At 34.1% G+C, this 228,101-nt stretch overlaps 1 protein-coding gene, 1 long non-coding RNA gene and 1 pseudogene across 10 annotated transcripts; 1 reads left to right on the plus strand and 2 right to left on the minus strand.

Moving 5' to 3' along the window:
- Positions 1 to 25,508: 25,508 nt before the first annotated feature.
- Positions 25,509 to 39,016, minus strand: LOC107514611. Of its 2 annotated transcripts, XR_001597815.2 has the most exons (3): positions 37,409 to 39,016; positions 33,904 to 34,016; positions 25,509 to 27,480 (listed from the first exon to the last, which is right to left on the minus strand). It is a non-coding gene; the product is annotated as an uncharacterized LOC107514611 (long non-coding RNA). The 2 variants fall into 2 exon arrangements; XR_004955698.1 differs by having other exon boundaries at positions 25,509 to 34,016.
- Positions 39,017 to 44,597: 5,581 nt separating this feature from the next.
- On the plus strand, positions 44,598 to 194,671 carry COBLL1 (cordon-bleu WH2 repeat protein like 1). Of its 8 annotated transcripts, none has more exons than XM_016152472.2 (16): positions 44,598 to 44,828; positions 45,506 to 45,623; positions 128,913 to 129,101; positions 140,677 to 140,878; positions 142,510 to 142,738; positions 143,535 to 143,573; positions 147,674 to 147,771; positions 147,864 to 148,100; positions 161,537 to 161,690; positions 162,234 to 162,308; positions 163,497 to 163,616; positions 167,310 to 167,544; positions 168,547 to 168,641; positions 172,587 to 174,157; positions 176,080 to 176,250; positions 187,694 to 194,671. In XM_016152472.2, exons 1-16 carry the CDS (start codon positions 44,819 to 44,821, stop codon positions 187,697 to 187,699), a joined length of 3,549 nt encoding a protein of 1,182 aa, XP_016007958.2. In that variant the 5' UTR covers positions 44,598 to 44,818; the 3' UTR covers positions 187,700 to 194,671. The 8 variants fall into 8 exon arrangements, with proteins under 8 accessions (XP_016007958.2, XP_016007955.2, XP_016007960.2 ...); XM_016152469.2 differs by lacking the exon at positions 187,694 to 194,671 and adding an exon at positions 181,831 to 183,111; XM_016152474.2 differs by lacking the exons at positions 163,497 to 163,616; positions 187,694 to 194,671 and adding an exon at positions 181,831 to 183,111.
- LOC118614721 lies at positions 152,218 to 152,336 on the minus strand (annotated as a pseudogene).
- Positions 194,672 to 228,101: the final 33,430 nt, after the last annotated feature.

Here is a 228,101-nt window from a genome sequence, read left to right on the forward strand (position 1 = left end):
AATGTTGCCTCTTGTTTTTTCTAAAAGGACTCTGAAATCCAGGTTTCCCAACCAAGAAAAATCCAATCAGTCCTCTGCTGGAGTCATACTGCACATAGCTACTCAGTTAAAGATTAATTTTTAGGGCAGGAGCAGGCCTCCTTCTGGTTTATCTGCTGCAGTCTTCTCAGAAAAGCAATGCTAGTCTGTTTTTTAGTGGAACTGGCCACTGACAAGACCCAGTATTCTGTGGTATGTCAAGAGTGGCTCAAATATGGACCAGTGACCATGAGGTAGGGTACCCAGAAATGCTTTACTGACTGTGGTGGGGGGTAATAATTAACTACACCAATTAGATAAGCTTCTTTAAGAATTTATAGTTCTTCTAAAAAGTATATAAAGGATTTTCCAGGATAACAGCAAACATGCAGAGTGAATTAGAGACACCATGAGCTAGAGAACACATACACTGGGAGAGAAAGACATGAGTATAGACATTCTCTAGTGTTTTTCAAACTTCAGCATGTGTCAGACTCATCTGGAAGCCTTGTTAAAACTCACACTGCTGGGACCCACCTTCAGAGTTTCTGGTGTAATACTCTGGGGTGAGGCCTGAGAATTTTCATTTCTGGAAAATCCCCAGGTGATGCCGCCACTGTTGGTTCAAAGACCACATTTGAGTAAGGTGAGAGGCAGGATGTAAGAGATGCTAGCTGGGCCATCTGTTTAGAGGCCAGGCAGAATAGAAGCAAGATGCAGAAATACCATGCTGAAGCTCAGGAAGGAACTGAGGCTCCAGGCAGGAGGGAGTGCTGTTGGCACATGTTAATGTACTTACCTTTTGTCTCTCTGAAAAATCACTTGGAGCTGCTTACAGAGGGGAGAGGAGAAACCAACTTGGTAAGATTAATGAGGAATAAAAGGGGAGAGAGTTAACAACAAAGGAGAAAACAGAGATTATGGCAAAGTCAACACAGCTGCAGTGGTTAAACTGGAAGCTTGGTTTGGGACCTACAGGCACTCAGGGAAGATTGCCTGCACTTCCTAGGTCTTAATTATGAAGAAGAAAATATACTGGTTCCTCAAAAGTACACCAACATTTCCTAGCACTAAACTCCCAATGAAATGTCTTACTTAGAAAATTACATAGGGAACATAAGTAAAACTGTGTTACACTCATCATTTGGATAAAAATTTCACATAGCTGGCTTTTATAGGACACTTTAATAGTCATTCCACAAATGGTCATCAACAATGAAGATTATCAATGAATTTAGCTTTGGAATTTTTATTATATTATTCATTCGTGGCAATATGCTGCATGTTCCATTTTAATAAATTAAAAAGCACATACAGATTTAGTCTGTCCTTCGTTTCTAACTCCCACCTGATTCTTTGGTCCTTACCAACTCACACCTAGACTAATGCCATGATGTTTTACCTGAACCTTCTGCCCTCATGCTCTTCTCCCTTAAAGACGGTTTGTGCTTCACTCCTAGAATCATCTGATTAAACGGGTGCTTTGATAACCCCACTGGGTTGCTCAAAAGCTTAATGGGTAAAGTACAAACTCCATAGCGTGTATTCAAAGCTTTTCCTACATGGCCTCAGCATGTCATTCTGCCCTTATCCCATGACTGCAGGAAAGAACCCCTTATTTTAACATAACTAAAGCATTACTTTATACTAAAATTGCCCTATGCCCCTTTTGCCTCTGTCCCTGAATTCTTGCCATTCTCTCCTCTGAAATGTCCAAACCCCCACCCCACCCACATCAAAATTCTGCCAATCCTTTAATCTCTCTTAGCCATTCTTGACAACTCTAAGCTGCAAGTTAGACCTTCCTCTGGAATTCTCTAATTTTTGTAAGTATGTTATATGAAGAGAATTTGTCTAGCTAAGGAGACTAAAAGTTCCTTGAGGACAGACTGTGTGGTTTAAAGTCTCTTTTCATTCTTCATAACCCATGACATGGTGCCTTGAATGTAGTAAACACTTAAGTATTTGAAGTGAGATTGATAGTATAAAAGGCAAAATAGTTAATTGTGCCAATAGCCATACATATTATTTTATTGGATTTTCCAGCTATAATAATTGTCATTCAATAAAGCAGCAATTTCATATGATGCACTTATTTAAACAAGCTGGTTTAGATAATTAAGTTGGGTTTCTAGTTTTGCTTTATCATGCATAAAACCTTCAGAGAAATTATTTGGAATATTCTTAAAAGGACTCCTCAAGTAAATAGCAATCAGCACATATCTTTTCACTTGTTTGCTAAATATTTACTCATATCTTTCTTAATTATAAGCTCCTTGAGACCTGAGATGATGTCATATTTAGTTTGTTGTTGTTGTTGTTGTTGTTGTTGTTTTTGCCAGTGGGTGCTCCGTTATCTTACTCATTCAGGATGCTTGATGATCATTTAACTTATTAGATTGAACCTATCTAATTTAGATGTATTTAACTCAAATTTATAACCCACCAAGAAAATTTATATTGAGCCCTTCATTTAATATTATTTCTAAAGAAACGAAGAGTCAAAACTTTAAACTGAAATGTGTTTATGATTTAGGTACAATTATCACCTTGCTTAATCTCAGCAGACAGCTTAGTAATTTGATAGAACACTGAAAACAAGAGGTAGTTCAGGAGCACGCAGGCAACAACATAAAAAAAAAAATCTCAGGCAACATATCAGTTTGCAGTTTAAAACTCAACAGACTTTGGAAATTTTTATTTCCAAGTAACAGTGGCAGCTATGTATCATTTTCAAATTTTGTCTTGCTGGAGGACAGCAGGCCAGTTTTAGAAAAGTAAATCCAGTCCAGGCTTCTCATAGTCAGGTTCCATCACATAACAGCATTGTTCTTTTATTCTTTCGGTACTGAGAGAGAGGATAGTAAAGACTCTTCTAAGAAACAAAGAAACAAAGAAAATCCATTTTACCCCAGAACAGCAGCCCTTGGATGACTTTTGACTTTTCTTACACAACTTTGCATTCTTGTAAAGTCTTCATTTTGTTTCTAAGTTACACCTTTTAATTATTGTTCTTCCATCTGCAAGATTTAGACAAACTGGAAGTTGAATAACATGACCTTGGATTTTATGTGCTCTTTGTTTCAAAGCATTTCAAAATGAATTTATATTTGTTTAAAAAGCTGTAAGAATAGATGAGGGAAAGTAATTGACTTTAAATATTTTTAAAAATAGGGGTTAGAAAGCCTCAGGTTTTGGAGAAGGGCTACTCTATTGTACAAACACAGTGGGAGTTGCTCTCTATTCTAGAAGACAATCTGACATTTCAAACTAGACATTTTAAACAAGAGAATAAGAAATTAAAAATATTAGCTTCAGGTGGAAAATGTCCTTGAACAAATGATTTCATATGTGTAATCTAGATGCCATGTCCCCAAGTGATCTGGTTAAACTTGATCTTAAACCCCATTCCACAGTCAGCAGCTTACTCTATAATTTCAGCAAATTCTTCTGGCTTACTTTCTCATGCTTCTGTATGCCACCATAAAGATTTTGATAAAGTAAAAGGATCTTTATCTTTGAAGGTAAAGATGCTCTGTATTGTAAAACTCCATGATACTCCAGGATGCAAAACACAGTCCTTTCATCAGTTACCATAAAAATCCACTTGCATCATGTATTGTGTAAAGTTTTTGTTGATACGTCTTTTGAAGATTTAGAGTCACTACAGGAAGGGTCACATTCTGGAATATAGCCTTTAATCAACCTTCAGGCTTCACCATCTAAACTCCTCCTTACTCCTCTCATTTACCATCTCCTCCAGATTGACAAGGAAATATTTCCCACTGACTTCCTCAATGGCATCCCAGCACCTCCAGGCTTCTAGAAGACCCCTCACCTACTTTACCCTACACCTTATCATTGTATTTTTCTGATACAAATATTATTATTTTCCTAAGAAGAATTCAGATGGAAGCTATCAACACATTTATATTTTTTCATATTCTTACTCATTTTACCCTTTCATTTACATTCTGAATTGCTTTTCTGGTGACTTTGCTCTCAATAAAAAGAGAAGGCCAGAAGACTTCTGCTGCATATAAAATTAAAACTTGGGTTCATGGCTTTAAATAAGAGCTGTTCTATCCAAATGGGTAACAGTTCCGACTGTAGTTTCCTAACACAGAGAACTTACATAATTTAAAGCTGTGTTTCTACAAGTCCCTATTTTACATCTACAGCCATTATAACTTTTCACCTCAACACTTGTACTATTCTCCAAACACCATCTGTATAACTGCCTATTTCCTTTGCACTCTGGATAGACCTGGCCTTTCAGAATTAGAATTGGACAGACTCAGCTGTCATCTGCTTTATAGGTGACTCTTAAAAGTCTCTCTACTGATTTTCTCAGATAGAGTCTATGAATATTATAGCATCCGACATATTGTTGATTGCTTTCAGCGTTTAAAACAAAGACATCCCTTAACACTGGAGCATAAATTAGAAGATCCAGATTAACAATTAGGAAGTGTAACTAAGAATATGACAATGTTGCCGCCCCCCATTTCTTTCCACCTTCCTAAATTCTAGCAGAATGCAATATTTTACCCCAATGCCTCCTCATCTGAACCAATTCCCCAGCCTTCTCCACCAGACCATAACTTTTCTTCTTCTTCCAGACGACAATATGACAGTTAATAGAAGGAACAATCCAGTTTAAATAAGAACTTTCTAACAATTAGAGCTGACTGATGTTGGCATGGGCTACTCCGGGACTTAGTAATCCTTCTGTGCCTGGAACAACTAAGAGGTTGGACAGACAAGAGGTTGGGGCAGTTCATATGCTACATACAAACTTAACTTGGTGATCTTCAAGGTCTTCCCTAAGAGTGTCTAGGTACCTCCTTCTATTTGATGAAATAAAATATGGAGCTGTTATGGAACTTCTTCATAATTTAATTTTTAAAAAGACATGAAGGAGTTCATATCTTTTAATTTTTTTCTAAATAAATATTAAACAGTGCAAGAACAGTGGTCATTCATTTCTTTTCAATGCTTAGACCATCTTATATAAAATAAGTGTTCAAAAAAATGTATGGCTTGAACCATGACAGCCTGTTTTGAAGGGAAGTTAAGAAAGAAAAGGGAGGACAACCTGGAGACCATAAAGTAGATATGGAGCAACATCACGAAGCGTTGGATTTCTAGGGCTTAGGTCACACAGAAAGATGAGAGCTCACAGGGAGTTAGAGGAATTCTTCCACAACTGTACTTATTCTACTGTGAGAATTAGTATAAACAGAACCAACACAAAATGGAGTTGGAGCTGTCATCCCAGAGGAACTTTCTTGCACATCTTACTCCTCAGAACTAAGGAATGTTTAAACTGGGCAAAATAACCTTTGGACTGGGCCAAACCAACATTGCATTCCAAACAACTATTTGCAAAGCTAACAGTAAAGCAGACATCCTGGTTACCAGACTGAAAATTAAAGACATTCTTTAGGATTAGCAACACCACATACAGCTAAAGAATAACTTAGCTTATTTGCACCTATAGGAATTCCTTCCTTGACTTAACACAACAGAAATTTCTTTCTTCTAGTCATGTAATTAGTCCCCTTCTCTTTCTCATAAAAGCTATCCCCTTATCGAACGCTATTTGGGTATCTGCCTGAATCAGTGTTTCCTGAATAGCTGAATAGCGCTCGCTCTCTCTCTCTCTCTCTCTCTCTCTCTCTCTCTCTCTCTCTCTCTCTCTCAAATAAACGCTTGTAGCCTCTCATTTTGGCCTTTTATTTTTAGGTTAACACTACCATTGGGCGTATGCAATGGATACAAAATCAATGTTCAAAAATCCATATTGTTCCTATACTCTAATAATGAAGTGTCTGAAAAAGAAGTGGAAAAACTAATTACTTTTGCAATTGCAACAACAACAAAAATTACCTAGGAACAAATCTAATGAAACATGTGAAGGACCTAGATAATGAAAACTATAAGACCCTATTAAAAGAAACTGAAGAAGAATCAAAGAAATAGAAAGATATTCTGTGTTCTTGGATGGGAAGAATCAGCATAGTTAAAATGACCGTATTACCTATTACTCAGCCATAAGAAGAGATGAAATACTGCCATTTGCAAGAACATGAATGGACCTTGAGATAATCATATTAAGCAAAATAAGTCAAACAGAAAATGTTGAAAATCACATGTTACCACATATGTGGGATATAAATGTAAAAGCAACAAATGAACAGGATAAACAAACAGAGACTCATGAATATGGACAATGGACTAGTGAGTGGAGAGGGGAGAGGAAAATTTTTTTAAAAAGTTAAATAAAGAGATAGATAGATAGATGGATGGATGGATGGATGGATGGATGGATGGATAGATAGATAGATAGATAGATAGATAGATAGATCGATCGATAGATCGATAGATAGATCGCCTTCCAGGCCTACAGAGAAGAAGTTGCATTGTTTGAACCTTTGGGGAACTTTCTTTTCTTTCTCTCTCTCTCTCTCTCTCTCTCTCTCTCTCTCTCTCTCTCTCTCTCTCTCCCTTCCTTTTCTTTCCTTTCCTTTCCTTTCCTTTCCTTTCCTTTCCTTTCCTTTCCTTTCCTTTCCTTTCCTTTCTTTTCTTTTCTTTTCTTCTCTTTTCTTTTCTTTTTTAGGATTAAATGATGTGAGCTAAGAATATTCTGGTTCTTGTGAAAGAAATGAAATCCTTGAACTAACTAGCATCTATATCCAACTTAAAGTACAAAATAATGGAGATAGCTCTTGGACCTCAAATAACACATTTCAATGATGCCTATTTTCTTGGGTGCAAAAATGCAACGAAAGTGAAAATACCATTATCAAGTATTCTCCTTTCTTAGCTTTCTATTTTTTATTTTTTAATGTTTAAAAGTGTAGTTTGCTAGAATATAGATGAAGCAAGCTTATCCTCTGTGTTGAAGATTTATAATTATTATCTGCTGTGAATTTTTTTCTATAAATAGTTTGCCACTATCCAAATGCAACATACAATTTCTAAATGGGGCACTCAAAATTGAGGCATGAATAAGAAATTCTCCTTCATGGCTTCTATCCCCCGCCCCTCAGCACTTGCTACAGACAGTTTCTGGGTAATCACAAGGCAGGATAGCTTCCCCCAAGACCACATAGGGAGGATCACTGTCTTTTTTTCACTTTTCTCCCAACAATACCTGACTGTTGTGCTGTGGACAGGAACAGCACCTTCAGCATGTATTAACATACACAAGTCACTTAGGATAGCAGAATCACAGACTAAAACCTTTGAAAAGGCTCAGAATCTATTACAGTATGAAAAAATTTCAGAATACAAATTATATAGTGTTGAGGTAATTTGCAAGTACACATTTTCACATTCCTAAATAAACTTGGCATAGGTTTACAGCCTTCAAGAATCTGTTCTTCCATGGCTTCACTTTTATTTCCTTTGGAGGCAGCTAGCCCCTCCTTTGGCCTTGACCTACGGTCACTGTCCTTTCTTGCTAGGCCTATTATCCCAGGCCTCCTCTGAGTTTTACTCCTAACAGATTTCCTAGGTCTCTAGAGAACCAGGCCCTTTTCCAGCCTGGGGCCTGAGTCAAGTTCTCCTCACTCACATGCAAAGTGTTCTGTTAGTGCCAAATATGAGCTGATAATTTTCTGACCAACCTTCCTCTGGAATCTGGGCAATGACACAGTTTACCTATGCTGAGCATCCTCCCATAATGAATATGCTCTGGTTTCTCTTAATTATTTTAATTTTCTACTCTCTCTTTCCAATGCCTCAAATTTTTAAAGAACTTGTATTATCCTCTTGTTTTCACTCCCAGTCATATACACCAAAGGATTCCCAACCACCACCCTCCACTCCAAATTCCAATTACAGTTTCTATGAATATGGCCAAGCTCTAAATGTACCCATGGGCTTGTAAATTTTGCCTGACAGTTGAACCCTTATCACAGATACTTTGGCCCAACAAAACATGGAGAATCACATTTCCCAACTTAAATGCAGATTTATGGCAGATTTATGACAGCTATGTGTAACAAACATCCCTGGAGATCACCCAGATTCCCTTGGGATCCTCTCTTCAGAGGACTGACCTTGAGCTGCTGCAGCCACTTCTGTCCCTAATCTTTATACAGAACCAGAAGTGCCTGAGAGGCAATACATTCCTGGGAAAGCTCATAGCAAGTACTGACTTGTGTGAGACTTTGACAGCCCATTATTTGCCTCAGAGTAAAACAAACCTGAGATGTAATTTATGTTCCAGAGTACTCTGTGGGATCAGTCTAAGGCTGAGAAGTCACCTGATAGTTCTTGCTTATTTTCTCCATTTCAGTCCTGCTTCTTCCACTCCCTTACCTGCTTCTCCGGGAGCACTTCCTTAATAAATCTCAAATATTTATACATGAATTCTCATCTCTGGGTCAGCTTCTTGAGAATTTAACTGAAGGGTTCATGTCATAAACATGTCAATATTTAATTACAATCAATCCTCTGAATTCTACAAAATTAATCATCCCAGATTGACCAAAATTTAGGGAGGAGAAAGTTTATACCTCCTTTCTAGCCCTAAAAATCTAAGATAAAATTCTCCCCTGCTAATTTCTTAGATTGTATTATCTTCTTAGGTGATAGCTTCTTTTAAAACTTGGATCCAATTACATATTTTTAAGAATCAAAACTTACTTTTGTGTGTTTTATTTTTTTAGTATAAATTGCCAAGGAAAAGGAAGGATTTAATTTATGCATATGGTAACCTGAATACAATCTTTTGACCTGAATCATTACTCCCAAATATTTGAGATTATTTTCCTTTATACCACGTTGTTCAGAAGCATGATCAGTTTTAGAAGCCATTTCAAACAATTAGTTTTGGTTTAAGTCAAATTCTTACATGTTTCCAAGTTTATTGTAGAATATTTAAGTATAACTATTTGTATAAAATTTCATAATTTGGTTTTTTCAATTAATAGTATATCCTTAAGGTTTTTTTATGTTACAAACACTTTTTCAAATACATCAAAATTATATCAATTGACATTTCTTATGGTAAAAAAATTCACTTTAATTTAATTTTTTTCCAATTTTTCTGAACTATGAATATAATACATTCTAAACATTTTTAAAACTATGTATAAAAATCTGAAAGAAAATCCACCAAAATATTATATGTTATATTTTATGTTAAAACGTTTTTTTCTTTTTCTACTTGTCTATATTTTTGAGATTATTATTATGAGAATATTCTGTTTTCATAATGATAAATTTTCAATACAATATAGACAAAAAATAAAAAATAGAATGTGTAAAAAACAAAGTTTCCTAAAACATGTAAGCTTGCATAATTTTATAGCTTTTTCAAGGCAACTCCTACATTAGCCCATAAAGAAAAAATTCTTGATTATGGTAGTTTATGTTGAAAATCACAAACTATGCTTCCTCTACGTAGTAGGTTGTCTAATACTGGAGCACACTTTATATATGCTAAATAAGTGATATTTTATGGGAAAGCATATAGGTATTATTTAGCTTTGTGTTCATTAACTGATTAAGCAAGATATTTCACACAGCATCACTAGGATACTCATATCACTAGGATATGAGGAAGGCTTTTTTGGTATTTATGTGTAGAAATTCGAAATTCATCTCACATGTAAAACCCCCAATCAAAAAAAGAATATCTACTTACATAAGCATATTGAACATTAAACAGAAGATACAAGAATTTACTATTTGCTTTTCTTAAATGCAAACATCAATATAGGAATGATTTATGTTTGAGATTTATACATATTATCATAAGCTGGCTATCATTTTACATATTTAGTCACTGCTTTTTGTTCCTAAAGAAAAGCCTTTAGAAAGTGCTTTACATACTATTGAGCACATTTGATGTCAATTCCAGACTCCTCATACTTCAAATGAGAACATGTCTTAATCCACTGGAAAGAACGTAGAGACTTATGGAGCTAATTTAAGAAATAGAGCACTTCTACTGAGAAAAGAGTTTTGTTCTCATTCAACACTAGATAAATAATGACTTTGTGTTGATGTAAGAATTTTAGTTATTTGTAGGAAAGTTTTCATAATTACTCTTCACTTAAATTTCTTTTTCAAATAAACATGTGACATCTCTATATCAACACTCAAAAAACACTAAAATAGAAAAATATCACCAAACTTTAGCTCCCACTCTTTTTAGTTCAGTAATCACTGTTACGGCATTTCTTTTGTCCAGCTGTTCTGTCTTTCAAGAGCAAAACCATAGCAAGAATGGGCATAATTATTAGTAATGGAAATTAGACACCAGCTAAAGCTCACAGGACAAACAACAACAACAAATGGATGATTTAACATGAGACTGGCTACCATAGAAAGAGGTTCTGAATAGTCTGTCTTAGAGGTTCTGAACCATAAAATAACTGTGAGTGTATGGCGGACCCATTTGGATTCAGGCTGAACTGTGTCATTGCTTGAAGGTCATTCCAATTGCATGAGCTTGTGATTATTCATTGAGGAAAATCTTTTGTATTATCTACAAAATTTGACCTCTCCAAATTTAGCTTTATGGAAAAAGTGAGACAAACTTATTTCTCAGGCAATGATTTAAGAAAGAAAAATATTTATGAGGTTATGAGGTACTACTAGATTGTGATGTCTTACAATGCAAGGTACAATAAAACAAATGAGTTTTTCTTCACCTAAGAGGTATTTTTTCATTGATTCAGATTAAAATATATACAAATATATATAGTTAAATATGTACATTAATGAGGTATTTAAAGGGAGAGTTAATGTTTTAATAGTACATGTGATTACAGTTTTGTATAAAGTCAAAGCAAGAAAAGTCAGTGTGAATGACCCTTTCACTGAAAAAAAAGGCAGGCCAAAATGTCTTCAGTAATTATTCTGGCTACATTAAACCTGGAGCAATAAAAGATGTTTCATAGTTCTTTTACAGAACCCAAAGCACTCAATATTAATTTGTAAGCAATGAAATTTTAGGAAGAGTTATGGCAACTTATTTATACCAAATATGACAACAAGTAATAACATATTCTAGTTGTAGTCATTATGCACAGGCCACCTTTGCCAACTTTGTGAAGCAATTAAAAATAAAACCAAAGTCTTTTTCTTGAGTTATTCTAGTAATTTTGATCAGCTATAATTAGTCTATGAAAACATGAATTTTTTTCTAAAATATTTTTTCATGCCCTTTATTTATCAGCCAGTAAATATTCCTTATATTTACATACAATTTAACCTTTCCTATTTCTCAGGAATATGAAAGCAATTAGATGGGCCAAAGAGACAGCCAAGCTTTTTCACACTCTCTCATATTTATTAATCACATATATGAAACACCTAAGATATTTTGCTAGTTAAGAGCAGCATTTAGGATGACATCCTGGAGTAGTTCTATGCCACAGGGACGGATGAAATGTAGAGCACCCTGGGGACCACATATTTCTCCCAGCATGTTAAGGCTCGTTCTAGCATTCTTTTAGCTTTTGCTATTTGTTCAAATATAAAAACGTAAGTTGTGACTTTTAGCTCATATATGTCCTTGGCCAATTTCCTTTGCCCTACACCCTTCTCTAATACTTAAGGATTCAGCCCAGCTGCCTCTCCCGCTCTAATCTGAGGAGTGCCCTTTGTTGCTCTGGCTCCCCACCAAATTTACTCAAGAAAAGCCAAAATAAATAGCACCATTGACAGACATTACAAAATGGTTGTCACTTTGCCAGAAGCTCCTGCTGGGGGTCTCTAGGGGTGAGTTTAGTCTACTATACAAGGCTTTCTGAAGGTCTCCACTGCCTAAGAGTCAATGTTCTTCTCATAAGCAGGAGGGGAGAATAATTTCAGGAAGACTTTTCTGACTCATTAATAGAGCTTGCCCACAGCCCCTGAATGTAAGAGAGGTAAAGACAATGTTTCTTTGAGAGGAGACCTGTAAGTTAATAGATGTCGGCCCAGTTACACCAAGAAAGGAACAGCACTCCAAATGCACTGAGTTATGCCTGTTTACTAAAAACCCATGGTTCAATATTTTTCAGTAATGTAGGAATTTATTAACAGTGGAAAGCCACTGAAGGGGTTTGAGACGTGAAGCTGTGTTTTTATAAGGTTATTCTGATAGCTCTGTAGAATATAGACTAAGGAGGACAAGAATGGGAGTGAGGAGATGAGTCTAGAGTTCATTGTAGTGGTACAGGTAAGACAGGATGGCAGCTTGGTTTAAGGTTCTGGCATGTGACAATGGCTCTAAGAAAACAGTGTTCCATTTTAGAAGAGTTTATCTGAGGACCTTCTCTGTGGCAAAAACCATGTAGCAAAGCTGATTATAAAGGCCGTTTCTAGTACCCCACAATGCACCTGTGCCATCTATATGTAACTGTGCCTATTAGCTGAACTCTCTGTGCTTCAACTTTGTCTTCTATAAAATGGGCTAACAGTAGTAACTACCTCATGAAGTTGTTTTTTGAGAATTAAAACCATTAATACATGTAAAGCTCTTATTATTAACTTCTTATTTTCTGTTACAGAGTGAAAAATGGAAAGGCGTAAATCACAGTCTTTCAGAATTTACATCTAATCATTACATTTTACATTATAATGTAAAAAGAAGGTAAAAAGATGACCCCACTTCACTTTATCTGACCTATGATGATCCAGTCCTTCTACTTACTGACTCTGGTTTTATGGCACCATGAATATCTCTATTAAACAAAATGTAGGTTAGCTCATGGCTGATTCCTACCCTCAGAATCAAAACACAGAAAGAGTCTTTGAAAGACTTTGAAAAGCAAGATTGTGTTATCCTAATGGAGTTTTCCTTACAGGGAGAAGTTAGCATACTTTTTCTTTGTCTTCTTGCATCCTAGAGAATTTCTGACAGTACCCATGTCTCCTCCATGGCTCCAGCTCCTGCTCAATAGCACTCCCATCCCAACTCCTTGCCTCCAGCAATCACCTCTCATCATGGTGCTAGGTCCAACCTGAGTCCAGCTTCTGGTTTCTGGTCACCACATATTCATCTGTTGTCCTTCCAGTCTGAGGGTGTTTAGAGCTTCTCTGGGTTGGCTTCATCAATCCTTATTTAGCTTTTCAGTTTTCCATCACTTGAGTGATCAATTCTCTGTACTAATTCCCTCTATTTGAAAGATTGAAAGTGGTGTCTGTTTTCCTCACTAGATGCTGATGACAGAATATTCATGGAGTTGATGAAATGGAACACATTGGCAAAGATCAGAGCCCAACATTTGGAGGCTGGAAATATGGGAAAGCACTTTATCTACCATGAGTTTTCAAAATAATTTTAAATAATGCTTAAATTTTTGTTCTAAAAATAATAACTTCCTGATTTAGAAAAAAAACACGCATGTCAAAATAAAACCTTTTATATTAGGTACTGTTAATAAACCTCTCCTATATTGCACTTGGTACTTTATGGTAATGTTTGGAGGATGAGGAGAAGCAGCATATACATTTAACTAACTAAATTTCAGCTGGTAGGATTTGAGCCGTTTGAGAGAGCATAGATACCTTTAGCATTAATTCTATAATAGCAGAGCTTGAGAGAGATGGGAAGGAAAGGAATGAGAATCTATTAATCAAGACTCATTTGAACCCCCTTCTGCTAAATAAAGAGCCAGCAGAAAGCAGTGACAGTTACTAGGGAGGAACAAGCAGGCTTTGTAATCCAAGGCTGTCTGCTAGCACGGAACAAAAAAACACAAAGGGAAGAGATAAGATAGTTCCTTTCAGGGGCAAAATGGGGTATATTCCTTCAATATACACTGAGACATCCAACTACATATTCCACCTTAATTCCCAAATAATTTCTTTTCAAAGACATATCTCTTGAGCTTTTTCTTTTTATCCATGAACACAGAACATAGTTTGTACACTGTGTTTAAGAATACCAGGATGTGCTCACATAACTTTAATTAAAATTTACACATCAGTTATATTTAGTCCTGGTAATTGATAACAGTCCAAAGACCTCAAAAACATAAATATTTAAGAGTCCCTCAATTTGAAATAACTTACTTCCAATAATATAAGATATTCTATATTTGAAAGAATGTAAAGAGTTTATCACATCTATCATTTAGCCAATCGAGTCTGCATGTCAACCAACAATCATTATGATTTCATCTATAAAAATCATTAAAATGTATTACTCAATTTCTCCTCATTATTTGCTTTCTTGTTAGTCAGTGTCTATTTTATCTCTTAAGATTTCAGGAAGGGATCAAAAATTAAATGATGATCATGTTCTCAAAAGGAAGAACTACTTTAAGTTTTACAGAGGCTACAAGACAGCCTGCCTTCTGTCTTGGAGGCCAGAGACTAGCACAGCAAACACTCTCCTGTTGGTTAGGCAGAGTTGGCAGCGCTCTTTACATGACTGAATCCCAAGGCTGAATAGCTCTGCAACTTCTTATTGCATCAGCCTCAGTCCTGTGGTGTCCCATTTTTAACAAGATTTAAAATAATAATATATTTTACAACTTTCTTCTATAGTAGTTTAAAATTGGAATATGTTATTAAAGACTGTCTTAGTTTGATGATAAAGCATCATAAAGCATTACAAAATTATAAACAAACTGACCAACAAATTATTGGGAAAATATATGGTATACAGTACTGGCCATGTTTATAAGAACCTAGTTTAATTATATTGCTTTTGTGCTTGAAAAGATACTTAATTTTAAATGCTTTCTAACTTAATTCCTAAATAATTTATCTTCAAAGACATATCTCTTAAACTTTCTCTTCCTTGTTATGAGCACAGAGCACTGTTTGTACACTGCATAGGAGAATACCAGGATATCACACACATGACTTTTATTAAACTTTGCCCAAAGTCAATTATACTTAATATTTTCTACTGGAAATGTCTTTCTCTTTTTATCGTCCTCTTTTCTTCCCTTTTTTGTCTCCTCTTCTTTCTCCCTTTTATTCTACTTCTCTTCCATTCCATTCTCCTCTTTCTACTTCTTCGTATTTATTTAGCAAAAACCTGGTCCCTCATAGTCCCTCAAGTTCCAGCTCTGGTCCCGATAGCTATTCCTTTTCTTATCTACAAAATACGTTAAAAATTTATTCATACTTACTTCCTAGCTCCTTAAACTACTTGAGATCATGACTTTATCACCACATTTAAAAATTTCAATTCTTATTCGTGGAAATTAGGGACACTATCGCAGTGTCACCTATAAGTGACAAAATTGACAATAGCAATGTTAGAGTATTATTGAGAAAATTCAACAGCTACTGGAAACCAATTGTAATGTATAATATCCAAAATGTAATCTATCCACTATAATCAGACGATGATCAGGTTTGTATTCACATAACAAAGTTTCTGCAGATTATCAGAATAACTCAAAACAAATTTGAATTATTTTGTGACAGCCAGACACAGCCTCACTATGGGTAAGCTTCAGTGTCCCTTAAAAGAAATGATTGTCTCCACTGTTAATCCTGGAAATGAGGAAAAGAAGCCTGGGGAAAGGAGGCTTCATGATGGGGGTGAGGAAAAAATGTTTGTTTTTTTTCTGGGGCTGGTGGTCTGTTTGGACTCTCAGCCTTAGAGGGCTCTGGGCATTTGGGTGGGGAATGGGTGTGGGGGTGAACTGCTTGGTCATGTGTAAGCCAAGACAGAAAATGCTAGAAGCCAATATGTCTGGGTCTAGAATAGTTGTATATATTCTGTTTTCCTTCAATGATATCCTTCTCTACTCTTTTGCATTTTCTCTACAAGTTATAGCCTGAACTCAGTTGTGCCACAAGTAATTAGAAAAAGATCTGTGCCTCAGTATGGAGTAAAGCATTTCCTCCCCCAAGTCTGGAATGGGCAGAGTGGCAGTCTCAGCAGCATCAGAGATAGCAGCTCAGGGGGGCCTTGTTTCTAAGCATCCCTCACACAATAAACTAAGAAACACTCAGACCTGAGGGAGCTAGTTTCTGGCAGACTTAATGAGAGCTCAAGCCACTGTGGCTTGGGTCACATTTATGTTCATAAAAAATTTAAAGAAGATTAAAAATAATTCATAGATGACACAGATAATGGAGAACTATAAGTGAATTTTATGAAATTTAATTCAATGCAGTAAATATTCATTCAATTTATTTACCTATAAGGAAGAAAAAATTTATAGATGCTGTTCTTATGGAATTTACCGCCTACAATAAAAATTCCAAATGTAAAGAGAAAATCATAAAGGCTTTAAAAGTATCCCTTAAAAGTACCCCAGAATTTTATGGGCATACAGAAGAAAGAAAAATTTATTTCCAAGGTGATAATTCAGGAGAAGTTTAAGCTGCTTCATGAAGAAGGCAGTGATGATGTAGTCTAAAGAAGAATCCAAATGACACAGATCTAGGTATCAAACCCATTTCCATCATGTACCAGTTAGGAATTGTGTTCAGCTATGAGCAACAGAAAACCCAATGTATTAGTTAACTAAATTAAACTTGAGTTTCTTTATCCAACAAGAATTTCTTGACGGGTGACAATGTAGTAGCTCCCAGTACCATCCGTATCTCAGGCTCTTTTCATCTTTTTGTTCTACCTTCCTTAGTGTTCATCTCTCAGCCTGACAGTCTCAAGATGGTTCCTGCTTTATCAGATAGCTCAGCCCTGCTACCTAAAGAATAAGGAGGAAGGAAGAGACTTGGTAGAGATATAACCCCTGCAAAAAAAAAAAAAAAAAAAAAAAAGTTGTCAAAATCTCTAGCAGACTGTACTTAACTCTTTTTTGACTAGAACTATGTCAAAAGACACTCCTTGCTATAAGAGGTTGGGATATATGCAACTTTTGTTTTCTTTTTGGTTTAGCTGGTCACACTGTTACTCCCACTCCCCCAAAAAATATTAAAGAAAAAAAAGGAAGAAAAAAAGAATATTAGGTTGGTAACTACCAGAATGTTTCATATACCATTTATTAGCTGTGCAGCCTAGGGTAAAAATCACTAACATTTCCAAATGTCAGTTTCTTCCCCCGTGATATAATTATAATAATAATATCTTCCTAGTAGGCATTGGGTAGGGATTAGAGATTATGTGTTTAGGATGTTCAGTATGGTCCTGACATGTTAGGATTGCACAGTAAACTATAATTGTTTTAGTTTGGTTGGTTGGCTAGTTGGTTGATTAAGAATTGAAGGGGAATTCAGATTTCAATAGGTAAATATTAGAAGAATAAAATTTCAGAATGAAGAGAACAAGATTGCAAAGACATGGGCTTAAGAAAAATATGTTTAAAACATTAGCATATTCAAGAAATTTTGTGTAGTTTAGAACACTGTCATCCATGTGAAAGAGAAAGAGTGGATGGTAAAGCTAAAAAGTTAAGCTGGAACTGGGTGATGAGATGAGTGTTGGTGGTGGGGGTAGAGAATGGTGTAAGAACCAGGTCAAGGATTTTGAACTCCTCAGCAGATAGTACGAAACCATTGAAGGTTTTGATGCAGGATTAAGTCTGTGCTTGATGATAACACTTTGGCAGCAGTGCATAAGAGATACTTGGGAGCTAAAGAGAAAACAGCAAGAAGAGTAGGGGGACTAATTTATATCGAAGCAAAACAAAATAAAAAATGGAAGTAATATAGTAGCAACAGGATGGAAAAGAGACTGATTCTGGAGTCATTTTTTGAAGCAATAATTACAGAATTTGGCATCCAATGGAATATCAAAGGTCAGGGGAAAGATTATGTCAAGGTAGTGAGCTAAACTTTGAGGTTAGCCAAGAAGGAAGATGACTGTATAAAAAAGAGAAAGGAAACAATGGAAAGAGAAGTTGAAGGGGATGGGAGAGGAGATGGAAAAATACTAACAGGAAATGTTTCTTCATGTAAGATGTATAAAAACGGCTATATTCTAAGGAGTTGTTTAATCCGTGAAAGGAATTTTCTCAGGCAAATTAATGGATCTGTAACAGCTAGATGCCTAATCCCAGTCATGCGCTGCTACTCCAGCTGTGCCCATGAGATACCACCACCCTCATACACTAACTGCATTAACATAGAAATAGTTCAAAGGTATGTAAGCTAGTTTCTGAAGGAAATTCCCACTCCTTAGTTTTTCACTCTCATTAGGATGCAGAATTATTCCTCTGGAAATATTTGGGCACAGTTTGCCCTTCCTGGAGGCAGAAAGATGAGTTAACTTCCCTCTTCGGTATCTCTTGCAATGTTCAGATCATGTGCTCATGGGCTCTGGGCTCAGTTTCAGCAGTTAACGTTCACAGTGGAAACCTAATGCCAAAACAGACCAGGGAATCGCTGCTGGAATCAAGGCACTTTGTTACTTTGAGAAGAATGAAGTAAGGAACATAAGCAGTCTATTGACAGAATTGTTGCTTATCATATTTAGCACCAGGCATTTAAAACTGGTCAGGAAACACCTCCAAAAAATGATAATCCCAAGAAGTTTAGAATTAGTAGAGTGTTTTCATCTCCATTTCTGAGGTTTTCAGTCATTTAGATGTCACCATTGTACATAGCCTCAATTACCTAAATACATTCTTAAGGAGGTAGAAAGGGATAATTAGATTTTAGAAACATATTTTTGAAGAATTATTCTGAAAATAATTTTAGTGAATTTTTTATACAGTCATAATTCTTTTCAGTAAATATTAGTACAACATCAAGTAAAATATTTCAGTAAAATGTTAGTTCATTTTAAGTTTCAGAAATCCCTTTTAAAAGTCATATGTGTTTACTTTCAGTATTTTGGTTTACCTTAGAGATTATCATTTCTCTCTAAATGAAGCCACAGGAATTTACTAGAGTATTTAATTTGGTACCTACTCTGCCTCAGGCACTTAATTAGCATTGATGTAAAAAGGCACAATTTTGTTATGCTAAATTATTTCACTTGTAATGTGAGATTAGGGCTAAAGTTTCAGGAGTCAAAGTGGTTGTAGATAAATTCATATTAGAGGGCCAAATGATTGGAAATCATGTTTTCCTTATCTTTTCAATTCTATTATATGTGAGGTTACAGATCCCATGAGCCCTTGGAACTTAACCTGGAAGCAGTAAAAGTGCTAAGCTGAGTATATAACAATATCCATAAATCACTTTATAATAGCAAGACTATGTGCGACCCATCCTCAAGTTGGCAGCTGTCTGGAATAAAACTAACTAGTCCTCGTTCCTCCTTCATACACATGGAAGTACTGCATTAGTCTGACTCTCTGAGGTTCCCAGCTGATCAAGTAATAATGTCTTGAATGTATACAGGACCTTCCTTGCAGCGTTTTTTTTTTTTTTTTGGCATAAATACCAAAGAGGAAATAGAAGATATCTGTTATAATCTCCTTCTACATTCCCTAATCGCATATTTTATAGACTTAAAAGTGAGCTTAAAATCAAGGTCATTCGGTTAGAGATTAATTTTATCACAAATTCTAGTGTTCCATTTATTACTTTATCTTTATTACCTTAAAAATCACGCTTAGCATGTATTAAAGTTTAAACTTTGTAAAACACAGGTTAGTCTTTGAATCAGGGTGTCATCATGCCTTACAAGCAGCTTGCTTAATAAACTTATTTGCTCAGTACATAGCACCAAATTAAAAGAATTCAAAGAACTCAGATTAGGTTGCTTTTAGTAATTCTCATTATGACCCACTAAATTAAATTACAAATTAAAATGCAGCTGAAATAACTCTGTAACTGGTGCTTTTATGGCTAATGAAAAAGTTTCAATATCTAACATCCATCTCTTGAACATTTATTTTCATGAAAGTGAGTTTCATTTGCCAAGTACTAATGAGACATGTATAAGGTTAAAACGTTGTGTTTAAATTCTTGAGAAAAATCACAGCACCAAGTTCAGAGAAGTGAGGGATATGGATGGGATTTCAATTAGTGCTATTCCAATTAGCACTGATTTCAATTAATGCTATTGATTTTCAACTACGTGGGAGAGAGCCTGTGCTAGGCCCCTTCCTGATCATTCAGACATTTAATTCTCCCTTGAACACAGTGGGGTAGGTAGGCATGGCAATCCCCACATCACACACGATGAGATTTCAGGATTCTGAAACTTAGTTTGATGTTTTGTCCACAAGCTTAAGAGTAGCAAAATAAGTTGATGTGTTGTCTGCACCTTGCACTGGGGCCCAAGGATAAGTTAAGAAATGATGCTGTTTTAATATTTCTCATTAACTGATTAACATATTTACAAATGAGGCTGGCATTATTAGCAAAAAAATGAACTCATACATGAAAAAAATTAGACTTTACCTGGAAAGGGGCAATGGAACGGATTGTGGAACATATGTATTTCTATATTGTTTAAATGTTTATTAGAATAAATGTTAACTGTAAATAAAAACATTTAAAATAAAAGAAAATTATGGGATATTTTTGGTCAGATTACTTTAAATTCAGGCAATGTCCACTTATTTTAATTTGATGCTGGGTCTCCAAAATACATTTGGTGGAAATCAATAATAATGATAATAATAACAGTAATAGCAGCAAACATGTATATTGGACTTACTGCATGCTATTTATGTAGCATGTATATAGTAACTCATTTAATCCTCACAACTTTTTGAGCTAGAGATTATTATATCCCCATTTTAGAGATGAGGAAGTTGTAGCACAGAGACATTAAAGAGCTTTCCAAATTCACACAGGTGACAACTGACACACCATCCAAGCAGTATGCCTCCTGCATGTGGTCCCTTTAAGCTCTACTCTCTAAAGCCATTCATGTTTGAACTCCCTATAAGTCTAGTTTAATGGCCTATAGGATAATATATCATTTTGATAATTTTACTTTGGCACCAAAGTCCCAAATTTTTAATCCTTATGTTATTTAGTAAGTGGAAAACTAAATTATATTCAATTCAACTCAACACATATTTATTGAAAGTTTGTCATATCCCAGATGATCTTCTGGACGCTTAGGATATATAAGCTACCGTTGGGCAGCTGAAGTTGTGGAAAACAGGAAAATAAAAATTTTGGCCTGAATTCTCCTTAAAGCAGAGCCTGTAACCATGGCTTAATTAAATATAAGTGGTTAATTTAGGAGTATGATCTCAGCGGACGGGAGTTAGGGACAGGGGACATGAAAGATGGATGGTGGAAGAATTAATGGATGCAATAAGTTGGTCACCACTCTGAGTGACTTAAGTGTTCTATCCCCTGGAATACTTTATGAGAAGCATCCAAGAATATCTGCCTGAGTGAAGAAAATGTCCGCCTCTCATTGGCCAAGGGTAGCCTTGCAGAATTAACTCCTCCACCTTCAGGTCGCACTAATTTTGTATCCAGTGGGTTCCCTAAGCCAGTCTGCAATATCAGAGAAGTACTAAAGCAGGAATTTAAGATGTGGGCCTGAGGGGAAGCACCTTCATGTTGCAACTGCATGAAGCCGGTCAAAGCTCTCCGGGAACCAGTGACCTCTGCCAAAGCTGGAATCATAGGTGAGGTCAGCAAGATTAAACACTGTGTGCAAGCTGTGTGAATGCAACAACGAACAGACATAAGTAAATCACATATTTCACAAAGTAAAAAATGCTATTGGTAAACAAAAAATAAAATGAAGCAGTTTAAAAAGATTTAGTGTAGGGGAGGGTGGAAGAAGTAGGCTGAAGCTTAACTACAGTAGTCAAGGGAGCCCTCATTAAGAGGGAAATATTTGAGCAACAACTTGGGGGAAGTGAAAGGACAAGCCATGCAGATAACTGAAACTTAAAAATAACCTGAATACTATCAATTATTAAGAACTATTGAATAACTTCCTTCTGTAATCTTTTTACTTCAACATCTGAAATTGGGGAAGGATTTTAAGTGTTCACTAAAATCTATTAACTAGATTTTAGGTTTCATTTTTAGGCATTTCATTAACTTCTTTCAATATATTCTATTTTTCTTTCCTTTTTGTCAAATAAGGCAGCTTTCGTTACGCTTAGGTAATAAATTAAGACTAATATGGTAACAACGGAAGACTGCATGTTTCTAACCCAGATCCCTCCTTTGGACTTCTAACCTACAGATAGACTTGCTGACTTATCCCTACTTGGCTATCTAATAGACATTTCAGGTTTGCCACGTCCCGATATTCCTCCCACCCCAAAGGTACACAATTTTACTTTACAGTTCAGTACAACTCCATTTTTCAAGTGTTCAGTATCGAAATCTTGTGCCATTCCAAATTCTTTTTTTTTTTTTTTCTCTTACTTTCCACTTCTGGTTTGTTTTCAAATCCCGATGTCTCTAATTTCAAAATATACCCAGAATTTAGCCACTTTCTCACAGAGGCTTGGTTTAAACTACCATCACTCCTCACCTGTATTACTACAATAACTTCCAATGTCCTTCTTACTCCTCCCTTGCTCTCCTCCTAAAGACTATTAAAATTTACTGCACATTATATAATTCCTCACTTAAAAGACTCCACTGGCTTCCTGATCCACACAGAGTAAAAACCAAAGTCCAACTCTAACCTGCAAGACCCTGCATGTTCTGACACTCAGTATCTATCTCATCTCATCTACTCCTTTCCTGTTCCAAGCAGACCCACTTCCTGCCTTTAGGCCTTTGAACTTGTTATTTTTCTCTGCTTGAAATGGCCTTCTCCCAGATATTGGATGATTAACTCAGATTTTTCTCAAAAGTCATGCTTTCAGTGAGGTCTTTCCCTACTATGGAGAATAGCATTTCCCCCACCCAAAACTTCCAGTTGCTCTTCTCTGCTTCGCTCCTCCTTCCTTCTTTATCTCTCTCATTTGCCTGCTTATGCCACTAGCATATAAGCACCAGAAACTGTGCCAAGAACATACTATATACTCAATAAATTTTTGCTGACTGCAAGAATAAACAAATAGAGCTGGTCTTAGAATTGACTAAATGTTTACCTACTCAAAATATTTTAATAAGAAAGAAACTAAGCTGAAAGAAAAGATATGCCTTGAATTGGCAAATTGAAGTTTTGATCCCTTACCCAACTACCACCACTGAGTAAATTGAGTGCTGAGAAAAATGTTAAATAGACATTTAGATAAATAAAAAGCCACACATTTTTTGTGCTTCTGTATAATAATGCATTTTCTACCCTACAACCAGATATATCACCCTTTACCTCTGTAACTGTTCTGAATTAAAATACAAGGGTCCATACAAAACCAACCTAATTGATCAATTCCTCATGTGTTAGTTTACACTGATCACTATAGGGACAGATAGAATTTCAAACCTATCCAGGGGCTGAGAAACAATATGTCGACAGGAAAAATAAACCTCTATAATGATGAAAATATTGGCTCTCAACATAATCAGGAGTGTATTAAATATTTAAATACGTATATTTAAATATTATGTATTAAATATTTAAATATATATATTTTATATATATATTTTAGTCTACTTTATTCTTCTCCCATGGTTCCATGGAAATTCAGGACATATTTTTTCTCTATATTAATCATACAGTCAACCAGAAATTGACACCCTAAAATGTTTTCAAATGGAACACTGACCAAATAAATGGTCGTGCAACTTCAGGTAAAAAGAATAAATCAGGATATCCCTTAATAAATGTAATACTTCTAAATGAAAATATTTCCTTTGAAAATAATGTAAAATATCTTGTTTTTATTTAATGGCAGTTTCTTCCTTTATTTGTATGTTTATCTGTATAAGATTAGTTCACTGTCATCTGTAACAGGAATCTCAAGTTTTGCATTGATCATGTAATAAAGAATTTTAACCTGTCATTTGCTGAGTCTAATTGATATTTTTAAAATGAAAACAATGAGTTGTATCCTGTTGTTGTTTTTGTTTGTCAGTAACTAATTAAGAAGTTTCCTGAGTAAGCAATTAAACTAATGCCGTAATAATTACTTAAATTATAGATTGGTGTCTAAGAGTCACTGGAGAAAATTGATGGTCATGAAGACTTATCAACTAACCAAGAACAACTATTTTATCCATCTTATAAAAACTTTCTCCAGAATAAGACAGACAGGCAAGAAAAATTGAAATATCATTTGACAAAATACAATTTGATCTAAGTGTTCAACTCATTTAAAATACTATAACTGGTTTTAATATGTACATCAAAATGAAAGACATTCTATAAGAAATTCAAAGGTAAACGAGATATGTACATATTTCACTGTTTTTCCCATCTGCAATTGCTAAAAGTAGTTAGCTCATTTGCCACATAAAAACAAATTTTAAAAAATTTATTTTCACTGCTATATTACTACTCACCTACTGCTCCTACTGAGCACATTGTACACTCAATCATTGCTAATTTGCCCTTTTTTTTCTCTAGCATCAACTCTCACTTATCCAATTACAGTTGTTCCTAAATAGTAGAAAATTATACTACAAAACATATTCTCTTCGGTTTCTTTAATGTAAAAATGATTAGAAGTGAATGGAGATATGAGAGTTAGCAATGAATTTACTGGTTGGGATATACTTTTGCAAATTTAAGACAAATAAAGAAATAATAAATTATCAAGAAATAAATCTGGTGATTTTAGTTTGACCAGACTAATAATCTAAATCAACCAGTAAGTAGACTTAGAGAAATACAGTTTTTCACTTTCAATTAACATTACAGAAATTTTCAATACCAAGAGCAAGGTAATCATCAAATTAGAGTGTTTCCTTTAAAATTTTGAAAGGTAGCAGTTTTCTTTTTCTTAGAGCTAAATGGAGTTTATGTTGGAGTAAAATACCAGTTAAAAGTTATAAACTACAGTAAAGTTATAAAAAGTTAACGAAACCTAACATAGATTTAAATATATTTTTAATAATGTGTCATTTTCAAAAAGTTGAAAAAATAACTCTAATATAAATATAGAATAAGCATGTGTCCCAATTTCTTTCACCCATTACTTAGGGAAACAGAATACTAAATCTGGTTCTGAGGGAAGAAATACCAAAAATTACCAGTCTAGATCTCAAAAACATGTTTTTTCGGGGGGCATAATATTTTCCAATTCACTCGAACTCACAAATATACAAAGAAACATACCACAAGCAAATAATTCCCAAAGATTATTCTTGGAGACAAAAAGGCTGGTCTCATTTCATCTTGATCTCTGGGTGTGGCATACGGTGTTAATAACCTTACGAACCTCCTTGCTGAGGTCAGCTAATCTAGAGCCAAATAGTGTTGAGCAACTACCCAGGCCAGAAAACTAACTTCTGTAAAAATTTTATAAAGAGTCTCAGATTTTCAATAGCCTCTATTATTCCAGATATATTTTTAAATTGCTCTTATTGACCGTTTTATTTTGAAGATCAGAAACCAAACCCCAAAAACTCATTTCAGCAAAGTTCATCTGTAGGAGCTATAAAGTTGGGTAAATTCCTCTTTTCTTAAGGTCCCTATAATACAGTGAGCTATCTGGCCTGCTAAAGAGTGAGGTTATTTATAGCCTGTAAGCTCTAAAATGCTTATCAGACCAATTTTCTGGGAGGGTTTTATGGGTCTTTGTTTGACCTATGAAGCACATTGTCAAAACTAAGGAAATGAGTTTTATTCTCAGACAAGACACTTCAGGTATGGTCTTGGTTGCACAATCATTTGTACAATTATGTCCTGGTGAAAATCTCTAGAACATAATTGAACTGATGCAATTAACTCTGTTGCCATAAGAAAGGTAAAAGACCCAGGAAAGTATTTGTTCCTGAAATCTGATGCCTTAGGGAAAATGTTACCATTTAAAGGATGATTCATTTCAATTTGCAAAAGAATAGTCTACTAAATTGAAGACTAAGGAGAGATCAAGAAAAAAGAAAAAAAGGTTTTTTTCCATCCCTCAATTGGAAAAAAAGAACATTAAAAATAATATAAACAATTAGATTTTCCTCCAATTTAAGTCTTAGATATAAGACTTAAAGAGTATTGAAAAGTATCGAAAATTCTGACTTGGTGTTTTAGTACCATCTGACAGTTGTCTAAGTGGTGACGCTTTAAGATATGTATTCTATACCCACAAGTCTACCTCTTGATATATAAATAGTTAGGGGTATGTGGGTCAGTGTGTATTTGTTTTCTACTGCTGCATTACAAACTGCCACAAATTTAGCAGTTTAAAAGAACATTCACTTATTATCTTACAGGTCACTAGGTCAAAAATCCTGGTGAACTCAGTTGGATTCAGTGTTCTCAGGTTCAATGCTGAGGTCTACTGTTTTGGCTGGATAAGGCTCTCTGGAAGCCCTGGAGAAGAATCTCACTTCCAAACTCATTCAGGTTGTTGACAGAATGAAGTTCCATACGACTGTAGGTCCGAGGTCTTCTTGTCAGCCGTCAGCCAGGGTCCACTCTCTGCTCCTACAGGCTGTCTGTATTCCTTCTCACCCAGCCCCATCTTCAAAACAGCAAGTGAGTTGAATCCTCCTCACACTGCAACTATCCTTGGCTTTGCCTTCTGCTCCCTGTTAGAGAAAGACTGTCTGCTTTTAAAGAGCACTTGTGGTTCAGTTAGACCAACTAGATATTCTTCTTATTTTGCATTAACTGATTAGTAACCTTAATTACCTCTGCAAAATCCCATTTGTCCAATAACATAATATAATCACAGACCTGATAGCTTATCACATTCATAGTCCTGAGGATTAAGAGGGAAATCTTGGGGGGTTGGGGAGGAAGTAACATTTTAGGATCCTGCCTACCACATAATCCATTTCACAAGGCTCTGCGACTTTTTGTTCTTTTTTTCTAGCCTATAGTTTAAAGCAGAGCCTTCAGAAATGAGAGAGAGAAGAGGAGAAGACCCATGCTGATGATACAACTGAATGTTGAGGTTAATTTATTATTATAATTGACAATATCATAATAGAGAAGTGTAAAATCCTCTACTGAGGTGTCATGTATACCTATTTCATATGGATTCATTCCATATGAAATGAAATAAAGAACATGTGGACAATGTGTGATGGACAAGTCTACCTAGAAATATTCTGAGTGTTACAAATAAATTACTACTTCATAAATTCATACTCAGTACTCCTTATCCATAAATGATGTTTTCAGAACAGTTACAGTCATTAAAAAATATTAGCGTGGGAGATTTTTACATGCTTCATACTACTCTTAAACTTCTCACAACCACACAGAAGATGCTGGGTTTGAATACCACTCCTTCCCCCAATTCATAGTCTCCCTTCTCCACTATCTTTTTTGCCACCCCAAAAAAGTGTTAAAGGAGAAAAAGCAGTTAAAGGTTTAGCTGTACTCCATTTGCTTTTTCTTTTAGTTATTGCTATTATGGTCACATCAAATCAGTATTTTCTTTTGAAAAAACCAACCAGGTAATAACAATTTCTGTTCTGGAATAACTTCTTTTAAAAGGAAGAAATGTTGACCTGCCACTCACCCTGAAACTCCTATTTTTTAATCCTTTGTTTTCTTCTTTTCTCATCTGAGTCTCTCATTTTTAATTCACGATCGCATTATCTCTCCACATCATCCACAGAGCACAAAATGCCCTACATTAGAATAGAACAAATATTGTTGTTATTATTTTTAAAGCCTTTTTAAATGTTTGAAATGTTTATATTTATTAAAAGTCCACAAGGTAAGAGGTGCTTCAAAAAAGGTATCATATTTGTTTTCAAAAAAGATTCTATTAATTACTCTCAGTAGAACAGTGAATAGTAAATTATTATTAAAACAATGCTTATAAAATTACATAAATCCACTTACTGTTTTGTACCCTATATTTTTAGGACTGCTGTCCAGAACTCATTGTAACTTTAGAGATCATGAAACAATGTGATCCACATGAGATAGAAACTGTACCCTAGTAAAAGAATATGTAGCACTGGACTTGTCCACTGTCTTTCCCCAGAAATGTATATTCTGAACCATTGTGCATATGAGATTTTTATCAGATTGACACAATGTAAATGTTAAAAGAGAAAATATGATATGGCATATTGACATGATAATTTGCTATAACTGGGATTGGCAAACTTTTTTGTAAAGAGCCAGGTAGTATAGAGGCTTTGGGAATCAAGTAGTAGCAACTGCTTGATTCTGTTGTCTCATAAACACAGCCAAAGACACTATGCAAATAAACGAGGGTAGCTGTGTGTTCCAAAAAAAACTGTCCTTATGGACACTAAAATTTTAATTCCATATAATTTTCACTTATCACATAATATTATTTTCCTTTCGCTATTTTCGACTATTAAAAATATGTAAAAATCTTTCTTAACTTGCAGTTTATTGAACTCTCCACCATACTATATACGTTAGGCTAACTCTAAGAGTGTTTTTTAAGCTTGCATCTCAGAGTTGTAGGAACGGAGGATGCTGTCACGGAACACTGCAACCATAAACTCAATCTCTTTTCAGGGTTGATAAGAACAAACAAAAGGAAGTCTGTTATCTTCATTTCCTGTGTTCTTTTCTTTTAGGAAAAACTCAGTAAATGTTAGTAATAACCATTATTATATTTGTTTGTCACTCATTTCTAAATGTTGTTAGTATTTTACTATGCACAAGTCACTATGATAGATAGTGCCTGACAACAGGCTTTACATATCAAAAAGGAATAAGGGAAGTACAAATGCAGACAGTACAAGACGTAATAAACTAAGAGACTATGCAGCTAACAGGAAGGCAAGAGCTTGTCTGTTTGGGGATAGGGAGTAGATGTTAAGAAAGGCTTCCTGATGGAGGTACAATTTTACCTGGGCTTATAAGAGGGGTACAATATCTCTATTGAGTATCAAAAAAGAACATTCTAGTTATAATTTAGCTAATGAGGTTGCATAAAAAGCCCCATGCACATGTCCAAAGTCCCCCTTAACAAATGATACCTATCCGTTAATAATCTGTGAACTCAAATAAAAGGAAGCACAAAAAGAAGTTCTTTAGGCCCCCTAAAAGCTCTAAAAAGTCTCTGTATATTCACAAAAATTACCAGTATTTACTAATTATTAACCCCAGAAAATTTCATCCACGTCTCCATTCAATCCAATTCAGTGTCTAAATCAGTGAATTTCCATTTTGTGTCTCCCTGCATACTATTTCCACAGTTTTCAATTTGTGCTATGAATTTAGTTATGTAAATTTTATTAGTTGTATGAGGAGTTTGTACCAAACATTAACAATAATCTAGGTGTTGTGTAAATAGATAGGGTTTTTCATTTGTATGTTCTGTATTTGACCTTTCTTTATGCATTGGATATATTCCATTAAATGCTCACACACAAAAAAACAAACATAAGGGTATGAGATCACATTTTTTTCATTGATTTAGCAACATTTTAGAGATACTAAAACACTGAAAAAAGTTTATTTCAAATACTGTTACATTTAATCCTAGCATTTCTTTTGAAAGCTCCTCTTTATACGCATATTATATACATTCTCAGGATCGCTTATGTTTCCACTGACGTTTGTCTATAAATTAGAGAAGGTAGCTACTTTTGAAAAATCTGAGTCAAATCAGTCACCCTAAATTATGTAACAGTCAGTAGCAATGTTAATTTCCTGTAAGCACTACCTTAGTTGCATTCAACAAATTTTCATATGATGCATTTTCATTAACATAAAGATTGAATATTTTCTTATTTCCCTTGTGATTCGCTTTTTACTGTGAACTTTTTAGAAGTGTGTTAATTTCCAGATACTTAAGATTTTCTCTAAACATCTCAATACTAATTTTTAGTTTGAGTCCACTGCAGTTAGAAAATATACTTTGTATGATTGCAAATGTTTTAATATATCGAGGTTTATTTTATATCTCAGCTTATAGTCTATACTGGTGAACATTGTGAACACTTGAAAATGTGGATTCTGCAGTTTGGGGGTATATTGGGTTATAAATGTAAATTAGGTGTTCATGGTTTCTAGTGTTATACAGCTCATCTATTTCTTTCTTTGCTACCTTTTTAGTCTAGTTAATTAGAACTAAATATAATACATTGCCCTTCTTTTGCCTCAGTCAAGTTCTTATAAGTATCATGTTAAAAAAAGAAAAGAAAAAGAAAAAAAGAAAAAGGAAAAGAAATATAAGAAAGCAGTAACTAGCTTTAAAAGGAGTTTAGAATAAAATGGAAAAAAGAAATGATTCATACGTTTGTTGAAAAATGGCATTTTGGTTTTGTGGTTTGGTTTTTTGGTAAGAAGCACACAGCTGCTGGGGTGTTTCTTAACAAAAAAAATCTTCAGCAACCAAAGACATCAAAGAGAGCCATCCGTGTACATCAGCCAGACTCCTCTCAGTTTATAGCCAGCCAAACCTTGTCTAGTTAAAAGAGGACAATTTTTAAAAAGAGGGTGAAGATGGAAACAGCTGTACAGAAACAGAAGAATGGGTACCAATTTCCTTTTTTTTCCCCCCTCTCTCCAGACTGAAGCAAGCAGTGGTTGTTTGTTCCTGTCTCTGTCTCGTCAAGAATAAGCACATTGATGTCTCTGTGCTTAACGGAAGGAAGGCTGGCTGAATCATTCTAATCTTCATGAGGTATTGTCTGCGAATGGCAAGGCAAGGGGATGATGAAGTAATCTTGTTGTTCCTTGTATCACTTTTAAATGATTCAGTCTTTTTAAAGGAAATGTTCAGTTTTTCAGATTTCTATCTCCACGATATGGCCTCTGGCCACATAGGGCTTGTGTGGACTCATGGAAGAAAGGAATAATGGTGCCAAAGATCAACATAGTGTTGTCCTCTGGATCCTGCTGGGCAAGGCCAGTGCCTGTACTTGTTACCACTCTGATATAACAGAATGCTTATTTCATTCGAGGCATCATTATACACTAGTGTTTTGTGTCCTGACTCTAGGCCAGCCTATATTAGCTCCCTGGCTCTCTCAACATCTTCTAAAAGCTTTTGGCCCAGGAAGATGTCATGAAGGCAAAAGCCCTGTGCTGAGCTTACTTATTTCACCAATCTCTTTCACTAAGGTCATGAAATTGCACCTCATTTGTATGTCACCAAGCTGGCTCCTTCCACAGGCCTCAGAATACAGGCCACATGCTTTAGTGTTATCAGGCTATCTTATACTTATCTCAGTCTTCTAATACATTTCTCTTTCTGGAATTTTCATCTTTGAAGAGGGGAGATGAGGACTCACAAATCTGACCATCTCCCTCTGTCTCTATCAGTTATCATATTCCCCTAGCCTGCAACAGCTAAGTTTTCTACTTCCTCTTCCTCTCTGGCAAGCATTTCAATTTAGTCAGAGCCTCTTTCTTCAAGAAACAATCTGTTAACTTAGTCTTAATGGCAAGTGTCATGTTTCTCTACTTATAGGCCTGGTATGCCTATGATCTGGGCATATCAGGCATGTGCTCAAAACACAAGCTAACCAGGATCTGGAATGATTAAACATTAAGATACATTGGCGCATTGTGCCAAATACAATAAATACTTCTATTATAGATGTTTAAAAGTTTTCGGCATCTGGGAATACAGTTGCTTTTCAAAGCAGGGTTAAAATATTTATAGGGGAGACCATGCAATTAATTCTTTCTTTTCTTCCTAAAATAGGACTAAGGTTATAGATTATGAGAATGGGAACTGTTTAGTAGATATGTATCAATATGCCACAAATAATTAATTATATATAACAGAAAATCACACTCATTCACATTTAATCATTCATTTATCTAATGTGTATTGAACACCTATGAATTGCAGAAAGTTTACATTTCTTTAGTTTTTATGAATTGAATCAAATCTCTGCCAACCTTCTCTGCCCACCTGGAAGGAAACCCATCACCAGCCAACTGTTGGGTTACCCTTGCGCCATCTCCCACTACTTAGAGCGGAGCACATGAACTTAAGCAACCCAAGAAATTAAGGAAGGGCTGTTTTTGGTTTGCTTTGGTCAATGGTGTTTCTGTAACTTCTTTCTGCTCAGGCTCTTTCTGCTGTAGAGGACAGAGTTCCCCCATTTGCCAGGAGACAAATCCACAGGTTTTCTTTCGGGCACTGTTTGAAGTGCTAGAGATAGAGGAGTATAAAAAGTAATTAGAGCTGCCACCCTTACGGAACTTTCATGTGAGCCAGGAAGGTGTACATTGAACAAGCACAGAAGTATAAAATATAATACCCTTGGAACTTCATTATGCTAGGGAACCATGTAGAGATGATTTCCAAGGCAACATTATTATATTGCCTTATAGGAGACACAGGGGTCCTTTTAGTGAAGTTAAATTGCTGTCAAAAAATATTTGATCTCCTGCCTTATTGAAAAAGAAAGATGCTAAAATGTGTTTCCTGACCACTGTTATATTTTGCCTGCAGGTGAAGACGTTGGCAACATGTTTTCCTAATTTTTAAATTAATTTTGGTAAAGCACACCCTTCAACGCTTGCTAAATATTAGCTTTAATTATTTGTTCATTGCTATCATATGCAAGGCAATGTGAACCAAATACTAATAGATTTAAGGATTGAAAGCTTGAAGTGTTTCTGATATTTGGGAAGAATCAACAAAACTTGATAAGTAATTAGGAGGAATAAAGAAATTGATTTCAAAAGCTACAGGTCTATGTTATTCAAAAGGTAATGACTTATTGGTAATAGGAAAAGTATGAAAACAGTGAATTCAGATTTTAACTTGTGAACTTTCATAATTTAAAAATCTAATATGTAAATAATTTAAATTATCATAGATAGAGACATAAAATTGGGAGAACTATTAGTGAGGATTTGGGAGTTATTAAAAACAGATGCTAGGTGAAGCCATGTAAGTGGGTGAGTTTACTCTGAAAATGTACATAAAACTGAAAAATAGGGGTCCTGTATTAAGATTGAGCCCACGGATGGGAAAAATAAAGTTAGCAAGATAATTTCATTCATTTACAAGTAATTATTTAACTTCTTGCCAAATAAGGGTGGAAGTGCTAAAATTAAATAGGGCAAGTTATTAATAAATCAATGTCTTTTTTCTTAAAAGAGCTCATCAGCAAAAAGAACATATATGTATTTTCTCCTCCCTTACAAAAAGTATTTCTAGACTTTTTATGATCTTACTGAGGTAGGTGTCAAGGAAATGCTGTTATTTTTTTTCTAGAAGGTTATGCCTATCAGAGATTTAAATGGAGTTGTTCAAAAAAGGAGAGGTCATGGATACTGGTACGCTGAATGTAAATGGGTGAGTATCCCAAGCCCACTGGGATCTAAATAAGAGAGGGACTGGGATTTTGATATTTTTTCAAGTGGTAGGAGCCTGGAAATCACTCACAAATATGATGAAATAATATGAAAAGGCTTCTCAGAGGACGACTTTGGGAGCTGATAGTGCATCTGATTTGCTAACCTGTAGCTCACACTGAGGAACCACTGTCCTCTATAACAGAAGGAGCCTGAGCAGAAAGAAGCTATAAAGCATCACTGACCAAGTCAGCCAAGGATTGGCACTTCCCTAATTTTCTCAGGTTGCTTAAATCCATGTGTTATGCTCCAACTAATGGGAGATGGCATGAGGGTAACCCAACATTTAGTCGGTGATGGGTTTCCTCCCAGTTGGCTGAAGAAGGTTGGCAGAGATTCAATTCAGTTCATGGAAAAAATTTTAATGTAAATTTTTCTTGAATTCATATCAGCTATACAAAGTGAATTAAGATACAATCTTTGCTTTCAGACAAGTATGATGTGTAGGCAAGTATGATGTGATAAATGCTATGTACAGGGTACGAAAGGAGAAGAATGTCATTGTTTAAGAAAACTACAATGAAAAACATCAAACACCAAAAATGATGATTGTGAACATTTTGATATATTTGAGTTTTAAAGAGGAGTCTCTTTTTTTTCTGGCCTACTCACCCTATAGTCTTCTGGCCCACAATAATAATGGGAGCCGAAGAGACAAAATTTTATTGCAACTGTACTTGCTCTTTGTAATTTGGAAATCTGTGGTAACTCAGAGAACAGACAGAAAGAGAACTCACCTGTTCTGAATTGTGCCATGTTATTTAAGGGCAAAAAAAGTTTACTTCTTTAAATAAGATTCTGAAGTTCTATCAGCATGCTCTTTGTATCTTGTACACTTGAGAACCAATCCCTAAGGGACAAAAATAAAAGGAAAAGACTGGAAAGAAAACTCATGAAAGACCCTTGTGTAATGCCATACAAAAAAAAAAAATACACAAATTGTATCTTTGCATTGAAAAATTTCATAAGTTTCATAGAGTACATATTGACTTCTTTATAGTCTAACAGGGACTAAATTGCAGGCTCCCATAGCTAAAGGAGATTGGAATGAAGCTGATAGAGGGAGACTTAAGAGAGGAAAGTATAAGGAGTGAATTCTTAGGACTACAGAATTGATTTATTTCTTTAGTGTCCTAGAATATGAATACTTCTACCTTATCAAGGGTCAGGTCTGAGATCATAGGGAAAGGGTAAAGACTTCAGGGAATATTTAAGAGAGATTAATTCCTACTGCTCTCAGGTTTAATTAGTACCCATTTTTATATAAATGTGCAATGATTAACATTAAAAAATCCTGACACACATGATGAGCTTTAAGCCATCAGATCTGAAAGACAATTTTCCAATGCCACTGGCTGTTTTCATTTCATTGATTTGTTGACTATTTCATCTTTATACGTAACAACATAATTACATAGTCAATAGTCCTAAGATAGCAGTTATCTAAACTGTAAGTCTCCTTCTCATGCTGTTCTTGTTGTTAGAAGATAGAATAAAAAATTGAGCTTAAGTCAGGGTACAGGATCTAAAAAGTTGAGGGTATGCTTATTTGACATATATATTCTATATGTAAATATATGTGATTTAAGTTAGGCACCTGGTTTTGGCTGAGTAGAATCTTCAGTTTTATTCGTTCAAGAAGTAAGTTAATAACTAAACAACATGGATGATCGTTATGGAGTAGTCTTTGGCTGTATTAGAATCATTTTTGAAGTAAGTATTTTCATAACCAGTAGACAAACAAAAGACTGGTTGTCTTGGTTACACTTGATACATATCAGAATTGGCCTGTTTTCCTTGTGTGGTTTTTCACATTCTGAATCATGATTTTTCATAATTATGTTAAATACCAGTAATCATAAATGGCAGGTACAAATCATTAGTGGTGTGACTGTGATTCGTTTTCACATGTACCTTGCATAAGCAAGAATCTTTAAAGAAACTTTAGAGTCAGAAACATCTCCCTGAATTTATCACTAATTTGACTTATTTTGAACTTTATGATAAATCTTGGGAGTTAGACAGGTCTGCTTATTTATGTGATGTACAACAGTAAATATAAAATATTTGCACAACTTTGGTCTCTCAAGTAGATAAAGACCTCATGTGCTGCAGCATTACACAAAGAAAAGTTATAATCTCAAGGAAAACTGTCTCATATGTACACGAAATGGTTGTACAAGTATAGTCATTTATGTATTTTTTATTAAATGAATGTTAATTTTTTTTTAAATGAGAAGAATGCTTAATATTATACATTTTCTTATTGAGAAAAATAATAATTAGGAAGAAATCTTTAAGTATAGCTACAAAATAAAGTAATACAATTGCCTATAATTTTATAAATTCCAGTATTGAGAGTAGTGGATGCAATTTAGACTTCTTGGTAATAGAAGTCCAGCAAACCTTCATTTTACAGGGTAGTTGGAAAGAACTAGGCCTCTCTCCAATAAAGATCAATAATTTTGATAACGTATCAATGCAAATTGAGACCTTTCTAAAAAAATTTTTTTGAATAACTTTTAAAATTACCCTACAGTAAAAGTATGAGGTATGTCCAGTAAAAAATGGGCAGCTATACAACTCATTTGAGGCACTAAGTTCAGAATTATACCATGAAAATTCAAGTATATATTTAATTCAAGAGGAAATTAGAAAAGAATAAATCTCATTTGTTTCCACTGTACCTAACCAAAGCTTCCTTTAATATCTTATTAAAGGCAATCGTGGTTATTTGATAAAAATATATTTGAATGAAAATGGGACAGAAATTAAAAGACTAGTGAAGGACCGGTCCTTTGTCTGTCATGGGCCATGGCCCTCTTTTCTCAGATATGAAATGCTATGAGTCAATATTACTATTTATATAGAAAATAAATAGCATCATCTAATAAGAGCCTGTCATAGTGCTGTGCTACCCACCTTACATTTGTAAAATAGCTACCATTGGCTCATTTTTATTATAATATTCTAAGTGCCTTTTAAAATAGTGATTATAAGTTTTCTCATCAGTAAAATAAAGGTATCATTTATAATATTAACCATAGGTTGCTTTCTTTCTTTCTTTTTTCTTTCTTTTTTTTTTTTTTTTTTTTTTTTTACTATTATACAATGTCTACAAAGTGCTTTATGCGGTGCCTGGAAGTTAGTAAGTCTTAACTGTATGGTCATTGGTTGCTACTATGAAAATTAATACAGGAAACCTCATTCGAAATGGAGTCGTGAAGCCCTAAAGGGGGAGCTTTTGCACGCTACCACCTACCACACCTTGCAGACTCCAACAAGAAGAAGCTTACTTTACTATAGCAGAAAAAAGGAAGATTTTCTCCTTGCTTGGCAACAGACCCATCCAATGAGAAGCCATGACTCAGTCAATGAGAAGCTACTACACTTCAAAATTCTCTTTTCCTCTAATGGAAGTTTTGTTTCTAACAGCTTCTCCCAACTTCCCCCTTTTATAAATAAAAGGTTGCTTTTCTCCTTTGTTCTCTAGGCCTGCCTATGGTTTTGCTATAGCTTGCTTGTCCGGAATTACAATTCTCTGCTGTTCCTGAATAAACTCATTTTGCCGGTAAACAACTGGCTATTTCATTTTTTAAAGATGACTACTAATTTCTTGGCTTCTTTGCAGAAGACAGATGACTTGAAATTGTTTGAGTACCTCCAAAAGACTGCTTAAAAAGTGACTGCAAAGAAGCCAATTTGGAAGAGTTAAATAATCTTTTTAGTCTTGTCCTCCCCAGTGCTGGCTGACACTATCTAGTACAATTCATTATGCATTTGTATTGTTCATGATTGCATCAGAGCTGTCTGTTTCTACATGCAGCTCTTTCAAGTGCCCAGAGTTTCTCTGGGAGCAGAGTTCTCTGAGTGCAGCCAAAATCTTTCAGCACAGGGCTGACCAAAGAGGACAGGTCTGAGTTCTTTAATAGAGACAAAATTAGTTAAACTTAAATGGAAATATCTTAAATAAAATTCTCCACTCTCCCCACCCCAGGTTTTCAAGTATAATAAGGCAGTGATATCCATGAAATAAGACTTTTGTGAAAATGGGTTTGTTTTTTTTCCCTAAGACTTTTCCCCCTGAGGAATCATAAATGTATAATTTGGGTCAAAACTAATATATGCAGGCTACTGCCTGTCTTAGTCTCAAGTTTATTTCAATTTCAAAAGAGAAAATCTTTGCAGAGTTTGCATGACTAGTTTTTAATATCCTATGGTAGAGCAAATGTAAGTTTGTACCTTTCAAGGGTCATCTTACTGAGTAGTTTGATTAGATTGCAGTCAGTGGTGATCCAGAAGTGGGAGGTAAAATGGTGGATGTTCAAACTGGAAGAGACGTTGAGATTGAGGAAAGACCCAGAGAGTGTGAAAGTCAGAAACATTACAGAACACATCAATTTCTATTTTAAGGCACTGTAAATAGAGTGCTTTTTTTTTTTCCCATTTTAACAAAGGCATACATAGCAATGAAAATTCATTAGAAATGACATAATTCTGAACTTTGTCTCAAATAACACATGTTAAAAGGACGGCATTATTTTACTTTCTCCCAAAAAGCCTACTTTGGGAAGCTAGCAATTTCCCTTTGCCCTCTCTTGTGTATATGTGAAATCCTCAAGGTTGTCTCCTGAATATTTGTTCTATTACACATTTTTTCTCGCTTATGAAATGCACTTAGCCTTTTATATGATACATACATCTCACTCTTGAATTCAACATTCTCCCTCAGTTTTGACAACATTTCATTCTTCAGTTTTCTAACAACAAGTGTCCAGTCTCTTTAGACTGGGTACATGATGTCACCCAGATTGAGAACTCATTTCTTATTTTCATTCACTACTCATTAGGCTAAGCTTTCCACAGCTGGCATGCTTTGCATTTGCACTTTGTCTATCCAAATTTACATCTGTTAAGGCCTGTAACCTTAAAGCCTTCCACAGATTTCTTCTAACTCAGAACTTTTGGAACACTTGCTCTCTGAACCACCCGTTACACTTAAGGATATCTTCGTGTCTTGCTGTGGTTTCATGATATCTCATCAAGTTCAGGAAAAGAAGCAAGCTGCTAGAAGGCAGGAACCTTGTTTTATCATTTTATTTATTTTTTTCACTTTGTCTCTTTAATAAAAGTATAATGGACAGTATGCATACTAAATTTTGTGCTAAGCACTGGAAATGTTGATATCCTTAAGAAGTTCTCTCTACAGTCAGGAATTTCATAATCATTTGAAATGTCCCCCAATTTCTGTATCAGTAGTGATGAATAAGGGGCAATAATATATATATATATATATTATGGCTTAACTCTGAAGGTCTCATGTTTTGAGATGTACTTTACATTTAGGCTGAAGGGGCAGGGTGAGAGAGGATATGAAGACTAGGAATCAATATTGTTAAAATGAACACCAAGTGATTCTGCTGCTCATCCAGTTATAAAATCTTCTGCCATTGATAAAGACCAAATTCTAGAAATGTCACAGAATTTTTAAATTCCTTAACTGTGACCTTATCCATATACTTCTTTTAACTTCTGCTTTAAGCAAAATTTTATGAACATAATTATTGGCCTATCATAAGTTAAATATTTTGATTTATATTTAAATATTTGCTCTGCTCCTGTGTTTAGGCATGGTATCTTTCTTACCTCTCTGAGAGTCAAAATGGGAATTGGAATAGTCATCCTTCAGGATTTTTGTCAGCATCATATTTGAATCTTGACACATTTATTGGTGTAAATCATTATAGCAGGCATTTATCAAGTACCAAATAGTGTATTTTGTTTAGGTCTGGATATTAATTTTTGTTAATATAGTTCTATTAAATATCTAACTGTAAATGTAAATAATAACTATAAATAAATAGTAAATGTATAATGCTAAATAGCAAATATGTAATATGATTATAATATTAAAATGTATAAGTACAACTACATGTATAAATACATTGAAATGTTAAATCAAACAAAATGTATAATGCCAATAACATAAAAAGAGTTCCCAGACTCTTTAAATAGTCCCATTCACCACTCAGCTGTTATTTTAAGAACGTCTCAATCTATCTACATTTAGTAACCCCTTGCCCCCCAAAGTACTAGGTATTTAATATCATCTTCCATGAGCTTTTACACAATAAAGATAGCTTTAGTCAACTTGAGTTACAATAAGTATAAAAAATATTGTTCATCTAAATGTGCCATTTACTTATGAAGACAATATGACAAAAGTGAACGGCATTTTGATGCATTATTTAAACAAATGATTTATCCATTCATCATTTCTTAAAAGATTTGAAAATATATGTAGCTGATTAGAAATTTATTTTAAGAATTAACAGACTCTATATGCGTATTTCACTTTTCTTATAGTATTTTGGTTAATGCTATCCTGCCATAACTGATTATTTTTATGAGAGAAATTTGATGAATATTTTAATCCATTTTTACTCTATTTTAGTAAGTGATTATTATGATAAACTTAATCCAACATTAAAATAACTGAAAATTATGTTATGTTCCTTAAGTAATTTGAAAGTAGTTCTTGTCATTATGGTAAGCTAATGTCTGTGTTCTTTACTAAAAATGTGGAGACTTCAGCAGTACTCTTCTACTAATTTACATGTCCTTGGGGGTAATCCTATAATAAATTTGAGCTGCATTTTATTCATCTTTAAAATAAGAATAATCATGCCTTCTCTTTGCCTTATGTGCTATAAGAATTAATTACATATTTAAAATATATAGAGCTCTTTACCACCTTACAAGTAACAAATATCAAACATATTATTACTATAACATTAGGAAGAGATTTTCTCTTTCTTTATGGCTTGCCGGAAGGCATCATGTATTATAGTTTGCATTCCTTAATAAAATCTCTTTTATAGAATTTTAAGATCTTTTATTTTCTAATTTCATATTTCTAAGGAATACTTTTATAAAAGAAAGTTACAATTTGGAGTTAGCTACAACTATTACTCTTGCCAAATAACCCACCTCTCAAAAACAAATATTCTTAGATTTGAAGGGTATCTAAAACATTGGTCCAATTTCCCACTCAGAACAGGTATCATCTCTATAACCTGCTTAATAAATTGACTTCTAATCTCAATTTGACCTTTCCCAGGGACCACTTTGCAGAGCAATGCATTGCATTTAAAAAATTTGGAAACAAATATGCAGTAGATATCAACAAAGCCAAAAGTTGGATTATTAAAAGGGTCTTGTAAAATTGACATACCTCTGACAAGATTTACAAGAATAAAAGAGAGAAGACATAAATGAATGTATTTGGAATGAAAAATGCCATGTAATTTAAGCTTTCTTAGAGACTAAAAAATAGATAATTATTATCAACTTTATGTCAATAATTTTGAAAGTTTCTATAAAGTGAGTAAATTAGAAATTTATATATAAAAAGATAAATTTACTCAAGGAGAAATGGAGAAGCCTAAGAGCTCAACAGTGAAGGCCAATTCAGGAGCCCCTGAATCAGTTTTCAGGAAACCCCATAAGTGACAGCCTTGTCTTCCTCTGCAACTGAGACTAGTTATTATACTAACACTGCAGTGCTAAAGTCTTGGATTTGTTTAAGTTCCACACAAAAATGAATAAAGACAGCTGTGTTAATAAAAATATAAAATAAGTGACGACAGTCTATAACATCAAGTTTAGATCAGAGTAGAGCTATAATAAGATGATTCTAAAGGAATCTAATTCTTATTTTTTTCTTAGCTAAGATTTTACTACACTTAAAAATGACTTTAATTATGGACTAAAACTATTCAGAAAACATGCCTTGAGAAATTGCTGCTACTCAGTTCTGCCTAACAATGATGACCAATTGAGCTACCCATGTTTTGGCAAAACAAAAAAATAAATTGATTTTTAAATATGAGCACTTTTCAAATTCTGAGAGACTAGAAGTAATTCAGTGGTTGGTAACTACGGTCAATAGATTCAAAGGTTTCCATTTTACATGATAGAATGTTTTCAGGTTTTTATGACATAATGATTATGAAATATGGCTATTTTGCTTTTCTAAAACATGTTACTATAGAACTTAATTTCTTGTAGGCATTATCTTTAAACTCCTTAGTTGTTCGGATCATATTCCTGCATTGGCATATAGTAAGCTACATGTCTTTTGAAAAGAATTATGATATGTTTATGGGTAGGATTTTCATATAAATCACAGGATTCTCAATTAAATTTGAATTTCAGATAGACAACAATTATTTAGTATAATTAAATATTGCATGGCACTTGTGCCAAAAATCATTCATTATTTAACTGAATTTAAAATTTAACTGGACATTCTGTGTTTTTATTTACTAAATCTGACAATCCTATTTATGGTTCTCAATTTTCCAATAAATGTAATGGACGGTTTGAGCAGACAACCTCTAAAGTCTTTCTCAGAGTTAACATTGTATGATATGTATCTGTTACATTTAAACTTTTTTTTATAGAATACAATTATTTGTTATAGTTATTCATAATTTGAAACTTGCAACATAGAGTATCATACTAATTTATCACCATCTTATTGATGAAGAAACTAAAAATTACAAGATTACTTCCAAATTTTTCTTCAAACATGGGAGTATGATTTTCCACAAATAAAACTATGGATATTGTAAAATGGTTAGCTTCACTGAATTGAATTTACTTTAAAATTTAAAGACATTTTAATGCTGAAATAACTAGGCGATTTATTGTGTTTTTGTTGTTAGACTTTTATAGCCAACTTCAACTGAAACACAGAATTCCCAAATGGAAGAACTGAATTCTCAAACTACCATTAGCATGTTCCACTTCTTAAATTCTGCAACTTCCTCCAACATTGTTTAAAAAAAAAAAAAAAGGCGAGATCTTTCAGAAAGAATTGGAAGAAAACTCTTGGGTGTTGAAATAGTGTTAGCAATAGTAATAGCTCTTTTTCTATAGAATTGACAGATTGCAAAATTTATAACCTGCATGAGAACTACGCCTGGAGCTATGAGGCAATACTTAATCCAGATTAAAATATATGAAAATAAAAGTAGTCTTATATTTACCAGATATAAAACTATGTTTTAGTAACCTTCCAAATAAAAGGTAACTAATTGTCATAAATAATTCCTATGCAGTTAGGGAATTCAGAGGTTAAAATTGTTATGTTTATGTAGTAGTACCCCCTTATCCATGGGGATACTTTTAAAGACCCCAGCGAATGCCAGAAACTGCAGATAGAATGAAATTCTATATATGCTATGTTTTTTTCCTATATGTACTTATCTTTTCACTTAAAAGAAGCACTTTACAACTTCTCTTTGGCACATCTGAATTGTCAGCATCACTACTCTTGTGCTTTGGGGCCATTATTAAGCAAAATATGGGTTATTTGAACACAAGCACTGCCATACGGTGACAATCTGATAGCTCTAGATGGCAATTATGTGATTAACAGGTGGGAGCATGTATAGCATGTATACGCTGGACAAAGAGATAATTCATGTTAGGGGTGGGAAGGAGTAGGCTTGTGAGATTTCATCACATTACTCATAATGGTGCTTAATTTAAAACTTATGAATTATTTCTAGAATTTTCCATTTAAGATTTTCTGACTGCTGTTGACCATAGGTAACTGCAGAAAGCAAAACCACGGATAAGGCCGGGACTACTGTACCTAAGGTAGGCTAAGTAATAGTGGGTGACAAGCCACTTCAATATTTTAGTGTCTTAACCCAACACAAGTTTGTTTCTTGGCTTATGTAGATTCTGTTGTAGGCCCTGGGGCTCTCCAGGGCAGCTATGCTCAGCTATACAGGATCCTTCAGTCCTATGCTACCTTCATCTTAATACACAATTCCATAATTGCAGCAATGAGGGAAGAGAGCACAGAGTCAAGTACTGGCCTTTAAGTGATTTCACCAGAAAATTAAACATTTCACATCTGCTCACATTTACCTACCCAAACAAGTTACATTGCTATACCTAATTTCAGTGGGGTGGAAAATGTAATCCTTTCCTATGCTTAAGACCAGAAGGAGGACAGGAAAAATTGGTGAGCACTGAAAATGCCTTTCAGTAGTATGAAATGTTATGAAAATGTATTAGGTTTCAGATTAGATTAATGGAGACAATAATATTAGAAGCGTGTCGTACATTAAAGTTGAAACTAATTAAAGTTTAATCTTGGATCTGTGATTGAAATTACAGACATTAAGTAGTTTCACTGTTACTCAATGTTTGTATTATTGTGTGCAAGCAGCTAGTCATTTAGAAGCATAATTAAGTCATGAAATTGTTTAACTCAAGTTGTTTAAATACTAAAAGTCAGATATATTTAAATAGATTTGATTCATATTAGGTAAAATATTAAAACACAACTTTCTTCATATGGTTCCCATATTGTAATCTAAATAAGCCACTTGTTTTTCTTTTTATATGTAAAAATACACTAAAAGGAATATATTATGAACGAAAAGAATAAATACTAAAGACTACCCATAATAGGTAGTATATTGCTAGGTATTAGTACAATACTTATTGTCAGCATATTTTTGGTTGCTATAATAATGAATAAATAACTAAAGAAGCATTTAGTCAAGCATTGGTCCAAATATCAATTTAATTTTTACCACCTACCAAATGTTATCCTATCATTGGAGTGACGTGGTTAACAGATTTGTTACTTTCTGCTAATACCACAGTGGAGGCCTCTTTTAGGATGCTCTTTTCATCTAACCTCTCCATAATAGTTTGTTAAAATATTTTTTAAAAATTTAAACTGCAGTTTAAAGTTAATTTCTTAATTAATTTCACGTTATTATTCTGAAAGTAAGATTTTGGACCCATCAAAATTGGCTTGTCTCTTACAACAATTGGCACTTGTGATAATATAAAGATATGCAAATATACCCGTTTGCCAGGTGTAAAGAATCATCATCTGAAGAGTATGCATGTAAGTGGGAACCAAAACTTACAAACCGGCACGCAGCTGTGTCTATGTGATTATTTCTAATTTCCAAGAGGTGAATAAAGTCAATCGTTTGATTTTTAATTTATAGGTTGTCCTCGGACATAATATTGTCCAGTCCTCATGTCACTGCTGCTACAGGCGAAAAGGAATAAACAAACAAATAAATTAATAAGCCTCTAAAGACAGGGCAAGTTTAAACTTGCCACCGATTAGAAAGATCAGTGTCACAGGTACGCTTTTAACAGAATAGCAATCTTAGAGGTCAGGTTGAAAATCAAAAAAATAATAAAACCAAAATGGTCGTGAAAGGTGCAGGCCCGGTTCTCCGAGTTTCTCTCCGCATTTCCGCGGCCGCCGGGATCCTCCCTCCGGTCCTTGCAGGGCAGGTACCCACCCTCCCCTCCTCCCCACCTGTCCCACTAGGCGTGCCGGGTTTTCCCGAACCGACGCCCTAGCGGTGGGAATGGGAACACTCCGCCTGGGAGTTTCTTTTCCGCTCGGCTTCCCCACCTGGACCCCAAACACCCGAAGCCCTGGGGGAAGGAAATTCCAACTCGGTCTCGGTCCATCCCCGCCCCATTTCTCTCCCCGGCTCGCTGCCGCTCTCGCTCGGATGCCGCCAAGCCTCCTCGCCACTTCTGGGTGGCTGTCCAGAGGAGGTGGCAGCGAGCTCCCTGGCTCTGGGAAGGGAAATGGGGCAGGGTGAGTGAGCCGGTTTGGGGAGAGCCTCTGCAGAGCCCAGAGAGCTCCGGGCACCCCGCCCGCGGGGCAGGGGGAGGGGAGCCGCCGCCTCGGCCCGGCCTGCGCTGGGCTGAGCCTCAGCGAGGCTGCTGCTTTCTCCTCCCTTCAAGTCCTGGCTCGAGAGCCGAACTGCTAGAGCCGGGTCGGGAGAGGGCAGAGTGGGGAAGGAAACCGCGGGAAAGAACAGGCGAGCCTCTGTCTCTTTCTGAAAAGAAAGTAGGAGCCTAGGGTGGGAAAAGAGAAACGAGCTCTCCCAACTTTCCTTAGCGAAAAGTTTTCCCAGGACGTTCTGTTTGTACGCCCGGGGGTGCGCTGCAGGCGTGGCGGCCGTGCCTGTGCGCCTTGCCCCTTGCCCCGCTCCTCCTCCTCCCAACCTGGGCAACTCCTCTGCCTCCCCGAGAGGCGCCTAATGGCTACCTAGTCCACTCCACGGGGCGGGGGCTGCAGCACCGCCTCCTGCCGCCGCAGCGCCCGGCGCCCGCGGGCTGGGAACCCGGGCCCGCAGGTGGAAGCGCACTTGGGAGGCGGGCCGGGCCAGGTTTGGGTGGCTCGGGCGGTCTCTTGACGCGCGGCCAGCCCTGCTCCGGCCTCGGGAAGGCGCGCGTCCCGCCCTGACCGTCTGGCCTCTCCCACTTCAGCAGTGACGCGCCGCCTGGGAGCGGGAGCCCGCGCAGCGGTCCGCAGGGCGATGGACGGCCGAGCCCGGAACGCGCAGGACGCCCCGGCGGCGCCCACGCCGCCCACCGGCCCCGCCGGGTAAGCCCCGAGTGCCGTGCCGCGGCTCAGCCGGGAGGGCGAGGCCGGCGAGGCCTCGACGTTTACCTGCCTGGCTACTCGCTGCCCTGCCAGCGGCCTGACTCTCCGGCCAAGGGACACGCGGCCGAGGAGGCTGCTGCCACCGGCCTCCTCGGAGACCCACGGGGTGGGGGATCGCGGTAGTTTTTCATTACTTTCCTGCTGGCCTGCTCTGAGGCGCTAAAGAGCGGCTGAATGCCGGGGATTGGGCGAGTAGTCCGGGAGCAAAAATTGTAACAAAGGGCTCCTTGTTGGGGCTCTGGAGGAGCGGCGGGCGATACCTGTAAGTGAGCTTCTAGGAAGGGGTAAAACGTTTCCTAGGTCGAGGGCTGAGGCCCAGGCAGGTGAGCAATGTCAAGGTGACTAAGGAAGGGGCTTTCTGCGAGCGGGTGGAGGGCAACAGGAGAGTGTGCCAGCTGTCAGCCGCATGACAGTTCCGGGACCGCACGGGGTGCGCGCCTCTGATTGGGGGTGTGTGTGCTTGTGACCAATTGTTGGTGCCAGAGCCTAGCGCGAAGTCAGACTGCAAACAACCATACTTTTCTTTGTAACCTCACGTGTTTGAGCAGAGATTGGAGGGGCTGTCACATGGTGAGTTAATATTAAATGAAGCATGTCTTCCTGCCAGATATGCTAATATCACTTTGCTAAGCTTTTGGGTAAACAGTAGTGAGAACAGGTAGTTCTGCAAGAGATGGAGAGAACGTGGAAATAACCTTGGTCTTGGTAAACAGTGAAAGCTTAACACGGGTGCTAATAGAGCTTTTCAAGTGGGAAACCCCTATGATGTAGTACAATTTTTTCCTACACGTGTTTCCCCAGTTAAGTTTCTTTCCTGAAAATCTGAACACAGAAGTGCCCTGAAGAAAACAGAAACATTTCAGAAAAGAAACGTTAAGGAAAAATCGACTTTGTTACTAATGAATGAGAGTTGTACAGTCTTCCTGATTTAAGAGTAGAGAAGTCATTTTTCCCTGGAACATGACAGGCGTTTCCTTAGAAGCAAGTCACAGCATGTTTATTCATCAGAGTCCATGCGAACATTGGCAGTTGTCTAGAGGAAACATGGAAAAGTCTCACAGCAACATGACTAATATAAAAGATATTTAATATAATGCTTAGGTAGAGGAAACTTTGTAATGTATGAGTTTTTTCACTTGTTACAAATAGTTATCTTCTCCCCTCTGCAAGTAGCTCTATTATTGTTGACTTATATTCCTATTCATTCCCCAGTTTTTTCATTGTTTAGAAATTATCATATATTCTTCCATATTCTTTTGAATTAGGATGTATGAGCAAAATACATTGGTAGAAAGGTATTAGTTATAAAAGCATGAGCCTCTAAATGGAGCTTGAGTTTTGTAAATTGAAGATGAGACAGCTTTCAGGACTACTAAAATGTTATTCAGGAACCATATAATAAGAGAATAAAATTGTTGCATTTGAAAATGGATTAGGTTAAAGTACTTAAAAAAAACACAGAATATGTACATAAACAAAAAAACACAGGTGTTTAGAAATCAAGTAATACTTTTGAGTAGACAGATGAGATCAGATGGCTCTGAGATGAAGGAATGGTAAGTGCTTTCAGTGATAAGCATGACTATTGTTAAAATACTGCAGATTTTACTTTTGAGAATTTAAAAGTTAAAATAGTTAAGTTCCTCAAAAGAATGTTCAAAACTGCTTTATGTAATTTCTCAAATATGAAGAAAATACTTTAAAGGTATTTTGCCCTCCCCTCTCCAAATTTAAGGAGGGTCATCTGGAAAAATTCTTCAACATCTTATCTAAAAAATGTCATTTTACCTGACATTATTCTATTCAGATAAGTTATCACTATCTGAAAAAATATAAACAAAAAATTCTCTACTTATCTGTCTTCTTTCACTTGTATATTTTGTGACTTAGTGTATTCCAAGTGTCTATTACATAATATTTGTTGGATATTCTGTATTGCTTTTTTTTCTCTCAAAAATCCAAAACACTAAAAATCTTTTAACTGAAAAAAATTATTCTAGATATGGGTATTTGGGAAGTGGCAGGAGGCAATCTTCCTTAGTATAAAACTACTTAAATCATGACTCATTACACTAATAACCTATGAGGCCTAGTTTAGTCCTCATCTTTGTATATTACTGTTCTAAAGAATCCCTCTGTAATTTTCCAAGCCTTACATTGTTGTAACAGGTCATTTTAAAGAAATTTAGCGCTACTCCATATTTTACAAATGACAATCTGAAGGCCAGAGACGCTGACTTTGCTGAAGTCCCATAGCAAATTACTGGCAAAACCTGAAGGAAAACCTAGGACTAGTTACCGAATTCATTGCATTCATTGCTTTTAATCTTTTTCTAACCAAAATATGATACCTTTAAATTTCAAATTTCAAAGAGTCATCTTGGGTACCTTGGCTTTAGAGCTACTAGTGCTTGTGTTTTTTACTTGCCCATACAGATAATGCTTAAAACAAAACAAAACAAAACAAAACAGAACTCTGAAATTTAAATATCAACAGTGTAGTTGACCTTGCTTTGAGGAACTTTAAATGTTTTAATTCTGAAACAAATTTTCAGGTTAGTCAGGAGAAGCCTACTGCTTTATAATTTTGCAGTTTTGGAGCTATGGCATTATTTGAAGATGTAGTAAACATTAATGAATGATTTAGCAGCTGCTTTCTTAAACTTTCATTTGGATGCTTTATTGGTTCTAAAGTTCACTGATTGTATAAGCCGAGTTTTTGGTAGCCAACATTTATTGACTACTGAGAAGTTAAATGCCTGAGCTGAGGTTTCAACACAAGAATTACCTGGGAGTCTTTAATGCTAATACCCATGCTCTGGCAACCCTACCTATTCTGATTTTACCTGACCTGGGACAAGGACATGGAGAGGTTTAAAATGCTGCTTAGGTGATTCTAATGGGCAACCATATCTGAGAACCTTTGATTACCTAGATATCAACAGGCAACATGGAGATGAACCTGTAAATAGAATGAAAAGAGGCTGATATTAATCATTTTTAGGGAATTCACGATCTAAACTTTCAGCTTTACTTTGACTTTTTAAAGATTCATTTAGGTGCTTTACAGTGATGTTATTAAAAAAATTGCTACTCCTTTTTGAGGAAGTATATTAACTGTTACAGTTGTGGAAACTGAGGCTCAAAGCTCTTAACAACTCAAGGCTACACAACTCTAAGGGAGCAATAGAAACAATGACTGATCCCCAGCTACACAAGGCTACACAACTCTAAGGGAGCAATAGAAACACTGACTGATCCCCAGCTGCCCTTTATCACTAGGCCTGTTGTCATTCAGTATGTTTGCCACCATGGATTACACTGAATGGTTAAAGAATATTTTTATTTAAAGTGGCTTTGTAAATGCCTCATCTTGATTTTTTTAAAAATCATGTTTGTATTATTTATATATATATTTTTAAAAACTACAGATTCTAATGCATATGAAGAAATCCGTGCCTAACATTTAGAAGGAACTTACATATTTGGTTTATTTCTTCCAAATCATATTTAACATTTTCATGTGTTTGGGATAATTTAACTCATCATAAACGCATAGCTTTTTGTCATATGATAATCTATATTCATTTTTCTTATTAGGCAGCTATTAAAGTTATAGTGTAATTTCAAAAATAGGATTTATGATTACCAAAGTAAGAAAAATGAAATTGTTAAGATGATGTTAGACTTTTCGTTCACATTCTAATTTTCTTTGAATGTGTTAGAGTGATTGAATAACATATGACCTTTATTGTTGAAATGCTAATATTTATATAATAGGCCTTACATAAAGATTTATTTATATAATAATCAATGCCAAGATTCATGTTATTGAGATAACTGCTTTCATTTAATTATTAGTCAAAATTTGTGAGCTTTTATTTTATGTAAAATGTCTTTTTCTAGATACTGGGATTAGTTTTTGATTTTAAGAGCTTTACTACTTTTCTGTAACTATGCAGGGAAAAAAACTAAAGAATATGATGTTAGTGTAGAAATGGTATTTGGTGCTAACTTTAAAACATTAGGTTTATGCTTAGAACTTAAAACGTAATAGTTGAACTTTCCGGTAAGCAAACTATGGCCCAGCAAACCATGTCCAGAAGGTAGAAATGGGCCTTCTCCTTTTTTTCTTTCCTCCAATTTTTTTTTTATGGTGGTAAAATACATACAACATCAAATTTACCATCTTAACCATTTTTAAGTGTACAGTAGAGTGGTATTAAGTACATTCATATTATTATGCAACCATCACCACTATCCGTCTTCAGAACTCCTTTCATCTTGCAAAACCAAAACTCTATGCCCACTAAACATAACTCCTCTTCTCCTCTCCTCCCAACCCCTGGAAATCACCATTCTATTTTTTGTCTCCATGATTTTGACCACTTTAGGCACCTCATATCGATGGAATCAAACAATCTTTGTCTTTTTGTGACTGACTTATTTTATTTAGTATAATGTCTTCAAAGTTCGTCCATGTTGTATCATATATCAAAATTTCTTTAAGGCCGAACGATAATATTTTATATGTATCTATCACATTTTGCTTATCTATTCATCTGTTAATGGACACAGGTTGCTTCCAACTTTTGACCATTGCGAATAATGCTGCTAGGAACATGGGTATACAAATCTCTTTGGGTATATATTTCAATTATTTTGGGTATATAACCAGAAGTGGAATTGCTGGATGATATATGGTCATTCTATTTTTAATTTTTTTTTCTTTTTTGGAGAACTGCTATACTATTTTTCATAGTAGCTGTACCATTTTACAGTCCCGAGCTAGGTTACAATTTTTCTACATCTTCACCAGTGCTTGTTATTTTCTGTCTTTTTATAGTACCACCCTAATGAGTGTGAGATGAATCTCATTGTAGCTTTTATTTGCATTTCCTTAATGATTAGTGATGTTGAGCAGCATTTCACGTGCTTATCGTCCATCATATCTCTTATTTTGAGAAATGTCTATTCAAGTATTTTGACTATTTTTCAGTTGGGTTGTTTGCTTCTTTTGGTTGTGGAGTTTCAGGAGTTCTTTATATATTCTGGATACGAATCTCTTATCCTCTACTGTTTTTATAAAGTGTTTTATTGACAAATTCATAACTACTCATTTGTATATTGTTTATGGCTGCTTTTACATTATAACTGAGTAGTCTAGACAGAGAATGTATGGCCTGAAAAACTAAAATTACTTGTCTTCTACCCACATATAGGAAAAGTTTGCTGATCCTCTGGCATAACCAATGAAATTGGTGAATGAAGTAGTGGATATTTAACTCAACATTATTTCCTGGAGAGACCTCTAAGTGTTGAACTTAAAAATAAATGAGTACAAAATTATTTATATTTTGTTTGCATAAAGCAATGTATATCTTATAGGAAGAAATTTTGCAGAATAGTGATTAGTAATTGAATTTTTTTTTTTTTCAAGTGAACACTTAGGCTTAGCCCCTTGGTAAGCACTGTGGAATTTTAACGTTTATAAGATATTAGAATATATTTTAAAGAGAAGTTCTAAACTGTGCTGGAGGAACTTTTACAAAAAATGACTGATCATATATGGTTAAGATGTTTAGAAACAGATATGCCTAGGAGTTGGACCCAAGGTAGAAGGAGTTCCTGTCTAGTTTTTTGAGTCCATACCTATTTTATGAGTTAAGTCAAACTGTCTTTATAATTTCCAGCAAGTATTTTTGTTGTTGTTAAAGATAGAACATATCTTTAAGCTTTTGGTGTTCTAATGTTAGTATGATAGTTGTTGTAAGCCTTTTTTTTTTTTTTTTCGAATTTGCTAAATTTTTTTCCCATCTGTTACAGTAAAAACAAACTCAAAGTATGGGAGAAAGAAGTTTCCCATGACTATTTATAAAGGGCCAAATGCCTTCAGTTTTGCCTACAAACTTCATAGCTGAGGAATGAGTCCCTTGGAAAAGGCTCTTAAAGACTTACTAGTTTTTAGAAAAATGCTAGAGTGAACTTTAAAATATATATATATAATTTCAGTTCACAGTGCTATTTGTAAATTTCAATAAGTTAAAACTATTTATTGACTTTAAACATGAAAAAGTTACAGAATTGAATTATAGAGTAATTCGACAAGAGAATTGTTTTAATTGGGATTCTTAGTATCAAACAGCAAAAGATGCAAAGGCAAGAAAAATAGTTTAAGCTTAACTCAGAAATCTGAAAACTTCCTGCTATTTGTAATCTTTAACCACATTTTAAATAGTTATAAACCTTTACAAAGATCAGAATTTTCAAGTTTCATAGGCAATAAATGAAGGTATTTTGAGTTTCCAATAGGTGTGGTGCCCTGTGATGGGTACATCTGTGTCTTATCATGCTGTATGGCTCAGGGACATAACTCAGAGGCGGGCCTTTCATGAATTTAGTGGGAAGAAATTGGGTCAATTTCTTAACTACCTACTCTCTAGGAAAAAAAAAAGTGTCACCCCATTAAGGCTTTCAGGTTTGTGGTTGTAAAATATTGAGAATGGAGGTGTTAGAATAGGAGAACAGGGAAAACAATTATCTCCGAATCCCTTATTTTAATTTTCTCTAGTTATTCTTGTTCCCTCCCTATTGGGACACCCCCCCCCCCCCACCATTGAAATCAGAGCTTTGGAAATAGTATAAACAATTAATAATAATAATAAAAAAAATGAAGCAGTAGTATGGGAAGTATGGGTCTATAGGACAGAGGTTTGCCTTTGTAATTGCTTCTGACTTGTAGAAAATTACTCTGGACATTAAAAGTAAAAATGCCAAAATTTGTGGGATTTTACTTTTGAAAATAATCACAGTGGTTCAAAGGCAAGCCTCTGAAATGGAGTTGTAAAAGAACCTGAGTTATCATAGTTTGGGCCCAAAATATAGTTGTGCCTATAAAATGATTCTGATTTTCTTGTGTGGTATATAGGTTGACTTTTAAATAGGGTTGCATGCCAAAGGCATCAGAACATCTTTTTTAAATGATGGTATCATCATTGGAAAGAGTGCATTGTTTCTCAATTCAGTAACTAATTTGACAGATTAACACCAAGTAATATGTATGTAATCTGGTGTATTTGTTAAAATTAAATATACCATTTCACTTCATAGGCTAACATTACAGCTTCTGTATTGAGACCAAGATATTTTTGTAAAGAAGTAGAATTAGGATACTCAGACCTAGGTGGGGCACTTATCACCGCTCTTTTGAGAATTTTCCCCTTTCTAACCTGAAGAACACATGGTTTTTTTTATTTCTGGAGAAGTGGAAGTGAGGAAGTATTAGTTGAGCCCAAAGAGAGTTGTGTGACAGGAGCCAGAGTTTTAACAGCTGCTACAGTCATGTATCAGTTCAGATGCCCTGGAAAAACAGGAAATTGAATTGCTAAATCTGAACATGGCTACCACCTTGCCATTTTCAGGTCTGATGGATGTGCCTTAGTTTCTCGACCAATTGAGTCCATAGTAGTCAAGATAATTATAATAGCCATTGAATTAATTTCTCCTTTGTGCAAAAGTGGATGTAAGTTGTACAAAGTGGACATATCAGAGAGCGGAGCAACCCTTTGTTTTCTTTTATGCCTGATAATCAAGTATCACTGCCTTAATAGAACTAGGAAAGAGGTAGGGTCACTATTAAAAAACACATCTGTATTTTGTGGTCTGAAACAGTTTCCATTATTCTAGGATTCAGTTATTAGTTGGCAGCAAAACTGCACAAAGTGGCAAAGGGTCATTTAATTTTCACAGAAATGTCATATCAGATTATGGAAGTGCTTTCTCCCCATCTTTTGTTCCTACGTAATGTGCTCATTCACAGAGAACAAGTAGATGCTTTAACTTAAAGTAAAAATTATTTTTGCTATGCTTCAGAAGAGCAAAGCTGAAAGTGGAAGAGAAGGTGAAAAGAAACGAGTTTTTAAATTTTATGTTGTGATCCTACGCTACCAGCCTTGTCTCTTCATTTTTTTCTAGAAAAGGTGGCAAGTTTTATGGGCATAGTTTATTACTTATGAACATTTTTTCCCTTCTAGGAAGTTCAGGTGAAAAAAATTTACACCAGTGATCCAAAAAGGGAAATACACTGATTATTTTCCCCCTGGCATTTTAATTGGGGCAAATTTTGTACCTAGAACCTATTACAACTTGCCAGAAAAGGAGCAATGTCCGAGAGTAATTCATACCATCACTTTGTGGTCCTATATGTATGTAGAAATACGTAAGAAATTCACTCTTGATGACATTAAGAAAATGCAGCCCCAGAGTTTGAGCTGGTGTCTTTGTGAAGCCTAAGAACATGTACCCAACTCCCTTAGTTCCCTAGTTATAAGTGGTATATAGCCTTGACTTTATTTAGAGGTGTTTTTAGAATTTTCTAGTCAAATTTAGGATTTCATATACATATTTGTGGTTGTAGCATTTGGGATTTTCATTTTTTTATGATCATAGTTATTTAGGACACCAACCCGATTATGCAAGCTTGAATTAGTGGCAATTCTAAAAGTTATCCAAAGGTATTGAGTGAATTTTTGGTATAATTTTTGGTAACCCAAGTCTTTTTTTTTTTTTTTTTTTTTTTTTTTTTTGGTATTCTTCCAGATATCAAACACATCAAAAGTTAAAGTTGGCAGTAATGAATATTTGAATATCATGGATTTGAGGCATTCACAGTTTCCTTATGTCATTAGAAAACCTAGGCAAAGTAGACTAGATTTCTACAGTTAACTGGAATGGTCTGACCCCAAAGATACCTCGAATCCCATTGATATTAAAGGGACAGCCTTGGAGCATCAAGAAATGATGTGCCATGCTGAAGGCATACACAGTTTAGGTGGCAGGGAATAATTATTTAATTTCATGATCGACATCTTTTCCCACCTATTGGTCTTCACAGGGTATTTCATAAGATTTCCTGTCAAGAAGCAATTTTTAAAATTCCGGCACTTAGCTATTTTGTTTTAATAGTTAAAGGCTATGGAGAATGCCTTGCTTTCTAGATCAAACCTAGTCAAAGCATCTGTTTATTGTGATGATCGCATGACTCACCAATGAGGAACCTTTCTTACTAGGATTGAGTTGTCATGGATGGCTTTGCACACATTATTTCTGTGGCCCTAGGAATGTTTTTTCAGAATGATACTCACCAACGCAGCCCTATGTCAAGCATTATGGAGGTGGGAGGAGAGTGAGTGAGAGAAAGAGGGGAATGCGTAGGAGTTGACAATGGAGGTTTTTAAATTGCTTAATCCTGGATAATCAACCATTTTGAATTTAACACTGATAATGAGAACCAGTTTTCACTGATGTATGCATTTTACAATCTAAAACTACGTCAACACTTTAAAAATCCTTTTAAAAAATAAAATAGAAAATTGGGAGAAATAGTAATACCCTGTACCTATGCAATTTGATTTTTCATTTTATATTTAAATACATTAAGTGTATTTCAGTTGTGTATATAATACTCTTTTTCTGCCTTTCATTGAGCCCTTTGTGATCTGCTATTGTTCATTGAAAAATTAATTTCATAGGTTGCAAAGGGGAAAATTTTTCTGGCCTTTTTCCTTTTGGGTTATCTAAGTAGATGTGTGGTGTGCTAAATGGAAATGTAGTGATAATTAAATTTTTATTTAGGGATATAGATAAAGAAAAGAACAAGAAAATGAGCAAAATATCATCAGTGAATGGAAAAATGAAAAACAATCTTTGATGGTGGAAGAAAAGGCGGCAGTTCTAAACGCTAGACTGTGCTGGCACCAAACTAGCAGTTTGAGTTCTGAAGACTTTAATCTCTTAAGTTCAATCGATAATTCTGGTATCCTTAGTTTGTGAAATACTTCTGTGATTTTAGGTTATTAGAAAGCATTTTTTGCCAAAGCTCATGTATAACCTCTTCAGAAGTACCATGGTTGCTTTTTGGGAGAGACACTCCATCCAAAACTAAATTGATAATTATGCTAATGACAGTAATTCCTTACAGTAGTGTTTATAGGTCACATCATTCATTATTTTAAAATAGGCAATATACTCAAATAGCTCAAAAGTTAAAAGAGAAAAGTGACAAAACAGAGATCACCCTCCAGTCCCTTGGTTCTTGTCGCCCAGGTTTTCTCCGCAGAGGCAATCAATGATACCAATTCTCATAAATTCTGGTAGGATACTCTATACTCATGCTCTTTAATGGAAATATAATGTAAACCACAAATGAAATTTAAAATTTTCTAGGAGCTACATTAAAAAATTTGCTTTAAATGATATGTTACATAATGCAATGGTTTTGCATAAAACAAGGGAGTTGTCTTTAATAGAATATACACTGTTATATTTGAAATTTAAACTTATTACATAATATTTAAATTCTGAGTCACACTAGGCATATTCCCTGTGCTGAAGATACTTAGGTGGCTTTACGCTACCATACCGGACAGCGCATTTCCTCTTAAACTCAGGAACAAATGGCTGTGTGTATGTGTGTTGTTTCTCCCTTTTATACACAGTTAGTGCTGCTGTATACCTTGCTCTTTTAATTAACTATGTAACTTCCATTTTAATGCATAAAGGACTCTATTTTTTTCCCTAGCTGTGTATTATGTCTTTGTAGGGATGAGTCATGATTTATATAACCAGTCTCCTATTGTTGGATACTTGGATTTATTTTTCTCTGCACCCCGCTGCCCCACCCCCCCGCCCTTTTGCTATTATTCAGTGGTTGTTTTAGCATCCTTCATGCCATTTACAATTACTGTGCAAACCTTTCCCTGGTATGTTCGATTAAATTAAGTCGATTGTGAAACCCCAAAAAGCAGAGGTTATATTCTTCTCTGTATACTGTTGAGTAATTTAATGTCCAGCACGTACCTAGACACATAATGATCAGTTATTGGGTAGGCATTATTTGAATTTGTGTAAACTTGAGCAAGAGATCAGTGTTGGGGATGGAGACCAGCAAATTACTTGTCTTCTAGAGTGGTAGAAGCTCAATTATGCAAAGTATTTAACGTTCACTTTTGCAGTCATTATCCTATGAGTTGTTGTTAAGCCACCATCAAATACTACACCATTAAAAGGGTTGTAGTAACTCTCTCAGCACTCTACTCTACAATTCCATTCTTGATTTGAGGTTCTCTTTTAAAATTATTCATTGCAGTGGTATTTATAAAAGAACATGCCCCTGATCCCGTTTGATCTCGGAAGCTAAGCAAGGTCGGGCCTAGTTAGTACTTGGATGGGAGACCACCTAGGAAGACCAGGTGCTGGAGGTGTAAAAAATAAAATAAGGAATTGTAAATGACAAGGTCCTTGCAGTCTGTGAGGTCAACCAAGGGTTGCCTTGCCTAAAAAAAAAAAAGCATTTTATTACTAGTATAAGTGAAAATTCTGAGTAATGTAATTACCATCTGAAATTTAGAGAAAACAAAAGGTTTGCCCGTCATTGGCAGGGTTGTTTAACAGGACAACCCTGTGCTATATTATTGCTTAGAACCTAAATATTCCTATTTGAATAATGATAGCAGAGTAACATAGTTTATAGACTATAAGTTTTGAGAATGAAGCAATTATTCATTAATTAGTACATAAGAATTCTATTCATTTGTTACAATACTCTGAAATCTAAATTGTCAAGTCTTGTATTTTGATTTGGTTCTTCTCTTGGTAGAAGAAATTAGCCTTTTGTTGTGAACAATAATGGCTGAAGAAGACCCAAATAATAAAGGGTATTTTCTTCCAGCTCATGAAAAAAGGAGATTGAGAATTTAGAATTATGAATTGTGAATGGAAGAAATTAAACTGTTGAATAGACAACCTAGGAAAGAAAAACTAGTATGTGTGTTTCTTCTTACCAGTTTTTTTTTTTTTTTTTAGTTACACTTTAAAATGGATGCAAAACTGCACATGTAATAGTTGAAAACAAGTTTGTTCTTTTTTTAAAGAATGTGTTTGGCAACAAATTGGGATTTTACATTGTCTGCAAATAAAATGAAATTCTAAGCCAGAATTCATCAGGAAAAAAACACAAACTTAATGATCATTTAATTTATGGGCAGGTGATACAACATTCCAGAAAGCATGTTAAGTGAGCCAAATACTCTTCATTTAACTCTGCAGTCTACCTTACAGTTGTCGGATGCGGTGAACCAGTACACTTGACTCTCAAGCCTTTAACAGCATTGGTTTTGGTTTCAAATAAAACTGGTCCAGCCAGAAGTCAGAATAGCACTCAACAAGCAGCTGTTGCAGAATGAACTTGGAGACAGAAAATCTGGAATTGAATCTCTGCTCTCCCATTCGCTGGGTTAGGCACTTTTTTTCCCCTCATTGAGCCTCAGTTTTCTCTGTGGTGGAATAAGATCATACAGAAAGAAAGTGTGGAAGTAACACCAACACATACCAGACATTCAGTTTATGTTTGTTAAATTTTAAGTATTATCGGCTTTGTTAAAACACAGCCTTTTGTAATGCTGACACATACTAATTGGAAACCAAGGAGTGAGGGAACACACCCTGTTCTCATTTTTCTCTTCCAGGAAGTAGAAGATGGGGTTAGTTTTCTTCACAAGTCCACTGTGAAACTTCCTGTGCCAGATGCAGGGAAGTTGTTCTTGGAATGCTGAATGCAAAATGGGTACTAATCTTCATGAAAATCACATTCCCTTTTAGAGGAGAAAAATGCCCCCTCTGAGACTAGGAATGTGCTACCAAGGTGATTGTAATTCTGATTGTTTCCTTACTTCGCTATTGTGGGGATTAACTTATCTTTTAATATTTCACTTTTCCTTTATGTACAGTGAGAGTAACTCTAACTACATTTCTTTGATTTTGTTAGTCCTGATATTCATTGACTGAAAATTTTCAAATACAATGTCATACACAAGAACATCATTATTCAAAAAAGGGAGTAGAAATTTGAGACACTATTCTAATAATGGGCTATCATATATTGAAGAGAACTTTTTAAAATATGTAGATAACAACCAGATCTTCCACCTCTTGTAAACAAGAATTTGGTACCATAAATACTGTAGAATTAAGTGGCAATCTAGAAACATTTTAGTTACTAATAAGAGGAAAAGGAATCTCAAACTCCTCCTTCATCTTTAAGGATGACCGTGGCTATCATTTAGCGCAGGGGAGGCAAGTGGTCAGCATTTGCCCCAGGTTATGTTAAGCTGTAACTCTTTAAGTCTGGTGGCAGCATAATAGCATAGTCTGAAAATTAACCCTGTATACCCTTGACTAAAAGCCTTTATAGAGCAAATGTAGTTAGTCTTGTTTATTTATGTTTTCCTAGATTCTCTTTTTTTGTAATATAGGAATGTTTTCTATATTGATGTCAAGATGGAAAGACTAATTTCAAATGTCTAAACATAATTTAGATCTACTTTTTCTTAGTAAGTGTAATGAAAATTTTCAGGCAACATGAAACACCTGTGCAGAGACTCTGGCTTGGATTTTTTTTATCATTAAAGTGTTCTTGGTAAATTTACTTTTAATTAATGCATTTTATGAGATAATATATAAAAAATGTGGAGCCTTAATTGCTTCAGAGCTTGAATGAATATTAGTAAATTCATTCAAATTTTCACTAATGAAAAGGATCTGAGTCACAGTAATTTAAGAACAATATAATAAATGTAGGAATGACATTAAATAGCACTAAATATACCTTTTCTGTTTATTTTATTACTTTACAAAATTGATATACTTATCAAAAAATGTTTGAAAGCAATAGGAATTGTAAAGAAAAATAATCATTGTCAAGGCTGCCTGGAGATAACCACCGAAAACATGATTTGCATTTTAGCATTTACTAAGGTGAGTTCTGAATATGATACAAATGAACATGTTTTCTGTGATAACAATTTCCACGGTCAAATAATTTTTGGGAAAGCCTGGGTTAAACAAAATTAAACTGTTTTCTTTTAAGGTCTTCTCAGGGATTTTTATATGCTAATATGCAAAAGGGAAACATATAAAATAACATTTTCCAAATTTATTTATCAGAACACTGATTTATATCTAAAATCAGTGTTCTTTCAGATATAGTTTAGGTAATGCTGTACATAAAATGTATCCTTCTAGACTTTTAAATAAGCCTTTCAATTTTGAGCTACATATCCTTATATTCCTTGTATTACAGATTATGTTATAGGTTATTTCAGTTATTTAAAATTCATTTAAAAATGTTTTTCGAAATAGTCATATAACCATATGTGTATCTTTGTGTGTGTTTGCATTTTGTTTAAACCTTTCACTTGGTTGGTAAACATTTAGACTATTTTCAATGAAATCATTAAGCGTGATAGCCTGTGAGTTTGGGGTTTGCGTGAACATGATTTCAGAACTGAAAGACTGCAAAGTCTGCAGTAGTGAGGAAACCAGCCCCAGGGTTTGTTACAGCTAGAAACTGTGAAAGCCATTACAAGTTTCAGAGAAATTTGTGTGGGATGGCTCTGTTACTTGCCATCAGGGAGAGACATGCCAAAGAAAAGGACATTCTTAGGGGGAATAGGAGTAGTCGGCTATTAAATGAGCTGAGAAGTTAGGTGCCTGTGTGTGTAATTACTCACCGAGTTTGGAAGTATATATTTTCTCAAATGAAGCCTGTATGGTCCCCAGGCCAGGGCTGATCTCCTCCTAGAACTGGGGAAGCTGGACACATGGAGAGTCCTGGTTATTAATCCTTGCTCTGGTTAAGGAGAATAAGAGAGAGGGCTGGGAGTCTCAGGCTCTGTTGAGGAGTGAAGAAACTGGGCTTGTGAAGAGGTGTGGATTTTGAGAAGGGGAAGTTATAAACTTGGATTAGTTGGGGAGGATTGGGTTTGAAGCTACCCAATAGATAATCCATTATAACAACACGAACAAGAAAGCTTCCTGAAAGAATCAACAGTTCATTATTTTTTTTTTTTTTCCATTCAACAGATACTTATTGAAAGCTAACTATGTGCCAAGTGCTGGGCTGGGTACTGGCAGCTAATTGTATTGAAAATGTTACTGTACAGTATGTGGAAATTCTATTCATGGAATAAAATCACTTTGGCTGGAATGAAAACATGATTCAATCTTATTAAAAATACACATCTTTGAACAACCTCCAAGGCAGCATAAACAATACTTTCTCTGTTTTAAAATAGGGACAATCCAAATCTCTGAAATGCCACTTACTATGCAGTTTCAAATATTTTTTTTGTGTGCGTCTTGGTTAACATTATGTCTGGTTCCTCGTATATCTTAATGAACCTTATTTAGAATGTTTATGCAGATATAGGACTTGTAAATGTGTGCGTGCCCTCTCCCTACCTCTATCCAACTTTTCCCTGAGATTAGTTCTTCTCACTGGACAATGGGAAATTGTTAGCATCAGCTTTTCTTAGAACTGAGTATCAAAACTGTCTCTCTTAGCCTGGTATTATTTATGGCAAGACTAGAGAAAGTTGCCCTCACTGGAGAAGTGGATTGCAAGGTCTGGTGAAGTGCCAAAGGGAATATCCAACATCCCTGGAGGGCTGAGGATCATTGCTATGGCAGCAAGAGGTGGTTGGCCCTGGTCTGTTCTTTCTGTGCCTGGGGCTCCCAGGACCCCCAGCTCAGCAGGCACAGAGGCAGAGCTGCCAGTTTGACACCAGTCAGCAGTGGAGGTTATTCTTCATCTGACCAGACTCTAGTAGTCGCCGTTGTTGCATTAAACTGTGACCAATCTATGTGAAGTGACAGGAAGCACTGGGAATAGTCTAATGGACATAGGCTTGGCATTTCAGGGAGACCTGGTGTTGAAACCTGGTTCAGCCATTGAATAATTAGGAAATATCGGACATGTTATCTAACATATTTGCATCTGTTTTCTGTCTTTTTTTTTTTTAATCTGAAAATGAAGATACTTGTCTCATAGGCTCATGCTTGGTATTAATTGGTAGTTTTTTTTATGTAAAATCATGAAATATCGACAAAGTAATAACACTCACTATGATTTTAATTTCACGATTATATGTCTCAAGCTAAATTATTAATGTTTTTGAACATCACCTATATGAAAGGTTCACAAGATTGGTTTAAGCTGCCCACTCTTGGTTTCTGTTTAGTTAATTAGTAGTTGATATTTAGTTAAGGATCATTATTTCCCAAATATAAATAATGCTGTTTTGTAACTCAGTTCATAGAATGTGATTTTCTGTCAGCAGATTTTCTGGACCTTTACAATCATTAGAAAAGGCTCTACCTGGTAAGATGTGGAGATAGTAAATACACAATGTATATATTGTCCACCTTTAATCCTTTTTCCTCTAAGAAAGACAATAATCAACTAATATGTTCTTTCACTGGAATTCATTCTTGGCAGTGGTTCCTAATGAAAAGACCTTATCTTTGAGACTATAATCTTTGAGACTATAAGACAGTCCTCTCTTGTATAAGAAGACTGCATTTTTGTTTCGTACCTTCTCTATCCATGGCTTGAGTTCCATCTCATTTTCAGGAAATTACAGTAGCAGAATACAAACTGGAAACCTCTCACTACTTGACTTCATACTTCACACATCTGTAAACTATAGATAACTCCTTTACATTAAAAATGATATGTAAGATGAGAACCACTTATAAACTGTCCATTGAAAATATATGTCTTGAAGTGATTCTGTTGAATAGGTTATACGTTTCCTTTCGAAATTCTTATGAGGTTAGTTCTCATGACAGCAAAAATCTATTAGGTTTGGAACATGAGGCGATATCTCTGTGAAGGTGTTCTTTCTCATTGAGCCTATTGGTGCCATCTTCACATCATGCCAGATTCATTTGTACATGGATACTCATCCGTTAAAAGTTATCAGTGCCATTTTATAAGAAAGATAGATTATTACTTTGATCATAATGCAAACAGCTGCATTTTTTTTTATCTTGTTAAGATATCCAACCAGGTTACCACTGGCAATAAACTATTGAAAATTGGTGAGAACTGTCAAGGTCATGGAGAAAGTATGATCATGGAGAGGGTAGCCCACTATGGTGTGTTCACATATTGAACTGGTGTGTTTTCTAATAAATGCAAGCATTCTTGGTGAAACTAGCTGTTATTGGAACAGTATGAACACTCGTCACACATTACAATTTTGTGATTTCAAAGAAGTAGGCAATTAAAAATATTTGTCAAGCATCACTGAGTTTCCTGACAGTACTTGTGTATTTTGTGAAAATAATAGCATCTTACTCTTCACACTGAACTGTTCTGAATAGAGAATTTATGAAATTAAAAAAATCAAGGGCAAAACTAGCTGTTCTTTCTTCACCCCTCTGAAATAATTAAACAAAAATCTTTAAAAATCTTCCATCTTTTAAAGTCAGGGATGCACTTTGAATGAGAGTCAGTGAAAACCTGGCCTTTGGATTGTAAGCAGTAAAACATATCAAGTTTCTGAATAATTGTTTTTTTCCTTACTTAATATTCACTTTGTGTTGACATTTTGGCACATTGCTTGAAATCATTGCTGAACGTCATTGCATTTCGCAGTTTTCAGTTTGATTTAAAAAATCACTTTCTATATTTTCAAACCTTCAAGTTTCTAGTCAATAGGGGAAAATAATTATGATTATTTTGAATTTGTATTTCCTAGATCATTCATAATGTCTGAGAAACTTAAAATGTTAAGTTTTCATTTGATTTTCTCTTAAAAATTCACTTCATATCCTTTATTAAATATTAATTTTTTAAATGGGTTGTTGGATTTTTTTATTATTTATTTCTATTTCTATTTATTTGTTTGTTTGTTTGTTTGTTTATATTTTAGATGAGGCAACCCTTGGTTGACTTCACAGATTGCAAGGACCTTGTCAGCTTACACGCCTTTATTATTTTTATTTTGTATTTTTTATGCCTACAGCACCTGGTCTTCCTAGGTGCTCTCCCATCCAAGTACTAACCAGGCCCAACCCTGCTTAGTTTCTGAGATCAGACGGTTATTTTTCAATTATAGTCGACATACAATATATTAGTTTCAGGTGTATAACATCGTGATTCACTTCATACCCTTTATTTGTTTCTATATTCATTTTATACTTGTTGATTTTGTGAAATACACTTAATATGTACTTTGCTCTTAATGTGCAAAACCTTACTATGTAAAACCTATTGACTTTTTATGTCATGTTCTAAATATTTCTCCAGTTTTAATCATTTATCATGCAGTTTTATTTATGGAAGCATTTTTTAGTGTTCTAGTTTTATATTTTTTAGAGATTATTCCATGTTTTCCTTTGCCTTGCTTAGAAATGCATGTACATTTTAAGTCTTTAAAATATTCTGTTAAATTTATGATAAATTAAATATTTGACGGAAACAAACTGAAGTTTGTTCTTTTGAGGTATGCTATAGGATGTAAATATTTTAAAAAATTAATTACTTCACATCTATTGAACAATTGATCTTTTCCCATTGATTTGAAATAGCAGCCTTATTATATATTACATTTATTTTTATTTGTTTATTAATTAGCTTTCCATTCAGCTTCATTGATTTTTCCACTTCTCTATCAATCCAAAATTTTTATTTGCAGGGTTTCTGTAGTATGTTTTAATGATCTGGTTGGGTCATAATTTTTTTAAAAATGGAATTCTCCCAGCTCTTCTCAGGCCTTTGTTTTTTCACACTGAATTTAGAATTGGGGGTGAGAACTGATTGTACTATTTTTTCTTCCCTTGATGTCTCACCTCTCTATCACCGAACACTAGATTTTACTATAAGGAAGGTATGCCTTCATAGGTGCCCTCTGTCTAGAACAAAAAATCTTGAATGCTACTAACTTACCAGATGTCTCCAATTAAGTAATTTCCTTTATCATTGTGGTATAGTGCAGTAGTTTTCAAAGCGTGGTCTCTGATCAGCAGTATCAGTATCAACTGAGAACTTGATAGAAATGCAGATTCTCGGACCCACTCCAGACCTAATTATCAGAAGGTCTGAAGTTAGAGCCCAGCAGTCTTTTAATAAGCCCTCCAGGTGATTCTGATGCATGAGAAAGGCTGAGGACCACTGATATAGTGGATGAAGATAGCATCGGAGTCATACAGTATAAAATCACACTTTAGCCCTTTATGCCAGTGTAATTTTGGGTTATTTATATATTTAAGTGTAGATATCCTCTTCCGTAATATGGGCTATTATGAGAATTATCTGTATTATAAGCAAATGGCATAGATAGAAGCTTTTGTTATCAGATTGTTTTCTAATAGTCAAGGGCTGAAGCCATGCACAATATAGGTACTAGATGGTAGTGGCAGTGTCTAGGGGAATGGAGGAAAAGGTGTATAAAGTAAGGGTTATTGCCAGTTTTGATGGGATCCAGATAGGGTGATGTAAGAAGGGCATAAAAATGCCTCATATGGGATAATAAGGATAGACGTCTTCAGTCTTGTTCACATTGGCACCTTGTAAGTGTGCAGACACAACAGCCTGTTATTACTGAAATCCCTGAATTCCATATGACAATATGTAGGATTAAATTATTATAGTTCCATTTTTATATTGAATGAAATAAAAAACTTATGTCATATTTCTCTAGTTTTAAAAATCTGTCATAGCAAATTTCTAAGAAATTGAGGGAAAGATAACTAAAATATGCAAGTAAAACAAGGATTAATTACTGTCATTCAAATGGTAAAGATTGAGATGATGCAGAAGTAAGTAAATACATAAAACTTTATCAGTTATTGGGAAACAGGAAAAATGTTAATTTGCTCAACACATTGATAAATTACTTTGTGCCAGCAGCTAGGCTAAGTAGTGGGCATAAAGTGATGAATGAGATGTAGATACAGCTCATGAGCAGTTTACAATTAGATGGTAGAAATAGCCAAGGGATGTAATCCTGTTGATAGCAAGGCTAGGAATAAAGGCAGATGCCAGTAGCTGTGAGAGCCCCAGGGCTTTTTGGAAGAGAGAACTCTTAGCTGATCTTGAAGGACAAGTATCCAACCCTGGGAAAGGTATGTAGAAAATGCTATAAACCCACTTAGTGATTAGTTTTGCTTGAAGGCACCAGGCATTTTACAGTGAAGGTGACTTGAAGGATGAATGGGAGTTGCCATGCCAGAAAAGAAAGACAGATATTATAAATGAAGGTATACACACTGGAGTTCCTGAGTATTGGAGAATGTGGAGTAATCCAGTGAGTATAGCATATGGACTGGGCAAGGGCGGGTGAGGCTGTCGGTGAAGCTAGGCCCAACTGTACAAATTCTGCTAAGATTATAGTGGACTGAAAGACTTTTTAAAAAAATATTTTGTCTTGTTCTTAGATAAAAATTTTTGATGTCAGTTAGTACTAGGTCTTTAGATCTTTATTTTTATTTTTATTTTTTGGCGACCTATGGCATTACACTCACATCAGGTAAAGAATTTAGGTTAGGAGATCAGAGAAATATTCATGTTTTAATTCATGTTTATATAACACCATTTTAGTTTGGGTCCTGTTCAGCCTTTCTCACTATTAAAGGCTTTCAACCTGTGGGTTCAAAAGTTAATCTTGACAAAGCCTCTTCCACCGGTGGGTGTGGCTTGGACTTCCTATTACCTAAAGTTCCCCTGTTAAGTGTGCTCTCAACATCCATATCCCCAGTTTTTCCCCACTGAGCCCATGAATTTATCTCATGATTTATTGGAGTCCTGCCCTGAACTTCGGGTTATTTGACAGGGCCCTGACTTCCTGCTTAGCTAATCTTTTACTGTTGGGGCCTGGATTTTTGTGGCCTCAGTAACCATCTCTGAGCCTGCTATGAATCAGAGAGACCTACTAGGAACGTTGACCACATCCCCAACTTGACTTCCACACATCAGAAGAACTCTGAGACCTTGGCTGTTGCATTTCATCTACCAGATGATATCCCTTTGTTAGAATATAGATACTCCTTGTAACCAATATCGAACCTATGCTTAATAATTTGGGGGGTTATTTTGGTCATATATGCTGATCAGCCTTCTTGTCCCAGTCCCACTTAGCCTGTTATTGACTTTCACCTTGAAGGGAATATTTGTATATTATAATTATAAATTGTTAGATCATACGGACTCTTACAATATATCTTTTTTTTTAAATTTCCATTTCTTTACGTTCTACTTTAGGCCTGTGATATTTTGATAATCTTGCCCCTAGGTTTCATTTTTTAAGTTTAATATACTAAAAGGATATTTCCAAACCATGAGTCAATTTGCCCAACACATCATGCTGACGTGGGTCAATAAACAAATTCAGACTCTCCCAAGCCCCATGACCTTGTGTAAGATGGAATTTGCATTCATCCTTTTTTCTATGCTCCTCTGGAAACTTAATCTAAAAAGATGGTTTACATAAAATATATAATTAAGGCTGCTTATTTAAAACTGAGGACTGTCATATAAATTAGACAAAGGAGGAAGATGTTATTTATACATAAGTATATAAGCTCCCCTGCTCTCCCCACAAAAAGCCTTGCTGTCTGTGCAGTAAAAGCCAGACTCTAGTGGCATTGGAAAAGCATGGATGTCTGGTCTTAACTTTCTTTTTTGGCCTTATCTCCTGTCATCTCTTCTACCTACATTGTTTCCGCCTGGGAGACAGACTGCGGCATCTCCCAGGAGAATTTTGACCACCCTACTTTTGTTTAGTGTTTCTTCAGTGTGAAATTCTACTAGCTTGACTCACTGCTCAGAAGAATCCACACATTTTTAAAGGCTAGTTCCAAATGCCACCTTCTCCTTGAACCTATTATAAATCCTTGAGTCAGATATATTTATCCTTTTTTTTTTTTTTTTTTTTGCTTTCATAGTACTTTGCCTCTATGTCAGAGCATGTATTGTTGTCTATTTTTGTTTTGTGTAATATGCTTGCTTTCTCACTGTTGTTAGTTTCTTAAGAGTAATATTTATTCATCTTATTATCCATAGTAGCACTTGCTCACAAATTTTGTCCACATGGGTTTTCAATAATTGCTTTGTCTGTATTAGGATTTTGATGATCTAAGAAACTTTACCTTTTGCAAAGAGAGGCGCAGTGCAGGAATTTGTGTTTTTCAAATAGTTGCCTATTTCTAGCCTTTTCTTTTTCTTTTCTCCTTATACATGTCAGGGGCATCTGGGTGAATGCTTGTGAATGCTTGAGGCTGTGTGAAAAGGAATAGTTTAGGAGTGGGAACACTCTCCATGGATCTTTAACTAATTAGAGTAGTTAGTAATGCTTTGTTTGAAAATTGCTGAAAATAGATCATAATCTTTATCACGTCTTGATATTATTAATACCAAGTACTGTGGCAGCACTTTTACATACACTGGCTCACCTAATCCTCCCAACAACCCCATGAGCTTCACGTTTTACTGCTTTTTATACAGGAGGAAAAACTGAGGCTCGGGCAGTTTTGTTTTGTTTTTTTAAACTGAGATTAAGTAAGGGATAGAACCAGGTTTTTATGTCGGGTGTGTCTGATTCCAAAGCCCACATTCTTCATCTCTGTGCTTTCCTGCTTTATCTGAGCATTTGGAAAGTATGCATTTCTGATCCCACCTTCTTACTATAGAGATGAAATCAAGTTTAGTTTCGAAATCAGCTGGAAAGTAGAGAAAGTGATATCAGTGTGTGCCCTTCTTCAAACTAGTGCTTATCAGGTTGTAAATATTTAAGATGTCAACAAGATAAATTAACCTTTCAAATTAAATTATAAATAAGAGAAAGAGTTAAAAATGAAAATATTTGGTTTAAAGACATCCATATCATGTATAGTCAGTCAATGGATGAACAAAAAGAATGAATTGATTTTGGCTCTTTGTTGTATGATTAGAGGTAATTAAGAGAACCTGTTGGAGGGTGTTAGAAGATTTCAGAAGACAAGGAAAATTTATAGTTTTTTAGAGTTGGGGTGATTTATTTTCAAATGAAATAAAAACTGAACTGAGATAATTTTTGCATGCATGTATGCCTGGTTTTTCTTTACATGATATTTGGATTTTTTTCTCTTTTTTAACCAGATAGGACTTCCTGTCAAGGATCTTTTGTGCTCAGCAAACTTTTGAATCAAGTCATCATTGTGGGAAAAACAAAAATCAGCAAAAAAGATACCTTATTATTTTTCTGTCCATCAGTATTTATACATCGAGATAAAAGTGAATGGAAAATTATTAGATGTCACTTATTTAATGAGCATTTGTTGAGCACTTATTATATTCCAGACTCTCTGTTAGGACAAGTATAAGACAGATTTCCTCAGAGACATCTCAGTTGATGACCCAGAAGAGAGTAAAGACCTTTTAATTTTACATATGATAAGAATAATAGTTCAAAAATTTACCAACATTTATTAAGACCCTATTAGATACTAGGTCTTATGCTAAGTGTTAGACATTTTAGAGCATTTGTCTTTATAACAACCTTGTGTGAGAATTACTATCTTTTTTTCTTAGATGGGGAAAAAAAAACACCAAAAGCCTAAGATAGAAATGAAGTAACTTCTCCAAGACCATACTTAACACATTACTACTGTGACCCATCCATTCAAAATATATATGATTTAATATGTACTATGTAAAATACTTTCTTTAGAAATTAGTTTTCTAAAACTTCTTGAAAAATATCCATCTGCCTATATGAATTTTGCCATATAGACTTGGGTCTGAGTTAAAGATGTGCCCATTTTTTATTGTGTAACCTTATGCAAGTTACTTAACCTCTCAGCCTCTGTTTCCTTGTCCATAAAATGGGGATTAGGACACATTTTGCATGTGTATATATAAGCACACCGTGGTAGGACCCTAAACTCTTAGGACCCATTTTTTTCTCTTTTATTTTTCCATAAAATAACTGAAAATAATCATGTGATCATATAAAAAAAGATAGTACTGAATTTTTCAGGTTGACCACTAGCAGTTTTCTTGTAAACAACTTGAGGAGTGCCGGCCGGCAGTCCAATTAGTTCACCTGTGATGTTGGCGAGTAAACATTGGACTTGGAAGTTGTGTGTTTAATTTGCTACTTTCTTGTCTGTTTCTTATTTGAAAAGGGATAGAAATGCTTTCATTTAATAATTAGCTAATGATTCTTTACAACTCGTTGATGATGCTTGAGAGGACTACGGGCTCTGCAGTCAGGCAGAGACCGATGTTCCATTTGGGTGATGGCAGTCAGTTGCATAATAGGAATAATACTGTTCTCTTTAGCTACACTAAACAAGCATGACTCTAGATAAAATCTTTCCTCACTGATAATCTTCTTGAGTGCCCAGTTTGACTTTATAATTTCATAACCTTTGGTTATCCCCATGAGGCATGAGGTCTTTTGAAGGTACATGGTTGTTTATCCAGTGGTTAAAGTAAATGCATGACTACCAAGTCTTTACTTGTTGATTAAACAATGTCAGTGACAGTGTGGATTTTTTTTTTCCCGGATATTGCTCTATTTAGCTGTGCTGAAAAACTAGATTTTTTTTTAAAGTAGCAACTGACTATAGTGAATATGTGTAATACTGTATTAAATTAACATTTCTATGTACATCAGTCCATTTCATTAGATATACCTATTGAATCATAATTAGGAGCATGTGTTACTTTCTAAAATATAATTCTGGAAAAGTTGTTTAAAAATCAGTTTTTTAAAATTTGGAAATTTAATTTTGCATCTTTAATGTATTGAAAAAGTTGCTATTTAAAGGAATCAATGGTGAAACTTTCAATGAGGTGAATAACCAAGGCCTAATTTATTTGAGTTTGTATAAATGAACTTGATTTGGTTATGCCATACTTATGGGGAAAATACATAAAAACTGATTTTATCTTGTTATATAACAGGTTGCAAATGCACAATAATGTTAAATAGTGACTTTCTTTTTATAATGACCATTCTATATTAGAATAAATCAGGGCCATACTTTTTAACGTAAAAATCAGCTAACAATTGTCAGATGCTTCCTATAAGCCAGCCACTGCATCAAGAACTTAACCAACTCAAAGATGGGTGGTACGATGCTTGTTTCACAGCTGGAGAAATTCAGGCAAAGAGAGATTTGGAAGGTGGTGGGAGGAGCAGTGTGGACCTGTTCACATTCATTTAACCACTAATCTATCATTGCTTCTATAGTATTATAAAATGTTCATTTTTTCATGAAGATTTTTTCTGTTTAAATGAAATTTATCTTTAATATTTAATTCTAGAATATAAATAGGTAATTAAAAGACATAAACTAAGTAGATTATAAAACTTTAGGAAGATGAGGATTATGTATGCCTTACTTATCTAGGTAAATGACACATGCCCAGCACACAGTAGCTCGGTTAATTCATTTTTTAAAATGAAATAGTTTAAAATATGTTTTGATAAAATAGTGATTTGAAAAAAGTCATACATATAATGATTACGTTTTGTCTGTAAAACAGACTTTCATGATTGACGCATTCAGGTGTCCTGGACTTACTAATCTAGTTTCTTATATAATACAATGAATGTCAGAAACTGAAATGGTTCTCTTCTATTTGTGGTGGTGGATGTTGATGAAAATAAGCCTCAAAATACCTGTCACTCTTTGTGATGTCTGACAAAAATGCTACCAGAGAAAATGATGAATTTAGATTCATAGTTGTGAGTAGATGCATTTGTAGTTTAACTTGGAGACTATAAATGAAAAAAAAATATTTTTCATTTATCCCCCGAAACTTTAGTGCAGGTTCTTGGTCTTAACTTGATGACAGAAACCTAGATATACTTTTTAGGTGTGCCATTTTAAAAACTTACCTCCTAATTCCACCCTCAGTGTTTTTCAGATAGGGTTTTTTAAATGTAACTTTGAGTCTTTTTCTGAAAGTCAGACTACTTTTGTAAAATCAGTAGACATAGAACCAAGAAAATAGAGAAACTGATATGCTTATTTGCATTTGAGTATGAAAATCTAACCCAATATAGAACACTGGTCACACATGATATGTTTTGGCCTTCTACTAAGGTTAGTCTTTAGATATATTGTATTTCATTGCATCTAAGATGTCATTAAACTTTAGATTCACTATTACTTTATATACCATTAAAAGAAAAAAAAAACCTGCCAGTTATATTGGTACATTGTTCTTAACATTTTTTTTTGTTAAGGCATAATATGTATATGGTAAAATTTACTTAGTTTAACATTTAGTTCTGCAAATTTAGACACAATCAACATCAAAATTAACATATAGAATGATGTACTAACACTTAGTTTTTATGTTGCCTTTAATAAAATTGAAAGAGATTTTAATTTATCATTCTTGTGCAATCACAAAAAGGAACATATAAATAAAATAAAAATATATTTTACCCTTAATATTCAGAGTTTCACTCTTCTTTTGAATTCAGAGTTGTCAGTGACTGTTGTTTCACTCAGTCTTATTCTCTGCAGTTAAGATCCTGGAAGATGATACAGCACTTCTGGAAATATGCTCTACTATTCCTCTTGGGATTTTCTTTCAAATTCATTATGTTTGTTACACAACTTTGGGCTCCCATTTTCTTATTTGGCTAACTCTACATATTGTTTTTTCCTCAATTGAGTAACATGTCACTGGAAATTAAGCAGCTTCTGTTCAAAGTCAAAGTTAGTAGATACTTTCTGACAAATTGATGCTTGAAGCCTTAATGTTAGTTTTGCTGAATGCATGAAGCCATTGGTCTCATCAGCTGTTTGTTGCTTTCAAATATCTTCATCTCCTCCAAGAGATTTGGCTGTTTCTTTGCCTCCTGTTGTTTTGCTTGTTTGGCAGTACCAAACTGTTTAGCAGCAATGAAGCACATGATTCCTTGGGGTTCATGACAACATGGACATCTGGGACCACAAGAGGTCATACCTGCATCACAGCTATCACCTGGCCAAAAGCAACTGTAAGATCCCACTGAGTGTTAGATACAACTAGATTTCTCACTTTATAAAAAGTGAGAAAAGTGTGTGTTAAGAATTGGTAAAATATGGTATTATGTCCACCACTGCATTTCCTCATGCACGAGTAGATTGAGGTACATAGGGATTTGTTTGGGGACATTGAGCTCTTTGGGAACAAAGCTGAGGCCAAGACACTGGGTTTTTGTCTGCAAGTTTGAAGTTCTTTTTATAATACCTTGGGAGAAATGTTTTGATATAATAGGAGGTTGGTGTGGTAGCAAAAGTATTGGCCTGGTGCTCAGACAGATGTGAATTCTGGTTCTGTACATACAAACCTGTGACTCTGGAAGTTATTTATATTCCCTGCATCTCATTTTTCTCACTTGAAAAATGAGATGATAATGATACTTACTTCAGAGGATCATGACAATGATTTTATTTAACTTTTATACAGCAAATGCTTCATTGTATAATTACTATTATATTATTTTCTAATAACTTGGATTTTTAGAAATCAACCTTTTAAAAAAAGTTTTCTGATAAATATTTGCTCTGGGAATAAGACATAAGACAGACTTCTATTTTTTGACCCCCCCCCCATCTAATTTTCTACTGTTTTAGAAAAGAATGGGAATAATTGAGCTCCTTGATGTACTGATTTTTTTTTAGGATAATATAGTCTGATGATTAAGGAATTACAAGTGTGGTCTAGTGCTGTTCTCTAACGAACATTGAGACTATTTAGTATATATTGTAGAAAGTACCACATTGTTTAGATATAAAAAGAAACATTGTTCTTTTTTAAAGAAACATTGTTCTTACTTTTTAAGAAGGGATAGAAACCAACTATTTCTGGTAGAAACAGTTTCACTTTACTTGGTGATAGTCTCTTTCAAATGCAGTCACATAGAAAATACTATACTTTAGTGTATGGTGGATTTTTTGTGCTCTATACATAACACAGAATTTCTAACTTTAAAAAAGTGAGTGTACTATTTTTATGTTTAATGTACTTAACTACTTTCAAAATATTTTAAAATAAAGTACTATAGTATTTTACTAATCTTTACTAGTTAAAATTACACTGTACCTTCGAAAACTAAACTGAGAATAAGGAAGTAAATAAGGTCGGAGTAGCTAAAGCAGATGTCACAAGGTTCAAGCATTTTTCTTGAAGGGTGGGTATAGATTCCTTACTCAAACCTTATCAGATTTCATTTAACATTTAATCCTAACAGATATGACTATTTGATTTAAAAGCTAAAGTTAGGTGCTAGAAACAGGGATTAAGAAAAGTAGAGATGAGCTACTACAAATGTGATACACTAACACCAAGTAGGGGTGGCTGAAAGAAAGAGAGGAGAAAAAAAAAAGCTATTAGATCTAGGCTCAAGAACTCCATGTGAGGGCCCATATATAATGGTAAACTCCCAAGGTGTTATATAATCCAATAAGGACATAGCTTTAAAATATTTACCAAGTTAAGAGCCCATAGACATCAAACTGAGATTAAATGTACTAGTATATTTAAGAAGATTGTGAAACTATTTATAGTCTGGGCCAAAGGGAAAACCTAGTTTATTTCCACAAGTATGAATTGTACAGGGACATTCTTTGACCCAAAGATATTATTTAAAATAAAGTTCAAACAAAAATCACTCAACCACATGGAAATAATATATTCTCCTAAATGTTAGGGTAACAAAGAAAGAATCAAAATAACAATGTTAGATTATTAAGAAAACTGCTAATATGATAATAAGCCATACTCAGAAGCAAATCCACAGTTTATATACTGTATTTTTCTTATTTAAAGTGGAAAATGAAAGAACATGAACTAAGAAATTCAATTTATGGGGCTAAAACAAAATAAATGAATGGAGGGGAAAGTAACCAATACATATACCAGCAGGAATTAATTATTTAACAAATATAGAATTGAAAAACGATGTTTTTCTTTTTTGAGAAGGAAGGCAACAGATTTCTTGCAAATTTAATGAAAAAGAAAAAGTTATAATGTATTCTGAAGTTTTTATGTTACAAGAATTACTTAGGTAGGTAGGTTTGAAATTCCAGATAAAATGGATGACTATCTAGAAAATATATAAATTAAAAATTTGAATCAATAATAGAAAAAATATGAAAAAAGTTATCAGGTGACTATCCTCCAGAAGGCTCTGGAATTAGTCATGGAAGCAAGCTGATTCGGTTTCCTAAGGAATAGATAACACATACTTTACAGCTTTACAGAGCATAGAAAAAGCTAGGAAGTTTCTGAGTTTATTTTACATAGTGAGCACATCTTTACTGATCTTTTATAAAGAAATTGCACAAAATGAAAGAAATCATCCTTTCATAAGTAGAGCTGTAAAAATGCATCAGCATATTACTCTGTCATTGAATAGGATTATTGCAGGAATTAAAAAATGGCTTGCTAGTAGAAAACTATTCAAAAATCACTTAATAAATCAAAGGAAAAATCATGCTCAAGATTACATAGTTATGTGTCAGAAGTAGGTGTCAAACTCAGTTTTGTGATGTACAAGTTAGCTAGTCACAAACCATGCCTGGGAAGTCACTCATTTCTCCTTAAAAATTAAGATATTTATCCTAGATTTCTTTGAGGCCACCTATCCTACGTTAGCTTCCAGTTTTAACAAATGCCCATCTCACTCATGCTGAAATGAATCTAAAGCATGGGGGTCACAACATTCTGAGCCAGTCTAGGCCCATGACTTTCTGGTTGTCTATTCGTCCTGTGAGCGTTTACCGAGTGCCTAGTCAGGACCTGCCACTGTGCTAGTGTCCTGGGAGACAAAGGTTGACACGAGGTGGTTCCTGCCTGGAAAAACTCTTATTCTATCAGTGCATCTTAATTCTATAATAAACTGTTTTTGAGTATAAAGTTTTTTTCCCCCTTTAAATAGTCATTTTTATTCAGCTCTGTTAGAAAACTATCAATTTATTGGTTTGATATTGCTTAAAGCAAAAGAAGTTAAGTTGATTAAAATATATAAATAACACATGTATAGTGTACTAACACAGGAGCCTGAAAGGGAACAAATTTTAGGAAAGATCATATAGTATAATAGGAGAACTCAGACAGTGAGAACGCTATTCTTTATGTAACTTGGTGTGTGTCCTTATAACTTATGTTCTATGGTTATATATAGTTAGGTACATATATATGATTCTATCCTCTAAAGAGAAAACATTTAGTGGTCCTCTTCTCAAAAGACGGATAGCTCTTCTTAAAAGATGATGGAAAATTAAAAACTTAGGAACGGAGAGATATTGATTAAACATTTGATTAAACAATATGTTAATATATTTAATGATGAATGTTAGCATTTTTAGCATTGAAATCAGAAATGAAGTTGTTACCTCGTTTAGCCTTACGTGGTTGTTACCTTTCAGCATATTGTAGTTTATGTGTGCCTGATAAGTATTTTATATGTCATATTATGTACAAACTAATCTTCATCGTGGACAGGTATGTATATCTGCCAAGAAATCACACATTGAACATGATAAAAATACAAACACAGCGAACTACAAAGAAATAGCAAAGTTGACAGTTATGAACTTAGTATAAGCTTTTTTGCAGCCATGTTATTAAAAAAAGTCAGATTTAATAAGAATTGGAGCTTAAAAGACAGCTATTAGATTACCTGAAAAAAAGATTTATATTCATTTTTACTAATAACATACCTTTAATAAATAAAACACAAAATGTTTCATATTATAATACTTTTCAATTTTACTCTTTTTTCAGTTACAGTTGACAGTATTATTTTGTATTAGTTTCAGGTGTACAGCATAGTGGTTAGACATATAATGTAGTGACACTCCTCCCTTCCCTCCCCCAACACACACACATAAAAGTCTAGTACCTACCTTGTACTCTACATAGTTATTACAATATTATTGACTATATTCCCCATGCTGTACTTTATATCCTCATGACTATTTTGTAACTGTTAACCCCCTTCTCATTTGGCAACCATCAGTTTGTTCTTCATATCTATGAGTTAGTTTCTGTTTTATTTATTTTGTTCTTTAGATCCCACATATAAGTGAAATCAATGGTACTTGCCTCTGACTCTCTTGGTTCATTCATATAGTCACAAATGTTGAGTTTTTTTTTTTTTTAATGGCTGAGTAATATTCAATTATATTTATGTACCACATTTTCTTTATTTAATCATCTATTGATAGGCACTTAGGTTGCTTCCATATCTTGACTATTATAAATAGCACTACAGTGTATGTAGGAGTGCATATATCTTTTTGAATTAGTATTTTGGATTTCTTTGGATACATACCCAGAAGTGGAATTGCTGGGTCAAAATGTAGTTTTATTTTTAATATTTTGAGGAGCCTTCAAACTGTTTCCATAGTGGCTGCATCAATTTGCAATCCCACCAACAATGCATGAGGGTTCTCTTTTCTCTACATCTTACTGATACTTGTTTTTTGATTTATTGATGATAGCCATTCTGACAGGTGTGACATATCTCATTATGGTTTGATTTTGCATTTCTCTGATGATTAGTGATGTTGAACATCTTTTCACATGCCTATAAGCCATCTGTATGTCCTCCTGGAGAAATGTCTATACAGGTCCTCTGCTGCTCATTTTTTAATTGGATTGTATTTTTTGTTGTTGCTGTAGTTTTGTTGTTTAGTTGCATGAATTTTTTTTTATATATAAATTTTGGATATTCACCCCTTATCAGATGTATCATTGGCCAATACTTCTACCATTTAGTAGGTTATCTTTTATTTTTTTGATGGTTCCATTTGTGGGCAAAAACTTCTTAGTTTGGTGTAATTTCACTTCTTTTGTTTCTCTTCCTGGAGGAGATATATCATAAAAAATATTACTGAGAGGATTGTCAGAGAGTTTATTTACCTATGTTTGCTTCTAGGAGTCTTATGGTTTCAGATCTTACACTTTAATTTATTTTGAGTTTATCCTTGTATATAGTGTAAAAAAAGGTGGTCCAGTTTCAATTTTTTTGTCTGTATTTGTCCAGTTTTCCCAATGCTATTTATTGGAAAGACTGTCTTTACCCCACTGTATATTCTTGCCTCTTTTGTCTTAGATTAATTGACCATGTAGTCATGGGTTTATTTCTGGGCTCTCTATTTCATTCCATTGATCTATGTGTCTGTTTTTAGTCTAGGACCATGCTGTTTTGATTACTATAGCCTTGTCGTTTAGTTTATCAGGTAGTGTGATACCTCCAACTTTGTTCTTCTTTCTCAAGATTGCTGTGGCTATTCAGAATCTTTTGTGGTTCCATATAAATGTTAGAAAACTTTTTTTCTAGTTTTGTGAAAAATGCCATTGGTATTTTGATAGGGATTGCAATGAATCTATAGATTGCTTTGGGTCCTGTGGACATTTTAACAATGTTAATTCTTCTTATCATGAACACTGTATATGCTTCCATTTATTTGTATCTTTTTCAATTACTTTCTTACCATCCGTAATGTCTTATAATTTTATGAGTGCACGTCTTTTACTTTCTTGGTTAAATTTATTCCTAGGTTTTTTATTTTTTTATTTTTTTTTATGCAACTGTAAAGGAAATTGTTTTCTTAGTTTCTCTCTGTTTGTTATTGATGTATAAAAATGCAACCAATTTCTGAACATTTATTTTGTATCCTGCTTTTTACTAAATTCACTGATTAGTTCTAATTGTGTGTGTGTATGTGTGTGTGTGTGTGCGTGCGCACGTGCACGCATGCATGCACACGCAATCTTTAGGGTTCTTTATATATAGTATTATGTCATTTGCAAATGACAGTTTTACGTCTTCCAATTTTTATGCCTTTCATTTCTTCTTTTTTTTTTTGTTCTGATTGCTGTGACTAGGACTTCCTCAATTTCACTTTTAGAAAGTACTTGTGAATACATGTCACTTATAATTATGAGTTGCTGAGTCAGCTTTTTTCTTTCACTGACAGAGTTGTGTAATCAAATAAGCTTGGAGATTGCTGTTCTGGGTTGCTCCACCTGGCTTTTCTGCTTCTGACCTAGCTTTCCTCCAGTTGATTCTTCCTGTCAGCCAGAAAAAGCACTCTTAAATGCAACTCCGATTCTGTCACTCTCTTGCTTAAACACTTCCTTTCCTCCTTTTTTTTTTTTTTTTAATGCTAATGACCAAGCATAGTTCTATAAAGTGTGCTGGAAAGGGTCCTGCCTTTCTTTCAGTCTTATCTCCTCTCATCTCTGTCCCTAGAAGATCTTTCTCTTACCTTTGCCTAGATGACCTTCACAAGGCAGTGTCTTTCTCATTATTTAGGTATGTTTTGCTGTTAATTCTCCCAAAAGACCTTTTCTACCCCTAACGTAGGTGGGGTATGCCCTATGCAGCCCATTGCCAAGTCATTTGGCTTAGACTTTTGCTGCTTGCTTGTCTCCATTGTGGAAAACTTCAGCAAGTATCTCTAGGACTGATCACCATGACTGTTCTAGTGCGTATAATACTAAGTTATAATTAGATAAATTGATTAAAACCATGTTGTAGAAGGAAAAGAATATAGGAAAAGGACCCTATAAAATGTTGACTGATAAGATATAATCTTGTTTATCCCTAAATATATTAGATAAAGAATTATAAATAGTACTGGTTTTGTTTGCCAGACTTGTTCTTAACTCCTTTATGATTGCTTTATCACTTTTTAGATTCATCACATATTGTTACTAATAATATATTTATTGAAAAGCAAGGAAGTGTTCAATAATTGTCATTTCGTGTAAAATAGTTACAATAAATGTTACTTTCTAACTTCCTTGAAAAGTTTTAGTCCTTATTCTATGACCAGGTTTACAACCTATGATAAGATCACTAAGGCTTTAGATACTGTGAAAAATATATGTATATTTTTGTATTTAAGGAAATATTTATGTCATAAAAAATGAACTAAAACTCCATGTTGTAACCTTTAATCCTTGGCTGAAGTGGCAATTTCTGTTCTTCAGAAAGAGAATGACCATTTAGGACTATTATGTCTCCTGATCATTTGATTTTGGATAACTTTTTGTCATATCTTCCCATAATTATTCATTTCTGTTTGTCTCCTTCTCTGCTTTCCTCCCTTTCCTTCCTTCTTCACACCCTTATTTTAAATATGAGTGTGATTTTAAAATGTTATTCCTGACTCGTTAGTAGTAAACCTAATTGGATGTTTCTCAGAGAATTGCTTGGCTTTGAAAAAGTTATATGTCAAATTACTGTTGTTTCAAAGAATAAAACCAGTTAGAATTAACACAAACTATCAGAGAATTCTGCTTTAATTTGTTGTGAATTTCCTATACAGCCTGCATCCCTGAACATAATTTATGCTCTAACTTCCTCCATCACATCATTAGTGGACCTTCCTTGGAAAGTAAGACAACACTGATGAATGATGCAATGGAAGCTGGGCACACAACCTTCTCTTGACTTCACTAACCCCCATCCCTTGCTTTTTCCTGCTGAACCGGGCCAAATGAACTCAGTTTTTCCACATTTAGATCATCCACTGCCACAAAATTCACTACTGGCAGGTGCATGCACATGTTTGCATGTGTAAATTGTTAAGTTTAGCCTTTAGTACAGGTGTACACATTTGATCAATGAGTCTTCTGCTAGATATTCTGTTTACTGTTATTAGATGATACCTTATAGAATTAGGATGAGTGCTCCCCCTGTGCCAGGTCTATGCTGAATGCTATGAGGTCTACAAAAATATAAGTCTTCCGCTTTTTATTCTCATTCTTAATTCTGATTTCCCCACAAATATACTTTTTGTTACTAGCATTTAGTTGTGAATGTTAACCTGAAACGTAATATTCAAATGACGAGCTGTGTTTATAGGAGTTTGCATTATAACTGAATCTCCTTTTAGTCTCCGGAGCCCATCATTCTGCTAGAAATATACAGTATGTTCACATAATGAAAATAAGTGTGATATTTACTTGTGCAGTTGCCTTCTCCTATCATGGTTATTTTTCCTTTAAAATAGACTGGAAGGGAAGCAGGAACAAACAAAATTATATGGCAGTCTGGGTATCAGTAAAGGCCATTCTATTAAAGTTTTGATTAACTTAAGTAAAATTAACATTTATAGGGTATACGATTCTAGAAATTGTGACTCATGCAAAGATTCACGAAAACTTCACTATATGATCAGGACACAAAACAATTCTCTTTCTCCAAAAAAATTCCCTCTTGCTATTTCTTTATAGTTTAGACTTTCCCCTATTACTAACACCTGGCTACCACTGATCTCTGTCACTATACTTTAGCTTTTTAATAACGTCATAAAAATGGTATCATAACCTCTTGAGACCACCTTCCTTCACTTAACATTATGCCCTTGAGATACATCCAACTTTCATGTGTATCAGTTTCTAGTTATTGCTTAGTGTAGTGTTCCACAGTATGGATGGACTACAGTTTGTTTATCCATTCATTCGTTGAATCCTATTTGGGTTGTTTCCAGTTTTGAGTTATTATGACTAAAACATTCATATACAGGTTTTTGTGTAAATACTAAGTTTTTCATTTCTCTTGTGTATAGGAAAGTGATTGCTGAGTCATATGGTAGTAGGTGTATGCTTAACTTAAGAAATTTCCAAATAATTTCCGTAGTGGCTGTACTATTTTGCATCCCATCAACAATACATGAGAGTTTTATTTGCTCTGCATTCTTACCAGCACTTGGTATTGTTCATATTTATTTTAGCTATTCTAATACGTGTGTGGTGATATTTATTTTGTTTGGAATCTACATTTCCCTAATGGTACTAGATGGTAAAGAGCTTTTCATGTGCTTATTTGCCATCTTTAGATCCTCTGTAGTACACTGTTTAAGTCCTTTCCTGATTTTTAAATTGGATTGTTTGTTTTCTTCTTGAGTATTAAGGGCTATATATTCTGGATGTAAGTTCTTTGTCTAATATGATTTGCAAATATTTCCTCTTGGACTTTGGCTTATCCTTTCATTCTCTTCATGGTTTATTCTACAGAGTAAAAGTTTCTAATTTCGATAAGCTTCAATTAAAAAAATTTTTTTATTTTATGGATTGTTCTTCGTTGTCTTATCTAAGAACTCATTACCTAACCCCAGATCATAAAGCATTCTCCTACAGGTTTTAAACAAGTTTTACAGCTTTTCATTTGTAGTTAGATCTTATTAATTTTGAGTTAATTTTTGTTAAAGGTATAAAGTTTAGGTCTAGGCTTCTTTTTCTTTTTTCTCTTTTTTGATATTCAGATATTCAATCATTCCAGCATCATTTGTTGGAAAGACTACCCTTTGTTAATTTTAACCTCATATCCGTGTGTGTCTATTTCTGGACTCTCTATTGTGTTCCATTGATCTGTGTATCTATTTGTCAATACCAGTCTTGATTACTGTAGCTTTATAGTAAGTCTTGAAATCAAGTAGTGTGGGTTCTCCAGCTTTTTCTTCTTGTTTAAAATTATTTTCTGTTCTCATTCCTTTGCCTTGCTATATATTTTAGGATTGGCTTGTTTATATGTACAAAATCCTGCTGGAGTTTCGACTAGAATTTTATTAAATGTATAGATCAATTTGGGAAGACTTGACCTCTACTGTGTTGCATCCTGTGTTTCATAAACATTGAATGCCTCTCTGTCTAGTTAAATCTTTGATTTCTTTTACCAGTGTCATGTAAGTTTCAGAATACAAATTCTGTATACATTTTGATGGAGTAATACTCAACTAGTTCATTTTTGTGTTATTTCAAAAATTGTTCATTGCTATATATACAGAGAAATGCTTTTGTTTTTTCAAAAGGAAATAAAAAAGGCATTTTTCTTTCTGTGGATAAAGAGACTCCTTCCTGCCCCTTGACCCGGAACTGCAGGGTTTCCCCTTGCACTCTCTCTTTGCATTCATTGTGTGCTTCTGCATTTTGGGCTGCCTTGAGTTTTGGCTATATAGTAGAGAGAAAAATGGTTAACTCACTGTTAATTCAGTGACACTTTGAATTCTGATCTTCTTCGATTCCTCTGCTCCAGTTTAATTTCAGAGTCCTCAAACTGTTGCTTCATACATTCTGTCTGAGTTTTTTAGCTGTATTCTATTGGAGAGATAGGGTAGAGTGTGTTTACCTCATCTTTTCTAAAACTAGAACTAAAACCAATCTTTTTTGCAGTGACTGAAATTAAATCTTTTAAATCACACCTCAGATTTTCTTTGCTGTTAGCAGACTATCTACCCATGTGATGAGATATTGTAATATTTCTCCTTTGTCTGGAAGGAAAGTAACATTATATTTCTTTTCCCAATTCTGAGTACCCAGCTCCTACTTTGACTCTTAAAGTGTTTATTAGGGGAAAATGTAACATTTTTGGCTTGAGTAATTGTAATTTAATGTGTGATGTCAGAGTATCATATTCGTTACAGTTTTCCTTAAAGAAAAGTTATGGTTGTTTCTGAAATATTATGTTTGAGTTATTTAAGACTGCTTTTGCTGGCAGCCTTGGCAAACTTTAGAAGGGATTGAAAGATTCATATTTTAAGAACAAATTTGTCTGTGTAGAAAAGTTGTGTGAAATTTGATGTTACACATAAAATTTTTTATATAGATGAGGAGAAGTAGAGGCAGATATTTTAAAAAAGGAATGAACCTTTTTAATTTAGATAGGAGTCTCTGATTTTTTATTTTTATTCATTACTTTAAAAACTGCTGATTTATTTAGCTAGAAATTCTGCAGTGAGAGCATTGACTATTTTTGTGTTGAAATTAGGGCAAATACATTTAAAAAAAATTTGTTAGTCACTTTTGTGTTTGTTTTAGATATGCCAAGCACAAACCAGTAAAACCATGGATTTCTGATCTCATCTCCAGTAATAATTGATCCTGTTAGTATAAATTTTAATACTTCTGTAGTCCAGTATAATAATTTAGGGGTAGAGCTATATTGTTTTGTTTTAATCTAGTTCCCCCTGAAACTGAAACTATTAGTAGCATTTTATCTGCTATAATATGATCTTGCATAAGGCAAAAGAAAGAAAGAAAAAAAGGTTAATTCTGGGGTGGGGGAAAAAGTACTCAGCTGCTTTTTTTCAAAAGTAGGTAAAGAGTGTTCTATATTCCCTTTTGCTTTTCTTGGAGGAAAAATGTACTGTAGTCCAAAAAGGTGTAATCAGAACTTCTTGAAAAGACTATCTGGTGAAACCCTTCAGTTATGCCTCATTTTGAGGAAGGATAGGTGTTTAAAGAGGAGAATGGATGCATGGCCATGATGAAATGAAAGAGCACAGACTGTGGGATCAGAAAGATCTGGGTTTCAATCTAAGTTCTGTCCCTAAAATGGTGGATGTGTTGCTAATAACTGAGTTTCTTCTCTTAGGTACAATTGATTTACCTACTTAATTTGTAGATTCATTTGATGAATTCCAAGAACATTTGTAAAGGAACCCAAAACTATGCCTGCCGTGTATTGCTATACTCATTAGGAAATAGTGCCTTTATTGTATAATTACTAGGGCAAAAGAGTAAGTCGTTTAGTAGTTCTCAGCTCTCTGAAAGATGACTTGCTAATGTTCAACCTTGATGAATAACAAGGAACATGATTAACTTATTTTATAGGGTGCCTACTTTCTGGCCAGAGTACTCAGGTTTGCTTACATTCCTTAAGGTTGAGGCACAGAGTAGTGATGGGTTTAGAGTAAGGTTTGGGCAAGGTAGTAGCTTTGCATATGTGGGTTAGCAGACTCTTTACTTTTTATCCATTAATTTTTTTCTTTTGTATCATCTGTATCACATGATGGTGTGATTAAAGATCCATAGAGGATTAATTCAGACATTTACGTCTTTAAGTGAGGTTGTGAAATATTAGACTGATAAGAGAGGTGGCAGAATAAAAGGTAATAGGGCAAATGGTGAGTATATGAATTTCTCATTTGCATGCGCCTGAGAACACTGATCATATTGTTTAATATCTCTAGCTGTATACAGGGTCAAATAAGGACATAGAAACCACAGAGTAGGTTGAATGGGAACTATAATATCAGGAATTATTAACTATGATAAAAGAGTAACTATAATATATAAGGAAACACTACGTTGTCCCCTAGGGCTGAGGGAGACTCACCAAGGAAGAACAAATTCTCTGAGGGTTCAGACCTTGCTGGAGAAGGTCTTGTTCAGCCCCGGAGAGCAGAGAAGCTTGCTGATTTCAACTGGCTGGAGCTGGTCTGGAGTTGTTGGGCAAATAGTCCATCCTCTGCAGTGCAGGCAGGAAGCAGGCGTGGATGTGCAGTGGGAGTCCAAGCACCGGAAGGGAGCAGTTCTTCCCAATGACCGGGATGGCAGGGATGGGAAGGGTGGCAGTGGTGAAAGGTTAGGGGGTTGTAGAAGCAGCTTCTGCTTGGAGCGTGACCTTCTGGGCCACAGGTGTACAGGCCTGGAGGGGCCCTGCGGCCAGAGTACAGACACAAACACAGGCAAGAGGCCTTCAGAACATTCAGTCTGTGCGGAAGCTCTAGTTTCTCTGTCAAGAGGGCTTTGGAAATGTTATTTCCAGAAGGGACTGCAAGATCACAGGGGGATGGTGTTTTATGCCCATATTTGGGGCTGGCTCTATGAGATGTCTTCGCCCTCAGATCTCCAGCCTCCCAGCCCAGGCCGGACATTCCAGGAAGCCCCTTCCATTGCAGTGTCCCTTCAGTGCCCTCTGTAAAGCTTAACATCATGTCTACTTTAAAGAGAGATGCTTAAAGGAATTCCATTGTTTGTCACAGGGCCTGCATTAAAGGATGCATTTGGAACTGAGAGGCAGTAAGTGGATAACTCACACAGCATCTTTCATTTTGAAAAAGGGAGGTGTTATGTCAGTATATTGAATATATAAACTATGCTGAATGTGAACTCGACACTCATTTTGCCTTGCATACAGTTTCCTATCTTCTGAAGGAGTGATTTCTAAAACTAATAAAAACAATACCAATGGAACGTGAAAGACTTGCTGAACTTCCGTTGTAACATCCTTTAAATCTGCTGGAAGCTGTTTAGGTTTGCAGCAGATGGTCTCAGATTATTAATGGTCATCTTGGTGGCAGAGGGTGTTTTGGGTTGCAGTTTAAGGGGAAAAGCTGCAGGTCCTTCCCCCCTCTTTTTATCCCTTGTTACCCCCATCTCCCTCTTTGGCAGATTTCAGCCAGCGTAGCCTTGGTAATGCCTGCACATGAAAGGACATTCTATTACATTGACATTTTACCTGTAACTGATGACATCAACAAGATTCCTAGAAGTAATGCCTTTGTGAATAGCACTGACTTTTAGAAGCTTTACATAAAATGATTTCAATTAATTTTTTTTCATCAATTTTGTTACTACATCCCTCCCCCCCGCAACTCCGTCTGTCATCATGTACTATAAAATTTTATAAGAGGTTGGTCACCTGAACAGAAACCTAGCCTCTTTTGAATGTTTTTTATTAATTATAACAAATTTACATTAATATTATTTTATTATGAACAACATATACCTACTGTAAAAAGTTAAAAGATTAATAAGTATAAGTAAGATAAAACAATATTCTCTTATTTACAGATTATCCTATTTACACTTTATTGTGTAGAATTCTAGAGTCATTTATTTCCATATAGTTTGTTTTTACCAAAATAAAATGCTATTTTGGTCATAATGGTTTATCAACTGCTTTTTCTGTTAATGCTCTTCACCTTTCTATATCAGTGTATTTTTATTTTCTGTAATACCCAGTTCATTCTCATATTGGCTCAGCTGCCTCCAAAACATTTATAGGTATTGTCCTAATCCGGATCTAATCTGGGACTTTGCTTCTGGTTATATTCTGTAAATTTCTTCCTCAATTAATTGCAATGACTTTTTGAAGAGACAAAGCCAGTTGCCCTATAAAATATTACACTTCCTTAATTTTTCTTTTGCTTCTTTTTGGTAATGTGAGCTTGTTCTTAAATCCCTGTGTACGGAAAAGTAAGATCTCAATGTGGTTTCGAGTTAAATGGTTTTTGACAAGGGTGTACGGTAGGTAGTGTCATAAGTTTCATAGCACGTTGTGTCAGGAAGCACAGTATCCAGAGGGACCGCCATTCATGTGGCACACTCTTTAGAGCACAGTGTCAGTGCTTCTTCCTAAGTCTGTCAGGCTTCTAGTTCTTGTATTTGGTATTACTACATATTGAAAGTCATTTTTCAGTTTGATAAATACCTTATACGTTTCTTCTAAATTTTTTTTAAGTGTCTCTTAAGTGAAACTTGGAAATAATTTTTAAAGAAAATGTATATTTTAAGGTTGTCAATATACTACATATTTGCTTATCAGCTTTCTCAAAGATTAAACATGTATTATATTAGACTTCTTAATGTAGAGATCTTTGGTCTCAGGAAAATACTAAAGTATTTTAGATATTTTAGTTTATATTCTATGTGATTTTTTTTTTTTTTAAGACAAAGTATGGCAATGTGATGAAGACGTTGCATATAATCCTGGAGAAAGTTAATTTAACTGAGGTGATTACTGGTCAGTCTGTCTACTCCAGGGTCAGGAAAGGGTTAGAAGACATTTGCAATGGTAAGTTTAATGAAACATTATGGTTGAGTGGAAATGATTAGTAGTAATGTCATGAAAATAAATTTAAATGCTATTTAATTAATTTTCTAAACCTTGAAGAAGTTGCACATTTTTATCAAAAGTAAAATATATCATTTTCCCCTTGCAATTTCTTTTCTATGTCTCTGTCTCTGACTCTGTGTGTGTGTGCGCACACACACACCATAACATTCCTCTCCTGTTGGAGAATTTTCAGTTTATATCTCTTTAGCCTTGTGTTTAAAAATACTGTGTTGATTTTTTTTTTTCTAATATCTGCTTTTAGAATGTTCTTATACAGGAGTAATTTTAAAAGGAACATCTAGGTTAGTTTCCCTTTCAAAATAAACATATTTGATTACTTGATATGTGGAAGCAACTTTTCCCTAGAGATGAAGATGAGAAGAGTCCTAGAAGGAAGTGGGGTTAGTGAAGACTGGCAACTGTGATAAGTATTTCTCACAATTCACTTTTGTTTGTGTTGGCTCTTGCTGTTGGCATTGATTTAGAAGGCTTAACAATTCGTATTCTTTGCTTTCCTTAACAATACTGGTCTTAAACACTAGTAGTTGTTTGGTGAGGAAAGGATTTGTGAGTTTAACAATGTCTTTTACTCTTACATGTGAACGGTGTTGATTTAATAAGAGAACACTAGATCAATCAAGGGTAGGAATAGGGGTTTGGAGTGGGTATATATGTCTGCACCATTAGCCTTTGTGTAAGGGAATGAAAATGCCTATGATTCCTAGGGAATTCAAGTCCTTGTATTATACACGAACAGAGCCCCAGTTAGTTAGTCCTGTTCTTTCTCCTTCCATCTGTTCTCACTGCATTATTTTCAGAAGCGTGCACCTGACTGGACAGTGGAATTTGCCAAATGGTATGAAATTTGCTGGCCCATCACTGTGCCTAATAAAGAGCTAGAAATATCAGAATTTTAAATATGGCATTGTGTAATTCTTCAGGGTGTGTTGGCATTTTCCCTTACCTGATTTTTGTCTTTCCTGCCCACCTCACCCCACCCTTTGCCCAAATCACCTGAAATGAACTTTCATTTTCAGGACCTCTCCCAGGTATAAGATACCTCTCAAAGTCAAGAACATTCTTTTTACCCTTTATTCATAGCATTTAGACCAGTTCAGTTTTCTTTGATCTTACATCTATGGAATGATTTACGGTATGCATAATTTAAGCCTTACAATAACCCTGTAAGAATAGGCACTGCTATCACCAGGATACAGAGGAAAAAGGCTGTGGCTCAGCTTCCACCCCTCAGTTTTGAGATTTGGATTTTTCTTTTGAAAGAGATTGGCACATTTAAAAAGGCAGAGAGTTATTTTGCTTAACACAGAGAGCTCTGCTGTTATTTCCCTCAAGTTCAGTTTTCCTCTTCTAAGTATGTATGACCTTGTACTTGTAAATAGAAAACCAAATCATTTGGGGTGAAGGATCGTAATTATAATTAAATAATTAAATAACATGTAGAAGCTATTTTAATTCTCTGGCAAAGCCTCATAATGTGAATTTTAAGTCATACACAGACACAATCACAAATCTCTAATCTGTAATTGAAAATTGCTTTTCTAATAAATGACCTTAATGATTTTCATACTTCATAACAAAGAAAAATACTGATGGTCTTATTAGTTTTCCAGATAAGCAAAATGAGACTAATTTCAGCCTGCTATAAATTAGGCACTTATGCTTAGTTTTGAATTGTTTAATGGTTCTTCATATAAATGTCTTTCTTATTCTATGACATACTAAGATTTTTTTTTTTTCATTTTATTTCTTGTCACATGTAGATCCATTAATATTGGAGGGGAATTTTATGTAGACTTTATTATGGAAACTATAAAACCAAAATCTCTCAAAGTATGTGTTCTAGGACACCAGTGATTTCAGTCACAAGGATCTATGCAGGAACACAGATGCCTTAGGGCAAAACATTATAGTAATATCTCATTTCTCTTTTCTCTAGTATTTTCTAGCAAAATAAAACATATGTCAAAATTACATGGAAATACTTGCAATTAAGTTGTGTTAACTAAAATATATCACATTTGTAAAAAGGTTCAGTTGCATTATTGCTGGGACTCTAAGATGGCATAAAGTCCCCTCTTATTTACTTTTTTAAAGAAAATATTAAAAACATTTTTAAAAGGTTTTACAAATCACTGTCATATACCAGAGTCTCGTCCAGCTAAAAAAAAGTTCCATTTATTTCTGCAATTTAAATAGTGTGGAAGTTACCCCAGAAGGAATAAATTATTTGTTTCAGAGGTCTGAATCATATTCTACTGGCCCATAAGTGTAAATTTAAGAGTTTCAGCCTTTGGGTGGAGGGCTCTAGGGGCTCATCTCTGTACTGCATTTTGTAAGTAAGAAGCAGAAGTTGAGCTTTCTGATTCTCTTTTTCTCTGGCTGAGTGGTGATCCCTGATTGGAAATTTAGTGGAGTTTCATGGTAAGAATGTTTATGGGTGGGAACTGTAGGGTGTGTTCTCCAATGGAATGTCTACTCCAAGGAGAGATTTCTGGATATAGTAGGACAAAGGGAATTTTAACCCTGGGGTGGAGCAGCAGAGGTCACTTACTATGCCTCAATATTGATTTTTGGGCAGGAGTTTTTGAGGATCTCTATGAAGAAAGTGTATGTGCTCAAAAGTGTTCTCTCTGTAAATCACTAGTAAAGAATTGATGTTTCAAAAACATAAATATTTCTAGAAGTTTTAATGAGCCAAAAGCTTTCAAGTGAGTTGAAAGGGGATTTTATTCTTCCTCATGACAGCTAATGCTTATTAAAGCACTATTTATATCTTTAAATTTTTAATAAAAACACTATGTGATTGGTACTACTCAATTTGAAAGTTGATGAAATTGAAGCTTACTGAGGTTAAATAATTTGCCCAAGGTCAAATAGTGAGTAATAGAGTTTGAATTTGGCCCTAGGTCTTTTGACTTGGGTTAAATGTTTTTTTGTTGTTGTTTTTTTTTTTTTTAATTGTGATCCTATTATGAAAAGCTAACCATTTCCAGCTATGAGATAACTGAGACCCTAACTCTGTTCTTTCAGGAGTCAATGGGAATTGGTTTGGGAGGTATACTTACCCCTGTTAAAATATCTCATGTGTTTATGAAAGGAATATTTGGATTAAAAAGTAATAATAATTGAGCACTTGCCTGAGCCTTTTTCATATCTTAATCCAAATATATATTGTCAGTTTTTGGGAAATGAGCTGTTTTAAATAGAAAAATTAATACAGAGAAAGGTATGTATAGAAACGCTGGCAGTGTGGAGCGTTAGGCCACGGAGGCCTTCAGGTGCACAGGCACCGCTTCCGTGGTGTACCAGACGCACTGTGGCCTCTTCATCCGGGACTCTGAAGACGACACTGTTAATGGGGTGGCTCAGATGCCACACTGTGAATGCTGGATTCATCCCTGGAAAAAAAGCAGTGTCCCATGCTTTGCTTTTTTACACTCATGAAATTAAAGACTCGACATTGGAGTGCTGCTGCCACAAAACCCAGTATCTTTATGACCCTGCTTAGCTCACCTTTTCCTTTCGAATCATTTGCCTGTTTATCTAATTAGCAGACCCCTACTTGAAAGGGAGTCTGAAAAAAAAGAGCATTTAGGGTTTTGATCTCTGTCATACAGGAAAGCACACAAGAAGGAAGTTGGTATGGGACTGAGTGCCAGTCCACTATGTCTATTGTACCTTTAAAAAATTACAGCCACTGATACGACTTTACTTTTCATGGACACATTTCCTGACCTTTCTTGCCCTAGGCCTCATAAAAACGCTACCTTTGGCCTTTCTGCTCATGTGTCCTGTGGAAGATTTTTTTGATGTTTCCTTTCCAGAGTTTTGAGCCGGTAGCTATATAGGTAACAAGATTTTTTTTTAAAACTATGCCATTAGAAGTTTTCTCTGTGAATAAATACTTTAAAAATAAATATTTGGGTAATGTGCAGTTATACCATTTTTTTTTTAATTTTGAGAAATTGAATATTATAACAAATAGGACAAGGATGCTAGAGCTAGAGCTCTAGTTCTTAATCCCAAAATACTAGGAAAAAAGTAGTTAGCAGAAATAACTCTTGGAGAGAGTCCTAAATCTGTTATATCTCCAGGTGAGTATTCTGCAGGTTACTTTTTCAAAGGTAAGCTTCAGGGAATCAAGTGTGTGTACACAATATATAAACTTATACATATATGTTTGCATATGTTTTTTTCTGAATGGAAAGTAATTAAGATATGGATTTTCGTAGAGATTTCTGATGGGAGTTATCCTTTGTAGAGCATCTAAGGCAATAGTTCAAGTTATGCAGAAGCGTGGAAAGGTAGTTATTTTTAAGCTAGAGTTGTGTCTTTTGGCATTGTTTTTAGGTCAGGTGCCTAAAATTGTCAAAAGTTTAATTGATTTCTAGAGAGATGTAGAGTGTCCTCCAAAGCACTTTTGCCTATTGATCGATTGATGTTATGTTATATAAACCATGTTTTCTTTTCTGGAGTTCCTTGTGTAGTTTTCCCTCTTTACTTATCTTCTTAAAAGCTTTTATATTTAGTTAGCAAATATAAGATACGAGTTTATATGTTAAAGAAAAAAATTGAATGAGATGTCTCTTTGTTCATGCTTAATTATAGAGTATTTCTGTTTCATATTTTTATCTTGATATTTATATTTTTATCTCCATCTGTTTTCTCTCAGTGCAATTAAGTCTAAAGGGGAAAAAACAACTGATAAGCCTTATAAAAAAACCAACTTGCTGTTTTGGAAGTCTTCACAGTTATATAATTGGCCCAATATGTGTAAAACATCCATCAACTTAAGGGCAGGAAAGTAAGTAGTAATCTTAGCTGAGAATTATCACTTAGTTATTACTTATTTTTGAAAAGTCCTATAAAAGGGGTAATTGCAGAGAGAATGTCTGCAATTATAATCTAGATTTTGATATGAGAAATAGGCTTGCTGATTATAGGTTTTCAGGTAGATATTTAAGTAGTAATTAAATTAATCTTATATTCTCACCTATTCTGAAGTCTGAATAGAAATAATACAGTGCTAAAAATAAAGACTTCTGAGAATTAATGGATTAGCTACGCGTTCAGTAGCACTCTCTGAACTGCTTTAACAAACACAAGTTCAACTTCACATGTCCCTCTGCTTCCCCGTTATTCTATTCTTCAAGAACATTGCATTTCCTTTGGAAGATATTCATTCTTCGGATCACAGAGGTAATATTAATATTGGCTTCTCTCTATGCCCCATTTTTGCTTCATGTTCTTCTGTAATCTTGCAAGATAGAATATAAACAAGCAAGAATTTTCACTACCTCGGAGATGGATGCCATCTGACCAAACACTCTCTGCCACCTTTATACCTGCCCATTCCCTACCAGTTTTTTCTCAGTCCCTTCTAACCTGTCGTCATAATCTCCATTAAGATGGGTATTTGACTCATCCAGTATCCTATCTTAATGTGTTTTGTTTATTTTTATAAAGAATCGCGTGCGCGCGCGCGCACACACACACACACACACACACACACACCCCTCCATTGTACTCCTGCAAAGCATCTTCCTTGTTACTAACTGGAATTAGCATATCTCTGAAATGATACATTCAGAAGTTCCACTCACTTTACAAAGTTTTATCCTCCTCTTTTTTCTACTAAATGCAGTCTACTGCCCTTTACATCTTTTGAACATTTGAAAAAATTTTCCTAGTTATCTGGCTTTTTGTACTCTTATTTCTCTTTATATCTAAATTCAGGGTCAGTCATTTTTACTTCTTTTAATAGCTTGCTCGATTCCAAGCTTTCTCTTCTCCCTGGAAAAATTTTTGCTCAACATGTCACCAACTATAAAACTGAATCAGCCTAAATTATAGTATCTCCCATTTCAGTTCTCCAGTTTATGGGTGCTACTTGAGGGAGAAAGTGGGCCTAGATTACCTGGCGGCAAATTCTTTGCAGGTATGTATCTCATGTAATTTTCATAACCTCCATGGAAGCTATTGTTATCTTTTTCTAGATTTAAAAGAAAAAAGATGTAAAGTTGGGTTTGACCCCGGCTTTCTGATACATGATAGCACAATGGATGCAGCGGTTTCAAATGTCACATCTGGCCCATTAATCTTTCTTAGAGAAGAAAGTCTCCCTCTCTTGTTGTCAAAGGACTCCCTCAGGGTTTCACTCTGGACCAGGTTTAAGCCAGTCTCCATAGCAATTCCTAGGGCCAGAGTAACAATGCCAGCCTCTAACTGGTTTGGGCTTGAGGTTTGGCAATCACAGGATAAGGTTGTGAGATTTTGCCACTTGTTTTAGGCCAATTAGGGTCCACATGTGTAGTTAACTTATAGCAATCTATCCCGTCTAGTCACCAGGACTGCTAAACTGTGCAAGAAGTGGGAAACAGATGCTGGGGAAGCAGTTGACAAGAGTTGGTTATAGTGGCTAATATTTTTATTCAGTATAAAGGTTTTCTCACATTTTCAAAGTCTAATAGTTTATTTCAGATTTGGTTACAGAAATTTTGAAAAGTTAATCATAGAGAAGACAGTCTGAAATCAACAATGGAACATTTTTGCAGTGTTTACTTTCTTTAGAAGCCTCATATGGGAGTAGGGAAGGTATTATTATAGTAATTCCAAGGTAAGGTTTTATGAGCCATATAAACTGGAAGATCAAAATGCAAAGTAATTGAGACTATATGTGGAACTGTAGCTAAAGTGATTGGCCAAGTAGTCTGGCTGATGGCAAGGAAACGAGGCCAGGAAATTATTTGAGGGGTCAAGTTCATAGTTCTAAGGATGCAGGAGTGCAAAAGTTACAAGGAGTTATAATCAGAGGATGGGGTATTAAAGTTTGATCTTCCTGATGTGGCAATGTTTCAAGCAATGACAAGGTCCTGTGGTAATTGAGTACAGATGTAAAGAGGCCATGAGCTAGATAGGATGTTTAATGGACCATCAACATGAACACTGAAATTTACAGCAATAATGGAGAATAAGTTTACTTTAAGCCAGATGTCAAATTCATCAATATAGAAAGTGACTTTGGAGTTAAGTGATTAACATGGATCCAAGTACCTAGATGGCAAGGCTGTTGGAGAAAGAGGAGTGGTTGTTAATGATCTAGAGTAATATATTAGTGCGGAAGGTGTAGAAAGGATTCAGGAAAATGCTGACTCTACTTCCTTTCCCTGATATGCAGAGGTAAGAGGAGAAGGCACAGAATCCATCTGAGTTTATGATAGAGATGACATAATCGAGGAAAAGCTATGGGACTAGGTTAGCAGGTCCAGAAGTGTGATAGAAAAGGGTATGGGAAGGGATTGGTGAGAGTGATGTGGGAGAGCGATACTAAAGCCACTTGGTTATGGATCGTGGACTTGAGAGGGATAGAGTTATAAAATAGACAATTAGACTTTTCATTCAGGTTTTCTCTGGTGTGATTAGAGACTATTTTCGTTTTTCTTTTTTTCTTTTTTTTTTTTAGTGTTATCACTGGATATTTCTCGAGCCATTCCTCCTCGACCACCTCATAAATTAAGCTACTTGCTATTCTCCATCACCTATTTACGCCTGCCTCTGCTCATGTGTATCTAGTACAAAATCTACTTTTCCAGAAATGTCTCTTTTAATCTATCTCAACATCTAATTTTCATATCCAATAAGACGTGTCAACCCTCACCTCCTTCAGGACGTTTTCCTTCATACATTTGTCCAGATATGTACTCTCTGTTTTACTTGGCGTGACTTTTAAGATGCTATTTTATTTTGTGTGTATTTATGGTAGGAGTGCATATTTCCTGTACTATCTAGCATAATGTTTTGCCCTTTGTCTAAAATATCTTGTTGAATTATGACAGTCAAAGTGACTCCAAATGTAATGTAGGAAGAAACCGCTAGACTCCAGGAGTTTTAATCTGTGTGTTGAAATATTCCTGATTCGGTTCTTCAAGCAACAGGATCAACTTTCTAATAATTATTTTTATTCTTAGTAAAACTGTAAATTGAACTTAAGACATTCTATTCATCTAAAAAGTTGGATTTATTACCCCTTTTTAAATGTCACTGCTTAATTTCAGTTTCTGTCACCTTTAGCTGCCTATATTATACTGTCTGGTATAAAATCACCCCCTCCCTCCCTTTTTTTTAGAAGGGGCAAGGATTTCCTCTAGCTATTTTTTAAATCAAAGAAGCCCTCAGCTATAGCCCATGTATCAGCTTCTTATTTTCTTCTTGGAGAGTAAGCTTCTTTCCTTTCTTGGACTCAAACACTATTGAAACTACCCAGCAAATAAAAAGCATAGTTAAATGATGACTGGAATATCCATATAAGGTTTATATTTGCTACCATAGCAACTATCAGCAGTTGCATTGTCTCTCACTTTTGAAGCTTCTAGCCCACATGAAAATGTTTGCTGTAACTTTCTGTATGGAAAGTTATGGCTCTCTCCCTGTTTCATATGAAGAGTTTTGTCTGTTGTTATTTTTGCTTAAAAACAAAGAAAACAAACAAATGAAAAACCCCAACTCTTTAAATTTTTGACTATTTCATTTCATTTGTGGGACTCTCTAGAAGTATTCTCATGAGTGTCCAAATACTCTTTCTTTTATATCTATTTACTCTTTATAGTCATTGTTTTAAAAATAATTTGTTGACTCTTTTAATACTAATGGAATTGAAAAATGAAAATGAGACATTTGTTGCCCTACAAGATTCCACAATATAGGAAAGTAAATAGACAAATGCATAATAAGTATCATATAGAGCTGTGACTGGCCTCCTCTAAGTGCTTAATGAACACAGGACAGGGGACTAAAGTGTTCCAGTGGAAGGAAGAGGGGGGGAGATTTGGCGTTGTCTTTTTAAAGGAATTAACATTAAACTGGCCTTTTAGAGATAACCAGTGCTTTAGATGATGCATATGTACACATCTCCAAGGAATTCACCGAAGCAGCCATACAAAATAGTTATGTATGTGGATTGACAACCTTCTATATACATCAGCAGCATATAAGGAACTTGTGGGACCAAAGAAATATCTATGAATTTTTCTTTAAAGGAAGAAACTTAAAAGTTAGAAACAAAATGCAGTCACAATAAAAGAACAAGCAGACAATCCAGGATTATAAGCAGAGCAGGTGTTTATCGAGTGACTTCTACGTGCTGTGCCTGTGGTGATAGCACTCCTTTCCTTGAGAATCTTGAAGTCTATTTAAGAATATAGAGCATGCATAAATTAAAACTTAGTATTTTAGTCAGTTCATAAAGTTAATATGAATAAAGTCAGAGTTAAGTGCCGTGAACACTATGAAATGAGAAAAATCATTATGGGTTGAGAGAAAGGAAGTGTGAGGTGATAGCAGTCTGCTTGGATCTGCTGCTGCTTCTGTCTAGACCCTGATCTTGCTGCCTATTCCTCATGGCTTGGCATCTGCAGAGAAAGTAAGGCAATGCTCAGTCCCATCACGAGTGGTCGGTCAGTGGTTTCAACTTCATTCTTATTTCTTGCTTATCATATTAAAATGTCTGATATCATCATCTCTAAATCTTGTGCGTGTTTGAAAAGTCTGAGACGAAGGAGATTTTTAGTATTTGGTTCTGGCCAGCCCACCTAGGGAATATGTTCCTGACACTGCTGATTTACTGGATTGCCTTTGTCAGAGCCTCAGCCCACAACCCAAAAAATGTGCTTCCTGCCTTTCTGAAAGTCCTTTGGGATTTTGGCATTTATTGTAAGATTATTGCTGTGGAAGTCCAAAAATACATAGTCATGATAGCCACATACTAAAGGCTTAATCTTCCCTATATCTAATAGAAGAAAAATATGTTGGAAAACTAGACAGTCTGCTGAACTATTGATAACATTTTAAACAGAAATCATTTTAAGTATATCTTTCCTTGGGAAAGTTATTATTATTTTTTAGGTGATAAAACTTTACTTGCCATGGATTTTTTAAATATTTCAAAGACTAATACTTTAAACTTTGTTAAACATTATTTAATAATTGATATATTAGTAGATATACTTATAATCTAATTGCTATTGTAAAATATAAAACTTTAATCACAAATCTGCTTGTTATAGTAATAGCAGTATTAAAATATGTTTTTAAAAAAATTGTCGTAAAATAAACATGATGTAAAATTTACCCTTTTAACCATTTGAATGTATATAATACAATAGCATTTAATACATCTACAGTGCGTGCGATCATCACCATTATTCAGTTACAGAAGATTTTCATCATCCCAAAAGAAAACCTATACCTACTAAATAGTCATTTCACATCCCCTCTCTTCCCGCCCCTGGCAACCACTAATCTGCTTTCTGTTTGGTTTTTGATGTCATAGTTTGCAAAATAATGGAAATACGCTGGCCCGATTTTTATTGCTCAGATTATGTAGTGTATAATAATACTTTTCTACTGTTTGTTAGACTAACAATTCACAAAATTAAAAATAAGTAATAATAGTATCATAAAGGTCAGGCATTTTCTTAAGATTTCATAATACTGAGAATTAACTACTTTAATCACACTAGCCATTAAGAGTAGTCACAGTTTTGTAATCTTGAAATGTCAAATTGTGAAACAAAAATAAAAGGCAATCCAAAGTAACAGGGGAATTAAAAGTATTGTCTAAATAAAAAGTGTCCTAAATACAAGGATAAAAATTCCCTTTTCTTCTACTGGATAGTGTTATCTGAGACTAAATTAAAAGCACCATTAAAAATAATGCATTGCTTTGTTCAGTTATAAACTTATATACATTGATAATAATGTCATGTATTACTTAGAAAGGCATTTTTATATTTTCTCTAAAAAGCAGTAGTTGGGTTTGAATATCCTGTTATACTCTTGATATATGTTGAGAATAGATCTATTTTATTGGTTTTCTCTGTACATATAGTTCCCTTTGCTTTTTTCTTTTCTTTTTTTAACGCTTTGAGTACAGAGTGCATATAGATAAGCTTTTTCACAGATGAGACTCTTGAAACAAAATCAGGTTGATAGAGCCAGAGGAGAGAAAGAGCAATTAGGGAGATTGTTTTATAAACTATATAAATGTCTAACCAATGTACTGTATACTTGAAACTAATAATAACTTAAAATTTAAAAAAAGGTATTTCTGAGATGTTTTAATGAACTGATTAGATATAATAATAGCATGTTTTAATATATTACTGTAGGATAAAGCACTCACCATTTTTTATTAAAACACACATACCACTATATGAGATACCACTATTTGCTCACTGAAATGTATAATTTTCAAAACTGACAATACCAAAATTTGAAGGGATGTGGAGCAACTACAGATCTTGATGGGAATGTAAAATAATACAAGCACTTTTGGATACAAATATAAATAGCAACTTTATTCATAATAGCCCAAAACAAGAAAACCTAACTGTCCATCAATAAATGAAAAATTTATGCAAAAAAAAAATTTCTGATCCAAATATTAACATGGATAAATCTCAAAATCATTTTACTGAGTGAAAGAAGCCAGGCACAAAATATAACATACACTATGGCCCCAATTACATAAAATTCTAGAACAGCAAAACTAATCCATAGTAATGAAAAGTCAGTCAGTAGTTGTCTGGGGTGGGGACTGATTGCAAAGAGGCATGAGGGAAGGTTTTGGGAATAATGTAAATGTTAATCTTGATTGTGATGGTAGTTACATTATGTTAAAACCTATCAAACCACATACTTTATGATATGTAAATCATATCTCAAGAAAGTTGATGAAAATAAATTTTAGATTTCTAAAAAAGTAACTCAGGATGATGATTTAATTTGGAGCATATTTAGAATTAAATATGACTTTAATTTTAGTGGATAAGCCTGCAGGTCTGACATAAGACAGCTTGGGTTCAAATCCTGCCACCCAGGTATACTATGTCATTGATGAGCTTCTAGGTAGTTATTATCCTTCAGTATCTTGTAAATAGGCAGAATACCAGTTTGCAGAGCTGTGAGAAAGAATGAAACAGTCCCTGAGAAGCCCTTTACAAAGAGCCTGGTGTGCAATAAGTAACCTAAGCTGCTGCTTAGAACCCTGATGATACCAAAGCGTTCTTTATCTAAAAGTTAAAATGTTAGCCCAACATTCTACAACTTGATAGTAGCAATTTTATTTTTAGTGACCTTTTACAAAATCCATCTTCTCTCCGTAAGTATTCATGTACTTTTTATTTTTTCCTTTGGACATAGGCCATTACTGTGCTGTTTTTGTCATATGGATATGAAACGCCTAGAAAAGTCTTTTTGATAAAAATTGTCTAATAAATCAATGCAAAGAAGATAAATATATGTTTTTTCTACATAATATTCATTGTGATCTATGTACATGCTTTAGCATCTCATTTTTGTGCTTTTGATGTGTAAAGTGGTAAAAATTAAATAATTAAAATGCAACATTATGAAATTTAGAGTATTACAGAGGGAAATACATTACTCATTGCTGGTGAAATTCTGAAAGGGTATGTGTGTATTTAAAATTCTCTCAGGATGAAGGAAACGCCCAGGGGAAATTATGGCAAGATATTCTTAAAGGGTGCCTGTTCTAGAGTTTGACCAAATGGAAGAGCAAATTATTGACTAAGAATTATATTTACTCCTTGCCCAGAGGCCTCACAAAGTGACAGCATGTTTTCATGAAAAGACAGCATCTCTACTGTGTCTGTTATTTACTCTGCCCTTTGGATTTCCACCTTGCCCATCAGAGACACTGGCAGCACCACCCAGGACAAACATCATTTCCAAATAAGGCACAAATTTAAAAACGCACTAAAGTTGAATGGCAGGTACAGATACAGGAGTCTTGTTTTCAGTCTGTACTTTGTGGTGATAATGTCTATGTCTTTATAAAGCTCATAACCCAATATCATGGGAGCCAAGGAAAATAATAGTTTGTGCTTCTATTAATGTTTAATTATTCATTATTTTCCAAAAGGAAGCTACACTAAAAAAGTTGGTGTAGAAAAAGCACTGGTGAAAGATCTCAAAACTTTTCCATTTGACTCACTCAGAATCCTTTAAAAAATGTGTATCTTTAAGTTTAAATAGACTAATAACTTTAAATTTCTAACTGATTATATATACATATATATATATTTTTAAGGAGAGATTGCATGTAATTAATTTCACTTTCAAAAGTATTTACTACATAGGCCTGTTTATGTTTCCTTTTGGGGCATTAGAACATTCCATAATTGTTAGCTATTTCTATGCCACAGGCACTGTGCTGAGGACTTTTTTGTATTAACTTTTTTATTTTTCACAATAAACCTCTGAGTGTGCATTATTGCTGCCCCATTTTACAGACAAGGATCTGAGATAGAATGAGGGTAAGGACCCTGCCCTAGTCGTACAGCCAGTTAATAGCTAAGCCGGGAATCAGTCCATAGTCGGCCCTGTCTTAGTAGATTGCCTCATAGTTAGCAAAAGTAGTGCTTTGCTTGAATTGTAGGATAGACAAGTGATGCTGTAATGGTGTATCTAAGCTACAAAAGGAATCAGGGTAATCATATCATATTTTACCTTTTAAAATATAAAAAAATGCATGAGGCAAATTTTGTTCTCAGGAGGCCTCATTTTGGGCCTATGTACAACATGAGACCATTCCCATAGATGGAGGCCTAACCTGTGTTTCCTACTTGCATATCTCTCGTCTGCTTTTCATTTTGCATCTGCCCTAGGGGAGCTCTACCACCTTAACTCTTCCTCTCCTCCTACACTGAATTACTGAGACAGTTGCTGGTGAAGGATCCCTGGTCTTTGTGGTCTCTGTTGCAGGAGATGAAGAGCTTTGTTGGTATAGGAGCTCGCAGTGGACCCTCCCTGCTCTGATGAGACAGTCTTGCCAGGGCCTGAGTGTCTGTGGGAGGCTGGGAGAGATCCTGCAGTGAAAAGACTGACAAGTTATCTCTTCTCAGAATTTAGATTCTGAGGAAGGGCATGGTTTTGGGAGGACAGCCAGAAATAATTAAAAGAAAAATAATACTGCTAAATGCTTTGAAGAGAATTAAAATAGGGTAATTTGTTAGCAACTGGTTTGCTCCTTTAGACAAGATCCCTGTAAGTCTTTAGGAAAAGGTAACATTGAACTAAAATCAAAGAATTCCAGGTCTAGGGACAAGCAAAGGCAAAGCCCCTAAGACCGGGAGGGCTTCGAGATGACAGACCTACAAGAAAATCAGTGATGTTAGAGCACAGTGGGTCAATGAAAGGGGTGTGGGAGACAGATCAGGCCAAGCTGACTGGGTTTTATTCACCAAGGTGAGGGTTTTGGAATTCATTCTTAGAGCCATAGGAGGCCTTTGGAAGATTTAAACCAGGGAATGAATTGACAGAGTTTATATTTTAGAATGATCACCACTGAAGGTTTTGGAGGAGGTTGGGTTGTCGCATGAGAGCAAAGGTGGGATGACTGTCATGATAGGGTAGGTGGGAGGACATGGTAGGTTGACCTGAGATGGTCGTAGTGGAGATTAAGTGTACTGATTTAACTGTTTTGGACTGAATGAGGGCAGTGAGTGAAAGAGGAATCAAAGTTAATTCTTAGGTTTTTGGCTTATGTGAGGCTGTTTTTTTTTTTTTTTTTGAGATTGGGGAGACTAAAGGATGAGAGGTCAGTTTTAGCATGGTCAAGTTCGAGATGCCTAATAGACAGCCAAGAAGAGCTCTAAAGAAAATGGGCAGTAATATGCCCTAGGCAGGGTGACCATGCAATTGATTATGCAACCTGGGACAACTTTGAGAGTAAAAAGGGAGCGTGGTGGAATTCGGGTTTTAAATATTAAAGCAAGGACCACAGAGGCAAATTGGGACTTTCTTGGCAAACTGGAATGTACTACATGTAGGAGTCTGGTTCCAAGCAAAGATTTCAGGATTGACAATATCAGCTGTTTAGAGTCCTGTTAAAAAGTCAAGAGATAAAAACAGAGGTCTGTTTTTCAATATCCAGAGCAACATGAGGGTCATTGATGCTAATAAAAATATAGGACAGCCTCAGTGGGGTTAGGGTATGGTAGCCAGATGGGAGTGGACTTGTGGGCAGATATGAGGTAAAGAAGTAGGTTTGGAAACTACAGACACCCTTTTAAAGAGGTTTTGTTGTGGAGGGGGATGTAAGGGAAAAATAGCTAGAGCTCTGTAAAAGACCACTAAGTCTTGTAAAGACTGGAAAGGAAGTCCCAGTGGAAGTTCTTGTTTTATTTTCGGCCATAGCTGCATTGGAGTCAATATTCTATTATTGAAAATAATAGATTATGTAATTTTGGACCAAAGTTTCTATTGCTGTTACTTGAATATTCTATATTTGATTTTGAACATTATAAAACAAATCTGAATTGTTACAGAGATGAGCTTTGATTTATGAAAAGACTGACTATAAAATCTAGGCTTTCCAATTCCACTTCATTCATTTTAGGGCCATATCCTTCTTGATTAGTAGGGGTGCAGCCATGCAACTCAAGTACCAGCTTCTGTTGGCTGCACTGAGGTTTCGAGTGTGGAAAATGAGGTTTGCCTTGAACCAACAGGGAAGAGTCTGGACGTCTGCAGGGACTCACCTGTTTTCTTTTTCTTTTTACAAAATTAAGTGCCTGATCTTTTTTCTGAATTTTATTTTCATATATCCAGCTTTCTTCAAATTATCATCCTACAAATAATTTTAAGATTTTTCTTTTTCTTTAATATTATTCAGATGTGTTTCTTAACACTAACATCTACTGATTAACTAAATTATATAGTGAGGTGTTGCTTAAAAATTTTTTAAAATTTTGTATATGTTAAGAATCTGTAAGCATTGTTAACTTTATAAAGAGGACAAAAACATTGAATTCTTTAAGTTTTTAAATTTCTTGATAAGGAGCTACTTTTTAAAAAAACTGCTGTGTGAAATACATCCTCTTCAGAAAAAGGACCTGTGAAAATGTTACGTGACGGTTCCTGGAATGATTTTGTAAGACTGGTGAATTCCTTCTTTTACGTGTTTGCCAGTGGTAAGAAGTGCCTGGCACTAACCCACACAATAAGCAGTAGAGTTAGTAACAGAACAGGACAGTTGGTTTATCATTCTCCAAGAGTAAATAGCCAATGGAATGGTACCATTTTAGAGAGGCTCTTTGAAAGAATTGTAAGTATATATGATTTGTAAACTTAATTTAACATTTTCTAATCATCTGCTTTTAAAATGCTCTAAATTTTTTGAACTGTTATTACTGAAACATTTTAATATGTTTGTGGACTATGTTAGTCAAAATTTTTATAGCAAATCATGAAGAACTCTTGATTTTGTCAATTGATATTTTGGCGAGTAAATTATATAATTTATTTTCCTCAACACATTAAATGTCTGCAATAATGTAGTTTATGCTTGTTAGAGGAGAAAAACTTTTAAATATAATACTTTATTAAGCTCTGTGTGTATATAAAATGACTTACTGCAGTTTTTATTCGTTTGATATACTTTCAAGCTTTAATATGTGGTGAATCATGAATATTTCAATAAACAGTATGATGATTACTCTTATCTAGGGCTTTCACTTTTACCAAGTACCAATCGCTATCTTTTTTAATACAAGAACCCTGTAAAACAGACTTTGGATATTTTCTTCATTCAATATTATAAATAAGTAAATTGAGATTCAGAGGTATTAAGTTACTTAATGAAGAAATTGAAGCATTTTTATCCTGAGATTGGTACTCTTTCTCCTGTACCATAGGATCTTCTTTGTATTAACACTCCCTTAGGTAGTGAATAAAAATAGCATTTAGTGAAATTTACCTGAATTAAAACAACAACAGTAGCAACAACAACAACAACAAAATGAATCTTTAACAGAGTATAATATTAACTCTTTCAGCATAACAGTGGGTAGAAGTTTGCTAGTGGAAATTCGAGCTTGACTGGTCTTTGATTACATATGACTTTGCTTACTTAACTAACCAAAGAACACAATCTGACTCATAACTTTGCTTACCATACTGTACTTCTTTTGTAAAAATGCGTGTGCTAAACTTTGTTCTCTTTTTAAAGAAAATGGTAACATCATCCCTTAAATAGATGCCTGGCATTATGTAATTTTAGATGAAATGTGAAAATGAGTCTTTTTATGTATGTTAAAATTTTGGGTAGCACGTCTATGGATAATCAAAATGCCCCTCAAATTGAAATTTTAGTTGGTTTCTATTGAAGGTTTGATGACTTGAAAGAAATAATGAGGTAAAGAAAAATGTGAGCTAACGTTGTCTTACAGCAGAAAGTGCTTTTGTTTTCCAGCTTTATTGAGATATAATTGACATATAACATTGTGCCAGTATAAGGTATACAACATGTTGATTTGATGCACTTATATATTGCAAAATGCTTAGCACCATAGCTTTAGCTAACACCTGCATCACATCACATAATTGCCATTCTTTTTTATGGTGAAAACATTTAAGATCTACTTTCTTAGCACCTTTGAAGTATATAATATAGTATTATTAACTATAATCACCATACTGTACATTAGATTCCCCAGAACTTGCATCTTATAACTGGAGGTTGGTACTCTTTGACCAGCATCTCCCCATTTCCCCCACTTTTGAGCCTCTGGTAAACACCATTCTACTCTGTTTCTATGAGTTCAGCTCTTTTAGGTTTCATATATAAGTGATATCATACAGTATTTGTATTCCTCTGACTTATTTCACTTAGTGTAATGCCCTCAAGATCCATCCATGTTGTTACAAATGGCAGGATATCCCTGTTGCTCATGGCCAAAAAGTGTATGTGTATATTCTGTATATTTTCCACAGTCTTATGTATACTACTATAATTTGAATATTAACATAATACTAATAGGAATATAATTTGTGTATATAACATATTGTTATTTATTCATTTGTTGTGGAACTCTTAGATTGTTTCTATATCTTGGCTACTGTGAATGATGCTTTTATAAACATGGTAATGTTCATTGCTTTGATATCGTCTATTTATTTCTTTTGGACATGTACCTAGAACTGGGACTGCCAGATCATATGGTAATTTTATTTTAATTTTTGAGGATCTTCCATGTTATTTTTCATGGCTGTATCAGTTTACTTTCCTACCGACAGTGCATGAAAGTGTTTCTTGTAACATAGATTTTTAATATTTAAAGAAGTGATAAAATTACAAAAACCTTAGAGAGTGGAGGAGAAATAACAATTGTTTATACCTAAGTGCTCAAATTATAAATCAAGTTGCTATTAAAATATATCTAAAGCCTGGAAAATAATTAGTTCAATAGAAACAGTGTTATATTTTTTAAAGAAGGTATTTCTAAATACCTTATAGAAATCTGACTTGCATAATTTAAATTTAGTTTTCCTGCAGAAATAAATACGTGAGGTATTTTTCGAATTTTACTCACAAAGAAACCTTATGACATTTAAGGTTCATATAAATTATAACAACAGAAATTGCAATTTCACCAAATTTTAATGATCAAAAAGATATATCAAGTTATTTGTCTCTGGTTATTTGCTACTAAGCACACACTGAGGATAAAAACTAAACAAATCCATTTATCCATGTCTCGCATAAGGTCAGATAGTCGAGCTATACATAGGCAGATTTAATGATGCCATTAATAAGAAAGAGGAGAATGTACCTCTGAGGTATCTTGTTTAGTCTCACTAAGCATATATTCTTAAAAAAACAAATTGCCGAACCAGATAAAATAAGGAAAAAACTAAGGTGAGTAATAAAATTAACACAAACTCATTATACATTGAACATTAAGAGTATAATTATATTCCAATTTCATGTTTGGAATGATTATGCATTAATCTTTAGAATTAAATATGGATGAGTGCTTTCTACAGAATCTTGGAATTATATACCTATAACTTTAAACGAAATGTTTGGAAACCTGTCACTCTTTAACCTTGTCAAAAGAAAATAGATAGCTATTCATACAAAGACAAATGTGATGGTTATTTCATAAACCGTATGTTTAGGGAGATGTACAACTGGAAACTCATCCTTTCTAAACCCCATTGTTTCAACCTTCCCACAGTGCTGTGCCTGATAGTGATACCACCCACCCATCTTTTTTGTTGTTAATGTTCAGCCTATTGTCAATTATGCCATACAACACTTAAATCATATGGATAGCCCACTGATAATTCTAATCAGTGATTGTGGGGGTAACTTGTTTGTTAAAGATTTTCACTTGTAAAATGTAAGTTCATTTTTTTCAAAAGAAAACCTCTAGAAAACGATGTAAAACTTGTTTAAACAACAATAAAAAATTGGATGCAGTATTAAATTAATGACTGGTTACATTTTGGGTTTTATTTGTTTTTGAGAATTGCTCTTATGGAATCACATAAAGATGATTTTTCAGTTTTCATAGTGAGTTGGCAAAAGGTTAGGTTGATGGTCAAAGTCAGCTGTCATTTCTTGAAATGTACGTGTATTATTTTTCATTAAATTCATGAAAATAAACAATAGTCCATTAAAAAGAAATGGTTAAAATAAATGATTAGTTTTACTTTCGAGATACAATATGTATAACATTTTTTATCTGTTCTAGTTTTTATCTTTTACTTTTTAAATTTTCCTTAAGAAAAGTAGAAGGAGATTATGAAAATAGAATGAGAATAACTTGAGTGGTGTTTTTGGAATTGTGAGGACAAAAAGTAGAAGGTAATGATCTTTTTGTGAGAATATTGCAATAAATATATCTGATTGGTTTTTATTTTCAAATCAAAAAGGCAATGCGTAAGTTATTATTTTAACTCCTTTTTTCTTGGTATTCATAATAAGAGGACCACACCTATTATACCAGAATTCTTGTGCTAAAAAAGTTATTCTAATGGCTTTGATATTCTAAGCTATTTTTGAACAAAATCTTTGTTAAGACCTTGTGCTGTATTAACCACCAGTACTTGGCATGTTATGTATGCCTTTGTTTCTTAGGTCCACCTATTTCCTCAGGGAAAGTTTGCATAAATGAGACTACTGTATATTTCTTTGTCATTTCCTTCTGTTGTTTCTTGGGAGGAAGAATTGCAATAGATTTTACAGTATTTCTATACTAAATTAGCTACCTTTCTGAGGAACTGAAATAAATGGTAGCTGGGGGGGGGGGGCGGCAAGAATAATATTGTGGGTTGCCTAAACCAAACAGATGACACAATTTACTTTTCAGAATGTGTGTGATTTTCTTTGAAAAGACTAATTATAGTTTTATAGATCATGAAAACATGGTTCTGATGAATGAGTCTTTAGCATACACATGTCTCATGGCTTTTTTCTAGTGAGTCAGTTCTTTTAGCTGTTATTTCAGGGAAAATAACATTTTATTTGTTGAATAGATTCACACGATGTTGATTTTTTTTTTTTGGTATATATATATTTTTTAATCTGTCACTCCAAATAGAATTTTAAGATCTCAAATTGTTGTTTCATCAGTGCTGGAAATTCAGTAACAGCATGGCATGGGGGAAAGGAAATGACCTTGGATTTAAAACCTAGATCTGCAGTTTACTGTGACTGAGGATGAATAAATTACCCTTTTGGGAATTCTTTATGCTATGAAATACAGACACCAGCAACTCACAAGGTTGTAAGAATTAACTGTAAGGTATACATAATTTCCCACCCATGGTAGCTTTTAGTAAATTGCACTATTGATGATGTTATGGGTGCTCCGCCGGTGCTAATTGATCAAACTGAACAGAAAAGGAGAACAAGGTAACATTTAAGGCTTTTTATGTGTAGTTGAGTAAAATTATATGTAACAAACTATGAATTTTTTGAGTACAGAAACTGTTGTATTTATTTCTCTACCCAAAGCCAGTGTAGGTGCTCTCTTTTGTGGGAGTACGTGTGAGAGAACTCCTGTTTCTTCACCTCCTGGTTCTTTCCTATATTATCATTACCTTTTACTCTGCCCAATTACTCTATTAAGTGAACTCATTTTAGTTAATCTATAATTTGACTTTTTTCATAAAAAGAAATATAAAATATGTTGTTATTTGCTGATCGGGAAAGAACATATATAAAATAATTTCTTTGGGAGAGTTGTCAAACTAATAGTGTAAGAAAATATAAGTAACAAATAAATGACTACAGTATATTGAGGAGGAAGAGGAAACACTTTTAATGAGATATAGATGTTAGAAATCTTAATGATTACTTCGTTATTTTTATCCATTGGTGGAAGACAACCAGATTTTTATATGATTGAATATAACTTAGTTCTTCCTCAAGTTCTTGTTTTCTGAGACTCAGAGTCAAATGCTAAAATTAAACCATTATTTCACACCAAATACATCAAATGCCCTTTCCCAGAGTGCATTTAAGAAATTAGTATTTTTTTAATTGAGAAGACATTTGAGCACGTGACTGTGTGTGTGTGTACCTGAGAGAGAAATTTCATTTATTTGACAATATTTTATCTTTTTTTGTGTCAAGAAATATTCTAGATCCTTCAGGATATAGTACTAAACCAAAGAGTTAAAGTGCTTGGACTCAGTGAGCTTCCATTCACTAATACAAGTTCACTAATCAGTAGTCATCACTAGTCAGAATTGTGAACATTTACAATAAGCCATTTGAATGTTATCGTCACTGTATAAAAAGTATATTGTGCGTAAACAGGAATTTCTTTGCTTAGTATGCTATCATGTGCTTGCAATTAATAAATACCTATAAATTAAGGAAATTGGAAGACCAACTCTTTTCACAATATCCTTTGGCAATAAATATTATTTGGTTTTTAATTTCATTGTGACTTTCAGTTCTAAGGGCACAAATAAGATTTTCTAACAAATTTGTTTTACTTTTATTAAATTATTTTATGTTCTATGGGAATGACAATAGTCATGAAAGCATTTAATTAATAGAAATGGGACAGTTCCAGACAATTTCTTCCCTAGACAAAAGTGATTATTTCTACAGAAAGATAAAAATGATGGTTTCTGGATAGTTCTATGAATGTATTTATACCTTAATACTGCTTAGATTATTATTCTCCTGAGAGAATTATTAATATCATTTCTACATGTGTGATCTGATCCATGGTATTTTCATTTTTTGCTACCTTCCTTATAGAATTAAGAGGTAAATTAAGAGGTAGCTGGTGGGTTTTCTCTTGGTCTGCATGTATTTAGACTAACTAAAAAAATCAAGTTTGGGGCCACGATTTCTTCAAGATTTATTTGTCAGTGTGTGGATCCAAGTCCTCTAGCAATCCAATGTCTGGTAATACTGTGGAAGCTCTTAAACTTCTATCAGCTAACTTACTGGATCAAATAATATTTCTAGTTTCTTAGTAAAATATACTGAATGGCTATCCTTGGCAAATGAACCTCCGAAGCCACTTTCTGGATTGCCTGCTTCTGCCTCCTCTTATAATTTACCAAAAATTTGTTTCGACTATTTCCTAATCTATTAAGGCCTGTTTTTAAATTACTTATTGTAATAGTTTAACTATTATAAAATATGATTTTAATTCAATGAGAGTGGTTTCTATAAAAACAGTTAAATACTTCAGAAAGAATATTTGGTGAGCTACCTCCCCTTGAAAAAATGTACTGTTGAATTATATGTGAATGCGATAACTAAAAGAATGAAATACAATTATAAAAATCAAGTTGCTTTCAAGTGTCTTGAGGTCCTTGGCTCACTTGAAAAATTGGAAGTACCCCAATCAGTAGGTATATTTGCAAATATAAAGCTTTCGCTTAACACCAAAGATCAATGAATGAGTTTACATCTGTATATTTTAAGTTAAAATATTTAAGGTTTACATGAGCTTATGATTTCTTTAAATGATGTTTTAAAGAACCTATTGGTTAGAAATATTAAGATTTTTGTAAATTTGCCTTCCTTTTTGATAATTTTCTTAAATTATTATTCTCAAACTATTCTATAAGATAATGTTAACATTTATTTACGTATTTAAGAAGTCTATTTTTCCTCCAAATGAATTTATTTAAACATGTAAATACAATCCTAAAAATGCTGATGCAGTTTTATATGTGAGTTTAAAAGTAGAATTTTGAACTTTGCATTGTCGCATAAGCATCACTTACGGTAGAATACCATCTCTTCTGGGTTTAGGTAGGAAAATAGTACATGAGTTAAATGTAGTTCTGTTGGGTTTTCATTACACCGGTTACCACTTTCTTTGTTCTATGTGTTGTTTATTCAATAATTTCTATTTTGTATCTTAAACAAATGTTTAATTAAATTTCTTATATATTTAATATATATACACACCTATTGGTTTGTAGTTGAAAGAACAATGGTTTAATGGAAAAGCACTCTTATGATTTTTAAGCTATTTTAATAATACTCGAATGTTTCTTGGATAACCAATTTGTTGTATCTGAGGCTATTTCTGTATACGTTATGCGACTTATAGTTCTTAAATATCCATCCATCAATCTTTCATGAGTATGTTGTAATTTTAAATGCCAATAATTTCAAAAAAGTTTGAGGAATTATGGCTTTAAACTATTTTCATGTGTCTGGAGGGAAGAGGGTGGAATTACACTGAGTAGTAGGAACACATATTAGTTTTGTTGTGAAGTCTTAATGTCATACCAAAAATGGGTGTTTGCGAAGACTTTCATATAAACGTTCATCGTAGCATTATTCACAATAGCCAAGAAATGGAAACAACGTGAGTGTCCTTCAGCTGGTGAATGGATAAATAAAAGGTGGTGTAGTCATGCAATGGAATGCTATTGGGTAATAAGTAGTAACAAAGTACAGACGTGCAACATGCATGTTTCATACATGCAACAATATGGATGAAACTCAGAAACATTTTTGTCAGTGAAAGAAGCCAGACACAAAAGGACACATATTGTATGATTCCAATTATGTGAAATATCCAAAAAGGCAAATATATAGACAGAAAATAGATTGCCTGTGGCTTGAGATGAGTTAGGGTTAGTGCAAAGATATTAGAGAGAAAAATGATGACCTTTGCTTATTTAAAGCACTTACTATTTTATTTCTGTTTGAATTGTATTTTAAGCAGTATAAATGTTTGATTCTTTCCTTAAATTTTCAGGATACTAAGTGGTGCCCTAGCAACCTTAAATGGTGACTGTTTATTATTATTACTAAGAACTCATGGATTTTTATGTTTTATGTGTTTCAGTGTAGTCATTCCTTTGATGTACAAATTGTTCTATATTAGGCCAGTGAGAGCCCTTTCCAATTCCCTCCTGAGTCCTGTGACATGACCTCACAAGTCTGTGATAGCTTCTCTGATCCTAGAACATCTTGTTTGCCAGAAAGATCTTTCATACTTCCTGGCTTACACTTAGAGTCAGCCATTTTTTCAAGGAACCTTGTTTACTTTAGTGAAAAATGTATTTACAGACAGTAAATACATATTCATTGCTAATGGATGAAGAAGACAGTCATGTTCATACTAATGTTCTCAATTCAATGTAAATATACTTATTTGCTTTCTCCTATAATGTATCCATAATAGTTTCAAAATAACTGTAATATCACTATTAATGGTAAGACCCCTTGGTACAGTTTTAGAATTCTTTGTATTTCTATTTGTCTTATCTCATTAGGGATGTACAAAAAAAGAGAAAAACGATTTAAAAAAAAAAACATTTACATGGTTTAAAGACAAAACTGTATTTTTATTACATGGTACACAGAAAGCTCACTTCTCATTCTTTTTCATGACTGTGTAATTCCATAATTTGACATAGCCTACGGTTCATTGATATTTGCTTTATTTTTTGTCTTTTGCTATTAAAAATAATGCTGCAAAGAATAACCTTACATATAGCTTATTTAATAATTTTAGCTGGTATGTCTTTGGGATAGCTTTCTAGTAGTCTTATTACTGGGACACAGGGTAAAGACATATTTGATTTTGCGAGATATTGGCCAGTTTTTCTACTTAGGAAAAATTCCTTCCTTTTAATCTTCCACCAGCAATGGATTAGAGTGTTTGTTTTCCCTTTCTCACAAATAGAGTGTATTGTCAAACTTTGTTGTTTTTTTCAAATCAAATAGTTGAGAAGTGCCTCTTTATATTGCTAAGGATTTTTAAATTGTGTAATTATTTCATCACCAGAGATGTAACCCTCAATGGCAGCAATCAGCTAGCCTTTCCGGTAAAGGGCCAGATAATAAATATTTTAGATTTTATGTGCCCTACAAATTTTATCATAGCTATTCAATCCTGCTGCTGCTGTATGAAAGCATCCATAGATATTATGTAAACAAGTGAGCATGTCAGTATTTTAATAAAACTTTATTTGAAAACTGAGTGATGGGCTGAATTTCGCCTGCAGGCCATAGATAGCTGACCCCTGCTTTATGCCATGTCTGTAAACACAGACAGTTTGAAATGACCAGATACTTTTACCAAGCTATCTGGTTTGTTCTCATATAATCAACTATACATTTAGCATGTTAATTAAATGAGACCTATGGGACTTGGTATATGTTGGATTGATACTAAAACGAAAATGTCTGTTATCTAATAACATTATACTCTTTCCCTAGTTCCCCACTTCCCCTCCTGGTTTTCTCAGGACACTGTTTATTGGATTATGTTTCATCCATGGCAGAGGAGATGACATTACTAGGCAAACTTATATGGAAAGTACATTTTAAGTTTTCATGCACTTGTCTTTGTTCAAACACTCATGCTCATTTGGCTTTTATTTTGCCCAGTGATGCTCATTTTTTGCCAGGTTGGTGGTTGGCGTTGTCACCTGTAGTCAGGAAATATGGTCAGATTAAATAGCCCTTTAGGGAAGGATTAAGGCCATGATCAAAGATTCTTTTGAAGCTGTATTAAACAGCCGAACTACTTGAGCATAATCAGAAAATGACTGCAATTTTTCATCCAAATGAATTTGTTTTTCCACAGAGCAGAGAGAAAGTGAGTTAGCATTTAAGAACTTGCAGCAATTGTTTAAGTTCACTATCAGCAGCCTTTCAGAAATGTTGTTCTAAGACTTGACTTATTTTCTGTTGTATTGCTACATCTCTTCTAATATGATGGGTGGGAGATAGTGGGAAATTGTGACTCATTCCTCTATGAGAAAAGGTAAAAGAGACCTACTAGCTGTTTGATAAGACACCCAATGTAAATATGTAAACCATGGTCTGGGGTTTAAAACAGGCCATTTTACCCATTCCTGTAAATAGTCTCAGGTGGGAGTGATCGAAGGAAGTCTTGGTAGACTTCTTGTGTTTTAACCCTTACTATGTTGTTTATGGAGTAATATCTAGGTTAATATTTTAATATATATTTTTTCTAACAAAAGAAACTTTAAATCAAATGCCGTGTGCGTGTGTGTGTGTGTGTGTGTGTGTGTGTGTGTGATTTGCCAAGTAATTCTTTTATGTAGAAGCGCAATGAGGACCTTTAATAGACATTTTAAAATGTGACCCTTTTTTCTCATTGAGGATATATTTTCCCTACAAGCCCTTGTCTTAATAACCTAGGTGTTTTTCTTATATCTGCATTTTCACTATGTACTGATGTATTAGGTTTGTGTTATGAATAACAGTATATAAATTTTTAAAATAAATTAGTAATTGATTTTATTTGCGTGTCTTTACTGTTATAAATGAGAGGCCTCTTGGCTCAGTTTTATAGTCTGCGAATGAGATTTTGTGTAAGTAGGACTTCTTCAGTGATTAGCCATTATATAGAACACTATGCATTAATAGAGATCATCATTTTTCTTTCTAATACCTTTGCCTTTATTTTATCCAGTGGTTGGAAAATCACTGTAATGTGCTAAATCACTAGTATATATCATCCGGACCTCATATGCAGATCTATTAAATAGGTACAATATAGAGCTCCTCCAGGCAAATCTGTACTAGACACAAGTCCCATAGGTGATACTAATACCCACTGAACTTTAAGAATCATTACCTTAGATATATTTTTATTGTAATTTTTTATTTCTAGATAGTTCGACTTGGAAGAGTTGCAAAAATAGTACAGAGAGGTTCTCTGTGCCCTTCCCCCAAGACTTCCCCAATAAAAATGTCTTATATAACCATAGTACATAGTTAAAACCAATGAACTGACATTGATATAATACTATGAAGTCAGGTACAGACCTTTTCAGATTTTTTCAGGCTTTACATGCATTCTTTATTATTGTTATTATTTGTTTATTTAGATTTATAATTCTATGAAAGTTTACTACATGTGCATATTTGGATAACAGCACCATAATCAGAATACAAAACTATTCATCACCACAAAGGGACTTCCTTGTATTAAACCTTTAGTAGTCAGACCCTGCCTCCAACTCTGGCATCCAGTGATCTATTTTCTATGACTGTAATTTTTTCACTTTGAGATTCATATTAATAGAACCGTACACTATGTAACCCTTTGAAATAGGCTTTTTTTCTTTACTCAGCATAATGCCCTTGAGCTCATCCAAGATGTTAAGTGTATCAGGATTTAATTGCTTTTTATTGCTGAGTAATACTCTGTTGTGTGGATGCTCCACAGTTTGTTTATTCATTCTCTCACTGGAAAACATTTGGGTTGTATCCATTTTGGGGTCATTATGATTAGTGTATTCATGTGCAGGTTTTATGTGAACATTAGTTTTGATTTCTCTCTTGTAAATACCCAGGAATAGATTGCTAGGTCATATGGTATGTGAATGTTTAGATTTGTAGTACTCTGCCAAACTATTTCCCAAAGCGGCTGTATAATCTTGCATTCTTATTATACAAGACACACATGAGAGATCCAGTTTCTCTGCATTCTCATCAGAACTTGATATTATCAGTATTTTGATTTAGGTGTGTAGTGGTATTTCATCAGAGCTTTAATTTACATTTCCCTAATGGATAATGATGTTGAACATCTTTTAACATGTGCCTGTTTGCCATTCTCATATCCTGTTTGGTAAAGGTTCAGACCCTTTGCCCATTTTTAATTGGATGCTTTGTTCGCTTACTGTTTAGCGGGCTCTCTGAATATTCTGGATATAAGTCTTTGTTGGATATGTGATTTGAAAATATTTTCTCCCAGTCTCCCAGTCTTTATCTTTTTATTCTCTTAACAGGGTTTTTCACAGAGCAAAAGTTTTCAATTTTTGATGAAGTCCAGTTTTTTTTATATTTTAAAAAATCTTTTATGGATTTTGTCTTTGGTGTCATGTCTAGAAATCTTTTGCTTAAGTTTTGGTCCAAAAGGTTTTCTCCTATTTTTTGATCTAAACATTTTATAAGTTTATGTTTTATATTTAGATCAACTTTAGATTTAAGTATTTCTAAACCCGGAGGCACGACTTCCTAGCTACAAAATCTGTAGCTAGGAAAATTCGTTTGGAAAATTAATTTCAAGGTCTTTTTTTTATCACTACTCAGTGAATGTTCCGTTTGAATATGATTTACTTCAACATACACCACTCTCTAACATAGATTTAAACTTTAACAGAGATTAATGACTAAATGCTGTTTCATATTTACCAAAATACATATTTGAGAGTAGATTGAGATCTTGACTTGAAAGCAACTTTTGCTTTCATCTTATGGTTGGTTAATATACCAGTGTGCTTCTTCGGCTAGCATATACATACTCACTAGTTAATATGAAAATGTACATATATTTTATTATAATATCCACATTTAATGATTTTTAGTTTCTAACCTAGTATGCTTTAGAAAATTAGAAAACCACACAACTGAGAACATTTTTGTAAAGACTTAATTTTTTAGAACAATTTTATGTTCATAGCAAACGGAAGGTACAGAGATTCTCCATATGTACCCTGCCCCCAGAAATATAGAGCCTCCACTATTATTAATATTCTCCCACCAGAATGGTACATTTGTCACAATTGATAAACTTACATTGACACATCATAGTTACCCAAAGTTCATAGTTTACAGTAGGGATCACTCTTCATGTGGTACATTCTATGGGTTTGGACAAATGTATAAGAACATATATTAAATCATAGTAGATAGAGTATTTTCACGGCTCTAAAAATCCTCTGTGTTCCACATATTCATCCCTCTCCCCGCCACCTCAGCTCTTGGTAATCACTGATCTTTTGATTGTTTCCTGCTTTCCCTTTTCCAGAATATAGTTGGAATAATGTAGTATAATATGTAGCCTGTTCGGATTGACTTCTTGAACTTAGTAATGTGCATTTAAATTTCCTCCATGTTCCTTCATGGCATGATAGCTCATCTCTTTTTAGCTCTGAAAAGTTTTATCTGGAAGTACCGTAGTTTATTGATTCATTCACCCACTGAAGAATATTTTGGTTGCAACCAAGAACTTTTAAAGTTACCATTAGGGGTGAAAATTTTTTTCTTCATATTCATTATTTGTTTCAGAGGACATAATAAAACAATCCCATGGATAATTTTTGTCTTAAATTTAATCAGTAACTTTGTCTTTGAATTTTTGTAAGTATTTACCTCTTGAAAAGGCAGAAATATAACTTTATAACTTAAGGCTTATACTACTTTTTATATGAAAAAGGAAAAAGAGCCCTGAGAAGAATAGTTCTTTCTCCCCATGTTTTTGTTAATCATTTTTGAATTTTTAAATTGTAGTGTCAATCAAATTTTTATTACCTTTTTTGGACTAATTTTCATCAAGCGCCTTGACTGTTCCATCTACATTGCCTGCAAGGTGACAAATACAAAGTGAAAAGGAAGCTTTCAGCAGATGATACTGAGCTAGCGGCCACTGACATTGATTAATTACTGGACAGAAGGCTGTGCACAGAGTAAATGGAGCAGCAACTGAGCACTGGGACACGGTTTCGGAGGTTCAATTTGTTTTTGAGAGAAAATATTTGGTACCTCTATAAATGTATGAATTTATAGAAAGTATTCCAAAAAAATAATAGTATTTGTTAGGTGATTACATGTGTAAAACACTTGCACACTTTGACAACTAGATAAAGATTCAGTTAATTTGTTTTTTTGGTAGGGTCTATTTAGGGTATCTGTGAAATTGTGTTTGGATTCATCTCATTTTCAAGTTACAGTTATCTGAGAACCTCATAAGGTAGGTATTTCTTTAATCTACCCAGTTTCTTTCTGTAGCACTGAGCACACAGTGGATGCCCTATAAATGTTGTTGACTGTCTTGTGACTCATTGTTTATATTGTTTTCAAGCCTGTTTTTTCAACTTTGCCATTTGTTTTGATAAATTTGTTATCTCCTCCTTTGATATGCCCATTTTTACTGGAAGCTTTATCTTGTTGATGCTTGACTTTCCTAACTATGCATAAAATAAATATCTCATGTAAGATATTTAGGAAAACCTAGAGACAAACTGAAATTGCAATGGTGTTTGTTGGACAGATAATAGAAATTTAATATTTAATTTTAAATTCATAGATACATTTTCTTACTCTATATCTTATTTTGGTGTTTTCTTGAGTGTGTGTGTGTGTGTGTGTGTGTGTAAAAATATACATTTTCTGTATATAAAATACACCACAGTGATAAATATCAAGGGAAATTTATATTTCCTTTCTTTCATAAGGAATTTCCTTCTTTGATGAAAGGAAGTCAAAATATATACTGGGTTTTGAAGTTGAAAAAGTTTTTATGAAACTTTTGGACTACTTTAAAGATTTGTTATATTCATTGATTCCGAGACCTTCTTGAATTTACATGAACTTGATTGACCTAGGTAGGAACTTCCAGGTAGTGTTTCAGAGTTTACAAATTTCTTATGAAGGTATATCATTAACACAATTTTAATACCTACTGTGTGTCAGACATTATGCTAGACCAGTGATTTTCAAACTTGTCTTGCCTTTACAATCACTCGGTGAGATTTATAAAATCTCCACCAGCCAGTTAAATCAGAATTTTTGGGAATGGGACCTAGGCTTCAGCCTTTCCTAAAACTCCTCAGGTGAGTTGACTGTGTAGCCAAGTTTGAGAACCACTGGGCTAGACAATAAATATATATTACCAGTCTTACCTTCTCAGTAACCCTGTGAGGCAGGATATATTATTCAGTTTTGCAATTGAAGAAAGCTTTCCAGACAGATTAAATGACCTAATGAATAAGAGCAGACCCAAGTTCAAACCAAGATCTATTGACTTATTCAAAATCTTAAATTATATCTGTAACTCTTGGTGATTAATATGTAGACTTTTTTCCTTTTTAATTGTAAATGTATACTATTTTTTCTTCTATCACAATATAACAAAAAATGAATAAACCTAATGAAAACTGTAGTTAATAGAGTCATTCTTTAAGAAAAAAATCGAGCATACTCTGTAAAAGGTGATGTATTAAAAAATACAAAAAATCATATTTAAAAAACTTTTCTGGTAGATAAGGTGATATATATTGAAAACTGTGCCATAAGACACAAGGGAGCCTATTTCTTGCATTGTATTTGTTATTTGGTACTTCTTTATTCTTTCTACCACACTGTAAGTGCCAGAGGGGGAGGCCTATGTCTTGTCTTTGGATTTACACTACTTCATCAACACTGTGTATTGAGTGTGATAGATCTTCATAATTATTTATTGAATAAAAGGATCTTTCTATACAAGTGTCCCACTATAAATATAAAGAAGACACTGAAAGATTTTAAAGTAGGACTTCTGTGCATAAAACAAGAAAGTTCTTGAAAGATGAAGCATCCAAAGAGAGGATTTTCACTGGTAGATTCCAAAGAGGATGTCCTCTGAGTGCAGGTAATGGCATGAATAAAGGGTTCTTTATAACATACTGAGAATGTGAAATCACCTGAAGCTGAAATTGAAGCTTCGAGTTTACATAGAATACTACTTCTCTAGCTTGATGGTCAAGGAGATGAGGCTGCAGTCAAGATGTCAGCGGGGGTCAAGTTTCAGCTTGGGCAGGATCTGCTTCCAAGCTTACCCCTACGGCTGTTGGCTGGAGATATAGGGCAGCTCATAGTATGGCAACTGGCTTCCCTTAAACCAAGTAAGAGAGATTGCCCTGAACCGATGCCACAGGCTTTTGGTAACCTAATCTCTTAAGCGACATCCTATTACCTTTGCTGCATTCTATTCACCGAAAGGTGAGTTAGTAAATTCAGCCCACACTCTAATGGAGGGGATAACACAAGAAGGCAAGCTCACTGGGGATCATCTTAGGGGTGCCTACCAAAGGAATATATCACTTAACCTAGTATATAAAAAATATTATGTAATAAATGCATAAAAATTACTAATAGTTATTTAATACTTTTGTACTAAGCCTACAAAATATGGTGTGTATTTTACACTTACAGCACATCTCAATTCCAGTGCTGTATTTTCAATAGAAATAATACTTGGTTGTATTTAGATGCCATAAAAATTCATGGTTGAAATTAGAGCCATTTACCCAGGTTGTTCCAAGCATGTGTATGCTACATGCCATTGAGTCATTTCTGAGTCCTGGTGACCCTATGAATGAGTCATGTCCACAGTGTCTTGTCTTCAACAACACCGCTCAGCTCCTATAGACTTATGCCTATGGCTTCTTTTATGGAAGCCAAGTTCCAAATATCCTAAAATGTTTTCCAGTAAGTAAATCAAGTATCAGTTTTAAAAATATAAAGTAACATTAAACAAACTAAAAATAGAGTGCTTCAGGCACACTACTATCCTTTCAAGTGTTCAATAGCTACATAGCTACCATGTTGGACAGTGGAGATCTCTGAGTTAGTCTGCAAAAGGAAGGAGTGAAATAAAACAGTTCTTGGAAGGGGCAGAGAAATGGAAATTAAGATAATAGAAATTCTGCATTTTGAGTGTGTGTACATGTCCTGGGGAGAAGGAAAGAAATCTAAGATGATAGAAACATAAAGTATAATTAATGTGGTTTGGGATTATTCATCAGATTTGAGTAGGGGTGTGATCAGAACAACAACAAAGAAAACTGAAGTGATGGATGACTTGTGATAGAAACCTTTAGTTCCAGGTGTTCAAATGAAACAAATTGAATGTGGAAGAAAGAAGCCAGAAACTTCTTAAATTTTTCTTTTGAGTTGTCACTGTGTTCATCATTTTTTCCCTAGTGCATATATATGCCAAGAGAGAGAAAGGCACTTGGAACTAGAACCACTTCCTGTGAGCCTCGGAGGAGACCCTTGCCTGACCAGAAGTGTTCTCAGCATAGGAACAGCTCCCTGGGAGGGAATGTCCTGTTCGTGTCATTCTTTCAGCCAAATGTTATTTGTAAATTAGCTCAGCCCCCATATCTTGCCCCCAGTCCTAAAATATCTGAGGCAATTTTTGCATGTTAGAAGTGGCAAGGACCTGGGATCATCTAGTCCAATACCTGTATTTTGTGAAGTAGGGAATGGAGAACCAGAGAAACGAAGTGATTGAGGTAACATGAGTGGCCATTGTAGGGCAGTGCCACAGTTTTTGGTTCCCAATACATTGTTTCCACAGCTCCGCCTGGGGAAGTAGCAGCCTGTGTTAGTGTGAATGGGGTATTTGCACATCTGGCACCTGCATTCCTATTTTAATACTATTATGGATTATTTAGATGGCTCTTGTTAGGGTCATTGGAAGGATTTCGCATATTCTGTGTGCTTTGGGGCAAATTTTTTAATAAATTTCTTTGTAATGCCCAGTTAAGTGGCAATGACAACTGCTTTGTGAAATTAAATGTAGGGAAAAAAGCACCTGCACAGTGCTTAGCAGTAGATGTTGAGTAACTGCTCATTTTTTTCTCTACCAATTGGCTTTTGCTCATTCTTTTTTTTTTTTTTTTTTTTTGTATGAATGTTTCAGCTCCCAAGGGGATGATAGAGTGTGGTAAAGAGGCTTTAGAACTGACAGCTTGGATTTAAATCTCCACTCCATCGCTTATAGCTAAATTCATTCCTTCACATCTCTGCGCATCAGTGTCCTCATCTGGAACATGTAAATGGTGGCACTTACCTCATTCAGTGATGCGAGGATGAGGTAGTACATGTCAAATACTTAGAATAATTTTCAGCGCTCAAGGGTTGGCTGTTGTTATTGGTAATATGATCGTAAAATAGGGTAAAAGCTATTTTTTGGTATGTGTCCTTATCACATACCACACTGCATTTAATAAATGCTTAGTTTGATGTGAAGGATACCTGCTGCCTCTTTGTTTGATAAATTATGCCAAATATACTTGAAAGATGGTTCCGTTCTTAAAACTGAAAAGGTAACACAGAATTAGGTTATTCTTTCCTCATACTAATCATGATCCTCATTGCTCAAGGGAAGCTACAGCCAGGGCATCTGAATTTTATACCACAGATTGGTTACATGGCCTCAGGGAAGTTACTGAACATCTGAGCAAAATGAAAGTTTCTTTCCACTCTAGAATTCAATCTGTCTGTTTAATCTTTAGTCCTGCCCTCTCCACCCGCCCCCCCTCCCCAAACTGCCCAAATAGGCTGAAGATTAGAATCTTTTCGAGGATTCAATACTTTTACCCATCTGGGTATCTTTGGACTTTGTATACCTCTGACTGGTCACAAAATAGTTTGCGTTACAAAATAGTTTAACATGCAGCAACCCACCAAGCTCTTACTGTCCTATGAATTCTTGAAACTGATATAGCCCTCCATCTCTTCCTCCCTCAATTAAATCAACAAACACTTATAGAGCACCCTACCTTGTACCAGTTAAAGTTTTAGGTGCTAACAGAGAATGAGATAGGACAGGTCCTAATACTCAAGAAATTTTCATTCTAGAGGCTAAGACAAATAATAAGTAAATAAGGAAACAGGATGGTATTAGATAGAGATAAATGTGAAGACAAAATAGGGTTATGTGAAGGCTGTGCTGAGATGGGCGGCACTTCTTTTGAGTGCTTAGGGAATATTTCTTTGAGAAAAAATATTTGATCTGAAGTCTGAATGAGCTCGAAGAGCAGCCAATCTAAAGATCCGTGGTTAAAAGCATTTTGGGCAGAGGAACAGCTGTCCGAGTCTCTCAGATGTGAAGGGACTGGGTCTATTTGAAGAAGGGAAAGATGCCAGTGTGAATTACACAGGAAAAGGCAAGGAGGGAAGGCTCAGAGTTTGGCAGAGACTAGCTCAGTGGTTTTTTAGACTTGAGCATGCATTGGAATCACTTTGGAGAGTTGTCACATGTGGATTGCAGGGCGCTACCCCAGTATTTTCAATTATGTAGGTTTGGGTTAGAATCTGAGAATTTGCATATCTAACAAGTTCCAAGGTGGTGATGCTGCTGCTGCTGCTGTTCTGAAATCACACTTTGAGAATGACCAAACTAGCTCATCTGGGGCCTCATAAGCCAAAAAAGGAATTTGGGTTTTATTCTCAATGCATTGGGAGGCCTGTGAAGGATCAGAGATGTGATGTAATCTGATTTTCGTATTTAAAAGGTCACTCTGACTATTACAGGGAAGAATGGATTTTAAGGGAGAAGATGAGACATAGGAGAGACCAGACAGGAGGCTGTTGGAGCAGTCCAAGCTACAGATATTGTCTCAACTGCCATGGTGGTATCAGAGGAGCTGGTGAAAAGTACACTGACTCAGTATATGTTTTAGAGTTAAGAGCCCACAGGACATGATGATGTATTGGAACTAAGACATAGGCATCAAAATATGCCTAAGATTTTTGCCCAGATTAACAGGTGGTTACTGTAGTGTCATTTGCAGAGATGGGGGAAGTTGGTAGGGGAGGTTTATATGGGAATGGGGATTGGAGGTGAAAAGGAAAATCAAGAGCTTTGGTTATGGGATGCTTATGGGACATCCAAATGGAGATGACCCTGAGATTGTTGGGCATATAAGTCAGAGCTCAACAAATAGGTCAGGGTCGAAGGTGTGAATTTGAGTCATTGACTTGTAGATGGTATTTAAAGCCATGGAGTATGATGTAAGCACTTGGGGGTGAAGGTTGTAGAAAGAGGAAAGGACACAGAAGGAGCGCTGGGGTGTTCCGGCATTTAGAAATTAAGCAAGGAGATGAGAGCATTAGAGAATGAGGAGCAGCAGTGAAGAAGGAAGAAACTATGTTGTCATGAAAAGAAGCCAAAGGGAGAGAATCCCAAGCAGAGGACTTGAGCACCTGTGAAATGTGTCCTAATTGGAACTTAAGAACTTACTCAAATGTGATCAAGATTAGACAGATAATTGTCTATTAGATTTGGACACACATAGGTGATTGGTGCCCTTGACAAGAGAAATGTCTGTTGAGAACCATAATGCCTTGGGTCTCTCCTTGTTGCCTTTCATTATCACCTGTTACAGCCATTTTGATATATTTACTATGATTTGATATTAGGATCATTAAGAAAAAGGACCTTTTGTTGTTCTTAATTGCATTCCCTCAAGCACAGAGCACAGTGTTTTTGCTCATCATTGGAACAAATTTTTGTTTAATAAAATCTCCTCTTATTTCATTAAACCCAGAGAGAGATACTAAGAAATTGTTCTGAGGAATAGGCCTACACTTTACAGTTGAAATGCCTAGGTTAGGGGCCATCAAAACATTGTCAGTTATTTTGAAGAACTGCCTCATCACACTTATCACAAGACATTTTCTGTTTGATCGTCCTCTATATTGGGAGAAGATGGCTGTTAAATTTCTTTTTGATCATTAAAATATAATACTTTAATATTGAGGCTGTATTTTTATATAGTACTTTTCTGAGTGAATCGTTAAGAATAATATATAAATACAGCAAACACATGAGATCACATTGGACTTTAGTAGTTTATTAAGGATGTAAGTATATCTCACATATAATTTAAAGCTGTTTTTACCCTCAAACCAAGAAGAGGTATTTGAATAGATTTAGATTTCTGTTATTTTTATTTCCTCTTTTTGTTTATTTTAAGATATTACTATTGACAGGGATGGAGTAATGATTACCATTACTTCAAATGATTTTGAAGTGCTTTGTAAAGCAAATAATAAAAAGACCAATCAGTAGTAACAGTGGGATGTCAATTGAATTCTGTGTTAAAATAAGTTAATATTTTCTAAATATATTATTACATAATATGAAATTGTACCTTAATTTTCATTATGAAAATTGAATGTTAATATTGAGATGATTTTAATGACTAAAGCAATGATTTTCTTAAGGAAAAATTTATTGTGGCTCGTTATTTTTAAGTCTTGATTAATCAACTTTTGCCTTGACCTAGAGAAGTTTTCTGTCTCAAATATCTTTTCATTATAACCTCCTCTCCACCTACCCTTGTGTGAAATTTGTTATTGTTCACTGTTAAGGGTGAGGGCCTCTGAGGAGGAGAAACTGGTAATCAAACTAGGCCACCGTGAAAAAACGTTTATGGGAAAATCCCAGAAAACTAGCTCAAACATTCCTGTTTAAAAGAGGTGTAGGGGCTTCAGTGGCAGTTACTGAGACTTTAAAATATTAATGAAAATTAGTGTTCTTAAGTAGTAAATTGTAGTTGTTATTGCTTCTTGATTACTTTTTCTTTTTTGGCATTACTAGAATTTCTTACAGTTAGATTAGTTTATAACCCTTAATTATTTTCACTATATCTTTGACTTTGGGTGACATTTAGTTAATTTTGTCATTGCTTCGCAGCATCTCAACCAAAAGATAAAGAACACTGGGAGAGATGCGAATAGGTCAAATGTATGTTAAAAATTTTGCTGGTGAATGAAAAGTCAAATAAATTAACAAAATCTTAAAGCTACGTAGGATTCAGGCCAAATCCAGGCCTCTATCTGGTATTCTTTTCATTAGACTATATTATGTAGTCAGAGATCTGAATAGGTAGACACATTCTTAAGTTGAATGTAAAGGGATCACATTTGGGAGGTAATATATACTTGATCCTACAGGCTCTGCCTGTCTAAATTTTTTTTCTTTTAAGAACTGAGTCACATTTCTTCTCTTTGATACCTGCCTCCACTCCCCCACAGAGCTAGTTTCAGCTTGCTCTCATTGCTCTGAGTTTTGAAGATTACCCATTTGTTTTATGACAGTACTTCTTTGCTTTGTATTTGTTATTTACCTGAACATTCCATCTTCCCTATAGGGTTTCCAGTTTACTGTGGAAGGATCTTGGTCTGATTTAGATATGCTTTCTTAGGACCAAGGTGACAAATGCTTTATTATCTGTAGTAATACTAGAGAAGATTAAGAGTTTTTAATAGAAGTTCTTTGTAAATAGTATTCAACTAGTGCTTTTGTTCTGCTTTCTTTTCTTCTTTCTTTTTTTAAGTATACTAATCTTTAGTACGTACAGATGGGTTTTCATCACAGACTCAAAGAACCTTAGGAAATAAGACAGTCGCACATACACAATATATAAAACTGCGAATCAGAGGAGTTCACTGCAATATGCAGTAGACAGGGAAAACATCCCAAGAAATTGTGATTCAGTCTGGACCTTGAAGGGTAGATTATGTGTCAAGGCAGAGAGGATGAGGAGGGCATTCAAATGGAGACCAGGCTGAGCAACACTCACAGATGGGAAGATGCCTGGGATGATGAAAGCAGGGGATGGGAAGATCATTGCGGCAGCAGGAGGTACCTGTCAGACTTTCATTCACTGCCACTCCTCTTGAAAATCAAGTCCACTGTGGACAAAGTTGTTCCTGCTGGTTTGCTCCCCTGCCTGTGGCAGTTGGGCTTCTCTTCTGGCCTTCTTTATAAAGCTCTTGTAAAGCCCTAAAGTTCCCAATTATGCCTTGGTAATAAATCCAGTATGTGTTTTTCAATACTCATTTTTTAAAAAATAAAATGTAATCAATTAATTTTTAAAAAAATTCAACATAGGTAATCCTGATATAAAAATTTATTTTTTTCCGTGAGAATTTTTTTCCCTTTTCAGTTATATGCATAGGTACCTCACCTTTGTGGGAAGTAGTCATTGAATTTATTTATTCAGTAAATATGAGTGGCTACTATGTGGCAGGTATTGTTCCAGAGATTCTATGCATTTGCAAATGCGTGACAGGCAGTAGAGACAAATCCTTATTCTCATGGAATTATTTACTCTTTAATGGAAGGAGATATGGTAAACAAGGATGTTAGTTGCTGATAAGCCCTAAGGCAAAAAGTAAAGCAGAGAAATAGAAACCTTTATCTTAAGGTCAGGCAGAGACCCTTTAAAGAAGGGTCCTGAGTCGGGAACATTCTAGGTATGTTCAAGGATAAGGCAGGAGTTATAGGATTGGAGTGCAGTGAGTCTTGGGAGAAAGTGGGAGAGACTAGACTGGAAAGGCTAGAGGTAAGGGAGGAGAGCTTAAAGGACTCTAAATGTTATTTTGGGTGAGGTCAGAAGCCATTCCAGGGTGTGAAAGGAAGTGCAGTGATCCGACTTATGTTTTAAAAAGATCACTCCAGCTGTTAGGCTGGGACATTGAGAATAGAATACAAAGTGACAATGTCAGGAAGGGGGATACCAGTTAGAAGCTTGAACAGAGGTGTTTGGTGAACAAGGCCGTCGGTGGATTCTGGGTCTAATTATAATACAGTATAGAGCTGGCAGAATTTGTCGAAAGATTGCATTGTGAGTATGTGTGTGAGAGGGGATTTTTGGTGCAAGCAACTGAACGAATTGTGATTTACTAAGGTGGGAAGTCTGACTGGGAGAGGAAAAGATGTGATTTGGAGTAGCTGGGGAGAGGAATTACAAATTCAATTAAGCTGGATAGTCATCTGAGTCCAGATGTTGAGTAGGTGTTGGTTTTACAAATCTGGAATTGAAGGGAAAGAGCCACGCTGAATATTTGGCATTTAAGATTTTCTTCACGTAGATTTTGTAAAATTCTTGTTATATTTATTGTAAGAATATTAAAATTTTATTTTTATTGTTATTAGAAGTTTTTTTCTTTTATTGTATTTTCTGACCAGTGTTTGCTTATGTTTACATAGGCTATTGACTTCAGCATGTTAACTTTGTACCAAGCTACCTTACTGAATTCTCTTATTTATACAAGTTTTCAGTTGATTAACTGATTTCTCCTCTCCTTTGGCCTCTCTGTTGTAGAATTTTACTAAATTGTTCAGTTCTAAACAGTGCTATTTTCTTTCATAGCTCCAATTTGCTTTCCTCTGTCTGAAATATCAATTATTTCTTGTCTTTCCCTGTGAGTTTCTATTCATTTCCTCAAGCCCAACTCATATTACCCATCTGTAAAACATTTGTGGATTCCTAGGAAAGTTTCTCTTCCTTTGAACTTCGGCTCTATCACCTGCATATCTATATTAGAGCAATCATCAAACTTTATTGTATTGTAGTTTTTGTATATATCTGTCAGTTTTGGGGTGGTATGGTCTGGGTCATATCTTTACATCCCCAGTGTTTAGCTAAATCTGCCACATACTGTCTGTTACAGGATGAATGTTTATTGAATACATAATGGTTAATTTCTGTAAACTAAGAATGTTTTGAAAATGGAATAAGTTTTTCTTCATATAAATTTTATAAATTTATTATATTTTAACACTTTTAAAAATTTATTTTTGTTGTATTATCAAAGAAATCTTTTCTAAAGTGCCATATATCTTTGCAATTATACTCTTAAATATTAAAGGCCCATTGTTTTAGAAAATTAATATACAATGTAGGAAACTTGCTTCTGATTTTTTGTTATGCTGAATGCATAAAGGTGCTCGGATTTATGAGACCTTAAATTTAAAAACTACTGAATGGCCAGATAATACGTACTGACAAAGAAGACCTTTTACTTGTTTGGTTTTTATTTTTGCCAGTAAATGGAGGGAGGGTGGAATTAAAGTTCATAGTTTTCTGAATGGAAAGCAGTAGTATTTATTCTTCCAAAAGCCTTTCATAAAGGTAACATTTTCAAAAGCTCTAATTTGTAGTACTTTAAAAAACCTATATAATTATTTGTAGTTAAATATAAACTATTTTCATGTTTAATTTTTTCAACCTATCAAATCATTGAATTGGTCTTTGTGAATTTTTTCAGTATGTCTACTACCTATTTCTGTTATAAATTAAGGGGTTGTCCCAGTAAGTGACACTGAAATATATTTACTAGAATGATTATTTATAACATTTTTTCATTGAAACAGAAAAATAATTTATCAAATAACCAATCACAGTTCATTGTTCATTGCTAAGCGCAGTGGGAAATACAACATGCTTCTCTCTTGTAAGGGGTTGTATATGTAGGGAGAGAGATGAACCCCCCCCCCCCCAAAAAAAAAAACCTATATTTATGGAACCTATTTTTTGTGCTCTATAGAGGGCGACACTGTGTAAGAGGTGGGTGGTGGGGGAGAGGTTGATTTCGGCTAGCTTTGAAGGATAGGTAAGTAGAGTTTATCTGGATAGAGAGGCAGAAAACACTGGAATGGAAACAAATAGAATGAAAGGCACAACAGTAAAGCTATTATGAGGTGTGGGAATGAGATGCTGATCATCTTGAAACATTAAGGATTTTTGTAATTTGCCTCATCAAAAAAAATGTTATACTTTTGCTTTGCTATAGTGAACACATTAATTAAACTTAATGGAGGCAAATATCAAATCTCTTTGTTATTATGTTTCTTTTTATTACCAAGTAATATAGGCATATTGTTGAAAATAAACAAAAAATGCTGATAAAAAAGGCAAAAAATAAACTTTGTAATTCCATCATTCTTAATAAACTAACATTTAATATTTTGGTGCATTTTTTCTAGATGTGAAGAACATATATATATTTTTTGTTTTTTTTTTTGTTTTTATTAAAGTAGATAATATTAGAAAGTTACTTTTAAGATACATGTATTTTATTTTGTCTTTTTTTCAATTTTAGGAGAAAACCAAAAGCCAAGGCACCACTTCCTCCAGCTGAGACCAAATACCTTGATGCCTCTTCAGTTAATGATTCTGTAGAATCCTCTACTTTCATCACAGAACAGAAAGAGAGCATGATAGATAAAGACATTGAACTCTCAGTGGTTCTACCTGGGGATATTATCAAATCTACTACTGTTCATGGCAGGTATGATGTAGCAACTAAAATACCAGAACTTCCCTTTCTTCTCTTGTCATTGAAACCCTGTGTTGTATACTTCTTTTTTCTTTGACAAAATACTTAATCACTCAGTTTAGTTATTTATTTAAAAAAATGCTAAAAGATATTAGAATTTTTCTAATAATGCTTTAATATCAATACTATGAACTCCACAGCCCCAGGTCCTGTGACTCTTGAAATTCAGAACTATTTTATATTTTGTTAATCATTTAAAATTTAAAAAAAAATAGCCTTTCCCAGAGGAACAGTCATCAGTTATATTAATTTTGTAAGTCAGATTTACAAAAGCAAGCCAATGACTCATAAGAAAACCCATTCCCTTCCTCTCGAAGTTACTTTTTTTTGAACTGTTTTTCTGAATTCGATTTTCCAGAAGTTACTATTACTCTTAAAATGTTATATTTTCTTTATCAGAACAGATAAATCTATTTATAAAATTAGCAGAATTTTTTACATCATTGAATGATTTAATTAATTTACTAAGAATGTAGATAAGTTAATAGAAATGTGAAATTAAACTTTAACCCAGCAAGAAGTGAAGACGTGATTTAGGAGACTGATATTTTTAATACTTACATAAAAATTGGAAAAACTGAATAAAGCCAAGTGTAATTTTCCAGTTTGAAGTGGAAAGTTACATGAGTTGTACACTTGGTCTTGTTCCACCTTTCACCTCCAACCACCTGTTTGTTATCAGGAATCCTGTTTTAGACATTTAAGCTGTTTTGACGTTAGTACAGTGTGTGTGTGTGTGTGTGTGTGTGTGTGTGTGTGTGTGTGTGTGTGTGTAGACCAAAAGAATAAGCAACATATGGGTATTGCATTCTTACAATGTCATTTTATCTACAAGAAAATCATTCAGTATAACCTTAATGTTAAAATTTATCAACGAGATTATGTGTAACTTTACAAATGATTGAAAATACATGAAAAGTTCATCATTAGCAAACAATGCACAGTGTTATGTATTGAATTCTGATTAAATTTAAGTAAGTGGCATTTTTCCATTTATTTTGTATTGAAAATATTTGTGGAGATCACACATTGAACTGTATTTAGGAGGTTGAGACACCTGTGACTGTACTGGGTGGGTTTCTGCCTCAGATGCAGGTAATCACTTGGGTTTTACCTCTTCTAGATGAGGAAGGCATCTTCTAAGTTAGAGACAGTGGTCATCATTTTCAATCCTTGAAATAATACCATTGCCCTGTTTTAAAAATAATAACAATGAATGTGGCTCTTGGGGTACTAAAGGCAATTCCTTTTATTTTTCCTAAATTCAAAGCAAGTTAAAAAAAAAAAAGTAAGCATTTTTCTTAGTTCTCCATCAATACTAACAGGTAAAAATTGTTTCATTATCATTTCTTCTTTAATGTACCAGTTGTCTGTTTATATTGCTGTCTTCTCTGCTATCAGCCTTCTGGGTTCTTCCACTTTTTTTGAACCTCAGTATTAGATTTCAGTATTAGAATCTTGATTTTCCTCTCAATCCTGTCTACCATCTTCATTGGTCAAGACTTTTCCACATGCTGTCCTAAGCTAAATTTCTTATGTTTCATTAACTCTGGGAACCTACATCCATAGTCTACTTCATCTGTCTACCAGGTTGGTGGTTTCTCACCAGTGAAAGCTGTCTCATTACTAAGATATTAGGGTTCCCTCTTTGAAAACAACCTTTTCGGCATCTAGCTTATCCCCTTTCTCTTTCTTAATTTGATTTGTTTTTCATCCTCTTTGTTAAGTCTAATTTATGACTGCTTTTCAGATTGCTGCATTTTTCTTTGTATTTAACTTAGATTCTGCATCAGTCATTTCTACTACATTTGTACCTACAAGAACTCTAGATTTTCCTCACCCTTTTGACCTTTTGACCTTTCAGCATGTTTGTCTTCCAGGACCCTAAACCTAAGTAATTTTCCATTAATCGGCTTTTTGTTTCTGGGCTGCCAACTCTTGTTGCATTGTCCCAGTTTTCTTATCTATAAAAATGTTTTATAACTGAACCATTCATAGGATTAAATGAAATAGTATCAGTGCCTGGCACTTATTGGCTTCTCTTTCCTACTGAAAACTTCTTTCCTTAACCCTGAGCAGCTCTCTCCATTTACCTTCTACCCTCAGATTAACCTAAAATACCCCCTCTGTTTCTGGTACCATCTTTGATTTTAAAAAAAAAAGAAAAGAAAAGAAAAAAAAAACTTCAGGGACAACGATTCAGTACTAAATTAAGGAAGTCCAAATTACCATGCCCAGAGAGTGGGACACCTTTGTTTTCTTCTCTTTCAACATTCAGTAGGCTTTTCCTTTGCTATCTCCTTTGTATATCTTAAACTTCAGCCTCATTACTTTTGTTCTACAGATACTCTACTTTTTTCTACTTCGAAACTTTTATGAAAGCTTTTCCATGTGGAGTACCCTACCACTCACATTTTCTCCAGTTAGTTTACATAGCTCATGACATTTTTTTATATAAAGGTTTCCTGATTGCCCCAAAATAAATCATTAACTATGACTTCCAAACTCTTCTGACACTTTATACTGTTGATGTTTATCTTAGATTGTCTTATACTAGAATTTATATGTATGTCTTATCTTCTTCAATAAAACATAAGCTTCATGTAGGTATTATTGCTTTTCTTCACAGTGCTTAATACAGTTTGTGCAATGTAATAGGCATTTAACAAATTTATTAAAATGATTATTGTCTCCCTAAACACTTATCTCTAGACAGAGGTAGCAGCTTAAATGATGTGCTTTGAAGAGACATCTGAATGGACCCTAGTTACTTTCCTAGGATCTTTTATACAAAGATATTTTCTCCAAGTAGAGAGCAAGGCAAGAATACCCAGAATGGGAATGCCCTAAATTCTGATTGCTTTTTAAATTTTGTTTATGGCTGGGAATTTTTTTCTGAAAGAATTTGTTTCATAGCAGTGTTTTTACTAGGGAATTTGATTTAGGGGCTTTGTCCTAATAATCATTTAGGAATGACTAACTTTGCAGATGCTGTGACTAATGTTTTTATATTGTTTTTGATTCAAAGTGGTTATGTGATTCCAAATATCGTAGGAGTTTGATTCTAGATATCTCAGGAGTGAGCCTAGATATTTTAGAGTACAATTCAAGATATCTAAAGAGTGCAATTTGAGGTAACTTGAATGTTGGAGCTGCTGCTGGCCCATTGTTAAAAAAAAGAAAACAATGTTTTAATGACAACAACAAAAATATTCAAATAGAAAAATATATTCTTTTTCTCAAAAATGTTAGCTATTTAATGTGAAGACCCATGACAAAGATTATAACTTAAATTTCTTCATGGCTTTGTTATATAAACAGAACAGGAAAAGTTTTAACAAAATTATACAGGAAATTGGTGGGGGACTAGAGAAGAGTAATTTTAAATAAGTTTAAGTGCATAAGGTTTTCTTTAGATAAATCAGTTTCATATGTCACTATGGAAGGTCTCTAATATAATTTTTGAGACCATCTTATCAAAATATTCTTTGTACGTTACATTTATTTTGAAGTATTATTTCTATGCATTTCCTTTGAAGAATAAGATCAATGTTAGACTGAAATAGATATTTAGAAAACTTGCATGGTTCATTTAACTATTTAGATTTTTTTTTTCCAAAATGTATTCTTGGGGAAAATATTTAGAAAGCTCCACTCTATAATCTTATATAACCCATGCAGAGGTATGCTCAGAATGTTCCATTTGCAAGAATGTGAATGCACAGCATTATCTTCAGAAGAATGCACTTATTTGTACATTGATTTTTACCAAAGAGCTTATTCAGATTAGGGAACACAATAAGTTTGGAGGTGGTAATAGACTTTATGCTCAGGGGAAAACTAAACACTTGTTATCCTGAATTAGGTTGGCAGCCTTCTTCTGGCTTAATGGTCTCTTGGTACCAGAGCTTAGTAATACTGCCTCTTTAGTGACCAAAAGTCACCTTGTATCTGCCATCTTGCCTTTGCAATCTTTTGCTTACATTAAGGGTAGCTTCAGTGTCAGCCTGAAAACTCTTGTGTATTTCTGTGTATCTCTTGACATCATGGATGGTTAGATTGAAGGAAGGAGGAAAGAAAATATTTTATTTATATATATAGTATACTGTAGTATAGGTATATATGTGTCTATGTATATGTATGTATGCATATATGCATATAAATACATCTGTATATGTGTGTTATGTGGTGCTGGTAGGGTAAAGGACCTTTTTTCACCAGACAAAGCAGCTCTGTGCTTTACTAAGTGTGAACATTAAAGGATACTGCTGTTAGAGACAAGCTGCCCAGGGGCTATCCCCCTTAGAAGATGCTATTCTGTACAACAGCATATGTAATGGTGTCTAACAGTACTTGGGAAAAGTTAATTTTTAATGAAAATGTGCTTATAGGCTAAACTGTTACGGACACTACAGAGAATAAGGAAAATATGTGGGTATGTTTGTATATCACCCTAGGTCCTTACCTTATATTATAGTCAAGTATTTGCCCAGTATGTGATTATTCCTCACTGAATAAGTATTTGTTCCTTTTTCCTCTTTTCTCTTTCTTTGGAGGCAATTTTAAATAAGTTTCAATCTGAGAAACTTGATAAAAGATTGATATTAGTCCTCTTTGTTAGCCTGTGGGAGAGTATCTGATGGCCATACTAGTACGTTCTCTCTCCTAGAAGAGGGAAGAGTGGAATCAATGCCATGTACGACAGGAGGAGATCACTCTCTTTTATGTCCCTACCATAGATAGGAATTTGTTTTGATTTGAACAAATCTGAGAATTTCGTGAATGAAAGTACAAATAAAAAAAGCATAGAACTCGAAGTTAGAAATCCCTGGCCCTATAGTTGACATCATAGCTTGCTCTGTTACCTCAAGCAGGTTAACCTTAACTCTCTGGCCTTTGACTATAAAATGGCCCAGAGACATGTCACACATGATTTGTGGCCTGATTTACCTGTCTAGTAGCACCAATTTACAGCAGACTTAAGACTAATGATCTTGAGGTTTTCACTGGCACTCGGTTTGTCAGATATTGAGATCAGTAGAATTTTACATGGAGTATAGTGCCACCTATTGGGAAAAAGGGCTATGAAAAATGCCAAGATAATATTAGATCAAAATGAGTCATGTTTGGCCTTTTGAGCCATGCTTCTCTTGCTCACGCCCACTTCTACATCTGGAAGTGTACTTTCCCTTCCAATAAAGTTTTTCTTTTCTGCCATTAAAAAAAGTAATAAAATAAGAATGAGTCATTTTTGTTAAGCATACTCCTGAACTCATTACTGGATTAGGTGAGTTAACATGATGGTTAAGTAACAACAGAGATGTTCTGAAAATCACCATAACATCATTGGTAAATCTAAATGCATTGTTAGTATGCATTCGTAATCAAAAGCTAGCACCAATTCACCTCACTGTTTTGAGAATTTATTGAAAATGTGCGAAATATTTTGTTAGATATTAGAGCGGATTTAAAATAATAAGAAATAATCTTATTCATACAGTTCAATCCCTTATCAGATGCTTGAAATCTATCTATTCATGATAAGTACTGATTATCATGCATCCTCATTTTCCTGTGACAGTCCCTGTTTGTATCTGTTCTCTCAGAGTAATTTACTAATAGCGCTCCCTTTAACTCGCAGATGTCCCAGATTGGATGTTAAATTACATAGCCACCCTATTGGTAAGTGACTTTGTTTAAACACCTCCAGAGTCTGGAAATTCACTGAGGCAGATGTTGTACATCTTGCTGATCTGAAAGCTCTTTGGTGAATCATGACCTGCATTTTTAAAACCCAGTGGGATCTTTACAACACAAAAATGGAAGTCTCGTCTTTCCTAGCAGGTAGCAAAACTAGGACAAGGTTATCCTAATATATGTCATAAATGCATAAAGGGTTACCAGCAGATTTGGGAATGATTTGATGATGTCATCAATCTAAGAAGAATTGTAGCAGATTGCAGATAGCCTGTTACAAACCATCCACCTCATCTTGCGTCTTGAGTTGTGGTACAATAATGCTAAAATGTAGCTGAAGGAGTATAGTTTTAGAAGTCAGGACATGCTAATTCTGATTGCTCCCTAATTCTGTATATGATCTTCATCTAGTCTTGTAACTTCTATAATCTCATCTTTTTTTTTTTTAATTCATAATGTGGGAGTAGCTTTTGTGATGGTTGTGAAGTTAAGAGTTAGTTGGTATGAAATTAATATGATGAATTATTATTTATTTCTGAAAGGAAGTAGGAAATCTCATAGGGATTTCTCCATTTCAAAGAAGAGTTTTTGGAGCATTAAGCAATTATCTCCCCTCCAGGAAATGATTATTTTATAAGAGAAAAGAATATATAAATAATATTAATGCAAAGCAGACTCAATTAAATAATATAATAAGCCAAAAATTAAAGTGATGTGTTATAGAGGAAGAAGAAACTTTCTTATCTGATTGAGAAACTGATGATCAAGTTCAGCCAGTCCTTTTCAACTTTTAATATTTTGGCCCGAGTTTCAGGTGGATTGCTAGCATGTGCTCACACCTTAGCAAACAGGAGAAAAGAATCCTTCCTGTGGTGATCCCAAGGTTGAACCTGTTAGCCAACTGCAGTTAGCTGCATCAGCTTTGGATAATTATCCTCAACCAAAATTGTTGTTTTTGTAGAAGTAATTTGGCATCTGGGTATATAATTCTAAATGACTATGCTCAAGAGATAATTTCATTTTCTGTGGGTATACTTTGTGAGTAGTTAATCCCTAAAGCAGCCCTGATGCAGAGTCAGTTTAAATGTTAAATGTCCTACTTTTATAGTATTATGGCTCCTTTATGGTAGAGCTACGCAGTCAGTAATTCTCACTCGCAAAATCTTCTAGGGCAGGGTCATCTCTACTGTGCTTTTAGTGCCAAAAGCTTAAGTTTCAATTAAATGCTTTAAGCATTTGAACTGGTCTGAGGCTGTTTTGGAAAAGGTCTTAGCTCAACTTAATGCTTATATCCCACCTCTGTGTAAAGGTGTCATGGCTTTAGACACAACAAGGCTACTAGTCAAATTTGTGAATTTTAAAAGAATGGCTTTTACAACCATATGTTTTTTAAAAAGCTTTTGACCCTTCTTTTAACAATTTTGCCTTTTCCCGTGTCAGATACTGTACAGAGATCTCATTGTACATTGTATGCTGTGCATTCGAGTTCACGAATACTTTAAGCAGAATTACCTAGAGATAAATAGTCATTGGTTCCCATGAACTCCTCATTCAATAGCATTGACTTCACTATGTATTAGATCCTGAGAATAAAGATTGCTAAAAGGTGGTCTTCCTAGAAAGGAGTTCACATCTAGGTATAAATGAAGCATCTTCAAGATGTTATCTTGAAGTCACTCTCCTCCTTAAGGTCTAGATAAAATTGGCCTGAAGCCCTATTCTGCTTCTTGTGGAAAGTTCAATTCCTTGTATAATATTCTTGTGAATTCCCAAGGGTTCATGCTCTTGGAGCCACAGGTGGATTGTCATTTTTAGATTCTTATTTTTTAGTCTGACTTGTAAAATTTTCTTTCTCTAATCTCTCCCAAATCTACCTGGACCTTGTTGATGGTTTGTGGGTCAACAGGAAGAGGTTGGTAAGCATATCACATAGCAAATAATTAAAATGAACATCTAAGACCTCCCGTTGGGTCCTTTCAGTAACACTACCACTTTGTAGTGTCCTTGTGGTGTGGCTGTCCATCATGACCTGCCCACTTAGTAATGTATGATCAGATCACCCTGTGAGGTTGCTTTCAGTCACTGAGCTTCTCAGATTTTTTTCATTGCTCCTTTTTCATTCACAATGGCCACATTTTGTGAAAGGCCACTGTATTGGACAGCACAGATATAGAAAATTTCTATCTTTGCAGAAAGTTCTATTGAACAGCAATGCTCTAGAACATAAACAACATGAAGATGGGTTTCCTTTCTGTTTTTCTCCCTTCATATTTATATATCTAGTCCACTTGGAGCTTGCTTTAGTGTGAAGGATAACTTTTAATTTTCATCAGATAGCTAGTCAATTTTCCAAATATTGGTTGTTGAAAATTTAATTATTTCCCCAGAAATTTGAAATATCATTATTATATGCAGTGGTAAATTCCCATCAGTACTGTGTCTGTTATAAAACTTTCTGATCTGTTGCATGTATCTATATGGGAATAGGAATATTTTCAAAATAAAATTGACTTCTGGAATTATTGAATAAAGAATCAAACCTAGAATTATTGAATGAGAGAATAAAGTCATAAGGAAGTGCTATGATTTTTAGCTGCCTTTTGAAGAGGTATTTTTATTACAAAAATTTAGGCAGTGTTGAGTTTAAGGTTATGATACAGCTCTAGTCAGCATGAAATTTTTTTGCCATGAAATCTGGTATAGTGTGCAAAGATTTATTGATGGAAGGAACATCCAAATCTGTGGAGAATTTTTGTAAGAGTTTATTAGAGCCCAAACTGATGACAGTTGCTGGGAAACAGGATCTCAAATGCTTCTGAGAACTGACAATTTTGTAGTTTCTCTTATGCATTTGAAATTAAGGAGGGAACATAGGAAGATTACATGAAGAGGGGAGAAAACAAGACTGGAATTGGGTGATAGGACAATTAATACTATGTGCTCTCTTGAGGGTGGTTATGATTATTTCAAAGATGTGTTAACCTAGATGCATAAAAACAGTAGACAGGGCTTGCTTACAGCAAAGATAAACTTTTTGCTAAAAAGTTATATGCCTGGGGTGTGACTACCCTCCATGACCTGCCTATTTAGGAATATATGACTGGATCACAGTGTGAAGTTACTTTCTGTAGAACCCCTTTCAACCACAGATTATAGATGATCAAATTGACTGAGGGAATAGGCCATTATTATAATATTCTTGGCTCTGTATTCACACCATTTGTTAAATTAGAAAATTGACATATAACAGATAGAAATGCAATGATTCTTTAAGGCATGTCTCAAGGGTTAAATAAGAAGTGCACTTAAAGAGTGTTAAATTTTTCTTACCTATTAAAAATGAAAAATATCTTTGTAAATGTTTATATGTTTTTACATAAAGGGATATAAAATGGTGGCACAAAGATAGAGATTAACAACAGAAACAAAATAAAACTTTACACTAATATCTACTTTTTTAAACTTTCCTATGCATTTCTAAGAAACTGAACATTTCAGTTTTTTAAATTCTAAAGGACTATACATTTTAAGAAGTAAAAAATGTTTGAGGTGTAAGCTTTAGTGTTTTTGCACATATTACTTGGCACATTTACACAGAGAGAAAAAGAAATATCTGAATATGTCACCATTTACTCAGACAATAATGGACAGTACTCCATTTGGTTGACAGTGAAAATTCTTCTTCCAGCTTAACCCTATTTATAATTATATTGTATTTACATAGACATTGTCTAATCCTTCTTAACCTATTTACTATGAGAAAAAGGAAAGTACCGTTTTCAAGGCTAGAACTAAAATGTAACATCAAATTGCTCTCATAGAGTACTATGTTACCAAAAGATAAACTTCCATAATACCATTATGTAGTTTACCTCTACATGAAATTTAGTATTTACTATCCAAAGCCAAAATTTGGACAATTATGGACAAATTTATTTGTGAGCATACTGGGTCAAGAGGACATAAAACTTCTAAATATTATTGTGCAAGCATCTGATAAAGACATAGGGAACATAATTTGAGGACTGGAAACATATTTCAGAGAACATTTTTTACTGAGGGGCTTAGGGTCTTTTATTTGTTTTTCTTGATATATGTAAAATGGGATGCTACTTGTATGCCGGGGAGGAAAAGGGAGGTGAGGATACTATTATGAAGCACACCTCTATCCTACAGAGATTAGAATGGCCTAATAATAAGCAATGATCACAACAGGTAAGGTTGAAGTAGGGAGCTGAACACTGGGGATAGTTTGAAAATTGATATGAACTGTTGTTTGACCTCAACACCACACAATGTCAGACAGCTAACACATCCTCAGTAGAGACTGCCTCTGGAAAAACTGAACCAAAGAAGCTACAGATCTGGGAACTCCACTCAAGCAGGTGAGGATGAGGCGCATATGAAAACAGATGTATTAAATTAAAAATGGCACGCTGAATGGTGAGATTCTTAGCCTCATTTCCCTGTCAAGTTCCTGAAAGCCAGTAGCCAGGTTCATGTCTCTAGTCCAGAGATTGGAGAATTGTTTACTGACATGTATATTTCCTAGTGGAAAAAAAATAGCTGGCCAGCTGATAACCCTCAGGTAAAGCTCATCAACCTGTACCGCAATCCATGAAAAAAGGACTTTTGCACATCGTTTCAGTGCCTAAGTCTTAAATAAGTACTAATATTTTAGGATTGCCAGACACTTCAGGAAAGCACATAATACACAAGATTTCTCAGTGACTTTCCTTAAGGGCTGTTACGAAAGACTAAGAAACCACATTATTCTGTTGATGGTGTGAATGAAAAAACACAAATCTGTGCCAAAAATTAGAATCTATGGAAAAAGAAACAAAAATTTGGGAAGTGTCTCTGGATCTCAAGTTGAGTGTGCAATTTCCTATAGAAATAGATTCTGTATTACCATTAGTATTTAAAATTTAATAACTGTTTGAAATTATCTCATGTATTTACTTGGTTGCTTTTTTATTTTTAGCACAAAAGCCCATAAACTTTTTCTGTCAAGGAAATATAGTTAGGCTTTGTGGGCCATATAGTCTCAGTCTCTTCTTACTCAAATTTGCCATTGTAACACAAAAGCAGCCCTAGATATTATGTGAATGAATGAGAATGACTGTGTTCCAGTAAAACTTTGTTTACAAAAACAGGCTTTGGGCCCACTTTGACTTGCAGATTACAGTTTGCTGATACTTGCTTGGTCTAATGCATCAAGTAGAGTATTAGACCTATGAGAGCAAGTATGCCATAACGCTTGTACTGTGTCTTCAATAGCTAGAAAATAATAAATACTGTTTGAATGATTTAAGAAATAAGTACTACACTCTCCTTTAGGATTTTATATGCTTCCTCGTGTAAATACTTACTGTGCTTTCTAAAGCTCAAAGAGTGGTAGGTAGTTCTTAATACTTTATTCTTATAAGAACTTTGGAATATAGCTAATTTGTAAGCTGAAGACTACTAGCTTTCTACATAATATCGTGAAGGAGCTTCTGCTCAACTAACTGACTGCTTTTGGATAAGGAAAGGACTTTTCCTTCTCCTGAAATTTGTAATATGAAGACAATTGGGGAGATAAAATATAGGTAATTTTTAAACCAACACCAGGACCCAAGCTTTTTTGAATACTACTTAGCACTTTTTAAGTGCTATAATTTTGTCTGTTTAAATATCTTATAGTTAGATTTTTAAGCTTCTTTCATAAATATTATTTCATAGCCTTGTTTTATCTACCGAAGTCAAGAGGTCCTAAGAAAATGCTTGAAACAGTAACTTTAAGAGTTACTTAAATTGTTTTATGATCAACATTACTCTTGTTTTACAGTAAACCTATGATGGACTTGTTGATATTCCTCTGTGCACAGTATCACTTAAATCCATCAAGTTATACAATTGATCTGCTGTCAGCTGAAAAGAACCCTATTAAATTTAAGCCAAACACACCGATAGGAATGTTGGAGGTGGAGGAAGTAATTTTAAAGCCAAAAATTTTGGAAAAGAAGAAACCTACACCTATAATACCAGAGGTAAGAATTTCACTCTAGATTGTGATATCATATGGCTAAAATGTTAAGTTGATTTTTTAGTTATTATGTGCAACTCATTATAAATGAAATAAAAGTTGTCTTTCTTGGTCAAATTTGATGTGAACATGGCTATCATGTTTTCCTAGACCACTTTGTTCAGGATTCAGTTGGTCATTGATCCTTGCATGGATTAAGTAGAATTTGGGGAATATTTTGGATTTTATAGGCTCTAAAGTGATCCATAGAACAGTGTCAGAATCTGACTATTATGAATGATTTGTATTTTAAGCTACTTTTTAAAAATATTTTATATTTCAAGGAAGGTTTTAGAATCTTTTAATGAAATTCATTTAAGAATTTATTAAAATAAAAATTTGGCTTTCTTGGTAAGCAGTGGTTATAACTTGTTAATTTGAGCTACACTGTGGTTCAGTTTTCTGTAATGTTTGAATTTTAAAAATGTTTAACCATAATGATTCTAATATCATCAATTCTTTATAAAATTGTTCTTTTTCCATAAGCAGTAGACATAGTTTTGGGGTTTCAAAAAATACTCTTTCATTAGGAACAATGTCAACTATTTTTAACTTAAGAAAATATATAAAGGTTTATATATTAAATAATTCATTTACAAATGACTTGAGTACATTTATTCTCATATTTTCTTCATGTTCTTATGAAGCTTTTTACAAAAACAGTTAATTCTTTTACAATACTAAAATATATTTGCTTTCTACAAATGTGATTGAATATTAAATATTAATTAGGATATTGGACTATCTCAATATGTGTGCTATTTACCCAGATGGAAGTAGTAGAATTTATGTTATAGCACGGGGTCATATGTGGTGTTTTAGTTTAACAAATACATGTTAAACTTTGAGGAACTGCAATCTGTACATTTCACTTAGCACAGTCACATGTTTCTGTACAGGATTTAATTCAATTATATTAAAATGATCAGATTTAATAATCTTGAATTAGTAATATTAAATATCTAAATAAGGAATATTTTGATATTTTTACTAATATATTAAAATTAGCCAAAATAGGAATAATAGTAACAACAATAGTCACAATAATGTTGGTTTATTGATAATTTACAATATGCCAGGCACTATGCTTATCTCTTTATATGGATTATCTTATTTAACTTATTTCAAATAGAAGCTAAAAATTTTTAGTGTTTTAACCAAGATACTCCTTTTTCATTGAGAAGACTGAAAAACTGTTAGAGAAATAAATATTCTTCAACTAAAGGATAGAACAAAACATGGATAATTCTGTATTAATATGTATGTTTGCCAATTTTAAAGTAAATATTTTAAGGAACAAAGCCAAAATATCCATTGTACTAGATAGGAGGCTTTTATGTTTCTTTTTGTATTTAAATCTACCTAATGCTTTACTATACACCGGTTATGAATTTAATCTAGATTATTTAATAAGCAAACTGTTTCTAAGAATCAACTTTGGATTTAGGAAGTAACAATTTAAAAAAGAATTTTACACTAAAATAGAAAAATTTTATTTATTATGTGAATATGTAATTGTAGATTTCTCATTATTCTAGACATCATTGAGAAAATTTGAGTAAATTGTGGTATAACTGTGGCTTCAATATGTTACAGAAAACTGTGAGAGTTGTGATCAATTTTAAGAAAACGCAGAAGACAATAGTGAGAGTTAACCCACATGCAACACTTCAAGAACTTACCCCTATTATATGCAGCAAATGTGAGTTCAATCCATTACATACGCTCTTGTTGAAGGATTATCAATCTCAGGAGCCCCTCGATTTGATGAAATCTCTTAACGAGCTGGGATTAAGAGAGTTATATGCCATGGATATCAGCAGAGGTAAGACTTTTTATTTTGTTCATTTGACAGGATGTGCATGTATGTATATGTGTATGTATTGTGTTTATGTATAGCTGTTCTCAAGTTTAATGAATCCTGTAGACAGAAGTCAATACATTCCATTGGAAATAAGAGAAAACTAAATGTAATAAAATTTAACTTGATTTCAGTTATTGAAATAGGAATAAAAACTTGTCTTATCTATCATCACATTTTACACTTTTCCATCTACCTATGAATATTTTTTGATAGAATTTAACTTAATTCTTTGTGGGGCTGAGAGTTAAACAGAAAATAAAAATTACATTTAAGTTTATTGTCCTAATCAAACATGAATTACTGTAGACTCACCATGATTTTGTCTGAGTCTTAATTATCAGCTAAGTTAGGAAGTTTCTTGCTAAATTTTTGTCTAAAGGTCAGCACCCAAAATCAACTGGCTTATGAATCAGTTTAATTCCCAAAATTTTCTAAATAGAAATAGCTTGCAGTATTAATCTCTAGAAATAATTTAATGTATTAAAATTTGGAGATCTTAGATAATGTTGGTTTGCATGATGTCCAATAGGTAAATGCAATCTTATTTATTCAACATGAGTCTGTTTTATTAGGAGAAATAAAAGTTTAGTGTAGGAGACAATCACTTATATCCCCTGTGCATAGAGAACTTCAAAATTTATCCTGAGATTTGTGGCTTTATGTAAATCCACAGAGACAACTATTTCAACCAGTGGTATTGTGTCCTTGGATAAACATCTTAAAGTCAATTTACCCTCTTTTACACCCTCCTCTGTAGCCACTTCTGTTACTGCCTTCAATAAGTCAACTTTACAAGGTAAGACATATAAATCGGTAGAAACAAATTATAACATGAAATCTCTATTTCTATTGGGTAAATTGAAAATAAGCTTCTAATTTTACCTGTTTTCTTAACATTACTAATATGTACATTGTGCAGGAGATTTTAACTTAGATAAAATCTTTGTTTAATTTCCTGAAAAATAATTTACAAGGCCCTCCTTGATTTCTGAATTTAATACAATAATTACATTTCAATAATTGTTTTAAAATTAATATTATCCTAAGAAAGTGAAGAATATATTCTTTACTCAGACAAGAAAGAATGATTTGCTAAGATCTTACTGGGTACAAATGCTGATAATTCAGTTGTACCATAAAAAGATCTTAGATTACTTTTGTTTAACAATTATTCATAATAATCAGGGCACATTCATCACAAAAAAATTTTTGTAGCCACTAAACTGTGAATATTTTGTAATAACTTGAAAAAATAGCTTATACTAAAATTAGCTTTTAAAGCATTTAAATATGTTTAATACAATTGTAAAAAAAGTTACCTGAAACTTTGAAAGGAAATACATAAAAAATTTTTATAGTGGTTACTTTTGGGTGGTGGGGCTATGGGTGACTCTTCATTCTTTATTACAGAATTTTATAATGGGAATGTATTACTTTTATAGTGAAAATTTTATTAAAAATAGCCAATAATAATAAAATCTGGATGTCTTTGGCCCATTAAAAAAGGATAGGCTTAGATAATTTATTACTGTAATAATTACCATCTAACTAAAAAAAAAAAAAACCCACAATAAACTGTATACATTTTGTGTTATTGAAATCTTTTTTCTTTTCCACTTCCAGTTTTCCCATAGCACAATGAACCTCTCAATTCCAAGAATTAAGCCCACATAAGTAATAATATTAGTACCTAGCATTACTACCAGCCTAATCAAAGAAGTTGAAATTTTCTATGATCCTAAAGTATGTATTGGTTAATAATCAGAAGGCAGGCATTTTAATTGATACTACATTAGCTGTCAATCTCATCTGACAAATGGATAGGACAAATAGCTTTATCTGTATAGATCTAACCTTTTACTTCTATGATAATAAAGATATGAGAAAAAGTTGTCTTAGTGATCCTTTTCAGCATCAACATTCTGTTACTTATCCTTGCCTTTTGCTCTTAATTTTTCCATTCTCTACATATACAACCCAAAGCGAATTCCATAAACTTGTTGGCCTCATTTTTAAGATGTTGAATGAATTGATTTCTAATACCCCTTTCAGCCCCCAAATATATGGTTTATTTAGTGTATTAAATGTTATGATCATAACCTTAAGACAATGGAATAGGAAAATTTAAGAAAGCTCCTTTTACAGTATCAGAATTTACAAGGTCAATCTAATCACTGTAAACACCATTCCCCTGCCTCTTAATTTTGTCTGATGTTATCAAAAGTCTTAAAACTTTGCAGGCCATTACTTATAGCCTCTGTTCTGGAAACAGGAAACTACAGCATTTGAGTTGCTAAGTAAGCTAAAGCCCTTATTTGTCTTAGAGTTTAACTCTGACTTACAACGATCCCTGACATAGAGCATAAAGACTTGGAGGTGTAGAAGATGACTGCGTGCCTGAAAATTACTTTACCAAAAATAACTATATCAAATACTCAGGTTATATTTATTGCATTGGACCAGCATGTGAATTTTTCATCTAGTGTTCCACCTAAATTTAATTATATATCTATATTCAATTAGTGGAAGATTCTATCTTAAAATGAAATAGTAGCATTTCTTTAAAAAAAATGTCAGAGAGATTATAAACCACCTTTAAATGGACACCAGTTTCAGTTCTACCATTTAATGATTATGTGCCTTGGTGTAAGTTATTCAAACTCTGGTCACCTAGGTCCTCAGATATGTAGTGGGGTGATATCACCCACTTCCATTTCTTTACAAACCCAAACTTAGAAAAAGGGCTCAGACTGATAACTTATGATATCTACCTCACAGAGTTTTTCCAAAAAATAAATTAGGCATGTAAAAAAATTTTTAACTATAATGTGCTGTCCACATGTTCATCATTAGTTATTACCATTGTCAATAAACTCATACCAAAAGCATACTGCTTATTTAAGATTCGAAGCATCAGATTTATGAAGTTTTATTTTGTGAAATAGTTTTTCTTTAAAATATTATTAAAGCATATTGCATTAATATAGTTATTGGCTTTAACGATCTTTGCTTTCCTAGACTAGCCCTGACTTTGTCATAATTTAATTTTTTAAACATTTATTTTGAGTAGAAGTACATTTATTCCTTTGTGCTACCTTAGCTATATCTCACGGGTTTCAATATACAGTACTTTGTTTCCTATATCACTGATTATGATTTACCATAAACCAGTATGTTTCTTAGTAGAGATGTTTCTAAAATTTACAGATCCTTACTTATCTTTTTAACTTAAAATTTTTTTTTCAATTCATTTTTTTTTTTAAACCAGGACATTTCTAATGGAATTTCCCACATTCAGAATGTTGCTAACTGCATTCTGTGATGCCACTTAACATGGTTTCTTTATTCTATTTCTTATAAATTGATCATTAAATCTAGAATCTGGATCAGATTTGGGTGACATATTTTTGGCAAGACTACTTCATAAGTGGTATTGTGTACTTTCATTAGCAGATATACAAAAACAAGTTATCTTTTATTGCCTATATCTTAGTTAAATAGGAGTTGAAAAATGGTCATCTGTTGCAAACATTCATTTAATTATTAGTTGAGATATTTCTAAAAAAGCTAATTTCCCTCCGTTAGCTATTTGTCTATCTGGGTAGGCTTCATTCAGAAAAGGCAGTATAAAAGTGTGATTTTTTTCCACCTTCAATAGTTTTTTAAAATAATGGTTCCTTAGAATTACACAAAGGTGAAAGATTAGAATCAGGTATTTTTTAGTATCACTATGAATGCATGGAATTAAACATATCCAATATGTTTCAGGTTTATTGAGTTTTTCACATGATATCAAAATTGTCTGGATATTTGCCAGTAGAAACCATATGAGATTGGTCTTTGAATTCTTTTAAATGACCCCAGGAAATTTCGATTGTTTTCTCTCTGATATGCCTAGATATTCTAGCCTTATCTTGTACATTCCTTGATCTCGATAAAGAATTAACCATTTTTAAGCGATTATAGTTCTTTTTAGTGGGAAATGGTAAAGACAATGTGGGCCAGGGTGACTCAGCACTAGTGGATTTGCCATTTTTGTAGGCCTGTTCAGTTGACATTAGAAAATACTTTTTGGAAAATGGAGTATTATATATGAAACCTTGAACTTTGACATTTGCCATTCTGATTAAAGTGCCATTTCTCAATTTTGGCACTACTGACATTTGAGGTCAGATAATTCTTTGTTGTTGGGCGGCTTCCTTGGACATTGTAGTACATTTAGCAGCATCACTAGCCTCTACCCAGTAGATACCAGTAACACATGCTCCCCACCCTCCCTCCATTTGTGACAATCAAAACTGTCACCAACATTGTCAGATGTGCTTGGATGGGGGTGGAGGCGGGCAAATTCAGCCCCAGTTGAAAACCACTGGATTAAAGAAATAAAATTTATGAAATATTTAACAAAGTACTAAATAACTATAATGAATCATGTTTTGGAAAATAAAATATTTCATGATAATTTAGCTCTGAGACAAAGTTATGATTCAAAATAAACAGGGACAAACTATATGTACCAATATCATATCTCATTTAATTCGAGTGTCCTCTTTACTTCAAAATGTTAGTAATAGTTTATGGAAGACAGACTGAGTCACAAAGAATTGAGTTTAAGTTATAGATGTGTCATTTCCTGATTATCAGTTCTGAGTATCTTAGTTTCTCTAAGCTTCAGTTTCCTCTGCTGTGAAATAGGAACAGTTATGCTAAATTGACCTGTTGCTTTGAGAATTAAATAAGCTATAAGGTGCCTAGCAGAGTTTATGGTTTGTAGTAGATCGTAATTAGTAGCTTTTATGATTAGATACATTTTCACAGGAAAGTAATTGAAAGACCCCTTGTAGGTGAACATACAAGCCTGTGTACGAAAAGTAAGGTGCTTTTCTTCTATTTTAGAGTCCTGCCAAATATCACAAAACTTAGACATTATGACAGAGAAAGAAAATAAAGGGTTTTTCAGCTTTTTTCAACGCAGTAAGAAAAGGCGGGATCAAGTAAGTATTTTCCTATGTTTCTAATCTGTTTTTAATTGTGTGTGCTTTTTATCTCGAATTCACATAGATTTTGCCTTTTTATTCTTTATTAGACTGCAAGTGCCCCTGCAACTCCTCTAGTAAGCAATAATCGCCCAGCTTTTGCAAGGTCCAATACCATTTCCAAAACATATGTTTCAAATACCCTGCCATCGGATGCACCCAAGAAGAGACGGGCTCCATTGCCTCCAATGCAAGCATCTCAGAGCGTCCCTCAGAACCTTGCTCACATCCAGGAGAGGCCAACTTCTTGTCTAATGAAATCCATGAGTGTGGATGAAACAGATAAGGTGTGTGTTTTTGTTTTGTTTTAGAAGTGAGGAGAGGACCATCTATTTTTCCTCTTATTTAACTTATCTTTTTCCACATATGCAACTAAGAAGGTTAGTAACATTTACTAATATGTAATAAGGTGAATAAATAGTTACTAACAAGATTGTCAGTATGAAGAGATTCTCTATATATGTACAGTTCTGTGATGCCGTTAAGAATAAATATGTCAATTTTTAAGTAGCTTTTATATTCAAGCAAATAAGTTGTCCATAAACATTAAAGTTCTGGTCTACTAAGGTCCACTTTTTTAAACAATACTTTTTTTTAACAGCAACACAATTTTTGTGTCACTTTCACGGTTTTCTCGCTAGAGATATCTTTTTGACCAGACTCAGAAGGGATATTCTGATGTCTTCCTGGTGCATGTATACGCTATAGTTTGTTTATTTTTTTTAAAGGAGACTTTTTTATAGGATACATTGCAATTACTCTTATATATTTTATGTTCAAAGCACTGTTCTAGATGTACCTTTTCCCCAAACATTTTTACTATTGCTTCTCTTTAATACCTATTTCCTGGAGTATGATGTTTTGTACAAATCCATTTGTAAACTATTTTCATGGCCATAAAAATCTATACTTACTTTTTTATTCATGCTGATTATAAATGACATTTTAAGTAAATGTAATTGAACATGAGGCCATATATTTTGTTGCTTGTAATCAAACTATTTAAGTAACTCTGAGAGCAAATTTTATTTTGAGATATTTGAGATAACTGAGATTTCTTCTATCTAGTTAAATGGTTTGATTTCCCCCTTGGAAGCTTAGTAAATTCAATGCTCAAGTAATTTCACTCTTCCCAACAAACTAATAAACATTTCTGCGTTTTCTTAACTTAAAAAATTATAACTACAGTTTTTAATTATAATCTATACACTATCCTAAGTACCTTTAGAAAGTAAACAGCAACTCAAATAAATAAAAATGAACAAAAAATGCCCGAAGTCAGTAGTTACTTGGAAAATCATCTATTAGGTTGTCTTTTTCTTTCAATTAAGATTCTCTTGTCTAATGGTTGTGTTATAAAATCTCGTCTTGCAAATCAGGAGGATGAATATTCTTTCAAATGATAGAATCAGTTGCTAATAAAGTTTTCTCAGGTAACTGCATAGTAGTTGGGGGAAGTGTCATAGAAGATGTGTATCTTGGATTCAGTTTTAAAATATGTGTGGTAGTGCATGAGTCAGGCAAGAGGAACCCTATTCAAAGATGCAGAATGTGAAGACTATGGCATGCCTGGGTGTGAGTAAGAAACAGAGATTGAAACTGAGTGAGGTAAGCAGAGGCCAAGTCAGACTCCCCAAAGACATCATTTTGTGGCTGTAACCCCTTTATATTTCTTCATAGTAAGTCATTTAAGAGAGCCTTTTCAGGATCGTTTTCTATTTTAAATTACCATGAAACTACATTATACAAGTATAAGTTATTATACTTTTTCTTTATATAGAAATAAATCTTAGCTGCTACTCATAAACCTTTATTTCAGCTGTCTTCATCCATTCTAGTCCAGGAATCTTCCTTTGTGCTTGGTTCCCAAAAAGATCTATGTTGTCTTACTTATAGTCTTCTTAGAATTCTAGACCATGCAGCCAGTGATGTCATCAAAACCTGTTTTTATTCTTACCCTCTGATCTATGACCAGGTAATGCCCCTATGTTAAGTAATCTTTTTTTTAGTATGTTGCTTTTGGCAAACTAGACATCTTTATATAAATTTCTAATTATTGTTTTTCTTTTGATCTGGACATCTGGATAGTCCTTTGATGTATTATTGTTCATCAGGACTTAGGATTATTTGTCTTTCCCTAGAGAAGCTGAAAAACCATTTTTAAAAATTTATTCATTACAAAAACTCTTAGCAGTTAAGCTGTGGTTCTGTTTTCAAGTGTGTGTATACACACAAGTGCACACGCATATGTTCATGTGAATGCATGCCTTCCTAGGCATTCATCTCAGCATGTATTTCTTTGCCTCCTTGACCATATTTGATATAATAGATCACCCCATGGTCTTTATTTTTCCCTCATCTTTGGTTCTGATTCTCTTTTGATATCTCAGCTCTCTTTTATTTATATTTTTCCTTGATACTACTTCCTTTACCTATTTTCTAAATTTGGAGATACTTGCATCCATGACCTTAGCCTTTATTTACTATACTCTTTCCAAGAAAATATCTATTCTTTGTTAAGTTATCAACGATGATAGAGTGAATGGTGTCTCCCCAAAAGCTATATCCTAACCCTAACTCCCAGTATCCTGTGAATGGGATCTTATTTAGAAATAGAGTTTTTGCAAATCTGATCAAGTTAAGGATCTAGGGATGAGATCATCCTGGAATTAGGTTGGGCTCAAATCCAATGACTAATGTCCTGATAAGAATTGGAGACACAGGCACAGAGACACTAGGAGAAGACCATGTGATAATGGAGGCAGAAATTGGAGGAGTTATGCTGCCACAAACCAGGGACTTCAAGAAGTCACCAGAACCTGGAAGAGGAAAAGAAAGATTCTCTTCTAGTGATCTGAATGATCTATTTTGGATATCCTTATGAGTACATAAAGAGCTTCTCCTTTTTAAAGGCATATAATATTTCATTGATAATATAACATGATATGAGATAAGTATCCCATCCTCTAAAGATAAGTGTTAGGGTTATATTATTGTTTAAAGCTTTTCACTTCGTTAATTTTTCCCCTTCTCCCCGACCAGAAGGCAGGGATTTTGTTCTCCAGCAAAATTCTGTAACAAAATTCTGTGTTCAAGAGAATTGATAAATACATTTTAACCATAGTATTCACAGCCAGGTATAGTATATATGAGAATATCTGTCACACTAAAATATCACTAAATTTTAGTATTTCATGTATATATGATAAATTTTCAGAAGTGCTTGGATAACTCAAAAAATTTACTTTTTACATTTGCTTTATAGTAATTGGCCCACGTGATTCTCAGTAATATATTTTTTAAGCTTTTACAGAAAAGCCAGAATTTTGGCAGGTTTTATTGAAAAGTTAAGGACCAACAACTAAAATGTAGTATAAATAATTATATAATGCATACAAATAAAATTGTCCCCTGAATTGAAATTGTTTATGTAGCCAGTGCAAATATTCAGGTAATTTAGCAAAACTATAAGTTTATGGGCGAATTTTACTTATTTTACTGCTTGCTTGCTTGAAATCTAAAATCAAAGATAGTCATTATCACAATAGACATTTTATATCTATTTTAACAATTTAGTTTTCAATTTTGAATTTTAAAAAGACATTATTTTTAATAATTGAAACTAATAGTAGTCTGGAAAAAAAATGACAAGATCATTTCCAAATCCATGAGATATATTGGATACATTCTTATCCTGTACGGTAAAATAAACCACAAGGGTGCGCTGTTTAACAGAACTACAGCATTCTGATTTTTCTATTTTTTTCCCCCAAAGCATCCTTTAAAAAAAATAGAAATATTGGAAATAGTCATATTACGTTAGAAATAGAAAATGCTTATCTCTTGTGAGTGAAGTGCCAAAAAGTGGAACTAGAGAGATAAATAACAGTAATGTGTAACAAAGTGATTTGTAATTAGCACGATTTTATTCATTTTGAGCTTTTATTTCATTTTAGTGCTTTTTAAGTAGTCATTGGTTTTATGTTTGCCTTAGACAGGCTTTTGGATAAATCAGTCTATCTGTAGCTTGGAAAAAATTCTGTCAACACATCTATTTTATATTTTTTGGCTGTCCATATATAATAATTTGCCTCATTCTTCTAAGGCACTTTTCAATACTAGCAAATTATGGTATTTGGATAGTGATTTTGGAGCTTAAGCTGAAAATAAATAAACTGAAAATATTAACGTAAAAGGCTGTTGATTTTCTGAGCTAAATTTGGCAACTGGTTGTGCAGTTTCCAAAGAGGATTCAGTGCAGATCCGTTAGTAAAATAATTTATCCTCACCCTTTTTGAAACATTTCTACATTCATTCATTCATTTTTAGATGAAGCAATCTTTGGTTGACCTCACAGATTGCAAGGACCTTGTCAGCTCACATTCCTTATTTTTTTATTTTTTACACCTACAGCACCTGGTCTTCCTAAGTGGTTTCCCATCCAAGTACAAAACAGGCCCGACCTTGCTTAGCTTCCAAGATCAGATGGGATAGGGCTTGTTCAGGATAGCATGGCTGTAGGCTTTTCTTGGTACTTTTCAAACATTTTTTTAATATGATTCCGCCTAACAATTTGAAATGCCATTTATGTCACAACATATGTCATAGCTGGATCATGCTGTTATTTACATGAGCCATATTGCATGCATTATTATGACATGTATATAGTTATTTACAGTAAGATTGTATGTATATAGTTATTTACATAAGATTGTCATTTATTTCACACATGACAAGTCAGAAATGTAATGACACTGAGTTAAATTGAAAATGCCAGAATTCCAGGGTTGAAACTAAGTTCAGAAATCCAGTTTCTAGAAGCACCGTATCTGCTAACTAAGTGTTTGTGAAGAGTACATTTAATAAAATTAGTGGCCAAAGGATGTCTTGGTATTATTAACAAACAAACCTTTTAAGCCCGTTTTACATTTGTAAAGAGAGTTAGACAGAAATTGTGGGTAATCTTGACCCACAGAATTCATAGACCCTTGGGGTGAATTCTTCATTTTTGCACAGTTGGTGTGTGGCTTTGCTGCTTAATGTTCTGTGTATACATAATAGCATCAGCTCCTCTCAGGCAGCTAGCATGAGACCTCCTTTTCTTTTAGGATATTTGCTTTTGGCTGGAAACACAGTAGGGAATTATCTTGATTGGGATTTTTTTTTTTTTTTTTGGTTTCATTTTTCATTCCTCTACAGATCAACACTCAAATATTGAGAAATTGAAATACTTTGCCATCCAGTATTATGCAAGTGAAATTTAATACTTAGAGTATTACTTTTTTGACCACTGATTGGTTTTAAAAAATGTTTGATGTTCATCTTTTACCCAATTTTATCTCTTAATATTTATCAGAGTTTATAAGCAGATGATAAATTGTCATGTTTATGAAATATACAGTATATATTTGGTCTTAGTTTCACTTAATGAATTTTAATTCTAGTTTTATGCAGTCATTAAGGTTGTTATAATAGAGGGTGTATTTGTAATCTTTAGGAAATAGCACTTTTTAGTTTTTACTCCAGGTTATCACATAACATTTGATTTCCACCTCCACTCTCCACTTATATTTATTATATGGAAAGTGGATCACACACATAATTTTACAATTGCCTAGGAACAGTGGTTGCCATGGCATCTTCAGTTTGATATAAGAGATACAGCTGTCTATACTTCCAAAAATATGACTTGTTTCATTCAGGAGAGAAATGTACCAGCACAGTCTAATATTTAATCTGCCTTCTCTTTTAAGGCCTTCCCAGATATTAGATAAACTTTGTCATTGTAGTTTTCATCAGATTTTCAAAGGATCATAATCACAATAGCAAAAGGAATGATTAACCCTTATACAGCACTTGCTAATGTTCCAGACAAGCTTTAAGCAAAATACTCACAAAAATCCTCTGAGCGTTCCTCTTTAGGTTTCTGTCAGCTTTACCTCTGACCTAAATGTAAGGAACTGTGTTCATTCTTACGTTGTTAAACTTTAAAGAACAGTACTATTCAGAGAACAGTAGTTATTTATGGAATTAATATGGGTTTCTCTTCCTTATACTATACAAAAGTTATACCTCTTTAAAGCGCATACTGAGTTAATTTTAATATAAGGTCATTGGAAATAATCAGTGTTAGGAGTCGTTTTTGAAACATTCTAAAAGTTCATTTAGTCTTTCTACCGCTAGTGTTTGGAATCTCATGGGGGAGACGTGTCTTTCTCTGGTAAGCAGCATGTATTAACAGAGGCCAGGACAGAGAGAAGCAGTTCCTGGAGCCACAGTGATAACAAGATAATGCCTGTCATACAGCCTTAACTCCCTGGGATGACCAGTTTGTTCCCTTGCTTGCTGCTTTACTCTGGTAGAGGCACTAAACTCAGTTAACCTGATGTTTTTTTTTTTTTACTCTGCCCCTAGACAGCTTTTTGTCTCTATCACGATGACCACAGAGAACCATGGTTACCACCATCTTCTGTCCTTCTAACTTAATCCTGAGCTCTACTCAAGTTCATCTTGCCTTTTTGTTTTATCCAAGATGTACTACTGAATTCGGCCCTCATATTTGGGCATTATAAAAAAAATGTTGTAAGTAAGGGATTACCACAGTAATAAGACTTGGTTATTTGCTATCTCAAAGTATTATAGGATTGATAAAATGAAAGCACAGATTGCCTCAGGAAGAGAAATGTAAAAACCTTGGAAGGGTGTAATACAGGTTCTAAAATTTGTGTACTATTTTTTTTTGTGACATGAATGGAGAATGCCTGAGAGAAAACAGGCGTGACAGAAACAGCCCTAGCCTGGCTTGAGAGATAGTCTTGGATTCTACTAATAGATCTATTAAATTCTTTGTCGTCATTTTTCTCATTGTGTTCTTCATTTTCTACCTGGAACCAGCCATTGAACTTTTTTATGGCTTGGGTTTCTCCTCTAGAATAAGGTTTTATAATTAAATGTCCTAAAGTCTCTTTCAACTCTGGTGTGATAAAATTATTTTATTCTTTTATTTTTTAAAAGCAACCTTTAACAGATGAAAGTGCTTTGTTGCATACACCTTTGATTTGGTCAGTGTTAAACAGATAGTCCTGGTAACTACTCTTCTAAGAATTTTTAAACCCTAACGTACAATAGCAAAATAAAACATTGACAGTCTTCTCTCTCAGCTCCTGACTGTAACACAAAAACCAACATGAGTGCTTTGGGCAACACTAAAAAAAGGTAAAAGATAAAAAGTTTGAGAAAGATATGTTAGGTGCATGAGTTCTTTAAGCAGAGGATACAGATGTTATCACTGACTAATAATGACTTTAAAATTAGATGATTTTGCAAAAAAATCTAGTGGCAAGCTTGGTCACTCAGAATACTCTGAAGGAATTTAATTTTAGTTAGTAGCCCCAAAAGGCATAAGTTACAAGTGGTGGTGGTATTTAGAAACCTATGAGTAAATTTCATTGCAGCCTCTCTCAGAATTTACTTTGGCAGATTGTTAGGAATACCCTTAAAATTAGCATAAGTGCTTGTTTGTATAATGAGGATTTAAGAGCTCCAGGCCCATTTCTCCTTTCCAGAATTGTAGACATCTGGTTCCTGCAATGTCACCCCTATTTCTTACACCCCTTCACTTTGATGTGATATGATTTTTCTTGATCTAAGTTGACCAGCACAGGCTAAGATTTTCAGTGTTATCAATGAAGGATCTTAAAACAAGCTAATATAGAGAAAAGGAAATAGAATACATAAATCCTAGTTTTTGGAGAGCTAGAAGGAAGTATTAACCAAAAGGGAAAAGGGTATAAAGCAAGGAGATTCAGGGCAGCAAAATTAATTGTCCCGGCCCCATCGAAAGATAGCATTTTATTTAAAAAACAATCACAAAGAAAAAAAGAAACTGGTACATATACTTTTATCCAGTATAAGCCAAAATGTGCATGCATGTATGCATGTGTATATATAAACAGGTATAAAATATATATAAAAGGTTAGACACCAAAATGTCTATAAAGTAATCTGTATTTGGGGGGATTTACAGTAATTTTTCTTTTTGTCCTCATCAACATATGCATTTTTTTGCATTTCATATGAGATTCTGCTAATTTTATGTTCAAGTTATAATAAAACTGATTTTCTTGTGACCAAAAAAAACCTTGCCTTCATAGCCATGCCTGTTTTGCAAATTTAACACAATACCTCATACTTCTATATTATATTTATTATAATCATGTTTTGAAATTTTAAAATATTGATTTGTTGTCTAACTTGTAAAAGTATTTCAGAAACAATTCTTCCATCCAGAATTAAAAGAGTGTAGAGCTTGACCTTCAGTTATATGAAAGTTCAGTCACTGGGATATAATTCGTAGTAAATTAGGGTAAAGCTAATGTCGGTTATAAGATATTTAATAATATTTCATAACATTTATTGCAAATGTCCAGATCGGAGAAGAATAATGTGAGTCTGTCCCTTAAGAAGAAAAAAATATAAGTTTTAAGACAATTTTAAGAGACTGCTTAGGTTCTTTTCTTTAACCCTCCCCCCTTCCCACATGTGGAGGAAGTCTTATCAAGTCAACTATGATTAATAAGTGCTCTAATAACTAGTACAAAGCTGGTACTCAGTAAATCTATTGAATGTCATTCAATTCTATTTTCTTTAGCTAAATTTAGTTCCATTTTGAACCAGTGAATTCTGATCCGAGTGATAATTCTCAGGGATTAACTATCTGGCATGGTTTTCAACTTGCCCTTGCCACTTTCACTAGTGTATTCTTTTGCTCTGTGAAGTGTTTTCCTTTTCACAGACCATAAAATTCAGTGATATGCATTCCTGTTAGAGGTGCAGTTTTTGCTAATGGCAAACAGACTTAGCGACTCTAACCAAAGTAAATAATTGGATATCTCTAATTATTAACCAAAGTGTTTTTCCCCTAGTAAGTAGAAAGCTCTCTATTTTCTTGTTTTGTAAACCCTTTGGACTTAAAAATAATCTCAACCCTTTTTAAAAAATTTGGGTCATAAATTGACCAAAGGAAATGTATCTTGGTATTAAAAGCTAAAGACAGTTCTAACCAGTTCTTTTATTTTAGTTGTTCACATTAAATTATGCAATATTTCAAATGTATATACTATAATACACATCCATGTACCTGTCACTGAGATTTAACAAGCTGCTGTTAAATATTTAGGTTTTATTAATTTTTTTTAAAGGTATGATAAAGCTGCCTGAGACAACTTAAAGGTGGAGTTTTTACACACGATGCTTACACAGTGGCCTAAGTCTAGGTTCCTTGAATGTTGGGTGCTCGTTGGGTTTTAAGGTTGATTATAACTGAGACTGACTCTAATAGGACTCCCACTACCACTATCACTGAAGAAATAGTACAGTTTTAGAATAAATACCTCTTTTTGTTCATACTCTTTACTCTAACTCTATGTTATATCTATCATTTGGTTACTTTATTTACAGATCACTTTCACATAATTTAAAATAGACAAATTACGTGCAATAATATTAGCTAATATTTACAGAGCATGGACTGTATGCTAGGCACTGTGCTAAGTACACCTCATTTCACTTAAATATTCCAGCCCCTTTTGGGGTAGGTACTTTTACTTTTCCTACTTTATAGATGAGAAGGCTGAAGACTGCAAAGACAATAAATGCTGTTCTCCCTGGTTTTAAGCCCTGGCATTGTCTCCAAAGCTTATATGTTTAGTAACTCTCACACTGGATTGTCTTCCAACGTGTAAACTCTGTGGAAGCTCTCTTCAGTTAGACAAGTTCACACTCAAAAATACAGGGGCAGCTCAACCCTGACTAATTAATGCAAGTGTGGAACTATTTCGAGGCCATTGGGAGGATACCCCTGTAGTACACAGAAAAAAAATTTAAAAAATGGTGCTGGTTAGGCATTGGTGGCCTTCCTTTCCTTTTCTCTTTCTTTTTTAAACATGTTATGTACGAACTCATGATGTATTTACCAAAATAACTGGTCATTTATTAAATCTGCTTTCTAGCAGTAGTTATTCTTGGGTTAGGAGCCTGTTCAATATTGTATGCTAGATAACTATATTCTACTCATATCCCTCAGTACACACAAGTTTTCTTGGCTACAATCTATTTAGAAACATCAAGATCTTCTGACTTAAATGCTTTCTCTTTTTTTCCTCCTTTTTCCTGCAGGCTTTTACCCAAAAGAGAGATGTTTTTAGCAGATATAGAACATCTCTTCCTCAAGCCCCAGGGATTCCTTCATTTTCGTCTTAATAGTGATGTTTTCAGTTAACATAAAATAACTCCAAATTTGATTTTTATTATCTTAACTTTCCTTGGCTGCTGCTTAGCTGATTGAAATTCTTTTTAACTGTTTCTTTAAACAAACAAAAAAGCGCTTGCATCTCCTTCTTAAGGGACAAGAAATATGTATTATTTCCTTGAAAACTAACACTAATATTACTCCTATCTGAGAACCAAACTGATATTTCCTGTCATTAATTAATCTGTTGCTTATTATCTGAAGTCACCATTCTTATTTCTTGAGAACTCTTGCCTTTGGCCTATCTTACATCAATTATTAAATTTACATTTTTGTCATGAGCTTAACAAGTTTTAAACATTAATTACAACATGGAATCTACTTGTGACAGGTTACATAGTTTACCTGGCATCATTCAGTGACAATTCTGTTCTCTTCCCCTAATGTCATTGTTCTTAGTCTCCTTGAACCATTTGCAGTTCTACAAATATACGTCCATTTACTTTCACAATGTGCCCATACAACTTGATAAGGCGGGGAGATCTTACAAAATAAAGTTAGAATGTGCTTTGCCAAAATGTTCATGCCTTTTCCCTTCTAACGTGCATTATTTTGTCAACTGACTTCATAAATGTTATTGAAATTTTTTTAGCATTTGTAAAACAGAAATATGTTTTTTGACAAAATAAAAAATTTTTTATCCATAGAAATATAAATATCCTATATATATATAGGATATATATATATATAGGATATATATATATAGGATATTTATATTTCTATATATTTATAGGATATGTGTGTGTGTGTGTGTGTGTGTGTGTGTGTATAAGGTATTTTAAGACCTCTAGGGTGATAAATGAAATATGTGATTCTATTTTTATTCTTTGAGTTATGGATAGGTTCATATAAATTTGTGAGTCTGTATACAAATGTCTCCCTTGTTTTGTTATCTATGCCGTCTGCTTTATAGTAACCAAAATTTAAGAGCTCTAATTCCTAAACTACTGTCTGAAAAATTCATGTTATGACTGCTTTTATCAGGTAATCGTACAGACCAATAAATTACAGTGATTGGTATTCAGATCTAATGGGGAAAACAGGTTTTAATCATAGACCTCATGAAAGCAATCAGTTAAAACATGAGGAGCAAGTTTTTAGCATAGAACTCGGAGGAAAATCAAATGCTGCCATTACTTCATGCACTCAGCAATTACTTATTGATCACTTCTGTGTTCTTAAAACTAGTTCTATGATAGGAATAAGGTATGCTTCAGTAGGGTTTTACAGAAGTAAACTCATCAAGAAAGAAAGTGATATCTACTACTTTTGATGTTTAGATTGATATTTTTAAAAGTGAAGTGCAACATTGTTTTAGGAGAATTTTTTGTCTCTCTAATGATGGCTAAATTTGTTACTTTTATAAATAGCAAGTGAAAGTTTTGGAACACAGAGCCATATCAGTAAAGTTTTATCTAAACTATATTCTACTCAAAATTATATTTAAATACTCTCTGCCCATCTCTACATTTCTTTCTCAGCTAATTTATCACCAAAGACTCCTTTTCTAATTAATTGAAAAGTACAAAAAGCAGTTGGGGATCTATTTGATGCCCCTGGGGAGGAAGGGTGACCCTCAGATTTAATCAGAATTGGCTTTAATGATTCTGAATCAAAATCTGGGTTTGGGTGGTAGGCTGTTACTCTTTTCTTGCTGGATTATGGAGACATCTGAAGAGTTCTAGGGGAGAAACCAGACTAATAAGGAGAGGAGATTAGTGGTTGCAGCTATTTTCCAACTGGTGTGGAAGAAGTTTAGTGCTTTGATTACCAGTAGGGTCAGCCTGCAGCCACCCTGTCCCACCTCATTATTAAGAGGAATTTACCTTATTGAGAGGTGTATCCTATCAAGTGCCTGCCGCTGTGGACCTGACTGTGCTGCTGCTCCTGTGGGATGACCTGCGTTCTTCTTTAGTACCTAACACAGCTGGCAATGATGACAACTAACTCAACATTTTTCTCTTTGGGAGCTGGCTTCTTTTTTCCTCTGGAAGAAATATCACAAAATTACAAAATAGTAAAATTTGCTACACTTTTCTCAGTGTATAGCAAGGTGTAAAAACCAAAGAACAACCTATGAACTAGTTCACTTCTCTTAGGTGTACTTGCATTGTCTTGTAAATATTGGAATGACCCATGCTTTATGGACTGTCTGAATTTATTGAGTCTTTTTTTTTTTTTTTTTTTTACAAATGAAGAAGGCAGTATTTCATTCATTCAACAAATATTTATTGAAAAAATTCTATGAGCCAAACATTGTTCTAGAGATAGAGTAGTGAGCAAAATAGAACAGGATGATTTTTGATGAGACAGGGGAAAATAGGGGTTATCAGGATCTCAGTTTTAAACCTGCCCAGTTTGAAATGGCCTTAGACATTAAGTGGAGATCAGATAGAGGCTAAGTGTGGAGTCATAAGTTTGGAATTCATCAACACGTAAATGACACATAAAACCAAAGGAACAGAGGAGGTTACCAAGAGAGTGAGAGTAGATACTAAAGAGAATATGCATGTCCAAGGACTGAGATAAAAAGCAACCAACAAAACAAGAGTTCAGATAAGTGCAGAGCGAAAAATGTAGTATTCTACGAGTAAGAAAAAGAAGGTTCTAAGAGAGTGGTCAACTCAGTTGAATGCTGCTAATATGTCAAATAAAGGATTTCTATGAGGTAACCACTGATTTATTTGTGGTGGAGGTTACTGATGACTTTGATATATACAGTTCTAATGCATCAAAGATTGGGATACATCTGATTAGAAGGGCTCAAGTGGGAGATGGGAAATTGGAGATAAAAATTGTGAATAACTCTTTTAAATAAGTTTGTCGTAAAGGGAAAGAGCAAGGTGATATGGCTATGGGCCAAGAGAAAATGGCCAACCTGATGAGGCAGGAAAGGTCTTCTGGCAGTCACATGATATGAGCATGAGCATTATCTGTGTATAGAGTTGTTGACCTCAAATGACCTTTAAGGATGACATAGATTTTTTTACTTGTTTGTCATTGATAGATTAGTGCTAAAAAGTGAGAGATTAATCAAGCCAGGCCTCTTAATATAGAAATAATTTTCCCTTTATAATCTCTTACTTTACATCCACTATTTTCTCCAGATTTTTCTTTGAAAGTTTTTTAACTGTACTGTTTAAGATTTCTATAAATTATAATCGTTTGTTTGCATGTCAATCTCCCATCCGAGCCTAAGTTTCTTAAGAAGGACTATATTTTATTTTTCTTCATATATCCATCTCATATATCAGCTTCTGGCACATGGCAGATGCTCTATAAATGTTTTGTGAATGAATGACTCTTATGTTCCATATTGCCATATGATGCATTTGGCATAAAGGTCAGTGTCTTTCTAAAGGTTGCTATTAATTTCTAAAAAGAGATTGCGTTCGGGCGTTTTGTTTTCCACAGAGTTCCTGTGGAGCCGACGTAGTGAGGACAGGCTCCCTGAAGCTCAGTAGCACATCCGTTGGGAATTCGTCTTTGAAAAGGACAAAGCGAAAGGCACCTTCTCCACCCTCTAAAACACCCCAGCATCAAAGTGATGAAAATAATCACGTGACCGGTAATGTTACTTTTGCCATTAACATTACATTTGTATTTTAATATAGATGGTAGAAATTATATACATTATAAATCATGTCTTTTTGTTAATGATACTTAAGCTTTTACTTAATTTTAATACTTAGTCCCTGATTATTCTCTTAACACTTTTGAAATCCTCAACATGACAAAATAAAATGAAAAATCATACAGTTCTGTTATCCTAATATGAGCATCTACTTAGTCCCTGATTATTCGCACTTAACCACTTTTAAAATTTGCAACATGACAAAATGAAAAATCGTACAGTTCCGTTTTTTTAATGTGAGCATGTGACAATTCGTGAATATTTTCAGAAAGATCCTGCCATTCCAGGATTGTAGTACATTTAGGAATGCAGCTGTAAGTAGTTTTTAGTTGTATCAGCTGGACAGTAAAGTGGCTTCTAACAAGGTTAGGGTTATCTCTTGCTGAAATATATAAAAAATAATCAGCCAAGCTACTAAGGGATTGTTTCATTTGTGAATGTGACTTGTTTATAAGTTACGTTGCTTCTTTCTTCTAGCTCTGCAGTCTGTACATGCAGTTAATACAGACAGTGTTTCAGAAGCAAACCTGCCGGAGGCGCTATCCAGCCCAGGTACGACACCTTTATCCACAGCACGTAATTATCAAAAAAGACTGTGTATGACGGCTGAGGAATGAATCTAGTTATAATGCTCTGTATATGAAAGAGATGCCGGATGCCTTGATTATATTTTCCAAATTTTATATTATGAAATGAAAAAATTACCCAGTTGGTTTGGAGTCTGAAACTGGCAGAACTCAAACCTTTAATTCTGGTACCTTGAGTACTTTCTCTACTAGGTCTCTTGTTTTTTTTTTTCACACAATGTCAGGTTACCAGTTATTAATCTCCTTCCCAAGAGTAATGGCACATTTTGTATATTCAGAAGAAAACTTACATGAAGTCATAAAGCACCATTCTTTGTACAACTGTCATAAGTATGAATGTAACAAACCTAGTGTTCTAATCTAATGGTAAAAAATTGTTATCATGAAATATTTTCTATTATATGGTTTCATTTTGCATTCTCTCTCAATAAATGAAATTCCAGTAATAATAATATAAATCAATTTAATACTGTTTCCTAATATTTTTAATAATAGCTATTTAGTAGATATTATAAGAAAAAATATAAAATTTTTTAATCTTTAGATTTAATTTAAAGTTAGATATAAAGTTAGATATAAATGGATATGTCTGGTCAAAAATAGAACATTACTATACTAGTACCAGCATGGGAATAATTTGATAAGTGTGAAATTGCTTAATATAATCTTACCTAATTTTTATAATTTATATCCAGAAATACACAAAAAAAACCTCAGAAGCACCAAAATGCTTCTGAGTCTTTAACCTTGAAGTGATACTTAGAAATTTGGGATTTTAACACATCTTATCGATAAGAATTCTCCTTTCCTCTGTAATTAAAAGCATTACCATTAGATAACTAACAATGACTTTTCTTAACTCTTACCCAAAATTACACCAATGATACTGTTTGTTCCAAAAAGGAAAAAGTTTAAAAATTATACCAAATATATAAGTGAAATGAGAAGATTCTGAAGTATTAGAAAAAAAGTGTGACTACTATTCAAACTTTGCTTAATACCTGCTTCTCATTTTCTCTTTTACGTCTTCCTGTTTAATGCATGAATAATTGTGAATTAACAAATTTGATTTCTTCTGAAATGCTTTTTGGTCTCTGCTTGCCTTAACTCTGTTGTCCGAGTGCCATTTCTACAGATTTTACTTCTTTGGCAGAAGCCTCCCTTGGCCCCGAGCTCCCCAGTCATGAACAGTGCACTGTGCCCAAACTGGCAGACGAAGCCTGTCTCTTGGAGTGCCCTGGAATGCCCAAGGCAGCCGTAGCATCTCTGACATGTAGGTGACCAGGCGTTTCTTGAGATGTAAGATGAATAAAATTAGTGTCTTTGAAGGATTTCAGCTTCTCTTCTCTTTGGCTTTTTGATTTGTTGGCAAACAGTTTGAACTTTATTATTTCTAATGTGTAACTATATAAATATAAAAGAATACACATATTTTTATCTTTCTTGAGCTACGTTTTTGTTTTCTAGGTTTGGCTTATTTTCTATAGTATTGCTTTTGATTTTTATTTTAAAATGATTGGAATTATTTTGTTACCAGATGACAAAACTTTATAGTTAGGTAATACTTGAATTTTATCATAAATATTTGATTCAAGTTTTCAGTGACTCGGAAAGAGTCCTTATCACTTCAAACCAGTTATTTAAAATGGGTCTACTATCACACACTGCTTATAGGAATACAAAATTGTGCAGCCAGCTTGGAAAATAGTTTGGCAAGGTTTTTCCTCCTCCTCCTCCTCCTCCTCCTCTTCCTCCTCCTCCTCCTCCTCCTCCTCCTCCTCCTCCTCCTCCTCCTATTTAAACATTTGTTTTCTATATGACCCAGCAATCTCACTCCTAGGTATTTTCTCCTGAAAAAAGAAAACCTATGTGCACGCACAAACTTCCATGTGAGTTATTATTGAATTTTTATTTGTAATTGCCAAAAATAGGAAACAACCCGATATCCCTAAACTGAGGAATGGATAAACAAACTGTTTGGTCCAGACATTAAAATACTACCACCTACCCATAAAATGGAATGAATAACTAAGACATGCAACAATATGGCTAAATCTCAAGTGTATTATGTTAAATGAAGGCAGTCTGACTTAAATGGCTAGATGCTGTGTGATTTCATTGACACACATTCTTGCAAAGGCAAAACTGTAGGGATAATGGTTACCAGGGGCAGGGACTATGGGGAAGGGTTGATCACCAAGGAGCATGGGGGTTTCCAGGATTGAGGGAATTGTTCTATATCTTGATTGTGGTGGCAGTCACCCAACTATTTACCTCTGTCAAAACTGGACATTCCAAAATGTATTGTGAAAGTGATGAATTTTACCGAATGTAAATTATAGTTAAATTTTTAAAAATGAAAAAGAAACATCTCTGTCTAGCAGCAACTACAATAATGTCTGATAAAGTGAACATTTTTTGAATGAATGAATAAAAAAATGTAGCTCACCCGACTAGATTTAATTTGATACAATTCTGCTTTATCAAAGAGACTTTTGCCATTTTGATCATCTCCATGAAAAATAAACAGGGTATCCTAAAAGTCTCAGAAATTTTAAATTTTAAGAGCTTACAAGTAAAATGCTATAAAACTTACAAAAGTGTCTTCTGAAAGTTTAATATTTAAGTTTTATTGACATGTATTACATTTTGTGAATTTTAAAGAATTTTTTAATTTTATTTTTTGTTTTAACTTTGCCATCTTTAGAGAAACTTAAGATATAAATATTAAATTATATAAAGCCATGTAAGTATAAAATAAATTTGAATAATTACACTTTTAAATGATTTTGGTAATTTTTTAACATTTATACTTTAGAAGCTGTTAAATCTTAAGTCTTCACTAAGAATTTAAACACTGCTCTTTCAAAGTAAATATTCTTCCTTTATAGATTTCGAACCTAAAATATGATAGTCGTGATATAACAGTTGCAAAAATTATTCATTGTTCACAGCTCTCACCCTAATTTTTTTTATTGTAGTCCTAAAACTTGGTCATCATATAAATCTGTTAACCCCTTAAAAAAAATTATTTAATATTTTTCAAAACTTGGAGAAATTTGTACTAGCCACACAATCAACTGTGAAAGGTTCTCTTGGATGATTAGAATTTTAAAAAAGAATCACAGCCTTTTTAAGACATTTAATATTAGAAATATTTGTTAGGCTAGAAAAAAAAAATAATCTTGTAACTACCAAGTTATAAAATCCCAGAAGAATAGTCTGAGATTTTTAAAATATGTTACTCATTCTTCATACTTTAATTAATTGAGACCAGTTTCTAAGTGAAGACACCAGACTTAAAGAAAAGTTTTATATTTCTAAAACACTTGTGATGGGAAAGAAAGAAAGAATTTGCTAAATGTTACCTAGCTAATTTAATATCCAAAAGAGCTTAACATATACCAATGAGCCATTTATAAACATATTTGGATCTAAACCAAAATGGCCATTCATTTTCTCAATGCACAGTTTTCAAATTATGTAATTCTACTCTTACTACATAGAAGTGATATGCTATTGTAAACACAATATTGTACATTGGCATCATAATTATTATTTTACATGTTATACTAAAAAGATTTTCCTATACATATATTTTAAAATTCACTTAAACTTGAGTTTTTAAAATATATTTTCTGTTGAATTGTTTTGTTTTTTTATTTGCAAAAAAATTATCATTTAATTTCTCCATACTTTTTATCAAAGAGTACAAATACCACACTTTTCTGTCTATATGCCTAAAGATGAAATTAAACAAATACATTTTAAGCACTCTAAATATTCTTCCAATATGTTAAAGTTTTTATTAAATTTTATGAATGTGCTGATCACTGTAATCCAATACTACACCACCCTTTTCCCCCTCAATTGTGGTAAAAATTAAACATTGTTCAGCTGCTATTGTATAACTGGAAGTGTCGAATTCTAATAAGTAAAGATCCAGAACTGCATTCTTTGGTTTAAATTAACTTTACAGTGAGTATGGACACTGCTTAGTATGTCTCCTCTTTTACTCTGTTGGCCATTTATTGTTCATCCTAAAGAATAATGATAAACACAGTTTAATGCAATGATAAACATACTTTAATCACCACACTATTGAAAAGAAACATGCGCACAACATATTGATATGGGACAATCTTTATGATATAGTAAGTAGAGCAAGAGAAGTTAGGTGAAAGACATCAGGATAGTATGCTTCCATTTATATTAAATAAACCAACAAAAAAGAGAATGAAACATGGGTATGCATATCTGCTTATATATTCTCATACTTTCTGTTAATATATATAGAAAAAAATGTTAAAGAAAGTAGCCTCTGAGACTCAAACTGGGTGCAAATAAAAATTAATTTACATCGCATAATACTTATTCTATGTGTGCTTTAAAAAATTATATTAAACATCTACATCAGTGGCTTTTAACCCTGGTTGCTTTTTAGAAGCATCTGAGGAGCTTTAAAAATTCTCGGCCCCTCCTTTGAAAGATTCTGCTCTAACAGGCGTGGAGTAAGATAATGACCATGAGTATTTTTAAAGGGATTCACATGGTTCTCAACTGTAGTTAGTGCTGAAACTAATGAGGCATTTTACAAATATAGACCATATAAATACATAATTTTTGTCATTTACATTTAGAGATATTACAGAAATATAAAAGTTATTTAAATTGAAGGTATATTATTAAATGAAATATATAACTTGAAGTTTGAGTTTATATAATATCTTCTTTTCTACCAGGAATAAAACCTAGAGTGATATTATATTATTTTTAGAATTGTATATCTGAGATAATCTGATTATATGGTAACATGATTATTTGCCATTATAAAAGTATTTCCCTTTTTGTCTTGAACCAGAATTTAAGTGTCCAGCTAATTATTTTAAAAATTCCTTCTTTGTCAGGTTGTGTATAATGAATGAAGCAAACTAATATTTAGGATTATGTCTTCATTTCTTTGTAGTTGGAATAAGCTCTGATTATAGTCTTGAAGAGATAGATGAAAAGGAAGAACTGAGCCAGGTGCCTAAAGATGAGGCTGAAAATATTTCTGGGAAGTCAAAAGATATTCCTTTTGGATCTACTGATATAATAAATGCACTGAAGAATGATCCTGACTCAGCCCTTGGTAATGATACTGGAGAGTCCTCACAAAACTCCAAAGAAGAAGAACAGGAAACTAGACACAATGATGGACAGTAAGTAGTCTGTGTGCCAGAAATGTTGATGGCAGTTGGTTTAATTAATACTAGTCTTCCAAAATATGGACCTGATATTTTAAACACAAATATATAGTTACTCCTTTAGTTTGGACTCTATCCCTTTTACCATCATTATGAAAAATGTTTATTAATAAAGTATCTATTTGCAAGCAATTATTTTTAAATAAAGCCAAATTCAACAGTTCTGGTATCCCTGTGTCAGATAAACCATAACATGTAGTTAATTCCTATGACTCAAATATAAAAGCTTTTCTTTTTTTTATATTGTATATATTTTGCCTATTACCTATTTGACCAAAATGAGACATTTAATTTTCAATTTCACCAAATGCTCCTCAAGGATTTTCACTTATATATAAAACAATTACTCAGAGTATGATGTGCAATTACTAATGTTATTTTCATGGTCAACTTTATGATACAGATAATGCACTTTTCACTTGATCCTAGGAACTGGAAACTATAGTACAGTATATGTATATTATTATAAATGCTACACCATGAATGATAATGAAATTGACTAGGTAAAATAAACCATCTTTGTCCAAGTTTTACTATAATTTTGATGAGTTTTTCTCCAAATTAAAATCTTTTATCACCAATAAAACCCAGTGAGGTCAGTCTACATCCTGCCTTGCCAGAAGTTTACACTGCCAGATGCAAGACTAAAAGGTTTCATTTATTTCCTTTTTCTTAAAACGACAAATAATAATAACAAAAGGACACTGTTTTGGGGATTGTGTCCATTTCGCCAGGCTTTTTACATTTTCCTTTGTAATAGGACCTCCACATGAAAGCTAATGTTTAATAGCAGCAATTCCTCTCAGTTGTATTTTTTCTTTTCTATTAAATTTTCAGTATTTGGCAGAAGACGATTATTTCAGTCCATCCATCTTGGAAATTATTGCCTGTTTTCTCATTGTGTGTATGTTTGTTTGAACACTGTCCATATATAACCTATAATATCATATTTTGCAGAGGACCACACATGATGGTATGTAATACAAGCAATCAAGAGAAGGTAGTTGACAGTGTAAGAAACTTGAAGTCATTGGGCCCAAACCAAGAGAATGGTGAGTTCTATAAACACTAACAGACAACACTTTCATAGTACTAATGTGCCAGGGACCATTCTTAACCCTTTATGTATGGTAACACATTTAATCTTGTATATTAACTCATTTATGGGTATTATTATCTTTAGTCCTATTTTACAGATGTTTGAGCCACAAAGATATTATACAATCACCTGAGGTATCACAATTAATAAGTGGTGGAATTCAGATTTGAACTGAGGCAATATCATTCCAAAGTGTGCTTTTAACTACCATGTGTACTACTTTTGTTGTTAAATATTAGAAGTTGTCTAACAGATCTTAGATCTTAAAGATGGGTACTGTATGCATCTACCAATGAGCTGTTTCTCTTCTTTCCTTCTACTGACTCTGTAGTCGAGGGTGGTTTTACTTCATACTCAAGTTGCTATCTATACCTTGGGTGAAACTTGTCCGATTTTCAAGGCCTAAACTATTTAATTATGTAACACTATTTACCAGTATTTCCACGAAGTCTTTTTCTTCTCTTTCTCATGATATATTTCACTCAATTCTGTCATTAATCCCATGCTCACTTTTGTCTTTGCATGGGAAATAATTTCTACCTGTCTTCTCCCATTCAGCTACTATCCAAATCCTGCTACTTCACTTATTTTGTTACTTAATTACTAGAAGCCATGTAGTTCTCTGGTCTTCTTTCCTCGACAAGATTGGACAATCTTGGATCAGAGAAAATATATTCGGTACTTCATTCAAATTCCTCATAGCACCTAGCAGAATACTGAGATACTGTTACAATATATAGTTCAGGTTAAATTTTTTTAAAAAATGACACTATACAAAAAGATCAAGGGAAGTATAATTTTAAGGAGATATGAAGAAAGTGGCTTATGAATTCTCATAGTCCATTGTATTATGTTAACATATAGAACTAGGTTAAGAGTCTTAGAAAACATAGGGATATAAATATTATTATTTTTTTTTAGATAAAATATGGGTTATCCCAATGTCACAAATTGATAGATACAAAAGTATGTAATTTTATATATGTGCTATGTTTTGGTCAGTTTGAATATGTATGTCTCTAATTCATTTTCTCCATGGTCTATACTATTCTGAGATATAATACTAAGAAGCCTGAAAGTATTAATTTCCCTCATTCTTTTCCTCTTGACTCAGTTTTTTTTTTTATAATGTATACTATGATGGCAATAGCATTGTGAAATCATGATTTTAAAACTTCCTTTTAAAAATCACAGTCAAATTATTTTTGCTAAAATAATTAGTAAAATATTTAGAAAATCATTTTTGCTAAAATTTTGGCCATCAAGTTAGTGCTAGGGTCATAAATACATTACTGTAATAATATTTATTTGCATTTGCACTTGATTTGTAATGGCCTTTGTCAACTTTAGGTACTTTTTAAAATAATTTCTGTTATCCTTAGAGTAGTTTTATTCTCTTTTCCTTCTTTTTATCTATTCTACGTACCTATCTAAATAATCCTTTTGTTAGGTTGTAGACATTGGTGTCAGTTTTGAGCAGGGGAAGGACTGGATAGTACAAAATATACCTTCTCCCTCTCCTGGCTATTCTTGAAAAATGACCTACCCATTCATTGACATTTGGTTAGCCTCATTATCAGATATGTTCAAGGATGGATTAGCTAACAAATTCAGTAGTGATTCTGGTGTCCAGGGCTGAGAATCATTGGTAATTATGAAAATTTAATGAGAAATTCAGAGTTAGATAATAGTAAAGTAGGTATAACCCACCAAAAAAAAAAAAAAAATGTGAAAACCAGAAATTTGGAGATCTAAACCAATAAATTAAAGTTTGTTATAGGGGATTTCATTTAAAATATAATTTTACATTAATGTGATTTCTTTTGGAAAAGGTTTCTATTCATGTAACTGCGATATACTTAGTAGAAAATGAGAAATAAGAAAGAAATACATTTAGGCTCATTTCCTAGTGCCAGAGACTTTTTTCTTTTTTTAATTCTTTGTGCTCATAGCAGTGCTGAAAGTAGTACTTTTTATATAGATATTCAAAATACTTATGAACCAAGTAAATAGGAACATAGGCAGGAATATGCCTCTTCCATGTTTCCTAATCATATGTCCTTAATTTTATACATCACAAACGTTAATAATGATTTGTCAATAAGAAAAGTGACTCATATAGACAATAAATTTTCTGATAATCAGTTGCATTTAATTTGGGAAGAATAAAAGTGAATTCTATTTTAAAATTACATATTTTAATATAGGAACCTTGCAACATATGGTGACCAAATAATTGTACAATTAGGCAGGCTTTAAATATATGAAGATATGTTTAAAAACTTTTTATATACAAATTTACCAGACAACATAACTTTTTTGGTATATTTTAGTAAAAATATTGTGCGTATTTTTCTTTCTTTTAAACAGAGGAACTATTTAAAATATCTTATGACATTTTAGGCAGTAAAATTGCTCTCTGTCTTATAGGCAATGGCATCCTTTCACAATTTAACTCCCAAGGCCCACATTTCACTTGTATTGTACAAAATACCTTATTTGAAAGAGGAAACCACTAAAGATTTTGAAGATTAGGCCTTGTTGGGCACCCAGGAACATAGAAATAAATCACTTTACACAGTACTAGATACATGATGCACACTCATAAACCTGTGTTTCCTTCCTGATGCTTCATTCCAGTTCTTTGCCATTATATTATTGGCTGACAACTGTTGCTTTGTTAACCTAGATACTTGTAAATGATTTTCATTATTAGGAGGTCTGAATTAGAATTAAGAGGAAAAGTAGCACAGGGAAGAGGGAGGGTTTTTTCTTCTACGTGAACTCTGACATGAGACTAGAGTATCTTTTTCCAAAGAGAGAAATTAAAAACCACATGATTGTTTCTACAATTGTTTCTTCATAGTTGAAATCACCCATATTATAACTAAAAACAAAGTCCTCTAAAAGTCTTTAGTGAGGATAATTAACAAGATTATTTAGATTCTGTTTTTACTTCAGTTCTTAAAGGTGATGTTTCTGTTGTTTGCTTTAATTAAAACTGATAACTTTGCTGAGATTATTTCTCTTTTAATGTTATGTATAAAATATAAATACACTAGAAGCTACAGAAGAGACAGGAGAATCAAAATGGAAAAAAATTGAAGAATAAAAAATATATTTTTTGAATTTGTCAATTTCTTTTATCATTCTTAAGAATGAAGTATGAAATCTTTACTCATAAGAATAAATACTTTATTCTATAAAGTATTTATTCTGGGCTATATTCTAGCCTAATAAGCATGTAATATAAATGATATTTAAAATATATAGTCGACCCTTCAACAACATGGATTTAAACTCCACAGTTCCACTTATATACAGATTTTTTTTCAATAAATATTATAAAAGCGTTTTTCTTCTTTATAATTTTCTTAATAACATTTTCTTTTCTCTAGCATACTTTTTTGTAAGAATGCAGTATATACTACATAAAACATACAAAATATGTGTGAATCGACTGTTTACGGTATTTGGTAAGGCTTCCAGTCAACAGTAGGCTATTAGGAATTAAGTTTTTAGGAAGTCAAAAGTTATATACGGATTTTCAGTTGTGCAGAAGGGTCGGCATCCCTACTTCTCTCATCTTTCAAGGGTCAATTGTAATACATATTTTCACCTTTTTACATCTGAGCAAACAAGCCTAAAGTGTTAAGTAGCAAGTTGTGGCCACAGAGATTGTAATAAGTCAAGTTGGGTTTCACACTCAGGTTTCCATGATATTGAAGCACACATTGTTTTCTCTAAATGCCATTACTTTCTTTTGTGTAATTAGGTGAAAAAGTTCCTATAAAATTCAAACCAACCTATTTCACTTTGGGGGAGAAAAGCACTGAAAACTAAGGTTTTTTAAACTTTTTTTCATATACTTAACGCTGATTTTTTTTTCTCTCAATAGATCAAAATGAAATAATTGCCATTTCAATGAACACAGAAGATAACATGAAAAATGGAGTAAGGAGAACAGAAATCAATGTAGGAGGTGTTGCCAAAAATAACAATGTAGACATGGAAGTTGACAGACTATCAAGCTATCAGGCACATAAAACTGAAACTACTACAAGTTACAAGGAAAATCATCTAGCTGCTTCATCAGTACCAGACCAAAAACTGAATCAACCCAGTGCAGAAAAGACAAAAATGCAAGATGCAGCAATTCAGACAACTTCTTCCTGTAACAGTTTTGATGGGAATCACCCACATCATCATTTGTCTGACTTCAAAGCTGATGAAAATGTGCAAACTGCAAATAACGACAAATTGACTCAACATTCATCTTTACGTCCACAAGATTCTCTAGATACCTCAAGAGAATTTAGGAGACAGGGCTCCCTAACTGTACATTCAGAAGATCAGCTCACCATAAAAAATCCAATTTGTGCACATGGTAGTGATGACCTTTTGCCTCCTATAGATGGAATTAATAACAGTTCAACTGCTTCTTATATAAAGAATTGTCCACTTTACAGACAAGACTACAATCCCAAACCAAAACCTTCAAATGAAATTACAAGAGAATATATACCCAAAATTGGGATGACTACTTATAAAATAGTGCCTCCCAAGTTCCTGGAAATAGTGAAAGATTGGGAATCAGAAACTAAATGTTATCAAGATGATCAGGAGATGCATACCTTAGGAAAAAAGGACATTCATGAGACTGTAAAAGAAACTGCAATCCAAACAGAAGATCATGTTATTTCTAAAAGCCCAAAGGAGCCACAGATAGACCTTAGACCCAAGCCTACCCTGGGAACCGGGCATCAGGTGCAGAATGTGGAGAGCGTACCACATAGCACAACAGCAGATTCTCTAAAACCTACTGCTAGGATGGTGAGAGACACTGGCACAGCTCCTTTTGTGCCAAATTTGGAAGATATAAACAATATTTTGGAGTCAAAACTTAAATCTCGGATGTCGAATCCCCAGACCAAACCAAGTTCCTTTTTTTTGCAGATGCAAAAAAGAGCTTCAGGTCACTATGTGACATCTGCAGCTGCCAAAAGTGTCCACACTGCCCCTAACCCTATACCAAAAGAACTAATAAAGAAAGAGGTGGAAATTGATCCAATACCTCCTCCAGAGCAAACTCTTTCTCCCTTAAGTAAAACAACTCACTCCCCTCCACAGCCCCACATTAAAAACACAGATGATGGCATTGGTGGTCAGAAGCCCACTGAAACCTCTCCTCCACCTGTGGCTCCGAAACCTGTTCCTCTTCCCGCAAGTCAGTTAGCAGCACTAAATTTGAAGACTCTAAAGACTTTCGGTGCCCCACGACCTTACTCGAGCTCTGCTCCTTCGCCGTTTGCCCTTGCTGTAGTGAAACGGTCACAGTCTTTCAGCAAAGTGCGTACAGAGTCACCCAGAGCCAGTGCATGCGCCCAGCCTCCGACTGACACAGAGGAAGAGAAGATTCCTTCTGTAAATAAATTTATGGACATCCCACAGCTAGGTGCGAGTGATAAGGTAAATGTTGTCTTTTTAAAAATAAGGGGTTCTTATGATTTAGATAGGGGTTAACAAGCATGTTGGTATGTTTATGCATTAACTCTGAATTCATAGTAATCTAATATCAAGCTACCGATTGTAGAAAAAAGTATACTACATAAAATCTGATATTTACTCAGAATTATTGTAATTCATATAACGTGATTGAGTATTACTATAAGGGCATCATTATATAATTGTATAATTAGCAAATATTTTAATTTAAAGTTTCTTTGCTCATACGTTAGTATAGTATACTAGTTTATAATTCTGACTATATTTTCCTGTATTTTGCTTATCTCAATTTGTTTATAACTTTTCTGGATGTTCTTGTTTGCTTTTTTTTCTCCAATAGTACATGATTGCAAAATAAATGGTTTTAATTATATACAAACATAAGCAGTATCAAAGACTAAATAAAATAACCAAATGTTTCTCAGCAATGCATTTTCTGTGATACACTCAACCTCAGCTTATCAAACATTTTTTACATACAAATAATTTAAATCGAAACCAGAGTTTAAGTATGTAATTCTCTTAATTTACCCTTTTGTTAATTTAGTGTCAACTTTTCTGGTTATATGTGTGTTGACCAAAATATCAATTAACTACTATCTAACCTGAATAATTTGCGAAAAAACAGAGGATTTGTTGACTTAGTGTTTGCTCAACTGTTATAACTTGCTAGATTCAAATAGTCAAAGGAGAGGATGAAGTTCACAGTATTATGATAATCCCACTGCAATTAAAAAAAATACTTTATGTACTTATACTCTGATAACTGTTTAAAGAATACTTGCATATTTGTGTGACAGTTCCAGAAGTATTTTATACTGCCTTTTCAAATATTCCTAGAGTAGCAGAACAATAACCATATTGCCAAGTAAAGATTTTCCACAATTTTAAAGCAATATGTATCTTGAAGACTATTTCTGCATATATTTCAGATTTATGTTTATTACTTTGAAACAATGTCAGGAAGAAATATGTGACATAGAGATTAATTTTGGGAACAAAGCCTATGTTTTTTCTTAGAATGGAATATCATTCCTAAACAACAGAAGCTTGCTTTAGATAATACAAGTTTTTGAGTCACTGCCTGAGCTCTGTTAAGCTCATCATTTGTAAAGATATTTTTTTGGCAGTTTGAAAAAAGACATTTTTAAGATTATTTGATAACAGTTGCCAGTTAAATTAGTTACCAAATTTTCCTTCCTAAAAAGTTTAATTAAATTTCTGATTCTTAAATTTAGAAAGTCTTAATATTTATTTTTAATTTTATGGAAAAAATGAAAACATGGCCATCACTTAGTCCCTGTGACTTCCAAAAACACAAAATAAGCTGTCACCTGTAACATAGTCATTAATATACCATTATTAGAAGATATCTTAGGTTCAACTATTATGAAATTGCCAATACTTGTCCATTTTGTACCATTAGAAATAATGATTTCTGAACCTAATATGTTGGAGCTGTGAAAACAGGTTATTTTTAGTCTGTGGAATATTTTTATTATTCATTTGGCTCTTTTATCTAACTCCATTGGAAAAATAAGCATTCTTTGACTCAAAGATAGTAAAATTACCCCTGCGTTCATGAAACAAAGAGAGGCGTACTTTTCTTAGCCCCTTTTCAGGAGAAAGGAAATTAATGCTCTCATTTTTCAGCTGAGCTCTGGCAGCAGAAATAATTCAATGAGTGAGGAAATACAGCTATGTCTAGAATACCAGTGAGGCAAATGGTGACTCTTAAAGAACTACTGGTAAAGAAAATTTGTTGGAAAATGGCCCATTCTTCACTTGGCATTTATGTAAATGAATGTTTGCATTTATCTATCTATCTATCTATCTATCTATCTATCATCTATCTATCTATTAATTAATTAATTTATTTATTTAAGGAAAATAACTCTGCACATAATGAACAGAATTCCCAAATATCAACTGACTGCTCACCGTTTGCCCTTAAGAGACAGAGTTCTTTAACATTCCAAAGCTCTGACCCGGAAGAGATCCGACAGAGTTTGCTGACTGCAATCCGTTCTGGAGAGGCTGCTGCCAAATTGAAAAGGGTAAGATTTCTTTATCAGATGGATTGATTTTCAGAATGTCAAACTAATACTTAGAGGAAATTGTTTTCTAGCATTTAAATCTGAATAGGGAAGATGTCAGAAGTTACTTTTTTATGTCAGGAGTCATTTTTGAAGTACGAGCTAAGAGAGTCTAGAGTCTTACACATACTTAAAAATATGTCAGGTCTGCTTTTTAGAACATGGGCCAGGTTCAGAACATGGCTTTTGCTCATTATTGTATAATGATATATAGAAAGTACCTGGACTCTATAATTTTATGAAATCATGTTAGCCCAGCAAGAAAAATTCCTTTGGAAAGAAAATCATGCCCTATTATAGAACTGGAATAGGAACCTGCAAGTTTTCAGTCATGGCTCCTAAGGTGATCAAATTACTACCATACATGGTATTGGGTGGGAGGAGAGAGAGTTTTATCGGTTAACCAAAAAATGTAGGGAAAATCTGAAGAATAAAGATAAGACCTAATGCAGAAGTTCAAGTCTTAATAATGCACTGCCAGAGTGGTTTAGCTCTTCCTCACTAAGGTGTAGGAGAATTTCAGTAGAAGAGGCATGATTCTCATGGCAGACACCAACCAAATAGGTGTCATAGAAAATGTGTAGGTCAGTGTCCTCTTCTGTAGCCTTCATCCACTGAAGGAGCACGTGGTGAAGCCTGAAGCCTGGCATCATCAGTTGAACTTACTAGAGGCTGTAGTCTCCTTAAATATCTTTCTTATTCTCCTCTTAGCCATCTTGGTTACAAGTTCCTCAATACCCAAAACAAGAAAAGTATTTATTATTCCACTGACTCCCTAGATATTTTATTGTGTGAATTCCTTCTCTGATCATTTTAGAAGCTCTTTAGAGAAGAGTAAGAGATTTGTTGAGCAAAACACTGAGCCCCACAGAAATGAAATCTGTGAAGGGACAGGAATGCCGCAAGAATAGAGAGAAAGGAGAAGGTAACCTAGGTACATCAGTCTTGCCTGTGCTGGTCAGTGTCCTCCATGTGTTTCAGTGGAGCTGTGAGTGACAGCCATTCTCATGGAAGGCTTGGCGCTCCCAACTGAGCACAAATGGAGACAAAGCAAAATGTTGCATGCTGTCAGGAGTGAAGAAACACCAATAATTCAGATGATTAAGGTTAGATTTTGTAGATTATTTGTAGTATGAATTTAGGTGCTAGGCAGCAAAAAGTTCAGCATAGATTTGAATATTAAAATTGATACTTTACGAATGATAACATTTCTATTTTTCTGGAGAAATATGTCCATATTTACTCATACATTCTTATTTATGCATTTCTAATCTTGTAAATTAAAGACAGGTTTCAAATAAGTCATTTCCAATCTAAAACTTTCTTTATGTAATAAATCTGACAAGCATTTTTAAGCATATAAGTACCAAACATTGTACTAGATACTAGAGAGACAAAAATGAGTAAAATGAAGCCTGTGCCTCTGGGTATTCACTGCCTGGGACTGAGAAATAGTGATATATCAGGCCCACTGAAGAACCAAGTAACTCATTGGAAAATAATTGCAGTGTCTTTGTATTAAGCCAGGGGATATATTAATCAATTTCAATGAACTAAGTGTAGAAAACAGTGCCTTAAGTTGGAAATGCCTTTTAAGCCAACAGAATTGTACAGGCAAGCAGCTGTATGCTTGGTGTGTTATGGGCCCTGATTTGGCAGTCTCTTCACATATAAAACTCTCATTGCTTCCAGAATGAGTTGGATGTGAATCAACACAGAAAGCGAGCCCTAAATGATGATCCTATAATTGTATCCTGTTTATAACTCATTACATTAGGTTCCATTGAGTCTAAATGTTATCTCTTTCTGTAGGAGGTTTTTGATAGTTCTGAGTCTATATAGTGCCAACTCCCAAGTTTTGTTTAATAAAAATTCCTTACATAATCCATTTTTATTCTACAAAAAATGGACAGAGTCTAGAAAAGTTCACAATATCTACAGTTCATGATCAGCTTTCACTCTGTGATCACTTCTAGTTAAGACACTAAAAATGTGTGTGTTTGTGTACTAGGACTCACATATGAGAATATTCATGGAATATTGTTTGTAAAAACTCCAAAGAAATATGACCTTAATATCAAAACATAGTAAAATAGTAGCATATTTAAAGAATGGACTATTACATAGCAATAAATTGGACAAAACGCTGCTAAATGCAACAGTGTAGATAGAGACATATAAAAATATACATGTGTAAAGTTTGACAGCATGCAAAACCAAATTCTATTTTTTAGTGATACATGTGTAGGTGGCAATTATTTTTAAAAGCAAGGATATGATTATAAAAACCCTAATAGTGGTTACTTCCAGCGAAGAAGAAAAGGGGTTTTAGGGAGCTTATTAGAACAAGACAGGCACTCAGAACACTAAGTAATCAATATATATATCTTAATACTTTATTTTTTAAATGTCCAGATTAATGCAAAATCCATGATGAATAAAATGTCAAAGTGTTAGATAGGGATAAGGTCAGTAGGGAGGTGGAGGTGATCTCTCTCTTCACCTGGGTGGTTATACACATGTTTGTGTCTGTTTTCATTGGGCTATTTATTTAAGTTCAGTACACTTTTCTGCAAAAATATTATATTTCAAAAAATTGCAAAAGCTGGTAAAAATGGACACAAGAAGGCTCTATTTTCTTGTGATTTTTGCTTAAGTCCCACATTACTGTCTTGTACTGAACATTTCTCCTGATTTGTTTTAAATTCTAACATTTTTTTAATAGAACAACAGTTATAGTGCCAAATAAAATCTCCAGTGATTTTGACAGTAGGTTTAGATTGTTCATCAGAAAGTTGGCTCAGTATTTGGCCATATTTTGGCACCCAAATGTTGAATTTAAGTCCAGGTACCAACCTGCCTTATGGCTCTGTTTCATACCCAAGCAATTAACCTTCATTATAATAGTTGGTTCACATTAGAACAATTATCTAATTGATTGCTCTAGTGTAAGTGTAGTCATGAATATGCTATATATTATCATGTCTCTTAAGGTTTTTTCTGTACCTTACTTCCACTTGACCCCCATGCAGTCACAGAAATTTGTCTTCATATGAAGCATTAATAAATTTAGTTCAGCATTTTATAAAATGTGTTTGATGTTAAGATTTTTATATGAATCAGTAAATTGTTTTCAGAAAATAAGGCAGATTAAGTAATTCAGTATTGTTGACTTGTGTTGATGCAAGAACTTTGTCTGCTTTCAGTTCCTGATGGTGCTTGAATTACTAAAGGTTATTGCACTATTACAAGTAGAATATAGTTTTGTAAATATCAAGCCTGAAAATAAATTGACAAATGATATTTAGTACTTGATATTAAGTGTTTCCTCAGAATGTAAAACATATCTTTGGCCAGATAGAAATCTGAAGTGAAGGAAAAAAACTGGATAAGTCCTCCAGTACTGTTCTGGCTTGTTTTGTTTGTTTAATTGGTCTGTTTTTTATTCATATTTCCTTAGTTCGAATTTGAATAATTCAGGGGTTTCAGATTGGCAGCTCTTTCCATATATTTTTAACTAAAAACAAATCATAGTTCCATAGTTAACGCTTCTTACAAGAATAAGAAAGCAATGTGGATATTCCTGAAAATTTTTTAAACTTCAATGATAGAATAATCAACATGCTCACATCAGTAAATTCTTAAATGTTACTTTTTAAAGATGTCTTTATTAAAGTGTCTATGTTCATTGCTCAAAAAATTAAGCAGTACTTTTTTATTTTATAAATGTTTGTAAAAAATTACCATATTCCATTCAAGGAATATTCATCGTTCTATGCTGGGCCAGGCATTAAAACAAACATGAGTATAAAGTGAGTATAAAGTGACATTAAAATCAACATGATCTCTGACCTCACAGAATTTACAGAATAGTAATCTACTGGTGTCTTCTCATGTTTGACAGTTTAGTAAACAAATTTTTAAATATCAAACAAAATGCTGCTTTTCTCTCTAAAGTAACTGCTCTCAATAGATTGTAGTGTAATCTTCGAGGCCATTTCTGTAGTATGTAAATATATTTAATTTTTTAAATAAAAATAGAATCCTTCATAAAACATTCTTAACATATATCTCTCTGAAGCTCGCTATCTTATTACATACATTCTTTTAAGACTACATAGTATTTATGATATGAACGCACATTAGCTTATTTGCTCCTTATTCGTGGACATTTAACTGGATTCTAGTTTTTCACTATAAATGGGTCAACAATGGACGTCTTTTACTTGTAGACATTTGGAGTCATCAGTATGTTTTTTAAATGCCTAAAACAAATTTCCTTTCTTGACAAAGAATATGAGAACTGCAATTTTGGCAAAAATTACAAAAATGACTTCTATATACAGAGGCTTTTTGGACCAAGGTTACATAATGAAAAATCATTACCTGTCTGTTATTTGCTGGCTATGCTTGCAAAGAAATCCCACATGAATACTAAGCAGCGTACAGATGAGGTTTTCTTCCCCTAGTGGCAACTTTTTTTCATAGCTGTTTTATTTCAGGTTGATATTGTAAACCACTTCACTCCATTACTGGATTTATAAGACAGTCAAGAAAATTAACAACGTTAGATGACCAATCTTAACTTAATAAAAGGCAAGAAATGAAGCATAAGGAAAACAAATCCAAACTAAATTTGCCAACTTTCTTTTCCTTTTCACTCACTTACTCTGTTGCTAGGCAGAATCTGTACTTCGGTTCCAGCGAGATGATAATGTTTGGTTATGAATCTAAACTAGACAAATTATAATCTAGAGAGAAACTTTTTAAAAAATATTGTCATATTTTATGTATTTCAACATATTATATCTATTCACTAAACCCAGATGATTATTCTTTTTACATTTTTCTAAGTAATGTTGGGATTTCAAGTTATTTAGGAAATTCTTGTTATAGTGATTCTTATTCACTTACACTTTATATATAGGAGACTTTGCCATAAAATTTGGAACTTAGGGTTTAATTACTAGAAAATAATAATAAAAAACAAAATTTAACAGTCATAGATTTGACATATTCAGCCCTTCATATGGAAGCATTTTAAAAACCAAAGCTGTTTCCACTACCACCCCCTCCCCCTTATAAGTAAGGGGTACCTGTGAGGGGAACTTCAAGCTAATATATACCATCACTATAAAAATCATTAAATTCACTGCTTTGTGAAATTCACTTTATTTTTCTACATTCTCCAAGGCACTTTCAAGAAGCCAGAATTAATCTAGTTAAAAATGCTCTTTAACAGCTTGGCCTGCAGTCTGTTTGTGCTCTTGTCCTTTGAGTTGATTTGGCAATTTTGTAAAGACTAAGATGTGTTAATAGATTATTTAACTTATTTGTTGTGGAAATAACAACTTTATGATTTTAATTTCATGGTACAGTGAACATTTATTCTTGATTATTTATAATTTATTGCATAATAAATACTAAATGTCAGCATTTACAATTAAGCAGAAGTTAAAATGTGGTAATTGTTGAAAATTGAAAATTAGACAGCTGTCCCATTTTAAATTGATGGGTGCAAAGTGTGTTTCTTTCTCTTAGGTTACTGTTCCATCAAATACAATAGCTGTGAATGGAAGGTCAAGACTCAGCCATTCCATGTCCCTTGATGCCCAGGACAGCCATTAAATATTGCCCTGCCATACTGCACTTCACCTCATCCACTTCACAGAACAACTTCATGTTCCTGGAGAATGTTGGCAAATGTATATTCAGATGTACCCTAATATATTATCTATTAAAGTCTAAGAATTTGTGCTGTGGCTTGTAATGCCAAAAAGAATTACCAGAATTTATAATTTATAACATTTTTGACCTTTCTTGCCTTAAGAGCTAAATATGCTGCTTTAGAACTTCAAGCCAAGGTGTTAATAATTTTCATTTTTTTCAAATGAGAAATAGTCACATTTTGTTGATTCCACTTATTAACACATTCTTTGCAATGGTGACTTAGACAAAAGGATAAATTAGGAGTCATAGACTTATATTTGTACAGTACATGAATAACTAGGGCAAGCCTAGATCTGACATTGGCTGCCTCAATGTCACAGTTTAATTGCAAATATTTATGTTATGTTAAAGCCAGCTTTGTGCTGAAGTATGATTTAGAAAACTAAGGATATCAAATAAGTATATTCAGTTCAACTGTTAATTTCAATGATGAATCATTTAGTGTACAAGTCTCACCTTGTGTGTTCTTTGTGTAATTACAAAATCAGTGTCAAATTTATGGCAAGCACATGGTATTTTAATATTTTATTACCGTGGAACACTTGTTTTTTTAATCTTTAGAATTTAAATTGCACAGAATTCTAAATATTTTCTGTACATAATTGTGACATTACTGCTGCATAGATATTATACATTTTATGTGCCAGAGCCTTAAAAATCTCCCTGTGAAAATGTTGATATATTGTGACAATTATTTCACATTTGATATGTAGAGAGGAACAGAGGTTAGTTTATGTCCATATTGGAAAGCTTTAAAGACTACTTGGAAATTCCAGAAATCCTGGTTTTAATTAAAGTAAAATGATAAGGTCACTATGTAGTTCAGATGCCAATACTCTAAATAATAATATATATTTACATTAAAGCTAAAAATGTTAAGCAAAACAATGCCTAATTTGTTGGCTTATAACTGTTCTGGGGTCTGGAGCTTGTTGATGTTCTATTCCTACTTTAAGAATTTAATTACTCACTTATTCTAAAAGCTTTGTCAAACATGCTAATGTTAAGTTGATTTTCACTAAACCTACTGAGAAATCTGCCTTTGGAAAATGTGTTGATTTTTCCTCCCATTTAATAAAAGCAAGTTATGTATTTGGGATTTTTTTTTTTTAATGCAGTTTGTGTACACAAAGCAGCCAGCTTATTTGTGTACTTCACCTGATGAACACCTCTCTATTAGCCAGTAAATAAACTAGTAATACCTACCATTTATCAAGGTTCTCTAGTGAACATGTAAACCCAGATATTATAACTCTAAAATGCATGATCTCACCATGTAAAATGCTTAGCAAAGTTCCTGACACATGGCAAGTGCATGTTAAGTGTTAAATGTTGCTGTTATTTCTTTGAATCAGACTTAGAGAGACCCTCAAATATGGAAACCTAAGTCGTGTCATTATAAACTAGTAGGGAAAGGAGTGACTTCTTGAAAAATTGGGTTTATGTAATTGATTTTCCACTTAGAAAATAATAAATTTGGATCACTACCTCAAACCATAAACAAATATATTTGAGTTGGATTAAAGGCAACTTTTTAAAATAATATTTAAAAACTTAGATGAATATATTCAACATTTTTAGACCTCAGCATGAAAAAAATTACTTAGATAAAACACAAGGGCACTGTCATAAAAGATGTGATGAATTTAAATACATGAAAATTTAAAATGTATATATACATTAATTACTATAAAAGTGACAAAAATAAGCCCCAAGATGTTTTAATGTAAATAAGGGATAATATATAAAAATGTAGAAATTCCTAAAACTTGTGAAAAGATTACCCAATAGAAATACGCATACACTGAAAAAATAAAAGTATTTCATACAAGAGATAATCTGAAAGACCAACAAACTTATAGAAAAAATACTCTTCACTAATAATCAAGGAAACGCAAGTTAAAAACACAAGGGTACCACATCATACCCATCAGAGTAGCAAAAATGTGAGTTTCAAAGCAACAAGTGCTGTCAACAACGAAGCAGTGGGAACTTGTTAGTGGGAAGCACACTGGCACAGCTATCAAATTTGTAGTATCTAATAAAATATAGATCTCTTACCATATTACCGTAAGGAAGTACTTATGTCTATACATAAGGAGACATATGCAAAAATGTTCTTGGCAATCTTGCATGTAATAGCAGAAAGGAGACCTAATTCAACATTGGTAGTACATTCATGTGATAAAATTCTGTACAATGGTTAAATGAATGAATGGGTTATGAGTGCCAATATCATAGATACATCTAAAGAATAAAAAAGCAAGTTGCTGAACAATATGTTTTATGATAACAGTTATATAAAGTAAAAATAATGTGAAATGATACCATCTATTATGGCTGTACATATAGAAAAAATAAAATATACAGGTTTGCTGGTGGGAACCAAGAGTGAAGATTGGATTCAGGAGATTTATAGGACACAGCAACTGTGTTTGTAGTATTTTATTTTATAAACTGTTTGAAAACAAATATTTGTTTTACTCCAGATTTTAGCATATTTAAAATAGTTCATAATTAAATTATTTTTGAAAGGTTACAAGGGACTTAGGGAGATATGTACATGAACTATTAATACTCATACATTCTGAAAAAGTTGCATTATTCACACTATTTCAAGAGAAACACACATGCTACCCTTTCTACTCAAACAGGAAGAAAATTTGAGAAAAGTGGTTTTCACCCGCCATATCCTCAAGTAAAAGCAAAAGTAAGATACAAGAATGATCTAAAACCAAGTTTTAATTTTCATATTTAATTTTTGATGTCTAGGCAGTTTGCTTTTCCTTCTCCCGCCCCCCCTCAGTTTATTTTAATATTTTTAAATTATCCAGATTCTTCATAAATTATAGGGCACAAAATGAAATATCCTCCTTTCTGTCTCCAACATCTCACTCTCCTCTCCAGAGGTAACTTACCAATGTTAATATTTGTATTTATATGTAATATTATTTATAGATTTGTTTGGGCTTTTGTGTTTTTTTATAGAGCTTTGTTGTTACTCTTGTTTTTAGTATTAAAGTCACACTAATACTATTTAGCAAGTTGCCTTTTATACCAGCATGTTCTAGAAAAGACTTTTTTTTTTTTTTGCGCACACAGATCCACCCTATCATATTTCAGTTTCCCATTCTCCTATTGTTTCTTATTGTGGTATACAGTTCAGGCTAGAGTCAAGACACCTGGATTCAAATCATAGATCTGCTACTTACAGATCATTGGATCTTAAGCAAATTACTTATTTTCTCTGTGCCTCATTTCACCTCTGAAAAATTGAATTAATAATACATCTACCTTATGGGGGTGGTTATAAGGAGTAAATGAATTTTAAGAGTTTGGCAAACAATTCTTTTTTAAAAGCTATCTATTTTTAATACTGTAAGTGAAGAAGTATTATTTATCTAATATACTCTCCATCATTCTGAAGAGTGACCCTCCCCCTCACTTTAAAGCCAGATTTGCCCTCAGCCACGAGGGATGACAACAGAATCCACACTCTGCCACTGGATCTGAGCCCTTGATGAGACTGGTCTTTTTCCTGAGACCTAAAGTTGCTTGTACAATTGACCTTTGAACAGCACAGGGTCAGGGGTACTGGTCCCCAGCACAGTCAAAAAACTGCCTGTCTCTTTTGACTCTCGTCAAACTAAACTGCTGTTGACCAGAAGCCTTATTGATTACATAAACAGTCGATTAACACATGGTTTGCATGTTATATGTATTATATACTATAGTCTTTAAAAAGAGAAAAGAATGTTGTGAAAAACCATGAGGAGGAGAAAATACATTTGTAGCGCTGTTTGTATGTATTGAAAAAATATTGGTATAGGCGGATTCATGCAGTTCAAATTCATAGGTCAACTGTAATTAAAACTGTATGTGAAACTGAAAGTCCCAGTTGATACAATTTTTTGTCTAATGCCAGTTCATTTTCTGTCCACTACTAGTAGAGACATATACAAAAAAGGCTAAGAATCAAACTCATCATTTTTATACTTTATTGCCTTTGATAAATGACTTAAAAGAAAAGACAACTTGCAATGAGAGGTCACAATGAAGATTCCATGGACAGTGAGTTTTTTTTCCCTCTGGAATTATTTTTGATGTACAGATAACTCATATTTATTGGGTGCTTTAGAGTTTACACAGAATTTTTGTTATTTGATCCACATATAGAACAATAAAATACACAAAGAGATTGCTACTTTACAAAGGTCACACAACCAGATAACTGGCAGAAGCCCAAATGTGATTTCCAGTCTGCTCTTTCCAATGGCCAAATTTTGCAAATGATGAAGAAAATGGTGCTAGATTACAAGGGACACCAAAATAGTAACCTACTTATCCTGGATTTTCAGTTGGTCTTCCTTTTCTTTTAAATGTTACAACTTTCCTTCAAGTTTTCACCCTTAACACCTCAGACACTTCATATGGATCGATATATTTTGTTTATGGCAAGAAAAAATGCCACCATGTGCTTCCTCAAAAGAACTTTTCTGACAGGTATTTCGAGAGGAATTGTGAAACATTCTGGTAATTTGTGTAGAACTGTTGGCATTTCTGCTTCACAAACTGGAGAAATTCATTTGGAAGTCTTGCAAATTACTCATCTCGGAAAAGAAAAAGTGCTACAATTCCAAACAAATTTAGTTTTCAAAACAAGCAATTTCTTTAGTTCCCAATTAATTCTTTTATTCACGTGCACTCCTTGTGCTAGATTATTGCGACAGCCCCAATTCTTTACTTCACCTGCATTCATACCTCTGGCCATGTGACTTTGCTCATGTTTCACTAAAGAGACAGAGCCCATTTCTCCACTCGCAGAAGCAGGTTTTGTGACTAATAGAATGAGGTAAAAATGATTCTGTACCTGAAATGTTGCTGTGAGAAAAATATCTCTGAGCTGGTTGAATGAATGGTCCTTAGAAGAAGATTAGAGATGCACAGAGCAGAGCTCCCAACTGAGGCCAGGCTAGAGCACTCGACAGACCCTCAGACTTGAGCAAGTCCAGCCATGATAAACAGGCCCACATACCCACCTCTAGCTGACACCAATGTGTAACCAATAAATGCTGCCCTCTAGTTATGCCATCAAGTTTTCGTGGTTGGTTGTTATACAGCATTAGTGTGGCAATAGACTTGATACAACTCTTATTCACATATGACTCCACCCTAATAACAAATTCATTCAATCTGGATTTACATACCCTATTTCCCCCAGAGCCCCACAGACTATTTGTTAAATCCAACACAAGTATACCACAGACACTCTGTCTAGCTTCCAACCAGCTCAAAACAATTCTAACTTAATTCCTTAATATTTGTGGTGTAGGAATAGTTTCTCTCACTTTCTCTATCTTCTCTCATATTGTCTCCAGACCTGGGAGCATGAGAGCTCAGATATCAGAGTTTTATGGCCCCCTCGGAAGCTCTTTGGACTTGTCCATTTTATAGCATTGCCAGATAAAGTGCAGGATGCCCACTTAAATTTGAATTTTAGATAAACAATAAATTACTTTTAGTATAAGTATGTCCCATGCAATATTTGAGCATATTTATACTAAATAATTAATCATTTATCTGAAATTCAAATTCAACTAAACATTTTTTGTGTGTTTTGTTTTGTTTTTTCCCTAAATCTGGCAACTCTACTATTTCACTGAAAATCTAAAAGGAGTAAATGGAAGCAAGAAGAAGCATTCACCATGTGCGGAAGAAAAGAGAGCAAGCCCAGGCCCAGCTAAGAAACCGAGACGTTTCATTACAGAAAAGACAGCTTGAGCTTTGGTCTCTGATAATCCCTCATCAGAAAAACCTTCATGTAATGAATGGGGAAAGGTTCATTGAAGAATTCACAGTGAAGAACCATTTGGATGACTTCTGTTGGTGGGTTTTAGCTATCTACAAGTCATTGGGAAATAATATACTTATGAAATCATGCTAATGGCCTTATTAACCTCAGCAATTGTTAAATTTAATAAGAAGTATGTGGGTTATAATTACACATAGTTTTTAACTTTTCTGTATGTTCAAAATTATTCATAATAAAGTTAGGAATAAATTATTGAAAGACTCCTGTTATAGCAACCACCTGCACTATACTCATGTAGACAGGGAGAGACTTAATTTGTGGCTATTTGTTTCCCTTCCACCAATTAAGAATTTTAGGCAAGTCAGGAGAAATGATGTAATACAAGTATCAACCTGCAAAAGAAACTTGCTATTAGCAAAGTTTATTGAATGGATTTATGATTCAATCTTAACTAAAAATAATATACTCCAAGACCTGATTGAACACAGCAATATTTGTAAGATGGAGAAATAAGGAAAATTAAATCTCCTCTGCTAGATAACCTTTGGGTAGGTTTTATCATCCCATTTTACACATGAGGCTCAGAGCAGTTAAGGAACTCACCAATGATGGTGCTGAGGTTGAAGAAGGATATTTAATTTCATGACCTTCATTTTTTCTACTATGCTGCCATTTTCCAGTCTTAAATTTGTACTTCAATAATCAATCTTCAAAAGTTTTTGTTTTTGTTTTTTTGTTTGTCTGATTTTGGTTCTTTGGGTTTGTTTCTTTGTTTCTTTGTTTGTTTTGCATTGAGTATCTCTTCTTATAGGGCGAATCCCTAGCCTTTGTAACCTGATCTCAATTGCTAGATCTTGGGAAAAATCAAAATGCAGTGACCAAGATTTCTGACACCAGTTATCCTGCCATTTTGAAACATGAAGGATAGATGTTAATCTCTACAAGGCATTGTGATACATTACTAGTAAATATTAATTGAGCATCTCACAGAACTGTGCTAGATGCTTTAGAAGAGTATGGCCCCTGCTCTTGAGGAGTTTACAATATAAGCCATGCCTTTCCCCAGTGACTTTACATATCATCTCTACCATTTTTGAAGTTTCTTAAATTAATAAGTCAGTTCGAGGTCTCTTTTTTTTGTTGTTCCATCAGTTAAGATGTGTATTTTTTACCAATATCATACTGTTTTCATCACTATAACTTTATAATAAGCCTTTACATATAGAAGCAAAGTCATTTTTTTTGTTGTTCTTTTTCAGACATGTCTTTGCTATTCTGGGCTCTATTGTCTTCTATATAAATTTTAGAATAAACTTGTTACGTTCCCAACACATGAATGGGAATTTTACATGCAAGTTCATATTTCTAGCTAATAAGCATGAAGAATAGCTCAGCTTCATTGGTAATCAAGGGAATGCAAATCAAGACCACAAGGAGATATACCATTTGAATCTACCAAAAAAAATTCAGAAATTTAATAATACTAGGTTTTGGAAAAAATATGGATCAACAGAATCTCATACACTACTGTATAGTAGAAATTGGTACAAATACGTTGGAAAATAGAATGGAATCATATAATATTTAACATTTGCATATAATCTTTTTCCTCTCTAGATCCAGTCTCCAACCTTCTCTACCCTCCTCTAAGTTCTTAGAAGCTTACCTTTATAGACTTTATCAATGGTCTCCCTGGGCTGTTGGTTCTGCTTGGGCTCAGCCAATGAGAGACCCTGGAAAAAACATTGGAGAGAACAGTTAATGGAGGTCAGGGTTTTTAGTGAGATTAGCTTACTCTCTTGTCATGCTGTTGACTGAGTTCTACTGAATCAACTTTGTGAGGTAATGCTCTCCTATAGCTGCACTGCCCCCATTAGGTTCCAGTAATTGCACCCTTCTCTTCAGGGATAGGGATGGTTATGGCTTCCTGCCCTTGCTAGTCTTAGCATGCTTCACTGTCCTGTAATTGCTCTTTTATTAAACTTTCCTCAGTTACACAATTTGATCTTGTTCCTGCCAGGACCCTTACTGGTACAACCTAAAACTCAACAATTTCACTCTTAGGCACATACCCAAGAAAAACCAAAGCAGGAATGCTTTCCATGAGGCATGTTCAAGAATGTTTGCAATACACTTTGCACACTTTAGTAATAGGGAGAAAAAAAAAAAAAAGGAAAGAAACAACCCCAAACCCAATTCTGATATAATTGTCCAACATAATATTATACAAAACTGAAAATTAATTATAACCACATGCAACAATATAGATGAATTTTAGTAACCAAATCTTAAGGGGAAAAAAAAAATTGATACAAGCCAAGGAAGACGAAATATAGCATAATAACCTTTTTATAAAATTAGCTATTATTTATATACATTTATATCCAAAACTTTTAAAAAGTGAAGCATGATAAACACCGAATTTAGGAAAGTGGTGACCTCTGAGAATGAGGAAGAAACATTGGATTAGGGTAGGTAAGGAACACATGAGAAAATTATTAGTAATATTTTATTATTCTATATTATGAATTAGATGGTGGATTCAGGGGTTAAAAGTAATTAATAAATTGGTCAAATAAAAATAAATATATAATTGATTGCTGCTAAAAATAAAAAGTGAGTTTAGAGGTCTGAAATTCCAGGTTAAGAATTTCAATTCTAAATAATCTGAACCTTTTGAGCAGAAAGGTGACATAATTGTAAATAAATTAATCTTTTCCACCAGAAGTGGAAAAGGCAGAAAATCCCTTGCCAAATCCAAATGTAAGCTGATGGAGTTCTGGTCTTAGAGTCTAAGTGGCCCTGGAAGAGACTTAGAAGGAAAGGGAAACAGGGCTAAGAACTGATAATGTTCTTGGTGGAAATACAAAATGCAAAAATAAGAGAGAACTGAAACATGAAGCCAAGAGTTAATAATCTGAGACAGACTTTCCATAACAACTTTTGAAACTATCATTTTAAATTATTTTTTAAGGTGATATGAAGAATTGTAAAACCATTTGACGCTATCTCTATAGTGGCTAAATTTATGCTAAATAATATTAAATGTCTCCATTTTGGGGCTCTTCCCAGTCCTTTTTGTTTACTGGGAATTGAATATAAGAGTAAAACTGACAATCCAAATCACAGTTGGTTTTTTAGCTACTTCTAGATCAGTTATATCTATGTAGCTGAGAAGAATTATCCATTTGGGTTGGTTCTTTTTATATTTTTGTTTGTTTGTTTTTTATAGCAGGAGCAGTACCATTAAAAGATATAAAGGGACCTCTCAGCTAAAAAGGTTAAGGAAGCCCAATTCCAAATTATAGTATAAATAAATAGTCACTGCCTGATGTCAATTAATCTTAAATTTAGAATATACTTCTATAACCAACATTTCTCTGAAATATTTAAATGGTACTCTATTTTCTGCATTTGATAAAAACAAAAAATTTTATTAGTGAATTTAATTCTGTGGGTTGAGTTGTTAGTCCCAATACTCTATTTATATAATTATTTTTCAAGTTTATTTTCTATTTTTATCTTGTCCTTCAACTGCAGTGTAGTTCAGGGCTGCCTATTTTTAGTGCACTCAAGTACCACACAGTGGAAATGCTTTCACACTTCACTATATAACTATGACAGTCCTGGACTGCATCTTCCCTTGTAGCAGGCAGCTTGTACTTATGTTATGTGTCTTCCAATTTAAAGGGTGAGTCCAATGTTTCCTATTCACCTGTTATAAAGAATATCTATGTTACTGCAAGAAGAAAGAAAAGCAATAAAATATTTTGATTCCCCCTGGATTTTAGAAGAGACCTCAAACATTTCATCTAAAAATAAGACATTTAATACAAGTCCAGAGATAAAGTAAATAATTTTTTGTAACCCTGGGACTTTTGGTTTACTCTTTGTCCAGCCTCAGTTTTGAGAATCCTAATGTGAAAATCATTTTTTTTTAAGGAAAAAAATTCAGAGAATAAACTTGACTAGTTGAAGATTCTTTGACAGCTTTCTTTTCTTTTTTAAATTCTCGTTTAGAGGAACTGTTTGTAGAACAAGCTGACATTCATTTAAATATGAATTTAAAATCTGCCTCAAACATCTTTGATATCAGAATGGGGGCCAAAATGACAAGTGTGTTTACGGATACCCAGTTGATATTTTTGCAGATGATCCAATTCCACTAACTTCTAGACGGCTGAGAAGTGAGATCAGAAGAAAAGAAATGAATATGTAATTATGACGTGATGCTGTGAAGTAAGATAACAGTGGCTGTGTAAATGGAAATGTATGTTTCCTCCTCCTTAGCCATCAGGCTGTCAATGCCATCTGTCGCATAATGTGAGGAACAACTGAGTTCCTCTTCAACAAACATTGGCAGTTGGTCTTTTCATTTCTTCCCATAATACTTGTCTTTATCAGTACAAAGGTCTCTGGAGCATTTCTGCTTTAAGGAATGCAGCAAAACAAAATTAAGATTGCTTTCTTGAAAACTTAAGTGGTCATAAAGAAATAAGAAAAATGAAAAATAAAGTATTCCAAGGACGTCTTCCCAGCACAATGTTTCTGATGTGAAATTCCACTTGCTACTCGCTTGGAAGGGTATGATTTACCCTAGAAATACCAATGATTTTGATACTCAGTCACCAGGGTGTGGAATAGCAAAGTGAAGCATGATTTCACTTGGTTGCAACAGAAAAAATGACACATGAACATTAGAGACATATTACATCCAGGCTATAGTATTCACACTATACCTCCCTTAGCACTTAATGTAGTGTAGTTTAAAAGTTATTCATCCAATTATGTATTTAATGACTGACTATTCCCTCTCTCATAACCTTTATATTCTCTATGAAGACAGAACCATATCTATCTTGTTTATTCTCCATCGGTAGTCCATAATACATAATAATAGCAGCTAATATTAATTTTCCCTTACCATATGATCTTTTAAATGCCTCATTGGTAAGTCACTGAATCTATAACAATAGGTATTATTACCTCCATCTTGCAAATGAGGAAACTGAGGCACCAATTACCCAAGATCACATATCTAGTAAATATAAATATTTAGTAACTAGTAAGTAGAAAGCCAGAATATAAACCCAAATACTCTGACTTCAGAGTCTTCATTCTTCTATATTGCCTGTCGTATTTGGCATGCAATACAAGTATCTGATAAAAGAACGAATGAGCGATTTAGTAAATTACTTTTTTTTTTTTTTAGCTTGGCTAAGTGAGAAATAGATCATTTGACTTTTTCTTCTACTCTCTCATGAGGGATATTGATCCACTTCCCTACAAATGTTGTAAGATAGTAGAGGCAGTCAACAGTATTGATAGCATAATAATGTGACAATGGCCAAGCTTCAGTTTTAATAAAATTATTGCAGAATTCCTTCACTTTCTAAAGAGACATCAAGGAAACTTTTGTTATTCACATTAAATTTGCTCAAAGTTATCTTCACTTCCATTTAAACATAATCTGCCATAGATACATATAAATATATTAGAAAGCATAAAATTCTTTCATAGTACTTCTAAAAGTGGCTTACACATTTAGAAATTCCTATAAATGAATTCATTTATTGGTTTTAAAAACATTAAGCACCCACTTTGTAAAATGCTATGGCTTCTAATCAATTTCCTACCTCTCTCCAAGGTCTTTCATTATCCCTTCTATAAAGGAGAATATTTCTGAATGGTCACTTTCTCAGTATTTGTATTTATTGTATATTTTAAGCTTTACTTCATTATTACTTGTCTACCTTTTAATAGATTGCCACAAAGAAACACAAATTTCACTGTTTTATAAATAATAAAATTCTCTAATCATTAGAAATATTAGATATGTATACCAACAAATACATTTGCTTGTTCTAAAATTCTATCTCATGATAAAATTACAGTAATGTTTAAGTGAGGAGAGATTTCATTGCTTTTGCTACCAGTTTCATTTGAGTGCATAGGGTCTGAGTTGAAGCAGTGTGGTTTGCAGAGAGCTGGGTTCTAGTGCTGGTGAGGCCACCAATTTACCAGGAGATCTTCTCTAAATCAACTAATTTCTCAGAGCCTTAATTTCTTCATTAGCAATATAAAGCTTGTCTCTCCAAAAAAAACATATTTTAATGAATCATCACACCGGTACTGTGAATTTAATATTAACATGGTTTAAAGTAGCCATTTTTAAGGGGGAGGGTGAACCATCCTTTCTGGAAATCTAGATTCCATCTAAGTGATACTGTTTGTCTATGAAGAAATAGAATGAGCTATGGCAAAGTGACTTGTGTAAATGAACTCATTCGGGAAGCACCGAGGGGACAGAGACTTGTCATTGCCAAGTAAGTCACATTTAAATTCCCTCAAGCCTTGAGAAATAATGTGAGGGAAAGTGCAAAAATAGCACAGTCATTCCTTTGGACCAAGTTGACTCCTGGGCCTCCTGAGAGTGCCACAGCTGTGTATTCATCTGTATGCAAAGAGAAATAATAAGAATCATCTATTTTTGGCACATGGCACTTTTCTATATACCAGTGTGCTCATCTATCAATACATTTTATGCTGAGCCTTTCGATAAACAAAGATCGACCACACACACTGCCTTGTACACCTACTGAAGATCCTTTTCCCCTCTGCAATAGGAAAATTGCAAGAGCGCACAGCCTCACTAAACCAACCAGAATGAAACTAGAGGCAGCTGTATCTGATTGAAACCATGGAGAGAATTGAGATTGACAGAGTTGCAGGGCTAGGAGGTTAATGAGTCCATAGTCCTGCCTCCAGGCAGAACTGTCCTGAACCATTCCAGGCAAATGACAGCTCAGCCTCTTAGGGAAAAAAAAAAAAAAAAAAAAACAATTATAACATGCTTTGGTAACATATTCCATTGTCTAAATGTCCTTATCCTCGTAAAGTTCTGAAAGCCATGTAAGTCCACACTCTTCTCTGTTTAATCTCCATGTCGACAGATATATAGAAAAATAAATCGACAAACATCAAAGACAATGAGAGTCTTACAGATGGGTCACTGAACTGCTTATCATCACCTTCCCAAGGACCTCAGAGGAGAGAATAATTAGCAAGTCTGTGGACCGTTACAAAAATATTATGTATGGGTCCAATGATTTGTTTTTATACATAAGATCTACTTATCATGAGTCACTAAATGAAGTTTTGCTTTGCCCTTCGTAGCAAAAAGGAACGGGTTTAGCAAATACTGCCTTGAGCTGAAACATATAATCAGAGACTAGATTCTTACATAAAAAAGCAAAGAAAGTACAGAACTTGTGTGCACATAGGCCCATACTGCTTTATTTCCTAAATCTTTTTTTGTTACAGTATTCAAATTTATGGATACTTTCTTACATATAATACTTCTAAAAATAAATTACTGCCTCTCTTTTACTTCTGAGATTTGAACCTTGGTCTCCAAATCTCCTACTCTTTTCTCTGTATAATGCTGCCAATACATTCAAATCCCTTGTCTATAATAATTATCAACTACATGGGTCTTGAGTAAGCTGCTTGAGCACTGAGCTTTATTGTCCTCACCTGTAATGTGGGACTAATACCTATCTCACAGTGGTCTTGGAAGAGAAAATGGGATGATACTGGTAAAAGCATGTAGGGTCTATTAGCCATTAGAATAAATATTAGTTGACCATGAATCTAATGTCATACACTGCCTTTCTTCCCTCTTTTCCATGCCTTATCAGTTCTGAGAAGTAGTTGAGTGTAAGACAAACCTGCCTCCTCTGAGTGTCACAAAGCTGTGCTTCTGCACCCATTTGGCCTCTTTTCTCTGTTGCTGATCCCCATGCAGGTATTTTTGTAAATATTACAGTTTAAGTCAAATGTTCTACAAAGCACATGATTTGTAATTAATTAGTAAGGAATGAGATAGATAAATACCAAGAAAAAAGTTAGATGGATGTCCTATTCTTTTACATAGAATGTTTTGCAATGTTCCCAGTTGGCCGATTATGCCTGTCCAGCAAAGTTACAAGGCCTCACATTCGATCCATTTCTTCTGAACTTTGTAGGTGGCTAGAAATGGTTAGATAGCAAGCAGTGTTCTTGGAAAAATAGATTTGTATTACCCTTGGAAACAGACTGTGTTGCAAGAAATTCTTTGGCATAAAATAAGGCTGAGCATACACAGTTGTCTCTCAGATGGTGTGGGTTTGGAAACATAAGTGGACAAGCCAAACCCTTTAAGTCTTCCTTTTCCTTTGAATTGAATTCCAGAATGTGTTTTTTATCTCACTATGTAGCATTTGTGTTTATCCTTATTTATTCTTGTGTAATATTTTATTGGGGGCATGTAACAATAGTTATTGAATGAAAACAACAAGATTCCTCAGTTAAAAGTCCTATGCTCTCCAAATTTATCTACTTATCCCTTTTTGATAGTGAGGAAAAAGAAAAAGAAAAATCATCCCAAAGTATGGTGTAGATAATAGAGCAAAATTGCTCTCAACTTTTGGGTAAAACTGATATGTTCAGATATTGCTGATGAAAGTGTAAATTGGTACATTCCTTTTACAAAACAATTTGACAACACTTACAAAGTGTATTATCAATGTTCATACAATTTGGCACAGTTCCTCTTATTCCTAGGAATTTATCCTAAGGCAATAATTAAAAAGAAAAAAAACCCATAAATGTAGAGAGAATTTAGATATAGTGGTAATTATAAATAAAACCTAAGAGGCAAACTGATTGTTCAACAATAGAGAAATAGATAAGTAAACATCCATGGAATATTTTGTTCCCTCTAATAATTATAAACATGAACTATATAATAACATAGAAAAACAAAAAGTTACAAAGCAGAGCACTAAATAATCTGTATGCTTAATTATACCATATGATGTGAATAAACTAGAAGGTAACATTGAATAATGGAAGCACTGGTATTAAAACAGGAATGAGGTCTATGTAATTTTTCTTCTTTAATTTCCTTAAAAGCTGCTTGAGATATGCAAAAGAATTAGTAAATGAAATAATGGCTGAAGAATTTTCTTTATCATTAGAAGAGCGGGTAAGTATTTCTCTTCTCACCCCTAAGTGACTGAAACCAACCAACCAAACACATTAGGAACTAAACTCCTTGCCATTTGCATTCAAGGAGAGCTGCTGTGTCCAGGGCTTACATGTGAAATAGCCACAGGAGTGAGAAAAGAGTTCTAATGAACTTTTGGAGTAGGGTCTTCAATTTGTGGTAAGATTTCATTTAGAAAATTAGATTATAGCTGTTCTTTCTTTTCTTCCTCCCTTCTTCCCTCCCTTCCATCCCCCCTTCCTTCCTCTCTTCCTTTCTTCACTTTTTTTTTTCTGAAAACTACAGCAGACATAGTTATTGCTCCTTTCCTCCTTCCTCTTAGATTGTTTTCCCTTATCATCAACATCATCACAGTTTAAAGAGTCCCTTCTTAGTGGCTATTTACTATTTTTTCTTTACCTTCCATCTGGAGATGACTATTTTTAACTTTTATTTGTTGTATTTGATTTTCTAGTGTACTTTTACCCTGTTTTGTGTCACTTAAAGATAACCTGGCTGACTGGCTCTATTTTCATTTTCTGTAGTGGACATAAAGAAAGGTTAACTCAACCCTAGTTCTTAATAGCACTTTATTTGGTTAAATAATTTCTTAGAACTAAATGATAACAGCTTTGTGTCACTAAAAAACACCTTCTAATTATTCCTGTCATTGATTCAAATTCTCTGTTGCAAATAGGGAATACTTTAAATCTTTACATTTATTCAGTATAAAACGATGTCTTATGGGGAAATTAACTGTTCTTTTAAATCTATTATTAAAATAGTTTTTGTCACTTTGTTTTTATAGTATGTCTTATAGCTGACTAGTATTTCTATTTCTTTTCATCTGTTGGAGTAAACTACGTAAGTATCTTCTGTCTGCGGTGATTATACCCTCATTTTATGTTGCTAGTGATTTATTTTCTGAATTATTTAGATTGAAACATTCTTTCCCAAATGAATCATTGCCCTAGAGCACTTCTCGATTTCATAAATATAAGTATAAACTGGGCTTTTCATTTTGCCATGAAGTCTTGCTTACAGACAAGGACTCTAATTTGACTTCATTCTTCAACTTACGTCTTTTAGCATTTGAAAATAGCAGACATTAGTACAGAAAATTATGCTTCTCCAAATGGGAATGTAACACCATGGGCTGATTTCTCTGTTTTTATAGGTGACATGTAAGTGCACTTCTGAGGCCTAACGTAACTAATAGGTGAACGCTTGAGTAATGCCATCATAAAATAATATGCAAATACTTAGCCTTCATTTAACTATCCTTACTGAGAACCTATTATGTGTTAGGCTCAACGCGGGGCCCTAGGATACAACAGAAAGCAAGCCTTTATCTTGTACTCCTCACCTGCAAAATGAGAAACTGATACCCTATCTATATACCTTTTTAAGTGTAACGTCTCTGATAAATTTCATTGTTTTTATTTCAAGAATCATAAAAGATTACACATTTTATTAAAAGCAAACAGTGTTTTTTGAAGACTAAGTGATGTGTGGCTCAATATTTAGAATTTACCCTGGTAGATGTTAATTGGTGAATGTTCGGGTTATCTTTGAATATGGCTATAGATATGTATATTTATGTTTCTCAAAATATGTGTATTACATAAAGAAATTTAAATGTGTTGGTTGCCCTATGCCCTCAGAAAATTGAACATAGGCAATGAAATATAATACACACAACACAATAAAACAGGAGTTAAGGTATTTATATATAGACCAAAACCATTCCCTGAAAACGTCAGTGTATATATTGAATATTTCTCCTAACATGATACTGAGATGAAAGAATGGTCCCATAATGTTATATACCGACTCTTCAGAAAACCCAGTATTAAAAATTCTAAATGTATGATAGAGTATTAGTTTTACATTACACGTCATTTCTAGGTTTTCTTTAAAACAAAGCATTTATGATCTCTCTTTTAGTACATTTACAATATGATTTCATGTGCAAAATTTCAATTTCCGTGCAATTTCTCAGTAACAAATCTATTGTGTAAAGTCCTGTCTACTTGGAATCTTCTTATACTGTACTAAGTAAGGCTGAGTAGCCTCAAGGTCATTCAGACTGGTTTTTGGCTTCTGTGTGAAGACAGCCCCAAGCTATTTAAGGAATATCTGGCTGCTAGAGAGCTTGGAGCCAAATTTTCAGCTCATCACTAGCAAGTATATGTTTTTTAGTTGTTAATCTCACTACTGGCTCCATTGAACTTTTTTTTCCCATTCTTATTTTTCCTTTAAGAAAAACTGCCCTAAATTGTTGTTGGCACATATCTGGATATAAATAAATAAGGGCTAAATAATCTGTGTGATTTTTCAGAAACCAAAAAGACTAGAATTCTGAAATAACTATTGCCTTAATTAAGTTTATGCTAAAATAGAAAAATGAATAACCATAAAAAAGCCTCACTTTTTAACAGACAATAAGTCATATGTTGATAAACACAAAGAGCTACTAATGAGAAACTGGCCTATTTAAATATATGGTTTTTCTTGAAGTAATTCTAATAGTACCTGTTCATAAATTATATTCTGAAAAGTATATGAGTCTGCATAAATTGACATTGAAGTTGATTTACAACATAATCCATAAGAAAATACTTATGTTATCTACATTAATACACAATGAAAGGGAAACTTCTGTGATTTCCACATGAATCAACAGTGGTACATTGCTTAATGTAGCACTCAATTACATCATGTTTAATTTATGTGGAAATGTTTGGATATGTTTTAAATGTCTGTGGTAAATCATTTGGGGATCTTGAACATTTTTCTGTGATAAATTACTTTGTAAACACTGAAATAATATTCTTACATAACTACCAATTTATTATGAAAGACTCTAATAACCCAAATAATTACATTATTTTCTTTGTATGATCTAAAACTTGTATTCTTCTGGAATTTATTTTTCTATCCTATAGCAAATAATTCTAACATTTAAATATTATAACATTTATTATATGCTTATTTTTATCCCATAGCTGGTCAGCATTTTTTAAAACTCAGAATATTTATGTCGTGTTAGCATATTACATGTCATGGTGAGCTACAGTCTCTCCAATAATGAAAAATACTTAGAATTAAAACTTGACACTCTTTTCCACAAAAATAAGCTGCTTAATTTAATATACTAAAGTTGTAGTGCTCTATTTCTAGATACAATTAAAGTATTATCAAGCATTTGTAAGAAAAGAGTTTAATTTCAAGGTGGAGACTAGTTGAAATTTCATGCTTATGGTTAGTACAGGAAAGAGTTTATGCAAAGCTGAGAAATAAATATTTTTAATTTTAAAAATACTCCTAAAAATCAGTGACCTTCCACAATGTCTTTACAGCTATAAAATCCAGGAATGAGAACCTCTCTAAGGCTTAAATCAATGCTTGATGAAATGTTTAAATCAAATAAACTCAGCTTTGAAAATTTTTATATGCCCATTTACTTGAAATACAATACTTTCTAGAACTATAATTGCTTTAAGTAATGTAATTTAATTAAAATAAATGTAAATGTATATTATTCCAATAGTTATAAACTCTAATTGGACTACTGCTTTTTGTATCATTTTCCAGAAGAATGAGTCAACAACAAATTAGGAAACTGTCAGAGTTCTTGATTGCAAACAAACATATAAATAGCAACAACAACAAAGCAACATGATACAGCGAAAAGGGAATATGGGTGTACTGGCTTTGCTTTTCAGCTGAGGCCTTACCTGGATTTTGTGACTCCCTTCCTCCATTACACTTTCTTCTGTCTTCAGCTTGTACCTCAGTGGGTCATGATTCTTTACCCAATACGGAAAGGAGTTTGAGCTTCTGGTGGATGTGCTTACATCAGGTTGCAGTATACTGATATTTTCTTCCTACCTACAAGTAACCCTACTTTCCCTTACTAGGAACGAACAAACAGTAACACAGGAACAATAGTAACAATCTTTTCTCTTTGCCTTTTTGTGTTTGTCTACATACATAGGGCACAAAGAACCTAAACTGATTAGGTGCAACCTTAGGTGGAATGCCAATCAATTCTCATGGTACTATTCTATCAGAATTCAAAGTTTAAAAAAAAAAAGTAGAAAGCAAACAATTGGCAAATGAGTCAGTAAGTATAATTTTGAGAACCTCTGCCCCAGTTTTCAACCCTAGGATTCCAAAACTTGCATGTTCTGGCCAAGGGGAAAAATAACTCCATGTGGTGGTCATTTGTTCTGAGTATAAACCATATCCTGAAAGATAGAACCTCAAATTCCAGGTTGTTGACCTTTGGTTAAGTTCATCTGAATCTTTAAGGACTAGTTCATTCTAAGTAATGGGGTATGCAATAATACCAGCGAATTCCTTGAACATTAGCCTATTGCTTTGCTTGCTTCGTTAGAAAATGAGTTCCTTGGAACTGGTTATTTTGCATGGGATACCATGGCCTTGCGTAAGGCAACCAATTAATCTACAGATAGTGTAATGACAAAGAAAAATGACTGGGGGAAACAAAACAAATCCAGAATAAATGTCTATGGCAATAAGGAAAAATCATTGCTGCCCATTCCCCATCCCCAAAAAGATGATAGATGTCATGCATAGACAAATTAACACCAAATAGTTCTTCAGTTCCTCTCGATATAATGCCTTTCAGGAGTTCATGATCAGTTACTGATAATAAAAAATGGAATACTCATCAAAGCTGTAGCCACATGGCCACTGAGGACTCCATGATGTTGAAACCATAGGTAATTTTCATTCCCTCCATGATGAACATTTGGTTCATGAATCCACTGCCATTGTTGAAAAAGGAGATTGACTGTATCTACTAACTGAGTCACCTTATCCCTACTAGAGGCTTTGTGGTAAACATATCACTTTCTGAGAAATATGCTTATATTTTGGGCTCATTTTGAGAGCCCATATCCCTTCAATATAACCTTTCCCCAAACATCCTCCTATGCCCCCCAAACTTGCTCTTTCCAATAGCCTAGCCACAAACTAGTCCAATAGCCACTAAATTGGTGCAGGTTCCCGTTTAGCTATCTTTGCTGCATTTAAAAACAAAACAAAACCAAAAAACAAAGAACCCATAATTTAGGAGCTTAAAACAATTATTTTATTATGATCGTGGACTCTGTAGGTAAAAAGATTGAGGTGGGACACAGTGAGGGTGGCTTTTCTCCGTTCTATGATGTCTGATGCCTCAGCTAAGAAATCTTGAAACTTGGGGATGACTCCATGACCATGAACTGAAGGCTCTTTCACTCACATATTTGGTACCTTGACTGGGCTGACTCAGTAACTAGGACTGTCGACTGGAGCATGACCACATGGCATGATGGCCACGGGAGAGTGAGATTTCATTCCAGGTGGCCACAGGAAATAATATAATTAGCTGTTTCACTTTTGCATACTAGAGTCAGGTAGATCTAAATTCTAACCCTGAAATGAATAACTAGGATTTTCAATTCTTTCATCCTCAACTAGACCAGATAAAAGCCTCAAATTCTCCCAATTTCAATGAGATTCTGTGCTACAACTCACCACTGGTAACAGTTTCTGTTTATATCAGGGCCTTAGTTGCAAAACAGAAACTGACTCTAGTTCTACTAAGCAGAAAAGTACTACACTGGAAGAATACGGGTTAGCTCGGATAGTCCATAGGAGGACTAAACAACCAATCTCAGAAAATAGACTGAATTAGAGACTGGGAAACATAGAATGTAGCTAAATTCAGATCTCAGGATTAGCCCGATAGGACATTGTTACTGGCAGTGCCACCACTGGATCCTTGCTGTTGCTAGCATGAAGACCTACCACCACTGTGACTTGACTTAATTGCTCTGTTGCTTCCAGCAGAACTCTTAATTATCCCTATTCTGTCACTTCCTACAGATCCATCATTCCTGCATAGAGCTTCCTGTAGGCCAAACTGAAGTAACATGTCTGTATCTTAGTTCTCTGGGTAGGATAAATGCTCCTTCCGGTTCCCCAGAAGGAAGTAGGACTCCACCTCACCACATTTACACAAATGAATTCCTACCGAATAGAAAGGTGCTTAGGTTATGGGCAGACATAAATAAATACCTGTTGAACATGCTTAATCTTATTATTTAATAATTAAAATAAATGAATAGGTGAATTAACAGTAAGATTTGTTTCAAGCAACTACCTTAATAAAAAGAGTCCCTCACCCCCCACCCTCCAAATTCTAGCATTGGGGTGGTAGTGTGACAGGGTAAATCATTTGACCTCTCTTGTTCTCTTTCCTCTTATATAAAATGAGGGTTTGACCTTTGATCTCTTTCATTATATCTTCTTTTAAAAACTTATCATCAGTATTATTTGCAGAGGCTCATCCACATGGTGGAGCTGTATACCTAGGACTTGGCAGTGCTCACTGTACCAGTTTTAAAATATTAAAGAAATTTTTTACTGAACCAAGTTGACTAGTTTTTTTTTTTTAAGTTCCAACAGATTGCTTTCTGTTTGTATATAAACATATAGTGAAAGATTATTGAACAAAGTTGGTTAAATTTAATGGTTATGCATCTAATTTCCATTGTGTGTGCAGAAATTCGGGAATTTTTTTGGCAGTCTCATTTTATTTCCTGAACTCCAACACAGCTTGATTGTCTAGCGATATCCTATAGTCTGGAGAATAGGAACTCAGGAACTATCCTTGCACAAAAGCATGGGTTCTTATGGAAATTTCCATGAGAGACTTTATTCCAAGGTTCTCTTTGAGGAAATGTGGGACTTACCATTTAATTTACCTCATCTGAGTCATTACTTCAGTGGCCTAGATGTCACCTCTGAGGACGACCTAACCTTTTTCAAGACAACACAGAATGAATCTCTTCTCTCCCCTTTGCTGACCCCTACAATTTACTATGAAATAGATGTAGATTAAAAAAAAAAAAAAATTCCTATGCCGGCAGCCAAAGTAGCGTAGATGATAGAGGTTCTGTTCATCTCTTTGGCAATCAAATCAAAGCTGTAACGGAAACAAGGAGTAGCAGTAAGGAAAAATCACCTGGGATCTTGATGGAAAAGCCATACAACTAGGGAGAAATCCAAGAAAGCACGCTGCACCGGCAGAAGGTCGGATGGGGCGAGAATGTGGGGTAACCTGTTATGGAGCAGACGAGTGAGACAGAGGCTGCAGCAGCGGCAGAAGCCTGTTAAAGGGGCTGCGTCTGTGAGCAGATTTTCAGAGTGATGGACCTGCTCACTCTGAGCACCAGTGCCGATTCTACTGCGCACAGGGGACACAAGGGACTTACAGGGAGATGTTGTCAGTGTGAGGGCCAACATGAGACTTGCCCTGTACAGAAGTGCTGGCGATGTCCATTGTTCCCTGTTGAGCCTGCCTCCCTCCTAGTGCACGGACACAGCGCTGCCATTGCCATGAGGTCATCAGACTGGATCACAGAGGTCGCTCTGCCCAGAGGATTCCCTGAAATCGGCCTCCCCCAACTCACGGTCCCACCCAAGCCAAATCCAGGTTTATCCTCAGCGAGTTAGGTGCTCCTTGCTGAGCAGCGCCTAGACTCACACTGGAGGCAGCTGGCCTCAGTTTCTGGTGTGACCTTTTGAAACAACTATAAGCATAGCATCTGTGGATTGCTTGCTGAATCTTAACAGGTAGCCCTGGAGGGGCAGAGGCTTGAGCTAAATTTGGCATGTAGCTGAATCCCTCTCAGGACTGTGCCACTGGACACCTACTTCACAAATTCACACTAATAAGACCAGGAGACTTAGGACCTTTGCTTAGTACATAGAAACAGACACAGAAAGGCAGCCAAAATGGGAAGACAAAGAAACAGAAACCATGTGAGAAAACAGAACAGAGATCCAGAGATAATGGAATCAAGTAATCTAACAGGTACAGAGTTCAAAACACTGGTTATAAAGATGCTCAATGAACTTTTGGTTAAATTCAGTGAGAACTTCAACAAAGAGATAAAAAACACAAAAATGGAAATGGAAATTATAAAAGAGAACCAGTCTGAAATGAAGAACACATTATCTGAGATAAGAAGTATATTAAATGGAATAAACAAAGGAAGAAACAGAGTGAATAAAGCAAAGGATCAAATGCCCTATCCCGAGGATGGGAAAGCCAGGGACACTCAATCAGAATGCCAAGAGATAAGATGTTAAGACTATAAAAATAATTTAAGGAGCATATGGGACACTATTAAGGGCCCAAATATCTGTCTGATCGGTGTAACTGAAGAAAATCAAGATGTTGAACAGCTGTTTGAAGAAATAATGATGGAAAACTTCCCTAACCTGGTGAAGGAAATGGACATAAACCCCCAGGAAGCTCAGAGAATTCCAAAAATCAGGGATCCAAAGAGGCCCACACCAAGACACATCATAATTAAAATGCCAAAGATTAAATATAAAGAAAGGATATTAAAAGCAGCAAGAGAAAAAGAAATAATTACATAAAAGGGAAAACCCATAAGACTGGCAGCTGGTTTCTCAAAAGAAACTGCAGGACAGAAGGGCTTGGCAAAAAATATTCGAAAGGATGAAGACCCATGATCTACAACCAAGGCTACTTTACCCAACAAAACTATCATTTAGAGTTGAAGGACAGATGAAGAGCTTTCCAGACAAAAATAAGCTGAAAGAATTTATCACCACCAAGCCCATACAACAGGAAATGTTGCAGGGAATTCTTTAAGAAGAAAAAACATGTATCAAAAACAGGAATAAAGAATGGTAACAACTACATTCCTATCCATAAGTACCTTAAATGTAACAGAATTGAGTGCTCCAACTATAAGAGTGAATGAATGGAAGGGAACATAAGACCCCTACATGTTGCCTATAAGACACTTACTTCAAATTAAAAGACAGACTAAAAGGAAGGGGATGGAAAAACATATTGCTTTGATGGACCTAGAAGGTATTTAAGTCAGACAGAGAAAGATATAGTATATGATTTCACTTATATGCAGAATCTAAGGAATGAAAAGAACAAACTAATCAAAAACACTCACAATTTGGTGATGGACAGAGAGTAAGGGAGTTGGAGGGGCTGGGAGAATGAGGTGAAGGGTTAAAGAAGTACAAATTAGCAGCTGATGGATGGACATGGGGATGGGGAGCATGGCATAGGGAATTCAATTAGAATGAATACATTGGCTAGGTGGAGAGCCAGGGGAAGGAGGGAGCAATCGCGGGGGGTGGGGGGACTGTTTTATGAACTATACAGCTGTCTAACCAATGTACCTGAAACTAATTTAAAAAATAAATAAATAAATCCATAAGTATGAAATGATTTTAAAAATGTTGATGATAAAAACATGAAGATAGTGGTATTTTGAACATTTGAATTTACTTTTACTTTTTATCTCCGCTGGTTATTTTCATCTTAAACTCATAATTCACTTTTCTTCTTTTGTTACGCTTTCTGAACTTAAATGTTTTCAAAATCTGTTGTCTTTTTTAGATCAATCATTGAACTGTTGATCTCATATTCTTCAAACCTGCTTTGGTTTGCTATTTGGTTTATTATTTGTATCAGGGAGATAAATGATAACAAAGACTATGTTGCTTCTTCTTTATCCTTGCCCTGATGAAAGGCATCATTGTATGTTTTAGGTTTTTATAAATGCAATATATGTTCCTCTGTCCTTTTATTCATATAACATTTGCTTCCCTTTCCTTTCCCTCTACTGATAGATGTCTTTAAAATGTGAATGTACTATCATAATTTTGGCTGTTCTAAGAATAATTTAATCTAAAATGAGGATTAATGGCTGTTTATAATATTGGCCCTGGTGTAACTGGTCAGAATATGGAACAGAACCAAAAGTACAGGCAGGACTATAAATTGGGTCAAGACCTGAAATATAAACTCACAAGGATAATTGTTTAAAGTTGAGGAGGTAAAGGTATGATGTTGAAAGAAAATTCAAAACTTGGCCATATGTCCATGAAAAAAAGACAGATACATCACAAGAATAAGAGACAAAAGTTCTTAAAGTAAGTAGTTGTCTTTTCAGGGATGGACTAGGCCATTGGACACAATTAGAGAGTACTTAGTTGACATTTTAATACAGATTATGGGTAATATTCATAAATATCATTCTGTTTGAAAGTATCATTTTATGTCGTCACTTAGAGATTAGTTGATATTTATTTAAGTAATTTTAATTAAAAATATCATATTGGCACAGGCATATTTGATTGTATGTGCCCTAAAATCTGGTGCTCACACATTTGGAGAAGCCCATCTGGTCATACACTCAGTCTTGTACTCTATCAACCCATCACTAAATCCCATCTTAGCCCCTGAACATCTCTCTACTCATTTACTTTTTCTCTTCCCAATGCTTCAACTTAGATCAGGTCTTTCCCTTATTTCAGTTGGATTACTGAAATGCCCTCTCAAATACTTTCTTAACACTCGAGCCCGAATGATCTTTATAAAATAATTACACCATGCTCTTCTCGTTGCCTTCTATTACCACTGAGCTGTGCAGCTTTGGCAAAGTAGATGTAGTTTCTGTGCCTTGGTTTTATTTTTTTATAAAATCAGAAGTGTATACTAGTTGTAAAGACTAAGCAAGATAATTTCAGAACAACAACAGAGAGCCCATAGTAAGCACTAGAAATGTATTAATATATTACATATTATTCCCATTATTTAGAATGACCCAAATTCCTTTGCAGGGCATCCAGCATCCCACATCATCTGTCTTTGCTTTCCCATCCAGCATTAACCTTCATTGCTCTATATACTATTCCCTTCTTGGCACCAGAAACTCTTTGCTCTAGCCATACTGAACTACTTGCAGCTATTTTGGACTTTCCATTCTCTTTCTTGGATTAGGCCTTTGTACACACAGCCAGTCTTCTATCTGAAAAGTCCCACCCTGCATAATTTGCCTGATTAAATTCTAACCTCCTTTGGGACTTAGCTTAATGGTCATCTTTGTGAAGTTTTTTCTGGTCTCCCAAGCCTGATGCAGGTATTCTTTCTTCCCAGATGCCCTGTAGTACCTCTTTTTACACCTGTCTTCATAAAACTCCATTGTAACTGCTTGCTTCTTTGGCTATCTTTCACAATAGTCCAAAAAGATTCTCAGAGGCAGAATTTTCAGAACCTGTAACAGTGACTGGCACATAGCGTACATGCAATAAATATTTGTTGCTTTCATGAATAAATAGATAATTTATAATATAATACCATTGTTATTTCAAAAGTAAAACAAAGGAAATCATAAACATCCTACTCGTTTCCTTTCCAAAATATTCAAGTACACTGGAAATATACCAGTAAATGTGACCATTTGGTGTATTTAAAATGAAAGTATGTAACCATTATATATCAAGCATTTTTTAAAATGTACTATAAAAATACACTTAAATTACAAGCTACAAATTATTGCACTAGATAGAAAACATCAAATTGGCAAATTGACTAATTATATTTTTATTTATAATTATTTCTTTCTTTTTTTTTTTGTTTTTCAGTTAGGACCTCTTCCTTAACTTTGAAATAAACATGTTCATTGAGTGCAGCTTATTGAACTGTGCCCCGGGACCAATAGAATCAAAGCACACTGGGGAAATACAAATATATTTTTTTACATTATGGCTGATGCTCTTTGAAACTTGAATTGTGAGAATAGAAGTTCAATTAATGTTAGTTTTCCATTTGTTCTTCTGACAGATAGAGGTCAAATGACACAGTGGAAAGAAACTCAACTAAGTGTCAAGAGAAAAACTCATGTTCTAGAGTCCTCTTGGCCACTTAAAATAGCCTTGTGACTGTACATGCATCATGCAACATCTCTGAGGTTTAGAAATGGAAAAGAAAAACATTTCACAAGTGGCACAGCATGAGTGGTAGACAGGCTCTGGTATGTAGGTGCCAGGGAGTCCTGGTTTTGCCATTATTACTTGGGTAACCTCTGAACTATCTGTTTCCATTTTCTCTTTCACTCATTAACATATTTTAAGTGCTCAGTGTACAGTGACGCTGCATTAGGCAGTTCAAAAATAAAATATGTGGCTCTCATCTATGGGAGCTCAGAGTTCAGTGTAAAAGAGACATCCAAATCATCTCCAGCCACGTATCTCAAATTTTTACATGCATAAGAATCATCTGGGGATCCCCTTAAAATACAGGTTGCAATTAAGTAGGTCTGGGTAGAGCTTAAGATTCTGCATTTCTCACATGTTCCCAGACTGTGGAGACTGTAGACCAATGAACCAATTTGAGGCGCAAGTACATTGAGATGTAAACAGACAGATGCTAGAGTAGCACAGAAGAAAAGAACTAAACTTAGTGAAGAAGGCTCCACAGAGTGAGATGGAGTTGAGGGATGAATAATAAATAGAAGATGGAAGGAAGGTAGTAAATGCATTTGAGTAGAGTGAATATTTTACGTAGGACACAGACGTGTAAATGCCCATGGTGTGGGTGTGGAAAAAAGATAGCAAACTGGGGGAGGCATGTGGCAGGGAGACCAATTTCCAGGAAGTGTAATAAATAGCCCACGTAAGGGATGACGAAGACCTGAAATACCTTAATGAATTCATCGATTATTCATAGCTCGGTTTTATAAAAGGTGTGTAGTAAAGAGGGCCTTAAGAAAGTAGAGACAGTGAAGATGGAAAAAAGGAAATAGATTTATCTCACTATATTATTGAGGTAAAAACTGACAGGGCCAGATCCCTTATTGAATGTGGTTGAGGGTAAAGGAGGAGGCATGCAGGGGTATGTGTAGCTAAGGTGATCAGAAAACAGGGTTGTTTTTTTAACTCAGGGATTTCAATGGGAGAAACAGACTTGAATTTAGTGAGAGAAAATAAAAAGTGATGAAATGAGTTTTAAACATGTAAAGTTTAATGACTGAGGGGCAGAGATTCATGTCTAGGCAGGCCTAAAGATCTATTGTTGCTCCGTTTTGTTAAATCTATTGTTCCTGAATGCTATATAGAGTTAGCATTTTCTATTAGTAATAAACAAGACAACAATTTTGAGAACAAATTCACATTTTACCCTTATTTCATGAGTTTCTTTGGAGATTTTCTTTTCTCACTCATAAATCCTCTGTATTTCTTAAAAGCTGGCTTTTATGTCTCTTAATAGTATTATTTTTTTTCTGAATATAGCACATCTTTTTAGCTTGCCCATGGGTGGGTCATATAATACAGTTCATTTCTGTGTCTCTTCCTCTTAATTAATTATTGCCAGCTTCATTGAAGCTGCTTTTGTTAAAAGGTGATTATTGACCTTATTTTCTCCTTTGACACTACCTTTTCATTTCTTATGGGTTATACTTGATTGTATTCCAGACTCTAAACAAGTCATTCTGTAACAGTTTGTCATGAATAAATTCTTTTTTGGTAGTAAATAATATTGTTTTTCTTAAAGAAAAACTATACAAGAAAATTAATTTAGTAAATTTTTGTCTCTATCTGTAGAGCTATTTTTTTTTTTTTTATAACAGGAGTTACAAAATCATAAACTATTAGGGCCAGAGAGGTAATGTGGTGAATGAAGTGATGCTGTCATAATTAAAGTTTAGTACTGAAGGTGAAACTAGCCTTTCATTTTAACCGAAGTTGAACCTTGTCCAGGGAGATATTAGTGATCAGTGGGGAATGTGGCAAACTAGAGAGCACAGACCTCATATAAAGGGGAAGATATCTGTTAGTTCCAGGGAGTTGATGACCACGTGGGAAGGCAGATCCTCTTTCAAAATCTGACTTTTCAGAAAAATAGGAATGGAATCTAAATTTCTATTTGAAATCTACAGAACTTACTAATGTTGGCTCAAATATTTTAAAAGTACTATTCATAGTTGTTATGGGTTGACCTGTGTCCCCTAAAGATATGTTGAAATCTTAACTACCAGTACCTGTGGATATGACCTTATTGCAAAATAGGGTCTTTTGCAGATATAATCAAGTTAAGATGAGGACATTAGGGTGGATCCTAATATGATATGACTCGTGTCTTTATAAGAAGAGAAGAAATAAACACACAGGGAAAATGTCACGTGAAGAAGGAGGCAGAAATTGTAATAATGCATCTACAAACCAAGGAACGACAAGGATTGCCAGCTATCACCAGCAGTCAGGAAGAGAGGCATGGGTTAGGTTCTCCCTCACAGCCCTCAGAAGGAACAAATCTTGTTGAATTGTAGCCTCCAGAAGCGTGAGACTATATGTTTCTGTTGTTTTAAGCCACACGGTTTGTGGTACTTTGTTACAGCAGCCCTAGGAAGTTAATGGTACATAAATATGCATCTGAGTCTTACATATAGCTTGCTACTATGCAATATTAAGTAATTTCATTAAAGATAAAATAAAAACCCAGAATTTGTAAAAATACATATTTTGGCTATGCTTTTCTAGAATATGGCAAGTTACTTTGTGTCATTATCAATATATCCATGTTTAAATGATGTCATAATCCAATAAATGACTAGAAAGTTAAGTATTTGAATTTATTCCTTCAATAAATATTAAGCACTGAGCAGGTACCAGGTACTAGACTAGGCTCATGCGGTAAAACTATGAATAAGAACAGCCATTTTTCTCAAGAAATTTACTATTATAACAGTAGTTATAATACAATAAATATGATAATGGGAGAATAGCAGAGATTGCTATGGGAAGACAGAGGAGGGGCATCTAAAACCAAAGATGTCATGAAAACCATCTGATTGTGATGTGTACAACTTAACTGTGCGGGAGTGATGTGTCAGCTAATTTGTCTTACAACTAGTATATAGATTAACTGAGACTGCCAACGCGGGACAGCTGACCCAAATCTCATTCACCTCACCAAACTACTTTTTTTTTTTTTAATGGGAATAAATGTGGATACTATTACTTTTTTAAGGCTTTTGTAAAGGCTAAATAAACCATGAAGCACATTGGCCCGATGTCTGGTCATGGTAGACCTTGCTAGTACCTATTAGAATCTGATTCTCCTGCCCGTTCCGGATCCTTGGAAGACTCTTATTTCCCAGACTTCTTGCAGTTAGGTGGAGCCATGTGACTAGTTCTGGCCAATGTGTCAAACACATCAGAGCCAGTATGTGATTTTCCATGCTCTCTTTCCCTGATGTGAGGACCAAGGATACTATGTGTTCTAGATGGTGGAGCTGCAGGAGATGAAGCTTCTTTCAGCTTCAGTCTCTGAGCAACTATTAGAATAGACCCCTGCCAACCTATAATAGAAATAAATCTTTGTTTTGTTAAACTACTGGGATATGAGAGTAAATTTTTTTTTTTGTCTATTCTAATGCACTGGTCTATAATATACGCTCTACAAATTTTCTTCTTTCCTTTGACAATAATTTAGGTCATAGGGTTATAGAAATAAGCTTTAAATTAAATAATAATAATAATAAAATGTAGGGCATTACCCAACTACATAGAATATATTCTTACTGCAGATCCTGAGATAAATCCAAACCAATTTATGTTAGTTAAGAAAGTAGCTGTGTCCTGAGACCAGCTGAAATGAAAAATCCATTCACTGTCAGAAAAAAAAATCACTTTTCATTAAAGATCATTTCTCTCATTCCTCCAAACCAAATGATTTAAGTTTAAAAATAGCAAAATGACCTTATGTAAAAACACATAAATGCTAAAAATGCCAGCTTGAGGTTTTAGTCACTATTCTTAACATACCTTTAGTTTTAACTGCCATTACTACAAATGGAAGACTTCTAGGAAGGAATTATTCAAAAAACAGAAGTCTTTTATTTTCTCTACAAATTTGAGACATGGAGAGAAAGATGAGAGTAAATATAATTCCAAGTTTTCCATTCAAACAAATGCTTCTGCCTACCATTCAACATCTTGATATTTTCTCATTTGCTAACAGCATTTCCCACTTTTTTTTTTCTGACATAAACTCCATTTAATCAAGTCTCTTAGAGTCCACAAACAAGACATATTCATCCTTTCTTTATGCCTTTATCCATTTGCCTGAAATACTCTCTTATTTGGAGAATGAGTTCTAGGTCCACTCTCTGTAGCTGTATTTTGTCCTTTAAGATTCATTTTTTTTTAAAAAAAATTTGTTTATTTTATCATTGATTTTTAAAAATTGAGATACAATTGATATATAACATTATATTAGTTTAAGGTATACGCCATTAAAATTCAACGTGCATATGCACTGAGAAATGATCACCACAATGTCTTGTTAACATCTATCAATGCTTTTTCTTTTTTATGTCTAGTAATTTTGTCTCTTATCTAGATTATAAATTCTCTAAGAACAGGAATGATTTTTTATACTTCACCTCTGTATTCCCAAAGCTCTGACACAGTAGTGAGCACACCATGAGCACTAAGTAAATCTTGATTGATTGGTTTGTGAGTGCTTGTGCGGGTGGGTGGGTAATGTAGTTTGACCAGGGAAAAGGGAAAATTGAAGAGGTTCCACGAGAAGGACTCATGACTGAAGTAAAAATCAGTGTTTGGGGGTGGGGACTTGAAATAATTTTCCACAGTTCTTTTAAAGCTTCCACAGTTCTTTTGACAGTAGGCTTGCCACATCTGCTCCCCCATAGAGAATGAAAATAGGCAATGAGGCACTTCAAACAATTTCCTGCTTGGGAATAGCTCCAGGTAGCTACAGAAAAATACCCTAAAAATGATATTGTTTATGTTTTAAGAATTAGCCATTGTATTCTCAGCTAGTGCATCCACTTTTGAGAAGCAGACACATTATCACTAGGTAAATTGTATGGATTATGTGTTTCATTCAAACTGTCACCTAAGTTATAGATGCAGCATAAAGACGTTTTATGTAACAATGGAATTTCAGTTTGTTAATGTTGTGATATATATGCATGTGAAGTATATTGGCACAAATAAACATAAATATTTAAAATGTTTGGGTATGTTTTCCTCAGCTGCCTATCTGTACTGCACTATCCTGTATCCTGTTGTGATTGTACTTTTTGGTTATATTTTACTAAACTAGTTGTTGAGTTAGATTTGATATTCCTATAAAGCAAAAGTTACATGGTAGAGCGATGAAGTGAGCTGCTTGAGTGCAAAGAGGGAGGCATTGAAGTAGCTGTTAAATTAAGCTCAATTTATTCATCCAGTAAATATCTGGTGAATGCCAGGTGCTAATTTAGGAGTTACATATGAACAAGACAGACAGACATTTCCTCTCTACTATGGAACTTATATTCCATTTGGGGTGATAGCCAATAAACGAATAAATGACCGAGAGATTGAGATAGTGGTAAATGCTAAGAAAATAAAATAGGATGCTATGACAGAGTAGTAATGGAAAGGGTAGCGAGGAAAGACTTTCTGGGGAGGTGACACACAAGCAGGGGCCTAAATGACACAAGGGAGCAGCTTTACCCTAATGTGGGAAAGAGTGTATTGGCAAAGGCCTTTAGGCTTGAGTAAGCTTAGTCTGTTTGTGTTTGAGGAACAAGAGGAGGGCCAGTGTGATAGGAGCATGGCAAAGGGGCAATGTGTAGGGGACGAGAGAGAAGAGCGTGCGATTACTCAGATGCGTAGGACGTGGGAAGGAGTTTGTGTTTTAATTTAATTAAAGGTTGGACACAGCCGCCCTCCCACCCCCCGCCACCACCAGTACCTGATTGTATTGTTTGTTAACGCTAGTGGTATCTGCATATACTCTCCCTCTGTTGTCCACCTGTTCCTAGGTTGTAGCTTCTTCAGGTCCATGTTCTCTCCTTTCTTTTGTCCTGGCTGCTGTTGTGAAGAATCTACCATCCTATTAACAGGAAGATGTTATCTTTGAGGAAATATTTGGAGAAAACACATGTGCTGTGGTGCGTTAGCTCTACCTCATAAAGTATATCTGGTCCTCGTGAGTGGCTTATTTTGAAACAAAAAGGGTACAGTTATGAAACTGAAGTCTAAATATAAGAAGTTTTGTTTTATCTCTTACGGCTTTGATGCCAGAGCCAGCTTATCCATGTGGCATCATACCTAGGGCCCACGATATTTTTAGGAGCTCATTAAAAATGTCTTAATTTATCTTAAAATTAAAAAAAAATGTTTAACTTTTAGATTAGAGAAAACAAGTAATATTAATATATTCATTAGGACCCATAAAAGTCAATGCAGCCCTCCTTGGTGCTTATATGCTAATAGATACTAGGAAACTGTTTATTTTATTCTTCAATACAATTATTATTGTCACAGAAAAACATTTTATTTTGTTCATTCTAGTTTGTTAATTTAGTGAACTAAAAACATTTGAATAGTAAACCCTTAATAGTGAAAAAATTTTGTGTATCATATAGGTGTTTATTTATTTATAAAATATATATACTACTGTAGTATTACATTGTATGAAGTATAACATATACTTAGTTGTAAATATATAAGTAAAAAATTTAAAGGCTAAAGATGAAATAATTCTTAAATAATTTTAAGTTATTAATGATATATAGTCTTTCCTCTTAATAAAATTATTGATAATTTTTTTAGTAAAAACAACATAATTTAATATGCTGAGTTTATATGAAATTCATATTTTAACATTTAGTGATCTGAGAATCGCATTAAAGGTCCAGCTTTTTAAATTTGGTTTTAAGGGCTAAAATAGCTGAAAAAGATATGTCACAAAAAAATCTGTATATTCCAATGGAATGAGTATGTCGAGGGAAGTACTTAGGAAATCATGATACTCATTTTTTCATTCCCATCTACCAATTATGCAAACATTTTGCTGAAATTCAGCAAATTGATATTATCTTGGGTAGAAATCACTTGTTTTTGACACCTAATCAGAAGTTGTTGCATTGTTATATTTTTAGCAATGAGTTCAACATCAACTGAAATCTTCATTTCAAAAGTTTTTAAAAGGATTATAAAATGCTATTTTTAATGAAGAAGCAGTTATGAAAGGATTTATAGATGATATATTTATATCTACTGTTAAAAATTCAGCAAAACCACATAATAATGGAAACATCTCTGAAGATTCATTTTCAAAATGTTTTCTCTATGTTAATGAATTGCTCTCAGAGACAGTTAGTCAATCACTCATTGTTCAAACATCAACTTCATCTAGATGGGATGAATTAAAATATGTCTTTTTCAAAAAAAAATATCTACAAGGTAGCATTCTATTGAGACCCACCTAGCACTGCAGCAAAGTTCAGCAAATTTGGAGCACTTATTTAATATGTAAAGAAATATGTACAACTCACATTTTATTTCAACAACCACTTTTCAAGTACCTCAATAAGATAACTAGTGAGCTTCTCTGTAGAGGACAAAACAATTTGGTGATCATTGTCTCCCTCATTAGAAAGTATTTAAAGGTTTTAAGACTTTAAAGAATAAATTTTAAAATTCATTTAATGGGATAAGGAAATAGCAATTTAGGAAAAATGCTGAAAGAGAACCCTAAAGTAATGGAATAATTCTCAAGGAACTTTAGCTGTCATAATATACCCTCAGTATACCTCGGACACAGTAAATGATCCATACCTTCCTAATACACACAAGGAATCAGGGTGCTAGTGTAAATACCTATATTAAAGATTAGTATAGTCTAATTCATTTTCTATTTTTTAGACAATAAATAATTACAAAGAAAAGGCCCAATGTTTTGATCTTCACTTTAATGTATTTATTATATTATATGACTTTGGAGACCATGCTATTAAACTGCCGTTGGGTGTTTCTCATCTTTTTTTTTTTATTTTTAATTTTAGTTGCCTCCTCCTAGACATATTTATTATGACATTAATTCCTTTTTTAAATTTTTTGCCAATCAAAACATTCATTAAAAATAATAAGGGAGGATCCAGGATCAGGTACTGAGGGCATTGAACCTCTGTCACTAATTTGCCTGTGATTCACACCTTCCCACTGTGAATTCCCAGATCCATAAACCTAGTGCGGCATCCTGATAGCAGCCTCCCAGGTCTGCATTTCTTCTTGCTATTCTTAACCCTGGTTTTAACTTGTGGCCCCTCTATTAGTGTGTGGAATGCCCCCACTCCCAGCCTTGATGGCTACCTAAAAGTCCAGAAAAATAAATAACAGTAACAAAGAAACAGAGAGATTACAGACACTTTCTAAATAGTCTGTGCACTTGTATAGATTCTTTTCAGGGTATCTCATATTAGTTAAAATTAATGAGAGAGTATTATTGAGGTTTATTCCAAAGCCTCTGTTTATTATTCAAAAAGAACAAGCCTACATTAGCAAAAAAAGTTCAATAAGCTGCGAAATATGCATATTCTTATTAAGACTGAGCAAATAAATTTTAATCTTGAGCAATAAAGTTATTTTTTCACTTTTTGTTTGCTTTCTATAAAAGTATCACATACTGAAACAATAGAATTATGCTGTGTGCTTATCAACCAAAAATATCCAAGCACAGAATAACATTTCTGTGACTTTAGCATTATGAAAAGATGGAGAAGCAAATGTTACTCATGTCAAATTGGAATTTTTAAAAGTAAAATGACATTATATAACTTACTAACAATTGGAAACCAGAAGGCAAAGAGGGATTAGTATTTCAGAAACAAATATTAGAAAAATATAAGTGTACACTAATAGCTGAGATACAGTCATTCAATTAATTGATTATTTTCAATTCAAAGTTTACCATAACATCAATTGCTAGTAATCTAATTCACATTTAAATCAAATCTAAAGCTTGGCTTAGAAGATTATTCCAGAATGTTTTAAAAATTTACTAGGATTCCATCATCCCTTAGTATTGCCTATTACTGTTATTTAAAAAGGGGGGCGGGGGAAAAGGAGAGCCTGCGAAAATAAACCAGTTTTGAAGTAGCATGTAAAAAATTTTTTAAAAGTAAATGACCACAAAAAAATCTGTTCAGCTCATTAAATTTGCCTTGGCCTAATCCATATTTACCAACTTACTTCCTCCTAGCTATTTCCATCATCTTCTATCATTAAACTAAAACAGCGGTTCTCAGTTTTGAAACTAGCAGAAATAACCCCCTGAGGGAAGTAATAACTACCTACCTCTTTGACTGTGCCTTTTCTGTCTGCTTTGAGGCTTCTCCTTTCTCCTTCTGCCCCCTAAATGTTCCTGCCTGAGGTTTGTTCAAGTCTTCATTCTTTACTTTTCATATTCCTGCCTCTGATAATCTCATTTACCCTATGATTTCAATTATTGCCTGTTCAAGTTATAGACTCACATTCCAACTTTCTGCTGGTCATCTTCATTTGGATATACTACAAATAATAAAAACTTAATGTCTATAAAACCAAAAGCATGATTTTCCTCCATCGATGTAACTCCTTTATTTCTGTTAATGCTCCATTCTCCTACCTATGTTGCCTTGAGACTCTGAATCTTCTGCCTCCTCTCTCATGGTCCCATCCTTACTATCATCACATGAGCTATTATTAATAACATCCTAACTAGTATTCTTATTTCCAATTGAGGAACATTTGAAGCAATCTAAAGCATAGCTTTAAAAATGTTTCATATCTTCTTTAAAAATCTTTGTTTGCATTTGGTTACTTATGGAAAAATGTTCAAATCCCCCAGTCTGCCATTCAAGAATTTAAGGATGTTACACTTTAGGTTCATTGCTCATTGTCCTATTTACAGTTTATAAACAAAGTTAAACTTTATTTCTTAATATTTCCCCAATATAGTATGCGGTATCTTGTCTCTTCACCTTTGCTGATATCGTGTGTCCTGTCTCTAGCTTGGAGTACTGCATGATCTTTGAAATCTAGTTCAAATTAATCTTTGCTAAGAAGCTTTAATCTGATAGCTCCGGTTTAGCTGTGATCTCTGTTGATTTATTCCTATGGGCACCATGATGTAATGGAAAGTGTGTGGGCTTTGGAATTATCTACATCTAGGTTCCAAAATCATCCTGATTTGGGGACAATATGTAAGTTATTCAATTACTTGGTTTTTGGAACTATAAAGTGGGACTAATACAGCTTACCAAGAAGTTCAAAAGAAATCCTATGTGGTGTGATTGATGTCATCGGAAAAGAGGCCAGTTGAATGTTACCAAGAAGCCTGAGAAGGTAGAATTTTCTTTCATTCAGATATATTAAATGCTAACTAAGGATCAGTCACTTTAGAGTGTGATAAACAAGAAAAACACAGTCTCAGCCTTCACAGAGCTAGCAGTACTAGAATTTAAATTCACCTCAGCCCAGAGGCTAGTCTACTACTTTGAGGATTCAAAAATAACCTGGAATTGATTGGATTAATGGCTGTGACTCTTGCTAACAACACCTTTAACATGGATGAAAGAAACCAGAAAAACAATTTCTCATTTAATGTAACTGTCAAACCGACCCTTGAACATGGTCTAACCAGGCACTTATATGGAATCAGAAAAAGAAGTAAAAAGATTCAAATATTTGGTGGACTGGGGCTCTGATAGGCAGACAGGTCAATCTCCAAAACAGGAAGATAGACTTTAAAAAAATAATAATAATTTATGTGTAGAAAGAGATGGCACCTGGAATATCAAGTTCAAGAGAATGATATCCAGAATGATACCCTTCTCCTATTTTCCTCAATTTCAGAAAGACTAGCAGATGATGTTCTCAAATATTCCTATAGATCCTTAAGGTAAGGATGAAAGTTCTTGCCACAGATCTCTGCACAAGCTGTTATCTCATGGTGAGAAGGGATAATAATGAAAGAAACAAACAGAACTCTGAACTAAATTTTGAGGAGGACTTATAAAGCATCATGTGACAAAGAGAAGTCAAGGGAAAAGAAAGAATGCACTCAACTTAGTATCTGCCATCAGGCAAAACAGCAGCTCAAGGTCAAGGGCTACATTTCAGATTCGAGCCAAAAGAAATGTCATTATTTCCACACCCATTTTTAAGTTGTGGATTGTACTCCTATTTAATGATGTGTTTGCTAATATATATCTACATTTTTTGAAGGCTGAGACAAGGCCTGGTTTGCCTTTCTATTGGAACCATACCCAATAGACAATACACTCTGCATTAATGCTTAAGAAAGGAATGAATGACCCATCTTATCCTTAAACAAAGTGCATACATATTGTTCAGGCATCATGTGAACATTGGGTCCCCATATAAAACAAACATTTTGGGACTGAAAGAGGACGTGTGAAGCAGGTCTTAGATGGCATAAGACTTAAGTACTACTGGCCCCAGAAGAGGTTGAAATCTTATCTCTAGCTTCTTCCTATCCCTTTGATATTCAAGTGTCCAGTAAAATAGATCCCCAAGACACATTGACTGGACATGTGTAGAATAAAATATAGAGTCAGAATAGCCTCAACAAAATAATGTTTCTTTGGCTTCATCCGTACCCTTCTGCTGGCCATTTAGCCCCTCACAAAACTGTAAAGTACATAGAAATCATTATAAGCTGTTAATTATTACAATTATATGCCTCATGTTTTGGTCAAAGGTGGACTGCTTATAAGATGGTGGTCTCATAAAATCATAATGGAGCTGAAGAATTCCTATCACCTTGTGATGTAACCATACTCAAATGGGCTAGCACATGCATTACTATTTTGTTCAGCTCATTCTATCCATGATAACGTCTGGGATCACTCACTTGGAACTGGTGAGCTTCCACAGATGTCCCCCCTTTCCAAACCAAGGTAACAGCAGGATCGACCCTCGTTGTTCTTATATTATGATTACAAGACAAACTTCTGTGATAACTGTTAGGTAACTTTGAAGAAAAAAAGAATTTCTTACAGCGCCATGAGTGTACAAGGCAGGCCAAGGGCACACAGTAAAGTTGAGGATATGGAGTGTGAGAGTGCACATGCATGCATGTGCGTTCTCTCTCTCTCTCTCTCTCTCTCTCCCCCTCCCTTCTCTCCCCCTCACACACACACACACACACACACACACACACACACACACACACACACACGCACACACACACACACACACAAACACAAGCCTGGGGTTCTGTTTTTATTGGGCTCAAAGTTGGGGGCCTAGAGTCTCACAGGTAAACTCTTAATTGGTGATTTTAAAGCACAGGAAGAGAAAAAAACAAGTAGCCCAAATGGTCAGTTATCAAATCAAACAAGATCTAAAATAAAAGAGCCTCAGTGGGGGAGGGAGCCTGGCTCTTTATTGAGTCTTGTGGCTGGAAAGGTGTTTATTCAAGATAACCTTTATTGAGTGGATGCTCCTCTGAAGTAAAGGCCTGAAAGATTAAGTCAAGCACTTGCTTTGCAAAAGGAAAAGGTCAGGGCTCACACTGCAATTGAGTGTTTGTGGTTATGTTGGTGTAAACATATCTACCTTTGCCCTGCCAGGCGTATAGCAGAATAGCACATACAACTACAGTAGTAGGCTACACCTTCTAGGTTTGTGTAAGTGCACCCTTTGTTGTCATGTTTGCACAACAAAGAAATAATCTTATTACTTGTTTCTCAAATGTATCCCCATCATTCAGCAGCACATGACTATATTGTTATATATCCATCTACCCATTACTAGTTTCATTCCAAAATTATTTGAGATGACTTGCAAACATACTGCAAGATAACAATAAAAATAATAACAACAACCAAAATATACAGGAGGAAGTCAAATACAATGCTGAGAATAAGGAAAGCGAAATAAACTTAAGCCAGGAATAATGATCATACACAGAATGCAAGCTTTTAGAATGGACTAAAATAGTGACACTGAGCCTTCTTACACAAGCATTTGAACTTTGCAAGTATGTTATGGTTTCCTTGGAAAATCCAAGTTCTTTAGAATGTAAGCAAAACTGAATCTTTAGAAAAAGAAGGGTATATTAGCATTTCTTTAGGGATACCATCAGATTTCCTTAGGCCTAAATCAATGGTGCATTGCTGGTTTAAAAACTGTTATTTGAGATTTCAACTCTTTCAGAATGTTCTTTAAGTAAATTTTCATTTCTATAATTGCCACTATTCCAATCTTTTTTCTTTTGCTTTTAAAAAAAAATCCTGATGATCATTTAAGGCATTCATTCAAAGGCTAGTCTTTGGCTTTACTGACATTGTTGTTTAAATAAGAGATACCTAATTTGTTAAATATTAAAAAAAAATTAATAAGGGAACTACATCCAGCCACTGAAAGGAATACAAGTTAAAATATAAAATAGCTGCATTTTGCACTTTTATATAAAAAGTTGGTGGCAGAAACCTCTATGACCCATTTGGAGCTGAGGAGTCTAAGAGAGTGCACACTTTTGATCTAATAAAGGCAGGCATGCACAGGTGTGCTGATAGGCACTCACTAAAAGTTATGCTTCAGGGCTGGAGAATAAAGCATGCTCCCAGGAGTACAGTTGTGGTTTTCTTTCCCACTTTAAAAAAAAAAAAAAAAAGGTATCGTACTGAATGTAGTTCATAGAAGTGATCGTTTTGGAGTCGCGAATTTCTCCCCACAAAGCAAGAGCAACACAGGCAGGAAAATTATAAATTTGTTAAAACATTTTTAGTAACGGGACTTAACTGGGGCACTACAGAAACTTATAAGCATGTCGAAAATTTTATATGAGTGAGTGTGAGCATCTGAAGTCTGTGGTAGGGGACAAATGAATAACTGTATAAGAAGTGCAGGTAGGTTTGCATATGAACCAATTACTGCACCTAGAAGTTTCATTTTTAATTAAGCACAAAGATTATTTAAAATGGCCATTTATGGCAGAAGGCCACTTAACAAGAAGATGACGGTATCCCTGACAGATTGTGCTGCCGTCAAATAGATCCTGCCCTAGCAGGCCACAGCACTACCCTCCTATGTAAGAAGAACTTAAATTGTTAGTATTATTCTCCTGTGCTTTGTATTATTCAAGTGTGGACTTTATCTACTAAACGCCACTGAAAAAAAAATGTATGGCTCCTAGATTAGATGAAAGATGCTTAAGCCTATCCCACAATTACAAACTGGTTTGCTGGCACAGCTAGCTATAAGCAAAGGGGTTACAGAAGTCCTATTTAAAGGAATAAAATATAAAATAGATTAAGATTTGATAAAGATACATTATCAAATAAAGCATTTGTCAACTCTAGCAGATAGTCAAAAGGCTGAACAACTTTTTATACTCTTATGAGGGCTGTGACAATAGGGCACTATCAAGGTGAAGAGGACCTGATTAACAAGGTCTGCTTGGAATGTGGTGCAGCAGCAATGACAAATCAGAAGTAGGCAACATTTTAGAAGACCTAGAGCTCAGCTTTGCATCATCTCCAGGTGAGGTAACTTCAGAGTGCTAGTACTTCCAAGAATTAGGTGGAAGCAAATATAATCCTTTCTAAAGAATGCTAGCATCATCATAGGCTTCCAATTGTCTCTAAACGTTATTTTGCAAATCAATCTAAGCAATGAAAATATATAACCAGGGGCTCGAAGGGAATATAAGATATGAATAAAATACAACAGAAACAGCAGACAACAGAGACACACAGGAGCTTCAAATATTGGCTTTATCAGACATACATTCTAAATAATACCTATTATTTTCAAGGAGATGAAAGAAGATTGAGATTTCATCAGGTATCAGAAATTAAAAATAAGAACCAAAATAATGTATGAATGGATGAGTTTATTAATAACTTGGACTCAGCTGAATAAAGATATGTCAGGAAAAAAATACCTAGAATAAAGCATAAAGAAATAAAAAAAAAGTTGATAATACATAAAAAAAGGTTAAAATACAGGAGTGCACAGTGATAAAAGGTCCAAACCATATATAATTAGAATCCCAGAAAGGGACAAAAGAGAGAAAGGGGAAGAAGCACAATTTAAAGAGATAATGGCTGAAAACATTTCTAAATTGACAAAAAAAATATGTTGCGACTCAAGAGCATTTACAAACTGCAAGAGGAATAAATAAAAAGAAACATCTTCATACCTCATAGTAAAATTGCTGAAAATCAAGAAAAAGGGAAATATTAAGGGGGTATATGAGTCAAATTACATTCAAAATAAATAAATGACAATTATACTGAGTCAATTTCTTACCATAAACAATTAAGCCAGAGCAATTGAAGGCTATATGTAAAGTGTTAAAAAGAAAGCACTGCCAACTAAGCATTCTATAGCCAAAAAAAAATAAAAAAATAAAAAAAATAAAAAAAATTTAAATATGAAGGTGAGCAGAAAAGGCCATTAACAAAATCTTACCCTTTTTCATAATAAAAACACTCAAAAACTAGGTCTAAAATTAACTTTTCAATTCGATAAAAATCATCTTGAAAACTCACAGCTAACGTCACATTCAGTGCTGAAGACTGTAAGAAACAAGACAAGGATATTTGTTCTCACTCCTATTGAGCATTGTGTTGAAGGTTCTAGCTAGTGCAATCAGGCAAAAAAGAAAAACAGAAAAAAGAAAGACCAAAAAATAAAAAGTATCCAGATTGGAAATGAAGAACCAAAATAGTCTCTATTTGCAAATCACATGAAATCGTATATAGAATTCCTAAGGAATCCACGAAAAATCCCAAACCAAACCAAAACAAAAACTATGAGAACTAATAAATGAGTCTGGCAAAGTTGCAGGATACAAGCTCAACATACAAAAATAAAATTTATTTATATAAACTAGGAGAGAACAATCCAAAAATGAAATTAAGAAAACAACCCTATTTACATCAGCTTCTAAAAGATGAAGTACTTAGTAATACATTTAGAAAAGGAGTATAAGATTTATAATCTGAAAGCTATAAAACATTATTGAAAAAAACTAAAGAATACCTAAATCAATTTTAAAAATATCTTATATTCATGGACTGGAAGACAATATTTTTAAGAGGACAATACCTCCAAAATTGAACCACAGATTCAATGCAATCCCTATCAAAATCTCAGCTGGCTCCTTTGCAGAAATTGACGAGCTGATATTAAAATTCAAGAGGAAATTCAAGGGACCTAGAATAGCTTAAACAATCTTAAAAAAGACGAACGAAGTTAGAGGACTCATGATTCTTAATTCCAAAACTTACTGCAAATCTACAATAATAAAAATAGTATAATACTGGCATAAGAAAAAGATAATGATCAATGGAATAGAATTGAAAGTTGAAAAATAAATTCATATTTATGGTCAATTGATTTTTGACAAGGACGCCATGACAATTCAATTGGGAAAAAGGGGTCTTTTCAATAAATGATGGTGGGACAACTGGATATACACATGCAAAATAATAAAATTGGATGCCATTCTTATGACATATAAAAAAATGTATCATAGACATATATAATGGCTAAAACTCTAAAATTCTTAGAAGAGAATATAGGAATATATCTTTGTGACCTTGGCCTTCTTAGCTGTGACACCAAAAGCACAAGTGTCAAAAGAAAAAAAAATTGGACTTTATCAAAACTTAAAACTTTATGATTCAAAGATATTAAAAAATGAAAATATAACCCACACAATGAGAAAAAAATATTTGCAAGTCACAAATCTTATAATGGGCTTGTATCCAGAATATGTAAAAAGCTTTTAACAGTCTATAATAAAAAGACAAATGATCCAATTAAAAAATGGGGAAAGGATATGAACAGACCTTTCTGCAAAGAAAATATGTAAATGGCCCACTGGCACACAAAAAGATGTGCAACATCATTAGCCATCTGGGAAATGCAATTCTAAACCATAATGAGATTCCGTTAGGCACCTACTGGAATGTCTCTTATCAAAAGACAGGTCATTAAGTGGTGAATTGTATGCTATATGAATTATATCTCATTGTTGTTATAAAAGAAAAAAAATAAAGGTGAAATAAAGACATTTTCAGACAAACAAAACAATCAGCAGCAGACTCATCAGTAGAAGAGATAGAATTATAGATTAAAATTGGATGACTTCAGACAGAATGAAGACCAATGAAAAGGGAAATATGTGAATAAAAACAATGAGTACTAACTGTGTGAAACAATACTAATGATACCTTATAGAGATATAATACACATGAACACAGGCAGAGATTTATATACACAACAGTGGCATAAAAATTAAGTGGAGGGTAATAAAGTGTTCTAAGATACTTGCATTGTCTGGAAGATAATAAAGTAAATAAATATGTTTTGTTAAGTCAAGAATACAGGATGTAACCTCTGATATAATCACAAAAAGAATTAAAAAAAATATGCATTACTTCTAAGTTAATAAAGCAAAGAACAGATGGCACACTCACACTAGGTAATTTGTAGAGAGTTTAATTAAGGAAAGCTTTATAAAGATGTGAGCAAGTTTAAACAAAATAAAATAAAATATAACAAAAGGAAATAGTGCAGAATTCCAGTGTATCAAGAACTATGAAGGGTCTGAGATTTTACTCAATCTGCAAGCTAACAAATTATTCTGCTGTAGTTTCAAGGATGCTGGCAGAAGACATAAGGCTCCTTGGTCAGAGACAAAGGACAGTTTGTCACTTACATCAATAGCAGTAGCTGGAGTATCAGCATTTGTCCAGTTTTCTAAGCTTTAAATTCCCAAAGGGTGACACAAAAGAGGCTTAGGTAATACCCACGCATGTGGTGGATTGCATTGCAGGAGAGAAACCATGCAATCTGGAAGATAGCAGAGAAAGAGAATAAACATCCTAACTTCATATTCTTCCCACTGTCCAATCTCCTGGTGGTGCTTTCTACTGAACAAAACCAACCAGAAGTCAGAGAGCAAGGAAGTACTTTGATACCGTCCAATAAAGTTGACCTTCCTGGGGTCCAGGGCAGTTGGAGAAGGATGGAAAGTGGCTCTGATGGAACAAATGGATAAGCAAAGAGGAAAAAATGGAGTAATTTAAAAATAATTCAAAAGAAGGTAATAAAGGTGGGGAAAAGGAACATAGAAATGGTTAGACAAGGAGAGGACACTTAATAGGATAGAGATTTAACCCAAAATGTTTAAGTGCTTCAATTAAAAGCAATGGTGGTATGCTTGGTTAAAAACCAAATGATTGAAAAGCCCTAATCACATGTCATTTAAAAAAGACACTTCTAAAACAAGGAAATAATTAAAAAAAAAAATGTCGACTCTGAAAGTATGGAAAAGGGATGTACCATAAAATGTCATCCAAACTGTGTTAATATCAGACAAAGACCTGAAAGCAGAAAAGTTGCCGGGGATAAAGGAGGGCAGTTTAAAATGTTAAATGCTTCAATCTACCAAGAAGACCTAATAATTCTAAATTTGTAAGCTATCATGCTAAAATTAACTTCTAAAAATACAGCCTTAAAATGTATTAAGCAAAAATAAAACATAGAGTAAAAATAATTTTAAAAGTCCACAACCATAGTGGGATATTTTAATATAACACCTCTTACCCAATAATAGAACAAACAAATAAAAAATCAGTACAAATACAGAGAATTTGAGCATGGTTGACACATTTGGCCTAATTAACATATTACATATAACAATGAATGTAACAAATGCAGGAAACATCTTCTTTTCAAGCACACACATAATATAAATATTGACCAAATGCTGGGCCATAAAGCTAGTTTCAACAAATTTCAAAGGATTAAAATCATATAGAGAATATTCTGTGACAACAAGTAATTGAACTATATATTAAACAAAATAAAACAAGAAGACAGCTAGAAAAATCTCTATCCCAATGGAAAATTTAAAATATTTTGAAGTGAATAATAATAAAAATACAACTTATTCAAGCTTGAGGGATGTAGCTAAGATCATAGTTGGAAGGAAATATATGTCTTTAAATCTAAATATCAGAAAATATGAGGAGCTAAATATTAATGAGCTATAAGTACCCATGTCAAAAATTTGGGGGTAAGAAGAAGAAAAGCAAATAAATCAAAGTAGAAGGAGGGAAATAGAAAAGGCAAGAATAGAAATAAACAATATAAAAGACAGACAGTAAGGTCATTCCTGAAAAGCTTTAAAATTGATAAATTCTGGTGCATATAATCAAGAAAAAATGAGAGAAGGCACAAATATACAATGTTCAGAATAAGGGCAACACAATGAATCCTTTAGATATTAAAAGTTAAGAGTAAAATGTGAATAATTTTCTGCTAAAACATTTAAAAATTTCAATGAGATACATTTCTAGAAAATACTACTTGTCAAAATTGACACTAGAATAAATAATAATTTAGAATAGTCCTCTTAAACTATTAAAGACTGAATCATTTATTAAAAACTTTCCCACAAAGAAAACCACAGAGCGAGATGGCTTTAAAAGTAAAGTGTATCAGCTATTAAGGAACAAGTAACACCAATATTACGTACACTCTTTAAGGAAA

Source organism: Rousettus aegyptiacus, unplaced genomic scaffold, assembly GCF_014176215.1.
Source record: "Rousettus aegyptiacus isolate mRouAeg1 unplaced genomic scaffold, mRouAeg1.p scaffold_m13_p_2, whole genome shotgun sequence".
Lineage (NCBI taxonomy): Eukaryota > Metazoa > Chordata > Mammalia > Chiroptera > Pteropodidae > Rousettus > Rousettus aegyptiacus.

Bases quoted from the DNA above. Each gene is read 5' to 3' on its own strand.
- COBLL1 (XM_016152469.2), top strand. The intron at 129,102-140,676 runs GTATGATGTAGC...CTTGTTTTACAG, and splicing joins TCTACTACTGTTCATGGCAG to TAAACCTATGATGGACTTGT. The intron at 161,691-162,233 runs GTAATGTTACTT...TCTTTCTTCTAG, and splicing joins TGAAAATAATCACGTGACCG to CTCTGCAGTCTGTACATGCA.